The sequence below is a fragment of the Mustela putorius genome, unplaced genomic scaffold, assembly GCF_011764305.1.
Source record: "Mustela putorius furo isolate JIRA1106 unplaced genomic scaffold, ASM1176430v1.1 tig00000122_pilon_pilon_pilon, whole genome shotgun sequence".
Lineage (NCBI taxonomy): Eukaryota > Metazoa > Chordata > Mammalia > Carnivora > Mustelidae > Mustela > Mustela putorius.
In genome coordinates, this window is record NW_025421287.1 from 1 (window position 1) to 232,589 (window position 232,589).

Here is a 232,589-nt window from a genome sequence, read left to right on the forward strand (position 1 = left end):
CTTGATAGGTATTGTACTTACTGCCATTTTGTTAATTGTTTTCTGGTTCTCCTAGCTCTTCTCTGTTCCTTTCTTTTTCTCTTGCTCACCTTCATTTGATTGATGAGTTTCTTCAGTTATGCTGGCTTTCCTTCCCTTTTATATATTTTTATATATTTTAAAATATTTATTTATTTATTTATTAAAGACTTTATTTATTTATTTGACACAGAGAGAGGTCACAAGTAGGCAGAGAGGCAGGCAGAGAAGGGGAAGCAGGTTCCCTGCCTAGCAGAGAGCCTGATGTGGGCTCCATCCAAGGACCATGAGATCATGACCCCATCCAAAGGCAGAGGCTTAATCCACTGAGGCACCCAGCGCCCCTATGTTTTGTGTACCCATTATAGGATTTGGGTGTTTGTTTATCCTGAGGTTCATATAGAACATCCTAAGTATATAGCAGTCTATATTACATTGATGGTCACATGAGTTTGGGCACAATCTTAAAAATCTTAATTTTTGCTCCCCTTCCACATTTTATGTGTGTGTGTTGTCACATTTTATATCTTTTATTTTGTGAGTCCTTTTAACTAATTTTTCAGATACAATTGATTTTACTACTTTGTCTTTTAACCTGTATAGTAGCTTTCTAAGTGAGTGCTCTACTACCTTCCTGTATGTTTACTTTTCCTCATGTAATTTATTCATTTCATAATTTTCTACTTGTAATTATGGCTCCTTTTTCCACTTCAAAAACTCTCTTCAGTATTTCTTCTAAGGCCAATTTAGTGGCGATGAACCCTTTAAGTTTCAATTGCCTAGAAAAACTCTCTATCTTTTACTTGATTCTGAATGATAACCTTGCTGGCTAGAATATTGTTGGTTGTAAGTTTTTGGTTTCAGCACTTTGAATATATTATGTCACTTTTCTTTCACCTGCAAAATTTCTGCTGAAAGATCAGCTGGGAGCCTTATGGTGTTTCCCTTGTCCATATTAGTTTTTCTCTCCTGCTGTTTTTGGTTTTGATTTGTTTGTCTGTCTGTTTTTGTTTTAGAGAAGTGGGGTGGGGAGGAGAAGAAGGAGAGGGAGAGAGAGAATCTTAAGCAGATTCCATGCACAGCACTGAGCCCAGCATGGGGTTCAGTCTCGCAACCCTGAGAGCATGACCTGAGCTGAAATCAAGAGTTGCATATGTAACTGACTAGCTACCCAGGCACCCCTCTCTTGCTGTTTTGGAAAATTTTCTTCATCTTTAATCCTTGGCATTTTACTTATTATGTGTTTTGGTGCAGACCTCCTTGGGTTCATCTTGTTTGGAACTCTGTGCTTCTTGAAGCTGTATGTGTTTCCTTCCGAGGGTAGGGATTTTTCAGCTGTTCTTTCTTCGAATTAGTTTTTGTTTTGTTTTTTAAAATCCCTATCTATCTCTTCTCCTTCTGGGATGGCCAAAATGCAAATATTCATCTGCATTTGATGTTCATTTGATGTTGTCTGAGACATCCCTTAACTATCTTCATTTTTTAAGGTCTTTTTTTCCCCTGTTGCTGTAGGGATTGGGGCTTCTTCCTTACACTTCCAGTTGGCGGATCTGTTCTTCGGAACCCTCTATTACTGTTATTCTCTCTATGCTTTTTCATTTTGGTCATTGCTTTTCAACCCTGACTGGGTCGTTGTAATTGTCTAGCTGCCCTTTTTAAAAATATTGTTTCATTATGTTGAACAGGGAGAGCAGGCAATGGACTCAGAGAGCACAGCGGGGCACGGCATGGGAGCGATGGAGACAGAGGGATGGCAGCCACCCCGCTGTAGCAGGAGCCTGATGTGGGGTCCCACCCCAAGAGCTCCTGGGATCGGTGACACTGAGCCAAAGGTAGGCACGGAACCAATGAGCCACCCAGGCACCCGGATGAGAGGTTTCCTCTTTGTTGAAAAATTCTCACTAAGTGCATCTGTTCTTCTCTACAGCCTGGTGAACACCTTGAATGACCAAGATTTGAACCTTGGTATTTGTAGATTGGTTATCTCCGTTTTCATTTAGTTCGGTTTTCTGAAGTTTTGCTTGTTCTTGCGGGGGGGGACCATATTACCTTTGTCCCCCCTCCTCATTTTGGCTTGACTTCTCTGATAGAAAAATTAATGTTTCTATGAATTGTAGGTAGAACAGCTAACTGTCTTCTAACCTTCCAGGAAGGGTTGTATGCGCATTCCCTGTGTATGACGGGTGCCTGGTGACGGTTGCCTGGAGCGCTGGACCTGGGGGGTGGCGGGTGTGGGCATATCCAATCCTGGGGGAGGCGGTGCGGGGGGCTGTCCCTCAGGGATGGGGGGAGGTGAAATCGAAGGCATGCGCTGGGGGTGGTCTTGGGCGGCTCCACACAGAGGGTAGCCTGGCAGGACAGGTGAAGCTGAAGTGAAGCAGGTGTTTGGTCTGCCAAGTGCTCAGCACAGTGGATGCCCTCACTGCAGTGGCAGGAACCGGAGGTGGGGCATAGAACTGGTGCGTCCTGGTGGTGTCACTAGAGCCAAAGAAGACCAGGAAGCCAGGAGGTGCCATAGTACTCGGTGCCAGGAGTGCAACTAGCAGTCATCTGGGTGCTGAAGGTGGGTGTTTGGCCCTGGAGAGTTCTGGGGTTCTTCACACGCTAGGTCAGCTGGAGTTTGTAGTGAGCTTTGAGCCAGTGGTGGTGTCTCCCCCACTGTTTCGGTGCAACTGTGTGCTGCGCCTTGGTGGGACTTCCTGGAGCACTGATGTGGGCTGTGGCTCACTGAGGTGGCTCAGGCCCAGCTATAGGCACCTGGCACCCTGCTCCCCTCCCGGCTATCAAAGGTTGGGTGGAGGAATGTAATTCCAATGGCCTTGCCAGGTCCCGTGACCCCAGAGAGAGTTCTGGTAGCTCCCCTGCGATTTGCTGGAGATCTGAGGCAGGATCCTTTATGTTCTCTAGTTGCTCTTTTAAGCCATCTTTTAAGCTTTTTTTTTTTTTTTTTTTTCCTGTGCCCCATGGACTAGATGAATCTGCCTCATGGTCCCTCAAGTACTCTCTCTCCTCACACCTGCATTTGTGCATTTGGGACTAGTCTAATCGGGGTGTGGGATTCCCTTACTGTGTCTCCGGCTCAATGTTCTCTATTGTGGTCTCATCTATCTTTTTGTTGTGCAGAAGCTTTGTTCGGTCAGCTCTCCGTTCTTCTTCAGGAATGAATTGCTGTATAAGTAGGTATAGATTTGCCTATTGCTCACCAAGGACGGTAAGTTCAGGATCTTCCTGACAGTTGCATCTTGGGTTAGAACCCTTTTGGAATTTTCTACATAGACAATCATGACATCTGCAAACATGACAGTTTTATATCTTCCTTTCCAATCTTGCTAATAGCTGTCATTATTGTCTTTTTATGAGAATTCCTGGGGATGGTGGTTATCACCCCCTCAGCCTAGACGGAAGGAATCAATTAGCTGTACTAAATCACTCAGAAATCATACTGTCCCAATATACCCCTGGCAGCCCAACACCTGAGGAAGAGAGAGGTCTTTCCCTTGATAAAACTGGCCAGTCTATGTTCATCTAGGAAGGGGCTGGGAGGAACTGACACAGATTGAGGACTATGGCATGATACTGTGGGGCACGGATGGAGGTCTATTGGACCCACACTGGCTCCTCATCAAACCAGGGCGTTGGGGGGAAGCAGATTCACATTTTTCTCTGGGGCTGGGGAGACTCATTTATTACCCTTGACTAAGGCTGTCGGTTTTTCAAAGCAAAAATTTTCATCCTGTACACATTGAGCACAACGGGTTTTTTCAGCAGTGAGATAGATACAATTCTGTGATGTGGCAGTACTCTTCTTGGAGATGTTTCATTGGCTTCCTAGATCTTGCAAACAGTCCAACGTAGCCAGGGGTCTCTGCCTAGGGCTCTTCTCCAAGCATCCTGGTGGCCTCAGCCTCACCTTCAGCCTACACAGCCTTCTGCTGCTGTTTCTGCTTTGCTGTTTTTTCCACCTGAACATGGGCTTCCCTGGGCCTCCTGCTGAGCTACTTGTTTGGCTTCCATAGCAGCTGTAATACTCTCTCAGCTAAAGCTCAGGCTCTGTGATGACTAACATCATCCAGTGTAATAGGCGAATTCCTCAGCCCTCTCTGTCAGCGCCCGTGAGATCAACCAGGATAAGGCCGAATTCCTCAGCCCTCCTCTGTCCGTGCCCATGAGATCAACCAGGATAAGGCCGAATTCCTCAGCTCACCCTTCTCTGTCCGTGCCCATGAGATCAACAAGGATGTCCCTGGGGCTCCCTGATAATTGGCTGCGAGGTATTGGAACTTGGCCACACCATCCTCAGGCACCTCCTTGTCAGCTGATGGCAGTCCATCACTCCTCCTAGTCTAGCTCTAGGCACTGGTACAATGCTGGGAAGCTCCATGACATTGGGTTGAGACATCGCACTCACAGGAAGATGCTTACCATCTGTAGGTCTTTTGTGCCTGTGGGAGAGGACATTTTTTAGGGTCCAGCCTGAATGTCCTGGATGATGGGGTAACTGGAACCAGGCGGGTCCTGAAGTGAAGGCCCTCATCTGATTAGAGAAAATGGCTCTGTGCCCACCTTTCTGTGGTGAAACAGACTCATGAGTGTGCTGTAGGCCATGGTGCCAGCCCCCAGGCAGCAACTTTAGCACCTTGCCCATGTCCCTCTATCTATGTTTTCAAGTTCTGGGCCCATGGTCTGATCCTGAGCCGGTGGTCCCCCGAAGGCAAGAAGGGGGGACTTGGCCTGCTTCTACCCCACTCCAGTTTTAGAGATTGCACCCTTCAATCACATGTGGATCCGGGGCCCAAGGTCCTCATAGGAGAAAGGACACCAGAAGTGCCCCGATCTGTATACATTTTCGTTGTCTTGTGTTATCTTCTTACATTAACTAGGACGTTGCTGTTGAATAGGATTGGTGAGAAGGGACATCCTGTCCTTATTCCTGATGTTAGCAGAAAAGCATCTGGTTAATCCCTAAGAAGTGTGATGTTATATGTACGTTTTTTAGTAGATGTTCTTTATTAAGCTGAGGAATTTCCCCAGTATTCCTACTTTGCTGACAGTTTTTCTCATGAATGGCTTTTTGCGTTTTTGTCAAATGTTTTTTATGCATTGAACAATATGACCGTATGATCGTATGTTGATAGGATGGATTACCTTAATTGATTTTTGCATGTGAAACTGGATTTACAAATACCTGGATAAATCCCACTTGACTGTGGTTATATATTCTTTTTAATACATCATTTGGATTTGACTTGGTAAAAATGTGTTTGAATATTTTGCACCTGTGTCATGAGGTATATATATTGGTCTGTAATTTTCCATTCTTGTTAGTGGTCTTTATCTGAATTTGGTATTAGGGTAATGTTGGCCTCATAGAGTGAGTTAGGAAGTGTTTCCCTCTGTTCCAATCCATTGGTTTTTCATTTTCCAATTAAAATTTTATATTTGTGAGAGAGAGAGCAAGAGAGAGAGAGCGTTGCAATGCCCACATACTGTGTGCACACAATAGCCGGGGGATGGGGGGGGGGTGAGGCAGAGGGAGAGAGGAGAGAGAGAATTTTAGAGAGCTGAATCTACACTGAGCACAGAGCCCCATTGGGCTCGATGCAGGACCCATGAAATCGTGAGCTGAGCCAAAACCAAGAGTCAGACGCTTGTACTGACTGGGCCACCTAGGTGCCCCATCTATTGAGTTTTTAAGGTGAAGAATCACACCTTTTAATTTTTAATATTGCTGAACATTTTAATTGAAATCATGCTATCACATTTCTGCTTTAATATTTTTAATTATCTTAATTTCATCACCTTTCCACACATGACAAACATAAATGGTGGTTATACATACATGTTCCCACCCTTTTAATGCAGTCTACTATTTCCTTACTTTGGGCTTGAATTTCCACCTCCCTTTTTCTAAAAAAAAAATCTCCTCATTAACCCATTTTAATAATCTATTACGTATCCTCTCTATATTATTTGCATGTCTTATCATCAATCATGATAGAAAATACACATGCATGCATGTATAAACACATAATGGTTTTTTTTCATTGCTACCATGATGGTATCGTATTAATTGTTACTCTCTCCATATCTTGTATATTATGTATATAATGATAACCTTGTATAAATGTCTCCAAGTCAACTTATATAGTTCTAATTCATTGTTTTTAAATGGTTGTATCATATGTGTGGTGTAGGTATCTTATAGCTTATTTACAGTTCTTGTTTTGATCGAGGCCTTTAATTTTGTTCCAGTATTACTATAAACATCCTCACACATAGGACTTTATATTTTGTGCTATATATTCTATGGAAGAGATATCCAGGAGTTGGATACTGAGTACAAGATGTATGTGTGGTGTCTGTGTGTATTGTTTTAATTACACGGTTTTACAAGTTTTGGCTCTGAAGTTCCCAAAGTCTTAAGACTTGAGAATTTTCCCACCCAGTGTATAGGAATAACCTTTCGCTGCATCCTTACCAATAATTAGAATTATAACTCTTAATGTTTTAAACCATCTCATGTATGCAAACTAATAATCTCATTATTTATCTAATTTGCATTTATCTCACTACCATAGACTTTGGCTCCCTCCACCCATATTTATTAATATACTGGCAGTTTAATTCTGCTACTCTGTGAATTCCTCTTATCCTTTTCCCCATTTTTTTTAAGTTAGTTTTCAGACTACTTTCCTATATAGTTTGGATATTAAACCCTTGTCATCTTTATTAAAATATATGTTGCTGATCTGTATTTGTATATTAATGATATCTCTTGTCATTCAAAAAATTTGAATTTGTATGTAGTCAAATGTCAGCCTTTAATCTTTTCGAACTCTCACCATTTCCAGTGGAGATGATTTCTCTGACTCCTATATTGTACCTCTAGCTTCCTAAGTTTTTTCCTTGCAACATTCATATTGGTTTTCGTATATTTAACTCTAATTCAGCTGGATTCTGTGATGTACTATAGGGTACATGCTATACGATAGCAGTTCAATATTATTAACAGTCAATTATATGTAAATTTATTGCCACCGGGCTTCATTTTATATTTAATTATATATACATGTATGTAATTGTATTGTCATTTTTATAGCATATCCACTAAGGTAGATTGCCCTCACTATTCCTTTTCATAATAATCTTACCTGCTCTTGGTTCATTTATTTTCTCCAAAAAACTTTTAGATTATTTTGTGCAATCCAAAATAAGAAATCCTGTGCAATCTAGTTAATATTCAATTAATTGTATTCTAATTTTTATGATATCAATGAAATCTTCTCATCCAAGAACATAGTTTATCTTTCTAATTGGTCAGATTTTGTTTTCTGTCTTTCCAAAAGACTTTATGGTTTTCTTCATATAATTCTGCTTTTTCTTATCAAATTTATTTCCAATATTTTTATATTGTTTCACTCTAATAAATGGAATGGTTTCCCAGTTCCTACTTCCTTCCTCCTTAACCTCTGGTATTTAAGCTCTACTCTGAGAATCTTGTTATAAATATTGTCGGAGGTTCACCAAAGTGGATTATTGATTGATTTTGGAGATGGGCGAAAAAGGTTAAATCACTCGATTATATGGTTCAATTCTTACCTGGAGGAAGCCAGGTAAATATATCCAACCATCTAAAACACCCTCTGCTCTATGTCTTTTCATTTGTGTCTCCAGATCCATTTCCCAATCTTCTGCACCTGCTGTTTGCCCCAGGAATTGACTTTGCCCTCTGGCTTCTGACTGAGCTTGTCCAGTGGGGAAGCCCTGTCAGGTCAAAGGTAGGAGAGTGATGTCGTGACATTTATGCCTCTGAGCTCCCTCTGTGTAGGCTCATCATTGGCTGGCTACATCCTTCATATGAAGGTTCCAGCTTCTATATAGTGTCCCTCTATACTTAGCTCTCTTGGGCTTGGGATATATATTAAAGTTCTTTCCCCTCAGTCCTTTGGGCCTGGAGTTGCTAAATCACCCTTCAGTTACTAGCCTGGGGATGCTGATAATCCTTTTTGATTTTCTTATAACCCTTGCCCACAACCGCATTAGTTCCTTTATTAAACTCTCCTGAAATTACCCAATTTGAGTGTTATCGGTTTCCTGCTGTGACCCTGACTGATTACATACTTGTAACTCCATTTATTATTTCTTTCTTCCTTCCTCCTAGTCCTGGGGAGACTCAGAGTAACTTAGATGCACCCAGATGGATAAAAGCTTTTTGGGTTAACTTCAACACATAGTTTGAGATGGTCTAAGAGGAAACATCTGATCTGAGATGTTTGTCTAAATCTTCTTTCTAAACCAAGACTGTAAGGCTATAAGCTTACCTCAGAGAACTCTGTGGTCTAGACTGTACAGGACACTCTGGCCAGGCTCCATCATTTCTTTCACCCACAGTGCCAACTCCCTTCCTTCTCTCTAACAGACTGGAATGCAAACTCTCAAGGCTGAGTAGGATTCAGTTTTGCTTCTTTATTCTTGCTGCATTGCAGAAACACAAATATTCTTGCTTTATTTGTCTTCCCTCTCTCTTTTTAAAATTCTCACAGGTTTGAAATCTTTTACATAGTTTTCCAGGTATTATAGCTATAGTAGGAAATTCCGTATGAATTCAAATACAAATTGGTGTTCATGTTACAAAAAATAACAGTACTCAAAATATGATATCTAGTCCAAGATTTGTTATTACTAGCCATGTGAGTATGATATTTTTATTGTTTTTTAGTCTCGGATTCCTGATTTATGAAATGGAATCATTCTTCCTGGCTCACTGTAAAAATATATGATAGTATATGGGGGAATTTAAAAACAGCATATCTGTTGTGTGTGTGTGTGTGTTGTGTGTGTGCATGTGCATGCGCGAACACACACACACACACACACACACACACACATCCAGTGTGGTGGCAGGGGCAGAAACCCGTTTTTCAACTTGCTCGTCCTGTCCTTTAATATGATGGCAAATGGGCATTTGTTTGAACTCGGTAATCCTTTCTTCCATGATTTCAGACTGGCAATCGATTTATTCTCAATATAGAAAACAGTTGATACTTTTTAATTTTATTTTTATCATTTCAGTTGATAAACCCCAATGAACACAATCTTATTTTTAACCAAAAAGTACCCCGGGGTGCCTGGGGTGGCTCAGTGGGCTAAGCGTCTGCCTTCGACTCAGGTCATGATCTCAGGGTCCTGGGATCGAGTCCCACATCAGGGTCCCCCCTTGGCTGTGAGTCTGCTTCTCCCTGTCCCTCTGTGATCTCTCTTGCTCTCACTCTCTCTCAAACAAATAAATAAAAATCTTAAAAATAACCAAAAAGTACCTGAAGAGGCTAAACCCAGTGTGGATTTTGTTGGCCAGAATTCCATGGGCTCTTCTTTGAAGAAGGACCCTGCCTTTGAAGAAGTGAGTCAGTTCAGTGATATCCCAGGGAAACTCAGCATGGGAATGACTGGAACCCATTCCTTCCAGAGGTTACAATTTGAGAATAATGGCCGATGGACTAAGCCCCACGCGGGAGATGAACTATGAATTGTTTGGATGTGACAGGAGCTCTGATGTGAGGGAAAACTCTGTGTCATCAGAGGAAAATCCCATTTGTGATAAATCCCCAACTTGTGGTTCATATAATCCTAGTTTTGAGCCCAGTGCAGCATATATAAGACATATAAAATGTCTGAATACGGAGAAACCTTCAGAATACAATGAATGTGGTAAACTTTCAGCAATAGTTCACATTTTATCAGAGCTCTCATAGGAGGGGACAACCTTATAGTGTAATAAATATGAGAAAGCCTTCAGTTACAGGTCATCTCTTAATTCATAGTGAAGAAATAGTGAAGAAATAGTGAAATCCATAGTGAAGAAAGCCTTACAAGTGTGATGTATGCGGAATAGCATTTATTTGGGGCTCAAATCCTATTCAGCATCAGGAAAGTCATAGTAGAGAAATACCATATGAGTGTAATGAATATGGAAAAGCTTTTGGCCAGAGTTCACACCACCTTATTGAACAAACCAGAATTTAGAGTGCTAAAAAACCCTATTTGTGCAGCCCATGTGGGAAAAAAAAAAAAAGGTAAGGTGGAGATCTGTTCTTAATGACTATTAGAATATCCATAATGAGGAAAAGTCCTAAGAATGCAACCACATGTGATGAAGCCTTTCTGCGGATATCTCACCTTATTTACCATCATCCGAATTCACAGTGAAGAGAATGCCTATGAATGCAATGAGTGTGAAAAGGCCTTCAGTTGGAAGTCTCATCTTGTTTGACATCAGAAAATCCACGATGGAAAAAACTCTGTGATTAGGACATGGAATAGGTTCCAATGAGAACCGGGGTTTTGGGGCTTAAGCAATTTTTCGTCTCTAGAGACATGTTGCTCTGGGTGGACTTAGAAAAATACAGTACTTAACTAACACTGATCATAGAGAAGAAAAGACTATAAAGAGTGATCATTATTTAGTGCTTAAGTGTAGACAAATGGAGACAAAATTTGAGTCTGATTTACAGGTTTATTAGGTTGCAGATAACCCGAAGCTAAGCCAGCCCCATAATAGACTGTAAAATTCTAATATGCTGATTAATAGATTTGTTAACAATTCCAGTGCCATTTTGACTGTCCCTTAACTGGAGGCAGTATGGCCTCCATCACGTATCTTTCACTTACCGCCTCTGAAAACATGGATATATCTGCTGACTCTCCAAGCACCAGTTTCCTTATCTGTCAAACAGGGATCGCAACACTTACTAACATTGGGAAGGTTAGCAAAGATTCTGTATATGAAAAACTTCCAGTATAATGTGTGGCACATACTATAGGCACCATAAATTATTACTAATTATCTGATTTTGTCCTGGCCATTCCAGTTCCACTAGAACCAGCACAGGCCGTTTTCTTCCCCCGCCCCCCCCCCCACTTGGGGATAAAAAGGAGGGGTGTTATTGATTTTTAAACTGCAAATAGTCGTGACAAAAAGGTTTTTTTTTTTAAATAAAATTCACAATAAGCCTGTTTTCTTTATCTTTATTATGGGAGTGCTTACTTCATAGACATCTTTGTACAGTTGAAAGAGCCTGGCTTATGCAGTCAGACATACCTGCTGCTTTCTAGCTCTGTGACCGTGGCAAGGTACGTAATCTCTCTGAGCTTTACAGTTCTTAACTATAAAAATGGTGATGGTAATAACTGTCTTGCAGAATTGGAGGACTGATTAGAATTTCAACTTAGAGAGTACTTGGCACACAGTAGGCACATAATAAACCATACCCATCATCATTCTCTACCATGAGTCTCTCTCCTTTAGAATATGTTCTTTATAGCTGTGAAACTGATTCTAGCTCTCACTTAAACTAGTGACTTTCTAATGTCTCATTCTCACTCAAGAAAAGAGAATGTATCCACTTAGTAGGCTTTGTAGCAGCTTATAAAAAGACTGGGATTCAGGGCTCTGCAATCTGGATTCAACCCCTCCTGTGCAGCGTATGTCCTATGTGCCAGGCCACTGACCTAGATTATCTGCAGCTCTCACAACTCTGCCTCTTGGGCAAATTGAGGAATATTATCTCCACTTGACCAATAAGAATACTAGGACTCTAAGAGGGTAAATAACTTTCTCAAGTGTTTGAAGCCAGTGTTTGAATACAATGTTGACTCTCACCAAGGGCTATGGTAATTATACCATGCTACACTGGTAATCGTTTATTTTAGTGAATGCCTACTATGTCCCCAGCACTGTGCTCGTAAGACACACATGAATCACATTGGATTTCAGAAAATGAGAAAATTGAGGCTCACAGAGGGCTCTTTCCCTATAGTTACACAGTAGGTATTATAATAATACGTGCCCTTGTTTATTGAGGGCTCATTGCATGCCAGGCACTGTAGTAGATTCTTGACATAAATTATTGTATTTGATTCCCAGAAGTAAGTTTTTGTGTAAATTTATTTGTACTTTAAAAAAGGGACAACTGAGGTTCAGAGAGGGTGAAGTAACTGCCCTAAGATGACACAGTGACTAAGCAACAGAACTGGGATTTGGAGCCACTATTTTCTTAATTTTGTTCTTTCAAGATTTTATTTATATTCAAGTTAGTTAAAATATAGTGTAGTGTTACTTTGGGGAGCAGAATTTAGTGATTCATCACCTGCGTATAACACCCAGTGCTCATGACACAACAAGTGCCCCATCACCTATTTTACTCCATGCCCCTACCCCTGTCCCCCTCCAGGAAACCTTCAGTTTGTTCCCTATGGTTTGCCTCTCTCTCTGTTTTTTATCTTATTTTTCATTCCCTTCCCCTCTGTTCCTCTGTTTTGTATCTTAAATTCCACATATGAGTCCAATCATATGGTATTTGTCTTTCTCTTTCTCTGACTGATGTATTTTGCTTAGCATAATAACCCCTAGTTCCATCCACGTCATTACAAATTCCTCGATCCACGCCATTACAAATACCAAGATTTCAGCCTTTCTGACGACTGGGTAATATTCCAGTGTGTGTGTGTGTGTGTGTGTGTGTGTGTGTGTGGTGGGTGTGATGTCTTGATATCTTCTTCATCTGTTCTTCAGCTGATAGACATCTCTGGGCTCTTTCCATATTTTTGGCTATTGTTCATAACAGCACTAGCCACATTGGGGTGCATGTGCCCCTGTGAATCACTGTTCTTGTACCTTTGGATAAATACCTAGTAGTGAAATTACTGGGTCATAGGGTAGTTCTATTTCCGTCTTTTTGAGGAACCTCCATACTGTTTTACAGAGTGGCTGTACCAAGTTTGCATTCCCACCAACAGTACAAGGAGATTCCCCTTGCTTTGAATCGTGCCCGACATCTGTTGTTTCCTGAGTTGTTAATTTTTAGACATTCTGACATGTGTGAGGTGGTATCTCATTGTAGCTTTCGATTTGCATTTCCCTGATGATGAGTGATATTGAGCATTTTTTCATGTGTCTGTTAACCGTTTCTGTGTGTTCTTTGGGGAAATGTGTGTTCATATCTTCTGCCCATTTCTTAACTGGATTTTTTTTTTAACTTTTTTTTGCGTATTGAGTCTGATGAGTTCTTTGTAGATCTTGGATACCAGCCCCTTATCCAAAATGTCATTTGCTAATATCTTCTCCCACTCGGCAAGTCGCCTTTTAGTTTTTGTTGATTGTTTCCTTCGCTGTGCAGAAGATTTTTTATCCTGATGAAGCCCCAGTGGCTCCTCTTTGCTTTTGTGTCCCTTGCCTCTGGAGACATGTCTCACAAGAAGTTACCATGGCCAAGGTCAAAGAGGTTGCTGCCTGTGTTCTCCTCAAGGATTTTGATGACTTCCTGTCTCACACTGAGGTCTGTCATCCATTTTGAGTTTGTTTTTGTGTATGGTGTGAGAAAGTGGTCCAGTTTCTTTCTTCTGCATGTCGCTGTCCAGTTTTCCCAAGGCCATTTGTTGAAAAGGCTGTCTTTTTTTCCGTTAGACATTCCTTCCTGCTTTGTGGAAGATTAGTTGACCATAGAGTTGAGGGTCCATTTCTGGGTTCTCTCTTCTGTTCCATTGATCCATGTGTCTGTTTTGGTGCCAATACCATACTGTCTTGAAGATTACAGCTTTGTCATAGAGCTTAAAGTCTGGAATTGTGATGCCTCCAACTTTGGTTCTCTTTTTCAACATTCCTCTGCCTATTTGGGGTCTTTTCTGGTTCCATACAAATTTTAGAATTGATTGTGCTGGCTCCAAAAAATGCTGGTGCCATTCTATTAGGGATTGCATTGAATGTGTAGATTGCTTTGGGTAGTATAGACATTTTAACAATATCTGTTCTTACGATCCATGAGCATGGAATGTTTTTCCATTTCTTTGTGTCTTTTTCAATTTCTTTAAGTGTTCTATAGTTCTCGGAGCACAGATCTTTTCCCTCGTTGGTTAGGTTTATCCCTAAGTATCTTTTGGTTTTTGTTGCAGTTGTAAAGGGGATCGGTTCCTTGATTTCTCTTTCTACTGCTTCATTGTTGTTATATAGAAATGCAACTGACTTCTGTGTATTGATTTTATATCCTGCGGCTTTGCTGAATTCCTGTATCAGTTCTAGTATGTGTTCTTGTAAGCTTTTTGGGTTTTCTTTTCTTTTTTTTTTTCTTTCTTTTCTTTCTTTCTTTTCTCTGAGGAGACTTTTTTTTAAAATTTAAACTCAATTAGCCAACATAGTACATTATTAGTTTCAGGTGTAGTGTTCAATAATTCGTCAGTTGCATGTAACACCCAGGGCTCATCACATCACATGCCTACATTAGAGTATCATGTTGTCTATGAAGACTGATAGTTTGAGTTCTTCCTTGCCATTTGGGTGCCTTTCATTTCTTTTTGTTGTCAGACTGCTGAGGCTAGGGCTTTCAATACTATGTTCAGCAAAGGTGGTGAGAGTAGTCATCCTTGTCGTGTTCCTGACCTCAGGGGGAAAAGCTCTCATTTTTTCCCATTGAGGATGATACTAGCTGTGGGTCTTTTCGTGTATGGTCTTCATGATGTTGAGGTATGTTCGTTCGTTCATTCTTTCTTTCTTACCTTTTATTTATTTGTCAGAGAGAGAAAGAGCAAGAGCGAGCACAAGCAGGGAGAGTGACAGGCGGAGGGAGAAGCCTGCTCTCGGCTGAGCAGGGGAGCCAGATGAAGGACCTGATCCTATGATCCTGGGATCATGGCCTGAGCCAAAGGCAGATGCTTAAACTGACTGAGCCACCTGGGCATCCCGAGGTGTGTTCTTTCTATATCTGTACTTTGTTAAGGGTTTTGTTGTTGTTGTTGTTGTTGTTTGTTGTTGTTTAATCAAGAAAGGATACTGTCAAGTGCTTTTCTTGCATCCATCATGTGGTTCTTATCCTTTCCTTTATTAATGTGGTGTATCACGCTGGTTGATTTGTGGATGTTGAAACCACCCCTGCAGCCCAGGATTTGTAGCCACTATTTCCTGAATTGGTGTCAGTGCTGTTATCTTATACCAAAGTATCCCTCAACCTTATTTCCCCTGGCTTCCCACCAAATTGCCTCTCTTGTGAATACAAGAGTTGTGGCGAACTAGAAGATAAGATAGCAGAGCCAAAGGTTTAAGGAAAGACTGAGCACACCACCTGAAATGATGGTCTCCTCCATCACATACCTTTCACTTACCACCTCTAAAAACTGTGGATACATCTGCTGACCTCTCTGAACATCAGCTTCCTGATCTGTCAAACAAGAATAACAACACCTTAACAACGTCAGCAAGATTAGAAAAATTCCTATATATGAAAATTTTCTGATATAATGCATGGCAACATAGTAGATGTTCAAGTAGAACAAAGTATGATATTCCAAATTCTCTCATTCCACAACCACAAGGTTCACATTATGGGAACATCTAAAAATGGAAGAAATGAATATTAAACCACTTTTTATCATCACAGAACTGGACAAAAGCACTCCTTTGCTCCATAATAGTCCGTGACTCCCCTTGCTGTCAGGATAGCCCATGCTTCTTAGCATGAATATGAAGTCCTCTAGGATATACTCCCTTCCTACAGTTTCAGCCTTTTCTGTCTTCAACCCCTATCCTTTCCAGTCTTTGTGCCCTATGATCCATGAATCATACAGAATATCCCAGTTGTCTGAAAGCATCATACTTGGTCTCATTTCTGGGCACTTAAAAAAATGTTCTTCCCTATACTTGAAGTGATCTTCACTGTACTAATTTCTATTTATCTTTCCATACAGTTCGGAAGCCATGTGCTCAAGAAGCCTTCTGTAGCCTCCTGATGAGCTGGCTGGGTTAAATGCTCCATCTCTGTGCTTCCCCAGTGCTCAAAGTGTTGTATTGCTATCCTAATGTTCATGTTCTCTTGGGATAATCTGTTCACTCAACTATCTCCTCCATCTCTCTGAGCTCCTTGAGGGGACTGGATTTTGAAATCCACAGTGCCCAGAACACAGTAGTGCTGAATAAATGCTTGTTCAGCATTTATTGCCAATGCAAGGAAAGGAAGACTGTTTAATGAAGTTCAAGCTTTAGACAAAAACTTTAACTGTGATAGGAAACACTTACCACGAGATCTAGCCTCTTAGCAAATTTTAACTGTATGTTATTGGTGACTTTAGGTGCAATGTTGTGTGGAAGATCTCTACAGTTTATGCATTTTATTTAACTGAAACTTTATACCTGTGGATTAATAACTGCCTATTAATAACTGCCTAATAATTAATAACTGCCTATTTTCCCCTCCCCCCGATTCCCTGTTAATTACCATTCCAGTTTGATTTTATGAATTTAACTATCTTAGATACCTCATATAAGTGGAATCATGCAGTACTTGTCTTTTTTTGGACTGGCTTATTTCACTTAGCATACTATCCTCAGGCTTCATGCATATTGTCACATATTGCAGAGTTTCCTTCTTTTTTAAGGCTGAAAATTATCCCACTGTACACATGCATGTACCACATGGCCTCCCGTCATCTCCTACCTTTATTCTTTTGCATGTGGGCTTCCAGGTTTTCCAACACCACCTGTTGAGGAGACTGTCCTTTTCCCACTGAATGACCTTGGCACCCTTGTTCAAAATCAACTGACCACATGCACCAAGGTTATTTCTGACTATTTTATTCCACTGGTCTCTGTGTCTGCCTTTATGCCAGAGCCACACTGTTTTGATTACTGTACCTTTGTAGTAAGTTTTGAAATTAGGAAGTGTGAATCCCCTATCTTTGTTCATTCTTTTCCAAAATGTTTGGGGTCCCTTGAGAGTCCATATGAATCGTAAGGTGGATTGTACTACTATATCTGCAAAAAACGCCATTGGTATTCTGACAGGTACTGCATTAAATTTTATAGAATGCTTTGGGTACTATTGACATCTTAATAGTATTAAGTCTTCCAATAAATGAACATGGTATGCCTTTCCATTAATTTATGTCCTTTTAAATTTTATTTCAGCATTTTTTGTAGTTTTCGTTTTTTAAAAGATTGTAGTTCTTTATTTGAGAGAGAGAGTGAGAGGGAGAGAGGGAGAAGAGAGAGAGAGAGAGAGAGAGAGAGAGCGAGCGCACAGGCAGGTGTGGGGAGAGGTAGAGGAAGAAGCAGACTCCCCACTGAGCAGGGAGCCCAATGCGGGGCTTGACCCCAGAACCCTGGGACCATGACCAGTGCTGAAAGCAGACACTTAACTGACTGAGCCACCCAGGGTGCCCCCAGATTTTTTGTAGTTTGCGGTGTAATAAATTCACCTCGTTGGTTAATTTTATTTGTAAGTATTTTATTCTTTCAATGCTATTGTTGTCGAGTTTAGAGGTTTTGTAATTTCCACTACTAATCCTTTTTTAAGATGTGTGGTTTGAAAATATTTTCTCTCAGGATGTAAGTTGTCCTTTTGTCATTTTATCATGTTCTTGCATTTCCAAAGTTGCTTAGGTTAACACTGTTTCCCTTTCAAACTTCAGTGGGCTTTTTTTTTTCCATGCCTTTGAAATATGGTGAGAAGTTTTTGTTACATTCTGCATTCCATTCTGATATTCCTGAGTTTTTTAATGATGTCCTAAAATTTGGGGTACATTAAACTTCATTCTGTGTGTTGTAAGTCTCTATGGATTGTGACAACTGCATAGTGTCATGTCTTAGTCTGCTCAGGTTACTAGAATAAAATACCATACACTCGGTGGCTCAAACAACAGACGTTTATTTCTCTGGAGGCTGAGAAGGCAAAGATCAGGACACCAGAACACCAGAGTGTTCTACATGAGTACACTCTTTCTGGCTTAAAGATGGCTTCCTTCTAGTTGTGTCCTCACTTGACAGAGTGAGAGAGAACTTTGGGCATTTTCTTTTGTTACAAAGACACTACTACTCTCATCATGAAGGCCATACTCTCATCCAAACCTAGTTAATGGTCACCTCCAAATACCATCCCATTGGGGGTTAGAATTCACATATGACTTCTGAAGGCTGGGAGCACAAACGTTCAGTCCATAACCCACCTCTATAGTAGTTTCAAAGCTCCTGTACCTATTCCGTTCCCCACACACACCTCCTGCCAAGCACTGACCACTTCACTGTCTCTGGTTTTGCCTTTTCATAATTTCTTGTAATTTGATCACACAGAGAATGCGCGCGCACGTGTGCGCTCACACGTACACACACACACACACACACACACACACACACACACCAAAGAGAGCCATTTGAGACTGACTTCTTTCAGTTATCAGTAGGAATTTAGGATTCATCCATATCTCTCTGTAGCCCGAAAGATCATTCCTTTGTTTTGCCCAAACAGTAGTCCATCGTATGAAGGCAGTCAGATCATTTTATTCATTCACCTCTAATGCACATCTTGATTGCTCCCTGTTTTGCAATTATGAGTAAAGGTGCTATAGACATCGGTGTGTAGGATTTTGTGCGGACAGACAATGTTGGCCTTTGCTGCTGTCCTGTGATCCTGGAAAACAATGAAGGTTAAGAGATCTCCCAAGTTTGTGTTCCAGGAAACCCCTTACGGCAAGGAGTCTTCCTTCCCCATATGACCCGGGTGAGGTTCACAGCTGCCCTCTTGTTTGCTGTGTGACAAAACCAGGCATGGTCGCTCTGAACTCCCATCTCTCAATTCATAAATGATTAGCTGAACTACTTGTGTTTACTGGAACACGTGGAGCAAAAATACTTGTTACTCAGACTCTGCTTAAGGTTCTGTCCTTTCCCTGGGTTTCTGAACTTTGACCCACTAGCAGTAGGTGCAAGCACACAGCCCCTTCTGAGAGTAGGCTGGCTTCAGGGTGAAGCACTCCTTGATTCACTGTCTGTTCACACCACCCGTTCATCCCATTCCTCCACCCTAGGTTCTCTGGGTCCTCTCTGTAAAAGGAAGGAGCCTTTTGGCCTAACTCTTGAGCTGCTTGCTGATCTAATGGTCAGAGTATTCTTCTGTGTTACTACAGTGCCTCTCCCCACCCCCTTTTCGATACCATGATCCCTTGAATAGTGTTCTCCATACTAATTCTAGGTGTGTTCTGGAGGCTGATTTTTTTTTGACAGGAGATAAGTGTTTCAATCAGTTGGGCAAATACATAATAGTATGATTATTTTCTCTTATTACTCTAAGACTCTAACTTTGGTAAGGACCTTTCAAAAACTGTCTTCTAAAGTTCCTGTACAGTTTCGAGCTCCAACCTTAAGTGAATGGCTGCTCCTGTTGCTCAGCATGCTCACCAGCAGTTGGTTTTGTCAGTTTTTCTGGATATTAGCCATCTGAATAATGTGTAGTGTTATCTCATTATTACTTTAATTTGCGTTTCCCAAGTGCCAAATGATCTCAATCATCTTTTTCATATGCTCACTAGCCATTTGTATATTTTAATTGGTGAGGTGTCTATTCGGATCTTTTGCCCATTTGTAATTGAGTTATTTGTATATTAGTTGTTGAGTTATATCAGTTCTTTGTATATTTGGATACAAGTCTTTTATCAGACATGAGTTTTTAGCAAATATTTTTCTTCCAGTCTCTGGCTTGCCTTTCATTTCTGAACACAGCCTCTCTTGTAGACTGCAAGCATTTTTTAAATTTTTAATAAAGTCCAATTCTGCTTTCTTTTTTTTTTTCTTTTTCATGGACGCTACTTCTGCTGTCCTGTATAGCAAATCCAAAGTCATGTTGATTTTCTCCTATGTTTCCTTCCAGATGCCTTATAGTTTGAATTTTAGATATAGGCCCTTGGTCCATTTTGAGTTAATTTGTGTGAAAGTGTCAGGTCTGGGGCTAGGTTGAACTTTTTTGACCTTGGAGTCCAAATTGCTCCAGAGCCATTTATTGAGAAGACTATTCTTTCTCCATAAAACTGTGCTTGTACCTTTGTCAAGTACAACTGAGTCATATTTGTGCAGGTCTCTGACAGGTTTGCTGTTCTGATGCACTGAACTCTGTGTCTGTTCTTTGCTAATACCACACTGTCTTAATTACTACAGCTTTATAATAAGTCTTGAAATCAGATGATGAGTCCTAGACCTTTGTTTTTCTTTTCTTAGAATTGTGTTACCTATTGTGTATTTAGAATTGTGTTTTCTATTCTAGAGTCTATATGTTTTAGATCAGTATGTCAATATCTTCAGAGAGTTTGCTGCAGTTTAGATGGGTATTGTGTTGTTTCTCTATGTAAGTCTGGGAAGAATTGAAATTTTAACAAGTGCAAGTTTTCCAGTCCATGTATATGGAATACATCTCCTTTTAGTTAGATTTTATTTGATTTCTACATCATCGTTTGTGGTTTTCCACAGATTCTGTGTATATTTGTTATATGTGTACCTAAGTACTTGATATATAGGGCTACTATTGCAAAAGGTAGTTGGGGGTGGGGGGAATGTTAGTTGGATACTAACCCTTTAGCCAGTTAAAAAATTGACAGAAGACATGAACAGACATTTCTTCAAAGAAGACATACAGATGACCAACGGACACATGAAAAGATGCACAACATCACTCATCATCAGTAAATCAAAACTGCAATGAGCTATTGCATCATCCCTGTCAGAATGGCTAAAGCCCAAAACATAAGAAACGACAAGTGTTGGCGAGGATATAGAGATAAAGAGATGCCTCGTGCACTGTTGGTGGGAATGCAAACTAGTGCAGCCACTGTGGAAGGACAGACTGGAGGGTCCTCAAAAATTTAAAAATAGAACTATCATATGATCTAGTAATTGCACTATAGGGTATTTACCCAAAGAATACAAAACCACTAAGTTGAAGGGATATATGTACCCTTATTTTTATTACAGCAGTATTTACCATAGCCAAATAATGGAAGCAGCCCAAATGTCCATTGACAGATGAACGGATAAAATTGTATGGGGGTGTGTGTGTGTGATACAGAACACCAGAAGTGGAATCCATGTATACATACACACACAAATATGTGTATACACACACAATGCAATACCACTCAGCCCAAATGTTCATCAGTAGATGAATGGATAAAGATGTGGTACAGAGTCAAGATGGCGGAGAAGTAGCAGGCTGAGACTACTTCAGCTAGCCAGAGATCAGCTAGATAGCTTATCTAAAGATTGCAAACACCTGAACATCCATCGGCATTTCGAAAGAGAAGAAACAGCAATTCTGGAAACAGAAAAACAACCACTTTCTGAAAGGTAGGACCGGCGGAGAAGTGAATCCAAAGCGACGGGAAGATAGACCCGGGGGGGAGGGGCCGGCTCCCGGTAAGCGGCGGAGAAACGCAGCACAAAATCAGGACTTTTAAAAGTCTGTTCCGCTGAGGGACATCGCCCCAGAGGCTAAACCGGGGCAAAGCCCATGCAGGGTCAGCGTGGCCTCAGGTCCCGCAGGGTCACAGAAGGATCGGGGGTGTCTGAGTGTCGCAGAGCTTGCAGGTATTGGAACGGGAAAGCCAGCTACAGAGACAGAGCCGACAGTAAGCTCACAGCTTGGGCTCGGTGAGCTCGGAGCGCGGCCGGAGGTCAGGCAGACGGGAGTAACTGGGCGCTGTTCTCTGAGGGTGCACTGAGAAGTGGGGCCCTGGGCTCTCGGCTCTTCCGGGCTGGAGACCAGGAGGCCGCCATTTGTATTCCTGTCCTCCGGAACTCTACAGAAAGCGCTCAGGGAACAAAAGCTCCTGAAACAAACCCGAAGGGATTACTCACCCCGGCCCCTGGTAAGGGCGGTGCAATTCCGCCTGGGGCAAAGACACTTGAGAATCGCTACAACAGGCCCCTCCCCCAGAAGATCAAAAAGAAATCCAGCCAAGACCATGTTCACCTACCAAGGAGTGCGGTTTCAATACCAAGGAGATCTGCAGAATTCCAGAGGAGGAGAAAGCAAAGCACGGAACTCATGGATTTCTCCCTGTGATTTTTTTAGTCTTGCAGTTAATTTAATTTTTTTTTATCATTTTTTTTTTCTCGCGTTCTGGTAAATTATTTTTTTAACTTTTACCTTTTTTTTTTTAACGTTTTTTAACTAGTTTATCCAATATATATATTTTTTTCTTTTTTATATTTTTCTTATTTGTTTTCTTTTTTTAAATTCTTTTCTTTTCTTTTTTCTTTTTTTTCTTTCTTCCTTTTTGAACCTCTGTTTATCTCCTTTCTCCCCCCTCACGATTTGGGATCTCTTCTAATTTGGTTAAAGCATATTTTCCTGGGGTTGTTGCCACCCTATTAGTATTTTACTTGCTCCTTCATATACACTTATCTGGACAAAATGACAAGACGGAAAAATTCACCACAAAAAAAAGCACAAGAGGCAGTACCGAAGGCTAGGGACCTAATCAATACAGACATTGGTAATATGTCAGATCTAGAGTTCAGAATGACAATTCTCAAGGTCCTAGCCGGGCTCGAAAAAGGCATGGGAGATATTAGAGAAACCCTCTCGGGAGATATAAAAGCCCTTTCTGGAGAAATAAAAGAACTAAAATCTAACCAAGTTGAAATAAAAAAAGCTATTAATGAGGTGCAATCAAAAATGGAGGCTCTCACTGCTAGGATAAATGAGGCAGAAGAAAGAATTAGTGATATAGAAGACCAAATGACAGAGAATAAAGAAGCTGAGCAAAAGAGGGACAAACAGCTACTGGACCACGAGGGGAGCATTTGAGAGATAAGTGACACCATAAGACGGAACAACATTAGAATAATTGGGATTCCAGAAGAAGAAGGAAGAGAGAGGGATGCAGAAGGTATATTGGAGAGAATTATTGGGGAGAATTTCCCCAATATTTCAAAGGGAACGAGCATCAAAATTCAGGAGGTTCAGAGAATGCCCCTCAAAACCAATAAGAATAGGCCCACACCCCGTCACCTAATAGTAAAATTTACAAGTCTCAGTGACAAAGAGAAAATCCTGAAAGCAGCCCGGGAAAAGAAGTCTGTAACATACAATGGTAAAAATATTAGATTGGCAGCTGACTTATCCACAGAGACCTGGCAGGCCAGAAAGAGCTGGCATGATATTTTCAGAGCACTAAACGAGAAAAACATGCAGCCAAGAATACTATATCCAGCTAGGCTATCATTGAAAATAGAAGGAGAGATTAAAAGCTTCCAGGACAAACAAACACTGAAAGAATTTGCAAACACCAAACAAGCTCTACAGGAAATCTTGAAAGGGGTCCTCTAAGCAAAGAGAGAGCCTACAAGTGGTAGATCAGAAAGGAACAGAGACCATATACAGTAACAGTCACCTTACAGGCAATACAATGGCACTAAATTCATATCTCTCAATAGTTACCCTGAATGTTAATGGGCTAAATGCCCCTGTCAAAATACACAGGGTATTAGAATGGATAAAAAAACAAAACCCAACATATAAGCCCGAAGACACCTCCAGATTTAAAGTGAGGGGGTGGAACAGAATTTACCATGTTAATGGACATCAAAAGAAAGTAGGAGTGGCAATCCTTATATCAGATCAATTAGATTTTAAGCCAAAGACTATAATAAGAGATGAGGAAGGACACTATATCATACACAAAGGGTCTGTCCAGCAAGAAGATTTAACAATTTTAAATATCTATGCCCCCAACGTGGGAGCAGCCAACTATATAAACCAATTAATAACAAAATCAAAGAAACACATCAACAATAATACAATAATAGTAGGGGACATTAACACTGCCCTCACTGAAATGGACAGATCATCCAAGCAAAAGATCAGCAAGGAAATAAAGGCCTTAAACGACACACTGGACCAGATGGACATCATAGATATATTCAGAACATTTCATCCCAAAGCAACAGAATACACATTCTTCTCTAGTGCACATGGAACCTTCTCCAGAATAGATCAAATCCTCGGTCCTAAATCAGGACTCAACTGGTATCAAAAGATTGGGATCATTCCCTGCATATTTTCAGACCACAATGCTCTAAAGCTAGAACTCAACCACAAAAGGAAGTTAGAAAAGAACCCAAATACATGGAGACTAACCAGCATCCTTTAAAGAATGAATGGGTCAACCGGGAAATTAAAGAAGAATTGAAAAAAATCATGGAAACAAATGATAATGAAAATACAACAGTTCAAAAACTGTGGGACACAACAAAGGCAGTCCTGAGAGGAAAATATATAGCGGTACAAGCCTTTCTCAAGAAACAAGAAAGGTCTCAGGTACACAACCTAACCCTACACATAAAGGAGCTGGAGAAAGAACAAGAAAGGAACCCTAAGCCCAGCAGGAGAAGAGAAATCATAAAGATCAGAGCAGAAATCAATGAAATAGAAACCAAAAGGACAATAGAGCAAATCAAAGAAACTAGGAGCTGGTTCTTTGAATGAATTAATAAAATTGATAAACCCCTGGCCAGACTTATCAAAAAGAAAAGAGAAAGGACCCAAATAAATAAAATCATAAATGAAAGAGGAGAGATCACAACTAACACCAAAGAAATACAAACTATTATAAGAACATACTATGAGCATCTCTACGCCAACAAATTTGACAATCTGGAAGAAATGGATGCATTCCTAGAAACATATAAACTACCACAACTGAACCAGGAAGAAATAGAAAGCCTGAACAGACCCATAACCAGTAAGGAGATTGAAACAGTCATTAAAAATCTCCAAACAAACAAAAGCCCAGGGCCAGATGGCTTCCCAGGGGAATTCTACCAAACATTTAAAGAAGAACTAATTCCTATTCTCCTGAAACTGTTCCAAAAAATAGAAATGGACGGAAAACTTCCAAACTCATTTTATGAGGCCAGCATCACCTTGATCCCCAAACCAGACAAGGATCCCATCAAAAAAGAGAGCTATAGGCACGACTGGGTGGCTCAGTTGCTTAAGCAGCTGCCTTCTGTTCAGGTCATGATCCCAGCGTCCTGGGATCAAGTCCCACATCAGGCTCCTTGCTCCTTCTCCCTCTGACTCTGCCTTCCACTCTGTCTGCCTATGCTCACTCTCGCTCGCTCTCTGACAAATAAATAAATAAAATCTTAAAAAAAAAAAGAGCTATAGAACAATATCCTTGATGAACACACAGATGCGAAAATACTCAACAAAATACTAGCCAATAGGATTCAACAGTACATTAAAAGGATTATTCACTACACGACCAAGTGGGATTTATTCCAGGGCTGCAAGGTTGGTTCAACATCCGCAAATCAGTCAATGTGATACAACACATCAATAAAAGAAAGAACAAGAACCATATGATACTCTCAATAGATGCTGAAAAAAACATTTGACAAAGTACAGCATCCCTTCCTGATCAAAACTCTTCAAAGTGTAGGGATAGAGGGCACATACCTCAATATCATCAAAGCCATCTATGAAAAACCCACCGCAAATATCATTCTCAATGGAGAAAAACTGAAAGCTTTTCCGCTAAGGTTAGGAACACGGCAGGGATGTCCATTATCACCACTGCTATTCAACATAGCACTAGAGGTCCTAGCCTCAGCAATCAGACAACAAAAGGAAATTAAAGGCATCCAAATCGGCAAAGAAGAAGTCAAATTATCCCTCTTCGCAGATGATATGATGCTATATGTGGAAAACCCAAAAGACTCCACTCCAAAACTGCTAGAACTTATACAGGAATTCAGTAAAGTGTCAGGATATAAAATCAATGCACAGAAATCAGTTGCATTTCTCTACACCAACAACAAGACAGAAGAAAGAGAAATTAAGGAGTCAATCCCATTGACAATTGCACCCAAAACCATAAGATACCTAGGAATAAACCTAACCAAAGAGGCACAGAATCTATACTCAGAAAACTATAAAGTACTCTTGAAAGAAATTGAGGAAGACACAAAGAATTGGATAAATGTTCCATGCTCCTGGATTGGAAGAATAAATATTGTGAAAATGTCTATGCTACCTAAAGCAATCTACACATTTAATGCAATTCCTATCAAAGTACCATCCATCTTTTTCAAAGAAATGGAACAACTAATTCTAAAATTTATATGGAACCAGAAAAGACCTCGAATAGCCAAAGGGATATTGAAAAAGAAAGCCAACGTTGGTGGCATCACAATTCCGGACTTCAAGCTCTATTACAAAGCTGTCATCATCAAGACAGCATGGTACTGGCACAAAAACAGACACATAGATCAATGGAACAGAATAGAGAGCCCAGAAATAGACCCTCAACTCTACGGTCAACTAATCTTCGACAAAGCAGGAAAGAATGTCCAATGGAAAAAAGACAGCCTCTTCAATAAATGGTGCTGGGAAAATTGGACAGCCACATGCAGAAAAATGAAATTGGACCATTTCCTTACACCACACACGAAAATAGACTCAAAATGGATGAAGGACCTCAATGTGAGAAAGGAATCCATCAAAATCCTTGAGGAGAACACAGGCAGCAACCTCTTCGACCTCAGCCGCAGCAACATCTTCCTAGGAACAACGCCAAAGGCAAGGGAAGCAAGGGCAAAGATGAACTATTGGGATTTCATCAAGATCAAAAGCTTTTTCACAACAAAGGAAACAGTTAACAAAATCAAAAGACAACTGACAGAATGGGAGAAGATATTTGCAAACGACATATCAGATAAAGGACTAGTGTCCAGAATCTATAAAGAACTTAGCAAACTCAACACCCCAAAGAACAAAATAATCCAATCAAGAAATGGGCAGAGGAAATGAACAGACATTTCTGCAAAGAAGACATCCAGATGGCCAACAGACACATGAAAAAGTGCTCCATATCACTCAGCAACAGGGAAATACAAATCAAAACCACAATGAGATATCACCTCACACCATTCAGAATGGCTAAAATCAACAAGTCAGGAAATGACAGATGCTGGCGAGGATGCGGAGAAAGGGGAACCCTCCTCCACTGTTGGTGGGAATGCAAGCTGGTGCAGCCACTCTGGAAAACAGCATGGAGGTTCCTCAAAATGTTGAAAATAGAACTGCCCTATGACCCAGCAATTGCACTATTGGATATTTACCCTAAAGATACAAACGTAGTGATCCAAAGGGGCACATGCACCCAAATGTTTATAGCAGCAATGTCCATAATAGCCAAACTATGGAAAGAACCTAGATGTCCATCAACAGATGAATGGATCAAGAAGATGTGGTATATATACACAATGGAACACTATGCAGCCATCAAAAGAAATGAAATCTTGCCATTTGCGACAACATGGATGGAACTAGAGCGTATCATGCTTAGCGAAATAAGTCAAGCAGAGAAAGACAACTATCATATGATCTCCCTGATATGAGGAAGTGGTTATGCAACATGGGGGCTTAAGTGGGTAGGAGAAGAATCAATGAAACAAGATGGGATTGGGAGGGAGACAAACCATAAGTGACTCTTAATCTCACAAAACAAACTGAGGGTTGCTGGGGGGAGGGGGTTTGGGAGAAGGGGGTGGGATTATGGACATTGGGGAGGGTATGTGCTTTGGTGAGTGCTGTGAATGTGTAAACCTGGTTATTCACAGACCTGTATCTCTGGGGATAAAAATATATGTTTATAAAAATTAAAAAATTAAAAAAATATATGTGGTATACACACACACATACACACACACACACACACACACAAACACACTGGCATATTATTCAGCCATAAAAAAGAATGAAATCTTGCCATTTGCAATGACCTCTATGGAGCCAGAGAGTATAATGCTAAGTGAAATAAGCCACTCAGAGAGAGACAAATACCACATGATTTCACTCATATGTGGAATCTAAGAAACAAAAGTGGGTGAGCGTGGTGGTGGGTATTAAGGAGAGCATGTATTGCATGGAGCACTGAGTGTTACACGTAAACAATGAATCTTGGAACACTGCATCAAAAGCTAATGATGACTGTATGGTGACTAGCTTAACATAATAAAAAAAATAAGAAACAAAAGTGAATGGAAAACAAGAGCGACAAACCAGGAAACGGACTCTTTACTATAGAAAACAAGCAGATGGTTACCAGAAGGGAGGTCAGGTGAAACAGGTGAAGGGGGATTAAGAGTACACTTATTTTGATGAACACTGAGTAATATATGGAATTGTTGAATCACTATCTTGTGAACCTGAAAACTAATATAACACTGTTTTTTAACTACAGCGGAACTAAAAAATAAAACTGTAAGTCAGAAAAGACTCAGAAATGGACATGGTTAAAGACCTGATGAGAATTAATAATTTTTCAAAAAAGATAATTTAAAGACAATTAGATTCTGATTGTTCAGTGTTCCCATCCAGGTAAGCAATTGCCATGTGTATATTTCAACCTTCTATTGGGGGGCACCATACTATACTCCCTTATTAATGCAATGGTGTTTTGTAGATTCTCTGGCATTTTCTACACAAATAATCGTGTCCTCTGCAAATAAAAATTGTTGTATTTCAACATTTCCAATCTGTACACCTTTTAACTCCTCTTTCCTTTCTTATGTAACAAGCTGGGATTCCATTACATGTTGAATAGGAGTGATGATGGCAGTCATGTCTGGGGGTTTGGGGAGTGTCTGGCTGTCATCCTTCAGCATGACATTACCTGTAGGTTTTTTCATGAATTTTTTCATCAGGTTGGGAATGTTCCCCTCTATACCTGGTTTACTGAGAGTTTTTTAAGATGAAGCCTGTTGAATTATCAATGCTCTCTGCATTGATAGATGTGATCATATGATTTTTGTTCTTTTGCCAGTCGATGTGAACTCTATCCATTGATCTTCAAATGTTGGACTGGTCTTGGGTGCCTGAAAGATATCCCGTTTGGTTGTGGTATACAGTTCTTTTTATGTATTGTTACATTCACTTTGCTGATATGTTTGTTGGGGAATTTTAGGACAGTGTTCATGAGAGATCATGGTGTGTAGTTCTCCTTTCTTGCAATGTTTTTCTCTGTCTTGCGATTAGGGGAAATGCAGACCTCAGAAAATGAGTTAGGAAGCCTTCCCCTGCTTCGATTTTCTGAAAGAGATGGTGGCAAATTGGAATCATTTTTTTTCTTTAAATGTTTGTTTGGAATTCACCAAGGAAAAAGTCTGGGCCCAGGGCATAAATGTGTAACTGTTCAGGTTATCTATTTTTCTGTGTGTGAGCTTTGGTAGTTAATGTCTTTCAAGGAATCTCGCCATTTCCTCTAAATGGATCAAATCTGCAGACACAGGATTGCCAATGGCATTTATTTATCACCCTTTTAGTGCCCATGAGATCAGTAGTGATGTTCATTCTTTCCACTCAGATATTGGTAAGTTGTGTCTTCTCATTTTTTTTCTTGGCCAGAAAGAGGCTTGCCTCTCTTATTGGCCTTTGCAAAGAACCAGCTTTTTGGTGTCATTGATCTTTGCTACGTTTCTCCTGCTTTCAATTTCATTGTATTCTGCTCTGATTTTTTATGATGTATTACCTTCTGTTTACTTTAGGCTTAAATTGGTCTCTTTTCCTACTTTCTTAAGGTTACTGATTTTAGATCATTCTTCTCCAGTATGTGAATATATGCTCTAAATTTTATCTCCCTCTAAAGCAATGCTATTGCTGTATCACAATAATTTTGATGTCTTATTTTCATTTTAATTTAGTTCAAAATGTCTTTAAGCTTTTTTCTAGAGCCTCCTTCCTCTGTCTATGTGGGTGATTAGAAATGTTTTGTTTCATTTCCAAACATAGGCAGCTTATCCATCCACTTTTCTTTTCTTTTTCTTTTTCTTTTTTTAAGATTTTATTTGTTTATTTGACAGAGAGATGGAGAGAGAGAGAGAGCACAAGCGGCCAGAGTGGCAGTCAGAGGGAGAGGGAGAAGCAGGCTCCCCATGGAGCAGGGGAGCCCGATGCGAAGCTCAGTCCCATGACCCTGGGATCATCACCCAAGCTGAAGGATGATACTGAACCAACTGAGCCACCCAGGCACCCCTCCATCTCCTTTTCTGTTGTTGATTTCTAGCTTGATTCCATTGCAATGTGAGAAGCTACTTGGTGGGAGTCCTATTCCTTTATATTTGTAAAGGTGTGTTTTCTGTCCCCACATATGGTCTCTCTTTATGAATGTTCCTTGTGAGCTTGAGAGGCTGCTGACTCCACTGTTGTTGAGTGGAGCGTTCTATACAAGTCAAGTAGTTTGAGTTGATGGCTAATGCTGTTTAGGTTATCTATATCCTTTCGATATCTGCTTGTCTGCCTGCTTGATTTATCAATTAGTGACAGAGGGGTGTTGAAATCTCTCACTACCATCAGAGATTTATGTATTTCTCTTTGACCTTTCATCAGGTTTTGCCTCATATATTTTCACACTGTTTAACATTGTTATCAGGGACCTACACAATTAGGGTTGTTGTGTCCTCTTGGAGAATTGACTCCTTAATTCTTATGTGATGCCCTTCTTTATACTTGGCAGTTTTCTTTGTTCTGATGTCTGCTTTATCTGAAATTAATGTAGCTCCTGCATCTTGTTTTGGCTTGGTGTTAACATGGTAAACCTTTTCCTATCCCTTTACTTTTAAGCTATCTGCGTCTTTGTGTTGAGTGTGAGTTCTTGTAGACAGCTTCTACTTGGGGTCTTGTGTCCACTCAGAAAATCTCTCTTTAGTGGGTGTACTTAGGCTATTCTCATTTAAAGTGATTATTGATATAATTGTATTGATATTTGCACCTGTTTCCCCCTCTTTTAGCTTATTGCTTGTACTGCTTCTCAAACCATTTCCAGTGGTTGCTCTAGAGTTTACAATATACACTTTTACAAAGGGAGATGGAAAGGAGAAGGGAGTTGAGGGAAATTGGAAGGGGAGGTGAACCATGAGAGTCTATGGACTCTGAAAAACAACCTGAGGGTTTTTAAGGGGCAGGGGTGGGAGGTTGAGGGAACCAGGTGGTGGGTATTAGAGAGGGCATGGATTGCATGGAGCACTGGGTGTGGTGCAAAAACAATGAATACTGTTACGCTGAAAAGAAAGAAAAAAAATACATAAACCAAAATAATTATGTAATTATTATTATCAAAAGAAAATGTTTTTCAAAATTAAAAAAAATTACAGTATCCTAAGAACAAGAAAAAAATATATACACTTTTACTAAGCTAAGTCCACCTTCAAATAACACTATATGGCTTCACGTGTAGGCCTGCAGGTACCTTATCACAGAGCATTCCTAATTCCTCCCTCCGATTGCTTGGGATACTTCTTTCTTCCCTTTCACCTATCTGTATGCTGTGACGACCCAGGACACTGTGCCATCCTGTTTTCTTTTCTTTTTTTTTAAAGATTTTATTTATTTATTTGACAGAGAGAGACGCAGCAAGAGAGGGAACACAAGCAGGGGGAGTGGGAGAAGCAGGCTCCTTGCTGAGCAGGGAGCCCAACATGGAACTTGATCCCAGAATCCTGGGACCATGATCTGAGCCAAAGGCGGACGCTTGAGGACTGAGCCACCCACGTGCCCCTGTGCTATCCTGCTTTAGAGAACAGTCATCTTTCATATGACACAAGAGTAAGAAACATAAAAGATGTTATTTTACCTCCATTTTATTTCACGAGTCTCTTCCTTTCTTTAGGTTGACCCATGTTTCTGACCCATATTATTTTCCTTTAGGAAGACTGAAGGATGTCTCTTAACATTTCTTGCAAGGCAAATGTCCTGGAGAGGACTTTGCTCAACTTTTCTTTGTCTAAGAAAGTCTTTACTTTTTGTTCATATTTTACTGGAAATAGATTTCTAGGTAGATGGTTCTTCTTTTCAACAAACACCTTAAATATTTCATTTTACTCTACTCCTTCTTTGCATGGGTTGTGACAAGAAGTCAGCTGTAATTCTTATTCACATTCCTCGGTAGGTAAGATGATTTTCTCTTCTAGTTTGTTCTTTCAACATTTTCTCTTTGTTTTTAGGTTTATATAGTTTGACTCTAATAAGTCTAGGGGCATGAGCGTGTGTGCGTGCGTGTGTGTGTGTGTGTGTGTCTTTACTTAGTATATATGCTGCTTGGTATTCACTGAGGTTCCTGAATCAGTGGTTTGGTGTCTGTCACTTACTTTGGCAGTTCTTGGCCCTTATGGCTTCCAGTTTTCCTTCTTCTCTGTTACCTCTACTTCTTCCCTTTTTTGGAATTTAGATTAATATGTGAAACTTTTTCCAATTTCACATGACAGGACATTCAGTTAATTTTTTTTTTCTTTTTCTGTTTTTATTTCTTAACATTTCTGCTTGGAAGTTTTTATTGACCTATGACTTCAAGCTCACCAGTTCTTTCCTCCATTGTGTTGCGTCTACTGACAGACCCTCCTTTCTGTTACTGTGTTTTAATTTTCTAGTATTTCCTTTTAATTCTTGCTCAGCATTTCCATCTCTCTGCTTACATTACCCATCGGCTTTTGCATGTTGCCTATTTTTCAATTAGAGCCCTTAACAAATTAATCATATTTATTTTAATTCCCCTATTTGAACAATTCCAATATATGTGTCATATCAAAGACTGGCTCTCATGCTTTGCTTTGTCTCTTTATGTGATTAAGGGAAGCAGATTCTTGCTCTCCCGTTAGTCCACACTCAGCTTCAAGCAATTCAACTTATTTATCATTTTAAATGCTCTTGCCAGTTTATGACTGCAGAGGATTCTGATCCAGGAAAGCAGATTTCAGTTTCGACGGTCTGAATTCAACACTCTCTCGAGATTTTACATCATGGTTCACGCTGCTACCACCTCAGTACTCTGATGAGTCATAAAAACAAAACAAAACAAAACAAAAAACAAGACAACAACGTTGCTGCAGCTTTTGCAGTGTTTTTTCTTGTTTTAAGGAGGGATTGCTGATTTCTACCCTGTTTTATATGTTGGAGCTGAAACCAGAAGTCTCATTTGTGACCATTTTTGAAACCTAGCATAGTCATTATAAACCTACAATTTGCAAATATCATGGTAAGTACCAAGAGAAGCAGATGCAAGTTAAAAGTATTTGTCTGAGGGAGCCGGTAGGAAGAGTTAAGAGTTGTGGTGTTTGTGGTGGGAAGAGTGATGGGGACACAGTGTGTGTGTGGGGGGGGGGGTTGTGGGGGACTGGATGTAGAATCAAGTGGGTCCTACTTTCATTCAGTGCTAGTATTATTTAACCTTTAAAATCTCTCTTCCCTCCCCCCCCCACACAAATACAACTGTGCGTGTTTGTGTTTTGAGAAAATTAAGAAATAGGTGATGCATTATATGTAGAAATAGTCTATAGAGATTTTACATAGAAGACTACAAAGAAATTCTAAGCATGATTTCAAGGAGATTGAATAAACACCCTCAAATACACACGATTCCTAAAACAGTCTCTTTTGGTTGTGGATGTCAGCCATCACTATCTGTTAACTATTTGTTTGTGCATGTCAGCTGTCACTAACATGCATGTATTACTTATGATTGCAGCAGGTTTGCACACTAATTGGCTAGGGTAATAATGTAAAAATCACCCTGTCCTAAGTCTTGGGGAAGCAATGAAAGAGAGGGGACTATAGTCCCATTTCACGAGTGAAGACACCAAGGCTAAAAGAGATTAAGTAACTTGCTGAAAAGTCATACACAAGTAAGGTCTTCGACTATGTCCCAAATCTGTCTGATACCAGCATCAATGCCTTGTCCGGAGTACTTCTCTGCCTATCCTGGAATGTAAATTTTTGAAGAGTCGCAGCCTTATGAGAAAATGGTGTTATTTTTTTCAGCTGGGTTTGGGAACCAAATCTACTGAGACAAGTACAAGGAGAGATGAATACCATCATCCAGTTCTTTTCAGAAATCACAAATTCCTAAGCCCTATTAAATTGATTTAGAAGCTAGAAACAAAGATAGAAATCTTCCAAATTGATTTGATGAAGATTGCCTAAACCCTGATTCCCAAACCTTGAAAAGATGGTACATGCACACAAGTCCACAGGTCCACATATACTCACAATGCACAAGGGCACGTGCACACTCCCACATGTGCCCGCACATACAGAAATGTGGATCTATCACACTGAGGAGCATAGATTTAATCTTTTTATTCATCAATTTGAGATATGTAGTGTTAATGATAAATAGAAAATCTAGCACATCCTGGTAGTTTTTTCTTGTCATGAGAGGATAGTGTAATATTGAGAAATACTTTAGTATGTTAATAATCTATTATATCAATAGGGCCAAGGAGGAGAAAACATGTCATTTGAAATGCTGGGGAAGAAACTCAAAAAGTTCAGTCCATCTCTGACAAACAGTCCGTGGCCCTTCTTAGTGCTTGTCTTCAGCTGAGAAAATTGCATTAAAACCCTTTACCACTACCCACCCATAATCCCTTATCTGAAACCCTTGGGGGACCAGATGTTGCACATTTCATATGCCACACTTCCCATAAGAGCCATAAGCAGGGTCTGGAATAGCACTGCTGAATCTAATAAAACAATATTTCCACAGAGAAAACGCAAATACTCATGCTGAGAAGGATAAATAAAGACTAAAAAACAGCCTCCTGTCAGTTCAGGTCATGTTTTATATGCACATGAGACAGAAAAAAAAATAAGTCTGGGTTTCATAGCCTTTGAGATTTCAGACTTACAGTAAGGGATTTTGATTCTTTTTTTTTTTTTTTGTGGTAGGTGAATTGCTTCCTTTTTATTTTTTTTAAATTATTTTTATTAGCATATAAGGTATTATTTGTCCCAGGGGTAGAGGTCTGTGAATCGTCAGGCTTACACATTTCACAGCACTCACCATATCACATACTCTCTCCAATGTCCAAAACCCAACCACCCTCTCCCAACCCCCTCCCCCCAGCAACCCTCAGTTTGTTTTGTGAGATTAAGAGTCTCTTATGGCTTGTCTCCCTCCCAATTTGATCTCGTTTCATTGTTTTCATTCCCTACCCCTCAAACCCCACGCCCTGCCTCTCAAATTCCTCATAGCAGGGAGAGCATATGATAATTGTCTTTCTCTGATTGACTTACTTTGCTCAGCATAATGCCCTCTAGTTCCATCCACGTCGTTGCAAATGACAAGATTTCATTTTTTTGATGGCTGCATAGTATTCCATTGCATATATATACCACATCTTCTTTATCCATTCATCTGTCGGTGGACATCTAGGTTCTTTCCATAGTTTTGGCTATTGTGGACATTTGCTGCTATAAACATTCAGGTGCACGTGCCCCTTCAGATCACTACATTTGTATCTTTAGGGTAAATACAATGGCTGGGTCGTAGGGTAGCTCTATTTTCAACCTTTTGAGGAACCTTTTGAGGAACCTCCATGCTGTTTTCCAGAGTGGCTACACCAGCTTGCTTTCCCACCCACAGTGAAGGAGGGTTCCCCTTTCTCCGCATCCTCGCCAACATCTGTTGTTTCCTGACTTGTTAATTTTAGCCATTCTGACTGGTGTGAGGTGGCATCTCATTGTGGTTTTTGATTTGTGTTTCCCTGATGCCCAGGGATGTGGAGCACTTTTTCATGTGTCTGTTGGCCATCTGGATGCCTTCTTTGCAGAAATGTCTGTTCATGTCCTCTGCCCATTTCTTGATTGGATTATTTGTTCTTTGGGTATCGAGTTTGCTAAGTTCTTTATAGATTTTGGACACTAGCCCTTTATCTGATAAGTCATTTGCAAATATCTTCTCCCATTCTGTCACTTGTGTTTTGGCTTTGTTGCCTGTTTCGTTTGCTGTGCAAAAGCTTTTGATCTTGATGAAGTCCCAACAGTTCATTTTTGCCCTTGCTTCCCTGGACTTTGGCCATGGTTTCTAGGAAGAGGTTGCTGCCTGTGTTCTCCGCAAGGATGTTGATGGATTCCTGTCTCATATTGAGCTCTTTCAACCATTTGGAGTCTATTTTTTGTGTGTGGGTATAAGGAAATGGTCCAGTTTCATTCTTCTTCATGTGACTGTCCAATTTTTCCAACACACCATTTGTTGAAGAGACTATCTTTTTTTCCATTGGACATTCTTTCCTGCTTTGTCGAAGATTAGTTGACCATAGAGTTGAGGGTCCATTTCTGGGCCTCTATTCTGTTCCATAGATCTATGTGTCTGTTTTTGTGCCCGCATCATACTGTCCTGATGATGACAGCTTTGTAATAGAGCTTGAAGTCTGCAGTTGTGATGCCCACAAACTTTGGCTTTCTTTTGCTACATTCCTCTGGCTATTCGGGGTCTTTTTTCTGGTTCCATATAAATTTGGGGATTATTTTTTTCCATTTCCTTGAAAAAAAATGATGGTATTTTGATAGGGATTGCATTAAATGTGTAGACTGCTTTAGTAGTAGCATAGACATTTTCACAATACCTGTTCTTCCAATCCATGAGCGTGGGAACTTTTTCCATTTCTTTGTGTCTTCCTCAATTTCTTTCATGAATATTTTATAGTTTTCTGAGTACAGATTCTTTGCCTCTTTGGTTAGGTTTATTCCTAGGTATCTTATGGTTTTTGGGTGCAGTTGTAAATGGGATTGACTCCTTATTCTCATTCTTCTGTCTTGCTGTTGCTGTATAGAAATGCAACTGATTTCTGTGCATTGTTTTTTATATCCTGACCCTTTACTGAGTTTTCCTGTACAAGTTCTAGGAGTTTTGGAGTGGAGTCTTCTTGGGTTTTTTCCACATAAAGTATCATATCATCTGCAAAGAGTGAGAGTTTGACTTCTTCTTTGCCAATTCGGATGCTTTTTGTTTCTTTTTGCTGTCTGATGGCTGAGGCTAGAACTTCTAGTACTATGTTGAATAGCAGTGGTGATAGTGGACATCCCTGCCATGTTCTTGACCTTAGGGGGAAAGCTCTGACATTTTTTCCACTGAGTATGATATTTTCTGTGGGTTTTTCATAGATGGCTTTGATGATATTGAGGTATGTACCCTCTATCCCTACACTTTGAAGAGTTTTTGATCAAGAAAGGACTTTGTCAAATGCTTTTGCAGTGTCTATTGAGAGTATCATATGGTTCTTGTTCTTTCTTTTTCTTCTTCTTCTTCTTTTTTTTTTTTTTTTTTTTTTTTTTTTTTTTTTTTTTTTTTTTAGTGTATTTGTATCACCTTGATTGATTTCTGGATGTTGAACCACACTTGCAGCCCCAGAATAAATCCCACTTGGTTGTGGTGTATAATCCATTTAATGTACTGTTGGATCCTATTGGCTAGTATTTTGGTGAGAATTTTCGCATCCATTTTCATCAAGGATATTGGTCTGTAATTCTCCTTTTTGATGGGGTCTTTGGTTTTGGCATCAAGGTTTGCGGGCCTCATAAAATGAGTTTGGATGTTTTCCTTCCATTTCTATTATTTGGAGCAGTTTCAGGAGAATAGGTATTAATTCTTCTTTAAGTGTTTGGTGGAATTCCCCTGGGAAGCCGTCTGGCCCTGGGGGCTCTTTGTTGTTGGGAGATTTTTGAGGACTACTTCAATCTCCTTACTGGTTATGGGTCTGTTCAGGTTTTCTATTTCGTCCTGGTTCAGTTTTGGTAGTTTATCAGGCTCTAGGGATGCATCCATTTCTTTCAGATTGTCAAATTTTCTGGCTTATAGTTGTTCATAGAGATTTTTATTCTATAGTGTGTGTTTCTGTCCGTTCTTTTTGCATTTCTTAGAAGATTTTATTTATTTACTTGCGAGAGAGAGGAGAGAGAGAGAGAGAGAATGCACAATCAAGGGAGCAGCAGGCAAAGGGAGAAGCAGGCTCCTTGCTGAGCAGGGAGCCTGATGCGGCAACTCGATCCCCACAACCCTGGGACCATGACCTGAGCCGAAGGCAGCTGCTTAATTGACTGAGCCACCCAGGCATCTGTCCTTTGCATTTTTATATATGTTTTCCCCCCACTATTTTTGGTAGATTTTCTTCTACCGAAGTATAACATACAAAGAGGTGAGAACACAAGTCATAAGTGACAGCAATTTGATGACACTTCATAAAGTGAATGCATGCATGTAACCACCACCAAGATCAAGATATACAACATTACTGGTACCCCAGAAGCCTATACTGCGTCCTTCTCTAGTCATTACACCTGACAGTTAACCACTCTTCTGACCTATGTCACCATAAGGGTTTTGGGGGCTGTTTTAAAACTCTTCACAAATAGAATTCTCAATCATGGGTCTTTTTATGCCTGCCTTCTTTTGCCCAATGTTCTGATATTGAGATCTTCCCATGTTGTTGCAGGTAGGGATATTTGGCTTGTTTCAGTCTCTACTATGAGTATATCACACTGTATTTATTTACTCAGCTGTTGATAGATGTTTGGATTGTTTTCCAGTTCCTGACTATCATCAATAATGATGCCGTGAATGTTTTTTTTCAGGCGTTTTGGGAGAACATGTTTGCACTTCTTCTGTGTTGATATATACATGGATTGTGTGGTAGCCAGAATTCCGTGGTGATACCCAGTGACCCCTGTCTTTGCCCCAGTCTCCTCCCATTGGGTGCAGATGGAACCTGTGGATATGAAGAGATATCACTTCCCTGATGATGTGAATTTATATAGCAAAAAGGATTTTGCAGATGTAATTAAGGCCACAGATCAGTTGACCTTAAGATTGGGAGATTGTTCAGGGTGGGACAGGCCTAATCAGGGGAACACGTACAAGGGCCCAGCCCCCCCCCCCAAAAAAAGAGAGTTTGAGGCATGAGAGAGCATGTTCTGGGGGCCACATGGTGAGGAACTAAAAGCAGCCTCGAGGATATGAGTGCTGTCCCCGGCTGACTGCCAGTGAGAGAAAGGGGCCTCAGTCTCCCAGCAGTCTGGAATGGAGTTCGGCTGACAACAGGGATGTGTTTGGAAGGGGGCTCTTCCCAAAAGCCTCCAGAAAGGGGTACAGCAAACCAACTGCCATCTTACCCTGTGAGACCCAGAGTGGGAAAGCCAGTCACTCTGGGCATAGACTTCTGGCCTGCACATCTGTGAGCTAATAAATGAGTGTTGTTTTAAGCTGTTAGGAGCGTGTTCATTTATTCCACACCAATAGGAAGCTCATATGGATTTTGGTACCTGAATGTGGGGTGCTGCCACTGCAAACAGCTGAAGATGTAAGCGTGGCTTTGGAACTGGGTAGTGGGTGAAGACTGGGGGAATTTTGAGGTGCACACTAGAGAAAGCCCTGATTGCCTCAGACTGTTAGTAGAAATCTGAACTTTATTTAAAATTTGAAAAGATTCATTTAAAAAGTCTTTTTTAAAAAAATTATGTTAGTCACCATGCATTATGTCATTAGTTTTTTGATGTAGTGTTTTCTAAGACTCTTTGTTTGTGTATAACACCCAGTGCACCAAGCAATATGTGCCCTCCTTAATACCCACCACCGGGCCAACCCATCCCCCCATCCCCCTCCCCTCTAAAACCCTCAGTTTGTTTCTCGGAGTCCATAGTCTCTCATGGTTCATCTCCCCCTCCGGTTCCCCCCACTTCATGGAGGACATTGGGATAAGAAATCTGAACATCACTGGTAAGGGCTCAGAAGGAAGCGAGGGACTCGTTATTGGAAACTGGAGGAAGGGGGAATCCCTACCATGTAGTGGCAGAAAATTTTAACAAGATTTTTGCCTGCGGTTATGTGGAAAGAAGAAAAATATAAATGACAAACTTGGCTATATGGCTAAGGGAGAGGTAAGGGAGAGGTTGGAGGTAGGAGAATTTGGATAGCATAATAGGAAAAGCCTAGATTGCCTTGAACAGAGTGTTAAGGCAGATCTGGAATTTATTTATTTTTTTTTCTAAAAGATTTTATTTATGTATTTGACAGACAGAGATCACAAGTAGGCAGAGAGGCAGCAGAGAGAGAGAGGAGAAAGCAGGCTCCCCGCTGAGCAGAGAGCCCGATCGAGAGCTCAATCCCAGGACCCTGATATCATGACCCGAGCCGAAGACAGAGGCTCAACCCACTGAGGCACGCAGGTGCCCCCAGATCTGGAATTTTAAAAGCCAAGGATTATTCTTGGCTTTGAAACTTTATCAAAGAATTCTGTCTGCTGTTCTCCCAGCTGGATTTCTAAACTGCTTTGGGACTCTGACTCCTTTCTGTCTTCCTATGCCCGCCCCCCTTTTCACACCAGACTGTTCTAGCTGTTATCCTATGCCCATCCCACCATTGTGTGTTGGGGAAGATAGCTTGTCTGTCACTTTAGTGTCACCAGTCCTCAGTAGGAGAGGGAGTGTGCCCCGGGAATGGTACTGCATGGATTATGCCCAGGAACCTCATCCATGCCTGATCTGGATGACTAGGATGACGAGATTCTGGACTTTGAGCTGTGCAGTTTTGATGAGCTCTTAGACTTCAGCTGTTGCCATAATACCATGAGAAATTTGGAGGACTGTGGGTTGGAGTGAGTGAATTTTGAATGTGGGACAGACTGGATCACTGGGGGCCAGAGGATGATGCACTGTGGTAGGCAAATTTCTAAGAGGACTCCAAGTGACCCTCAATCTTGTATAATCCCCTCCTGTTCAGTGTAAGAGGAGCCCATAAATATGATCAGATATCACTCTTGTGATGATTATGTTATGTTACATGGGAAAAGAGATTTTTGTAGCTGTGTTAAGGTCCCAAATCAGCAGACCTTCAAATAAGGAGGTCATCCTGGGTGGGCCAGCCATAATGAGGTGAGCCCTTAAAACGGACCCCTTCTGAAAGACTCAGGAATGAAAAGGTATCTGGAGGGGTCCATGTGGCAAGGAACTGCGGGCAGCCTCTAGGAGCTGAGAGTGGGACTGAATTCTGCCAATAACCCAAATGAGCTTGGCAGTGGACTTCTCCTCAGAGCCTCCACAAAGAAATACGGTCTGCCCAACACTTGATTTCACCCTGTGATACACCAAGCAGAGAACAAAGGCATGCCACACATGGACCTCTGACCTACAGAACTGTGAGCTAATAAACAGACATTGCTTTTAATTTGCTGAGTTTATGGTATTTTGTTATGCAGGAATAGACTATTAATACAGATGGCATTGCTGGGTTATAGAGAAAGTACATGTTCAGCTTTGAAGGATAGTGCCAGTTTTCCAAAGAGGTGGTACCAATTTACACTTGCACCAGCATTAGAGAGTTCCTCCATATCCTCACCTAATCTTGATATTGTAAGTTGTCTTGGCTATTCTGATAGATGCTTCGTCAGGGATTTTATTTTATTTATTTTTTCCAAAGATTATTTATTAATTTATTTAGAGCGTGTGCACAAAGAGAGGGGAGGGGCAGAGGGTGGTGGGGGTTGGGGGAGAGAGAGAGTCTTAAGCAGTCTCTGCTCTGAGTGCAGAGCTCAGGGCTCAATCTCACAACTCTGAGATCTCGATCTGAGCCCAAACCCAAGAGTCCGAGGCTTAACAGACTGTGCCACCTCACTGGGATTTTAATGAAAAATGTGCATATCCCTGGTGACTGAGGATGAGTAGCTTTTTTATTTGCTCATCGTTTAGTTAGTTGGCTGTCCTGTTTTGTGAAGGTCCTGTTCAAATATTGTGCCAGTTTTTTCATTTCATCGTCCTTCTTCCTTCTCTCTTGATTTCAGGAGGTATTATATCCCGAACACCAGACATCCATGAAATACACGTCACAAATACCTTTCTCCCATTCTGAGGTTCATCTTTTCACTCTCTAAATGTGTCTTTTGATGAACGAAGTCCTTATTTTGATGAAGTCCAAATTTTGTCATTAGTGCCTTCTGTGTGCTGTTTCCACTATCTTTCCCTATCCCAAGGTCACAAAGATTTGTTCATAATGTTATTTTCAATAAGCTTTAACTTCTGGAATTAATTTTTTTTGTGTGTGGCATATGTTGGGGGCCAAAGTTAATTTTTTTCCCAAGTAGGTAGATACCCAGTTGGTTCAGCTCCACTTAGTTAAAAGACCATCCTTTCCCCAGAGCACTCTATGTGGCACAATTGTTGTAAATGTGGTGACCCTGCTTGTGTGAGTCTGTTCGTGGACCCTTCTCTTTGTGTCTTTGGCCTGTTTGTCTATTCTTGTGCTCATACCACACTATCTTAATTGTAACAGTGTAATAGTTGGTCTTGCTATCTGGTTGTGAAAGTCCTGAAAAGTCTTATTTTTTGTTTTAGATGGCTTTGGCTGTTCTTGGATCTTTGTTAGCCATATATAATTTAGAATCAGCTTGCCAATTTCCGTTTTCAAAAGAAAAAAATAAACACGCTGGGAATTTGATTGGGAATGCATTGAATCCATAGATCATTTTCACAAGAATTCTCTCTCCCATTCACTTTCATACTGTTGTCTTCCAATACATAAGCATGACACATGTCTGATTTATGTAGGTTGTCTTTAATTTCTCTCAGAAGTGCTATCTGTGGGCAGAGGTCTTGGGGACTCCTTTGTTAGATTTGTTCCTAGGTGTTTCTTTTCTGATGCTTATAATAGATGGCGTTTAACATTTCTTTCTCCTTGTAATTTCAATGCCAGTATATAGAAATCCAATTGTATTTTGTAAAATTGACCATATATCCAGCAACCACGCTAAATCATTTATTAATTACAATAGCAAAAACATATACTTTTTGAGATTTTTTAATGTAAAACAATCTGTTTGTGTCTCTGAGACACGCTGAAAAAAACGCATCCCAGACATGCATCTTATTGATATGGGAGAATATCGACGGGGAATGCCCATTCCTAAACCAGTCACTGGAAGGGTAATGACATTACTATGACCTGGTTAGTCAGCCACACTCTCCTGTCGCATCAGATGCATTGCACTGTGGGCCACAGTTTTTCTTTATTTTTAACCGAATATGTAAATACTTGGAAATGAAACCTTTCAACAGAAAGATAAAAATCAGGAGATCGATGTGGTGACTGGATTGATACTGGTGGAATGTCCCTCTCCATACATGAGCTGAAATTATGGAGTTCTTAAGGTACATCATTTCTTAAGCAAAGACTAATATGGTTAATTTTTGAGAAATGTTTAGTGCATTGTGAAAGAAGAATTAACTCTTAAAATGAAGTAGTTTACTTCACATATGCCCTTCTGGTGATTATAAAATATAAAGTTATCACAGAAAATTCAACACATACACATACCAAACTTTTAACAATAGTTATTGATCACGGACAGGATTGACTGTGATTTAAATTTTGTTTTAAACTTTTCCAAATTATCTAAATACCCCACCACAGGGTTTGTCAACCTGGACACTACTGATATTTGGACCAGATAATTGTTGTAAGAGGCTGGCTTGTGCATTCAGGATTTTTTAAGCAGCATCCCTAGTTTTGATCCACTGGATGGCAGTAGCATCTCCCCTTTCCCCAGGTTGCAACAAACAAAAATGTCTCCAAACATTGTCAAGTGCCCCCTGGAGGGCACCGTGGCCCTGAATGAGCAGCATTACTCTACAGTAAATGAGATTTTAATATACATCGAATTCTATATATATATATAGGATATATAGATATATATAATATCTATATACAAAATACAATTGGATTTCTATTATATAGATTATATTATAGATATATATCTATATCTATATATCCTATATATATATATATATGAGAGAGATATAAATATACAAACACTATATTCAGAATATAATTTTTATTTGTATAACATAGCCATTTTCCAATAGCATTTAAAAGTTCTTCTGAAACATCTCATAAACTCTACATAAGTTTATTCTGTGGACCATCCACCATCCTGCCAGAAATTTAAGTGGTTTCCATTTTTTAAAACAAATGACACCAAAATAATCACTTCCGATCAAATAACATTGTGGTTTTTACATATGTATATTTCTTCAGAATCAATGCCCAGAAGAGGAATTGTAGCATCAAATGGATTTCATGTTTATATATATATGTCTTGTCAAACTTCCATCTGGCAAGGTGCTCTGAATGCAGAGCCCCATCTGGTAGCATATGAGAGAGCCTTGGTTTCTTACAACGGCTTAAATCATAATCAAAACACTAAAAATTAGTTGCTTTCCAGAATGCAAATATCTGTATTTTTCTGAATGCAAGAGCAATCTATGCCCGTTGAGAACATTTTAGAATATAAAGTATGAGGCAAACAAAACTTACTCTTCCAGGGATGCCTGGGTGGTTCAGTCGGTTTAAGCGGCTGCCTTTTGGTCAGGTCATGATCTCAGGGTCCTGGGATTGAGTCCTGCATGGGGCTCCTTGCTCAGCGGGGAGCCTGCTTCTCTTCTCCCTCTGCCTGCCACTCCCCCTGCTTGCACTCTTTCTCTCTCCATCCCTCTCTTGCTTGTGCGCTCTCTCTCTCTCTCTCTCTCTCTCTGCCAAATGAAAAACAAACAAACAAAAAAACCTTACTCTTCCAGATCTTTCTTTCCCATTGAGAATCACTAGATTCCCACTGTGTTCCCAATCTGCAAGTCTTCCCAATTCCAGGAAGTGGCCCCACCATCCACCCAGATGCTATGGCCAAAATCTAAGGGTCCTGGCTGATTGGTGTTTTTTGCTCATGATCTCACAGCCATTCAAGTTGTCACAGCTGAGGCCTCAGACAACAACATCATAGAGCAGAGATGAGCCATCTGCCCTCTGCCATCTGAATTCTAGCTCTACAGGATGCCTGAGCATGATCAGATGGTCATTGTTCCATGACACTAAGTTATGGAGCAGTAGATGAGCAGAACACATTCTCTTCATTTAAGCACATCCTCTATTTCCTTAGTATTTCATTTTCCATATTCCATTCCATTTTATTTGTATTCATTGTCTATTCCACCCTTTATAATTTGTATTCTATATTTCATTCCCAGTTTCATTCCATTTGTTGCTATTCCATCCTGGGACTTCTAAATCTATGATGCAAATTTCATAGTCCATTGATTTCATGACCTTGCATATTCTATTCCATTGGTTTCTTCCCCATATTTTACTTCACTGTATATTCCACTCCATTTTTTTTCTCATATAACATTACTTACATATTTTCTCATTCCACATGCCATCAGGTATTTATTTCCACTTCCCTTTCCATTCCATTTTCCCCATTATATTCCATTCAGTTTCCATCCTGTTCAATTTTCCATTCCATATCCTGTTTAAGTCACTATTCCATCCCCCATTTCATTCCAGTTTCCACCGCAGTTAGTCTCCACTTCATTCTGTTCTGCATTCCATTTCGAATCCATTTTCCATTCCATACTGTTTTAACACTCCAAATACCATTCCTTTCTACTTTGCGTTGTGTTTCATTCCAGTTGCTCCTCCAGTCCAGTAAGCATCCCATTCCATTTGGCTGAAGTTGTTTTAACAGTGACTTTCAGGAGAACATCTTGCTAATATTTTGATCAAAGAATTACAAATGTGCATGGCCTGTGCCAAGAATTGCTTCATCTGGGAGTCTATCCACAGCAAGGACACAACTGAAGATATGAACAATTTTTAGTAAGAAGGATGTACCTCACAGTGATGTGTTATAGAGCGTGAAAAGTTGGTTGCTATTGGAATGTTTGAAGATGTAAGCTTCTGGTATAAATGGGAGTATTTTGTACTTAAAAATGGCCTTGTGGAAATGTACTTATTGACATGGAGAGGGAGTTTTCTGGACCCCAAAAAGCAGGTGACCAAACAGTATCTATGGGTAAGTGATTCCATTTCATAAAATAAACTTGCCTCACAGGTGCGTCAGAATTTAGGTGCTACCTTTCCTACATTTGCATTTCTGTTTTGGGTCGGTCTTCTGTAAATGCAGCCCCTCTGTAATAACGAGTAATCTGATCTAAATATTGGACTTCAGGTCTGGGCATCACGGCGTATTTGTATTAACAGAAACTAGAGAGTAGGTCAAACAAATGAATGTACATTCGTCATTGGATTACTGTGCAGTGGATTACTATACAATTGCTGATGCGTATTTAAGGACAGTATTGTCCTTAATCCCAGGCAACCCCAGTCTGTGTTCAGGAGGCAAGGCAAGGAGAAGCATCCTACCGGAAAATTCTAAATCCGCCTCTGGTGCGTGGCAGCAGTGCTGAACATCCCGAGCCCAGGCAGTGTGGGGCCCATCCCTTTTGCTGCCTTCAGGCCGCTCTCCAACCCTACAGCCCACTAGAGCCCTGTGTGGGGTCATTCAGATGCCCGAAGGAGTTCCGGGACAGTCTCTTCTGGAGTCACACATAGGCCCAGGGTCCTGTCGGGATTCCAGGAGGGATGCCCAGCTCAGCGGCTATCTCCTGTTGGCCAGTGTGGTATTTCTTTCAAGCCACTGATTGAAAGTTTCACCACCGGAGTGGAGCTGACAAGCTAAACTGATTTGGGGTGGGGGGGGGATGGTGGCTCAAAGTGTTTATACAGACAGCATCGCCGCCCCTGTGCAGTCCAGGTATGGATGGGGAATTCACATCGTGGACCCAGCAGCAGCGGTCCCCTGTACCGCAGAGCACACGGTCCGGTTCGGGCCGGATGGAGCTAGGTTGGCTCGCTCCCTTTAAGACGAGAGTTACGTGACAACCGGCTGAACAATCAGAAGCGAAAATCAGACCAGAGCACACCCATCCTCCTCACTCCTTGCCCCAGAGCTCTACTCAGGCGGCGTCTGTAGCCGCGCTCTCACAGCTCTGAGAGAGAATCCAGCAGTATGGCCACCCTGTCATCCGACGAGAAGGCGCGGAAGCAACCTCAGGGTGAGGTGCCCGTAGGGCCGAAGAACAAGGTTCCCCCTGCCCCCGGCGAGGCCTATGGGGTCAGCAGCCCCGATCCCAGGGCCTCCGTCCCCTCGGTCTCGAGCGGTCTTTCTCCATCGGGTGGTGGCGCCCCACACAGTGGCACAGCAGGTTCCTCTGCCTCCGCCCTGGCTGCTGCTGTTGGCGCCATTTCGATCAACGGCGAGGGCCCGGATCTGCCCTCTACGGCTCGTGTGCAGGCGAGGGAGCGTGCCGACCTCCAGGGCGGCCGCAGTCCCCACGCCGAGCTGAGATGTGTAGTGCCCGGAGCGGGCCAAGGTCTCCAGGCCTCACACGCAGGTGGCGTGGGCGCCGTGGTGCAAGCCATGAGGGGAGTTGGCCAGGCCAGCGGGCTTCCGACCCTGCCCACGAGCCTGGGGAAAGGCCGTGGGAGGAAGCAGCTCGGCCGCAAGGAGACTGCCCAGGCTCAGAAGCCTCCAGGGTGTCGCTGTCTGTTTCCTGGGCTTCTTGCGCCTCAGTGCCCCGTGCCTTCACCGCCATCTTCTCCGGGGCCTCAGCCCAGCGGCCGTCGCCGTTCTCGGGCTTCTCCGTGGGGTCAGGCAGCCCAGCCAGGCCCTGGCCTCCGAAGTCAGGCCGGAGCACCAGGCCCAGCTCTCCGCAGTCAAGCAGCCAGGCCAGGCCCTGCCCTCAGTGGCTGCGCCACCCCGCTAGGCATTGATCATCTCAGCAGTGAATCTGAGCCAGGCCCTGCTCGCCGCCATTGCCGCCATGCACCTGAGCCAGAACCTGTTTGTCGCCGCCGCCGCGCACGCCAGCCAGGCACTGATCTCCACCGCTGCCGCCGCCGCCGCCGTCGCCGCCCGCCCAAGCCAGGCCCTGCCCCGCGAGGCTGCGCCACTCCGCCAGGCCCTGCCCCTTCTACCTACACCACCCCGCCACGCCCTCCTCTTGGCGGGCAAGCAGCCAGGCCAGGCGTTGGCCATGGAAGCTACACCGCTCCGCCAGGCCCTGCTCTCCATAGCCATGCGTCCGCGTCGGGCCCGGCCCTCCGTAGCCCTGCGCGCGGGTCCGGCCAGGCTCTTCACAGCAACGCCTCTGCACAAGGCCCTGCTGGCCGCCGCCGTCATTGCTGGTGTGTCACCCCACCAGGTCCTGCTCTTCAGAGCCCCACAACCAGGCCTGGCGAGGCCCTCTGCTGCCCCGCAGGTCTGGCTCTCAGCAGTCCTACATCCCATCCGGCTCCTCTTCGCTGCAGCGGTGCATCCTGTCGAGGTCCTATTCTCCACAACAGAGCTACCAGGCCAAGCCTTGCCCTCGAAATCCACACCTCCCCTCCGGGCCCTACTCTCTGCAGCAGCCTCACAGCCAGTCCAGGCCCTGTTCTCCGGAGCCACGCCTCCACACTGGGGCCTGCCCTCCGGAGCCATGTTACCCAGCAAAGATCAGCAGTTCACAGCCTCCCTTCTCCGCCTGGGCTAGCCGCCCAGAGCCTTTCTCCCCCTGGGTTTGCCTTAAGAAGGCTGGTCTTCCGCAGCAGCTCAAATTCACCAGATCCTGAGGTCCTGTGCTTTGCCTCCCAGCCTGGTCCTGCCATCCACGCGAGTTCCTCCTCACCATCCTCTCTTGGCGCGTTCTCTTCTCTCTTCCCTAGACGATACAGTGAGAGCTTCTCCTCCTCCTCCCCTGGGTCTCTGGGCCTGAGCCCCTGTCACTCCCCCGTGGGGTGTTGTTCTGTCCTGACCTCCTCTTCCTCCTCCTGTGTGTTTTTTTGTGGCCTGGGTTCCAGCTCCACCCCTAGCCCTGCTACCATTAGGCGCACCTTGCTGCCAGCACTTGATGCCCTGAGCCCTGTCTCTCCAGGAGAGCGGGCTGAAATAGGCAGCACACCTTACCCACCTACACCTCCTATGCTGTGACCCTCCATGAGCATCCTCATAAGACCCAAAAAAGGAACCCGCATCTCCCCACTGTCCTAAATGGGCTGCCTGCCCTGCAGTTACCTGTGAGGTTTCCAAGTTTTGTGAGCCAACAACCAATGTCCCGAGTTTTGAAACTTCCTCTCCCCAAGACTCTTCCTCCCAGCACTTACCTGCTCCTGGCCCTTGATTCCAGGGCCCCTTCTCCCTCAAAAGGGCCAGACTGCCTTTGCCCTGAATTGAGGTTCTCCCGTTCCAGGTTGCCACTTACACAATGAATTTTTGATGAATAAAATTAAAATGTTGCCTTTATTGTGTTTCATTTTTTAATGTACTGTGGGTTTTGATTGAGGTACGAAGGTTTTACAGTTGGAGAAATAGAAAACGGCTATCAGTATAATAGCTTTCATTTTGGAAGATAAGTGAGGTAAAATATTCTTTGAGTCATTTTGCCAAAATTTGAAGTGGAGGTATGTCCAAGAAGTTTTCACTAGTTACTATATATGCTTATAGTGTAAGTATTAGTACTGGGTACTGGGGTAAGACTAGGGAGCACCTTGATGGGGATTAAGGATTACAGTTTTGTGATGAGCTCTGGGTGTTGTATGTAATTGTTGAATCACTAAATTGTCTACCTGCAACTAGTATTAACACTGTATGTTAACTAGAATTTGAATGAAGACTTAAAAAAAAAAAAACAGAATAGGTGGCACCTTTAACCCAAGTTGGCTAGAGAAATGGACAGGTAGTGGCGATATCTATCCTGTGTCAGGAAAGAGGCAGTGCATGGTCAAGTATATGGGAGGAGGATAGAAGGCATTGCTAGAATCAAGACCCATGATCAGGAAGGGGGCGCAGTTCTTCCCTTCTAGAGGAAGAAATTCTTTGTTAGGAACAGTGGCTCCTGAAGGTGAGTTGGGGAGTGGGGGTGGACTTGGTGATTTTGAGTTTGTAACTGATACAGGAATGGTCCAGTGTTGGGTGAACACTGTATTAATGAATTATCCCATTATAAGAAATGTTACCTAGTTTGTGAGTAGGCATTTGAAGTTGAATGTGTGTGTGTGTGTGTGTGTAGACATACTTGGAGAGAACTAGATGGACATATACCACCGTATGAACTGGATATATATCTGGTTCCCGGAGTAACTGATGATGTGGTCTTATCTTCTATATTCTGTTTTTTTCACCTTGACCCTATGACTACTGCGATGGGACTCAACTCAGCTGCTTTCAAAATGTTAAGTTTTGGAAGCATGATAGGAAACCACATAAAGCAAATGGAGTGAAAATTACATATAAACCAAAACAGTAAAAGGAACCCTCTTTCCTTTCTTTCCCATATTTCCCACAAGGTCTGTTGCAGAAGGTAAGTTTTGGGGTCATTTTTGGGTACACATTTCACTTGGTAGGGAATCCTATATAGCCTCATAACTTCAAATATAACCTTAAGCTTGTGAATCCCAAATGTCTCTATCGGTTACCATCCTTGTGCACCAGCCACATATATCCAACTGTCTGTTGAATTCACTTGAGGTGTCTCACAGGCATCTCAAACTTCAGTCCTGAGTACTGTTCATTAGAAATAAAAATGCTAGAGGGAGGAGTAAAGATTGTCGCTCTCGCCAGCAAGAAACGACACGGAGACACGCGTGGAGGCAAACTTCTTTAATGGCTTCTTTTTATCTTCTTCCCCCTCTGGCGCAGCACAGCACGCAGCTCCCGCCGTCCCGCTCGGGTGCCGCCGCTGCCGCCACCGCCACCGCCACCAGCCGCGCGCCGCCCCTCGGCGCCCGCCGCCATGGTCCGGGCTGCGGCCCCCTCCGGCCCCCTCCGGCCCAGGCGGCCCAGCGAGGCCTGGCTCCCAGCCGGCCGGCCCCTCTACAAGTACATTCAAGCATATATACACCGGCAGCTTAGCCCGCCTAGCCAATCACCGCAGTGCTCATGCACCTCCCGCGTGAGTGGACCTAAATGAACCGCCAATCATATTCAGTCCCTTACAGCTCTTAGAGTAGGCCTCCTGTACTGGCTCCCGACAAAAGATGGCGGAGAAGGAGCAGGCTGAGACTGCATTGGGCAGCGGGAGATCAGCTAGATAGCTTATCTAAAGATTGCAAACCTACAAATCCAATGGGAGATCGAAGAGAAGAAGAACAGCAAATCTAGAAACAAAAAACCAACCACTTTCTGAAAGGTGGGACTGATGGAGAAGTGAATCCAAAGCGACGGGAAGATAGACCGCGGGGGGAGGGGCCGGCTCCCAGCAAGCAGCGGAGCAACGCAGCACTAAATCAGGACTTTCAAAAAGTCTGTTCCGGGGACAAGAGGGCGGGGAAGTAGGAGGAGGCGCCTTTTCAACCTGTACCCTAAAGTGTGTGGATTATCAACCAAAGATCACCCATGAAATCAGCCTGAGATCAGAATTATACATGTCTGGATCTCTACAGGGGCAGAAGACGCCAGTGGTTAGGTAAAGCGGAGTGGGAAAGGCGGACTGATATCGGAAGATAAACAAATGGGGGAGGGAGCCACCAGAGGTGACCGGTTGGAAAGTAATACCCCTAATACGAGCGGGAGTGCCCTGTGTCTGGGGACCAGCATTAACTTGGAGACTGGTTGAAAGCACTCCAAAAGATCAAAGGATCGCGGGGGGGGGGGGGGGGGGGGATTGTGGGAATCCAGGCAGCTAGGGACAGGGGCTTAAGTCCCCAGTCCCAGGACAGCCTCCCCTGGCGCTGAGCCAGAGAGAGTGCGGCAGAGAAACCAGGTCTTGGTCCCTAAGCCGCCAGCGCACCCGAGAACGCGTGGGGTCCGGCTCCTGTGAGGGGCTGGAAGCCTCGCCAGAGGACAGAACACGCAAGCCCTGCTATACAGCCTGAGATGCGCGTGCCCCTCATTCTCCCCTGAAAGAGGTACACAAAGGCCCGGCCAGCGCTCTGTGACCCGTGCCATTGTTTCAGAGCCTAAGACCAGAGCCCCAAACTCTCCCCTGAAAGAGGTGCGCGAAGGCCCAGCCTGGTGCTTTTTGGACCTGCGCCCCATTCTCTCTCAGAGCCTGAAAAGCGTGCGCGACCCACAGCCTCCCCTGAAAGAGGTGCGCGCAAGCTGGGCGCTCTTAGACCCAGAAAGACCAGGCACTCCCAGCCCGGGCCAGCGGGAAAATCTCAGTGTGCAGTGGCTGCTTGGAACCTCTCTGGTGGTCTGGAGCTGCCCAGACAGCCGCTGCTGCCCTGGTTTTGGGTACAAGCACAAGATCCTGCGTCCCCAGGGACCGTGACTCTAACCTGCTCTGCCAGCGACCAAGGGGGAACTTATTTGGGCTCTGCAGCCAGACTGAGGCTTCTCTCTGAGAGGGAGGTCAGGATGCAATTTGTTTTCCTCTAAAACTACAAAAAACCATCAAAAGCGGTCAAGGTGAGAGGGGAAAAAAAGTGAACAAACATAAAAACCGCCAGCGAACAAAAGCCTGAAAAAAACCAGTTTCCTCAGGGCCCAGCCCCTTAAGGGGGACGGGGCGACTTAACTCAGGGAACATCATTCACTGAAAACACACGTGGCAGGCCCTTCCCCCAGAAAACCAACGAAGAAAGGAAAAAAAAAAAAGACTACAAGAGAAGAACCACCACTACTTCTTCATAGGACAACTTTTATTTTTTAACTCGTTCCCACTATTCTGGCTCATTTTTTTTTAATATATAGATAATTTTTTAACCTATTTACCATCACAGTGAGATGTCCAGTACATCAAATTCCATAATAACCTTCTAACCTGAACTTTTTGATACATACACCTGTATTTTTCTTCTGGATTTCTATTTTTTAATTTTTTTTTTAATTTTAGTTTAGTTTAGTCTAATTTATTCCTTTTTATTTTTATTTTCTAATATTCATATAGAGTTAAACTTCAAAGTAATCCCCTTTCCCCAATCAATACTACCCCTATAGGTAAACCAATTTTTAATCCCCCTTTATCTTAGGAAAGTTGAGTCCTTTAACAAAAATATCAAGATACATCCAGGAAGAATCGAAGCAACCTTCCTTGCCCATACTGAGAATTTATAACCACTCTCCCATGTTTTTCTTCAACCATTGTTTCTGTGTTTTTCTGTTTGTCCTGATAGTATATAAATCTTACACTTGGGGTTCTTTTTGACGAGGTTCTTCCTTTATTTGCATATATTTTTTTTTCTCTTGTCATATACTTTTATCAGTCTTTGTGTGTGTCTGTTTTTGTGTGTATACTTCATAAATCTTACCTAGGGGCACATTTGGGCTGAATCTTCTCTTTCATCTTCCCTTTCTTTCCTGTCTCCCCCCACCTCTTTCTTTTTTTTTTTCTTTTTCTTTTCTTTTGTCTCTCATATGGGTGGGGAATCCTGATTACTCAGAAATGTTCCAGTGTTCACCTGGACTGCACCACGGCCGATACATCCAGCTACATCTGTTCAGTCATCTCTCACCAAAATGACTAGGAGGAGAAATGCCCAACAGGAGAAAAATACAGAGGATGGACCTTCAGCAACAGAGCTAACGGCTATCAACATAGACAATATGTCAGAAAGAGAATTCAGGCTAACAATTATCCAGGCAATAGCTAGGTTGGAGAAAGCCATGGATGACTAAACGGAATTGATGAGGGCCGAGCTGAAAGCAGCCAGAGGGGATGTTCAAAATGTTAGGGTGGAGTTAAAAGCTACCAGGGCGGAGGTTCACAATGCTCTCAATGAATTCCAATCTAATCTAAATTCTCTCACAGCTAGGGTAACTGAGACAGAAGATAGAATTAGTGATCTGGAAGACAAACAGATAGAGAGAAAGGATCAGGAGGAAACCTGGAACAAACAGCTTAGAAACCACGAAAACAGAATCAGGGAAATAAATGATGCCATGAAACGTTCCAACCTCAGTATTATTGGAGTCCCTGAAGGGGAGGAGAAAGAAAGAAGTCTAGAAGATATAGTGGAACAAGTTCTTCACGAAAATTTTCCCAATCTTGCGAATGGGAACCAGCGTTCATGTACTAGAGGCCGAAAGGTCTCCACCCAAGTTTCTACATTCCAAAAAAAGTCAAGGCACCTGATAGTTAAATCGAGGAATCATAATTGTAGGTATAATCTCTTGAAAGCCTCTAGGACAAAGAGGCTCCTTACCTACAGAGGAAAGCCCATCAGAATAACATCAGACCTGTCCACAGAGACCTGGCAAGCCAGAAAGGCTGGCAAGATATATTCAGGGCATTAAATGAGAAGAACATGCATCCAAAAATACTTTATCCAGCAAGACTGACATTCAAAATGGATGGAGAGATAAAGAGTTTTCCAAGACCGGCAAGGCTTAAAAGACTACACAATCACCAAGCTGACACTGCAGGAAATATTAAGGGGGCTTCTATAAAAGAGGAGAAATACTAAGAATAGCATTGAACAGAAATAAAGAGACAATCTACAGAAAGAAGACTTCGAAGGTAACACGATGTCAATAAAACATATCTATCAATAATCACTCTCAATGTGAATGGCCTAAATGCGCCCATAAAATGGCCCAGGGTTGCAGATTGGATAAAACGACAGGACCCATCCATATGTTGTCTACAAGAGACCCATTTTGAACCTAAAGATACACCCAGACTGAAAGTGAAGGGATGGAGAAGCATCTTTCATGCCAATGGGCCTCAAAAGAAGGCTGGGGTAGCGATTAGATTAGATAAATTAGATCAGATAAATTAGATTTTAAACTAAAGGCTGTAGTCAGAGATACAGAAGGATACTGACATCATTCTTAAAAGGACTATCTACCAAGATGATCTAACAATTGTAAATATCTATGCCCCCAATATGGGAGCAGCCAATTACATAAGAAAACTGTTAATCAAGATAGTCATTTTGATATGAATACATTAATAGTAGGAGATCTTAACACGCCTCTCTCAGAAAATGACAGATCATCAAAGCTGAAAATCAATAAAGAAACAAGAGCATTGAATGACACATTGGACCAGATGGACCTCATAGATATATACAGAACATTCCACCCTAAAACAACAGAATACTCATTCTTCTCAAGTGCACATGAAACCTTCTCCAGAATAGACCACATACTGGGTCACAAATCAGGATTCAACCGATACCAAAAGACTGAGATTATTCCCTGCATATTCTCAGATCACAATGCTTGGAAACTGGAGCTCAATCACAAGGAAAAGTTCCGAAGGAACTCAAACACCTGGAAGCTAAAAACCACTTTTCTTAAGAATGCTTGGATCAACCAGGAGATCAAAGAAGAACTGAAACAATTCATGGAAACCAATGAGAATGAAGACACTTTGGTCCAAAACCTATGGGATACAGCAAGGGCGGTCCTAAGGGGGAAATACATAGCCATCCAAGCCTCCCTCAAAAAAGTTGAAAAATCCAGAACACAGCAGCTGTCTGTACACCTTAAAGAACTGGAGAATCAACAACAAATCAAACCAGCTCCACACATAAGAAGGGAAACAATCAAGATTAGAGCTGAGATCAATGAGGTAGAAACCAGAGATACAGTAGAACGTATCAATGAAACTAGAAGCTGGTTTTTTGAAAGAATCAATAAGATCGATTAACCATTGGCCACACTAATCCAAAAGAAAAGAGAGAAAGCCCAAATTCATAAAATTATGAATGAAAAGGTAGAGATCACAACTAACACCAAGGAAGTAGAAACAATCATCAGAAGTTATCAACAGTTATATGCCAATAAGCTAAGCAACCTAGAAGAAATGGATGCATTCCTGGAAAACTATAAACTCCCAAAATTGAACCAGGAAGAAATTGACAACATGAATAGACCAATATCTAGTAATGATATTGAAGCAGTGATCAAAAACCTCCCAAAAAAACAGAGCCCAGGACCTGACGGATTCCCCGGAGAATTTCTACCAAACTTTCAAAGAAGAAATAACACCTATTCTCCTGAAGCTGTTTCAAAACATTGAAGCAGAAGGAAAACTTCCAGACTCTTTCTAGGAAGCCAGCATTACCCTGATCCCCAAACCAGGCAAAGACCCTACCCAAAAGGAGAATTTCAGACCAATATCACTGATGAGTATGGATGCTAAGATTCTCAACAAGATCCTAGCAAACAGGATCCAACTTCACATTAAAAAGATTATCCACCATGACCAGGTGGGATTCATCCCTGGGCTACAAGGATGGTTCAACATTCTCAAATCAATCAATGTGATACAACAAATTAATATGAGAAGAGAGAAGAACCACATGGTCCTCTCAATCGATGCAGAAAACAAGCATTTGACAAAATCCAGCATCCATTCCTGATTAAAACGCTTCAAAGTATAGGGATAGAGGGAACATTCCTGAACTTCATCAAATCTATCTACGAAAGACCCACAGTAAATATCATCCTCAATGGGAAAAAGCTTGCAGCCTTCCCGTTGAGATCAGGAACACGACAAGGATGCCCACTCTCACCACTCTTATTCAACATAGTATTAGAAGTCCTAGCAACAGCAATCAGACAACAAAGAGAAATAAAAGGTATCCAAATTGGCAATGAAGAAGTCAAACTCTCTCTCTTCGCAGATGACATGATTCTTTATATGGAAAACCAAAAGACTCCACCCCCAAACTATAGAACCCATACAGCAATTCAGCAACGTGGCAGGATACAAAGTCAATGTACAGAAATCAGTGGCTTTCTTATACACTGACAATGAAAATACAGAAAGGGAAATTAGAGAATCGATTCCATTTACTATAGCACCAAGAACGATAAGATACCTGGGAATAAACCTAACCAAAGAGGTAAAGGATCTGTACTCGAGGAACTACAGAACACTCATGAAAGAAATTGAAGAAGACACAAAAAGATGGAAGACCATTCCATGCTCTTGGATCCGAAGAATAAACATTGTTAAAATGTCTCTACTGCCTAGAGCAATCTATACTTTTAATGCCATTCCGATCAAAATTCCACCGGTATTCTTCAAAGAGCTGGAGCAAATAATCCAAAAATTTGTATGGAATCAGAAGAGACCCAGAATCGCTAAGGAAATGTTGAAAAACAAAAATAAAACGGGGGGCATCACGTTATCTGATTTCTAGCTTTACTACAAAGCTGTGATCACCAAGACAGCATGGTACTGGCATAAAAACAGACACATAGACCAGTGGAACAGAGTAGAGATCCCAGATATGGACCCTCAACTCTATGGGCAAATAATCTTTGACAAAGCAGGAAAAATATGGGGGGAGGAGTCAAGATGGCGGAGAAGTAGCAGGCTGAGACTACTGCAGCTAGCAGGAGATCAGCTAGATAGCTTATCTAAAGATTGCAAACACCTGCAAATCCATCGGCAGATCGAAGAGAAGAAGAACAGCAATTCTGGAAACAGAAAAACAACCACTTTATGAAAGGTAGGACTGGCGGAGACGTGAATCCAAAGCGACGGGCAGATAGACCCCGGGGGGAGGGGCCGGCTGCCGGCAAGCGGCGGAACAACGGAGCACAAAATCAGGACTTTTAAAAGTCTGTTCCACTGAGGGACATCACTCCAGAGGCTACACCGGGGCAAAGCCCACGTGGGGCCAGCGTGGCCTCAGGTCCCGCAGGGTCATAGAAGGATTGGGGGTGTCTGAGTGTCGCAGAGCTTGCGGGTATTGGAACGGGAAAACCGGCTACAGAGACAGAGCCGACAGTAATCTCATATCTCGGCGTTACCTTGAACCAGCCACAGGCTCGGTGAGCTCGGACCGCGGCCGGAGGTCAGGCAGACGGCAGTAACTGGGCGCTGTTCTCTGAGGGCGCACTGAGGAGTGGGGCCCCGGGCTCTCGGCTCCTCCGGGCCGGAGACCAGGAGGCCGCCATTTGTATTCCCGTCCTCCGGAAGCCTACAGAAAGCGCTCAGGGAAAAAAAGCTCCTGAAAGCAAACCCGAGCGGATTACTCAGCCCGGTCCCTGGTAAGGGCGGTGCAACTCCGCCTGGGGCAAAGACACTTGAGAATCACTACACCAGGACCCTCCCCCAGAAGATCAACAAGAAATCCATCCAAGACGAAGTTCACCTACCAAGGAGTGCGGTTTCAAAACCAAGGATCGCAGCGGAATTCCAGAGGAGGAGAAAGCAAAGAACGGAACTCAAGGCTTTATCCCTGTGATTTTTTTTTTGGTTGAGTCTTGCAGTTAATTTAATTTTTTTCTTTTTTATTTTTTTTTCTCGCCTTCTGGTAAAATTTTTTTTTTACTTTTACCCTTTTCTTTTTTAGCGTTTATTAACTAGTTTATCTAATATATATATTTTTTCTTTTTTATATTTTTCTTTATTTGTTTTCCTTTTTTTTAATTATTTTTTTTTCTTTTTCTTTTTTTTTTTTTTATTTTTTGCTTTCTTCCTTTTTGAACCTCATTTTATCCCCTTCCTCCCCCCTCACGATTTAGGATCTCTTCTGATTTGGTTAAAGCATATTTTCCTGGGGTTGTTGCCACCCTTTTAGTATTTTACTTCCTCCTTCATATACTCTTATCTGGACAAAATGACAAGACGGAAAAATTCACCACAAAAAAAAGCACAAGAGGCAGTCCCGAAGGCTAGGGACCTAATCAATACAGACATTGGTAATATGTCAGATCTAGAGTTCAGAATAACAATTCTCAAGGTTCTAGCCGGGCTCGAAAAAGGCATGGAAGATATTAGAGAAAACCTCTCGGGAGATATAAAAGCCCTTTCTGGAGAAATAAAAGAACTAAAATCTAACCAAGTTGAAATAAAAAAAGCTATTAATGAGGTGCAATCAAAAATGGAGGCTCTCACTGCTAGGATAAATGAGGCAGAAGAAAGAATTAGTGATATAGAAGACCAAATGACAGAGAATAAAGAAGCTGAGCAAAAGAGGGACAAACAGCTACTGGACCATGAGGGGAGAATTCGAGAGATAAGTGACACCAAAAGACAAAACAACATTAGAATAATTGGGATTCCAGAAGAAGAAGAAAGAGAGAGGGAAGCAGAAGGTATACTGGAGAGAATTATTGGGAAGAATCTCCCCAATATGGCAAAGGGAACGAGCATCAAAATTCAGGAGATTCAGAGAACGCCCCTCAAAATCAATAAGAATAGGCCCACACCCCGTCACCTAATAGTAAAATTTACAAGTCTCAGTGACAAAGAGAAAATCCTGAAAGCAGCCCGGGAAAAGAAGTCTGTAACATACAATGGTAAAAATATTAGATTGGCAGCTGACTTATCCACAGAGACCTGGCAGGCCAGAAAGAGCTGGCATGATATTTTCAGAGCACTAAACGAGAAAAACATGCAGCCAAGAATACTATATCCAGCTAGGCTATCATTGAAAATAGAAGGAGAGATTAAAACCTTCCAGGACAAACAAACACTGAAAGAATTTGCAAACACCAAACAAGCTCTACAGGAAATCTTGAAAGGGGTCCTCTAAGCAAAGAGAGAGCCTACAAGTGGTAGATCAGAAAGGAACAGAGACCATATACAGTAACAGTCACCTTACAGGCAATACAATGGCACTAAATTCATATCTCTCAATAGTTACCCTGAATGTTAATGGGCTAAATGCCCCTGTTGAAAGACACAGGGTATCAGAATGGATAAGAAAACAAAACCTATCTATATGTTGCCTCCAAGAAACTCATTTTAAGCCCGAAGACACCTCCAGATTTAAAGTGAGGGGGTGGAAAAGAATTTACCATGCTAATGGACATCAGAAGAAAGCAGGAGTGGCAATCCTTATATCAGATCAATTAGATTTTAAGCCAAAGACTATAATAAGAGATGAGGAAGGACACTATATCATACTCAAAGGGTCTGTCCAACAAGAAGATTTAACCATTTTAAATATCTATGCCCCCAACGTGGGAGCAGCCAACTATATAAACCAATTAATAACAAAATCAAAGAAACACATCAACAATAATACAATAATAGTAGGGGACTTTAACACTCCCCTCACTGAAATGGACAGGTCATCCAAGCAAAAGATCAACAAGGAAATAAAGGCCTTAAACGACACACTGGACCAGATGGACATCACAGATATATTCAGAACATTTCATCCCAAAGCAACAGAATACACATTCTACTCTAGTGCACATGGAACATTCTCCAGAATAGATCACATCCTCGGTCCTAAATCAGGACTCAACAGGTATCAAAAGATTGGGATCATTCCCTGCATATTTTCAGACCACAATGCTCTAAAGCTAGAACTCAACCACAAAAGGAAGTTTGAAAAGAACCCAAATACATGGAGACTAAACACAATCCTTCTAAAGAATGAATGGGTCAACCGGGAAATTAAAGAAGAATTGAAAAAAATCATGGAAACAAATGATAATGAAAATACAATGGTTCAAAATCTGTGGGACACAACAAAGGCAGTCCTGAGAGGAATATATATAGCGGTCCAAGCCTTTCTCAAGAAACAAGAAAGGTCTCAGGTACACAACCTAACGCTACACGTAAAGGAGCTGGAGAAAGAACAAGAAAGAAACCCTAAGCCCAGCAGGAGAAGAGAAATCATAAAGATCAGAGCAGAAATCAATGAAATAGAAACCAAAAAAAAAAAAAAAAAAGAACAAATTGATGAAACTAGGAGCTGGTTCTTTGAAAGAATTAATAAAATTGATAAACCCCTGGCCAGACTTACCAAAAAGAAAAGAGAAAGGACCCAAATAAAAGAAATCATGAATGAAAGAGGAGAGATCACAACTAACACAAAGAAATACAAACTATTATAAGAACATACTATGAGCAACTCTACGCCAATACATTTGAGAATCTGGAAGAAATGGATGCATTCCTAGAAACATATAAACTACCACAACTGAACCAGGAAGAAATAGAAAGCCTGAACAGACCCATAACCAGTAAGGAGATTGAAACAGTCATTAAAAATCTCCAAACAAACAAAAGCCCAGGGCCAGACGGCTTCCCGGGGGAATTCTACCAAACTTTTAAAGAAGAACTAATTCCTATTCTCCTGAAACTGTTCCAAAAAATAGAAATGGAAGGAAAACTTCCAAACTCATTCTATGAGGGCAGCATCACCTTGATCGCAAAACCAGACAAGGATCCCATCCAAAAAGAGAGCTATAGACCAATATCCTTGAGGAACACAGATGCAAAAATACTCAACAAAATACTAGCCAATAGGATTCAACAGTACATTAAAAGGATTATTCACCACGACCAAGTGGGATTTATTCCAGGGCTTCAAGGTTGGTTCAACATCCGCAAATCAGTCAATGTGATACAACACATCAATAAAAGAAAGGACAAGAACCATATGATACTCTCAATAGATGCTGAAAAAACATTTGACAAAGTACAGCATCCCTTCCTGATCAAAACTCTTCAAAGTGTAGGGATAGAGGGCACATACCTCAATATCATCAAAGCCATCTATGAAAAACCCACCGCAAATATCGTTCTCAATGGAGAAAAACTGAAAGCTTTTCCGCTAAGGTCAGGAACATGGCAGGGATGTCCATTATCACCACTGCTATTCAACATAGTACTAGAGGTCCTAGCCTCAGCAATCAGACAACAAAAGGAAATTAAAGGCATCCAAATCAGCAAAGAAGAAGTCAAATTATCACTCTTCGCAGATGTTATGATACTATATGTGGAAATCCCAAAAGACTCCTCTCCAAAACTGCTAGAACTTATACAGGAATTCAGTAAAGTGTCAGGATATAAAATCAATACACAGAAATCAGTTGCATTTCTCTACACCAACAACAAGACAAGAAATAGAAATTAAGGAGTCAATCCCATTGACAATTGCACCCAAAACCATAAGATACCTAGGAATAAACCTAACCAAAGAGGCACAGAATCTATACTCAGTAAACTATAAAGTACTCATGAAAGAAATTGAGGAAGACACAAAGAATTGGATAAATGTTCCATGCTCCTGGATTGGAAGAATAAATATTGTGAAAATGTCTATGCTACCTAAAGCAATCTACACATTTAATGCAATTCCTATCAAAGTACCATCCATCTTTTTCAAAGAAATGGAACAACTAATTCTAAAATTTATATGGAACCAGAAAAGACCTCGAATAGCCAAAGGGATATTGAAAAAGAAAGCCAACGTTGGTGGCATCACAATTCCGGACTTCAAGCTCTATTACAAAGCTGTCATCATCAAGACAGCATGGTACTGGCACAAAAACAGACACATAGATCAATGGAACAGAATAGAGAGCCCAGAAATAGACCCTCAACTCTACAGTCAACTAATCTTCGACAAAGCAGGAAAGAATGTCCAATGGAAAAAAGACAGCCTCTTCAATAAATGGTGCTGGGAAAATTGGACAGCCACATGCAGATAAATGAAATTGGACCATTTCCTTACACCACACACGAAAATAGACTCAAAATGGATGAAGGACCACAATGTGCGAAAAGAATCCATCAAAATCCTTGAAGAGAACACAGGCAGCAACCTCTTCGACCTCAGCCGCAGCAACATCTTCCTAGGAACATCGCCAAAGGCAAGGGAAGCAAGGGCAAAGATGAACTATTGGGATTTCATCAAGATCAAAAGCTTTTTCACAACAAAGGAAACAGTTAACAAAATCAAAAGACAACTGACAGAATGGGAGAAGATATTTGCAAACGACATATCAGATAAAGGACTAGTGTCCAAAATCTATAAAGAACTTAGCAAACTCAACACCCAAAGATCAAATAATCCAATCAAGAAATGGGCAGAGGAAATGAACAGACATTTCTGCAAAGAAGACATCCAGATGGCCAACAGACACATGAAAAAGTGCTCCATATCACTCGGCATCAGGGAAATACAAATAAAAGCCACAATGAGATATCACCTCACACCAGTCAGAATGGCTAAAATCAACAAGTCAGGAAATGACTGATGCTGGCAAGGATGCGGAGAAAGGGAAACCCTCTTACACTGTTGGTGGGAATGCAAGTTGGTGCAGCCTCTTTGGAGAACAGTGTGGAGATTCCTCAAGAAATTAAAAATAGAACTTCCCTATGACCCTGCCATTGCACTCCTGGGTATTTACCCCAAAGATACAGATGTAGTGAAAAGAAGGGCCATCTGTACCCCCAATGTTTATAGCAGCAATGGCCACGGTCGCCAAACTGTGGAAAGAACCAAGATGCCCTTCAACAGACAAATGGATAAGGAAGATGTGGTCCATATACACTATGGAGTATTATGCCTCCATCAGAAAGGACGAATACCCAACTTTTGTAGCAACATGGACGGGACTGGAAGAGCTTATGCTGAGTGAGTTAAGTCAAGCAGAGAGAGTCAATTATCATATGGTTTCACTTGTTTGTGGAGCATAACAAATAGCATGAAGGTCATGGGGCATTAGAGAGGAGAAGGGAGTTGGGGGAAATTGGAAGGGTAGGTGAAACATGAGAGACTATGGACTCTGAAAAACAATCTAAGGGTTTTGAGGCAGCGGCAGTTGGGAGGTCGGGTACCAGGTGGTGGGTATTATAGAGGCCACGGATTGCATGGAGCACTGGGTGTGGTGCAAGAATAATGAATACTGTTATGCAGAAAATAAATACATACATACATACATACATACATACATACAAGTCTGTTCCGCTGAGGGACATCATTCCAGAAGCTAAACCGGGGTGAAGCCCATGCGGGGTCAGCGTGACCTCAGGTCCCACGGGGTCATAGAAGGATCGGGGGTGTCTGAGTGTCGCTGAGCTTGCAGGTTTTAGAACGGGGAAGCCGGCTACAGAGACAGAGTCAAGGAGTGAGCTCTCAGCTGGGGGCTACCTTGACCTCGGGGCGGGGCGTGGCCTGAGGCCAGGGAGATGGGAGTAATTGGGCGCTATTCTTGAGGGCGCACTGAGGAGTGGGGCCCCGAGCTCTCCACTCCTCCAGGCCGGAGACTGGGAGGCTGCCGTTTTCATTCCCGTCCTCTGGACCCCTGTGGAGGGCATTCAGGGAACAGAGGTTCCTGAGAGCAAACCCGAGCTGATTGCTCAGTCCGGCCCCTGGTAAGGGTGGGTGCAATTCCACCTGGAGCAAAGACACTTGAGAACCACTACAACAGGCCCCTCCCCCAGAAGATCAACACAAAATCCAGCCAGGACCAAGTTCACCTGCCAAGGAGTGCAGGTTCAATACCAAGGATCGCAGCGGAATTCCAGAGGAGGAGAAAGCAAAGCACAGAACTCATGGCTTTATCCCCATGATTCTTTATTCTTGTAGTTAAGTCTCAACTCAACATTTTTAATTGTATGTCCTCAGGAACAATACCTTAAAAATAAAATTGGCCAATTCAAAAATTGTAAGGGAAATTCTTCATATTGAAAATGTGAATGAATTTCCATATGTTTGGCCTGAGGTGTTTTCAGGGTTAATTTGGATACATGTCTTAGTGTACAATATATAGCTGGTGTTGTGTAAAGGAGATTTAATGACATGGGTCAGAGCCTTTTTTTTTTCATCTGTATTCTGAAATTCAATTTCAATATTTTCCTGGTATAGGGTTAGTTTTCACAGTTTTCTTTAGGAAGTATTCTTGATTCTGGATTCTGGATTAGTATGTGTCAGCATCACAGTCTAGTAGACACAGAAACAGAAAAATTGCATGAAATGTATTAACATCAAGAATTAGCAGTCTTGGGCACCTGGGTGGCTCAGTGGGTTAAGCCTCTGCCTTTGGCTCGGGTCATGATCTCAGGGTCCTGGGATTGAGTCCCACATTGGGCTCTCTGCTCAGCGGAGAGCCTGCTTCCTCCTCTCTCTCTCTCTCTCTCTGCCTACCTCTCTGCCTACTTGTGATCTCTGTCAAATGGATGAATAAAATCTTTAAAAAAAAAAAAGAATTAGCAGTCTTTTCAGGATGCCTGGGTGGCTCAGTGTGTTAAAGCCTCTGTCTTCAGCTCAGGTCATGATCCCAGAGTCCTGGGATCGAGCCCCAAATCGGGCTCTCTGCTCTGAGGGAGCCTGCTTTCTCCTCTCTCTCTGCCTGCCTCTCTGCCTGCTTGTGATCTCTGTCTGTCAAATAAATAAATAAAACTTAAAAGAAAAAAGAATTAGCAGTCTTTTGTAAGTATCATGAGCATGCAAAGGAGAGACACGAAGAGGCTACAAATGGATCCACTGGGCATGAGTGGCCAAAGAAGACGCAGGATACCAAAGAATGCCTTTTGATTGTGTATGTGAAGGAGCTCATCTGTAACAATTCCATTAATCTTAGGGTTCAAATTCCTTTTTTTCATTGTGAGAACAATCATTTTTTATATTATAGCACATAAACATTGTTCTGTCTTGCTTTTTCCTATGAGCTCAAATCTCAAATCTGTGTAACACATCACTTTATTTCACTGTGAAAGTGAAATAACCCCCCTGTTCTTACAGTGGACTCTAGAGACAGACAAAAACCATTTAGCCACAACTAGAAATATTAGCAGGATTAGGAAAGCCTCCATTTAGAGGAAGTGATTATGAAGTAGATAGATACTATTATCTCTAACTTACAGAGGAGAGGTCATGTAACTTGCTCAAGGTCACCCATGTAGTAAGGTAGGGATGGGGCCAGTTTTCAACCCCAGGTTTATCTGGCCCTGGTGCCAATGCTGTTTGCAATACTTTGAGCTCATTCTTAGGACAGTGCCATGTTTTAATTATACTCATATATTTATACAAATATATATATTTATGTATTTTATTATAGTTACTTATTATTTTGTTATTATACTACAGAGGGCACAGAAATTTCCAAGAGACCTGTAATGTTGCTGTTATTTTCTAAATGCCCTGCTCTTGATTCCATGAGGATTAACCTTCCCTGCACAATAAGTTGTAACCTCTTGCCATGATCATTTTCACCTGTGCTTTTGAGTTAATTTTGCTGAGCCAAAGTTTTGCACCTTCCATACAAAGTTTGAGTGGTTTGACTATTTTTACACAATACACAAAAAAAACAACAAACAAACAACCCAAACTTTCCTCATAACAAACAGCAGACCAATGTGTTGAAACCAACACCTTTACACTTGGCAGAACAGTAGTACTCTTTGCAGGGGCCTATCATGCAGTTCTACTTGCAAAAGTTTATAACCCTGCAAAGACCTGGGACAGTCCACAACTCTATGTGTTTTTCCTTTATGTGTAATCTTTCATACAATTTCCTCATCTGTAAGATGGGCACAAAATGAACACCTGCTTACTAATATTCTGCAGATGAGTAGGTCTGAACCATAAAACAGTACTTAGCACACATAAGCATAATTTTTACATGTTATCTTATCTGCATGCCATGTAATGCATAAAGGCAACTTGCAGTTGATAAAGTTAATTTGTATATTGGGACCCACAAAATAGAGGCTGCCTCAGTGGCCCAATGTCACAAATTTAAAACTAAGCCTGCACTTCTGTGAAACACCTGTTGAGGAAACGTTTATACACCAATCATAAACCCTCCAACTCAGTTGTAGCTGGCTTACCTTATCCTAGACAATAGGACCTGCTCATCTTTTTTTTAAAAAGTGGACTCTGTGGAGCCTAATACAGGGTTTGAACTCAGGATCTTGAGATAAAGACCTGGGTAAGCGGAGATCAAGAGCCAGATGGTTGGGGCACCTGGGTGGCTCAGTTGGTTAAAAGTCTGCCTTCTGTTCAGGTCATGATCCCAGGGTCCTAGGATCAAGTCCCACATGGGGCTCCTTTCTCAGCAGGGACTCTTCCTCTTCCTCTCCCACTCTCTCTGCTTGTGCATGCTCTCTCTCTATATATATATCTGTCAAATAGGAAAAAAAAGCTTTCTTAAATGTCAGATGCAGGGGGCCTGGGTAGCTCAGTCACTAAGCATCTGTCTTCAGCTCAGGTCATGAACCCAGGGTCCTGGGATGGAGCCCCACATCAGGTTCCCTGCTCAGTGGGGAGCCTGCTTCTCCCTATCCCAATACCCTGCTTGTGTTCCCTCTTGGGCTGTCTCTCTCTGTCAAATAAAATCTTAAAACAAAAAACAAACAAACAAACAAACAAACAGAAGAAAACCCCACAAAGTCAGATGCTTAATTGACTAAGCCACCCAGGTGCCCTGGAACTACTACAAATCTTGTGAGGAAACCTTTGCCTCCTAGCCAATCATGCCCTGTTTTCATATTGCGTAACACTATAAAACCTGCAGAATGAGTGCTCTATTTCTTCTGAGGTACTGTACTCCCCCTGCCAACTTATACATTCTTTTCATTTGAATAGAGGACATAAAACTCATTATTAAATTTAGTTTTGTCACTGAACAGTTGAAAGTTAATACCAGCCTTTTTATTTCCACGACTTTCTAAATAAACTGTAAATTACATGTGTAACTAGCATTGAATTTCTTTAAAAATTTTTTTTTTTATTTTTTATAAACTATAATATATTTCTATCCCCAGAGGTACAGGTCTGTGAATCACCATGTTTACACACTTCACAGCACTCACCATAGCATATACCCTTCCCAATGTCCATAACCCCACCACCCTCTCCTAACCCCCCTCCCCCCAGCAACCCTCAGTTTGTTTTGTGAGATTAAGAGTCACTGATGGTCTGTCTCCCTCCCAATCCCATCTTGTTTGATTTATTCTTCTCCTACCCCCTTAACCCCCCATGTTGCATCTCCACTTCCTCATATCAGGGAGATGATATGATAGTTGTCTTTCTCCTCTTGACTTATTTCGCCAAGCATAATAACCTCTAGTTCCATTCACACCATCACAAATGGCAATATTTATTTCTTTAGATGGCTGCATAGTATTCCATTGCATATATATACCACATTTCTTTATCCATTCATCTGTTGATGGACATCTAGGTTCTTTCCATAGTTTGGCTATTGTATACATTGCTGCTATAAACATTCAGGTGCACATGCCCCCTTCGGATCACTACGCTTGTATCTTTAGGGTAAATACCCAGTAGTGCTATTGCTGGGTCAAAGGGTAGTTCTATTTTCAACATTTTGAGGAACCTCCATGCTGTTTTCCACAGTGGTTGCACTAGCTTGCATTCCCACCAACAGTGTAGGAGGGTTCCCCTTTCTCCGCATCCTCGCCAGCATCTGTCATTTCCTGACTTGTGAATTTTAGCCATTCTAACTAGTGTGAGGTGATATGTCATTGTGGTTTTGATTTGTATTTCCCTGATGCGAGTGATGTGGAGCACTTTTTCATGTGTCTGTTGGCCATCTGGAAGACTTCTTTGCAGAAATGTCTGTTCATTTCCTCTGCCCATTTCTTGATTGGATTATTTGTTCTTTGGGTGTTGAGTTTGCTAAGTTCTTTATAGATTTTGGACACTAGCCCTTTATCTGATATGTAATTTGCAAATATCTTCTCCCATTCTGTCAGGTGTCTTTTGGTTTTGTTAACTGTTTTCTTTGCTGTCCAAAAGGTTTTGACCTTGATGAAATCCCAATAGTTCATTTTTGCCCTTGCTTCCCTTGTCTTTGGTGATGTTCCTAGGGAGATCTTGCTGCAGCTGAGGTCAAAGAGGTTGCTGCCTGTGTTCTCTTCAAGGATTTTGATGGATTCCTTTCTCACATTGAGGTCCTTCATCCATTTTAGTCTATTTTCGTGTGTGGTGTAAGGAAATGGTCCAGTTTCATTTTTCTGCATGTGGCTGTCCAATTTTCCCAGCACCATTTATTGAAGAGGCTGTCCTTTTTCCATTGGACATTCCTTCCTGCTTTATTGAAGATTAGTTGACCATAGAGTTGAGGGTCTATTTCTGGGCTCTCTATTCTGTTCCATTGGTATATGTACCATGTGGTCTTGATGATGACAGCTTTGTAATAGAGCTTGAAGTCTGGAATTGTGATGCCACCAACTTTGGCTTTCTTTTTCAATATTCCTTTGGCTATTCGAGGTCTTTTCTGGTTCCATATAAATTTTAGGATTATTTGTTCCATTTCCTTGAATAAAATGGATGGTATTTTGATAGGAATTGCAGTAAATGTGTAGATTGCTTTAGGTAGCATAGACATTTACACAATATTTGTTCTTCCAATCCAGGTGCATGGAACATTTATCCAATTCTTTGTGTCTTCCTCAATTTCTTTCATGAGTACTTTATAGTTTTCTGAGTATAGATTCTGTGCCTCTTTGGTTAGGTTTATTCCTAGGTATCTTATGGTTTTGGGTGCAATTGTCAATGGGATTGACTCCTTAATTTCTCTTTCTTCTGTCTTGTTGTTGGTGTAGAGAAATGCAACTGATTTCTGTGCATTGATTTTATATCCTGACACTTTACTGAATTCCAATATAAGTTCTAGCAGTTTTGGAGTGGAGTCTTTTGGGTTTTCCACATATAGCATCATATCATCTGCAAAGAGTGATAATTTGACTTCTTCTTTGCCGATTTGGATGCCTTTAATTTCTTTTTGATGTCTGATTGCTGAGGCTAGGACTTCTAGTATTATGTTGAATAGCAGTGGTGATAATGGACATCCCTGCCGTGTTCCTGACCTTAGCGGAAAAGCTTTCAGTTTTTCTCCATTGAGAATGATATTTGCGGTGGGTTTTTCATAGATGGCTTTGATGATATTGAGGTATGTGCCCTCTATCCCTGCACTTTGAAGAGTTTTGATCAGGAAGGGATGCTGTACTTTGTCAAATGCTTTTTCAGCATTTTTTGAGAGTATCATATGGTTCTTGTTCTTTCTTTTATTAAGGCGTTGTATCACATTGATTGATTTTCAGATGTTGAACCAACCTTGCAGCCCTGGAATAAATCCCACTTGGTCGTGGTGAATAATCCTTTTAATGTACTGTTGAATCCTATTGGTTAGTATTGTGGTGATAATTTTCGCATCTGTGTTCATCAAGGATATTGGTCTGTAGTACTCTTTTTTGATGGGTTCCTTCTCTGATTTTGGGATCAAGGTGATGCTGGCCTCATAAAATGAGTTTGGAAGTTTTCCTTCCATTTCTATTTTTTGGAACAGTTTCAGGAGAATAGGAATTAGTTCTTCTTTAAATGTTTGGTAGAATTCCCCTGGGAAGCCATCTGGCCCTGGGCTTTTGTTTGTTTGGAGATTTTTAATGACTGCTTCAATCCTCTTACAGGTTATGGATCTGTTCAGGTTTTATATTTCTTCCTGGTTCAGTTGGGGTAGTTTATATGTCTCTAGAAATGCATAAATTTCTTCCAGATTGTCAAATTTGTAGGCGTAGAGTTGCTCATAGTATGTTCTTATAACTGTTTGTATTTCCTTGGTGTAAGTTGTGATCTCTCCTCTTTCATTCATGAATTTGTTTATTTGGGTCCTTTCTTTTTTCTTTTTGGTAAGTCTGCCCAGGGGTTTATCAATTTTATTAATTCCTTCAAAGAACCAGCTCCTAGTTTCGCTGATTTTCTCTATTTTTTTTTTTTTTGGTTTCTATTTCACTGATTTCTGCTCTGATCTTTATGATTTCTCTTATCCTGCTGGGTTAAGGGTTTTTTTTCTTGTTCGTTCTCAAGCTCCTTTAGGTGTCGGGTTAGGTTGTGTACTTGATACCTTTCTTGTTTCTTGAAAAAGGCTGGTACTGCTATATATTTTCCTCTCAGGACTGCCTTTGTTGTGTCCCACAGATTTTGAACCTTTGTATTTTCATTATCATTTGTTTCCATGAAATTTTTCAATTCTTCTTTAATTTACTGGTTGACCCATTCATTCTTTTTTTTTTGAAAAATTTTTTAAAGATTATATTTATTTATTTGACAGAGAGAGATCACAGATAGGCAGAGAGGCAGGCAGAGAGAGAGGGCGAAGCAGGCTCCCTGCTGAGCTGAGAGCCTGATGCGGGGCTCGATCCCAGGACTCTGAGATCATAACCTGAGCTAAAGGCAGAGGCTTAACGCACTGAGCCACCCAGGCACCCCTGACCCATTCATTCTTTAGAAGAATGCTCTTTAGTCTCCATGTATTTATGTTCTTTCAAAATTTCCTCTTGTGATTGTGTTCTAGCTTCAGAGCATTGTGGTCTGAAAATATGCAGGGAATGATCCCAATCTTTTGATACCGATTGAGACCTGATTTAGGGCCGAGGATGTGATCTATTCTGGAGAATGTTACATGTGCACTAGAGAAGAATGTGTATTCTGTTGCTTTGGGATGAAATGCTCTGAATATATCTGTGATGTCAGTCTGGTCCAGTGTGTCATTTAAGGCCTTTATTTCCTTGTTGATCTTTTGCTTGGATGATCTGTCCATTTCAGTGAGGGGAGTGTTAAAGTCCCCTACTATTATTGTATTATTGTTGATGTGTTTCTTTGATTTTGTTATTAATTGGTTTATATATTTGGCTGCTCCCACATTGGGGGCATAGGTATTTAAAATTGTTAGATCTTCTTGTTGGAAAGATCCTTTGAGTATGATATAGTGTCCTTCCACATCTCTTATTATAGTCTTTTGGTTAAAATCTAATTGATCTGATATAAGGATTGCCACCCCTGCTTTCTTCTGATGTCCATTAGCATGGTAAATTCTTTTCCACCCGCTCACTTTAAATCTGGAGGTGTCTTTGGGACTAAAATGAGTTTCTTGTAGGAAACATATAGAAGGGTTTTGTTTTTTTATCCATTCTGATAACTTGTGTCTTTTGATTGGGGCATTTAGCCCATTAATATTCAGGGTAATTATTGAGAAATATGAATTTAGTGCCATTGTAATGCCTGTAATGTGACTGTTCCTGTATATTGCCTCTGCTCCTTTCTGATCCACTACTTTTAGGGTCTCTCTTTGATTAGAGGACCCCTTTCAATATTTCCTGTAGACTGGTTTGGTGTTTGAAAATTGTTTCAGTTTTTGTTTGTCCTGGAAGCTTTTTATCTCTCCTTCCATTTTCAATGATAGCATAGCTGGATACAGTATTCTTAGCTGCATGTTTTTCTCGTTTAGTGCTCTGAAAATATCATGCTACCTCTTTCTGGCCTGCCAGGTCTCTGTGGAGAAGTCTGCTGCCAAGCTAATATTTTTTACCATTGTATGTTACAGACTACTTTTCCCCGGCTGCTTTCAGGATATCCTCTTTGTCACTAAGACTTGTAATTTTTACTATTAGGTAATGGGGTGTGGACCTATTCTTCTTGATTTTGAGGGGGGTTGTCTGCACATCCTGGATTTTGATGCTTGTTCCCTTTGCCATATTAGGGTAATTCTCTCCAATAATTCTCTCCAATATACCTTCTGCTGCCCTCTCTCTTTCTTCTTCTTCTGGAATCCCAATTATTCTAATGTTGTTTCGTCTTATGGTGTCACTTATCTCTCGAATTCTCCCCTCATGGTCCAGTAACTGTTTGCTCCTCTTTTGCTCATCTTCTTTATTCTCTGTAATTTGGTCTTCTTTAACGCTAATTATTTCTTCTGGCTCATTTATCCTAGCAGTGAGATCCTACATTTTGATTGCACCCCATTAATAGCTTTTTTGATTTCAACTTGGTTAGATTTTAGTTCTTTTATTTCTCCAGAAAGGGCTTTTATATCTCCTGAGAGGATTTCTCTAAAATCTTCCATTACTTTTTTGAGCCCGGCTAGAACCTTGAGAATCGTCATTCTGATTCTAGATCTGACATATTACCAATGTCTGTATTGATTACGACTGTAGCCTTTGGTACTGCCTCTTGTTCTTTCTTTAGTGGTAAATTTTTCGGCCTTATCATTTTGTCCAGCTAAGACTACAAGAAGGATCAAGTAAAATACTAAAATGGTGACAAAGACCCTAGGAAAATATGCGTTATCCAAATCAGAAGAGATCCCAAATCGTGAGGGGGAGAAAGGGGATAAAAAGAGGTTCAAAAAAAAAAAAGAAACAATTTTAAAAATAAAACGAATAAAGAAAAAATATAAAAACGAAATATATATATAAATATATAAATATTAGATAAACTAGTTAAGAAAATCAAATTATATATATTAGATAAACTAGAAAAAAATGTTATATATATAAATGAATGTTATAAAAAAGTTTTATATATATATACACACACATATATATATGATAAAGTAGTTAAAAAAAGTTAAAACAGAAAAGGGTAAAAATTAAAATTAGCAGATGAAGAAAAAAAATTGAAAAAAAAAATTAACTTAACTGCAAGACTGAAGAATCATGGGGAGAAAGCCATGGGTTCTGTGCTTTGCTTTCTCCTCCTCTGGAATTCCGCTGCAATCCTTGGTATTGAACCTGCACTCCTTGGTAGGTGAACATGGTCCTGGCTGGATTTTGTGTTGATCTTCTGGGGGAGGGGCCTGTTGTAGTGGTTCTCAAGTGTCTTTGCTCCAGGTGGAATTGCACCACCCTTACCAGGGGCCGGACTGAGCAATCAGCTCGGGTTTGCTCTCAGGAACCTCTGTTCCCTGAATGCCCTCCACAGGGGTCCAGAGGACGGGAATGAAAACGGCAGCCTCCCAGTCTCCGGCCTGGAGGAGTGGAGAGCTCGGGGCCCCACTCCTCAGTGCGCCCTCAAGAATAGCGCCCAATTACTCCCATCTCCCTGGCCTCAGGCCACGCCCCGCCCCGAGGTCAAGGTAGCCCCCAGCTGAGAGCTCACTCCTTGACTCTGTCTCTGTAGCCGGCTTCCCCGTTCTAAAACCTGCAAGCTCAGCGACACTCAGACACCCCCGATCCTTCTATGACCCCGTGGGACCTGAGGTCACGCTGACCCCGCATGGGCTTCACCCCGGTTTAGCCTCTGGAATGATGTCCCTCAGCGGAACAGACTTGTATTTATTTATTTATATATTTATTTATTTTCAGCACAAAAGTATTCATTATTCTTGCACCACACCCAGTGCTCCATGCAATCCGTGGCCTCTATAATACCCACCACCTGGTACCCGACCTCCCAACCGCCGCTGCCTCAAAACCCTTAGATTGTTTTACAGAGTCCATAGTCTCTCATGTTTCACCTCCCCTTCCAATTTCCCCCAACTCCCTTCTCCTCTCTAATTCCCCATGACCTTCACGCTATTTGTTATGCTCCACAAACAAGTGAAACCATATGATAATTGACTCTCTCTGCTTGACTTAACTCACTCAGCATAAGCTCTTCCAGTCCCGTCCATGTTGCTACAAAAGTTGGGTATTCGTCCTTTCTGATGGAGGCATAATACTCCATAGTGTATATGGACCACATCTTCCTTATCCATTTGTCTGTTGAAGGGCATCTTGGTTCTTTCCACAGTTTGGCGACCGTGGCCATTGCTGCTATAAACATTGGGGGTACAGATGGCCCTTCTTTTCACTACATCTGTATCTTTGGGGTAAATACCCAGGAGTGCAATGGCAGGGTCATAGGGAAATTCTATTTTTAATTTCTTGAGGAATCTCCACACTGTTCTCCAAAGAGGCTGCACCAACTTGCATTCCCACCAACAGTGTAAGAGGGTTCCCCTTTCTCCACATCCCCTCCAACACATGTTGTTTCCTGTCTTGCTAATATTGGCCATTCTAACTGGTTAACGTGATATCTCAATGTGGTTTTAATTTGAATCTCCCTGAGGACTAGTGATGATGAACATTTTTTCATGTGTCTGATAGCCATTTATATGTCTTGATTGGAGAAGTGTCTGTTCATATCTTCTGCCCATTTTTTGATATGATTGTCTGTTTTGTGTGTGTTGAGTTTCAGGAGTTCTTTATAGATCCTGGATATCAAACTTTTGTCTGTACTGTCATTTGCAAATATCTTCTCCCATTCTGTGGGTTGCCTCTTTGTTTTCTTGACTGTTTCCTTGGATGTGCAGAAGCTTTTGATTTTGATGAAGTCCCAAAAGTTTATTTTCTTTTGTTTTCTTTGCCTTTGGAGACATATCTTGAAAGAAGTTGCTGTGACTGATATCAAAGAGATTACTGACTATGTTCTCCTCTAGGATTCTGATGGATTCCTGTCTCACGTTGAGGTCTTTTAACAATTTTGAGTTTATCTTTGAGTATGGTGTAAGAGAATGGTCGAGTTTCATTCTTCTACATATAGCTGTCCAGTTTTCCCAGCACCATTTATTGAAGAGACTGTCTTTTTTCCACTGTAGATTTTTCCTGTTTTTTTTTTAAATTTTTTATTTTTTATAAACATATATTTTTATCCCCAGGAGTACAGGTTTGTGAATCACCAGGTTTGCACACTTCACAGCACTCAACAAAGCACACACCCTCCCCAATGTCCATAATCCCACCCCCTTCTCCCAACTCCCCTCCCCCCAGCAACACTCAGTTTGTTTTGTGAGATTAAGAGTCACTTATGGTTTGTCTCCCTCCCAATCCCATCTTGTTTCATTGATTCTTCTTCTACCCACTTAAGCCCCCATGTTGCATCACCACTTCCTCATATCAGGGAGATCATATGATAGTTGTCTTTCCCTGCTTGACTTATTTCGCTAAGCATGATACGCTCTAGTTCCATCCATGTTGTCGCAAATGGCAAGATTTCATTTCTTCTGATGGCTGTATAGTATTCCATTGTGTATATATACCACATCTTCTTGATCCATTCATCTGTTGATGGACATCTAGATTCTTTCTATGGTTTGGCTATTGTGGACATTGCTGCTATAAACTTTCGGGTGCACGTGCCCCTTTGGATCACTACGTTTGTATCTTTAGGGTAAATACCCAGTAGTGCAATTGCTGGGTCATAGGGCAGTTCTATTTTCAACATTTTGAGGAACATCCATGCTGTTTTCCAGAGTGGCTGCACCAGCTTGCATTCCCACCAAAAGTAGAGGAGGGTTCCCCTTTCTACGCATCCTTGCCAGCATCTGTCATTTCCTGACTTGTTGATTTTAGCCATTCTGACTGGTGTGAGGTGATATCTCATTGTGGTTTTGATTTGTATTTCCCTGATGCCGAGTGATATGGAGCACTTTTTCATGTGTCTGTTGGCCATCTGGATGTCTTCTTTGCCGAAATTTCTGTTCATTTCCTCTGCCCATTTCTTGATTGGATTATTTGTTCTTTGGGTGTTGAGTTTGCTAAGTTCTTTATAGATTTTGGACACTAGTCCTTTATCTGATATGTCGTTTGCAAATATCTTCTCCCATTCTGTCAGTTGTCTTTTGATTTTGTTAACTGTTTCCTTTGCTGTGAAAAAGCTTTTGACCTTGATGAAATCCCAATAGTTCATTTTTGCCCTTGCTTCCCTTGCCTTTGGCGATGTTCCTAGGAAGATGTTGCTGCGGCTGAGGTCGAAGAGGTTGCTGCCTGTGTTCTCTTCAACGATTTTGATGGATTCCTTTCACACATTGTGGTCCTTCATCCATTTTGAGTCTATTTTCGTGTGTGGTGTAAGGAAATGGTCCAATTTCATTTTTCTGCATGTGGCTGTCCAATTTTCCCAGCACCATTTATTGAAGAGGCTGTCTTTTTTCCATTGGACATTCTTTCCAGCTTTGTCGAAGATTAGTTGACCGTAGCGTTGAGGGTCTATTTCTGGGCTCTCTATTCTGTTCCATTGATCTATGTGTCTGTTTTTGTGCCAGTACAATGCTGTCTTGATGATGACAGCTTTGTAATAGAGCTTGAAGTCCGGAATTGTGATGCCACCAACGTTGGCTTTCTTTTTCAATATCCCTTTGGCTATTCGAGGTCTTTTCTGGTTCCATATAAATTTTAGAATTAGTTGTTCCATTTCTTTGAAAAAGATGGATGGTACTTTGACAGGAATTGCATTAAATGTGTAGATTGCTTTAGGTAGCATAGACATTTTCACAATATTTATTCTTCCAATCCAGGAGCATGGAACATTTATCCAATTCTTTGTGTCTTCCTCAATTTCTTTCATGAGTACTTTATAGTTTTCTGAGTATAGATTCTGTGCCTCTTTGGTTAGGTTTATTCCTAGGTATCTTATGGTTTTGGGTGCAATTGTCAATGGGATTGACTCCTTAATTTCTATTTCTTCTGTCTTGTTGTTGGTGTAGAGAAATGCAACTGATTTCTGTGCATTGATTTTATATCCTGACACTTTACTGAATTCCTGTATAAGTTCTAGCAGTTTTGGAGAGGAGTCTTTTGGGATTTCCACATATAGTATCATAACATCTGCGAAGAGTGATAATTTGACTTCTTCTTTGCCGATTTGGATGCCTTTAATTTCCTTTTGTTGTCTGATTGCTGAGGCTAGGACCTCTAGTACTATGTTGAATAGCAGTGGTGATAATGGACATCCCTGCCGTGTTCCTGACCTTAGCGGAAAAGCTTTCAGTTTTTCTCCATTGAGAACGATATTTGCGGTGGGTTTTTCATAGATGGCTTTGATGATATTGAGGTATGTGCCCTCTATCCCTACACTTTGAAGAGTTTTGATCAGGAAGGGATGCTGTACTTTGTCAAATGTTTTTTCAGCATCTATTGAGAGTATCATATGGTTCTTGTCCTTTCTTTTATTGATGTGTTGTATCACATTGACTGATTTGCGGATGTTGAACCAACCTTGAAGCCCTGGAATAAATCCCACTTGGTCGTGGTGAATAATCCTTTTAATGTACTGTTGAATCCTATTGGCTAGTATTTTGTTGAGTATTTTTGCATCTGTGTTCCTCAAGGATATTGGTCTATAGCTCTCTTTTTGGATGGGATCCTTGTCTGGTTTTGCGATCAAGGTGATGCTGGCCTCGTAAAATGAGTTTGGAAGTTTTCCTTCCATTTCTATTTTTTGGAACAGTTTCAGGAGAATAGGAATTAGTTCTTCTTTAAATGTTTGGTAGAATTCCCCCGGGAAGCCGTCTGGCCCTCGGCTTTTGTTTGTTTGGAGATTTTTAATGACTGTTTCAATCTCCTTACTGGTTATGGGTCTGTTCAGGCTTTCTATTTCTTCCTGGTTCAGTTGTGGTAGTTTATATGTTTCTAGGAATGCATCCATTTCTTCCAGATTCTCAAATGTATTGGCGTAGAGTTGCTCATAGTATGTTCTTATAATAGTTTGTATTTCTTTGGTGTTAGTTGTGATCTCTCCTCTTTCATTCATGATTTTGTATTTGGGTCCTTTCTCTTTTCTTTTTGGTAAGTCTGGCCAGGGGTTTATCAATTTTATTAATTCTTTCAAAGAACCAGCTCCTAGTTTCATCAATTTGTTCTATTTTTTTTTTTTTTGGTTTCTATTTCATTGATTTCTGCTCTGATCTTTATGATTTCTCTTCTCCTGCTGGGCTTAGGGTTTCTTTCTTGTTCTTTCTCCAGCTCCTTTACGTGTAGCGTTAGGTTGTGTACCTGAGACCTTTCTTGTTTCTTGAGAAAGGCTTGGACCGCTATATATATTCCTCTCAGGACTGCCTTTGTTGTGTCCCACAGATTTTGAACCATTGTATTTTCATTATCATTTGTTTCCATGATTTTTTTCAATTCTTCTTTAATTTCCCGGTTGACCCATTCATTCTTTAGAAGGATTGTGTTTAGTCTCCATGTATTTGGGTTCTTTCCAAACTTCCTTTTGTGGTTGAGTTCTAGCTTTAGAGCATTGTGGTCTGAAAATATGCAGGGAATGATCCCAATATTTGATACCTGTTGAGTCCTGATTTAGGACCGAGGATGTGATCTATTCTGGAGAATGTTCCATGTGCACTAGAGTAGAATGTGTATTCTGTTGCTTTGGGATGAAATGTTCTGAATATATCTGTGATGTCCATCTGGTCCAGTGTGTCGTTTAAGGCCTTTATTTCCTTGTTGATCTTTTGCTTGGATGATCTGTCCATTTCAGTGAGGGCAGTGTTAAAGTCCCCTACTATTATTGTATTATTGTTGATGTGTTTCTCTGATTTTGTTATTAATTGGTTTATATAGTTGGCTGCTCCCACATTGGGGGCATAGATATTTAAAATTGTTAAATCTTCTTGTTGGACAGACTCTTTAAGTATGATATAGTGTCCTTCCTCATCTCTTATTATAGTCTTTGGCTTAAAATCTAATTGATCTGATATAAGGATTGCCACTCCTGCTTTCTTCTGATGTCCATTAGCATGGTAAATTCTTTTCCACCCCCTCACTTTAAATCTGGAGGTGTCTTCGGGCTTAAAATGAGTTTCTTGGAGGCAACATATAGATAGGTTTTGTTTTCTTATCCATTCTGATACCCTGTGTCTTTCAACAGGGGCATTTAGCCCATTAACATTCAGGGTAACTATTGAGAGATATGAATTTAGTGCCATTGTATTGCCTGTAAGGTGACTGTTACTGTATATGGTCTCTGTTCCTTTCTGATCTACCACTTGTAGGCTCTCTCTTTGCTTAGAGGACCCCTTTCAAGATTTCCTGTAGAGCTTGTTTGGTGTTTGCAAATTCTTTCAGTGTTTGTTTGTCCTGGAAGCTTTTAATCTCTCCTTCTATTTTCAATGATAGCCTAGCTGGATATAGTATTCTTGGCTGCATGTTTTTCTCGTTTAGTGCTCTGAAAATATCATGCCAGCTCTTTCTGGCCTGCCAGGTCTCTGTGGATAAGTCAGCTGCCAATCTAATATTTTTACCATTGTATGTTACAGACTTCTTTTCCCGGGCTGCTTTCAGGATTTTCTCTTTGTCACTGAGACTTGTAAATTTTACTATTAGGTGACGGGGTGTGGGCCTATTCTTATTGATTTTGAGGGGCGTTCTCTGAATCTCCTGAATTTTGATGCTCGTTCCCTTTACCATATTGGGGAGATTCTCCCCAATAATTCTCTCCAGTATACCTTCTGCTTCCCTCTCTCTTTCTTCTTCTTTTGGAATCCCAATTATTCTAATGTTGTTTTGTCTTTTGGTGTCACTTATCTCTCGAATTCTCCCCTCATGGTCCAGTAGCTGTTTGTCCCTCTTTTGCTCAGCTTCTTTATTCTCTGTCATTTGGTCTTCTATATCACTAATTCTTTCTTCTGCCTCATTTATCCTAGCAGTGAGAGCCTCCATTTTTGATTGCACCTCATTAATAGCTTTTTTTATTTCAACTTGGTTAGATTTTAGTTCTTTTATTTCTCCAGAAAGGGCTTTTATATCTCCCGAGAGGTTTTCTCTAATATCTTCCATGCCTTTTTCGAGCCCGGCTAGAACCTTGAGAATTGTTATTCTGAACTCTAGATCTGACATATTACCAATGTCTGTATTGATTAGGTCCCTAGCCTTCGGGACTGCCTCTTGTGCTTTTTTTTGTGGTGAATTTTTCCGTCTTGTCATTTTTTCCGGATAAGAGTATATGAAGGAGCAAGTAAAATACTAAAAGGGTGGCAACAACCCCAGGAAAATATGCTTTAACCAAATCAGAAAAGATCCTAAATCGTGAGGGGGGAGGAAGGGGATAAAATGAGGTTCAAAAAGGAAGAAAGCAAAAAAAAAAAAGAAAAAAGAAAAAGAAAAAAAAAGAATTAAAAAAAAGGAAAACAAATAAAGAAAAATATAAAAAAGAAAATATATATATATTAGATAAACTAGTTAATAAACGCTAAAAAAGAAAAGGGTAAAAGTAAAAAAAAAATTTTACCAGAAGGCGAGAAAAAAAAATAAAAAAGAAAAAAATTAAATTAACTGCAAGACTCAAAAAAAAAAATCACAGGGATAAAGCCTTGAGTTCCGTTCTTTGCTTTCTCCTCCTCTGGAATTCCGCTGCGATCCTTGGTTTTGAAACCGCACTCCTTGGTAGGTGAACTTCGTCTTGGATGGATTTCTTGTTGATCTTCTGGGGGAGGGTCCTGGTGTAGTGATTCTCAAGTGTCTTTGCCCCAGGCGGAGTTGCACCGCCCTTACCAGGGACCGGGCTGAGTAATCCGCTCGGGTTTGCTTTCAGGAGCTTTTTTTCCCTGAGCGCTTTCTGTAGGCTTCCGGAGGACGGGAATACAAATGGCGGCCTCCTGGTCTCCGGCCCGGAGGAGCCGAGAGCCCGGGGCCCCACTCCTCAGTGCGCCCTCAGAGAACAGCGCCCAGTTACTCCCGTCTGCCTGACCTCCGGCCGCGGTCCGAGCTCACCGAGCCTGTGGCTGGTTCAAGGTAATGCCGAGATATGAGATTACTGTCGGCTCTGTCTCTGTAGCCGGTTTTCCCGTTCCAATACCCGCAAGCTCTGCGACACTCAGACACCCCCAATCCTTCTATGACCCTGCGGGACCTGAGGCCACGCTGGCCCCACGTGGGCTTTGCCCCGGTGTAGCCTCTGGAGTGATGTCCCTCAGTGGAACAGACTTTTAAAAGTCCTGATTTTGTGCTCCGTTGTTCCGCCGCTTGCCGGCAGCCGGCCCCTCCCCCCGGGGTCTATCTTCCCGTCGCTTTGGATTCACGTCTCCGCCAGTCCTACCTTTCATAAAGTGGTTGTTTTTCTGTTTCCAGAATTGCTGTTCTTCTTCTCTTCGATCTGCCGATGGATTTTCAGGTGTTTGCAATCTTTAGAAAAACTATCTATCTGATCTCCGGCTAGCTGAAGTAGTTTCAGCCTGCTACTTCTCAGCCATCTTGACTCCTCCCCCTTGATGTAGTGTTCTATGATTGCATATTTTAAAATTTTTTAAATGAAAACTCACTTTATAGAATTTACATTTGTTCTAAAAACAGGTCTATGTTTTAACAGTTCCCAGATTTGGTACATTTGAGACTTTAAAAGCAAAATTGGTTTTTATAGATGACCTCCTTGTTCTATGAGCAAATCGATTTCTCTCCACGGTTCTAGTTCACAGGGAATAGGATCAGGCTTCTCTTTCCACTCCTCCGTCCAGGAAAAGGCCTTGATCCCAAGCCCCTTCCTCATCCCTCCTTCAGAATGAAGACTCATGTGAGGGCCCAGATTCTGCACACTGCAAGATGACATGCATGCATGTAGGACACACCCATGTTCTCTCTTACAATACAAAGTGGTAAGCTGAGCCAGTGCCCACCTGTGAAGGCTGAGTGCTGCCATGTCACTCTCTCTTCCCTTCTTCCCACTGGATATTTGGGGCTGAGTCCTCATCCTTGCACATTAGGGGTCAGTGGTGATAAGATGCAGAATGAGCCAAAGGAATTCTTCTTCATTCTTGAGCCCACACCTGTGCTTCAACCCAACTCCACCAGAAGGCTGTACAGTTTTTTGCCTCATTAATTGACCATGTTCAGTTTCCTATCTGCATGCGATGTTCCCTTCTCTTGGAAGTTACCCCTTATTTCACTGCTTTTCTTCATTATTTCTACCCTCTTTGACCCTTATCTTTTCTAGTTAGCTCCCTCATTGATGTCTCGGAGACACAATTAGCCCATCATTATAGTCATACATTTCACCTCTGCTGTACTTTACCAGATTTTCTTAGTATATTATATGTTGTTTTGTATTGATTGTATTTGTCCAAGCCTGTGCTTCAACCCAACTCAACCAGAAGGCTCTAAACTGAGTGAACAACATTCCAAACCCTTGTTTCTGTGCCTCATTTAGAGAAAGCCCTGGGAGCGGACAGAGTGACAGTGTTGGGTAGGAGGAAAATGTTTTGTCCTCTGGACAAATACTAGTCCCATACTGTCAGATTCTTACCAATAACTCCACACTTTCACATGCTTCTCACCTTACTGCAAATGGGAAACACACATACCCAAATGTCATGACCCACATTGAAATGTCACATGTACCCATTCAAATAAACATGCTCTCAGGTATTGCCATAATCTCATCCAGAGACTAGCATTTGGTGTTTGCAGGCATGGCTGACAGACTCAACCCATGAGAAGATAAGGTAAATGTCTGTTGGTAGGAGAACTGGTTAAGGCCCATGGAACATCAGTGATTATTGCACACCTACTTTTCCAGCAAAGGCTAATACACCAGCATCAGGTACAATGAATCAGTGTCCTTTTTCTTAAACTGGTCTCACAGTAAGCTGGTTGTCTTCATTTAGGCTTCATTTTTTCTCTCAGCACTTTGACCTTGACATTTATATATTTATTTAAAAAAATTTTTGAGAATAGTTGACACACAATGTTACATTAGTTTCAGGTGTACAACAGAGTGATTTGACAAGTTCAAACATTATGCCACACTCACCGCAAGTGTATAGCTACTGTTGGTTATCATACAAAGCTATTATAATATCATTGACTATATTACTTATTCTGTGCCTTTTATTCCCATAACTTATTCATTCTGTAACTGGAAGCCTTTACCTCCCACTCCCCTTCATTCATTTTGCCCATTTCTGCACCTCCCCACCCTGGAAACCATCAGTTTGTTCTGATGGCTGCCAGCAGTATTCTGCTTTTCTTAAATTCACATGTGGCTTTTTTTTATTCTTGATTCCACATATGAGTGAAATCATTTGGTATTTGTTTTTCTCAGCTTGATGTATTTCACTTAGTGTAATACTCTCTAGGTTCATCCACGTTGTCACAGGTGCTATGATTTTTTAAAAAGATTTTGTTTATTTGTATAGACAGTTAACACAAGCCAGGGGAATGCAGGCAGAAGGAGAAGCAGACTCCCCACTGAGCAAGGAGCCTGATGTGGGACTCTGTCCCAGGACCCTGAGATCATGACCTTAGCTGAAGGCACATGCTTAACCAACTGAGCCACACAGGCTTCCTACAAATGTTATGTTTTTATCTTTTTTATGGCTGTGTAATATTTCATTGTGTATGTATTCATGTGTATGTATGCATGTGTGTGTGTGTGTATGTGTGTGTGTGTGTGTGTGTATGTATACATATTACATCTTCCTTATCCATTCTTTTATTGATGGACACTTAAGTTGTTTCCATATCTTGGCTATTATAAATAATGCTGGAATAAACATAAGGATGCATATATCTTTTTGAACTTATGTTTTTGTTTTTGTTGGGTAAATATCCAGTAATGGAATTATTGTATCATATGATATATCTTTTTTCAGGTTTTATTTTAATTCCACTTAGTTAACATACAATGTTATATTAGTTTCAGGTGTATGATATACAACAATTCCATACATAACCTAATGCTCATCATGATAACTGCACTTCTTAATCTCCATCACCTATTTAACCCAACTCTCCAACCATCAGTTTGTTCTCTATAATTAAGAGTATTTCTTGATTTGTGTCTCATTTTTCCCTGTTCTTATTTGTTTCTTAAATTCCACATATGAGTGAAATCATATGGTATTTGCCTTTCTCTGACTTATTTTGCTTGGCACTTTATTCTATACCTCCATCCTTGTAGTGGCAAATGACCAGATTTCATACTTTTTATGACTTAATAATATTGCATTATATTGATATACCACACCTTCTTTATCCACTCATCAATTGATGAACACTAGGACTGCTGCTATAGTTTGGCTATTATAGATAATGTTATAAAATAGGGGTGTATGTATCCCTTTGAATTAGTACTCTTGTATTCTTTGGGTAAATACCCAGTAGTGTGATTGCTAGATAGTTCTATTTTTAACTTTCTGAGGAAACTTCATGTTGTTTTCCACAATGGTTATACGAATTTACATTCCTACTAGCAGTGCACAAGTGTTCTCTTGTCTCCACTTTCTCAGCAGCACTTGTTAGTTCTTGTCTTTTTGTTGTTGTTGTTGTTGTTGTTGTTATAGCCATTCTGACAGATGAAAGATGATATTTCATTGTGGTTTTATTTGCATTTCCCTGATGATTAGTGATGCTGATCACCTTTTTCATATCTTTATTGGCCATCTATATATATTCTTTGGGAAACTTCTATTCAGATCCTCTGTCCATTTTTTAATTGGATTGTTTGGGGTTACTTTGGAATTGAGTTGTATAATTTCTTTTTCTTTTTTTTAAATTAAATTTAATTTTTTTCAGTGTTCCAAGATTCATTGTTTATGCATCCCACCCAGTGTTCCATGCAATATGTCCCCTCCTTAATACCCACCACCAGGTTCACCTAACTCCCACCCCCCTCCCCTCCAAAGCCCTCAGATTGTTTCTCAGATTCCACAGTCTCTCATGGTTTGTCTTCCCATCCAATTTCCCCAAATTCACTTTTCCTTTCCTTTTCTATTTTGGATATTAACCTTTGATTGGATATATCATTTGCAGATATCCTCTCCCATTTAGTAGGTTACCTTTTTGTTTTGTTGATGATTTCCTTTGTGGTGAAAAAACTTTTTATTTGGATGGAGACACTTATACTGTCCAAACTTTGAATACATCCCATGGTTGACTCAGAGGTTTCCAATTTTTCTCACTTAAACTTGAACATTTCAGATAATCTTCAGTAATTATTTCCATAAATCTATTTTTTTCTTTGTACCTAATGTTATTTATCTCATATTTTACAACTGCCTTGAAATAGACCACACATTGATCACTACTGTCTTTTAGAAATAACTTTCAGCTATCACTAAGTTATATACTTTAAAATTTCTCCTTTCTTAGAGGTAGCCCAGGTATCCTACAGAATCATTACCAATGAACCAATATATACTATTCTCCTTACACAAAAATCTTTTGTAGCAACATGGACGGGACTGGAAGAGATTATGTTGAGTGAAATAAGTCAAGCAGAGAGAGTCAACTATCATATGGTTTCACTTATTTGTGGAGCATAACAAATAGCATGGAGGGCATGAGGAGTTAGAGGAGAAGAGAGTTGGGGTAAATTGGAAGGGATGGTGAATCATGAGAGACTATGGACCCTGAAAAACAACTGAGGGGTTTGAAGTGGCGGGGTGGTGGGAGGTTGGGGTAACAGGTGGTGGGTATTATAGAGGGCATAGATTGCATGGAGCACTGGGTGTGGTGAAAAAATAATGAATACTGTTTTTCTCAAAATAAATAAATTAATTTAATTTTTAAAAAATCTCACATTCACAGACCCATGTCTATTGTTAATATATGCAGTTCAAAATAGATATTTTTCTTTGGTGATCAGTTTCCAAATATGCTTTCACATGAGCAAGTGGAGTATATTCTATTGTCTCTATAATTCTTCCTAAAGTGCTAGTTCTACTGCTTTTTTCCCTATTACTGGAAAATAAATTCTTTGTTCTTGTAGGCTCTAGTAAAGCAGCATTCCTATGTGTCCAAAAATAAATCCACTAGTGAGATCACACCCATATCACATGGTGCCATCACTCAAGCTGAGCCCTAGTGGGATGATCATAAACTAAATACTCCCTCATACATGCACAGGAAAAGAAAATGAGGACCTCGTGGCAAAGCTAAGATAGATGCAGTAAAGTGGTTTCAAGATAGAAACACTTTTCCATTTGTCTTCATCTGAATTCCAATAATCTTGGCTAAAAGACTCAGCATCAACCTATTTTAAATATATTAATTTATAATGAATTACAACATAACATAACTTGAGAAACATTAACAATATATTTTAGCTTAAAAACTTATATTAATGCTTAATGATCATAGTTGATAATATTTATGTGTATGAGGAGAATAATGTTTTCATGACTCCTGAATACAAATTCCCTATTTAGTAGGTTTTTTTAATCTAACAAATGATAAATACCAGTATGAGTATTTTGCCAAGAGAAGGGATTAGATAACATCTCAGTGTCCCAGAAAGGGGCAAGGATACTTCATCCTGTAATATTCAAAATATGTCCAAGAGGAACATTTTAAACATTTTAGTAATAACAAATGCTGCACTTTGTGCTATTCTTTACATGAGAGAAATAGAATCCACCACTCTCATGTGTTCCCTACAGTACTGTTACTAAGAATTTTATAAGAACACCCTTCTGTTAAAATTCTTTCAACCATCACCACAGGATACAGTTAAAACCTTTAGGCTTGTGACATTTAATGACTTTTTATGTTTGCATCAAACTACCCTAGCAGTCCCATCTTTCACCCTATTCCCCTGCAATTTACCCTGGCCCCTTACCTGGCATCCCCAGCATCAAGGAATTCCATATCCTATCCCAAGTCACTAATGCACTGTGCCTTCTTTTTGGTGACAGTACTCTGTCTTCCTTGCAACTATTACAGTTTAATGATTCCTTATCCAAACTTGTCAGTATGCTCAGATTTTTCATCCTGGAACTTGTAAAGAAAAATGGTTCTGTCCTTAAGTAAGAAGGTGTGGCTATGAGCAGGGTTAGGGGTTGAGCACTAGATGATGCCTTACTTCTCTGTTTTCAGATGCATTTTATCTCTGCCTTCTAAATAGTACACCTTGAGAAGACTGGATGCACTTCAATCATGGGAGAATTTATCAGGAACTTTCCGAACAGAATGCCTCTTCAGTTTGCCCATGTTCTAATGAGAATTTCCCCTGATTCTGTGGGGTTAATGCTGTGTTTCAAATATTTCATATTTTCTTTGGGGTTACCCAATCCTCTGTCAAAGGTGTTTGGATATAAAGATTATGTCAAGGTGATAGACATACAATGTCAGTTCCCTGTAGGACAAAGCATGTATTGGAAAAGAGATGAGTCCACTTTCCCATTCTTTTCCTGTTTTGTGCCTACTGCCTCCTGAATAATCTAAGCTACTTTCTTATCTCTTAGAACAGGATGTTTTTACAGCATTCCCCAATGATATTGCTGCCTTAGTTTTCTTTCTGTACTATTTCCAGAAGAGAGGATTGACTGGTATTTTGTTTAGTTTCTGAGGTCATCATGAATAATTTGACACCACCCCCAAACAGACCAAGGGAAGCTATAACAATTCTGCTGTGTCCATGTGAGGTGCAGGTGGACAACCTGACCGAGGTTGGTGATCAGCTCATGGTTGAAACTTCTACACAGCCTTCTTAAACTCCAAACTATCCCATTCTGGAAGCAAAGACTGTTTTCACCATTACCAAGGCTGGTGGACTTTGATGCAGCCAGGTTCATATTAACATTTAGTAGGCCCTTTGAGGTGTTTAATTTTTCATGGTCAGTACTTACTAAGCCATCCATGGTCAGGCAGAAGGTTACATGCTTAGTTCCAGTTCATAGACCATGCAAAGTACACAGGGAAATTCACAACTTGAGCAGGGAAGCATTTTGCAATATTAGCTGACTTTTCCTTCCATATATTTTGTCCTCTGCATTTGCACTATAAAATCAGTTGGTCAGTCAACCATTCACTGCCTCAAGGGAAGCAGAAAAGATAAGTACTCCTCCACTTCCTCACATTAGAAGGTTGACTATGAACCAATAAAGACTCAATATAGTTTATTCTGTAGCATAATCACACTCTGTGGACTCAAAGATTGTTTCCTTTACATCAGAAATTAAATAACCTTTCCCTGAGAGAGAATGCCACATAATTTTTAGATATCACACTGTTTCTAAATCTGTCTTCTGCAAAAGGCAACAACAAATGTCTCAAGTCCACTTGGACATTCAATTCTTGCCTCCAAATAGAATGATGACTGAGATTTGAAAAACTATTAATAAGTGAAACCATATGATAATTGACTATCTCTGCTTGACTTATTTCACTCAGCATAATCTCTTCCAGTCCCGTCCATGTTGCTAAAAAAAAGTTGAGTATTCATCCTTTCTGATGGAGGCATAATACTCCATAGTGTATATGGGCCACATCTTCCTTATCCATTCATCCATTGAAGGGCATCTTGGTTCTTTCCACAGTTTGGCGACCGTGGCGATTGCTGCTAACCATGAGAGACTATGTACTCTGAACATCAATCTTAGGGTTTTGAAGGGGCGGGGGTTGAGAGGTTGGGGGAACCAGGTGGTGGGTATTGGAGAGGACACGGATTGCATAGAGCATTGGGTGTGGTGCAAAAACAACGAATACTGTTACGCTGAAAATAAATTTTAAAAAGAGAAAAACTATTAATATTAGCTCATCTATCAGATAGTAACTAGCCCCTGACATATACTTACAGTATAAATAACTATAAAACTGTACAAAATTCATTAGGGGATTCTTTGGGGGTATTGGGCAATGAAAGGTGCAGAATTATGATCCATGAGAGAAGGAAATCTATAGGATGAAACACTGTATGCCACAGCATGCTGCCTGGGTCCAGAATGTAGCACAAGCAGGTGTAACCTAAATAAATACAGATGCTTTAATGAGTTGAGGAGATTGTGGTTTGAAGCCAGTAAAGAACTTCAAATTTGTGGGTTTTATCTGGAAGCAAAGGAAACATTTTATGGAAAGACTTCATGAAACTTATGATGGAGCAAGAGCTGAGAGGCAGAATCCCAAGACATTCTGAATATTTGTGGGTATTTAGTTAAGATGAGAGTTAGGCCAGGGGCATGTGGGTGGATCAGTTGTTTAAGCATACAACCCTTTTCAATTTTAAAATTTATTTATTTATTTACTTATTTATTTAAAATTCAATTAGCCAACATATATCATTAGTTTTTTAAAAATTGTACTATTTAGTTTTTTATAAACATATAATGTATTATTTACCCAAAGGGTACAGGTCTGTGAATCATCAGACTTACACACTTCAAAAATCAGACCATAGCACATACCCTCCCCAATATCCATAACCAAGCAACCCTCCCCCTATCCCCTCACCTCTCGCAAACCTCAGTTTGTATTGTGAGATTAAGAGCCTCTTATGGATTGTCTCCCTCCTCATCCCATCCTGTTTCATTTGTCCATTTCCTACTCCCTCAACCCCCCACCTTGCCTCTCAAATTCCTCATATCAGAGAACTCATATGACAATTGTCTCTCTCTGACTGACATATTTCACTCAGCATTATTCCTTCTAGTCCACCGAAATTGTTGCAAATGGCAAGATTTCTTTTCTTTTGATGTCTGCATAGTATTCCGTTGTATATATATACCACTTTATCCATTCATCTGTTGATGGATATCCAGGTTTTTTTAAAATTTTTTAATTTATTTTCACCATAACAGTATTCATTATTTTTGCACCACACCCAGTGCTCCGTGCAATCTGTGCCCTCTATAATACCCACCAACTGGTACCCCAAACTCCCACCCCCTGCTTCTTCAAACCCCTCAGATTGTTTTTCAGAGTCCATAGTCTCTCATGGTTCACCTCCTCTTCCAATTTCCCCCAACTCCCTTCTCCTCTCCATCTCCCCTTGTCCTGCATGCTATTTGTTATGCTCCACAAATAAGTGAAACCATATGATAATTGTCTCTCTCTGCTTGACTTATTTCACTCAGCATAATCTCCTCCAGTCGCATCCATGTTGCTACAAAAGTTGGGTATTCATCCTTTCTGATGGAGGCACAACTCCATAGTGTATATGGACCACATCTTCCTTATCCATTTGTCCGTTGAAGGGCATCTTGGTTCTTCCCACTGTGTGGCGACTGTGGCCATTGCTGCTATAAACATTGGGGTACAGATGGCCCTTCTTTTCACTACATCTGTATCTGTGGGGTAAATACCCAGTACTGCAATTGCAGGGTCATAGAGAAGTTCTATTTTTAATTTCTTGAGGAATCTCCACACTGTTTTCCAAAGAGGCTGCACCAACTTGCATTCCCACCAACAGGATAAGAGGGTTCCCCTTTCTCAACATCCCCTCCAACACATGTTGTTTCCTGTCTTGTTAAATTTGGTCATTCTAACTGGTGTAATGTGATATCTCAATGTGGTTTTAATTTGAATCTCCCTGAGGGTTAGTGATGGTGAATATTTTTTTCGAGTGTCTGATAGCCATTTGTATGTCTTCATTGGAGAAGTGTCTGTTCATATCTTCTGCCCATTTTTTTGATATGATTATCTGTTTTGTCTGTGTTGAGTTTGAGGAGTTCTTTATAGATCCTGGATATCAACCTTTTGTCTGTACTGTCATTTGCAAATATCTTCTCCCATTCCGTGGGTTGCCTCTTTGTTTTTTTGACTGTTTCCTTTGCTGTGCAGAAGCTTTTGATTTTGTTGAAGTCCCAAAAGTTCATTTTAACTTTTTTTCCTTTGCCTTTGGAGACATATCTTGAAAGAAGTTGCTGTGGCTGATATCGAAGAGAATACTGCCTATGTTCTCCTCTAGGATTCTGATGGATTCCTGTCTCACATTGAGGTCTTTTATCCATTTTGAGTTTATCTTTGTGTACGGTGTAAGAGAATGGTCGAGTTTCATTCTTCTACATATAGCTGTCCAGTTTTCCCAGCACCGTTTATTGAAGAGACTGTCTTTTTTCCACTGTATATTTTTCCCGTTTTGTCGAAGATTATTTGCCCATAGAGTTGAGGGTCCATATCTGGGCTCTCTACTCTGTTCCACTGGTGTATGTGTCTGTTTTTATGCCAGTACCATGCTGTCTTGGTGATCACAGCTTTGTAGTAAAGCTTGAAATCAGGTAGCATGATGCCCACTGTTTTATTTTTGGTTTTCAACATTTCCTTAGCGATTCGGGGTCTCTTCTGATTCCATACAAATTTTTAGATTATTTGCTCCAGCTCTTTGAATAATACCGGTGGAATTTTGATTGAAATGGCATTAAAAGTATAGATTGCTCTAGGCAGTATAGACAGTTTAACAATGTTTATTCTTCCGATCCAAGAGCATGGAATGGCCTTCCATCTTTTTGTGTCTTCTTCAATTTCTTTCATGAGTGTTCTGTAGATCCTTGAATACAGATCCTTTACCTCTTTGTTTAGGATTATTCCCAGGTATCTTACGGTTCTTGGTGCTATAGTAAATGGAATCAATTCTCTAATTTCCCTTTCTGTATTTTCATTGTTAGTGTATAAGAAAGCCACTGATTTCTGTACATTGATTTTGTATCCTGCCATGTTGCTAAATTGCTGTATGAGTTCTAGTAGTTTGGGGGTGGAATCTTTTGGGTTTTCCATATATAGAATCATGTTATCTGTGAAGAGAGACAGTTTGACTTCTTCATTGCCAATTTGGATACCTTTTATTTCTCTTTGTTGACTGATTGATGTTGCTAGGACTTCTAATACTATGTTGAACAAGAGTGGTGAATGTGGGCATCCTTGTCGTGTTCCTGATGTCAGCTGGAAGGCTGCAAGCTTTTTCCCATTGAGGATGATATTTGCTGTGGGTCTTTCATAGATAGATTTGATGAGGTTCAGGAATGTTCCCTCTATCCCTATACTTTGAAGCATTTTAATCAGGAATGGATGCTGGATTTTGTCAAATGCTTTTTCTGCATCAATTGAGAGGACCATGTGGTTCTTTTCTCTTCTCATATTAATTTGTTCTATCACATTGATTGATTTGCGAATGTTGAACCATCCTTGTAGCCCAGGGATGAATCCCACCTGGTCATGGTGGATAATTTTTTAATGTGCTGTTGGATCCTGTTTGCCAGGGTCTTGTTGAGAATCTTAGCATCCATATTCATCAGTGATATTGGCTGAAATTCTCCTTTTTGGTAGGGTCTTTGCCTGGTTGGGGGATCAGGGAAATGCTGGCTTCATAGAAAGAGTCTGGAAGTTTTCCTTCTGCTTCAGTTTTTCTGAAACAACTTCAGGAGAATAGATGTTATTTCTTCTTTGAAAGTTTGGTAAAATTCCCCAGGGAATCCGCCAGGTCCTGGGCTCTTGTGTTTTGGGAGGTTTTTGATCACTGCTTCAATCTCATTACTAGATATAGGTCTATTCAGGTTGTCAATTTCTTCCTGGTTCAGTTTTGGGAGTTTATAGTTTTCCAGGAATGCATCCATTTCATCTAGGTTGCTTATCTTATTGGCATATAACTGTTGATAATAACTTTTGATGATTGTTTCTACTTCCTTGGTGTTAGTTGTGATCTCTCCCTTTTCATTCATAATTTTATGTATTTGGGCTTTCTCTCTTTTCTCTTGGATTAGTGTGGCCAATGGTTTAGCGATCTTATTGATTCTTTCACAAAAAAACAGCTTCTAGTTTCATTGATACGTTCTACTGTATCTCTGGTTTCTACCTCATTGATCTCAGCTCTAATCTTGATGATTTCCCTTCCTATGTGTGGAGTTGGTTTGATTTGTTGTTGATTCTCCTGTTCTTTAAGGTGTAGAGACAGCTGGTGTGTTCTGGATTTTTCAATTTTTTTGAGAGAGGCTTAGATGGCTATGTATTTCCCCCTTAGGACCGCCTTTGCTCTATCCCATAGGTTTTGGACCGAAGTGTCTTCATTCTCATTGGTTTCCATGAATTGTTTCAGTTCTTCTTTGATCTCCTGGTTGATCCAAGCATTCTTAAGCAAGGTGGTCTTTACTTTCGAGCTGTTTGAGTTCCTTCGGATCTTTTCCTTGTGACTGAGCTCCAGTTTCAAGGCATTGTGATCTGAGAATATGAAGGGAATAATCTCAGTCTTTTGGTATCGGTTGAGTCCTGATTTGTGACCCAGTATGTGGTCTATTCTTGAGAAGGTTCCATGTGCACTTGAGAAGAATGAGTATTTTGTAGTTTTAGGGTGGAATGTTCTATATATATCTCTGAAGTCCATCTGGTCCAATGTATCATTCAATGCTCTTGTTTCTTTATTGATTTTCTGCTTCAATGATCTGTCTATTTCTGAGAGAGGCATGTTAAGATCCCTTACTATTAATGTATTCATATCAATATGATTCTTTATCTTGATTAACAGTTTTCTTTTATTTTCAATTTATTTATTTTTATAAAAACAGTATACATTATTTTTTCACCACACCCAGTGCTCCATGCAATCCGTGCCCTCTATAATACCCACCACCTGGTACCCCAACCTCCCACACCCCCACCACTTCAAACCCCTCAGATTGTTTTTCAGAGTCCATAGTCTCTCATGATTCACCTCCCCTTCCAATTTCCCCCAACTCCCTTCTCCTCTCTAACACCCCTTGTCCTCCATGATATTTGTTATGCTCCCAAAATAAGTGAAACCATATGATAATTGACTCTCTCTGCTTGACTTATTTCACTCAGCATAATCAGTCCTGTCCATGTTGCTACAAAAGTTGGGTATTCATCCTTTCTGATTGAGGCATAATACTCCATAGTGTATATGGACCACATCTTCCTTGTCCATTCATCTGTTGAAGGGCATCTTGGTTTTTTCCATAGTTTGGCGACCGTGGCCATTGCTGCTATAAACATTGGGGTACAGATGGCCCTTCTTTTCACGATTAACAGTTTTCTTATGTCATTGGCTGCTCCCATATTGGGAGCATAGATATTTACAATTGTTAGATCATCTTGGTGGATAGTCCCTTTAAGAATGATGTAGTGTCCTTCTGTATCTCCGACTACGGTCTTTAGTCTAAAATCTAATTTATCTGATATGAGAATCACTACCGCAGCTTTCTTTTAAGGCCTATTGGCATGAAAGATACTTCTCAATCCCTTCACTTTCAGTCTGGGTGTATCTTTAGGTTCAACATGGGTCTCTTGTAGACAACATATGGATGCGTCCTGTTGTTTTATCCAATCTACCCCCCTGTGCCGTTTTATGGGCGCATTTAAGCCATTCACATTGAGAGTGATTATTGATAGATACGTTTTTATTGACATCGTGTTACCTTTGAAGTCTTTCTTTCTGTAGACTGTCTCTATATTTCTGTGCAATGCTATTCTTAGGAATTTTCCTCTTTTATAGAACCCCCCTTAATATTTCCTGCAGTGTTGGCTTGGTGGTTGCATAGTCTTTTAAGCCTTGCTGGTCTTGGAAACTCTTTGTCTCTCCATCCATTTTTAATGTCAGTCTTGCTGGATAAAGTATTCTTGGCTGCATGTTCTTCTCATTTAGTGCCCTGAATATATCTTTCCAGCCTTTTCTGGCTTGCCAGGTCTCTGTGGACAGGTCTGACGTTATTCTGATGGGCTTTCCTCTATAAGTAAGGAGCCTCTTTGTCCTAGCAGCTTTCAAGAGATTATATCTACAATTATGATTCCTCAATTTGACTATCAGGTGTCATGATTTTCTTTGGAATGTATAATCTTGGGTGGTGACCGTTCAGCCTCTAGTACATGAACGCTGGTTCCATTCACGAGACTGGGAAAATTTTCATGAAGGACTTGTTCCACTATATCTTCTAGACTTCTTTCTTTCTCCTCCCCTTCAGTGATTCCAATAATTCTGAGGTTGGAATGTTTCATGGCATCATTTATTTCTCTGATTCTGTTTTCATGGTTTCTAAGCTGTTTGTTCCTGGCTTCCTCCTGATCCTTTCTCTCTATCTGTTTGTCTTCCAGTTCACTAATTCTATCTTCTGTCTCAGTTACCCTAGCTTTGAGAGAATTTAGATTAGATTGGAACTCACTGAGAGCATTGTGAAGCTCATCCCTGGTAGCTTTCAGCTCAGCCCTGACATTGTGAACATCCTGTCTGCTCGCTTTCAGTTCAGCCGTAATCAATTCAGTTTGGTCATCCATGGCTTTCTCCAACCTAGCTATTGCCTGGATAATTGTTAGCCTGAATTCTCTTTCTGACATATTGTCTATGTTGATGGCCGTTAGCTCTGTTGCAGAAGGTCCATCCTCTGTATTTTTCTTCCGTTGGGCATTTCTCTTCCTAGTCATTTTGGTGAGAGATGACTGAACAGGTGTAGCTGATGTATCGACCATGATGCTGTCAAGGTGCACCCTGGAACACTTCTGAGCAATCAGGATTCCCTACCCATACAAGAGACAAAAGAAAAGAAAAAAAAGAGGGAGAGAGAGAGAGAGAAAGAGACAGGAAAGGAAGGGAAGATGAAAGAGAAGATTCAGCCCAAATGGGCCCCAAGGTAAGATTTATGAAGTATACAAACAAAGACAGACAAACACAAAGACTGATAAAAGTATATGACAAGAGGAAAAAAATAATTATATATATGCAAATAAAGGAAGAACCTCGTCAAAAAGAAGCCCAAGTGTAAGGTTTATATACTATCAGGACAAACACAGAAACAACGGTGGAAGAAAAGGTGGGAGCGTGGTTATAATTTCTCAGCGTGGTCGAGGAAGTTTGTTTTGATTCCTCCTGAATGTATCTTGATATCTTTGTTAAATGACTCATCTTTCCTAAGATAAAGGGGGATTAAAAATTGGTTTACCTATAGGCGTAGTATTGATTGGGGAAAGGGGATTACTTTAAAGTTTAACTCTATATGAATATTAGAAAATAAAAATAAAAAGGAATAAACTAAACTAAACTAAAATTTAAAAAAAAAAATTCAAAAAATAGAAATCCAAAAGAAAAACACAGGTGTATGTATCAAAAAGTTCAGGTGAGAAGGTTATTGTGGAATTTGTTGTACTGGACATCTCACTGTGATGGTAAATAGGTTTAAAAAGTATATATATATATATATATATATATATATATATAACCAGAATAGTGGGAATGAGTAAAAAAATAAAAGTTTTCCTATGAAGTAGTAGTGGTTGTTCTCTTGTAGTCTTTTTTTTTTCCTCCTAATGTTGTTGGTTTTCTGGGGGAGGGGCCTGCCAAGTGGGTTTTCAGTCAATGCTGTTTCCTGAGGTAAGTCCCCTCGCCCCCCTCAAAGGGGTGGGCTCTGAGGAAACTGGTTTTTTCAGGCTTTTGTTCTCTGGCGGTTTTTATGTTTGTTCACTTTTTTTTTTTTCCTCTCACCTTGACCGCTTTTGATGGTTTTTGTAGTTTTAGAGGAAAACAAACTGCATCCTGGCCTCCCTCTCAGAGAGAAGCCTCAGTCTGGCTGCAGAGCCCAAATAAGTTCCCCTTTGGCCGCTGGCAGAGCAGGTTCCAAGTCACAGTCCCTGGGGACACAGGATCTTTTGCTTGTACCCCAAACCACGGCAGCGGCAGCTGTCTGGGCAGCTTCAGAACGCCAGAGAGGTTCCAAGCAGCGATCGCACACTGAGATTTTCCCGCTTGCCCGGGCTGGGAGTGCCTGGTCTTTCTGGGTCTAAAAGTGCCTGGCTTGCAGGCACCTCTTTCAGGGCAGGCTGTGGGTCGGGCACGCTTTTCAGGCTCTGAGAACGGGGCGCAGGTCCAAAAGCACCAAGCTGGGCCTTCCCGCACCTCTTTCAGGGGAGAATTTGGGGCGTGCGTCTTAGGCTCTGAAACAATGGCGTGGGTCACAGAGCACAGGCAGGGCCTTTGTGTACCTCTTTTGGGGGAGAACAAGGGGTGTGCGCACCTCTGGCTGTATAGCAGGGCTTGCAAGTTCTGTCCTCTGGTGAGGCAATCAGCTCCTCACATGAGCAGGACCCCACACATTCTTGGGCACGCTGGCGGCTTAGGGACCAAGACCTGGTTTCTCCACTGGACTCTCTCTGGCTCAGCGCCAGGGGAGGCTGTCCTGGGACCGGAGACTTAAGCCTCTGTCCCTAGCCTCCCCAATTCCCACAATCCACCCCCCCCCCACAATCTTTTGCTCTTTTGAAGTGCTTTCAACCAGTCTCCAAGTTAATGCTGGTCCCCAGACACAGGCCACTCTCGCTCATATTAGGGGTATTACTTTCCAACCGGTCGCCTCTGGTGGCTCCCTCCCCCTTTTGTTTATCATACGATATCAGTTTGCTGTTCCCACTCCGCTTTACCTGCCCACTGTCTTCTTCTGCTCCTGTAGAGATCCAGACGTGTATAATTCTGATCTCAGGCTGATTTCATGGGTGATCGGAGTTCTTTGGTTCGTAATCAGCTCACTTTAGGGTACAGGTTTAAAAGGCACCTCCTCCTACTTCCCCGCCATCTTGTCCCCCAACATCTAGGTTTTGTCCATAGTTTCACTATTGTGGACACTGCTGCTATAAACATTTGGGTGCACATACCCCTTCGGATCACATTTGTATCTTTAGTGTGAATACCCAGTAATGTGATTGCTGGGTCATAGGGTAGCTCTATTTACAACTTTTGGAGAAGCCTCCATGCTGTTTTCCAGAGTACCTGCACCAGCTTACATTCCCACCAACAGTGTAGGAGGGTTCCCCTTTTTCTACATCCTCGCCAACATATGCTGTTTCCTGACTTGTTAATTTTAGCCATTCTGACTGGAGTGAGGTGGTATCTCACGGTGGTTTTGATTTGTATTTCCCTGATGTTGAGTGATGTGGAGCACTTTTTCATGTGTCTGTTGGCCATCTGGGTGTCTTCTTTGCAGAAATATCTGTTCCTGTCCTCTGCCCATTTCTTGATTGGATTATTTGCTCTTTGGGTTTTCAGTTTGATGAGTTCTTTATGCATGTTAGATACTAGCCCTTTATCTGATATGTCATTTGCAAATATCTTCTCCCATTCTGTCAGTTGTCTTGGTTTTGTTGACTGTTTCCTTTGCTGTGCAAAGGCTTTTGATTTTGATGAAGTCCCAATAGTTCATTTGCCTCTGCTTTCCTTGCTCCTCTTCCCTTTGGCAATGTTTCTAGGAAGAAGTTGCTGTGGCTGAGGTCGAAGAGGTTGCTGTCTGTGTTCTCCTCAAGGATTTGGGTGGATTCCTGTCTCACATTGAGCTCTTTCATCCATTTTGAGTCTATTTTTGTGTGTGGTATAAGGAAATGGTGCAGTTTCATTCTTTTGCATGTAGCTGTCTAATTTTCCCAACACCATTTGTTGAAGAGACTGTTTCTTCCATTGGACATTCTTTCCTGCTTTGTTGAAGATTAATTGACCATAGAGTTGAGGGTCTATTTGTGGCCTCTCTATTCTCCTCTATTGATCTGTCTGTTTATGTGCCAGCTTCATACTGTCTTGATGATGACAGCTTTGTAATAGAGCTTGAAGTCTGGAATTGTGATGCCACCAAATTTGCTTTTCTTTTTCAACATTCATCTGGCTATTCGGGGTCTTTTCTGGTTCCATATAAATTTTAGGATAATTTTTTCCATTTATTTGAAAATAATTGATGATATTTTGATACAGATTGCACTAAATGTTTAGATGACTTTAGGTAGCATAGACATTTTCACAATATTTGTTCTTCCAATCCATGAGCATAACGTTTTTCCATTTCTTTGTGTCTTCCCCATTTTTTTTCATAAGTACTTTATAGTTTTCTGAGTATAGATTCTTTGCCTCTTTGGTTAGGTTTATTCCTAGGTATCTTACTCTTTTCAACGCAATTGAAAATGGGACCAACTCCTTAATTTCTCTTTCTTCTGTCTTGCTGTTGATCTATAGAAATGCAACTGATTCATGAGCATTGATTTTATATTCTGACACTTTACTGAGTTCTTGTATGATTTCTAGCAGTTTTTGGAGTGGAATCTTTTGGGTTTTCCACATAAAGTATTATATCATCTGCAAAGAGTGAGAATTTGACTTCTTCTTTGCTTATTCAGATGACTTTTATTTCTTTTTGTTGTCTGATTGCCAAGGTTAGGACTTCTAGTTCTTTGTTGAATAGCACTGGTGATAGTGGACATCTCTGCTGTGTTCCCAACCTTAGGGGGAAATCTCTGTTTTTTCCGACTGAGAATGATAGTTGTTGTGGGTTTTTCAAAGATGGCTTTGATGATATTCAGGTATATACACTCTATCCCTACCCTTTGAAGAGTTTTGATCAAGAAAGCATTGTCAAATGATATTTCAGCATCTATTGAGAGCATCATATCGCTCTTGTTCTTTCTTGTATCAGTGTATTTTATCACATTAATTGATTTGCGGATTTTGAACCAAACGTTCAGCCCAGGAATGTATCCCACTAGGTCATAGTGAATTATCCCTTTAATATATTGTTGGATCCTATTGGCTAGTATTTTGGCAAGAATTTTTACATCCTTGTTCATCAAGGATATTGGTCTGTAGTTCTCCTTTTTGATGGGGCCTTTGTCTGGTTTAGGGATCAAGGTAATGCTGGCCTCATAAAATGAGTTTGGAAGTTTTCCTTCTATTTCTGTTTTTTGGAACAGTTTCAGGAGAATAGGTATTAATTCCTCTTTAAATTTTTGGTAGAATTCCCCTGGGAAGCTTCTGGCCCTATGTTCTTGTTCCTTGGGAGATTTTTGATGACTGCTTCCATCTCCTTACTGGTTATGGGTCTATTCAGGTGTTCTGTTTCTTCCTGGTTCAGTTTTGGTAATTTATACATCTCTAGGAATGCATCCTTTTCTTCCAGATTGTCAAATTTGCTGGCATATAGTTGCTCAAATGTTCTTATATTTATTTGTATGTCTTTGGTGTTGGTTACAATCTCTCCTCTTTCATTATGATTTTATTCATTTTGGTTCTTTCTCTTTCCTTTTTGATAGTCTGGCCAGGGGTTTATCAATCTTATTAATTCTTTCAAAGAACCAGCTCCTAGTTTCACTGATTTGTTCTACTGTTGTTTTGTTTTCCATTTCATTGATTTCTGCTCTGATTTGTATTATGTCTCTTCTCCTGCTGGGTTTAGGTTTTCTTTGCTGTTCTTTCTCAGCTCCTTTAAGTGTAGGGTTAGGTTGTGTATTTCAGATCTTTCTTGTTGCTTGAGAAAGGCTTGTATCAGTTATATTTTCCTCTCAGGACCATCTTTGCTGTGCCCCAAAGATTTTGAACAGTTGTGTTTTCATTTTCATTTGTTTCCATGAATTTTTTCAATTCTTCTTTAATTTCCTGGTTGACCCATTCATTGTTTAGTAGGGTGCTCTTTAGCCTCCATGTATTTGAATTCTTTCCAACTTACCTCTTGTAATTGAGTTCTCGTTTCAGAGCATGGTGGTCTGAAAATATGCAGGGAATGATTCCCATCTTTTGGTATGGGTTGACACCTGATTTGTGACCCAGGATGGGATCAATTCTGTAGCATGTTCCATATGCATTAGAGAAGAATGTGTATTCAGTTGCTTTGGGATGGAATGTTCCAAATATATGTGATGTCCATCTGATCCACTGTGTCATTTAAAGCCTTTATTTCCTTGTTAATCTTTTGCTTAGATGATCTGTCATTTCAGTGATGTGGATGTTAAAGTAGCCTACTATTATTGTATTATTGTGATGTGTTTCTCTGATTTTGTTATTCATTGGTTTATATAATTGGCTGCTCCCATGTTAGGGGCATAGATATTTAAAGTGTCTGGAGATATTTAAGAAAACAATCCCAGGGGTACCTAGGTGGCTCAGTTGGTTTGGCATCTGTCTTTGGCTCAGGTTATGATCCCAGGGCCCTAGGCTCAAGCCCTGCATTAGGCTCCCTGCACAGTGGGGAGCCTGCTTCTCTCTCTTCTCCCTGCTTGTGATCTCTCTTGCTATCTTTCTCTCTCTCTTTCTCTTTCTCTCTCTCTCTCTCAAATGAATGAATAAAATATTTTTTAAAAAAGAAAGAAAACAAGACAAGAGGTAAGTTGGAAAGAAAAATTTCATGGAACCAAATGAAAATGAAAACACAACTGTTCAAAATCTTTGGGACACGCCATTTTCATTCCTGTCCCCCAAAGCTCTACAGAAAGTGTTTCTAAATTGCTGTTTCTACCACTTTATTATTAGCATATAGAAGTACAACAGATCTGTACACCGATTTTGTATTCTGTAACTTTACTGAATTCATTTAACAATTGTAGTATGCATGCCTTACACTTATACAATAATGTATGTCATTTAGTTATTAATAAATCTGGAAGAAAATGAAATCATTACATACAAATCTCTCTCTCTCTCTTTTTAGTTTCAAGTTTTTATTTAAATATCTGTTAGTTAACATACAGTGTAATAATTAGTTTTAGGAGTAGAATTTAGTGATTCATTACTTACATTCAACACCCAGTGCTCATCACAAGCGCCCTCCTTAATATCTATCATCCATTTAACTCATCTCCCTGCCCAACTCCCCCTCAGCATCTCTCAGTTTTTTCTCTATAGTTAAGAATCTGTTTTATGGTTGTCTCTCTCTCTATTTTTCTCTTATTAAATACATAGGTTAGAAAGCTAACAGCAAAAAAGGGAGATAATTTTAAGGAAATGATTTTGCAACAATGATGTTTATACCATACCTATCTATTCATATACAAAAGCATTAGATTTCATTTTCTTAGACTATGATAAAATAAACAAAAAGGAAACGAGAGGTGATTCTTTGCTTAACAATTTCTGTAACTGAAGTGGTATTAGTTCCTCAAAAATTCATTCATTATGGAAAAATAATATCCAAACAATACAGATTTGGATCTGCAATTATTTTTATCTTGTTTACATTCAATTAATTAACATGTAGTATATTATTACTTTCAGAGGTAGAGTTAAGTGATTCGTCAGTTGTATATTAAACCCAGTGTTCATTACATCATGTGTCCTCCTTAATGCCCATTAATGCCCATTACCCACTTACCCCATCCTCCCACTCCCCTCCCCTCCAGCAACCCTCAGTTTGTTTCCTATGGTTAAGAGTCTCTTTTGGTTTGTCTCCCTCTATGATTACATTTTGTTTTATTTTTCCCTCCCTTATTCTATGCTCCTGTGTTTTGTTTCTTAAATTCCACATAGGAGTGAAATCATATGATAATTGTATTTCTGTGATTGACTTATTTCACTTAGTATACTACACTCTAGTTCCATTCACGTTGTTGCAAATGGCAAGATTTCATTTTTTAAATGATTTTATTTATTTATTTGATTCACAGAGAGAGATCACAAGTAGGCAGAGAGGCAGGCAGAGAAAGAGGGGGAGGCAGGCTCCTGGCTGAGCAGAGAGCCCAATGCAGGACTCGATCCCAGGACCCTGAGATCATGACCTGAGCCGAAGGCAGAGGCTTAAACCACTGAGCCACCCAGGGGCCCAAGATTTTATTTTTTAATGGCTGAGTAATATTCCATGACTCTACAATTATTTTTAATGGCATGTTTGAATTTTGGCAGAGACATTAATTCCCTACTCTGGATGATCAGATTTCAGGAGGATGATTCTGTTATTCTTTGCTATACCCTCTTCCATATCCTAATTTTTTTTACATACATATTTTCATTGAAGTGTTATATACACATGGAAAAGTTTAGAAGTCCTAAGTGTATTTTTCCATGAAATTTACCAAAGTTAACATACTTACGTAATCCCCACTCTGAGCCAAATGTTAGTATATTACATAGCTCCCTAAAAGGCCCTCTTGTGCCACTTCCCCAGTCATCCTTACTGCTCTTTTGCTAAAGTAACCATAATCCACACCCTCCAGCAGCATGGTCTAGTTTTGTCTGATTTTAAATTTATGTAAATGGAATCATATGGCACCCTTTCCATTAGCTTTTTTTACTCAACACTATTTTCCTGTGTTTTATCCATGCTCCTGGGTCTGGTAGTCACTTATCACTGTTCTGCTACATTGTATCCCATCATATAAATAGAGCATATTTGCTAATTAATTGTACCTATTGTGAACTTTTGGGTACTTTTTCATTTGGCATATTACATATTGTGCTATATAAACAATCTTGTACATGTTTTGGTGATAGTTATGCTCATTTATGTATATTTCTCTAAGTATTTGCTTAGTGAGAAACTGCTGGGACATAGGACATTGCATACATTCAGCTTTATTATATGTTACCAAGAAGATTCCCAAAAGGTCATATGAACATGCAGTCTCATCAGTTGTGTATTAAAGTTCATTTTTCCTCACATTCTCATCAAGATTTGGTATTTATATTTTCATTTAAGCCACCCAAGTTGACACAGAGGATGTTTCATAAGCATGTCAATATAAGTTTAATTTCTAGATGCCTAATGATATGAAGAACTTTCTCATATAATTTTTAGTTATTTGGAATCTTGTTTTGTGAAGTACTTATTACAAATTCTTGCCTATTTTCTATTGATTTGTCAGTCTTATTTTTGTTATTTTTAGTATTCTTTATACATCCTAAGTGAAATAATGTTTTTGCAGACATGTATTGCAAACATGCATCTCATTCTGTGGATTACCTGTTAATTTTCTGAATAGTATCTTTTGATAAATAGAAGTTTGTGTTAATGGTAAAAATTAAAATTATTACCAATTTTTATCTTGTGTAACTTACATATACACTTACATAAACTTTTCAAAAAGTCCCTGTAGCTCTCTGGACTTTGCTTAAAATTTTTTGCTTAAAAATTTTCATTAGGTTACAAATAAAATATTGTCTCATTCTTTAAAGTGTAAGTGTTACAAATGAATACTAACTGACCACAATGTAATTAAACCACAAATTATAAACAAAATGAGAAAGCACACAGGGCCTTCCACCTGGAATTTTTTGTCTATTAAGGAAATTACTATGTTTTCTTCTAGGAGTTTTATAGTTTCAGGTCTCTTATTTAGGTCCTTAATCTAATTGGAGATTATTTTTGTGTATGATATAAGAAAGTGATCCAGTCTCATTTTTTTTTTTTGCATATAGCTGTCCAGTTTCCCCAACATCAGTTGTTGAAGAGACTGTCTTCCTCCGTTGTATATTTTCACTGTTTTTGTTATCCTTAATTGACCATATAAACATGGGTTTATTCCTGGGTTTTCTATGAGGTTCCATTGATCTATGTGTCTATTTTTGCACCTGTACCATACTGTTTTGATTACTAAATATTTGTGGTATATTTTGAAATCTGGGATTTGTGATACCTCCAGCTTTGTCCCTCTTTCTCAAGATTTCTTTGACATTGAGTGTAGAAACATTTTTTGCCTCCTCTGGCAAGGGAAACAAAAGAAAACTTAAACTATTGGGACTACACCACAACCAAAAGCCTTTATGCACTCAAGGAAACCATCAACAAAACAAAAACACAACCCACCCAATGAGACAAGATATTTGCAAATGATATATCTGACAAATAGTTAGGGAGAACTGAATGAGAAGAAATCAGAAAGGAAGACAAACCATGAGAGACTCTGGACTCTGGAAAACAAACTGAGGGTTACAGAAAGGAGAGGGTAAGGGGATGGGGTAACTGGGTGATAGGTATTAAGGAAGGCATGGTTTGTGATGAGCACTGGGTGTTATATGCAATTAATCAATCATTGAACACTACATCAAAAACAAATGATGCACACATGAAAAAATGTTCATCATCACTACCCATCAGGGAGATTCAAATTGAAACCACATTGAGATATCACCTTACACCAGTTAGAATGGCCAAAATTAACAAGACAGGAAACAACATGTGTTGGAGGGGATGTGGAGAAAGGGGAACCCTCTTCCACTGTTGGTGGGAATGCAAGTTGGTGCAGCCTCTCTGGAGAACAGTGTGGAGATTCCTCAAGAAATTAAAAATAGAACTTCCCTATGACCCTGCAATTGCACTCCTGGGTATTTACCCCAAAGATACAGATGTAGTGAAAAGAAGGGCCATCTGTACCACAATGTTTATAGCAGCAATGGCCACGGTCGCCAAACTGTGGAAAGAACCAAGATGCCCTTCAACAGATAAATGGATAAGGAAAATGTGGTCCATATACACTTATGGAGTATTATGCCTCCATCAGAAAGGATGAATATCCAACTTTTGTAGCAACATGGAAGGGACCGGAGGAGATTATGCTGAGTGAAATAAGTCAAGCAGAGAGAGTCAATTATCATATGGTTTCACTTATTTGTGGAGCATAACAAATAGCACGGAGGACAAGGGGAGTTAGAGAGGAGAAGGAAGTTGGGGGAAATTGGAAGGGGAGGTGAACCATGAGAGACTATGGACTCTGAAAAACAATCTGAGGGGGTTGAAGTGGCGGGGGGGGGGAGAGGTTGGGGTACCAGATGGTGGGTATTAGAGAGGGCACGGATTGCATGGAGCACTGAGTATGGTGAAAAAATAATCAATACTGTTATGGTGAAAATAAGAAAAAAAAACAAATGATGTACTATATGTACGTTAAGTGAGGATAATAACTAAAAAAGAGTTACTATCCAAAATCTATAAAGAACTTACCAAACAACACCCCAAAAACAAATAATCCAGTTAAATGGGCAGAAGACAGGTAATAGCTATTTTTCCAAAGCAGATACCAAATGCCTAACAGACACACGAAATGATGCTGATCATCAGGGAAATGCAAATCAAAACCACAATGAAATATCACCTCACAATTGTCAGAATGGCTAAAATAAAAAAGACAAAAAATAGCAAATATTGACAAAGATGTGGATAAAAAGGAAACTTCGTACATTGTTGGCAGGAATGCAATCCACTGCAGTCACTGTGGAAAACAGTATGGAGTTTCCACAAAAAGATAAAAATAGAGGTATATTATCCAGTAATTGCACTACTGAGTATTTACCTAAAGAAAATAAAGACAGGGGTCCATTTGCGACAACATGGATGGAACTAGAGCGTATCATGCTTAACGAAATAAGTCAGGCGGAGAAAGACAACTATCATATGATCTCCCTGATATGAGGAAGTGGTGTTGCAACATGGGGGCTTAAGTGGGTACGAGAAGAATAAATGAAAGAAGATGGTATTGGGAGGGAGACAAACCATAAGTGACTCTTAATCTCACAAAACAAACTGAGGGTTGCTGGTGGGAGGGGGTTTGGGAGAAGGGGGTGGGATTATGGACATTGGGGAGGGTATGTGCTTTGGTGAGTGCTGTGAAGTGTGTAAACCTGGTGATTCACAGACCTGTACCCCTGGGGATAAAAATATATGTTTATAAAATAAAAAAAAAGAAAAAAGAAAATAAAGACAGGGGCATCTGGGTGGCTCAGTGGGTTAAAGCCTCTGCCTTTGGCTCATGTCATGATCCCAGGGTCCTGGGATTGAGCCTTGCATCGCGCTCTCTGCTCAGCAGGGAATCTGCTTCCCTTCCTCTCTCTCTGCCTGCCTTTCTGCCTACTTGTGATCTCTGTCTTTAAAAAAAAGAAAAGAAAAGAAAGACACTAATTCAAAAAAAAATATATGCATGCCTATGTTTATTGTGGAATTATTGACAATAGCCAAAATATGGTAGATGAATGGGTAAAGCAGATGAAATGGAACATTACAGAGCCATAAAAGGATTAAATGGTGCCATTTGAGACAACATGAATGGATCTAAAGGGTATTATGCGAAATGAAACAAGTCAGACGGAGGAAGCCAAATACCATGATTTGATCCATAAGTGGAATGTAAAAAAATTAATAAAGAAACAAAAAGCAGAATCTGACCTGTAAATGCAGAGGACAAAATAATGGTTGCCAGAGAGGAGGGAGGTGGGGGTTGGGCAAATGGGTGAAGGAGAATGAGAGATACAGGCTTCTAGTAATGGGATGAATAAGGCATGGGAATAAAAGGCACAGCATAAGGAATATAGGAAATGATATTGTAATATCATTACAGGTGGTGGGTATTGGGGAGGGCACATATCGCATGGAGCACTGGGTGTGGTGCAAGAAACAATGAATACTGTTACACTGAAAAGATATTAAAAAAATAAAAATTAAAAAAAATTTAAAAATAAATAAAAAATAAAAAAATGTTGGTCTTTTTCACTGTGACCTTGCTAAACTCATATATTCTAAGAGCTTGTAGGTTCTTTTGAATTGTATATGCCTATAACTATATCATCTGTGAGGAAAAACATTTTAATTAATTCCTTTTCAGTATGACTTATGGATTCATTTTGCCCTACTTCACTAGCCAGGATTCCTAGTATATTTTTGAACACAAGTGGGTATAATGGCCATTTTGAGTCATTCCCAACATTCCAAATCTCAGGAAGAACACTTTTGTTCATTCACCATTAATTAAGATTTTGGTGTGGATTTGGGGGTATAATCCTTACCAGAACAAACAATTTTCTTCCATCCCTTTGTTTTACAAGAGTTTTTAAAATTAAATCATGTATTGTGTTGAATTTGTGAAATTGTTTTTCTGCACTTAATTGTCATTATCATATGATTTTTCTCCTCTTGTGAATGTAGGAATCACATTGATAGGTTTTCAATGTTAAGCCACACTTGCCTTATGAAAAGTGACCCTTTTACTCAGGATGTGTTATTCTTTTCATGTATTGCTGGATTCTATTTTCTTTTCTTTTTTATTTTATTTTATTTGTCTGGGAAAGAGAGAGAGAGTGTGCACAAGCAGGGGAAGTGGCATGAAGAGGGAGGGGGAGAATCAGGCTCCCCCCTAAGCAGGGAACTCGATGTCAGGCTTGATCCCAAGACCCAGGGATCATGAGCTGAGGCCAAGGCAGAAACTTAATTGACTGAGACTCCCAGGCACCCTGGACATTTTCATCCTTGAAATGTATTCATCACTTAAGCCTTGTTTGGGGAAAATAAATCATGAAGAAGCTGTTTGACATTGGTCATAAAAAGAAGAATGTGCAGTTGAATTTGGCAGTATGTCACAGGATGTAACCTGAGAGCATAATTTCCAGAAATAAGTCATAAGGGAAAAAAGTCAGAAATTAATTAAAATTTTGTGTACAGCGTGTGTATTACAACAGTGTTGGGGTAACAAAATATTACAAATAGTGTGTCCAAGGGATGCCTGGGTGTCTCAGTTGGTTAAGTGGCTGCCATTGGCTCAGGTTATGATCCCAGGGTCCTGGCATGGAGTCCCACATTGGGCTCCTTACTGAGTGAAGACCTTGCTTCTCCCTCTTTCTGCTGCTACCTCTGCTTTTGTTCTCTCTCAATCTCTCTGATAAATAAATAAATAAAATCTTCAAAAACAACCAAACACACACCAGAGGAGATTTTGATGAGTGAAATAAACCAAGCGAAGAAAGTCAATTATCCTATGGTTTCACTTAACTGTGGAACACAGGGAATAGCATGGAGGACATTAGGAGAAGGAAGGGAAAAATGAAGGGTGGAGGGATCGGTGGGGGAGATGAACCATGAGACACTGTGGACTCCAAGAAACAAACTGAGGGTTTTAGAGGGGGGGGAGATTGATGTGTTGACCCGGTGATGGGTATTGAGGAGGCCATTACTGCATGGAGCACACAGTGAATCATGGAACACTATCTCAAAAAACTAATGATATACTGTATGGTGACTAACATAACAGAAAAAAAACCCCACCAAATACTGTGTCCAGGATTTCCTAAATATTTTCATTAAATAAATTCTGAGCAAGTTGACCATCCATGGCAGCAACAAGAGGCAAGAACAGACTGCTATCATAACTAATAATTACCATCAAATCAACTGTGTCACGAAAAGAGGCATGCCATCTTCTCCCAGTCTATGTTCTCTTATAACAACAGAAGTATACAATTTGGGCATATAAAGACTTTTGTTAGTTTACCTCAATCCATTCCAGGTTTACTTTGGTTGAGATTCTAACTGTATTCTCATCTCAGTTAAATTTTCTGACCCTGGGACTTGAGAATATCTCTTCTGTATTCTTCCTATCTCATCTGTACCTCCTTATATTTTACAGATCAAGACTTTTCCCCTGAATACACTAATTTAGTCCTTTCACATTCTTTTAATGTAAAATGTTAACTTTGAGCACAGTTATCTTTAAGCACAGGACTAAATATTTGAAAACTAACCAACTGCATCTCATGTGTTTACTTAAACCTGTAGGTTTTCTACTTATCACCAGGAGAAAATCCAAATGACCATCAGTAGGAGGTTGTTTAAGTGAACTATGGTACGTCCTCACCATATTGTAGTATATGAGCTTTAATAAAAATACGGTTAAAGATTGTTTTAAAAAAATCCAGATATGTCCACAATGTATTAAGAATGTGAAATTTACAAAAGGTTTTGTGGAAGAGTACCTCAATTTTATTGGAAGCATAACAAAAAGAATGGAGGACATGGGGAGATAGAGAGGAGAAGGGAGTTGGGGGAAATTGGAAGGGGAGGTGAATCATGAGAGAATATGGACTCTGAAAAACAATCTGAGGGGTTTGAAGAGGCGGGGGGTGTGGTGGAAGGTCGGGGTACCAGGTGGTGGGTATTATAGAGGGCACAGATTGTATGGAGCACTGGTTGTGGTGAAAAAATAATGATACTGTTATGCTGAAAATAAATAAATGAAAAAAAATAAAGTATATTTGACATATGAAAAAAAGAAAAATAAATAATTAGGGCTTCCAGTTAGAAAGGACTTATGGCAGGTAAACACCAATTCACTTTCTCAAGTATCCCACTTAAATAACTACTAATTAGGTGAGCCACTTCCCTTTCAGAGGTAGAATGTCACGACAGGCCATTGTGACCATTACACCAATTAAGACAAAACCTGATCAGGTTAAAAAACACAAAAGCACACATTTTTTAAAGACGCAAAAGAGCTATATATAAAGAAGATTAAAGCAACTATGTTTCATAGCAGGAAGTGACTTTGGTGAGCAGAGACCAGTAGCCAATAGAGTTACATGCTTATTCTGTCGGGACAAAGGATCAGACAGAAGGACGCTGCTGAAATAAGAAAAAGCTGGTAAAACTTTTAAGAACACGTAGTGTGGCTTGTCTTCAGGGGCCCAAACAATGAACAGTGTTAAGTAAGGATGCATATGAAGTCTGATGGGGCTCAAGTATCAAATTCTCTGCCAAATGGATATTCGACTGAACAAGATTCGTCTGTTAAAAAGACTTTCCTGAGTACTTCCACTTTGACCTCAGAGATGCCCAGGGAGGGCAGAAGCATCATTCCTGCTCATGAAACAAGAAGGGATGGGAAAACTGCAAATTAATGACTTATTTTGGAACGCCTCAGAGAACTAAAGTCTAATGGAAAACATAAAATTTAATGAAAGACAAGTGTTTGCAGGCAGAACAAAGACCTGTATATTTATTCACCTGGGACAGACACTGCTTGGATGCCATGTAAGATATTAAGATTATTTAGAAATTTTTGATAAATTGGTAAGGGCCAATTGTGGGCTCCCAAGGGAGTAGGAAGTCCTTTGAGGAGTTTCTCACCATCTTGTGAGCTTTTCCTCCAGGAACCCCACTTGATGTCCATGACAAAGATCTGAGAGGATCCTTGGATAAATCACTCCTGGTGCTTGCTGGGAGAAAAAAGAGTAGGCCCTGCCCAAATATAAGCAGACACATCTTCCCTATTTCCTTTATGGTACAAAAGGCTTAATCCAGGAGAGAAGGAGCATCAGTATTCCCTGTATGTGTGTGTATATATATATATATATTAATTTATTTATTTATTTTCAGAAAAACAGTATTCATTGTTTTTTCACCACACCCAGTGCTCCATGCAATCCGTGCCCTCCATAATACCCACCACCTGGTACCCCAATCTCCCACCGCCCCCCCGCCACTTCAAACCCCTCAGATTGTTCTTCAGAGTCCATAGTCTCTCATGATTCATGTCCCCTTCCAATTTACCCCAACTCCCTTCTCCTCTCTAACACCCTTGTCCTCCATGATATTTGTTATGTATATTTTGCAACTGTTCTGTAAATTTAAAAGGATTCATCCTGAAAGATGATTGATATATAAAAAAGGCTTTCCTTGAGAAAGATAAAAGGGTAGTCCCTAACATGTAGAAGCTGGCCTGGCACTCACATGTAGGCCATGTTATTCTTCTGACAAACGTAAACATTGTCACTGAATACAAGTCTCAGACAAGGTTATTCTGAGACCATATAAAATGAAACAAAACATGGCTGCTCCTAATTGTGTCCAAGCACAGGCAAAAGCAAGGTCCCTGTGCCAGACATAAAATACCAAATACCCACTCACTTGGACAAAATGAGTGACTGCTGCTGCTTTACCAATTACAAATTTATCCTCCTTAGAGTCCCTCCTCGCTATAGATAAGGTGTTCTGAGATAGATAATCCATGAGAAAATTGCCCATGCCTTCTGAAAGCATTCAAACTACTTTGGATACTCCCTTCTGGTAAAACCTCCCTAAATCATTCAACCAAAGCTCAAATCCTATAGTAGGTTCTCTTTAACAGCCTCTTACTGCCACTCCCTGTGATTCTCCATGGTGTGTGTCCCTCCTCATTGCAACTTGTTTAATTAATGTTCTTGGAGGTCTCTTGGCTTGAAGACGTTGAAACCTTAACCTACTGAATTTGCTTGATGCTTTGGATGAAAATCAGTTGACTAAATATGCAGGTCTGTTTTTGTAGTCAGTTATCCATTTATCTCTTTGTCTACTCTTAAAGTCTCGATTGCCATATATTGTCTTGATTACTGTAACTTTGTAGCAAGTCCTGAAGGAAGGTAACATAACTGGTCTTTTTCAGGAATGTGTTGATGATTCCAGAGACTTTCTTTTTCTACATAATATTTTAGTCAACCTGTAAGTTATTTTAAGGAGTCTGCAGCAGTTTTCATAGGGGTCAAAATGAATCTATAGACAGTTTGGGGAGAAATGACATAAAAATGGAGGGTTTTTTTTTTTTTTTTTTAAAGAGACAAACCAAAACAGGCTTGTAACTATAAAGGAAGAGTTACCAGAGGGAAGGTGGCTGGGGAGATGGGTAAAATAGGTGAAGGGGATTAAGAGCACAATTACCTTGATGAGCACTGTACAATATATGGAATTGTTGAATCACTATATTGTGCACCTGAAACTGATAGAACACTGGATGTTAACTACACTGGGATTAGAACGTTTTGGTTTTTGGTCTTTCTGCATTTATTTATGTCTTTCAAATTTTCTCTTTGTGATATTTTGTTGTTTTGGTGTAGGAATATTGTACACCTTTTCTAGATTTATTCTTAGATATATGGAGTTATTTGATGCTATATTAACTGCATGAATATTTTTGTTGTTAATGGTCAATCATGCCTATGTGATAAAGTCTCCATAAAATCTCCAAAGTGGGGTGTTTGCAGAGCTTCCAGGTTTGTGAACCCATCCACATGGAGAGGGTGAGGTACCCCAACTGCACGGGAACAGAAGCTTCTGTGTTTGGGACCTTCCCAGAACTCCTCCTCCTAGGTACTTTTCATCTGGCTGTTCGTCTGTATCCTTCATCATGTCCTTTAATAAACTGGTAAATACAAAAAAAAAAAAAAAAACCCTTGCATTTTAAAATTTAAATTCAATTAGGCAACATATAGCAAATACATCATTGGTTTTTGATGTACTGTTCAATGATTGATTAGGTGCGCATACCATCCTGCATTCATCCCATCACGTGCCTTCCTGAACTGCATTTCCAATTGGTTAATATTAGGGTAAGAGACAGCTGGATTGTTTTTTTATTCACCCTCCATCCCGCAACTTTATTTTTAAAATTTAAATCTTGTTACTTACATACAGTGCAATATTTGTTTCTGGACTACAGTTCAGTGATTCATCACTCACATACAACACCCAGAGCTCATAACAACTGCCCTCCTTAATACTCGCCTGCAATCTTATTAAACAAGCTTGTTATTTGGAGCAATTTGGGGGGGTAGATTGAACATGCTTTCTATGGAAAAAATCATGTATTCTGTAGATAAGCACATTTTCCCTTCTTCCTTACCAATAGTTATAATTTTTATCTCATTTTCTTTTCTTATTGCACTGATGAGGACCTCCAGTACAGTATTAAATAAAAGAGGTGTTCCTCATCCTATGTAGTAAACACTTAGCCTTTTATGATTGAGTATAATGTTACACATAGGTTTTTCACCGCTATCCTTTACAGGTTGAGGAAGTTTTCTTCTCTTTCCAACTTTCTGAGATTTTTTGTCATGTATGTGTATGACATTATGTGAAAAGCATCTTCCTCATCTATTGAGAATGCCATATTTATTTTTGTTTTTATTCTGTTGAGATCTATTGCATTCCTCAATTTGTAAATGTTTAAGCACCTTAAGATTTTATCCAGCTCACACGGACCTCATAAAATGACTCGGGACATTCTCATTTCTAGTCGATTTTCTGGAAGGATTTGTGTAAAATTGGCACGATTTCTTCCTAAAATGTTAAAGAGAATACACTGGTGATACTGACTGGGATGAACTGTGCTACTTGGAAAGCTTTATGAGTTCTATATGTGACTATTTACATACTCTGTTTTTCCATATATCAGTTTGGCAAGCTTGTATTATTTTTTGTTTGTTTGTTTGTTTTTAATTAAATTGATTTATTTATTTTCAGAAAAACAGTATTCATTATTTTTTTAACCACACCCAGTGCTCCATGCAATCCGTGCCCTCTATAATACCCACCATCTGGTACCCCAACCTCCCACCTCCCCGCCACTTCAAACCTCGCAGATTGTTTTTCAGAGTCCATAGTCTCTCATGATTCACCTCCCCTTCCAATTTACCCCAACTCCCTTCTCTTCTCTAACAACCCTTGTCCTCCATGCTATTTGTTATGCTCCACAAATAAGTGAAACCAGAATACTCCATAGTGTATATGGACCACATCTTCCTTATCCATTCATCCGTTGAAGGGCATCGTGGTTCTTTCCATAGTTTGGCGACCGTAGCCATTGCTGCTATAAACATTGGGGTACAGATGGCCCTTCTTTTCACTACATCTGTATCTTTGGGGTAAATACCCAGGAGTGCAATTGCAGGGCCATAGGGAAGTTCTATTTTTAATTTCTTGAGGAATCTCCACACTGTTCTCCAGAGAGGCTGCACCAACTTGCATTCCCACCAACAGTGGAAGAGGGTTCCCCTTTCTCCACATCCTCTCCAACACATGTTGTTTCCCGTTTTGTCAATTTTGGCCATTCTAACTGGTGTAAGGTGATATCTCAATGTGGTTTTAATTTGAATCTCCCTGAGGGCTAGTGATGATGAACATTTTTTCATGTGTCCGATAGCCATTTGTATGTCTTGATTAGAGAAGTGTCTGTTCATATCTTCTGCGTATTTTTTATATGTTTGCCTGTTTCGTGTGTGTTGAGTTTGAGGAGTTCATTATAGATCCTGGACATCAACCTTTTGTCTGTACTGTCATTTGCAAATATCTTCTCCCATTCCGTGGGTTGGCTCTTTGTTTTCTTGACTGTTTCCTTTGCTGTGCAGAAGCTTTTGATTTTGATGAAGTCCCAAGAGTTCATCTTCGCTTTTGTTTCCTTCACCTTTGGAGACATATCTTGAAAGAAGTTGCTGTGGCTGATATCGAAGAGATTTCTGCATATGCTCTCCTCTAGGAGTCTGATGGATTCCTGTCTCACGTTGAGGTCTTTTATCCATTTTGAGTTTATCTTTGTGTATGGTGTAAGAGATTGGTCGAGTTTCATTCTTCTACATATAGCTACCCATTTTTCCCAGCACCATTTGTTGAAGAGACTGTCTTTTTTCCACTGTATATTTTTTCCTGTTTTGTCGAAGATTAACTGACCATAGAGTTGAGGGTCCATATCTGGGCTCTCTACTCTGTTCCACTGGTCTATGTGTCTGTTTTTATGCTAGTACCATGCTGTCTTGGTGATCACAGCTTTGTAATAAAGCTTGAAATCAGGAGCTGGAGCAAATAATCCAAAAATTTGTATGGAATCAGAAGAGACCCCGAATCGTGAAGGAAATGTTGAAAAACAAAAATAAAACTGGGGGCATCACTTTACCTGATTTCAAGTTTGTATTGTTTTAAGGGGTTTTGCCTTTTCATCTAGCTTTTCCAAATTGCTGTTATCCAGGTTTTTGTGGTATGTTTTGCTTTCTTTTAAATTTCTGTTGGGCCTGGAGTGATGTCGCTTTTGCATTTCTTAGGATTTTGAGGCTTTCTCTCTGTTTCTTGATCTGTATGTCTCATGTTATACAAAAACTTGATTAATATTTTTAAAGAATGACTTCTTCAATTTTTTGACTTTCTGTAGCCCTTTATTTTTTATTTAAAATTTTTTTGAAATTTAATTTTATTTTTTCAGTGTTGCAAGATTCATTGTTCATTTGCCACACCCCGTGCTCCATGCAATCTGCGCCCTCCTTAATACCCACCACCAGGCTCACCCAACCTCCCTAATCCCTCCCCTCCAGAACCCTCCAAAAAGAGTCCACAGTCTTTCATGGTTCATCTTCCCCTCTGATTTCACCCCATTCACTTTTCCTTTCCTTCTCCTAATGTCCTCCGTGTTATGCCTTATGCTCCACAAGTAAGTGAAACCATATGATAATGGTCTCTCTCTGCTTGACTTATTTCACTCACTATAATCTCCTCCAGTCCCGTCCATGTTGATACAAAAGTTGGGTATTTATTTTTGTTTTGATTATCTCCACTATTATTTTAAGCATTTCTTTCTTCTATTTACTTTGGGTTTAATTTTCTGTTCTTTTTTAAGTTTCTTAAGGCAGAAGGTGATTTACAAATTTAACTTTGATTCTGTTCAAAATATTTTATAAATTCCCTTGTGATTTCTTATTTTTCCTTTTTTAAAATAAATTTTATTTATTTTTTATTTATTCTTTTTATTTTATTTATTTTATTATCATTTCATTATTTTTATTTTATTTATTATCTTTATTATATATATAATATATTTTTTATTATATTTATTTTATTTTATTTATTCTATTTTATTTATTCCTTTATTTATTTTTTAAAATTTAAATTCAATTAATTAAAATGTAGTGCATTATTAATATCAGAGGTAGAGTTCAGCGATTCATCGATCTTACATAATACCCAGTGCTCATGACATATTGGTTGTCTGTTTTATTATTATTTTTTTAAATAAATGTGAATGTAAAAAAGCTATTAAGGAGGGCACATATTGCATGGAGCACTGGGTGGTGCATAAACAATGAATCTTGGAACACTGGAAAAATAAAATAAAATTTGCAACTTAAAAAGCACTAAAGCAGAGCAGTGCATAATGATAAAGGAGTCACTAATTTTGGCTATGTACAGTTTTAGAATAATCAGAAACAAACTATCTTAAAACAAACATTCTTTTTTTAAATTTTTTATTTTTTATAAACATATATTTTTATCCCCAGGGGTACAGGTCTGTGAATCGCCAGGTTTACACACTTCACAGCATTCACCAATGCACATACACTCCCCAATGTCCATAACCCCACCCCCTTCTCCCAAACCCCCTCCCCCCAGCAACCCTCAGTTTGTTTTGTGAGATTAAGAGTCACTTATGGTTTGTCTCCCTCCCAATCCCATCTTGTTTCATTGATTCTTCTCCTACCCACTTAAGCCCCCATGTTGCATCACCACTTCCTCATCAGGGAGATCATATGATAGTTGTCTTTCTCTGCTTGACTTATTTCGCTAATCATGATACGCTCTAGTTCCATCCATGTTGTCGCAAATGACAAGATTTCATTTCTTTTGATGGCTGCATAGTATTCCATTGTGTATATATACCACATCTTCTTGATCCATTCATCTGTTGATGGACATCTAGGTTCTTTCCATAGTTTGGCTATTGTGGACATTGCTGCTATAAACATTCCGGTGCACGTGCCCCTTTTGGATCACTATGTTTGTATCTTTAGGGTAAATACCCAATAGTGCAATTGCTGGGTCATAGGGCAGTTCTATTTTCAACATTTTGAGGAACCTCCATGCTGTTTTCCAGAGTGGCTGCACCAGCTTGCATTCCCACCAACAGTGTAGGAGGGTTCCCCTTTCTCCGCATCCTCGCCAGCATCTGTCATTTCCTGACTTGTTGATTTTAGCCATTCTGACTGGTGTGAGGTGATATCTCATTGTGGTTTTGATTTGTATTTCCCTGATGCCAAATGCTATGGAGCACTTTTTCATGTGTCTGTTGGCCATCTGGATGTCTTCTTTGCAGAAATGTCTGTTCATGTCCTCTGCCCATTTCTTGATTGGATTATTTGTTCTTTGGAAAACAAACACTCTTAAGTGAAAGAATGTCAATCCATATAAATTAGGTAAAGTACTGTCCACATTAGTTGCCAAACTTAAACTCATATCCATCTAAAATAGTTGTCATGTCCAAATTAATGCTGGAGAATAAATGAATTCAGCATACAGTACATTGCAAACTTGGATTCACTTATTTATTCTAATTGTTACTGATTTTCTTGTGTTCATTTTTATTTCTATATTGGTATTCTTTAATTTACTTTATATGTATTTATTAGTCTCTTCTTAATGTTTTTATTTTTTTATTATCTTATGTTAGCCACCATGCAGTATGTCTTTAGTTTTTGATGTAGTGTTCCAAGATTCATTGTTTACGTATAAAACCCAGAGCTCCATGCAATACGTGCCCTCTTCTCAAGAAGATTTATTTTGGATCAAACAAACCTGTACATTTTCCTATTGCTGTAATCAGATACTGATTCATACAGTGGTTGGCAGCTGCTTAATTTACAGTCATAAAGGGAAAAGAAATATGTTCTATCTTATTTTTAAGCCACATGAGTGAGGTGTGATTGACATAAAAATAGCTGTATATATTTAAGGTATATAAGTTGATTAAAAATTTCTTTAAAAATGTACGTAAGGAAGAAAAGAGAATACAAAGCACCAACCTAGAGCATGTCAACCTGTAAAGATGTTTAGAGGAGGAGAAGCCCATAACTAAGTCAAAGGATAGGATCCACGCAGGAAGGAAGAGAACCAAAGGAGAATGGTTTCATAAAAATCAAAAGATATCAAAGAAGAAGAAGTAGGCAACATGCTTAATGTTACTAAGAAGTGAGACAGGAGCAGAGGAATGATACTTTGATGTCACATCCTGGTGGCTGTTAAAGAACATGAAAAAACAAGTTTAGAGGAGAGAAGGCGATGCAAGATGTGTTGGAGGGAGAGGGGAGTAAGTGGAGACAGCTCATTTAAAGAACTTATGATAAAGTCTTTGCTATAAAGAGCAACTTATACTTGGAACAATCATGGGTTGGGAAGTGTGATCGAGGAAAGGCATTTGTTTAAATTGGAGAATGGTGGAGCACAATGGTATGCTGATGGGAATAACCACTAGAGCAAAAGACTATGAAGATGCAAGAGAAACTGATTAGCTGCAGCAGTGAGTTTTCAAGGGTCAGAATAAATATTAGATCAACTGGAGATGCTGTCTTTGTCACAACTATGACCCACCTGCCCCAGGCTTCATACTCTTACTTAAAGACATGCTGATACTTACATCCTTGAGTGTATGGCCAAATTGAGAATGAAGATATTAGCAAACCAGTATTGGCCCGAGGATCAGGGAATGAGGTTTTGAAGTACACGAGATCCATCCAGACTGAGCACTAGAGGTTAATCTAGACCGACTCATTTAAAAGCTGAGAAGTGTATTGGTTCGAGATTATTGTGTGCCACTGCTAGTTCTGGGGTGTGTGTGAGAGAGAGAGTCTTTGTATGTTTGTATGTTCAGAGTCAGGGAGTTGGAGATGTGGAAAGATCCCATTGTTAGGGAAAAAATAAATCCCCTATAGGAGGGAGAGAATGGAGAGGACTTTCTCTTCCTCAAGGTGAGAAAAATGCCTCAGTCCCGAAGACAGAGAAGAAAAGCTAGGAACAGGGGTCCACCCAGAGTGGAGTCTCCCCAGAAGGGCCTAACTTTTTGTCAGGGTATCAGGAGATGGGTGATTTTCTGTGGGCTCTAAGAACATTGATACTTAGCCATCGTTTCCTAGTAGTTTTGTTCCATATTATCATTGCCTCTTGTTCCTCTAGTTACTTTTCACCTATCCTTCAAATCTGCAGCTTCCATAAAGTCTAGAGTGGTGTTTGGGGGGATTTCAGGAGAAGGGCATCAAGCAGAGCATTGCTTTCCTTGCATTACTGTTCCACTGTTGTCCTACTCCAAGGGAATCTCCTGCCGCACATCCAGACAGAGAGCAGCATCGAAGCAGGACTGGGATCCCCTGAGAGGTGTTTAAGACTTAGAGGAGTGGCTGGCAGGTGGATACTGGCAGTGGATATGAAGCAAACTCCCTTGACAAACATAAGCTGGGTGTCTCAAAACAACAGCAACACAACAACAACAACAAAAAAATGGGCAAGGGTTTGGATTCTGTCCAGTGTGTGTTATTCAATAGGAGTGGAGATGAGATTCCTCAGACTATTTTGGACTGAGGGATTTCAGGACATGGGAAACGGTGGATAGCCGAGACCCAGGAGAAGAGAGTGAGGCTGGACAAATGGACTTCCAGAGATATCTAAAATACTGGGCGAGAAGGGAGGGGCAGATGGGACATACTTTCAAGTTTCGCGTTGTCTCTCCTCACAAACTGGTGCCCTGGGAAGTCTCATGTCTTGCCAGAAACCATGCCTGCCCAGACTCTGAAATGGGGAGAAAACGCAAAGGAAGAAGTTGGCCACTCTGGAGAAGGGGAAAGGGAAGAGGCATTTCGGTACCTTTGCTGTAATCCCAAATCGGGAGATTGGCAGAGACCTCCCTCCTCAGTCTCTCCAAGGCCCTGGTAGAAGAGGGGCAGGGGAACAGGGAGTAGGAGCCTTATTAACTGGTCTCATGATCTGGGTAGAGGTCTCCCAGGCCAAAGAGGAGAGGAGGAGGAAGTTGTTTGCTCTGAGTGACTCCCCTACTGTGGATCATGGATCTTTTCTGGAAGCAGTGCTTCCGAAACCTGGCTGGAACTGAGGTTTGCATCAGAAAATGGGGCTACTGGAACTGCCCTCCCCCCATCATGCGATAGAGGCTAGAGGGTAGGACGAGGAGAAGTTGGTTGTGGGGAAGCAATCCTGGACCTCTTGGGTGTGGTTTGGAGGTAAGACAAATTATTGATAGGAAGGTGGCTAAGGAGCAAGGAAGCCTAGGTCTCCCAACCATGTGGGTGCATTATGGACAGGTAGAATTTCTGAGTTCATACTGGGCCTCTCTGTAATTTCTGTCCTCCTCCACCAGGCATGGGCGTAGGTCAAGATGGAACTAAATAGACTGTGCTTTTAAATCCCTGAAGAGGAACTTCTTTACCTCAGAAGAAGACACATTTCCCAGCCTTTCTCTTTGTCTCATTCTTAGTCCCTAGACATGACAGGAAGCAGATAGCTTGGTTACCATGGGAACTGAAGCTGAGTAATGCATTGGCCTATGGGAGAAAAGCAGAGGTTGTTCTGACATTAAGGCCCTCAGGGGAAGAGATTTGAGCAAAGCACTCATATTGAAAGAATTTGCAATTTCCACTAGCAGGTCTTACCCTGCACTTATTATACCCAGGAAAAACACAGGTGCGTGCGCGCGTGCGCAAACACACACACACACACCATTATCTGCATCATGCTGCAGGCCCACAGGATTCTTGTGGGTGAGGCTGTGCTGTGACCACTTCAATATACATCATTACCTTCTTATTTTCTCCTTCTCACTCCTCCCTCTCTCCTACCTGCCTTGTCTTTCATTTTCTCCTCCTTCTGTCGTGACCAATCCCTGGCCTCTTTTCTCCCACCTTAGGTTTTCATTTTGGTCCTCTGGTGTTCTGTCCTCTCTTTTCTTCCTCCTTCTCTGTATACTTTGTTCTTCCTTGCACCCTTCCTCCCCTGCCCCCATCCAGCTACTTATGGAGTGACTAAGAATTGATTCATCCAATTATGATAGGACTAATATGGCTATGCATATCGAGTTTTCAGCATCATAACATGCTTCACAGACATTATTGTTACATCTGCAAACTATGAGAAGTGATATGGAATTAAATGACAAGGAGCTATGACTATGAACAATAGAGGAACTAATTTCCGTGGTGGGTTCAGTGGAGGGAAGTTCATTGGCATTTGGCATTATGGCATCCAGCATTCTCTTATTGCCTCCTTAGGGTAACTGTCTTCCCCTTAACATTGGGGGCAACTATCCTCTTCCATCATTTACAGCATGATGGGACTCTCATAATAGGACCTAGGTCTCCTGCTTTCCACCACCCCAGGTGTGAACATGAAGTCCAACCAGATACCCACTCACTGAGATCTAACACATGCACCAAACACACAGTGAGGAGCTGTTCATCATGTCGCTGGACACTTGCTCCTCTTTCCAAGTGCCCCAGAGGCACTTTGCTCATATCCTTCATCCATTCCCTTTCGCATTCTTTGTTCTTCCATCTATTTCTCCTTCTGCTCTCCTGGCTAGATCCTTTTCATTAGCTGCCTAACCCCACAAGACAAAAAAGGATGGGTGAGGAGACAGTAATTATAAAGTATGAGAAGATGGAAAGCAGACAGATGAGTGATGTCTGAATTAACTGATTTGTGAGCATTCAGTCCTAACCCACCAGTGAGGAAACCTCCAAAGCAATGGTCTTTAAACCCCCTTCCCTCACCAGACCTTCAAACTGTTGGTGAGATTGGCAGTGGCATGTTCTCCTGCAAGCTAGAGGTAATGGTGGGGGTTATAAACTACATGATTGTTCTAAAGTATAGTTAGACACATTTAGAAACCCAGAACCCCTCTCAGCAACCTCTGGCTGGGCAAATTGCTTTCCCCAAACCCTTGGGAGTTTGAGCAAATAATTATTCTCTGGAGGGGGTGTGGAATAAATGGATGATTAATGGACTTCGGGATCTCAGCCTCAGGTGAAGGCAGGCATCCAAACCCAATATAGGGATTTAAGTAAAAAATCTACATAACAGTTTAATTCCTAGCCACATTCCCAACTTGTCCAAACCACTGGCATCTTGCCTTTTCCCATAGAGGCAGGACATCCTTCCCTGAGAAATCTAAGCATCACAAGAGAAGAGATTTAATAATTACAGCAGGCAAAAAGTCTCCTGAGTTTTCATTTTCGTCAGTCCAAAATATTTTCTGATCTCAACGTTATTTCTTCTTAGAGCCCTCGGTATTCGGGAAGATATTTCTTTACAAACATGTGAGGGATTTTTCTGAAGATTTTGGTTATTAATTTATAGTTTAATGGCATGGTAGTCAGAAAATATACAAATAACCAAAGAATCAATTCTTTATGTACACTCCTCAGGCTCTACTTATTGAACATCTTTCTGTAACTTTTCAGTGAAATAGAACACCAAAGGGAATTGCATGAAACATAAATGTACCATCAGTAAATTATTATATCACAAATATCTGAGAACCTACAATCCAGGTCAAGAGATCTGGCGTTGCCAACAAACCAAAATCACCCTTGTGCCTTTACCTGGTCAGTGTTATGTGCCACCTCAGCAAGTCTAACCAGTATTTTGACTTCTAACACTTCACTTGTGCCTACCTGTGAACTTCATGGCACATGATAAACACGATCATTAGAGTACATATTCTTATAATCTAGCTTTCTTTTTTGGCAACAATATATTTTTCACTTATGCCTCTTTTTGTTGTTGTTGTTTGTTGGCTGAGTTCATAGATTTTCACTACTGAGTAATATCTCAATTTGTGTAAATATGCCGCAATTTTTTTTTTTTGGTACCTCCTATTTCTGATGGACGTTTCAGTAGTTTCTGTTCCCAGAGTATTAAAAATGCCACTGTGGAGAACATTCATATACATGTCCTTCGATTCACATGTGTATGCATTTAGGGCTATACTGGCCGGACCATCTTTGTTACTTTTTCTTCCTTTATGGCATTGGTTGTAGGGACAGAAGATCACTGACTTGTTTTTCATGATCTCGGAAGGATGACTTTCAATATTTCTTGATTAAGTGCAATGGTTTTGGTAGGCTTTTACTTTTTAATTTTTTTAAAAAAGATTATTTGTTTGAGAGAGAGAGAGAGAGAGAGAGAGAGGACTCCTGAGTAGGGGGAGGGGCAGAGGGAGAGATTTTTCCAAGTGGACTCCCCTCTGAGCCTGGAGCACAAGGCCAGGCTTGATCTCACAACCCATGAGATCATGACCTGAGCCAAAACCAAGAGTAGGTTGCTTAACCAACTGAGCCAACCAGGTGCCCCTGTTTTTGTAGGCTTTCCAAAGGTATTCTGAGTGGTTTTAAGAGAGTTCTCTTTTATTCCTAGTTTGCTTAGAGGTTTTATCTTAAATGTGTATTTTTATTTTAAATAAATTTCCAATGTTATTGATATGTAATTGACCTATAACATTGTGTAAATTTACATAAGGTGATGATCTGATACACACACCTATGGGAAATGATTACTACAATAAAGTTAGTTAACAACTCCTTCACAGCACATAATTATAATATTTTGGTGAGAAAATGTAAGATCTTTTCTTTTTTTTTTTAAGCAACTTTAAACTGTATGTAACAGTATAGTTAACTATACTGAATATCGGAACTGAATATTGTGCTGAATATTGGAACTCCAGAACTTTTTCATCTTATAACTGAGAGTCTGCCTCCTTTGACCAACATCTCCCCACATCCCCCACCCCCCAGCCCTTGGCAAGCACCAACTACTGTCTGTTTCTGTATTTGGCTTTGTTTTAGATTCCACATATAAGTGAGATCATACAGTATTTGTCTTTGCCTGTCTGACTTACTTCACATAGCACGATGCCCTCAAGGTCCTTCCATGTGTCACACAAACAGCAGGATTTCCCTCGTTTCTATGACTGAATAATATCCCACTATAAAATCTTTTGTATCCATTCATCTGTCCATAGACACTTGGGTTGTTTCCAAGTTGTGACTATTGTGCATAGTACTGAAATGAACATGGGGGTGCAGCTATCTCTTCGAGGTAGTGATTTTGTTTCCTTCAGATACAAACTCAGAAGTGGAACTGCTGGATCATATGGTAGGTCTATTTTTAACTTTTTGTGGAACCTCCACATTGTTTTCCACAGCTCGTGTACCAGTTCATACTCCCACCGACCGTGCACAAGGGTTCCCTTTTCTCCGCATTGTTGGATACTTAGTTTTTAGAAATCAAATTCATGAAATACGTTCTTCTTCATCTATATATAGGGAATGTAACAAGGTTTTCTTCTTCATACATTAATTCTGTGACATACATTTATTTCCAAGCGCTAAACCACTCTATTTCTATAATAGTCCTGATATTCTTGTGATATACTATCCTTTTGACACATACAACTGGATTTGCTTTCCTAGGGTTTTATTCGTGATTTTTTCCTTCTATGCTTATGTGGAAGGTTGGCTTGTACACTTCCTCTCTTGTAATGTTTAGGCTTCATAGAATGAGATGAGACATGACTCCTCTCTTTTCTTTTTTCTGGCAAGTAGGTAAAATTGACATTATTTCTTGAGATTCCTCAAGAAATTAAAAATAGAGCTTCCCTGTGACCATGCCAATGCACTCCAGCGTATTTACCCCAATGATACAGATGTAGTGAAAAGAAGGGCCATCTGTACCCCCATGTTTATAGCAGCAATGGCCACGGTCGCCAAACTGTGGAAAGAACCCAGATGCCCTTCAACGGACGAATGGATAAGGAAGATGTGGTCCATATACACTATGGAGTATTATGCCTCCATTAGAAAGGACGAATACCCAACTTTTGTAGCAACATGGACAGGACTGGAAGAGATTATGCTGAGTGAAATAAGTCAAACAGAGAGAGTCAATTATCATATGATTTCACTTATTTGTGGAGCATACAAATAGCATGGAGGACAAGGGGAGATGGAGAGAAGGGAGTTGAGGGAAATTGGAAGGGGAGGTGAACCATGAGAGTCTATGTATGGACTCTGAAAAACAATCTGAGGGTTTTAAAGGGGCGGGGGTGGGAGGTTGGGGGAACCAGGTGGTGGGTATTGGGGAGGGCACGTATTGCATGGAGCCCTGGGTGTAGTGCAAGAATAATGAATACTGCTACATTGAAAAGAAATTAAAAAAGAAAAGCCCATGGGGGATTTTCTAGTTATCACTGGTTACTAATTTATAATTTCATGGCATTGTAGTCAGAGAATTTACCCTTTTAAAATTCTTTTTTTAAAGATTCTATTTACTTATTTGACAGAGAGACAGCAAGAGAGGGAACACAAGCAGAGGGAGGGAGAGAGGGAGAAGCAGGCTTCTTGCTGAGCAGGGAGCCCAATGCAGGGCTGGATCACAGGGGCCTGGGATTGTGACCTGAGTTAAAGGCAGACACTTAACCTGAGCCACCCAGGCGCCCCAGGGCATCTACTCCTTATTATTTAATTGTCTCAAAATTTGCTGAGACCAGCTTTATGGTCAACATATGGTCAGTTTTGGGAAATACCAATAGCACATGAAAAGACTATGTATCCTGCCATTGTTGAGTGCACCGATATAAATGTATTCATTTAATGAGGCCAGCCTTAGCCCGATACCAAGACCAAATAAAGACACCACAACAAAAGAGAACGAATGTCTCTGATGAATATAGCTGCAAAAGTCCTCAACAAAATACTGGCAAACCGAATCTCACAATCTATTTAAAAAGTCATGCTTAGCGAAATAAGTCAAGCAGAGAAAGACAACTATCATATGATCTCCCTGATATGAGGAAGTGGTGATGCAACATGGGGGCTTAAGTGGGTAGGAGAAGAATCAATGAAACAAAATGGGATTGGGAGGGAGACAAACCATAAGTGACTCTTAATCTCACAAAACAAACTCAGGGTTGCTGGGGGGAGGGGGTTTGGGAGAACGGGGTGGGATTATGGACATTGGGGAGGGTATGTGCTTTGGTGAGTGCTGTGAAGTGTGTAAACCTGGTAATTCACAGACCTGTACCCCTGGGGATAAAAATATATGTTTATAAAAAATAAAAAATTAAAAAAAAATTTACAAAAGCAACAGATAGCCTTTAGAAATGTAATGGGACAGATAATAAAGCATATAGAATCATAAAAAAAAAAAGTCATTCACCACAATCAAGTGGGATATATTCCCAGCATGCAAAAGTGGTCCAGCATTTGCAAATCAATAAACATGGTAAGTCAAATCCGTAAGAGAAAGTTTAAAAACCATATGATCCTTTCAACAGATGCAGAAAGAACCATTTAACAAAGTAAACATCCATTCAAGGTAACAACCCTGAACAAAGTAGGTCTAGAGGGAAGATACCTCAGCATAATAAAGGACTTACATGGAAAACCCACAGTCAACATCATACTCAGCAGGAAATACTGAAAGACTTTCCCCTGAAGTCAGGAACAAAAGGAGGATGTCCACTCTCACCACTTTTACCCAACACAGTACTGGAAGTCCTGACCACAGCAATCAGACAACAAAAAGAAGTCCAGGGCCTCCAAATCCAGAAGGAAGAAGTAAAACCTTCATACTCGTAGAGGACGTGATACAATATCCGGAAAACCCAAAAGACTCCTGCAAGAAACTGCTAGAAGTAAGAAACAAATTCAGTCAAGTCCCAGGATACAAAATCAATGTACAGAAATCTGTTGCTTTTCTATACACTAATAATGCAGCTGCAGAAAGAGAAGTTGGGAAAACCATCCCATTCACAATAGCACCAAAAAGAATAAAATACCCAGGAATGAACTTAACCAAAGAGGTGAAAGGCCTGTACTCTAAAAACTGCAAAATACTGATGAAAGAAACTGAAGAGGACACCAAGAAATGGAAAGATATTCCATGCTCATGGGACTGGAGGAACAAATATTGTTACACATCTATACTACCCAAAGCAATCTACAGACCTAATGCCATCCCAATCAAAACACCAACAGTGTTTTTCATAGAGCTAGAACAAAGAAAATCCTAAAATTTATATGGAACCGCAAGGACTGCCGATAGCTAAAATAACCCTGAAAAAGAGAAACAAAACCACTGGTGGTATCACAGTTCTAGAATTCAAGTTCTCTTACAAGATGGTGATCAAAACAGTATGGTCCTGGCACAAAAATAAGAGACATCAATCAGTGGAACACAACAGAGGGTGCAGAAATTAACCCACAGTTATATGGTCAATTAAAGTATGACAAAAGTGGTGAGAGTATACAACGGGGAAAAGACAGTCTGCTCAACAAATGCTGCTGGGAAAACTGGACAGCTACATGCAAAAGCATTGAACTTGATGGCTTCCTTACACCATACGCAAAAATAGACTCAAAATGGATTAAAGACCCAAATGAGAGACCTGAAACCACAAAAATGCTACAAGAGAGCACAGGCAATAATTTCTGTGACATCAGTGAGAGCAACATTTTCCTAGACATGTCTCCTGAGGCAAGGGAAACAAAAGCAAAAACAAAAACAAACTGTCGGGACTACATCAGAATAAAAAGCTTCTGCACAACAAAGGAAACAATCAACAAAACTAAAAGGCAACCTACTGTATGGGAGAAAATTTTTGCCAATCATCTATCCAATAAAGAGCTAATAGCCAAGATCTGTAAAGAACTTCTACAAATCAACACCCCCACAACCAAATTTAAGAATCCAATTTGAAAATGAGCAGAAAACACGAATAGACATTTCTCCAAAGAAGACATCCAGACAGACACATGAAAAGATGCTCAACATTACTGATCGTCAGGGAAATGCCAATCAAAACTACAATGAAATATGACCCCACACTTGCCAGAATGGCTAAAATCAACAACACAGAAACAACAGATGTTGGAGAGGATGTGGAGAAAGGGGAGCCTTCTTGCACTGTTGGTGGGAATGCAAGTTGGTGCAGCTGCTGTGGAAGACAGTGTGGGGTTTCCTCAAAAAGTTGAAAGTAGAACTACCATATGATCCAGCAATCAGAGGACTGGATATTTGCACAAAACATACAAGAACACGAATTCAAAGGGATCCTTAACCCACAGTTATATGGGTGATAAACCTATGTTTACTGCAGAATTACTCAAAATTGCCAAATTATAGAAACAACAAAAGAGCATAGGAAACAAACGAGCAAAGGAAAAAGAGAGAAAGAAAGAGAGAGAGAGAGAAACCAAAAAACAGCCTCTTGACTATAGAGAACAGACGGACGGTTACTAGAGAGAAATTCGATGAGGGAATGGTAAAAATAGGTGATGGGGATTAAGAGCACACTTACCATGATGAGCACGGAGTAATGTATAGAATTGTGGAATCACTATATTGTATGTCTGAAACTAATACGAGAATGTATGTTAACTACACTGCAATTAAAATTTTAAAATCTTTCATATATCTGTATCTATCTGTATCTGTATATCTATCTTTATCTATCTATATAGATCTATATAGACATATGTAGATGTATAGATATGAAGAATTGTGGAGATGTATCTATCTTTATCTATCTATCTTTATCTATCTATACAGATAGATAAAGATAGATATATCTCCACGATTCCTCATTGTATTTTTCTAATCTTTCATACCTTTGTGATTTTTATCAGTATGTTCTCTCAGTTGCTGAGAAAAGTGTTAGAAAAACCTCCCACTATGATTATGGATTCACATATATGTCCTAGCAGCTCTGTCAAGGTTTGCATGACATTTTTGAAGACCGTGTTTTTGAGTGCAAACAGGCTCATAACTTTTATTTCCCTGGTGAGTTAGACCTGTTATGATTATGAAGTATCCACCTTTATCTATTGTAATGCTTCTTTGCCTAAAAGGCCAACGTTTCTGATGTGAATAGAGTTATATCAGCTTGTCTTTATTAATATTTTAAGGTGTATGGTTTTCTAATTTGTAATGTTGAAATTTTCCGTGTAGTTACAGCTGAAGTACGTCTTTGTAGGCAGCATATGGTTGATTTCTGTCTTCTTCTCCTCCTTATCCCTCCCTCAACGTCCTTTTCTTCCTCTTCATCCTTCTGGCTCCAGACTGTTAGCCTTTGTCTTTTAATTGGAATATTTACCTTTAAAGTGATTATTGACATGTTCAGATTCATATCTACCATCTTACTATTTTCTATTTCTCCTGCTTGTTTGTGCTCATTTATCTCTTAGTTTTTTGCCTTCTTTTGGATTAATTTTAAAAATTCATCTGTTTTCTACCTCTATCACCTTGATAGATATTCACTTTTTCGTTGTTCTTCTAGTGGTTATATGGCGACTACTACGTGCCTTTTTTTTTTTTAACTTGTCCAAGTCTAATATACATTGATCCTTTCATGTCATCACAGAAAATGTAACTACTTAGAACACTTAGTGCACATTCACCCTCTCCTTACTTTAATATATCGTGGCTGCCAATTTAATCACTTGTAGATAGACACACACAAACACATGTGGTTTTAACCTCAAAAGACATTATTGTTTTGAGTATCATTTTGTAAAACCAGTGTCATTTAAATACACCTACAGATTGATCCTATATGTTGCTCTACTTCCCTATCTTTAGGTTTGATCGAATTTGGTTCTTTTTCTGCTTAGAGAATACACTTAAGTATTTCCTTTAGAGTGGATGTGCTGATGAAGCATTCCTTTTGTAATGAAGATTAATGGTTTTTTAAAATTAATTAATTTATTTTCAGCAAACAGTATTCATTATTTTTTCACCACACCCAGTGCTCCATGCAATCCGTGCCCTCTATACTACCCACCACCTGGTACCCCAACCTCCCACCCCACCCCCGCCACTTCAAACCCCTCAGATTGTTTTTCAGAGTCCATAGTCTCTCATGATTCACCTCCCCTTCCAATTTCCCTCAACTCCCTTCTCCTCTCTAACACCCCTTGTCCTCCATGATATTTGTTATGCTCCACAAATAAGTGAGACCATATGATAATTGACTCTCTCTTATGCTGAGTGAAATAAGTCAAGCAGAGAGAGCCAATTATCAAGATTAATGGATTTTAATGTTTAGCTCAGTTTTGTGCTTAGAAGAGAATTGTTTGGAAGGTAGAGTGCTCCTGCACACTCCTTCTTCCCACACCACCTGCAGTCTGCTCTTGGTTTCCCTATCATTTACATCTTCTATTACTGTGATCCATCCATTACAAGTGATGAACAGATCAATATTGATTCGTGATTATTAAAACCCGTACTTTACATCCGGTTCCCTCTTTGTGTTGTACTTTTGACAAATGCATAATGACGGGTCTATCATTACTGTAACATAGAGAATATTTTCATTGTCCTAAGACTCCATTTTGCTCCATTTATCCTTCCTTCCTTCACTGCCCCTAAATCCTAGCAAACATTGATCTTTTTAGGGTTTTCATAGTCTTGCCTTCTCCAGAATATCATATGTGGTAGTTGGCATCATACAGTAGGTAGCCTTTTCTGATTGTTTTCTTCTGTGTTGCAATGTGCTTTTAAGGTCCTGAATGTCTCTTTGCAACTCGGTAGCTCTTTCGTTCTTGTCGCTGAGTATGGGCATTATATGGGTGTACCACAGTTAATCCACTTAGCTATTGCAGGTCATCTTCTGTTTCCACTTGGCTGAGCTATGGTTGACAAGTAATGATTGCATATATTTAGGTGATATAATGTAATGACTTGATAAACACAGCAAAATGACTACCATGATCAAACAAATTAATACAGTTACTTTTTTAGGTGGTGAGAAAACTTGGTATGTAATCTGTCAGGAAATTTCAAGTATATAATACACTGTTATCTGCTATGGTCACCATGCTGTAACGATTACATCCAAGTTTTAGCAATTGTGAATAAAGCTGCTATCAATTTTTGTGTGCAGGATTTAGAGTGGACAAGTGTGTTCGACTCACTTTGGTAACTACCAAGAAGCATGATGGCTGGATCATATAATAGGAATATGAAACTTTCTTTGTTTTGTCTGAAAATGTCCTTATTTCCCCTTCTTCTTGAAGGGTATTTTTTCCTGGTTACAGAGCCCTTAGTTGGCACTTATTCTTTCAGCTCTTTGATATATCATCTTACAAACTTCTGGACTCTGAACTTTCTTGTTTATATTGAAAGTCCACTGTCAACTTCCATTGTCCTGTTCTGAAGCCCATACCTTTATTTACCCTGGTTGCTTTCATGTTGTTCTCCCCCCCACACACCTTATGTTTGTTTGTTTGTTTGTTTGACAATGTAAGTTTAAAAGATGTTTACTTTAGAATTATCTTTCTTGGGATTCTCAGTCTTCCTTGAGTCTTGAACAAGCTGTTAATCATCAGCATTGGAAACACCATGCCCTTATCTGTTCAAATATTGCCTAGGCAGTTTTCTCTGTCATCTCATCACTTAACTCCAATTAAAATATGTTACACCTGTGTTAGCCTCTGTATCCGCTTATTCTCCTCCTATCCATTCTGCATTTTCCATCATCTTTTCTCTTTATATTTTATTCTGGATATTTTTATCTGATCCATCATCTAATGCACTAATCTTTCCTCATCATGTGTTACTCGTTGAAAATGTATCGAATACAGTTCTTGCTTTCAGATATTTTATTTTATTTATTTTATTATTTTTAGTGTGTCATGTTAGTCACCATAGAATACAACATTAGTTTTTGATGCAGTGTTCCAAGATTCATTGTTTATGCACAACACTCAGTGCTCCGTGCAAGACGTGCCCTCCTTGATACCCACCACCAGGGTCACCCATCCCCCCACCCCCTTCCCTCTAAAACCCTCGGTTTGTTTCTCAGAGTCCACTGTCTCTTATGGTTCATCTCCCCCTCCGATTTCCCCCAATTCACTTTTCCTTTCCTTCTCCTAATGTCTTGCATGTTTTGTATGTATAACATCTGTTCTGTTTATTTTTTGTTCACACATTACATACAATAAACTGTACCTATGTAAAGTGTACAGTTTAATGATTTTTGACAAACTGAAATGTGTATAACTACTACCACTATCAAGATAGAGAACATTTGCAGTGCCCTGCAAAGTGCCCTCCTGTGCCTTCCAAGTCATTCTCTTCGCTCCACCTCCAGCCTTGGGCAACCACCAAGTTCCCTTGACTCCTTTGAGTGTTAACTTCTCAAAAATTATATGCCAAATGAATCAGACAGCTTGCAATATTGAGTTTCCAGTCTTCCATGTAATACTTTTGATATGCCCAAGCATTGTTCCTTTTTGATACTTTGTATGGATATCCCATCTTTCACTATCCATTCACCAACTGATGGACATTTGGGATGGTCTTGGTTTGGGGACATTATGAATAAAGCTGCTACCAACGTTCATATATGGGTTTGGTGTGGCCATATGTTTTTCTTTTTCTGAATTAAATACCTAAGTGTGAAATGACAGGAGTACATGTACTTGCATGCCTAACTTAGTAAGAAGCTGCCAAACTTTTTGAAAAATGCCTAGCATTTACACCAACATGGATGAAAACCATAATGGCTTCACCTTACCAGGCCTGGTCATCATTGTCAGGCATGTGGATGTGGCCCTACTAGTAGTCGTGGTATGCTATATCCTTTCGGATTTAAGTTTTATTTTCTTGTTGACTAATAAGTTTAAACAAATGTACATGTGTTTAATTACCTTACATGTATTGTCTTTAGGAAAATGTCTGTGCAAGTATTTTGCCTATATTTAAAACAAGCTACATGTTCCCTTTACTGACTTGAAAGAGATTTTTATATATACAGATATACAAGAAAATTCTGTGTTATCTAAGTGTTCTCCCTCTCTGGGACCAGATTTTCTTTTCTTTTCTTTCATGCTTTTTTAGTTAAAAACTAATTAATTAATTAATTAATTTTTATTGTGTAGTGTTAGTCACCATACAGTACATCATGAGTCTTTGTTTTTGAAAGATTATTTATTTATTTATTTGACAGATAGAGATCACAAGTAGACAGAGAGGCAGGCAGAGAGAGAAGGGGAGTCAGGCTCCCCACTGAGCAGAGAGCTCGATGCGGGGCGCGATCCCAGGACCCTGAGATCATGACCTGAGCCAAAGGTAGAGGCTTTAACCCACTGAGCCACCCAGGTGCCCCCATCATGAGTTTTTGATGTAGTGTTCCATGACTCATTGTTTGCTTATAACATCCAGTGCTCCATGCAATCCGTGCCCTCCTTAATACTGGGCTCATCACTGGGCTCACCCATCCCCCCCACGCCCTTCCCTTCTAAATCCCTCCGTTTGTTTCCTGGAGCCCACAGTCTCTCATGGTTCATCTCCATTCTGATTTCTACCCCTTCATTTCCCCCTTCTCCTAATGTCCTCCATGCTGTTCCTTATGCTCCACAAATAATTGAATCCATACGATAATTAACTTTCTCTGTTTGATTTATTTCACTTATTTCACTAAGCATTATCTCCTCCAGTCCCTTCCAAGCTGATGCAAAAATTGGGTATTCACCCTTTCTGATGGCTGAATAATATTCCGTTGTATATATGGACCACAACTTCTTTATCCATTTGTCTGTTGAAGGGCATCTTGGCTCTTTCCACAATTTGGCTATTGTGGACATTGCTGCTATGAACATTGGGGTGCATATGGCCCTTCTTTTCACTACGTCTGTATTGTTGGGGTAAATACCCTACTGGGTACTGCTGGATCATAGGGTAGCTCTATTTTTAATTTTTTGAGGAACCTCCACACTGTTTTCCAAAGTGGCTGCACCAATTTGCATTCCCACCAACAGTGTAAGAGGGTTCCCTTTTCTCCACAACTTCCCCAACATTTGTTGTTTCTTGCCTTGTCAAGTTTTGCCATTCTAACAGCTGCAATGTGTTTTTTTTTCTCATTATTTTAGTCACACCATGATTTATTCATTGAACATTGCAGATTTTAAATGATTTTTTTGAAAAAAAAATCGTTACTTTTGCTTCATAGATAAAACCTTGGTATTAGAGAGGGCACGGATTGCATGGAGCACTGGGTGTGGTGCAAAAACAATGAATACTGTTATGCTGAAAAGAAATAAAAAATGAAAAAAAAAAGAAAAGAAAAATACCCTAAGAGTACAAAAAAATGTACTAATATGGGCCTATAATCTATGCATTTACACTGATCTACTATGTATTCATTTAATTTCTAAATTCTGCTTTGAAGATAAGTGAAGTTATGTAAGGAAATACAATATTATATCCTAATGAAGTTATTATTATTAAAAAAATATATTATTCTCACAAAGTCATAGATTTTTAGAAAGTATTTTGGCCTCAGATATTTGCCTTAATGTGGTTTTGATTTGAATTTCTCTGATGGCTAAAGATCATGACCTTTTTTTCATGTGTCTGCTAGCCATTTTTATGTCTTCTTTGGAAAAGTGTCTACCCGTGTCTTCTGCCCATTTTTTTGACTTGATTATCTGCTTTTTGGGTGTGGAGTTTGAGAAGTGCTTTATAGATCTTGGATATCAGCCCTTTGTCTGTAGTGTCACTTGCAAATATCTTCTCCCATTCTGTGGGTTGCCTCTGTGTTTTGGTGACTGTTTCTTTCACTGTGCAGAAGCTTTTTATCTTGATGAGGTCCCAAAAGTACATTTTTGCTTTTGTTTCCCTTGCCTTTGGAGACGTGTCTTGAAAGAAGTTGCTGTGGCCAATGCCAAAGAGGTTACTGCCCATGTTTTCCTCTAGGATTTTTTTTTTAAACAGAGGGAAAAATATCATTTATTTGCCCACACATCCACATTTTTTAAGGAGGTTAACATTGCTGCTTTAATATAATTTTTATTTTTTATAAACATATATTTTTATCCCCAGGGGTACAGGTCTGTGAATCACCAGGTTTACACACTTCACAGCACTCACCAAAACACATACCCTCCCCAATGTCCATAGTACCACCCCCTTCTCCCAAACCCCCTCCTCCCAGCAACCCTCAGTTTGTTTTGTGAGATTAAGAGTCACTTAGGGTTTGTCTCCCTCCCAATCCCATCTTCTTTCATTTATTCTTCTCGGGATTTTGATGGATTCCTCTCTCACGTTGAGGTCTTTCATCCATTTAGAGTTGATCTTTGTGTATGGTGTAAGAGAATGGTCGAGTTTCATTCTTCTGTGTATAGCTATCTAATTTTCCCAGCACCAGACATCAGTTGCTTTCTTAAACATTAAGGGTGAAACTGTAGAAAGAAAAATTAGAGAATTGATTCCATTTACAATAGCACCAAAACCCATAAGGTACTCTGGAACGAATCTAACCAAAGAGGTAAAGGATGTGTACTCTAGGGACTACAAAACACTCATGAAAGAAATTGAAAAAGACACAAGAAGGTAAGAAAACATTCCATGCTCACGGATCAGAAGAATAAACATTGTTAAAATGACTATGCTGCTCAGAGCAATCTACACTTTCAATGCCACCCCAATCAAAATACCAACAGCATTTTTCAAAATTCTGGAACAAACATTCTTAAAATTTGTATGGTACCAGAAAAGACCCCGAATTGCCAAGGAAATGTTGAAAAAGAAAAGCAGAGCTGGGGGCATTACGTTGCCTAATTTCAAGCTATAGTACAAAGCTGTGATCACCAAGTCAGCATGGTACTGGCACAAGAACAGACACATAGACCAAATGGAACAGAGTAGAGAGCCCAGATATGGACTCTCAACGTTACGGCTTAAAAAAAAAAAAATTAAATTAAATTAGCCAATGTATTGTACATCATTGGTTTTTGATAAAATGTTTAATGATTCATCCATTAAGTATAACACCCATTGCTCCTCACATCACCCAGTTACCCCATTCCCCCCATCTCCCTTTCTGCAACCCTCAGTTTGGAGGGTTTGTCTCCCTCTCTGATTTCTTTCCATTCAATTTCCCCCACCACCCCTACTGTCCTCTGAACTATTCCTTATGTTCCACATATGAGTGGAACCATATGGTAATTGTCTTTCTCTGTTTGACTTATTTTGCTTAGCATACTCTCCTCCAGTTCCATCCATGTCAATGCAAATGGTGGGTATTCATCCTTTCTGATGGCTGAGTAATATTCTATTGTGTTTATGAACCACATCTTCTTTACCCATTCATCCATTGAAGGACATCTTGGCTCCTTCCACCGTTTGGCTTTTATGGACATTGCTGCTATGAACATTGGGTTGCATGTGATCCCTCTTTTCACTATGTCTGTATCTTTGGGGTAAATACCCAGTAGTGCAACCCTATGATTGAGCAATTATACTAGCAGATTTTGTTTTCTTAACAAGATCTTCTGAAGTGCAAGTTTTAGTTTGCCTTCTGATTTTTTTTTTTACAAAGTCAGTTTACCATTGTTTTCTTTTTTGTTGTTGTTGTTCATGCTTTTTGTGCTGTAGGAAGTCTGACCTAACTCAAGTTAACAGAGTTTTTTCTTTTGTTATCATAACAAGTTTTATATGCTTATTATCCATTTCGGTTTATATTTGCATGTGATTTGAGCTAATGTGAAATTCCATTGTTTTCCACATACATATTCAACTTTTCTTCAATATTTGTTGAAAGCAAGTTTTCCCTCTTTGAATCACATGAGCTCCATGGTTGAAAATCAATTGCCCATACATGTGTACATTTATTTCTGGACTTTCTGTTTGTTTTCCATTTATTTATATGCCTATATTTATTCTAGTACCACACTATCTTGATGACTGTAGCTTTATAGTAACTTATGAAGTGAGGCAGTATGAGAAATCCAAATATGTGCTCCTCTATCTCGATTATTTTGGCTCTTTGAATCCTTTGTATGCCAGCAAAAGTTGTATAATCACCATGCTGCTTTTTAGTCATTTGACTTGCTATGAATCAATAGGTCCATGTGGGGAGAATACACATCTTGGCAATACTGAGTCTTAAAATCTTATACATATCATCTATCTCTTCCTTGGTTGAGATTGTTTCAAATTTCTCTCAGCAATGCTTATTGTGGTACGTTCTGCAGCTTCACACGTATTTTGTTAGAGTCACCCTAAAGAGTTCATGTTTTGCATGTATTGTAAATGATACTTTTAATTCCAATGGTTTGTTTTTAGAATAGATAACTATAATCGGTTTTTGGTTATTGACCTCATGTCCTGCAACCTTGTTTATCTCACTAGCAGTAGATATAAACACTTTTAAAAAGAGTTTTCTTTTAGAACTTCCTATATCATTCATGAATAAAGACAATTTTTCTTCTTTCTTTCCAACTTGTATGCCTTTTTAATTTTTTTTTCAAATCCTGCCTTAATGCACTATGTCAGAGTGCCAATTGGTGCTTATTAGGAGGAGTGAGAGATCATAGAGGGGAAGCTTTGTGTTTTTTAACAATGAAGTATGTTTTAGGGACACCTGGGTGGCTCAGGTGGTTAAGCATCTGCTTTTGGCTCAGGTCACGATCTCCAGGTCCTGGGATCGGACTCCTGGTTCAGGCTCAGCAGGGAGTCTGCCTCTCCCTCTGTCTCTCTCCTCTGCTCCCAACCCCTCATGAATAAATAAAATCTTTAAATCAAACAAACAAACAAAAAACCCGGACATATGTTTTAGGTGACCTTTATCAGCTTGAGGAAGTTTTTCCCGTTCCTGGTTTCCAGATAATTTTTAATCTGAATAGGTGTTAAACTTTGTTAAATGTCTTTTCTGAATTATGTGACTGTCACATTGCAGCTATCATAAATGACTGTATACTTCATGGCTTAAAACAACACAAGCCTGTTATCCTACAGCTCTGGAGGTTGGAAGTCTAAAATGGGTCTTACAAGGCCAATGGCCAATATCTATATGTCTACAGAGTTATGTTCATCTGAGACCCCTAGGGAAAAAATTGTTCCTTGCCTTCCCTATGTTCTAAAGGCCATCTCTCTCTATTCCTTGGCTCCTGCTCCTTTCTCCATATTCAAGGCCAGCAGCATAGCATCTTTCAATCACTCACCTCTCTGACCTCTACTCCTGTTTTCATATCTCCTTCTCTTCACCATCATGTGCTGCTCCCCTCTTAAAAGGACTTTTGTAATTACATTGCTGCGCCTGGATCATCCAGGATAATCTCCACACCTCACCATCTTCAACTTAGTCACATCTGCAACGTACCCTCTGCCATGGAAAGCAACATATTCAGACTTTACAGGGTTGAAGACATGAATATATCTGGATTCCATTATTCTGCCTATTACTTGCATCTGTTTAGATGAATTTTATGGTTCTCTTAATAAATTACAAGTCCATTAATATCATTTTGTTTTTGAATATATTTTCTTGTAATGCCTTTGTCTGGTTTTGACACAAGGACACTTCTAGCTTCACAGAATGAATCAAGAAGTATTCCTTCTTCATTTTTCTGACAGAATTGTGTAAATTTGGTGCTATTTCTTCCTGAACTACTTGTAGAACACTCTGGCAGGGCCAACCGTGCCTGGAGTCTCCTCTGTGAGAAGGATTTTAGCCACAGATTCAATTTCCTTAAGAGATATAAGGGTATTCAAGCATTCTGTATTTTCTTGCAGTCTATCAAAGTTCATAGACTGGCATCTTTGAAGGAATTTGTCTATTTTATCTGCATTGTCAATTTTTGGTAATGAAGTTGTTCTTTATGATTGCTTTAGCGGTTCTGCACTCTAAAGTCATGTCTCCTCTATTATTCTTGACACTGGTCATTAGCATCTTAACTGCTTTTTCTTGATTAGTCTACATAGTGTTGTATCAATTGTATTAATCTTTTCAATAAACCAGCTATTGGTTTCATTCCATTTTTCTCTGTGGTTTGCTTTCTATTTCATTGATATCCTTAAAATTTTTTTTATTTAAATTCAATACTTTGATTTAAATTCAATAAGTTTAAGTTGATTTAAATTGAAATTTAATTTAGTTTAAATTAAAATAAGTTTAAATTAAATTTAAATCCAATAAATATAAATTGATTTAAATTCAATTTAAAAATTCAAAAAAATTTTTATTTAAATTCAATTTAGTTAACCTATAGTATATTATTAGGTTCAAGGGTAGAATTCAGTGATTCGTCAGTTGCCTAAAACACCCAGTGCTCATTACATCATATGCACTCCCCAATGTCCGCCACACAGACTCCCATCCCTCCCTCCCCCTTCCCATCCAGCAACCCTGCAATACATCCAACCCTCCAATACATCCAAACAGCTAGTTTGTTTCCCGAGATTAAGAGTCGCTTACGGTTTGCCTCCCTCTCTGTTTTTGCTCTTTTAATTTTCCCTTCCCTTCCCCTGTGTTCACCCTTTATTCCTTAAATTCCACATATGAACATCAGCTCTGATAGCCTTTTTGCTTCCTTCTTTCTACTTCCTCTTATTTCTTTACATCTCTTTGTAGCATCTTAGTTTTGTATTTTATTGACGTCAAACCTTTCTTCTTTCCTAACATAAACGCAGAAAGTTACAATTTTCTCTCTCAGCCGTGCATTAGATGAATCACACAAAAGTCGACATGATGTGATTACGTTTGTCTTGAATTCAAGTGACTTTCCAATTTCCCTAAGTGCCCTATCTTCAGCTGTGTGTTATTTTGAAGTCTGTTGGTTAATTTCAAAGTTCTGTGGACTATCTAGAAATCTTCTTGTTATAGATTTCTTGTTTAATCCACTGTGCCCAGAGGGTACATGGATTTCAGTCCTTCTTCTATTTTTTTAACATCTTAATTTAATTTTGTTTTTTTTTCAGTGCTCCAAGATTCTTTGTTTATGCACCACATCCAGTGTTCCATGCAATAAGTGCCCTCCTTGATACCCACCACCAGGCTCACCCATTCCCTCACCGTCCCTCCCTTCCAAAATCCTCAGTTTGTTTCTTAGAGTCCACAGTCCCTCTCAGTCCTTCTTCTTTGATGGAGTATTATTTTATAACCCATGATAGGCTCCTGCCTCGTGCATGTTCCATGTGCTTTTAAAGAAAGTGTGTATTCTACTGCTATTGGGTGGAATGAACTATAATTAAGTCGATTCAGCTCATAGTGTTGTTCAAGTCTTCTTTATAATTATTGACCTTCTCTCTATTTGCTATATCAAAATCTGGGAGAATTTTTGAAACTTCTAACTATTAATAGATTTGTCTATATGTCTTTTAAGTTCTATCAGCCCTCACTTTATGAAATTTAAAGTTCTATTTTCCAGGGCGCCTGGTGATTGTTAGGCTTTCCTGATTAATTGATGGTTTTATCATTATTAAATATCCCTGTGTATCATCAGTAATACTCCTGGTCCTAGAATTTATCTTAGCCACTATCAGAACCTACTTTTTCCCCTTAAAATTTATGTTCCCATGGCATCTCTTTATCGACACTTTTACCTTTGGCCTATCTCTGTTCACACATTAAAGTGAGTCTCACTCTTCCCTTTTGCAGCTATCACCGAAGTGTCAGCAGCCAACAGGAAGTTGAATCCCTTTGTGACTTCTGACCTGAGCAAGAAGCAGAAACGGCATTTTAGTGCACCTTCTCACACTCGCAGGAAGATTATGTCTTCCTGTCTTTCTAAAGAGCTGACACAGAAGTACAATCCTTCATCCGTGCCCACCTGAAGGGATGATGAGGTACAGGTTGTGCCAGGACACGACAAAAGCCAGCCAGCAAATTGGCAAAGTTGTCTACATTTAGAAGAAATAGATCATCTACATTGAATGAGTACAGCGTGAGAAGGTGAATGGCATGAATGTCCATGTGGGCATTCACCCTAGCAAGGTGGCTACCACTAGACTAAAGCTAGACAAAACCCTCAAAATGATCTTTGAAGGTCAAGCCAGATCTCATCAGGTAGGAAAGGAAAACTGGAAATGTAAGGAAGAAACATTGGCAAGACAGAGGAATAAACTAATCTAATCTCATATAAGACATCAAATAAAAACTGTTAAAATGAGAAAAAAAAAGTGAGTTTCTATTCAATGGCATATTGTGTGTCTTGCAGCTCTCGTGCCTAACGATCTCCCTTTTATCAGGAAAGTTTAGAATATATACAACTAGCTTTAGTGTAAGGATGGTTGGCTTTAACATCATCATCTTATTTTTTAAAATTTAATTTAATTTAAAAATTTTCAGTGTTCCAAAATTCATTGTTTATACACCACACTCAGTGCTCCATGCAATACGTGCCCTCCGTAATACCTACCACCAGGTTCACCTAAGCCCCCACCATCCTCCCCTCTAAAACCCTCAGTTTGTTTCTCAGAGTCCACAGCGTCTCATGGTTTGTCTCCCTCTCCAGTCTCCCCTAACTCACATCATCTTATTTTGAGTAGCTTTATTTCTCTCTTTCTTTCCTTCTTCCGGGCTTCCTTTATCCTTCCTTCCCTCCTTCCTTCCTTCTTTTATTTCGTTCTTTCCTTTGTCTTTTCATTCTTTCTTTAACCCAATTCCCTCACTACCTTATGTATAACTGAAGTATTTATCTTTCTCTTTTCCTTTTTTTGATGTATTTTCCAGTATTCCATTTTTAATCTACATCTTGCTTTCATACTTATTCCTTTTGTTTTATATGTAAGTGGTTCCTGTAAGGATTATGTGATACATAGTTAAAATCAGGCATTCCATCTTCAATGATAAAATTTTTCTTCACGTATGAAGTAAAAACTTACCTTGCATGCTTTTATTTCTACACTCCCATCTGATTGCTTTTATTTCCATAAACTTTATTTATATGTATATTGCACCCCCCCCAAAAGCATTGTTATTGGTTTTATAAACATTCACCTAACTTTTTTTAAAGACTTCTTTATTTCACACACACACACATGCGCACACACACACACACAGAGCACGTGTGATTAAGGGGAGAGGCGAAAGGAGAGGGAGAGAGAGAATCTCAAGCAGACAGCCTGCTGAGCATGACACCTGTCACAGGGCTCAATCTCAAGAGCATGAAATCATGACCTGAGTCAAAATCCAGAATAGGACACTTAGCTGACTGAGCCATCCAGGTGTTCCAACATTCACTTAACGTTTATATATTTAATTTTCTTAAGCAAAAAGATTTCATTATGTTCAATTAGCCAACATATGGTACATCATAAGTTTCTGTTGTAGTGTTCAACAATTCATCAATTGGGTATAACACCCAGTGCTCATCCTAACACATGTGCTCCTTAATGCCCATCACCCGGTGACCTCATCCCCCCACCCTCCTCCCTTCTATAACCCTCAGTTGGTTTCCCAGAGTCCAGAATCTCTCATGATTTGTCTCCCTCTCTGACTTCTTCCCATTCTGTTTTCCCTCCCTTCCCCTGTGGTCCTCCGCTCTAGTCCTTATGTTCCACATATGAGTGAAACCATATGATAATTGTCTTTCTCTGCTTGACTTATTTCACCTAGCATAATCCCCTCCAGTTCCATCCATGCCGATGCAAATGGTGGGTATTCATCCTTTCTGATGGCTGAGTAATTTTACATTGCATATCTACACCACATCTTCTTTATCCATTTGCAGTTTGGCTATTGTGGACATTGTTGCTATGAACATTGGGGTGCACGTGCCCCTTCTTTTCACTACATCTGTATCTTTCAGGTAAATACCCAGTAGTGCAATCACTGGGTCGTGGGGTAGCTCTATCTTTAACGTCTTGAGGAACTTCCATACTCTTTCCAGTGTGGGTGTATCAGCTTGCGTTCCCACCACCAGTGCTAGAGGGTTCCCCCTTCTCCACAACCTCGTCAACACTTGTTTCCTGTCTTGTTAATTTTGGCCACTCTAGCTGGTGTAAGGTGGTATCTCATTGTAGTTTTGATTTGTATTTCCTTGTATTTGATTGTATTTCCTCGATGGCTAGAGATGCTGAACATTTTTTTCATGTGTCTGTTAACCATTTGTATGTCTTCTTTGGAGAAGTGTCTGTTCATGTCTTCTGCCGATTTCTTGAAGGATTATTTGGTGTTGAGTTTGATAAGTCCCTTATAGATTTTTGGATATCAGCCCTTTATCTGAATGTCATTTGCAAATATCTTCTCCCATTCCATGGATCGATTGCCTCTTAGTTTTGTTGACTCTTTCCTTTGCTGTGCAAGAGCTTTTCCATTCACAATAGCTCCAAAAACCGTAAGACACCTAAACCAAAGGGATCTATACTCTAGGAACTATAGAACACTTCAAATACAATGAAAGAAATTGAGGAAGACACAAAGAGATGGAACAACACTCCATGCTCATGGATTGGAAAAAAATAAACATCGTTAAAATGTCTATGCTGGCCAGAGCAATTTACACTTTCAGTGCCATCCCTATCAAAAGAGCATTGACATTTTTCACAGAGCTGGAACAAACAATCCTGAAATTTTGTGGAACAAGAAAAGATCCCGAATTGCCAGGGGAATGTTGAACAAGAAAACCAAAGCTGGGGGCATCACAATGCCTGACTTCAAGCTGTATTACAAAGCTGTAGACATCAAGACAGTATGGTACTGGCACAAAAACAGACACATAGACCAATGGAACAGAATAGAGAGGTCAGAAATGGACCCTCAACTCTATGGTCATATGGTCAACTAGTCTTCAACCAAGCAGGAAAGAACATCCAATGGGAAACAAAAAAGTCTCTTCAAAAAATGCTGCTGGGGCATATTGCATGGAGCACTGGGTGTGGTGCAAAAACAATGAATACTGTTACGCTGTAAAGAAATTTAAAAAAAAATGAGAATCTAGGGAATCTAATGGGTAGTAACCTTAGGTGGAATATTTATCATGAATTTGAGTCATAATTTTTATAAAATAAAATGCACTCCTTTTAAGTTTGATGAAAATAAATGGTGCTGGGGGGATGCCTGGGTGGCTCAGTTGGTTGAGCATCTGCCTTCGGCCCAGGTCAGGATTCCAGGGTCCAGGGATCGAGTCCCGCATCGGGCTCCTTGCTCAGCAGGGAGCCTGCTTCTCCCTCTGCCTGCTCTGCCTGTTCTGCCTACAGCTCTCCATGTTTCTGCTCTCTCTCTGACAAATAAATAAATAAAGTCTTTTTAAAAAATGGTGCTGGAGGCATAATACTCCATAGTGTATTACAAATAGCATGGAGGACAAGGGGAGATGGAGAGGAGAAGGGAGTTGAGGGAAACTGGAAGGGGAGGTGAACCATGAGAGACTATGGACTGAAAAATAATCTGAGGGTTTTGAAGGGGTGGGGTGGGGGGTTGGTGGGGCCAGGTGGTCGGTATTATGGAGGGCACGTATTGCATGGAACACTGGGTGTGGCGCATAAACAACGAATACTGTTACACTGAAAAGAAATAAAAATCAATTAATTAATTAATTAATTAAAAAATTAAATACAAAAATAATGGTGCTGGGAAAACTGGACAGCCACATGTGGCAGAATAAAACTTAGACCATTCTCTTACACCATGCACAAAGATAAGCTCAAAATGGATGAAAGACCTCAATGTGAGACAGGAATCCATCAAAATCCTAGAGGAAGACATAGGCAGTAACCTCCTTGACACTGGCCACAGAAACTTCTTTCAAGACACATCTCTAAAGACGAGGGGAACAAAAGCAAAAATGAACTTGTGGGACTTCGGTTAATTTTAAAGAAATTTTTGAAGAGCAAAATAATTTACTTTCCCTACATTTACACCATTTCTATAGCTATTCATTCATTCATTTGTGTTCATCTGGGTTGACATTTGGTATGGTTTTCCTTAATCCTAGAAGAATGTATTCAATATTTTTTTTTAGTGAAATACACTACTGTTCAATTCTAACAATGTTTGGTTGAAAAAAACCATTTTGTCATTATTTCTCCAATTGTATCTTTAAATACAGTGACATAGACTTCTTCTGGACCTCCAGTTCTAGGGATTTGAACACATGTATAGATTCCTGTAGCCCCCATCAGAACACATGTACAGCCCCAAGAAGACCCTGGTATTATCCCTTTGTAGTCACACTCCTTTTCTACACCTAACCAGGGCACCACTGACTTGCTTTCCTTTATGATACTTTTAACATCTCCAGAAAGTCATAGAAATGGAACCATTTAAAATGTAACCTTCTGGGGCTCCTGGTCGGCTTAGTCGGTTAAGTGTCTGCCTTCAGCTCAGGTCATGATCCCAGGGTCCTGGGATGGAGTCTTGCCTTGGGCTCCCTGCACAGCCAGGAGTCTGCTTCTCACTTTCCCTCTGCTCTGCTCGTGCTCACTCTCTCTCTCCTTCAGTCTCTCTCTCTCTCTCTCAAATAAATAAATAAAATCTTAAAATAAAATAATAAAACAAAATAAAATAAATTGTAACCTCTCTGAGCCTGGCGTCTATCACTAAACATAATGCTTTTGAGTTTCATCCAAGTTGTTGACTGCATTAATACTTCATTCCTTTAGACCACTGAGTAATATTTAATTGTATGGAAGGAATACACTTTATTGTAGGATATTTGGGTTGTTTCAAGCTTGGGGTGATTTTTTTTAAATTTTATTTTTTTTTTCAGTGTTCCACGATTCACTCTTTATGCACCACACCCAGTGCTCCATGCAATATGTGCCGTGCCTTCCTTAGTAGGTTTGGGATGATGAAGAACAGAACTGCTACAAACATTCACTCACAGGTAATTTTAATGAACTCAAGTTGAAAATCGTCTAGGAGAAATACTTCAGAGTGAGATTGCTAGGTCATGTGGCTGAGTAGACGTCTAACTTCATAAAAAGCAATAACATTGCTTTCCAGAGTGGTTGTTCCACCTTACATTCCCCTCCAGCACCAGTTGCTGCCCATCCTCAACACCATTTGATATTGTCACATGTTGGTGTTTTATTTGCTTGTTTGCTTTTTGTAATTTCAGCAATTTTAATACAGGAATACTGGTATCTCACCATAGTTTTAGTGTGCATTGTCTGAAAGCCAGTGAGTGTGCTCATCTGTTCATGTGCTCAATTGCCACCTCTATATCCTTTTCATTGATGTATCTCTTGAAAAATTTTTTCCATTATTTTCTTACTGTTGAGGTTTTTTTTTTTTTTAAGATTTTATTTATTTATTTGACAGACAGAGATCACAAGTATGCAGAGAGGCAGGCAGAGAGAGAGGGAAGTGGACTTCCTGCTGAGCAGGGAGCCCAATGCTGGGCTCCATGCAGGGCTTGATCCTGGGACCCTGAAAGCATGACCTGAGCTGAAAGCAGTGGCTTAACCCACTGAGCCACCCAGGAGCCCCTTACTGTTGAGTTTTGACAGTTCCTCCCCTACTCTGGATCTGAGTCCTCTATTATTGAGGTAATTGTTAATACATTCTCCAAGCCTGAGATTTTTCTCCTCAAACCCTTTAACAGCATATTTATCAGAAACAAAGACAAAAACCAAAACCAAACCAACCAACCAACCAACCAAATGAACAAAAACAACAAGGCGTGCTGGGGGATGGTGGGGGAAGTGGTGGCAGGTTGGAGTTAATCTACCTAGAACATGTTTCTCAAACCTAAATCAAAGATTTTGTTGCTCCTTTTTACACATTTTAGAGTTTCATATTCACGATTTATATATAAGTTTTAGTTTTAGTGAGTTATAGTATAAAGTGTGCGATCTTTTTTCTTTTAGATGGACAGCCAGTGTTTTCCACACATTTGTTGAAGAGTTGTCAATGTCGCTAATATGATTCCTCCACATTTATTCTTTTTTTCCCCCATACATTTCTTGGCTATTCTTTTTGTTTGTGTGTTTGTTTTTAGTTTCCATATAAGCTTTAGGATCAGCTTGTCTATGTCTACAACACAACCTGCTGCCAGAATTTTTATTGGAATCACAGTAAGTCCAGAGATCAATTTCAGAAGAATGCACATCTTTACTATGTTAAATATTCTAACTTGTGACCACGGTATGTTCCTCCATTTATTTGTCTGTTTGGTTTTTTTTTTTTTTTTCCCCCCCAGCATTTTCCTGCTTTTAGCATATAAATACCCTGCATCATTTGTTAGAGTCACATCTAAGAACTGATTTTCTTTTTTGGAGTGATGAATTTCTTTTTCCAACACTCTTTTGCTAGTGTGTATAAATATGGTGGCTTTTGTATTTTAATCTTATATCCTGCACTGTAGGTTAATTCATTTATTAGTTCTAAGATATTTCTGTGTATCTGTGTGATTTTAACAGAGAGAATCAGATTTTCTGTGAATAGGAGCCATTTTGATTTATTTGATTTATTTATTTTTTAAAGATCTTATTTATTGACTTGAGATAGTGAGAGCTAGAAAGAGGACGAGCGGTGAGCAGGGGCGAGGGGCAGAGGGAGAGGGCAAAAAAGAGACTCCCTGCCAAGCACGGAGCTCTGACCTGGCTTCTATCCCAGAACCCTGAAATCGTGACCTGAGCTGAAGTCACGTCCTTAACCAGCTGAGCCTCCCAGGTGTCCCACCATTTTGATTTAACCTACTGATTTGTGCCACCCCATGGATGAATATCCAAAGCACTGAAGCAGAGAAAAAGAAGGCCGACATGGAAGATTACATACGGTATGTTTATGTGTATATCAGACTCCAAGAAAGAGAATTCTAATCCGCAGTGATAGAGAAAGGTCAGTGGTGGCCTAAGGCTGGATGTGGATGGTAGGAATTCCCTGGGAAGAGGTGCAAGGGAACGCACTTAGATGGTGAAACTATTCTTTTTCTTGATTGGGGTGGGAGTGACATGGATGGTAGCATTTGTCAAAGTCCGTGGAACTGTCCACTTAAATGGGCATTATTTTGTTTGTAAATTAAACCTCAGTAAAGCGGATAAAGAGAGCCCTGCTGTTAGGTTGATTTGGAGGACCTCGGGTCGCTAAAAGACAAAACAGAGACCTGTGATAATGAAAACGTTCCAGGCCTGATCATCATTCAAAGCTTGTACCTGTGGGCACCAGGCAGAAGGCTCCAGCCAGCCTCTCCTCCCCATCCACTCCCGCCACCACACAGATGAACAAGGCGTGCTTCAGAACAAGAATTTGAAACTAAACTGCTTGGAGTCCATCTCCTGGGAAACGTCCTTCTGCATTGATTTTTGCCCTTACCTTTGCCCCCACTGCATTCCAACCTTGTGCCTTGTGCCCCTTTTTTTCAGGTTGGGGGGGGGGGGAGCAAGAAGGAGGAGATTTGAGGGAGTGGTCTGATTGTAGGAGCGCTCCACGGTGTCTCTGTTCCAGTTGCTAGGACCCCAAATTTTCTCAGACAGCTTCAGAGACAGGCTAAAGCCTAATTTGCAGCTGCTGCTGTTCCACAAGGCACATGTTTACCCAGCTCCTCAGGTATCTCAGATTCCTGGCTAAAGTCCATGGGCTAGTGGTAGTAGAGCTCCGTCTTTCCATTTCTTCTCTCTCTGCTTTCAGAAGGCTCACTTCCACATAGACCTTGTCTCTGACATCCCCTCCCTCGGGGCCACGTGGGGTAGCAACATGCGACAATTCTCTGATGTTTTTGAAGAGTCATGCACAAATTCAGACTTCCATGGACAGTGTAGGGGAGTTGATCTGTTCCACATCCTCCTCAACTCTCGCCTCACAGTCTTTGTAGTTTTCTTCTTTCTTGTGGTCATTGGGTATGTACACTGCTTTTCACTTCTGGAGCTTTGCAACCCATAGATACGTCAACTACTGCAGAAATAAATTTTCATGTACTGCCTGAACCACAGGCTGAGACAGGATGCCTGGCAAGGGACTGTTGAGGTGTGACAGCCCATTTCTGACATAGATGCTGAAGTGTTGGCATCTTGGGAGACTGCGACGCTATGACAAGGAGTGTTCAAAGTCATATTTGAAGTGTACGATGTCCTGCAGGTTTGTACCATTTCTACGATGCTAGTTTCCAAATAAAAGGCACCTGTAATACGGAGTCGTCCCAAACTGAAATCTGGGGAACTTGAGAACTTGAGATTGGCCAAGTCCTTTCCTCTGCCTGGCCCTCAGTCTCCTCACTGGAAAGGGGGTTGGTGTTTAGGGTGAGGGTTCTTGTGCTACTAGATTTCCGATGACTTCCGATCTGTACTGCTCGGTACTGTTTTTGAGACCGCAAGGCAAACACTGTAGGTAACCCTAACTGTGCAGATGAGAAAATGGAGGTTCTGAGAGGTGAAGGGACTTGCCCGAGGTCACGGGGCTCAGAGGGACAGGGAGGGATGTCAATCTCAAGTGCTTTCCCGAGGACCCCCTTCTCAGACATGCACACATTGGGGGAGGGGCACATGCATCTGTCATTCTCACACTGCTACACTGCTTTACCCACTTCCTACCTTCTTTCATGCACAGGCCACACCAGCTGCTCCCAGCCGCGCATGGAGCTGGGCCAGGCAGTGCTGGGTTCACGCTTTTACCCCTATTACTCCGTGAGGAAACTTGAGGCCCAGAGAGTTGATGTGACTGGGAAAGCAGACCCATAATACCTCGGAGTACATCTATCTAGCCCAGTCTTGTGCTGTGAGAGGTGGGAACTCTGAGGGCCAGAATGAGAAAAGGCTGGGCCAAGGTCACTCGTCCAGGTGGTAGCAGAGCCAGGTCAGAGACTTCAGGCAAGTCACTTCCCTTCTCTGAGTCCGATTTGTCACGTGTGCCATGGGGAACAGTAACCCCCGCAGAGTATCCACGAGGGTGAAATGAGGTCTTACACCCAAAGCACCAGACCCCAGGGCCTGACAGCCAGCCATGATGACAAAGAGGAGGATGAGGAGCAGGATGGATGCCTAGGATACCTCCAAACCTGATGTCTCAGGAGGCTGGGAGGCTGGTGGGAGCCTTAAAAGCCCAGGATGGATCTCAGGGACAGAGAAGCCATGAGGGGTTTGGATCTGGCCCAGTGAAGGGAGATGGAAAGTGGTAAGGGCAGCCTGGGAGGGAGAGAGTGGCTGTTGTTGGAGAGTGGTGAGAGATGGAGGTGTTGTTCCCACAACACTGTGAGCCCCTCCAAGGCAGTGGTAGCCGGCTACAGTGGATGGAGCATGCATTTAGCCTTGAAGGGTCTTGGGTTGGGGTCCCGGAAAGGACATCTGCCTTGGTGTCACGTTTACCCTGTTGAGTGAGCGGGTGGGCAGCCTCCTGGGTGACCGGCCTGACAGTCTGTCAGCATTCCCCTGGGCACTCCTTCCTCCCTGTCCCAGAGGCCACCCCACTGCTTTCTTCCTCCCCGCCCACCCTGCTCTCAACTACCCTGTGCAGAGTGCAGCTCCTGGGAAGCCCGCCCCGCCCCCAAACCCTGCCTGGAGAGGCCAGGCAGGGGAAAGGAGGATGGAAGAGGGGAGTGTTGTGAGGCCACAGGCCTGGGCAGGTCTCCCTCACCAGCACCCTGTCTGTCTCTGAGAGCTGCTTTCTCCTCCTTTCCAGATGAGATGCCATATCTCAGGTGTGCTCTGCACCCAGTGCTCAAATTCCCGCCTGTGGTTTTGGGTGAACGCCCGAACCCTCATCCATGAAAAGGCCCGTGCCTGCTATGTGCAGGTCCTGGGAGGTTCCCAGGCTGAGAGAATCAGAAAAGTCTCAGATCGTTCATCACCCCAGGACCACGGTCCCAGGCATCCTTCATCCCTCTCACATCCCTGACCACGTGTCAGTAGATGTCAAAGTGAAAGGAACTCAAGTTGTGTCGGAATCACAGCATCCACGTGGCCAAGCAGGGGCTCAGCGGCCGGACAGGCAGAAACCACAGCAGTGGCCAGCATGGCAGAAGCCCCGCTGAGGCCCGACTTCAGGGGAGGAAAACTTATACAGCTAGCTTCCTGGGGGTGTGACCTATGAAGCCCCAGATGACCTTATGCTCGGGGGGGCTGCGCACCCAGTTCACGGCTAAGCCATCAGTCTCTTGGAATTCTTCCTCATTTTTGAGCTAGGGGACCCACGTTCTTCATTCCTCACTGGGCCTGTGAAATTATGTGCCTGGATCTGGGTCCGGAGCCAAGGCTGGGGGAGAGAAGGGAAACCTCTTCCTCGGGAAAAGAGGCAGTGGGGTGCAGGGGCCCTTACGCGATTCACTCTTTCTTAACCTGGGGCCTCGTCCTCCCAACTATGGACATCACTTAGCTCCGGACACTGCCCCAACCTGCCACTGAGCCCTTCCCAGGCGTCTCTGCTCTCACTGCCAGTCACTGGAGGAACTCCAGTCCCAGCCCCACTCCTACAGGGATTCCCCCTAGCCCTCAAAGACACCAGGATATAGGCCCGGCCTTGGCTTCACTGGGAGGGCCCTGCTTCCAGTGAAGAAGAGCTCCGGAGCCCACCAGCTGGTCTCGGGTCAGGGTCACAGGCTGTCGAGGTCTGTTTTCATCGAACCTACTCTGTGGGCAATAATGCCTCCTCCTTCAACCTGCTGGAGGGGTGAGAACGTCGCCAAGGCCTATCTCATCGTCCTTCAGCCTCCATCTGAGGGAGGGATGAGGTGCTGAAGTTGTGTGGAGGATGAGGGAAGGGTTCCAAGATGGCACCTCCAAAGATGGGGAGGAGGAAGTGGGCCCGGTTCCTTGGTGGGAGGGACAGCGGCTCCAGCCCACAGCCTTCCACTCCATCCCTTTTCCTGCCACCTCCCCCACCACTGGCGTCTTAACTGGGGTTGTACCACATAGGAAATCATGTCCCGATGTCGAAACTCATGGTCTAGACACTCAGCTGGCACCTCTCCACATCTCCCCAGCACCCTCCCCACACCTGCTGCCTTCCAGGCAGAGGCGGGTAGTGTCTAGGTCACAGCCCCCAACCACGTGCCACTCAGAGCACCACGGGCACAGGTACGTGAGCAAATAAAGGAGGAAACGTCCCAAATAATTTTGCAACTTTACTGGAACACTGATACCAAAAACATGGAAACACGACAAAAGCGCACGACAAAAGCACACACCAAAAGCAGGAAGGGCAAAGAGAGCTTCATCTTGCATGCCACCTTGGATGGGCTGGTAGAAGCTGCCTAGAGTGCTGTGTTAAGGAGGGGTCTGAGGAGGCACTCTGGCTCAGTGAGGGACGGCCACGGTTCATCAGCGCTGTCTGTAACACAAGACAAAAGCTGAAACAGGACTATCCATAGACGGGAGAGGGGGAGGGACGCGAAGAACAAAACAAGTGTCTCTCACAACTCTTTGTTCCGCGACCCTGCACCCAGGCCTGCCTCCCCACCCCCCGACCTAACTTCTCACAGCCCCTTCCCACCCCCTCCCTCGGAGTTTCATGTAGCCACCGAAAATCTTACTGGATCCAGGAGAAGAAGTTGGCACTCGTTCTGGCGGCATTTCTGGTCCGGATGGTGGAGCTGGTGCTGGGCCCATCTAGAATGCTGGTGCTGGCCCCACCATTAGTGCCACTGCTGACGCCAGCTCTCCAAGTGGCCCTCCGGTTGGCACGGTTGCTATTCAGGATGTACTGATGGTATCTGGCCCAGAAAGCGAAGGGAATCCTGGCCCAGGCGTCACCAAAATCTCCGTCCTCATCCCAGGTCAGTAGCTCCACCTGTATGTCATCCCAGCTCCAGCGTCCAACCAGAGCTTCATCCCCGATGTTCATCTGGGCTCTCATCTGGGCCCTGGCATGTTCCTCAGCCATATCCACGTCCATCGTCTTGAAAGCGTCATCCACAGCCTCCAGGAAATGAGCCTTCCATTCCCGGGGGTCTCGGTTCTGATTCTGCGGTAGAGTAACAGACGCCATCCACACAGCTACCCCATGTTCACTGAGCACCTGCTTCCAGCCATCCAACCCTCCCATGGGCGGTGCATGGTCATGACAAAAGTCAAGACCAGGGGCGCCCTGGGTGGCTCAGGGGGTTAAAGCCTCTGCCTTCGGCTCAGGTCATGATCCCAGGGTCTTGGGATCGAGCCCCCCATCAGGCTCTCTGCTCAGCGGGGAGACTGCTTCCTCCTCTCTCTCTGCCTGCCTCTCTGCCTACTTGTGATCTCTGTCTAACAAATAAATAAACAAATAAAATCTTTAAAACAAAAAAAAAGTCAAGACCACTGGAATCCGACTCTCCTATGACTCCGTGCCAGCCCCGGGACCTCACCCCATCCCTCACACTTACGGCACCTGTGAACTTGCCTAAGTTACCGACTTAGGAACCTGTCCGGATCCTCACTGGACCAATGGCCTCAGGAGGAGGCCATAGCCAAGAACCAGAGAAGGTACGGCAAGTGCCAAACCCACACCCCACCGCCGGGCCCCAAACAGAGGCTCTCTGTTACCTGGGCGATGAATCTCAGCACCCTCATCTTGCTGGTCTCGTGACGGGCTCGCAGGCCCCAGAGGAATTCATACTCGGGTGGGCTGCTATTGGGGATCTTCTTGTATTCCAGGTACCTCAGTGCAAGAGGAAGAGAAACGTTTGCTTCCAGCCAGGCAGACCTGTCGCTGCACCAAGGGACCCCAGGTAGCCCCTGCCCAGCCCCGATACTGCAGCTCAGCTCCTGAGGGAGGACCGTCCCGGCCCTCCAGCTCATGCCTCGCTCCCACGCTCACTCCTGGGGTTTCTGCCTCCAGGACTGAGGCCTACAAAGAAGCCACGTCGAGGTGCGGGGTGGGACACGTGTCGGGTATCTGTTTGTAGGAAGGCCACAAGTTTCATGCCCCTTGTCACAATGAACCCAGATTCCCGTCGGGTGTGTTGTAACCACAGGAGTCACTTCTTCAGGCCCCCTGCCATGAGCACACTCCATCACAGGCCCCCACCCACGGCCTAGTGGAACCCTGGGACAGTCCACCATAGAAGAGGACCGTAAAGGGGAGAAAAGCGGCACACTCCGTGCATGCCCTCCACTCTGCGTGTGCGCGCCTGCGCGCGTCTGCGTGCACGTGGGCATGTGCAAGTGTCACCTGTGTGTTCTCTAAGGACCTAGGTAGGACAGGGTGGGCCTGACCAGAAAGTTTTTGGAGCATGGGGCTCCAGGACCCAATGGGCCCCTTACTAGCCAGGGCCATACTCAGACTTCCACTCTCTGAGCCCCAGGTTCCTGGGATGGAAAGCAGGAGAAATTCTCCTGCAGCCCGCGGGGCAGGTACCAAATGGCAGTGTGGTTCTAATACTCTGTCAACTTCGACTCCTTTTCCCCAAGGCTGCGCTGGAATTCTACTCCCTGACAACACTCACATACCCCGCCCACCCTCACACCAGAGACACCTATCCCTCTGGTGCCAAGATCTGGCACGGGGAATGGCTTGCGCAGCCAGACCAGCCCACGAGGAATGCATGAGCGTGAGACAAAGTTAACTTGGCCACTACTTACTTCTGCTTCACAAAATCCTCCGTAATGAGCTTCCTCAGATCTCCAAGGAATGGGTGCCTCACCCTGAAGGCCAGGAAAGGAATCCGTAACTATAGACAGTGGCAGTGCCCAGATGGGGGCAGGAGCACCCCCTATCAAGGCGGAGAGCTTCCCAGCCGGTAGCGCGCGGGGCCGGGGGGCGGGGGGGCAGGGGCATCCCCATGGAGGCCTGGGATGGCAGCAGGGGTCACAGGGCCACACATGTCAGGAATGCCTTAGGCAAGGCTGTGACTGGAACCCCTAATTCTGATGGGTTCTCTTGGATCTCATCTGGGAACAGAGAAGGGACATGGAGCAGAGAGGGGAGGGGAGTTCAGGACCACTTCCCCATGCACCCTCTGAGCCCTACCCAGTCCAAGACGTCCACTCCCCTGCACTAGGCCCCCAAGCTAATCCCATCCCAGGGCCACTGGTGCCCAAGGACAACGCCGAGAGGGGGAAGCCGAGAGCCCAATCATACCCAGGGCGCAGACCCATCTTTCGCAGTGCCTCCCAGAGGACAGCTGTGAGGGGAGAAGAGCCACGAGACTTCAGCACACAAAGCTGACTGTGGGCAACCCCCCAGCTGCGGACCCAGCCACTCACCCTCGCTGGCACGGTTGCCATTCATGAAAATGACTCCCAGAATCACCAAGAGGAGGCTCAGCCTGGGAGTGTCCTTGGTCCTGAAGGTGTAGAAAGAGAGATCCTGTCCAGCAGCCGTTTGCCCCAGGGACTAGGGCTTGCTCACCCAACTAGCTCTTCCCAGATGGCCGGGCGACCGGGTGGTCTTCCCACTCTACATATGGCTTGCTCTCTCATCCAGACCATTCATTCCTCTGTCTGAGACTGAGTCGTTTCGCGCCTCAAATGTGGATGCAAACACGTGGGTTCAGGCGGGGAGCAACCACTTGGCAACAGTATGTCTAGAGGGGGCATCCAGACCTCCCCTGCCCTTTGAGCATTAGGAGTCACACTGGATGGGAAGCCTCCTTCTCCCAGGACCACTCTGCCAAGCCCAGACCAGGCACGTAGCAGGAAGAGGCAGGCAACAAGGAGCCTGCTTTCCTGGGAAGACGGGGTGGTGTGGTAGTGGGGGGGGGTAGGGGGGAGCCCTGTGAGCACCAAGGCTTCACTCCAGGCTACTTCCCCTTTCATCCCCTAATCACTGGGCACCACTAATGGTGGGTGGGAGCTGTGCCAGGCACCAAGGCCCCTGTTTTTCCATTTCTCTGAGAAGAAGGGGAGGGGGAGGCACCAGTGAGGAAGGCCCCAACCCTCCTGCCCTTTCTTACTTTCCCAGGAGGCGAGCTGAGGAGTCCCGCGTGCACACGAGAATGTACAGGTGTTCTTCCTTGTCGATTTCCTTCAGGTGGATCCCAAACTTCTACATGGGGGAGGAAACAGCATGAGAGCAGAAAGCCACACTGCCTGTCCTGCAGACAGTCCCTCTGTTCCCCATTAGAAGTTTCCCTCGCAGGGACCCCGAAGTCATAGGGAAGACTCAAGAAGAGAGGCTGCAGAGGGACTGCCTTGTGGGAGCTCTGGCATTGGCCAAGGCAACAGAACCCACTTCAGGAGACAAGGGACAATAAAGAATCCGAGGGAGAGGGAACCTCCAGGGAAGGAAGTATGCAGTGGATGCTCCCAGGAGGAGAAGTTAGGGAAGCTTTCCCAGAGCAGGTAGTACTGAAAGGGGGCCTCAAGGAGCTGCAGGGCTCAAGGCTCCCCTGCAGCTCTGGCACCACCATGAGCTGCCCAGGCACTCGCCCACCTTTTCCAGGGTGTATGTTGCTCGTTCAATGATCTCGGGGAAATGTTCGTCGTATTCTCGGATGACATCCTTCATCATGTCTGCAGGAGGTGAGAGAAGTGCAGAGAGTACCTGGGCTGAGCAGGGGCCAAAGAGCTGCAGCAGCCCCTTGGTCAGCCCTGCTGAGGGGAGCACCATTGGGGACCCAACCCCCACCCCCCTTACTGTGCAAATGCGGCGATCAGCTGGGCATGCTGGGTGGAGGCATCTGATGCCAGATGGGACAATGGAAGGGCAGAGCTCGGGGAGGGGGCCCGGGTTGCCTACCTGAGCGCTTGATGGGGATCTTCTTGTAGTCCTTAATCATCAGATATTTCACCAACTTATTCGCCTGGAGAAGGAGCACCGCACAGGGAGATCAAGACATGGGTGACCTCCAAGAACTGGCCCACAGGAGAGGAGAGGTGGGAGATGGGGGAAAGGCAGGTTTCTTACCCTCTCCTGCAGAAGGGTCACGTTGCGGGGTGGCAAGCACAGTACGTGTCTTGAGGGTACCTGGGACCTCAGGGCCATGGGGGGCCGGGGAGCCATCTGAGCCCGCACCGTCAATGGGGGCTGCGACGCTCTCCAGGTCGGTGGGACCGCAGGAGGCTCTCTCTCCTCCTCGCTGCTCTCATATTCATCATCCAGGTGCTTGGACTATAGCGTGAGAGGGAGGAGAGACCCAGGGCTACCAGGTTCGCCGTGCAAAAGTGCCCAGCACACATCTTAACCAGAGCAGGTGCTTGGAAATCAAGTAGTACAAACAGCAGATGACGTGTGCTGAGTGCTTACTACGTGCCCGGCACTGAGCCAACCTCTTCTCCCTCCAGGCCTGAGGGCAGAGACTTTGTGCAGTCAAAGCACGCTATTGCACTTGGGTTGGACAAACATGCACAAGCTGAGAGAAGGGGAGAGGGGAGGGGAGGGGAGGGGGAGGAGGGGGCAGGGATGAGGACTAAGCAGAGAATGGAGGGGAGCAAGGGGGGATGGGAGATAGCAGGGAGGTCTCACCTTCTTGGTCCTCTTGCCTCCCATCCTGACCCAGGGCTCAGCACTGTGCTGAGCGGTGGCAGCTGCACCCTCGGGCTCAGGGATGCTCGGGGCCACCTTGGCCTTGGTGGCAGCTGCTGGCACAACATTCTGAGGCTCCACCCACCGAGTCTTGGCGAGAGCCTTTCCGGACTTGGTCGTCTTGGGCCGGGTGGCTGCCCCTTCCCTGGCTGGTGCCGCCTGGGGCACCCCCGAGGAGGCAGCACTGGGGCCCTCTGGGGCAGCCTCTTGGGCCGGGGCGGGCCTCTTGGGGCGTGGAAAGGCCATGCCACTGACACCTGCTGGCTGGGTGAAATCAAAGACATCGTTCTGACCCAGGAAAGCTGTCTTGGGCCGGGTGGCATCCATCTCACTAGCACATGGAGCCTGAGCGAAAGCACAGGCGGTACTGGGGCCCTCGGTAGCGGCCTCTTGGGCCTGGGAGACTGGCTGGGGCTGAGTGGACGCTGCCAGAGCCCCGGGGGCGGCCATCTCACTGTTGACTAGCATCTGGGAGGAAGGGGGCAATGGAGCAGCCAGGGTTGTCTCGGGGGCAGCTGCCTGTCTCGGGGCAGCTGCCTGAGCCTGGGCCGCATAGGTCATGGGCTGAGTATCTTCTCCTGAAGCCTGGTCTGTGGCCACCGGGCGGTTAGCAACCACCTGATTATAGGTGGCACGAGCAGCAGCGGCGGCGGCCCTAGCAGCACGGTTGGAGGCGGCTGCACGGGCTACGTTGGCAGCACGGGCAGCAGCCTCATTGGCAAGTGTTTCTGGATCCAGCTGAAATGCCTCCATCAGAGTCCTAGCCAGCATAGGGTTTTCCAGTTCCCAGGGCTCATTCTGCAAAGCCAGAGAGAAGGGTAGGGGAAGGCAGACAGCTCTGTGTGCTCCCATGATGCTTCCCTGTGCTGGCCAGCCTCCTCCCTGCAGCCAGCGCCCACCCCGCCCCCCAAACCTTCCTAAGCCCCCTTTCTCTGAGCAGGAGAGGGAAGGCTGGGGAAGCTGGGCATTCCTTCCCCCACTCAACCCTCCCTTTGATCCACCGCCCCTCCCCTCCCCAGCAGCTTCATGGGGGAGGGGGCAGAAGGCCCAGGGCCAGCAGGTGGCCCCCAAGGGGCCTCACCGATAAGATGCGAAGGCCTGGACCCAAGCTCCCAAAGGCTCTGAGGATACGGATGTCAAAGCTGGTGAGGGTGCCATAGCCTCCAAAAGCACCGAACTCTTCATAGTCGTTTCCTTCAACCATCTCCTCCTCCCCGACTTCATCACTACCCTCATCCATGTCTTCAACGTTGTAGGCTTCCGATTCCACGCGGTAGCTTCCCTCAGCCATGCCTGGGGGTCCCAAGGAGAAGAGAGCTCAGCCTGGGAGGGAGGGTAAGGCCTCTTCAGGGGGAGGGGGAGGGGGAGGGATCCAGTGGGAGGTGGGATATCTCAGAAGGTGGGTGGGGGTCGGCAATCATCAGGTTACTAGGCAGTACAAGGCGGGGGAGAAGGCGGGGGAGGAGGCGGGGGCGGGCGGGGGAAGTCTCGCGGGGGGGGGGGGGGGGGGGGGGGGGAGGGTATCTGTTGGGTTAGAGTCTGTCAGAGACAGAGCTCTAGGAGAGGGAGAGAGGTGGTGGGAGAGACCCGGCACTTAAAGGGGAGTTTAGGATGGGCAGGCTCCCCATCCCAGCCGCTAGATTTGAATAGGGGGTGGACTGGCGGGCTTGGGTCTCAAGAGTCCCACAGGGGATGTGCATGGAGACAGGGAGAAACAAAGGGCTTTGATTTAACGATGAAAGGGGAGCAGATGACACAAGAGGGCTTAGACAACAGGGGCCCGGAAAAGCTTATGGGAAACTGCATCCAGAGACCCTCCGGCTAGGTCCGGGCGGGGGCATTCAGCTGATTGAGGTCTGGGTTGGGCTCATACAGGAGGAGCTCTAAGGGGTGGGGGCGGGTGGGGGGCGTTAGGGGCTCGGACCAGGTGAGGCATGGATTGGAGCGCTGGAGGTCTCAAACCCCAGGGCTGCAACTCCAGGAAAGGGGCAACGGGGTCAGCTGGTTGGGAGTGATCTAGGAGTGGTTGAGGTGGGGGTAGGGCCGCCGCTCTAAGGAAGCTCAGCAGGCAGCACACGGGTCTGCTGAAGGGGTTCGGATCCTAGGCTCTGGTGTAAGTAGGGCTCGGATCAGAGAGTCCTGCGTCTCCTACCGGGAGAGGGCGGCGAGGGGGCGGGGGGAGGGTCCTACCTAGACCTTGGGTCTAAGAGGGGTCGGGTTCTGAGTGCCTGGGCTTTGTTCAGATCCGGGTGTGGGGGTGGGGAGGGCGCAGCGTGCCGGGTTCCACTCGCCCTCTCCCTGTCCGCTCTGAGGCTGCAGGGTCCTTACCTTCCCTGGGGCTCCAATGGCGTCCGTCCTCAGCACCAGGAACCCCGCAGCCGCGCCCTCGCCTACTGCTGCCAGCACAGCAGCTCCGACCACCCCGCCCCTTTTCTCCGCGCACACCCCCCCCCACCCCCGCGGCCGGGCAGGCTGCGCATGCGCGGACCCCTCCAGCCCGCCCGCTTTCCCAACAAAAGCCCTCTCCACCGAGTCCCCAGTGCTCTTGCGATCCAGCGAGTGGGTGGGCGGGGTGGGGGGCTTTTTCGCCTTCCCTCCAGATACCCCTCACCCCTCCTCTGACCCGAGGCGCGCGCTCTCACAGCCTGTGGTGCCCTTGGACCACCCACCCAATCATCTACCCTTGATCCTCGCACTTCTCTTCCCTGCCCTCTGGGTTCCCGCTAAGCTCCTCTGGTGTGGTCTGAGGTACACTATGCCTGGCTTCCCCAGCATGACCCCTGGGTCACAGACACAGAGGTCTCTAGTTGGGTCTCTAACTGCAACAAAGGAATGGAAGGGGGTGCCACTTGCCTTTGTGTTCCCCAGCACTATCCATCCCTGCGGCCCCCAGACACCCTGGGAGCATTTGCTTCCCCAGCTACTCTTTTTTTTTTTTTTTTTTTTTTTTGAGATTTTATTTACTTATTGGAAACAGAGGGACACAACGAGAAAGGGAATACAAGCAGGAGGAGTGGGAGAGGGAGAAGCCGAGCAGGGAGCCGGATATGGGACTCGATTCCAGGACTCTGGGATCATGACCTGAGCCAACGGCAGAGGCTTAACCCACTGAGCCACCCAGGCACCCTTCCCCAGCTGCTCTTAATGCGGCTTGGGCACCACAGCACATTGGGTGCTGGGGCTGGTCTCCTCACAGCAGCCCTGGGAGGCAGATGTCAGCATCCCCATTTTACAGAACAGAAAGCTGAGGCACAGACACACCGCAGGAACAGCTAAGGCCACAGAGCCAGTCAACAGAAAATACAAACTGTGGGCCTGAGTCTCCCTGACTCCAAACCCCATGTCCCCATAGTGCTGGCGTGGGGACGGAGGTGGGCTCCCCTCTCCAGTTTGAGCGACAGACCTACTCCTCCCAAACCACACACACACACACACACACACACACACACCCCTCTTCTGCCCTGCCAACACCTGTCCCAAACAAGCAAAGTTTGTGCTCTCTGAGACCCAAGCTCATGCTCTGCATCCAGGACACAGGTAGGAACACCGCTCGCCTACTCTAGGTGGGTCCATCCAGGTGTGAGAATTGCTCCTTGGGATCCACTCCCTGCCCCAACTGTCAGGCCTCTTCGCTGTGAGGGACACAAACAGGCTGCCCCCTGAGGCCTTCCTGGTGCCTGCTGAAGCAGCCAGGACAATCAGGCACTTGTGTGCCTGAGCCATGGCGAGCCCCGATTCAGAGTAAATGTTTGCCCCGGGGTTCCTTCCAGGGCAGGGGCTTGGGGCAGTTGTGGTCTTGTGGAAAGAAGCTGGGCTTGTCTTCAGAACTCCAGGGAAGGAGTGCCTGGCCAGTCTGTTGCTAGCTGTGTGAGCCTGCCCAGGTCACAGGACGTCTCTGAGCCCGGTTTCTCAATATGCAAAAATGGGAAGCACAGGAAGCACTTACTTACCCAGCCCAAACCAGGCTGCTATGCTTCCAGAATGACTGGAGGAACCGCTTTGGAGGGAGAAGATGCTATGTTTCCAACTCCGATTGGACCTGTGTTTTTGACAAAAACCCTGGTGGGCTTTTATATTTGTTTTTAAAGTCAGTCTCTCCGGGACTCCTGTGCATGAATGGAAGCTATTGCTAGGACCACAGCTTTTACTCTCCAGTGCCCAGTATCAATTCTGGCTGGTTGGATGGCTTTCCTCAGCTGTTGCATAGCAACCGCCACTGTCAGCAGCCTGCGTCTCTTCAGCCCTTCCTGTGTAACATGTTTCCGTGGGAGGTGACCAGACCCTAGAAATGAAAGCCCTGACAGACTGCTCAGTGCTAGTAGAAAATACTACGTTCCCATCTCAAACTGAACCTGTGCTTTTTACAAAAACCATAGTGGACTCTTATATTCGTTTTGCTATTTGCTTTATTATTTAGTTTTTTCTTGCTTTCTCCTTTTTAAAATTGAGATATAATTGACAACTAACCTTATGTTAGTTTCAGGTGTACAACATAATGATTCAAAAGTTTTATATATTATGAGATGATCACTGCAGTTAGTCAGTTAACATCCATCACCATATATAGCTACATCTTTTTTCTGATGATGTGGGCTTTCATTACATTTGTTTTTCTATAAGCCTCTCTCTCTCTCTCTCTCTCTCTCTCTTCTATATAACTATTTATGCTAATATGCTAATAACTCCAAAATCTACAGCCCCAGTTTGAACTTCACCTTTGAGATCCAGAGCCGTCTATTCATTCTCGTACCTGACATCTCTGCATGGATGTCTTGAGGGCTCTTCATAGTGAGTCTGTCTAGAGCCAGTCACTTGGTAAACCTCCTCCTCCCACACACTCACACTCCCTCTCTCCCTTGTTTTTAAAATTCCCATCTTCACCACCTCAGTAAGTGGCACCATTACCCACACAACTCACCACAGAAAATGGAAGTCCCTACCACCACTCCCCCTTGCTCATACACTGCACCCCGAAGAAACCTCCGCAGCTCTCTGAAACTACCTCTCCGTGTGTCTCTCCCCTCCCTTCCTTCCAGCAAATTCTAGTCATGTTCGCCTCTCAGAATTCTCAACTCTGTCTCCTTCACTCAGGTCCTCCACTGGGCTCTGTTTGTTTCCAATCTCCCCGTGCGATAGCCTGTAAACTCTATCCAGGCAAGAAGCTGGAGGAGATGGGCAATCTGAGGGCTCTCCATGTTAGTTTCCCTTTCTCAGGGATCACTGGCCTGTGTTGCCTGTGGTGCCGTGAGGTAAAGCACAATAATTGTTTTGGTTTACAGATATTTAGGTGGGAGAGTAAATCGGGTTCCTGTAAATCCATCATGGCTAGAGGCATGATGGTATAAAATTTTTCTTAAATCTGAATTTTTTTTCACTGAATGGCTTTAAGAAGTGTTTACTTTGCTATGCATCCATCGAAGATCTACCGAAGTGACTAGACACAGATACCGCAAAGTGTGTATTCATGACATTCTTCCAGTCTGATCCCCCTCACTCCTAAAGAAGTGGGAGACCAGAAAAAATATAGAATCATTCAGGACCAGAGGTAAGAATTATAGATAACTTCTGATCAGAAACAGTGCAAGTTATAAGAAAGTGGCATACCATCTTTATAATAGTGAAATAATTAATTACTGTCAACTCAGAATTTTGTACTCAATGGATATCTTTTTAAAGTGAAGTGGGGGGTGCCTGGATGGCTCAGCCCCTTAAGCTTCTGCCTTCAGCTCAGGTCATGATCCCAGGGTCCTGGGATTGAGCCCAGCCTTGGGCTCCCTGCTCAGCGGGGAGTCTGCTTCTCCCTCTGCCCCCCCCCCCCGCTCATCCTCTTGTACTCTTGCACTCCCTCGCTCTCAAATAAATACATAAAAAATATTTTTTTTTAAAAAGTGAAGTTGAATTAAAAGTTTTTTCATACTTACCAGAGTTGAAATAATTCATCATCATTAGGTATGCACTATGAGAAATATTAAAGGATGCCTTTCAGGTACAAGAAAAATGGCAGTAAATGTAAACATGTTCTATAGAAATGAATAATCAATACTGGAGATGCTAAATATGATGATAGTAATAGAATGTTTACTTTTTTAAAAATTCCTTATGAATCAATTCAGAGTGTAAACAGAGATTCATAACAATGCATTGTGGAGTATAAATTATGTGGAATTATTAATTTCTTGGACAATAATAACACAGGGACTGGGGGGAATGTAAGTATATTGTGGTAAGACTCTAATTCTACAGGTGAAGTAGTACAATATTATTTGATGGTAGACCGAGGCAAGTTAAAGAAGCATCAAGTATAAACCAAAATGGACTTATCCAAAAAATTACGGTTAATAAGCCTACATGGGAGATCAATGATAACATGAAATGCTCACTTTACTACTCATTCATTCATTCTGAGAGAGAGAGAGAGAGTGCTTGGGAAGGGGGAGGGGCAGAGAGAGGGGGAGAGAGAGCATCTGAAGCAGGCTCCACAACCAGCATGGAGCCTCACACAGGGCTGGATCTCATGACCCTGAGATCATGACCTGAGCCGAAATCAAGAGTTGGACCCTTAACCGACTGAATCACCCAGGCACCTCCTCACTTAATTTGAAATAAATCCTCAAAGGGGAATACAATAAGACAATAGATGAGCAAGTAGAAAACAGGTAGCATGACAGCTTTAAATCCAACCATATCGATAACGGTATTAAATACAAATGGTCTAATTCACCAATTAAAATGTAGAGATTGACAATCTGGAGTCCTTTTTCTTAAAATAGACTTTATTTTTTTTTTAGAGCACTTTTATGTTCACAGCAAAATTGAGCAGGAAGTACAGAGCCATCCCATAAATCTCTTGCCCAAAACAGACACAGCATCCCCGACTATCAGCATCCTGCACCAGACAGGTATACTTCTTACAATCAATGAATCTATGTCCATACATCATTATCACCCAAAGTCCACAATTTACATCAGTGTTTACTGTTGGTTTTGTGCATTCTGTAGGCTTGAACAAATATATAATGACATGTATCCACCATTATAGTATCATACAGAATTGTTTCACTGCCGCCCCCCATCCCCCCTCCAAATCCTCTGTGCTCCACATACAAACTCCTCTCTCTCTCTCCCCTGACCACAAGCAACTACTATTTTTTTTTTTTTTAGTACTGTTTGCATAGTTTTGCCTTTTTCGGAATGTCATATAGTTGGAATCATGCAGTATGTAGCCATTTCAGATTGGTTTCTTTCAGCGAGTCATATGCATTTAAATAAGTTTCCTACATGTCTTTTCATGGCTTGATGGCTCGTTTCTTTTTCATGTTGAATACTGTTCCATTGTCTGGGTGTGCCACAGTTCATTTATTCATTCACCTACTGAAGGACATCTTGGTTGTTTCCAAGTTTTAGCAATTATGAATGAAGCTGGTATAAGCATACATGTGAGATTTTTATGTGGACATACATTTTCAGCTCATTTGGGTAAATACCAAGAAACGATCCATACAGCTTTACTGTATGGCCCGAGTAGATTTAGTTTTGTAAGAAACTGTCAAACTGTCTTCCAAAGTGTTCTTGCTATTTTGCATTCCTACGAGCAATGAAGGAGAGTTCCTGTTGCTCCACATCCCCACCGGCATTTGGTATTGCCACCGTTTTGGATTTGGGCCATTTTCATAGGTGTGCAGGGGCATCTCACTGTTCTAGTTTGTATTTCCCTGATGACACAGGACATGGATTTTAAAAATAAGATCCAGCTATATGCTGCGTAAATCCCACTTTAAATATAAAGGTGCACAGAGGTTAAAAGTAAAAGGATGGGAAAAGATAGATCATGCTAGCTGTAACTATAACAAAGCTATACTGGATATATTAATATCAGACAAAGCAGATTTCAGAACAAAATATATCAGCAGGGATAGAGAGGATCATATATAAGAAGATCCTTTATATTGGTAGTCGGCTAAAATGGCCAATTCATCAGGTAGACATAAAAATTCTAAATGTTTATACACCTATAAACAGAGTTTGGAAATACATGAAAGAGAGAAAGATTCACAATTAGTTAGGGTCAGAGATTTTAAGTCTTTCCTCTCAACAACTGAACAAATTGATGAAAAGGTAAGTGTATAGACCGCAAAACACTATCACCTAAATTAACCTAATCAACATCTTAGAACACTCTCCCCAACAAAGAACACACACTACTTTCACATGTACACGAAAACTGACCAAGATAGACAGTATATTCCAGGCCACAAATAAGTCTTACTACATTTGACAGGATTAGCATCACCCCAAAGATTTTCCTAGAGGACAGTGGGATTAAATTAGAAGTAGATAGCACAAATGTATCTGTAATATTTCAAAAATACTTGGAAAATATGGAATACATTCTTCAATAACAGATGGGTGAAAGAGGAAATAAAAAAGAAATTTAGAAAGTAATTTGAACTGAATGAAAATTAAAGTACAACTTACTAAAATTAGTAGGCTGCATTTACAGCAGTCCTTAGAAACAAATTTATAGAACAAAAATGCCTATATATAAAAACTGGAATTCAAACCAATGGCCTTAAGTTCAGTACTTAGAAACAAAAATACAGAAACAATGGAGACCAAAAGAGCAGAAGAAAGGAAACAAGGGAAAGTGCAGAAGTCACTGAACTAGACAATAGAGAAGATAAAAGACTTTAAATCTGACCTCTAAGAATATCAATACAAACGGGGTGCCTGGGTGGCTCAGTCAGTGAAACCTCTCCCTGTGGTTCAGGTCATGATCCTGGGAGTCCCGGGATAGAGCCTCAGCCTGGCATTGGGCTCCCTTCTCAGCAGGGAGTCTGTTTCTCTCTCTCCCTCTGTTCCTATTTCTCCTTCTCCCTCTGCTCCCCTGCTCCTTCTGTCTGTCTGTCTGTCTGTCTCTCTCTCTCTGTGTGTGTGTGTGTGTGTGTGTGTGTCAAAGAAATAAATAAAATCTATTTTAAAAAAGAGTATCAATACAATTGATAAGCCTTTATCTTGAATGATTAGAGGAATACAAGAGAGAGGACACGAGTTACCAATATCAGGAATGAGAAAATTGTCATCAAGGATCTTTCTTTTAAAGTTTATAAGTGCATATTATCAATAACTTTATTGTAATCAATGCAGTTTGGTGCAACAAAAATAAGTAATCAAGAGAATGAAATTTAAAATACCATTTGCAAGAGCAAAAATACCATTTACAATAGCCTAAAACTATGAATTGTTTAGGTATAGATCTGACAAAACACGTGCAACATTTTACCTGAAAACATTAAAACATTGCTGAAAACAATTAAAACAATTAAAGAAGACCTAAATAAATGCAGAGATTTACCGTGTTCATGACATCAAAGACCAGATATTGTTAAAGAGTTAAATCTCCGCAGATTCACCAATAGACTCAGCACAATCTCGATAAGAATCCCATCAGGGTTTTGGTAGGAATTGACCAACGGATTCTGAAATTTATAAAGAGAATGAAGAACACCTAGAATAGCTAAAACAATTTTGGAAAAGAAAAACCAAATCGAAAGATTTACACTGTCAGTTTTCAACATTTTTATTTTTTAGGTGATCTGGATTAAGGAGGGCGCTCCTTGTGATGAACATCGGGAGTTGTATGGAACGGTTGAATCCCTGTGTTGTACACCTGCAACAAATACTGCCCTCTGTGTTACCTAACTGGAATTTAAATGAAAATTAAAAAAGAAAAAAAAATCAACACTTACTATGAAGCTACAATAATCAAGAGAGTTTGCTGCTGACATAAAGATTGACTACAGGACAATGGAGCATAATAGTGATTCCAGGTACAAATACACACAAGTATGTAGTCAACTGCTTCTTCAAAAAATGTGCCAAGGATATTCAATGGGGAAAAAATAATCTTTTCAAATCATTGTTGTGGAAAAGATGAAATAGCCATATGCGAGAGAGAGAGGGAAAGAGAGAGAGAGAAATTGGAGGGGGGGAGAGGAACATGAGAGACTATGGACTCCAGGAAACAAACAGGGTTTTAGAAGGAGGAGGGTGAGGGGATGGGTGAGCCCGGTGATGGGTATTAAGGAGGGCACAAATTGCCTGGAGCACTGAGTGTTATACACAAACAATGAATCATGGAACACTTCATCAAAAACTGATGATGGTGACTGATATAACATAATAAAAATTTTTTAATTTAAAAGAAGAAAGAAAAAAAGATGAAAGAAAGAAAGAAAAGGAAAGGAAGGAGGAAAGAGAGACTTCTATTCTTACTTGACACCATAAGCAAAAAAAACCTGGAAATGGAAATGGAAAACCTAAGTGTGAGTTAAAATTCTTAAAATCCTACAAGGAATCATGGGAAATTATGACCTTCATAGTGTGCTTGATTTGGATAAAGTTTTTCAAAATAGGATGTCTAAAGCACAAACTATACAAGAAAAAAATGGGTAAATTTGACCTCACCAAAATAAAAATATAAATATATATATATATATATATATATATATATATATATTTTTTTTTTTTTTTTTGGTATTCAAGTGTCACTGTTTTGAAAATGATAGAGAAAGTCACAGGCTGGGATGAAGTACTTAGGAAAAAAAATATATCCAACATAGGACACGTTTCAACTATATAAAGAACTCTTCAAATTCAATCATAAGAAAATAAATACCCAACTAAAAAACTAAAAACCTGGACAAAATATTTCAACAGACTACCTCAATAAAGAAGTAATACAGGTGGCAAGTAGGCACATGAAACATGCTCACCGTCATTTATTATTAGGGAAATGCGGATTAAAACCACAATTTAAAACTGTGGACACCCTAGCATGACTAAAATAAAATAGCTGACCATAACAAATGGAACAGAGCAACTGGAATACTCATACACTGGTGGTGGAAATGTAAAATAATGCAAACACTTCAGAAAATAGGGGGCACCTGGGTGGCTCAGTGGGTTAAGGCCTCTGCCTTCGGCTCAGGTCATGGTCTCAGGGTCCTGGGATCGAGCCCCACATCGGGCTCTCTGTTCGGCGGGGAGCCTGCTTCCCCCTTCCCCTTTCTCTCTGCCTGCCTCTCTGCCTACTTGTGATCTCTCTCTGTCAAATAAACAAATAAAAATATTTTTTAAAAAATAAAAGAAAATAGTTTGATAGTTATCTGGCTAAATATACATGTCCCATACAACCCAGCCATTCCACTCCAAGGTATACACAGAAAAAAGGAAAATCTATTTCTACAGAAAGTGTGCATATGAATGTTCCTTGCAATTTTATTTCTAATAGACAAAACCCCAGAGACAAACCAAATGTCCATCAACAGGGACATGATCTAATTGTGGTATATCCATACGATGTCATAAGCCATTGAAAAGGAATGAATTATTGATATATACAGCAGCGTGAATAAATCTGAAAATATAATACTAGAAAGAAGGCAGAAGATCCCCTGCCCCCCAAAAAGAATACATGCGGTCTGATTACACTTATTAATACTAGAAAATGAACATTAATCTATAGTAACAGAAATCAGTTCTATGGTCGCCTGGTGATGAGGGCATGAGGAGGGCAGGATGGCTTTCAAAGGCACACAAGGATATTTTTGGTTGTTGGTATTGAATAGATAATGAATATATATGTATATGTACATATACATACATACATACATACATACATACATATACATACGTATACATACATATATATTCATTATCTTGACTATGATGATTGGTCCACAAGCACATATAACAAAATGCATCAGACTGTACACTTTACTTCTAGAAGATTTACATTTGTTAATTTGAGAGAGAGGGGGAGGGAGTGTGTGCCCCAGAGTAGGGGGACGACGTGCAGAGAGAGAGAATCTTCAAGCAGACTCCCTGCTGAGTGCAGACCCCCCAACGCAGGGCTCAATCCCCTGATCCATGAGATCACCACCTGAGCCAAAACCAAGAGTCGGGCGCTCAACTGACTGAGCCACCCAGGCGTGCCCAGACTGTGCACTTAAATTAAGTCTGCTGGGTCTCTAGTATGTCAGTTTTAACTCAATGCAGCCATAAAAAAATAAATAAATAAAAGATCAGGGATGAGGATATATGTTACACATTTTACAAATTTATAAAATATAAATATCAAATACTGTGTACACCAAGAACACTGGTCTCACTGTATGCATTTTTCAGTTGCATAAAGAAAATGATACATATTAAACACACTGGATTTCTTGTTTCTGTAAGAGGCACAGAGTTGGAGTGGAAAATGCAAACAAAGAGCATCAAATAAATGAATGACAAGTGAGGGGCCTGGCCTGAAAGAATCACGAGAACAGTGATATGAGCTGGAAATAAGATTTTGTCAAACTCTGACCCTAAAGTATCCGCACTGCCCCTTTGCTTGAACTATTCTGACCTTCTCTTAGGCCTGTGAGAATCATACTTGGGCCTGCCTCAGGAACTTTAGAGTGCTATTCCTGGAGACCCCGAAGTGGTAAGCGATTTTCCTCTCCTGTTCATCTGTCTACCTCATGCTTATTTTTGAGGTCTCAACTTAAATATCACTTTTTCATGAAGGCATTTTCTGGCGACCAACCACTTTATCCCCAATTTAAATTACTCATCCTCTTTTCCTTTCTCTTAGTACCTGAAAACTTCCTCCACTTCGGTATTTGTCACAAAAGTTTATATTCATTAGAGAGAGCCTTTCTGAAACATCTGTCTCCCCGTTCCAGCCCAAGCCCCATGATGAAAGTTGCCATTGTCTGTTTTCTTCTCCACTGTATGTCCTGAGGGCCTATTCCAATGCCTGTTACATAATGGACTCTCAAGTATGTCTGTGGGAGGAATAAACGAATAAATGAATGAATTGAAAAACTGAGTGGAAAGGATGGAAGAATTGGTAGAGGGATTGGTATATGAATGTATAAATTCACGGTTTTCCTGCAGATGTGGCTCCATGTGGCCCTGACAGTAGGGAAACAGACAGGCATATGGGGGGGAGAGCAAACGGATGAAAGGTACCCAGACATGGAATATGGGGGAAAGGATGGAAGGGAGAAAGAGAGACTAAGCAGAAAAACCAGTGGGAGGACAGAAAAGACTTAGGAAAGAGGGAGAGAGAAGTAGTAGCAAAGAGAGAGGGAGGAATCAGGGGAGACGAGGGAGAGGTGGGGGGAGAGGGGCAGTAAATAGGACAGCAGGGTGACAAGCAGAAAGGCAAGGGGTAGGAAGAAAAGTTAAGGAGCACCTCTCCCCAGTGACACACCTTACTGGGTGGTGAACAAAATAATGAATTCCAGAAGTGCCCCCCTTTTCTTTCTATCACTATCATCTCTCAACATGGGCCACGGAAAATTTAGAGCTGTTTGTAAAAACCGAGACCACAGAGGTCCTGCCTCATTCATTGCTCTTGGTGAAAAGCTGGTAGCTGAGATCTCACCAGCGATAAGGCTACAGGGAAGAAACACGAACAAGAACACACTCCTCATTCTGAAGCCAGCTGCATTCAGGTGGCTACACAGGAAGCACATACTGTGAAGGTATGTGCTGCACTGACGTGTGCATTGTCTTTGTGGAAAGAAAATAAAAAGGAAATATTTTACCAAGTCTTTCATGTAACATGCCATGGAGAATTCCCCATCGTGGGGGCACTGGGAAGGAATTGAATCCTCTCAGGGACAACACAAGGAATTCCAGATAGAAGTTGCTTCTGCTGCTGCTGGTATTGGGAATTCATTATGTCAAACCTCTGGAGTACTCTCTGGAATAGAGAATTTAATGTCCCAAAGCCATGAAAAGGTTTGTAAACATGATCATTTGATCCCAAGCACGTTTCTGCAAGTGGTGTTAGACTAAGGGCACTCAATGAAAACAAACAGCCACATTTTAGCATTTACATGCTAATACGAAACTACCCTAACATCCTGATCTTAGTTTTGCCATTAGATCTTCCCCTTCCTTCTCCTGAGACATGAGGGAGGTAAAAATTTACAATGATCCCATTTTGGGTACCTTTGAGTAATGGTGTGGGGGTGTGTGTGTTGCCCCTCACAGTGGATTTTATTTGGGGAGGACAAGGAAAGCAAACATGAGGAGAACTTATGAGAGTGAAATGTTGGCTTCCCAATAGTAAACGGCAGCCCTGGGGCAGGCAACACAGGATTAACCGAAAGGCTGATTACTAACAGACTTGTGAGGCTTATTCAGAAAGTGGTTATCAAGGGAAAGTTATTCTTGGATCCCTTTTATCATCAGATCCTTCTTTGGGGGGGGGGAGAGGGAAGGGGGCCATTAGGGGGGCTAGGTACAACAAGAAATGTGCAGAGTATTATCAATATAGTACTTAATGGTAGCCAAAAGGCATTTCTCAAAAAGGCAGTAGGGTTATGTGTTGTCCAGTTGCAGATAACTGTAAAATGTGAGGTACATGAAGTAACATCGTGTCCAGAGTAAATGGATAATTATTTACATATGTGGGAGTAGTTACTAAGTATGACCTGAAGTGGCCAATTCTATCTGAAAAATATCAGACGCCAGTAACTCAACCATGGGACATGTTGACAGTTTGGACAATCTAAATGTCAAGAACAAAGTGCTGAGAGATAAAACGAGGCTTAAATGAGGACAACCTACTTATGTGGGACCAGTTTAAGGTTAAGAACACTGATGTCATGGTACCAGACATTAGTGCATGAGCCCCTGATGGAAAAGCAGGTGTGAGGGAATGACTGAAAATTCAGGGGTCCTTAACCAGACAATTTACCTTATCTTCACATGCGTTGAGTCCACCAACCATGCCTGCAAACACCAAGTGCCGGTCTCTGGATGAGACTATGGCATCACCTGAGGCCACGTCTATTCAAATGGGTGCATGTGATATTTCAATGTGGGTTATGACATTTGGGTATATGTGTTTCCCATCTGCAGTAGGGTGAGAGGTATGTGAAAGTGTGGAGTTATCGGTAAGAATCTGACAGTACGGGACTAGTATTTGTCCAGAGGACGAAACGACATCTTCCTCCTACCCGGCACTGCCACTCTGCCCTCTCCCAGAGCTTTCTCTAAATGAGGCACAGACACAAGGGCTTGGAATATTGTCCACTGGGCTAGTTCCCTTTACCCCTCCATTTAGAGCCTTCTGGTTCTACACACAGGCGTGGGCTCAAGAATGAAGCAGAATTCCTTTGATTCATTCTGCATCTTACCACCACTGACCCCCAATGTGCAAGGACGATGACTCAGCCCCAAAGCTCCAGTGGGAAGACAGGAGGAGAGAGTGACGTGGCAGCACCCCGCCTTCACCGGTGGGCACTGGCTCAGCTTGCAGCTTAGTATTGTAAGAGAGAACATGGGCGTGTCCTACATGCATGCATGCCACCTCACAGTGGCCAGTGGTACTGTGCTCAGTGCTCCAGAACCTGGCCCATCATAGGAGTCTTCCCCCTTGGGATCAGGGCCTTTCCCTGGACTGAGGAGTGCAAAGAGAAGCCCGACTCCATTCCCTGTGAGCTAGAACCACAGATAGAAACCAATTTGGTCAAAGAACAAGGAAGTCATGTGTAAAAACTGGTTTCTCTAAAACAAAAAAAACAAAAAACAAAAAACTGGGTTTGCTGTTACAACCTCAAACTGTTAAAATCTGGGCCTGATGAGAAAAACAAAGGTGAATTCACGAAAGTGAACTTTCACTAAAAAATGAAGGAGCAATAAAATCTAGCATGTAATGGCTGACGATTTTGAAACTTTTAATCAAGGTGGAAATCAGTCACATGCTTTGGTATAAAGTACTACAGTGTGGGGTTTATACAAATTAAAAAAACAAAGGATATTTATTATACACATTTATTACAACATGTTAATTATTTTGAAAAAATCAAGCACTACAAGAAAATATTAACATGGATACAATAAATTATATCAAATTGCAATGTTCAGAATTACTGGTTCAAAATCATTGCATACAAACATCTATGTTTTCATTTGTGAGATAAACTCACAGGCTAGCAGATGGATAGCAAGAAAGATAGATAAATTTACAGAAATGATTTTTACAAGAATCAGCTTCTAACACACATGCTATTCAAATAAAAAGTACCAGATTTTATTTTATTAGACTATGACAAAATAAAGGGCAGGAATCAAGAAAGAGGTAAATCTGGTTTAGTGATCTCTTTACCCGAAGAGATATTTGTTTATGGAAGATTACTCCAAGGTTAAGGAAAAAGAATTCTGGAAACCAATAAAATGTGGATCTATTGAGAAAAATAAATGTGAATTCACTCACAGAAAATTACCCCTGAAACTAATATTACGCTGTATGTTAACTAACTAGAATTTAAATAAAAACTCAAAAAAAAGGGAAAAAAGCAACAAAATCTAGCATATAGATGCTGAGGATTTTAAAGTGTTCGATGGTGGGTATAAATTGAAAACATGGTTTAATTAACTAATGCTATTCTGATCAAAATTCCACCGGTATTCTTCAAAGAGCTGGAGCAAATAATCCAAAAATTTGTATGGAATCAGAAGAGACCCCGAATCGCTAAGGAAATGTTGAAAAACAAAAATAAATCTGGGGGCATCACGTTACCTGATTTCAAGCTTTATTACAAAGCTGTGATCACCAAGACAGCATGGTACTGGCGTAAAAACAGGCACACAGACCAGTGGAACAGAGTAGAGAGCCCAGATATGGACCCTCAACTCTATGGTCAAATAATCTTCGACAAAACAGGAAAAAATATACAGTGGAAAAAAGACAGTCTCTTCAATAAATGGTGCTGGGAAAACTGGACAGCTATATGTAGAAGAATGAAACTCGACCATTCTCTTACACCGTACACAAAGATAAACTCAAAATGGATAAAAGACCTCAATGAGAGACGGGAATCCATCAGACTCCTAGAGGAACACATAGGCAGTAATCTCTTCGATATCAGCCACAGCAACTTCTTTCAAGATATGTCTCCAAAGGCAAAGGAAACAAAAGCGAACATGAACTTTTGGGACTTCATCAAAATCAAAAGCTTCTGCACAGCAAAGAAACGTGCAACAAAACAAAGAGGCAACCCACGGAATGGGAGAAGATACTTGCAAATGACAGTACAGACAAAAGGTTGATATCCAGGGTCTATAATGAACTCCTTCATCCTCACTAGCCATCAGGGAGATTCAAATTAAAACTACATTGAGATATCACCTTACACCAGTTAGAATGGCCAAAATTAGCACGACAGGAAACAACATGTGTTGGAGAGGATGTGGAGAAAGGGGAACCCTCTTCCACTGTTGGTGGGAATACAAGTTGGTGCAGCCTCTTTGGAGAACAGTGTGGAGATTCCTCAAGAAATTAAAAATAGAACTTCCCTATGACCCTGCCATTGCACTACTGGGTATTTATCCCAAAGATACAGATGTCGTGAAAAGAAGGGCAATCTGTACCCCAATGTTTATAGCAGCAATGGCTACGGTCGCCAAACTATGGAAAGGACCACGATGCCCTTCAACGGATGAATGGATAAGGAAGATGTGGTCCACATACACTATGGAGTATTATGCCTCCATCAGAAAGGAAGGATACCCAACTTTTGTAGCAACATGGACGGGACTGGAAGAGATTATGCTGAGTGAAATAAGTCAAGCAGAGAGAGTCAATTATCATATGGTTTCACTTATTTGTGGAGCATAACAAATAGCATGGAGGACAAGGGGAGATGGAGAGGAGAAGGGAGTTGGGGGAAATTGGAAGGGGAGGTGAATCATGAGAGACTATGGACTCTGAAAAACAATCTGAGGGGTTTGAAGTGGCGGGGGGTGGGAGGTCGGGGTACCAGGTGGTGGGTATTATGGAGGGCACAGATTGCATGGAGCACTGGGTGTGGTGAAAAAATAATGATACTGTTATGCTGAAAATAAATAAATTTTAAAAAAATTATATATATAAAAAAACAACATGTAGCTACATTTACAAAATGTAAGAGGGTTAGGTATTATAAATTTAAAGACATAGGCCTGTGATTTCATAAATTTATTACAATACGCTGATTGTTAATAAAAGAAATCAAGGACAATGTGGAAAAATAAGTGCAAAACAATAAATTATACCAACTTTAACATCCAGAATTATCTAGTTCCAACACTGGCTCAAAATCACTTCAGATACTTTGTTATTCACCTATGAAACAAAAGGATAGGTTGGTAGAGGGAAAGCAAGAAAGAGGGACAACTTGAGAGAAAAGAATATCACAAAAAGTGGCTTATACCACACATGCCATTCGAGATAAAAATATACTCAATTTTGTTTTATCAGTATGCTAAAATAAAGGGAAAGGGAAAAAGAAAGAGATGAATCTCGGTTTGGGGATATTTGTGTCTGGAAGATTCCTCCAAAGTTAAGAAAATAGATCCTCAGTAACATTATGTATTTGGGGACTTTATTATTTTCATGGTTCATTTAAATTTTGTTGGGCTCAGGAAAATCCCTGCCTTGGAAGATAACATACGAAGAGGATAGTTCCCTTGCACTTTCCACCACAACAAACCCCACCCACATCCATTCTCCCATTTTTTTCAAATACACTTATTTATTAAAGTATAAATTACAAAAATTATACAAATCATGATTGTGTTGCTCCATGTAATTTCACAAAGTGAACACACCATACCTATACAATCCCCATCAGACTGAAATGTAGAATATCACGTACCTCCCTACAAGGCCCTCTTGGGCCCCTTGCCAGTTACTGCCCATCCCTCGTCTGCAAAGTAACCATAGTCCTCACCTCTGGCATCATGGTGTGGTTTTGTCTGATTTTAAATTTATGTAAATGGACTCATATGGTATAGAGTCTTTTGTGTTTGGCTTCTTTTCACTCAACATCATTTTCCTGTGTTTTATCCATGCTCTTGGGTCTGGTAGTTATTCAATCATTTAATTGTTACGTTGTAGTCTGTCATATGAATGTGTATAATTTATTCATCAATTTTACTTGTTGTAAATATTTGGGTAGTTTTTTGGTCTGGAAAAGTACATATTTTGCTATATGAACAATATTGCACAGACTTTAGCATTAACTATACTTATATATGTGAATTTGTGTGGTCACCTAGGAGCTGAACAGCTAGGACATAGGACATTGCCTACAGTCAGCTTTATTAGGTAGTACCAGAGAAATCTCCAAAATGATCGTACTACTTTAAAAAAAATGCATGGTAAAATGTACATATCATAATAGTTATCATCTTAACCATCCATAAGTGTAGAATTCATGGTATTAAGTACATTCACAATGTACCCATCACCATCACCACTAACTGTACCTAAAAAGTTTGTCATCATCCCCAACACAAACTCTGTACCTATTAAAAAATAACTCCCCATTTCTTCCTCCTGCTGGTCAACACAAATACAGTATTTGTTTTACTGTGTCTGCCTTATTTTAGTTAGCATAACGTTTTCAAGGTCCATCCATGTTGAGGCATATGTCAAAATTTCATTTTTAAAATATCTGATTAAAATTCCATTGCATGCACATACCACAAATCATTTACCGATTCATCAGTTGATGGACACGTGGCTGTTTACACCTGTTGGCCACTGTCAATAATGCTGCTATGAACGTGGGTATACAAATTTCTGTTTGAGTCCTTGCTCTCAAATTTTCTGGATATATACCTACAAGTGGAATTGCTAGGTCATGTGGTAGCCCTGTGTTTAACTTTATGAGAAGCTGCCAGCTCCTTGGCCATGAAAAGCTGTGATCAACAATCAGAATCCAGAGCCTCAATATTTAGAGAACAAGGTTCTAATTGCCCACGCTGGCTCCAGCAAGCCACACCAGCTGCCTGACTGTATTTTCTTCTGAAAGCTTTATTATTTTACATTTCTTACTTAGATGTGGAATACATCTCAAATGGATTGTTTCACATTTTGTGAGAATGGAGGAATATTCTTTTATTTCCCCCTGTAGAGATACACAACTGATACCGCACAAGTTATTGAAAAGACCATCTTTTCCCCCACCTCACTGCAATGGCATTTACATCATCAGTGACCATATATGTGCATGTGTGTTTCTGGACTCTTTAGTCTATTCCATATGTCTGTTTATCCTTGCACCAATAATACAATGTCTTCATTATAACTTTCTATTAACTCTTCTTATAGAGCCCTTCAGCTATGCTTTTCTTCATCAAGATTAATTGGCTCTTTCTCTCCATTTCCATTTCCATATACATGTTAAAATGAACTTGTCAATTTCCAAAAATCCTGCTGTGTTTTTTTAAATGTAATTAAATGTAATTTAATTTTAATTCCAGGATAGTTAATATATAATGTTGTATTAGTTTCAGGTGTACAAATAGTGATTCAACAATTCCATTCATGACCCAGTGCTCATCACAGCAAGTGCACTCCTTAATCCCCATCACCTATTTCACCCTTCCCACCCCCCACCTCCCATATGATAACCATTGGTTTGTTCTCTGTAGTTAAGAATCTGTTTCTTGGCTCTTCTCTCTCTCTCTCTCTTTCTCTCTCTCTCTCTCGCTATTGATGTTTCTTTAATTCCACATATGAGTGAAATCGTATGGTATTTGTCTTTCTCTGAATGACTTATTTCACTTAGCATTATACTCTCCAGCTCCATCCATGGCATTGCAAATGGCAACATTACTTTCTTTTTATGGCTGAATAATATTCCATTGTGTGTAAATACCACATCTTCTTTATCCACTCATCTATCAAGGGATACTTGTGCTGCTTCCATAACTTGGCTATGGTAAATAATGCTGCTATAAACATAGGGGTGCATGTATCCCTTTGAATTAGTGTTCCTGTATTATTTGAGTTAATACCCAGTAGTGTGATTGCTGGATCATAGGGTAGTTCTATTTTCTAACTTTCTGAGGAACCTCCATACTGTTTTCCACAGTGGCTGCAAAAGTTTGCATTCCCACCAACAGTGCAAGAGAGTTCCCTTTTCTCCAATCCTCATCAATACCTGTTGTTTTTTGTGTTGTTGGTTTCAGTGATTCTGACAGGTGTGTGGGGTGATATCTCATTGTAGTTTTGATTTTCTCAATGATCAGTGATGTTGAGCATCTTTTCATGTGTCTGTTGGCCATCTGGGTGTCTTCTTTGGAGAAGTCTGTTCATATCTTCTGCACATTTCTTAACTGCATTGTTTGTTTGGGGAGCTGAATTTGGTAAATTCTTTATAGATTTTGGATATTAGCTCTTTATCAGATATATCATTTGGATCTATCTCCTCCCATTCAGTAGGTTGCCTTTTTTTTTTTAAGGATTTATTTATTTATTTATCTGAGAGAGAAGGAGAGTGGAGCGAGGTGCAGAAGGAGAGGGAGAGAGCGAATCTTCAGCTGACTCCCCACTGAGTGTGGAGCCTGACGTGGGGCTCAATCTCAAGATCCTGAGATCACGATCTGAGCCAAAATCAAGAGTCAGATGCTTAACTGACTGAGCCACCCAGGCACCCCAGGTTGCCTTTTAGCTTTGTTGATTGTTTCCTTCAACGTGCAAAAGCTTTTTATTTTGATGGAGTCCCAATAGCTTATTTTAGCTTTTGTTATCTTTGCTTCAGTAGACAGAAGCTGCTATGGCTGATGTCATAGAGATTACTGCCTATGTTCTCCTCTAGGATTTTGATAGTTTCCTGTCTCACATTTAGGTCTTTCAACCATTTTAGAGTTATTTTTGCATATGGAGTAAGAAAGGGGTCCCTTTCATTCTCCTGCATGTTGCTGTCCAGTTTCCCCAACACCATTTGTGGAAGAGACTGCCTTTGTTTTCACTGGATGAACTTTCCTGCTTCATCAAATATTACTTGACCATATAGTTGTGGGTCCATTTCTGGGTGTTCTATTCCATTCCACTGATCTAGGTGTCTACATTTGTGCCAGGACCATACTGTCTTGATGACTACAGCTTCTTTTTTTTCCCTCGTTAAACTTGTGTTTTAATGGGTCTCGAAATTCTGTGACAGATTTTTGGTCAAGTTGTTTCCATTACAAAGTACTGATTTTAGTAATAGCTTAGAATTGCCACACACATGAAAAAAAAAAAAAAAAGAACAAATGGTCCACAGGACATTTTCCTTTCCTTCTGAAGGTTTTACGATGCATTGTTATCATTTACCAGTCTTTTACTATTAAACTTAAATGGTCAACTGACACAAACCATTCTGAGACCATTCTTCCACAGCTGATTAAGACCAGAGTGACAGGTATTGGGAATAATATACATTTAGGCTTCTGAGCTTTCTGGGAAGACTTGGTGACCATACCAGCTCCAGCTGTCTTCTTGTCCACTGCTTTGATGACACCCACAGCAACACGGCCCAGAGGGGGATAGTCAGAGAGGCTCTCAACACACACAGGCTTGCCAGGAACCATCTCAACAATGGCAGCATCACCAGATCTCAAGAACTTGGGACCGTCTTCCAGCTTCTTTCCAGAATGATGATCTATCTTCTCCTTCAGCTCATCAAACTTGCAGTGTGAGCTGTGTGACAATGCAGCACAGGTGCATATCCAGCACTGATTTGGCCTGGATGGTTCAAGATAATCACCTGAGCTGTGAAGCCAGCTGCTTCCATTGGTGGATCATTTTTCCTGTCACCAGCCACATTGCCACGATGAACACTTTGGCAGACATCTTCTTGACATTGAAGCTCACATTGTTCCCAGCAAGAGCCTCACTCAAAGCTTCATGGTGCATCTCAACAGACTTTGCTTCAGTTGTAACATTGACTGGAGCAAAGGTGACCACCATGCCAGGTTTAAGAACACCAGTCTCCATTCGGCCCACAGGGACAGCACCGTACCACCAATTCTGTAGATGTCCTGGAGAGGTAGACACAAGCTTGTCAGGTGGACAAGTTGGTGGCAGAATGCAATCCAGAGCTTCAAGCAGTGTGGTTCCACTGGCATTCCCATCTTTTCGGGTGACTTTCCATCCCTTGAGCCAAGGCATGTTAACAGTTGGCTCTGGCATGTTGTCACCATTCCAACCAGAAATTGGCACTAATGCTACTGTGTTGGGGTTGTAGCCCATTTTCTTAATGTAGGTACTGCCTACCTTAATGATTTCCTCGTATCTCTTCTGGTTTTGGGTGGCTCAGTGGAATCCATTTTGTTAATACCAACAGTTAGTTGTTTTACACCCAGTGTGTAAGGCAGAATGGCATGCTCATGGCTCTGCTCATTCTTGGAGATGCTTCCTTCAAATTCACCAGCAGCACACAGCAGCACTAATCAGGACAGCACAGTAAGCCTGGGATGTACCTGTAACCATGTTTTTGATAAAGGCTCTGTGTCCTGGGGCATCAGTGATGGTCCCATAATACTTGCTGGTCTCAAATTTCCACAGGGAGATATCCATGGTGATACCACGTTCACATTCAGCTTTTGGTTTGTCCAAGACCCAGGGATACCTGAATGAGCTCTTTCCCATCTCAGCAGCTTTCTTCTCAAAAATTTCCATGGTTCTTTTGTTGATTCCACCACATTTGTAGGGCAGATGACCAATAGTGTGTTCAATCCTTGATTTATCTTTCTGCTGCTTCATTGTGGGTATATAGAAACTCAAGAGATTTCTGTACATTCATTTTATATCCCTGACTTTGTGAATTCATATATCAGTTCTAGTTATTTTCTGGTGGATTTTTTTGGGTTTTCTATATTGGGTATCATGCTGTCTGTAAATAGTGAATGTTTGAACTCCTCCTGAAATTTTCCCCTTTGAGGGCCATATTAGCTGTGGGTCTTATATATATATGGAATTTATTATCTTGATGTATTTTCCATCTACCTTACTTTGTTGAGGGTTTTTTTCAGCAATAGATGCTCTATTTTGTCAAATGTTATTTTTGCATGTATCAAGAGGATCATATAGTGTTATCCTTTCTTTTATTAATGTGGTGTATCACATCGATTGATTTACAAATATTGGTCCACCCCTGAAGCCCAGGAATAAATCCCACTTTATCATGGTGAGTAAGTTTTTAATGTATTGTTAGATTCGGTTTGCTAGTTAGTTGTTGAGAATTTTTGCTTCCAAGTTCATCACAGATAGTGGCCTGAAATTCTTTTTAGTGGAGTCTTTGTCTGGTTCTGGAATCAAGGTAGTGTTGGACTTATGGAATGACTTTTGAAGTTTTCCTTCCATTTTTATTTTTTGAAATAGTTTGAGAAGAATAGATATTAACCTTTCTTTGAATGTTCGGTGAATTCTCCTGGGAAGTCATTTGGCCCTGAACTTTTTTTGATTACTGATTCAATTTTTTTGTTGATTATGCATCTGTTCAGATTTTCTATTTCTTCTTCTTTCAGTTTTGTTAGTTTGTATGTTTTTAGGAATTTATCAAATTCTTTCCATTTTGTGGCATATAATTTTTCATAATATTCTCTTAGAGTTTTATGTATTTCTGTGGTGTGGGTTGTGATCTCTCCTCTTGCATTTGTGATTTTATCTATTTGAGTCCTTTTTTTCTTTTTGATATGTCTGAGTAAGTGTTTATCAATTTTATTAATTCTTTCAAAGAACCAACTCTCAGTTTCATTGATTTGTTCTGGGTTTATTTGTTTGTTTGTTTCTATATCATTTTTCCCAGCCTTAATCTTTATTATTTCTCTTCCTCTGCTGGCTTTATGCTTTGTTTGTTGCTTCTTTTCTAGCTCCATTAGATGTGTGGTTAGATTGTGTATCTGGGTCTTACTTCTTGAGGTAGGCCTGTATTGTTATATAGTGCCCTTTTATGACTGCCTCTGCTGCATCCCAGGATACACTAATTTCTGATTGAGAGACAGAGTGGTCTGATCATGTTTCTGTCATGTTTGAGGGTAGTTTTAAAATATTTTTATGCATATATTATAATTCAATCAGTATAGTAATATCTGAAATATATTATGCATGTTGTGTTAGTGAAGCTATTGATGGCCTTCCATATTTCAAGACTGTTGCTAATATTTGAGGAACAAAAGGCAACTAAAACAAAGTTACTGGTTAGTGGTCCTTTCTTGTCCATAAGAGGAGACATACCTAGACACACAGAAGAAGAAATATTCAGAAGTCAGGTCAAGAAGGCCTTTAAAGACCAAGCTAAAAAAATGTAGAATTACTCCTACAGGACAGTGGGAAGTCATTCATAAATGGTAGTTAGCCAGAGTAGTGACATGGACAGATTTGTGTGCATCGTACAGACTTTTTTTTTTTTTTTTGTAGAACAGATGATATATTGGAAGGGTGTCAGTGAGAATGTAGTTCTAGTGCTCCAGGGGACACTGAAATAAGGCTGTGGCCATTGGGTTGCTAAGGAGGGAATGGACTACAGAAACACAATTGAAATTGACTAGAAAAGTCTTGGTGATGGAATATGTGGGGAATCCAACATTGACTACAGATTGCTTTGTGGTTTTGGTGATTGGGAGGTTCTGATGCCTTTAACTAAGCTGTTAAATCGGAGAGCAGCAGCTCTGAGATGTTTGTGTTGGACCATGAATGTGTAGAAGAAGGGAAGGGTTGGTTGATGGTGGTTTACATATGACTGTCTGCAAGTTTGTGCATGTGTGCATTATATGAATAGTCACCAGCGATGTGTGAGTAAATGTGTGACAATGGATGGGCAATGGTGACACTAGAATAGGTGGGCATCACCTAAAACTATAGCAAATGTTCATTATCAGATATCAAATTTTCTCATTCTATTGTCTCAAAATCTCATTTAGACACTAGCCAACACAAATGTCTCAAATATTTATTCAAATGTCAAAATAACGATTTATCTGTTAAACCCAAATGTTTATATAAAATTAATGCATTCATTGACTTCTGCTTTCATTTCAAAATGTAGAAATCAGGACAACAGGAAAAAGAAGGGAAAGGGGGAGTAAAGTGGGATATGAACCATGACAGACTATGGGCTCCGAGAGTCAAACTGAGGGTTTTCGAAGGGAGGAGCATAAAGAGATGGGTGAGCCTGGTGAGGGGTATTAAGGAAGGCATGTATTGCATGGAACACTGGGTGTTATATGCAAACAACAAATCATGGAACACTACATCAAAAATTAATGATGTACTGTGTTGTCACTAACATAACAATAAAAATTACAAAATGTAGAAAGCAGGAAAGAATACTTTTACTATAATTATGGCAAGAAAAGAGTTGGATGGACAGCAAATTAATGTTCGTAAACTCTTCAGAAAACAGAACAAAAAGCCAACTCAAAATTTTGACACAGAATGGAACCCTCATATATAAACACTAGTTTGGTGTCTGTTTACTTGGGACAGATGCCACCAGATAACATATAAGGTGGTAGGAAGATTAAATTAGAAACTTTTTTTTAATAAATTGCTTAAGTCTTAGCATGGACAAGCCTAAGAATGTGAAACACTAGGGGTCACAGGCATAAAGGTTTCCCACACTCTTGGCAGTTTTTTCCTTAATAGACCCCACCAAGCATTCACAGGGAGAACTAGCAAGTAATCAGTAAAACTTTCTCTTTGATGTTGTCTGAGAGGAGAGAAACAACAATCACAGAACACTCATGAAAGAAATTGAAGAAGACACAAAAAGATGGAAGACCATTCCATGCTCTTGGATCGGAAGAATAAACATTGTTAAAATGTCTCTACTGCCTAGAGCAATCTATACTTTTAATGCCATTCTGATCAAAATTCCACCGGTATTCTTCAAAGAGCTGGAGCAAATAATCCAAAAATTTGTATAGAATCAGAAGAGACCCTGAATCGCTAAGGAAATGTTGAAAAACAAAAATAAAATGGGGGGCATCACGTTACCTGATTTCAAGCTTTACTACAAAACTGTGATCACCAAGACAGCATGGTACTGGCATAAAAACAAACACATATACCAGTAGAAAGAGTAAAGAGCCCAGATATGGACCCTCAACTCTATGGGCAAATCATGTTCAACAAAATGGGAAAAAATATACAGTGGAAAAAAGACAGTATCTTCAATAAATGGTGCTGGGAAAACTGGGCAGCTATATGTAGAAGAATGAAACTCGACCATTCTCTTACACTGTACACAAAGATAAACTCAAAATGGTTAAAAGACCTCAACGCGAGACAGGAATCCATCAGAATCCTAGAGGAGAACATAGGCAGTAATCTCTTCGATATCAGCCACAGCAACTTCTTTCAAGATATGTCTCCAAAGGCAAAGGAAACAAAAGCGAAAATAAACTTTTGGGACTTCATCAAAATCAAAAGCTTATGCACAGCAAAGGGAACAGTCAAGAAAACAAAGAGGCAACCCACGGAATGGGAGAAGATATTTGCAAATGACAGTACAGACAAAAGGTTGATATCCAGGATCTATAAAGAATTCCTCAAACTCAACACACACAAAACAGACAATCATATTAAAAAAATTGGCAGAAGATATGAACAGACACTTCTCCAATGAAGACATACAAATGGCTATCAGACACATGAAAAAATGTTCATCATCACTAGCCCTCAGGGAGATTCAAATTAAAACCACATTGAGATATCACCTTACACCAGTTAAAATGACCAAAATTAGCAAGACAGGAAACAACATGTGCTGGAGAGGATGTGGAGAAAGGGGAACCCTCTTCCACTGTTGGTGGGAATGCAAGTTGGTGCAGCCTCTTTGGAGAACAGTGTGGAGATTCCTCAAGAAATTAAAAATAGAACTTCCCTATGACCCTGCCATTGCACTACTGGGTATTTACCCCAATGATCCAGATGTCATGAAAAGAAGGGCCATCTGTACCCCAATGTTTATAGCAGCAATGGCTACGGTCGCCAAACTATGGAAAGAACCACGATGCCCTTCAATGGATGAATGGATAAGGAAGATGTGGTCCACATACACTATGGAGTATTATGCCTCCATCAGAAAGGAAGGATACCCAACTTTTGTAGCAACATGGACAGGACTGGAAGAGATTATGCTGAGTGAAATAAGTTAAGCAGAGAGAGTCAATTATCATATGGTTTCACTTATTTGTGGAGCATAACAAATAGCATGGAGGACAAGGGGAGATGGAGAGGAGAAGGGAATTGGGGGAAATTGGAAGGGGAGGTGAATCACGAGAGACTATGGACTCTGAAAAACAATCTGAGGGGTGTGAAGTGGCGGGGGGTGGGAGGTCGTGGTACCAGGTGGTGGATATTATAGAGAGCATGGATTGCATGGAGCACTGGGTGTGGTGCAAAAATAATGAATACTGTTATGCTGAAAATAAATAATAAAAAAAAGAAACAACAATCATTACCAAATCCAACTGGACCTATCTTCTCTGTCTATATTACAGAAAAAATTAATCTTTAAGGGAAAATTCATAAAAACTCATATCCTGAGGGCACTGAGGGAATTCCATTGCAACTGGGACAGGGCACAATGCTCACCACCAAAACTCTTTCCGGACCCATCTCCCCTATCTGTCACAAATAAGAAAAGCCTCAATATTAAAGAGAGAGGGCATCATAATATTAATTTGAGGACACTGGTGGAAACGCACTGCACATAGGGTAAGGGAACAGGGAAAAAACAAGGCTCTTCCCCTGGAGGAAGGAAAGGAATTCTTGTTAAGTCCATCATTGAATATGGAGGAGGGGCAGGAAAGCTTGTGAAATCCACATCAGTAAAACTCAGATATACAGTGCATGTCTACCATTAAGACCAAATTAAAAGACCAAATACATTCATCATGCTTATTCCTCACACAAACCTAACAAATATACAGTAAATATTATAGTGAAATATAACTGGTAGAACTGCAAGTGACAGATTCATTCTGGGGAGAAGCACAAGTAGTGAGAAAGAAAATAAATTACTGGAAGAATATTAAGGCTCTGGTACCCATAGCAACAATAATAAAAAAAATTTCCCCTTTAATCTGGTAACCAAAGCAACAGCAATCTTAAATTCTGGTAACCATAGCAACAACAAATTTCAGCTGCACTGCAGTTCCAGACCACATTAAAGCACACCTCCACAGTAAAGGCCTAGAAAAGGGAAAGGCTGGCTCATATCAAAGCATAAATATATTTATCTCAGTATTTGCTATCCTATACAACATGTCCAGCTTGCTACAAACAACTACAAGGCATAAAGAGAGGCAAGGAAAACAATCTGAAAAGACAAAGTAGTCATTAAAACTAGAGTCAGAGGGGCGCCTGGGCGGCTCAGTGGGTTAAGCCTCTGCCTTCAGCTCAGGTCATGATCTCAGGGTCTTGGGATTGAACCCCGCATTGGGCTCTCTGCTTGGCGGGGAGCCTGCTTCCCCCTCTCTCTCTGCCTACTTGTGATCTCTCTCTCTGTCAAAGTAAATAAACAAAATCTTTAAAAAAAAAAAAAACTAGACTCAGATTTGACACAGGTGTTAGAAATATCAGGCAGAGAATTTAAAATAATTATAACTAATGTTAAAGTCTCTATTGAAAAAAGTATAGTACATGAAAGATTAGACTGGTAATTTAAGAAGAGAGATAAAAGCTATAAGTAGAAAGAATCAAATAAAATGCTAGAAATAAAAGAAACACCAACAGAAATGAATAATGCCTTTAACAGTCTCATCAGTTTCTCAAAACAGCAATGAAAAATCTGAATTTGAAGATAGGTCAGTAGAAATTATCCAAATTCAAATACAAAGAGAAAAATAGTTAAAGAAAGAACATCCAAGAGCTGTGGGTCAATATCAAACTGTGTAACATATGTGTAATTGAAATTCCATAATGAGAAGAAGGAGAAAGCCAGAATTAATACTTGAAAAAATAATGGTCATGAGTCAACCAACATTAATGACAGACAACAAGCCATAGAACCAGGAAGTTTAGAGAATACCTAGCAAGTTAAATATCAGCACACACACACGCACACACACGGGCATATGACAGTGAAACTACTGAAAACCAAAGAAAATCTTCAAAGCAACCATGTAAAAAAAGACACATTGCCCAAAAGAATAAAATAAATTTTATAGCAGAATTTTCAAACAGGAAGACAGCTGAATGACATCTTTAATGCATTAAATGAAAAAAACCCAAATCATAAAATGAATATTCTGTACTCACCGTGAGTCATGAGTACCCTTCAAAAATGAAGGCTGGACTTCCAGTTTAAACTCAAAGATGGAAAGATATAGAAAAACAGCTGGTAAAAAATATATTAATGACTGGTTCCAACATAGAACTAAATTTACAGAACAGTCATGCTGAATTTAGGGAGAGACAGGTACTTTCATTGAGATAAAATGACCTGAGCAAGGGAATTTCCCAGCCTTTTGAAAGCTTTTGGAGGAACTCCACCAAGCTCTGAAAATGAAGATTAAGAAGAACCTAAAGAAATTACCTCCCACCTTTATGGTGTTGGTTAGGACAAGGGAAGAGCAAGTCACCGGGAAATCTGCCAAGACTCTTTCACTTTGCAGAACAAAATTTTTTAAAAATCTTATTTATTTATTTATTTATTTATTTGTATGTATGTATGTATGTATATTTAGAGGGAGAGCGAGAACAAGAGCAAGGGAAGGGAGAAGCAGATTTCCCACTGAGCAGGGAGCCTGACATGGGACTCCATCCCCAGACGCTGGGATCATGACCTGAGCCTAAGGCAAAGCTTAACTGACTGAGCTACCCAGGTGTCCAAGATTTTATTTATGTATTTGAGAGAGAGAGTGAATAAGAGACGGAGAGCATGAGCAGGGGGACTAGGAGAGGGAGAGGGAGAAGCAGGTTCTCCAGTGAGCAGGGAGCCCAACGCAGGGCCCGATCCCAGACGCTGTGATTATGACCTAAGCCAAAGGCAGACACTTAACTAATTGAGCCACCCAGGCACCCCATGAAACAAAATTTTTTATTAAAAGAGCAGTATTGGGGCGCCTGGGTGGCTCAGTGGGTTAAAGCCTCTGCCTTCGGCTCAGGTCATGATCCCAGGGTACTGTGATCCAGCCCCGCATCGGGTTCTCTGCTCGGCGGGGAGCCTGTTTCCTCCTCTTTCTATGCCTGCTACTCTGCCTACTGGTGATCTCTGTCTGTCAAATTAATAAATAAAATCTTTATAAAAAATAAAAGAGCAGTATATCACCTGGAGACACTAGTGATATACTAATGCAAAATGGAACTCTGTCCAGGTCCAGGTCCACAATCTCATTAGGTAAAAAATAAAAGAAAAGCCTTAATCTGTAGGAAGAAAATTCCCAACTTACAGACAGAGAATTTTGGTAAATGGCTGCTTTAGCTGGGGAAAGGAAATGAGGATGGTGAAAGCTCTAGCCTTCCATGAATGACAGAAGATCCTATAAAGAAGGTAAGATCATTGAAAGGCAGACTCACTGTGTTCCCCAAAGACTGAGGCATAATAAGGACATCACATAATCCCCACCCTCACTGATTCCCTATACTCTATCACCACAGTAAAAAAACATTTAGCAACATAGCAAAGTACAGCTGGGAGAGCTACAAGAGACAGATTGTTTCTTGAAAGCCAGATAAAGAGAGCAACAAAAGCTAATATGGGAGACAAACCACCAGAGGAATTTCAAACCTCTACTATCCAGAGCAAGATGTAAATCTCAACACTGCTAACAAAGCAATGAAAAAAAAAAAACCTTCAAATATAGTACAATTCCTGGCTAGTTTAACAGAAATCTGCACACTAGAGGTTTATTTCCCTTATATCTTGTACCTTAAATAACATGTTAGGCTTTCAAATAATTTTACAAAGAATGCCAAAAGTTTAAATAAAATGATGGTGAAAGTGGTCAAAAGATTTTTAAGGAATTTGAAATGACTATGATTAATATAATAAAGGTTCTAAAAGAAAAAGTTGATCACATGAAAGAGCAGATAGGTTATTTTAGCAAAGAGATGGAAATTATAAGAACCCAAGGAAATCATAGAAATTAAAAATACAGTAAAAAATATAAAGAATGCATTTCAAAGGCTTGCCAGTAGATTTTCATAGCCAAGGAGTGAATCAATAGACTAAAAAACAGAGGTATAAGAATTGCTCAAATTTTGGGAGTGGAGTCTTTTGGGTTTTCCATATAAAGAATCATGTCATCTGCAAAGAGAGAGAGTTTGACTTCTTCATTACCAATTTGGATACCTTTCATTTCTCTTTGTTGTCTGGTAGCTGTTGCTAGGACTTCTAATCCTATGTTGAACAAGAGTGGTGAAAGTGGGCATCCTTGTCTTGTTCCTGATCTCAACAGGAAGGCTGCAAGCTTTTTCCCATTGAGGATGATATTTGCTGTGGGTCTTTCATAGATAGATTTGATGAGGTTCAGGACTGTTCCCTCTATCCCTATACTTTGAAGCGTTTTAATCAGGAACAGATGCTGGATTTTGTCAAATGCTTTTTCTGCATCAATTGAGAGGACCATGTGGTTCTTCTCTCTTCTCATATTAATTTGTTCTATCACATTGATTGATTTGCAAATGTTGAACCATCCTTGTAGCCCAGGGATGAATCCCACCTGATCACGGTGGATAATCTTTTTAATGTGCTGTTGGATCCTGTTGGCTAGGATCTTGTTGAGAATCTTAGCATCCATATTCATCAGTGATATTGGTCTGAAATTCTCCTTTTTTCGTAGGATCTTTGCCTGGTTTGGGGATCAGGGTAATGCTGGCTTCCTAGAAAGAGTCTGGAAGTTTTCCTTCTGCTTCAATTTTTTGAAACAGCTTCAGGAGAATAGGTGTTATTTCTTCTTTGAATGTTTGGTAGAATTCGCCAGGGAATCCGTCAGGTCCTGGGCTCTTGTTTTTTGGGAGGTTATTGATCACTGCTTCAATCTTGTTACTAGATATTGGTCTATTCAGGTTGTCGATTTCTTCCTGCTTTAATTTTGGTAGTTTATAGTTTCCCAGGAATGCATCCATTTCATCTAGGTTGCTAAGCTTATTGGCATATAAATGTTGATAATAACTTCTGATGATTGTTTCTACTTCCTTGGTATTAGTTGTGATCCCTCCCTTTTCATTCATCATTTTATGAATTTGGGCTCTCTCTCTTTTCTTTTGGATTAGTTTGGCCAATGGTTTATCGATCTTATTGATTCTTTCAAAAAACCAGCTTCTAGTTTCATTGATACGTTCTACTGTATCTCTGGTTTCTACCTCATTGATCTCAGCTCTAATTTTGATTATTTCCCTTCTTATGTGTGGAGTTGGTTTGATTTGTTGTTGATTCTCCAGTTCTTTAAGGTGTAGAGACAGCTGGTGTATTCTGGATTTTTCCATTTTTTTGAGGGAGGCTTGGATGGCTATGTATTTCCCCCTTAGGACCGCCTTTGCTGTATCCCATAGGTTTTGGACCGAAGTGTCTTTATTCTCATTGGTTTCCATGAATTGTTTCAGTTCTTCTTTGATCTCCTGGTTGATCCAAGCATTCTTAAGCAAGGTGGTCTTTATAGCTTCCAGGTGTTTGAGTTCCTTCTGAACTTTTCCTTGTGATTGAGCTCCAGTTTCAAAGCACTGTGATCTGAGAATTTGCAGGGAATAATCTCAGTCTTTTGGTATTGGTTGAGTCCTGATTTGTGACCCAGTATGTGGTCTGTTCTGGAGAAGGTTCCATGTGCACTTGAGAAGAATGAGTATTCTGTTGTTTTAGGGTGGAATGTTCTGTATATATCTATGAGGTCCATCTGGACCATTGAATGTGTCATTCAATGCTCTTTTTTTTATTGATTTTCTACTTCGATGATCTGTCTATTTCTGAGAGAGGCATGTTAAGATCTCCTACAATTAGTGTATTCATATTAATATGACTCTTTATCTTGATTAACAGTTTTCTTAAGTAATTGGATGCTCCCATATTGGGAGCATAGATATTTACAATAGTTAGATCATCTTGGTGGATAGTCCCTTTAAGGATTATGTAGTGTCCTTCTGTTATCTCTGACTACGGTCTTTAGTTTAAAGTCTAATTTATCTGATATGAGAATCGCTACCCCAGCCTTCTTTTGAGGCCCATTGGCATGAAAGATGCTTCTCCATCCCTTCACTTTCAGTCTGGGTGTATCTTTAGGTTCAAAATGGGTCTCTAGTCAACAACATATGGATGGGTCCTGTCGTTTTATCCAATCTGCAACCCTGTGCCATTTTATGGGCGCATTTAGGCCATTCACATTGAGAGTGATTATTGATATGTTTTATTGACATCGGGTTACCTTTGAAGTCTTTCTTTCTGTAGATTGTCTCTATATTTCTTTTCAATGCCATTCTTAGGATTTTTTCTCTATTATAGAACCCCCTTAATATTGCATGTGTTGGTATATAGTTGCTGATAATGTGTCCTAACAATTCCCTGTTTCTTTTGCATTGGTCGTGATCTTTCATGAAGAGCTTGATCCCTATATGTTCTAGACTTCTTTCTTTCTCCTCCCCTTCAGGGATTCCAATAATTCTGACTATGGAACGCTTCATGGCATCATTTATTTCCCTGATTCTGTTTTCGTGGTTTCTAAGCTGTTTGTTCCAGGCTTCCTCCTGATTCTTTCTCTCTATCTGTTTGTCTTCCAGATCACTAATTCTATCTTCTGTCTCAGTTACCCTAGCTTTGAGAGAGTTTAGATTAGATTGAACTCATTGAGAGCATTGTGAACCTCCTCCCTGGTGGCTTTAAGCTCCACCCTAATATTGTGAACATCCTGTCTGGTCGCTTTCAGTTCTGCCCTAATCAATTCCGTTTGGTCATCCATGGCTTTCTCCAACCTAGCTATTTCCTGGATAATTGTTAGCCTGAATTCTCTTTCTGACATATTGTCTATGTTGATAGCCGTTAGCTCTGTTGCAGAAGGTCCATCCTCTGTATTTTTCTTCTGTTGGGCATTTCTCCTCCTAATCATTTTGGTGGGAGATGACTGAACAGATGTAGCTGGATGTATCAACTGTGGTGCAGTCAAGGTGCACCCTGGAACACTTCTGAGCAATCAGGATTCCCCACCCAAATGAGAGCCAAAAGAAAAGAAAAAGAAAAAAAAGTAAAAGAAAAAAGAAAAGAAAAAAAGAGAGAGAGAGAGAGAGACAGGAAAGAAAGTGTAGATGAAAAAGAAGTTTCAGCCCAGATGGGCCCCAAGGTAAGATTTATGAAGTTGACAAAGAAAAAGAGACAAACAAAAAGACTGATACAAGTATATGACAAGAGAAAAAAATATATATGCAAATAAAGGAAGAACCTCTCAAAAAGAACCCCAAGTGTAAGATTTATATGCTATCAGGGCAAACACAAAAACACAGAAACACTGGTGTAAGAAGAAGATGGGAGAGTTCTTTTAAATTCTCAGTGTATGCGAGGAAGGTTGTTTTGATTCTTCCTGGATGTATCTTGATATCTTTGTTAAAGGACTCAACTTTCCTAAGAAAGAAGGGATTAAAAATATAGGGGTAGTATTGATTGGGGAAAGGGAATTACTTTGAAGTTTTACTCTATATGAATATTAGAGGATAAAAATAAAAAGGAATAAACTAGACTAAACTAAACTAAAATTTAAAAAAAGGAATTCAAAAAATAAAAATGCAAAAGAAAAACATAGGTGTATGTATCAAAAAGTTCAGGTTAGAAAGGTATTATGGAACCTGGTGATTCACAGACCTGTACCCCTGGGGATAAAAATATATGTTTATAAAAAATAAAAAATTAAAAAAAAAAGAAGGGTATTATGGAATTTGATGTACTGTACAGCTCGCTGTGATGGTAAATAGGTTTAAAAAATTACCTATGTGTAAAAAAAAAAAAATGAACCAGAATAGGGGGAAGGAGTGAACAATAAAAGTTTTCCCATGAAGTAGTGGTTGTTCTCTTGTAGTCCTTTCTCTCTCTTTTTCTCTCTTTTTTTTCTTTGTTGGTTTGTTTTCTGGGGGAGGGGCCTGCCACGTGGGTTGTCAGTCAATGATGTTTCCTGAGTTAAGTCCTCCCGCCCCCCTCAAGGGGGTGGGCTCTGAGGAAACAGGTTCTTTTCAGGCTTTTGTTCTCTGGCGGTTTTTATGTTTGTTCACTTTTTTTTCTCTCACCTTGACCGCCTGTGATGGTTTTTGTAGTTTTAGAGGAAAACAAACCGCACCCTGATCTCCCTCTCAGAGAGAAGCCTCAGTCTGGGTGCAGAGCCTAAATAAGTCCCCCCTTGGCCCCTAGCAGAGCAGGTTCCAAGTTGCAGACCCTGGGGGCGCAGGATCTTTTGCTTGTACCCAAAGCCAAGGCAGTGGTGGCTGTCTGGGAGCTCCCGACCGCCAGAGAGGTTCCAAGCAGCAGTCGCACACTGAGATTTTGCCGCTGGCCCGGGCTGGGAGTGCCTGGTATTGCTGGGTCTAAGAGTGCCCGGCTTGCGCGCACCTCTTTCAGGGGTGGCTATGGGTCGCGGGCAAGTCTCAGGCACTGAGAACGGGGCGCTGGTCCGAATGCAGCAGGCTGAGCTTTTGCGCACCTCTGTCAGGGGAGAGTTTGGGCGGTGGGGCTTAGGCTCTGAAACAATGGCGCGGGTCAAAGAGCGCAGGCCGGGCCTTGGTAACTCTCTCAGGGGAGCATGAGGGACATGCTCGCATATCTCAGGCTTTGTAGTAGGGTTCTCATGTTCTGCCGACCGGCTTAGCTCCCATCCCATCACAGGAGCTAGAGCCCATGCATTCTCGGGCGCGCTGGTGGCTTAGGGACCAAGACCTGGTTTCTCCGCCACACTCTCTCAGCCTCAATGCTGGGGAGGCTGTCCTGGGACCGGAGACTTAAGCCCCTGTCCCTAGCTGCCCCAATTCCCACAATATCCCCCCCGCAATCCTTTGCTCTTTTGGAGTGCTTTCAACCAGTCTCCAAGTTAATGCTGGTCCCCAGATGCAGTGCACTCTCGCTCGTATTGGGGTATTACTTTCCAACCGGTTGCCTCTGGTGGCTCCCTCCCCCTTTTGTTTATCTTCTGATATCAGTCCGCCATTCCCACTCCACTTTACCTGCCCACTGGCATCTTCTGCCCCTGTAGAGATCCAGACGTGTATAATTCTGATCTCAGGCTGATTTCATGGGTGAATGGAGTTCTTTGGCTCACTTTGGGGTACCGGCTGAAAAGGCGCCTCCCCCTTTTCCCCCGCCATCTTGCCTCCCCCCCCCTGCTCTCTATTCTGTTCCATTTGTCTATGTGTCTGTTTTTGTGCCAGTACCATGCTGTCTTGATGATCAGAGGGTTTTTTTTTAATTTTTTATTTCTTTTCAGCATAACAGCATTCACTGTTTTTGCACCACACCCAGTGCTCCATGCAATCCGTGCCCTCTCTAATACCCACCACCTGGTTCCCCCAACCTCCCAACCCTCGCCCCTTCAAAACCCTCAGATTGCTTTTCAGAGTCCATAGTCTCTCATGGTGATCAGAGTTTTGTAATAAATCTTGAAATTAGACAACATGATGCCCCCCAGATTTGTTTTTCTTTATCAACATTTCCTTGGCAATTCGGGGACTTCATCAAGATAAACAACAACAGCAACAACAACAACAACAACAACAAACTTCTGCACAGCAAAGGAAACAGCTAACAAAACTAAGAGGCAACGCATAGTATGGGAGAAGATATTTGCAAATGACATTACAGATAAGAGCTGGTATCCAAAATCTATAAGGACCTTCTCATTTCAACATTCAAAAAAAAAAAAAAAAACAAATAAGTCAAAAAATGGGCAGAAGACATAAACAGACATTTTTCCAAAGAAGACATGCAAATGGCTAACAGACACAAGAAAAAATATTCATCATCATTAACCACCAGGGAAATTCAAATCAAATCACACTGAGATACCACCTTATACCAATTAGAATGGTTAAAATGAACAAAACGGGGCACCTGGGTGGCTCAATGGGTTAAGCCTCTGCCTTCGGCTCAGGTCATGATCTCAAGGTCCTGGGATTGAGCCCCGCACTGGAATCTCTGCTTCACAGGAATCCTGCTTCCCCCGCCCCTCTGCCTGCCTCTCTGCCTACTTGTAATCTCTATCAAATAAATAAATAAAATATTTAAAAAAATGAACAAAACAGGAAACAACAAATGTTAGTGAAGATGCGGAGAAAGGGGAACCCTCTTACACTGTTGGTGGGAATGCAAGTTGGTACAGTCACTTTGGAAAACAGTGTGGAGGTACCTTAAGAAGTTAAAAATAGAGCTACCTTATGACCCAGCAATTGCATTACTGAGCATTTACCCCAAAGATACAGAGGTGGTGAAAAGAAGAGCTACATGCACCCCAATGTTCATAACAGCAATGTCCACAATAGCCAAACTGTGAAAGGAGCCAAGATGTCCTTCAATGGATGAATTGATAAAGAAGATGTGGTCCACGTATGCAATGGAATATTACTCAGCCATCAGAAAGGATGAAGACCTATCACTTACATTGACATGGAAAGAACTGGAGGGTAATATGCTAAGTGAAGTAAGTCAATCAGAGAAAGACAATTATCATATGGTTTCATTCATATGTGGAATATAAGGAATGGTGCAGAGAATCATAGGGCAGGGAGGAAAACTGAAAGGGAAGAAATCAGAGAGGCAACCAAACCATGAGAGACTCTTGACTCCAGGAAATATACTGAGGGCTGTGGACAGGGAGGTAGGTGCCTGTGGAGATGGGGCAACTGGGTGATGGGCATTAAGGAGGGAACATGATGTGATGAGCACTGGAAGTTGTATACAACTGGTGAATCATTGAAAATTATATTAAAAACTAATGATGTGTTATTTGTTGGATAATTGAATTTAAATTTTAAAAATGCAAAAAAAATGGTCCAGTTTCATTCTTTTGCATGTTAACTGTCCAGCTTTCCCAACAGCATTTGCTGAAGAGACTGTCTTTTCCCCATTTGGTATTTTTTCCTTTTTTGTTGAAGATTAATTGCCAATATAGTAGTGTGTTCATTTCTGGGTTTCCTTTTCTGTTCGATTGATCCAGTAATTTGTGCCAAACACCTACTCTTTTGATCACTACAGCTTTGTAATCAGTTGAAGTATGGAATTGTGATGCCTCCAGCTTTGCTCTTCTTTTTCAAGGTTGTTATGGCTATTCAGGCTATTCAAGGTTGTATTTGGCTATTGTGGTTCCATATATCTTTTATAATTGATTGTTCTACTTCTGCAAAAAATAGTGTTAGCATTTTGATGGGATTGCACTAAATGTGTAGATTGTTTTGGGTAGCATTGACATTTTTAAGATTTTATTTATTTATTTGACAGAGAGAGATCACAGTAGGAGAGAGGAAGGGAAGAGATCACAGAGAGAGAGGAAGGGAAGCAGGCCTCCTGCTGAGAAGAGAGCCCGATGTGGGACTCGATCCCAGGACACTGAGATCATGACCTGAGCCGAAGGCAGCGGCTTAACCCACTGAGCCACCCAGGTGCCCCAGCACTGACATTTAAACAATATTTGTTCTTCCAATCCATGAGCATGGAAAGTCTTTCCATTTCTTTGTGTCTTTCTCAATTTCTTTCAAAAGTGTTCTATAGTTTCAGAGTGCTGGTCTCTAACCTCTTTGGTTAGGGTATTACTACCTATCTTATCATTGTTGGTGCACTTGTAAATATGATTGATTCCATAATCAAAGGAGTGAGACTGATACAAAGCAAAGGTCAAGCAAAGCTTTATTTCACGCCAAGCATCGAGAGTCAAACTGACAGGTCAGGGCCATCTCTTACAAAGAGGCAACCCCTCCCAGCCTCACAGACTAACTTTTATAGAGCAAAGGCCATGTGGTTGAGCCTGGCCACACACAGGTGGCCAATGAGATTACAATTTACCCTAGTAGATATTTGAGCTAGCCTATCACCTTGGTCAGAATTGGTGGGGCCCATGCTCCCTGGTAGCTAGGGAGACAGTATGCACACTCCACTGATTGGATGTCTCCACCTGGCCTGACCTGCCCTTGTATCTGGGCTTTGCAAGTAAGTTCCTCTGGGAGGGGCAGGGTCAATGTAAGTTTACTGCATAGGGTCAGTCTAAGTTTACTGCATAAACAACAAAATGGCTCCCTCTGGCTAAGTAGGCCCTTACATTCCCCACTTTTCTTTGGAGATTAGTCAAATTTTTGACTTTTCAGCCAGTTCTATGTTCTCCTGTTGTAAGGGGTTATATTGAGCATGTAAGACTAACATTTTTATCGCTCTAATTTTCTTTTGTACAAATGACATTAGGGTGTTTTTAATGCAGGGGCCAAAAAGTAACATTAGTGCACAGTCGGTTGATGAGGTAGCCATTCACCGCTTTGTATAACCTTTTCCATTTTTCCTAATTCTGTTTGTCTAATTTCCCACCTATACTTTTTTGTCTTATGAGGTGACTCAGAAACTCTTACAAAAGCAGGTAACAATAGGAGCAACAATGAACTCATAGTCTTTTGAGTCTTAGCTTTAGTCCATGGTCAGCGGGGTCCATTGGCTTCAGCTTCCATCTCTGGGGGGTGTCCTTGTCCTCAGCTCATTTGACGTGACCCACGTGAATCCAGGCCCTGATACCTTCTACTTTTATTGCCATGGGGTGGTCAGGATGACAGTAAATGGTCCCTTTCAGCGAGGCTCCAAGTTTCCCACTTGGTGGCGGCATATCCAAACCAAATCCCCAGGTTGGTAAGGATGTAGCTCCACCTCCATCTCTGTCCCACTGTGGGCAGTCTGGATCCCTGTGTGGGCTTTTTAAAAGACAGACTATAATGCCTGCAGTGATCGGAGTACAGACTGATCAGTCATTTCTGCTATAGCAACCTCTTGTAGCTGAGGGCAGAGTTGGGGGGTGGTCTCCCGAACATTATTTCAAATGGGGTCACCTTGTTTAAGTAGGGTGTACACCACGCCCTGAGGAGGGCAAAAGGAAGGAGATCCACCCATCCACCATCAGTCTCCAGAATTAGCTTTGTCAAGGTCTCTTTAAGAGTCCGGTTCATTCTCTCTACTTGCCCGGAACTCTGAGGCCAGTAGGCACAATGTTGTTTCCAATTAGTGCCCACAGCCTTGGCCAATGCCTGTGAGACTGAACTCACAAATGCAGGGCCGTTGTCTGACCCGATAGTGAGAGGCAACCCAAACTTCTAGTAGCTTTTTGGCTACCACTCCTGCTGTCTCATGTTTGGCAGAAAAAGCCTCTACCCAGCCTGAAAAGGTATCTACAAAAACTAACATACACTTGTGCCCATATTTTCTGGGTTTCATCTCTGTAAAATCTATTACCAATAAATTCCTGTTTCCTTACCTCTTTCTCTTTTCCCTCTTCCCATTCTAATTCCCCCCACATTAACTGCCTAGCATTGAGCACATCTATCAACTACATCCTGAACCATACGCCCTAATTTAGAGACCTGGAACTGCTTGCCTATAAGCTCCTTGAGTTCACATGTCCCCAAATGAGTACCCTGATGTATCTGGTCTACTAACTTCTTGCCTAGTCTTCGAGGAAGAATTAACGTTCTTGTTTTAGTCTTAGCCCAATCCCCTTCATAGTCTAATTTAGCCCATTTTTTTTTTTTTGTAAATACTTTAAATCTTCCTCTGAGTAGTCAAGTTTTTCTGGTAGGGCTGGAGCCGGGAGTGTAACCAGCTCTTGCACTGTCTCTTGGGCTGCTTGCTTTGTGGCTTGATCTGCTAATTGGTTTCCTTTTGAAATCAGATCAGTCCCCTTTTGGTGTCCCAGGCAGTGCATAACAGCCACCTCTTTTGGGTCCCAAATAGCTTGGAGGAGAGCCAATATTTCTTCTCTGTTTTTAATTCCTTTTCCTTCTGCTGTTAATAGGCCCCTTTCTTTATAAATAGCGCCATGTATATGGAGAGTAGCAAAGGCATACCTGCTGTCCATATAGATGTTGGCAGTTTTACCTTTGGCTATCTGCAGTGCCTTAGTGAGTGCAATCAGCTCTGCTTTCTACACTGAGGTTCCATGTGGCAGGGCTGCCGTCCAGAGTTCCTGCTCAGGGGAAACCACCGCAGCCCCCACATACCTCTTTCCATTGACCATGTAGCTACTCCTGTCTGTGAACAGAGTCATCTCTGCATCTGGGAAGGAAATGTCTCTGAAGTCCGGCCTTATTCCTGTGACTTGGGTTAGGACCTCCTTGCAGTCGTGTGGGTGGTCAGCCAGCTCCTCTGGCAGCAGTGTGGCTGGATTTAGCACCACAGGGGCTAGAAGGTCACTCTTGGTTTGTTGAGGAGAAGGGCCTGATACCCTGTCACTCAGGCGTTCATCATCCATCAGTCTAGGGGAGTCCGGAGAAGGCCATCGATAACATGGGTGATGGTCAAGATGAGATTTTGACCCAAAGTCAATTTACTTGCATCCTTGACCAGGAGGGCCGTGGCAGCAATTATGCGGAGGCAAGGGGGGAAACCCAGCTGCTACTGGATCTATTTTCTTGCTAAGATAGGCTACTGGCCAAGGCCCCAGAGTCTGAGTCAAAACTCCTTTGGCCACCCCTGCTTTTTCATCCACATACAAGTGGAAGGGCTTGGTAACATCTGGGATGGCTGATGCTGGGGCACTTGGTAAGGCTGTTTGTAATTCCTGAAATGCTCCTTCTTCCTCAGTTGTCCACTCTATCATAGTGAGCCCCCTTTTGCCAGTTCGTAGAGAGGTTGGGCAATCTCTGCAAACCGTGGTATCCACAGTAGCCCACTGTCCCAAGAAACTCCCTCACTTGTCGGGACATGTTGGGGTGGGTGATCACCTGTTTCCTGGACTCAGACAGTGAACACACTCCCTCGTGGAGATCAAAGCCTATATAAGTGGCATGGCTCTGACAAGCTGTGCTTTCCTTGCTGACACCTGATACCCTTTTTCCTGAAGAGTCAGTAAGAGAGCTCTCCTCCCCAGCAAACATGACTCATAGTCCTCAGCGGCTATTAGCAAGTCATCAACATACTGTAACAGAGTGACTCCCGGGTTGGAGGTTCTGCACTCACACAAATCCTCATGTAGGGCTTCGTCGAAGATAGTGGGTGAATTCTTGAATCCTTGGGGAAGTCTTGTCCAGGTGAGCTGGGCTTGGAATCCTTCCTGTGGGTCGGACCACTCAAAAGCAAAGAGGGGCTGAGAATCCCTTGCTAAAGATATGCATAAAAATGCATCCTTGAGATCTAAGATGGTATAAACAGTTCTTTTGGGACCCAAGAGGGAGAGTAGGGTATAGGGGTTAGGCCCTGTTGGGTGGATATCTTCAACCCATTTATTAACTTCCCGCAAGTCCTGAACAGGCTGGTACTCCCCAGTCTCGGCCTTTTTGATGGACAGCAAAGGTGTGTTTCATGGAGACTTGCAAGGAACTATGATCCTGTCTCCTTGGAGGCGGTTAATGTGTTTTCTGATCCCTTCCTTTGCTTCCCAGGGAAGGGAGTACTGCCAGATGTGAACAGCTGTCGCCATTGCTTTTAATTGTACCACCACTGGAGGCTGTCCCTTGGCCAAGCCAGGGGGCTTCCCTTCTGCCCAGACTTCGGGAAACTCGACCTTTAGGGTTTGGAGAAGACTCCCTTCTCTTGTCTCCTCTGATTCTGAGACTGGCTTGTAAAAAAGGTATTCATCTAATGCTGCCACAAACATCTTCACAGTGGGTTGTCTCAAGGTTATAGTCATATCTCCTGAGAACTGAATACCAGCTCATAGTTTGTGGAGGAGATCTCTTCCCATCAGGTTCTATGGGGCATTAGGGAGGACCAAGAATCAATGATTGACTACTCCTGAGACCAAATTTAAAGTCCTTTCTGTTGTCCATTTATGTCTTTCTGTGCCATTCACCCCTTGTACCCAGACTTCCTCTCCAGATAGTTTTCCCATAGATTTAAGTAATGATGAAAATTGGGCTCCCATGTTTACCAAAAAATCAATTGATTTCCCCTCCACTTCAGTTTTCACCTGAGGTTCGGGGAGGGGCTCTGAACCACAGCCCCTTCAGTCTCTGGTGGCCAGCATTGCTGTCTTCCTTTTGGGGCACTCCCTGGCCCAGTGTCCTTTTTCCTTACAGTAAGCACATTGATCTGAATCTAAGTCTTCCTGCCTGCCTTCTCTGTGCTTAGGCTTTTCCTTCCATTTACCTGCCTCATGTAATGCCAAAATCTTCCTCCTGTGCATCCCTGTTGTTTAACACCTTTTCTGCCACTAACCCAGTCAGAATCTTCCCTTCAAGTCCTTTGATTTTCTGAAGTTTCCTCCCTATATCTGGGGCTGACTGACTGGCAAAAGCAAGATCATCTAAACGAGCTATCGTGCAACTTCCCTGAGTTTACCTCAAGTTGTCTAGCTTAGGTAAACAAACATTTACTTTTACATCTCTGTAAGTTACAGATAACTTAAGAAAAAGTTTCCTTAGGCTGGAAGAGCAAACATTACAGAACCAGTAATGTTAAAAGTAAAACAAAACATCAAGAGATACAATCTTTCAGTTCATCTAGTCCCATGTTATTAATTCTGGTTTAGTCCGAATGCAGCTTTTACTTCTGGAAATTCTTAAAATTTCAGTTCCAGGATTTTAACATATCAAAGACCTGTATTTGTCTTGAAAGTCTTCCCATATGAATTCCCTTTAAGGCGGAAGTTATTTTACAAGAGAATTCTCAGAAGGCAAATTTATGAATCAGTTAAGCACAAAAAATGTTCACCAACAGATTTCAAAAGCACAAACCCAGTTCCAGCAACCAACACTCTAGCATTTTATCCCATTTGATTAAGACCTAGATGTCCAACAAATTTAATTCCATTTGTCTTTCAAGCAACCCTTCCTTCACTGTTTCAGGTTACCAAAGACTTTGAGAGCTACTTTAACAATTACCCATTAAAACCCTGAGACAGAAAGTTAACCATCAGTTTTAGTAATCTCTTTGTTAACAGATTTCACGTTCCACCTGGGCCCACTCCACTTTCCTGCCAGCAAGGGGAGGGGCTATGCAGTCCACATCTGGCCAGAGAAGACAGGAACTTCCCTGAAACAAAGGGAGTTTTGGCAGCTGCTTGGGAATATTCCCTAAAGTCTGTCTCAAGTTGGACTAACCACAGTTGGCTCCAGTTATATATAGCCATTAAAAGTCACAGTCCCCTCCCTCTCTGCTTGCCCCATTTCTTTAAACACAGCAAACAACACAACAGACAACAAAAAGACAAGACAAAGACAACCACAGGTCCAGTAGTCCTGACACTGGTGGGGATTTCTAGGGGGACTCAAACCCCCTGGCGATCTACCAGTGGAGGGAAGGGACTTCCCCACATCCACTCCAGCCTTGGGGAGCATGGCTGTGTCCAGCTTCTCCCTGGTGGGCCATACCCTGGAGCTCCACAACCAGACAGATAGACAGGATCTTGAGATCTTACCTCCAGAGGCTTTTTTTCAGAAATTCTGATGCTGGCTCAGTTCTTGTCGTTTAATTCCGGATGAGCCCCCAGTGTTGAGTCTGTAATCAAAGGAACAAGACTGATACAAAGCTTTATTTCATGCCAAGCATCGAGAGTCAAACTGACAGGTCAGGGCCATCTCTTACAAAGAGGCAACCCCTCCCAGCCTCACAGACTAACTTTTATAGAGCAAAGGCCATGTGGTTGAGCCTGGCTACCCACAGGTGGCCAATGAGATTACAATTTACCCTAGTAGATATTTGAGCTAGCCTATCACCTTGGTCAGAATTGGCGCCCAAAAGGCGGGGCCCACGCTCCCTGGTAGCTAGGGAGACAGTATGCACACTCCACTGATTGGATGTCTCCGCCTGGCCTGACCTGCCCTTGTATCTGGGCTTTGCAAGTAAGTTCCTCTGGGAGGGGCAGGGTCAATGTAAGTTTACTGCATAGGGTCAGTCTAAGTTTACTGCATAAGCAACAAAATGGCTCCCACTGGCTAAATAGGCCCTTACACGTAGCGTTGACATTGAAACAATATTTGTTCTTCCAATCCATGAGCATGGAAAGTCTTTCCATTTCTTTGTATCTTTCTCAGTTTCTTTCATAAGTGTTCTATGCTTTCAGAGTGCTGGTCTCTAATCTCTTTGGTTAGGGTATTCCTAGGTATCTTATCATTGTTGGTGCACTTGTAAATAAGATCGATTCCTTAATTCCTCTTTCTGCTACTTTATTATTAGTATACAGAAGTGCAACAGATTTCTGTATATTAATTTTTTATCCTGTGGCTTTATTGAATTCATCTAGCAGTTACAACAATTTGTTGGTAGAGTGCTTCAGGATTTTTATATAGAGTATCATGTCATCTGAAAATAGTGAAAATTTTCCTTCTTCCTTGCTGAATTGGATGATTTTTATTTATTTTTGTTGTCTAATCGTGGCTAGGACTTCCACTACTATGACAAATAAAAGTGGTGAGAGTGGATATCCCTTTCTTCTTCCTGACTGTAAAGGAAAACCTCTAAGTTTTTCCCTATTGAGGATGAAATTATCTGTGGGTTTTCAATAAATGGCCTTTATTATGTTGAGGTCTGTTCCTTCAGAACCTACTTTGTTTAAGGTTTTTATCAAAAATGGTTGCTGTAAGGCGCCTGTGTGGCTCAGTCAGTTAAGTGTCTGCCTTCAGCTCAGGTTATAATCCCAGGGTTTTGGAATCAAGTCCCACATCATCTTCCTACTCACCAAGGAGTCTGCTTATCCCTCTCCTCTACCCCTCCCCCTTGCTTGTGCTCTCACTCTCTCAAATAAATAAAATCTTTTGTTAAAAAAAAAAAAGAATGAATGCTGTATTTTGTCAATTTTTTTCTGGATCTATGGAAATGATTATACAATCTTTATCATTTCTTTTATTAATGTGATGTATTGTGTTGATTGATTTGCAAATATTATACCACTCTTGCAAATCAGGAATAAATCTCACTTAATTGGGGTCTGATTTTCTTAAATATATTGTTGGATTCAGGTGGGTTTTTTTGTATTTTATTGAGAATTTTTGCATCCATGTTCATCAGGGATATTGACCTGTACTATTCTTCTTTAGTGGAGTCTTTGTCTGGTTTTGATATCAGGGTAACTCTGGCCTGGGAAAATGAATTTGGAAGTTCTCCCTCCACTTCTATTTTTTGGAATAATTACATAGGAAAAGGTATTGCTCTTCTTTAAATATTTGGTAGAGTTCTCCTGTGAACCATCTGGCCCTGAACTGTTGTTTGTTGGGAGTTTTTGATTATTGATTCCCTTTATATTCTGGTTATCTGCCTATTCAAGTTTCCTATTTCTTCCTATTTCCATTTTGTGGGTTTATATGTGTCTAGGAATTTGTCCATTTCTTAAGGGTTGTCCAATTTGTTTGCATATCATTTTTCATAATATTCTTTTATAATTGCATTTCTGTGGTACTTGTTATTATTTATCTTCCTGTATTTGTGATTTTATTTATTTTGTGTCTGTTCTTTTTGATACATATGGCTAGAGGTTTATCAATTTTATTTATTTATTTTTATTTTTATGAGCTTGCCTTTTTTAAATTTAATTTTATTTTTTCTGTGCTCCAAGATTCATTGTTTATGTACCACACCCAATGCTCCATGCAATATGTGCCCTCCTGAATACCCGCCACCAGGCTCACCCATACCCCTCACACCCCTCCCCTCTAAAACCCTCAGTTTGTTTCTCAGAGTCCATAGTTTCTCATGGTTCATGTCCCCTTCCAATTTCCCCCAATTCACTTTTCCTTTCCTTCTCCAAATGTCCTCCATGTTATTCCTTATGTTCCACAATTAAGTGAAACCATATGATAATTGACTTTCTCTGCTTGACTTATTTCAGTCAGCACAATCTCCTTTAGTCCCATCCATGTTGATACAAAAGCTGGGTATTCATATTTTCTGAGTAATAGTATGTTGTATATAGGGACCATATCTTCTTTATCCATTTGTCTGTTGAAAGGCATCTTGGCTCTTTCCACAGTTTGGTGATTGTGGACATTACTGCTATGAACATTGGGGTGCATATGGCCCTTATTTTCACTATAGCTGTATCATTGGGGTAAATACACTAATGGGTATTGCTGGATCATAGGGTAACTATATTTTTAATTTTTTGAGGAATCTCCACACTGTTTTCCAAAGTGGCTGCAATTACTAGAACTTATACAGCAATTCAGTAATGTGGCAGGATACAAAATTGATGCACAGAAATCAGTTTCTTTCTTATACACTAACAATGAAACTATAGAAAGGGAAATTAGAGAATTTATTCCATTTACTATATCACCAAGAACCATAAAATACCTTGGAATAAACCCAACCAAAGAGGTAAAGGATCTGTACTTAAGGAACTTCAGAACACTCATGAAAGAAATTGAAGACACAAAAAGATGGAAAAACATTCCATTGTCATGGATCAGAAGAATAAACATTGTTGAAATGTCTATACTGGCCAAAGCAATCTATACTTTCAATGTCATCCTGATCAAAATACCACGAGCATTTTTCAAGGTGCAGGGACAAACAATTCTCAAATTTGTATGGAACTAGAAAAGAACCAGAAAAGACCCCAAATCACCATGGAAATGTTGAAAAAGAAAAACAAAGCTGGGGGCATTGCATTCCCTGATTTCAAGCTACATGTGATCACCAAGACATCATGATACCAGCACAAAAACAGACACATATATCAATGGAACAGAGTAGAGAGCCCAGATATGGACCCTCAACTCTATGGTCAAATAATCTTCGACAAAGCAGGAAGAAACTTCCGATGGAAAAAAGTCTCTTCAATAAGAGGTTTATTAATTTTGTTAAATTTTTAAAAGAACCAGATCCTGGATTCATTCATCTGTTCTAATGTTTTCTTTAGTTTCTATACCTTGTATTTCTGCTTAAATCTTTATTTTCCTCCTTCTAGTGGCTTTAGGATTCATTTGTACTTTTTCTAGCTCTTTTAGGTGTAAGGCTAGGTTGTACATTTGAGATTTTGCTTGCTTCCTCAGGTAGTCCTCTATTGCTATATACTTTGCTCTTAGGACTGCTTTTGCTGCATCCCAAAAGCTTTCATTTTCACTTCTTTCCATGTAATTTTTATTTCTTCTTTGATTTCCTGGTTGACCCATTCATTGTTCAGTAGCATGTTGTTTAACCTCCATGTATGTGTGGTCTTTCTAGATTTTTTTCTTCTATCTGACTTCTAGTTTCATAGCACTGTGGTCAGAAAAGGTGCAGTATATGATGTTACTCTTTCTGTATTGTTGAGGCCTGTTTTGTGACTTAATATATGATCTATTCTGGAGAATGTCCCTTGTGTACTTGAAAAGAATGTATATTCTTCTGTTTTAGGATGCAGTGTTAAGTTCATCTAGTCTAGTGTGTCATTCAAAACAATTGTTTTCTTGTTGATTTTCTGCTTAGATGACCTGTTCATTCATGTTAGTGGGGTGTTAATGTCCCCTGCTATTATTATATTATTATTGGTGAATTCCTTTATGCTTTTTATTAATTGCTTTATATATTTGGGTGCTCCCATTTTAGGTGCATAAATATTTACAAGTGTTATATAATCTTGTTGGATTATCCCCTTTATGATTATACAGGCCCTTATTTGTCTCTTTTTAGAAACTTTGTTTTAATGTTTAGTTTGTCTGATATAAATATTGTTACTTCAGCTTTCTTTTGACATTCATTTGCATGATTGATGTTTCCGCATCTCCTCACTTTAAATCTGCAGGTGTCTTCAGGTCTAAAATAAGTCTCTTGTAGAAAGCATATAGATGCCCCCCTTTTTAAAAGATTTTATTTATTTATTTGACAGAGAGAGATTACAAGTAGGCAGAGAGTCAGGCAGAGAGAGAGGAGGAAGCAGGCTCCCTGCCAAGCAGAAAGCCCAATGTGGGACTCGATCCCAGGACACTGAGAACATGACCTGAGCCAAAGGCAGAGGCTTTGGCTCAGTGGGTTCACTGAGCCACCCAGGCGCCCCTCCCCCTGCCTTTTTTTTTTTTTAAATCCATTCTGACAATCCATGTCCTTTGACTGGAGTGTTTAGTCTATTTGCATTCAAAGTAATTATTGATAGCTATGTATTTTGTGCCATTTTATTACTTGTTTTTTCTTTGTTTCTAGAGATTTTCTCTGATTCCCTTCTTATCCCTGTCATTTTTGGTCACTCTTTTGCACTCAAAGAGTCCCCTTCAGTATTTCTTGCAGGGATGATTTAGTGGTCACAAACTCCTTTAATTTTTGTTTCTCTGGGGAACTATCTATCTTGTCATTCTGAATGATAGCCTTGCTGGATACAGTTTCTTTACTACAGATTTTTCCCATTCAGCATTTAGAATATATCATACCACTCCCTTCTGGCTTGTCAAGTTTCTATTGAGAAATATTCAGCAAGATTTATGGGTTTTCTCTTTGCAAGTGAAGGACTTCTTTTGTTTTGCTGCTTTTAAGATTTTTTTCTTTTTTTTATTATGTTAGTCACCATAGAGTACATATTTAGGCTTTTTTTGTTTTTTTTTTTGATGTAGTGTACCAAGATTCATTGTTTATGTATATCACCCAGTGCTCCATGCAATACATGCTCTCCTTAATACCCTTCAAGGGGCTAACCCATTCCCCTAACCCTCTTCCCTCTAAAGCCCTCAGTTTGATTCCCAGAGTCCATAGTCTCCCATGGACCATCTTCCCCGCTGATTCCCCCATCTTCATTTTTCCCTTCCTTCTCAATGTCCTCCATGCTATTCCTTATGTTCCATAAAAAAAGTGAAAGCATATGATAATGGACTTTCTCTGGCTTATTTCAGTCAGCATAATGTCCTCCAGTCCCATCCATGTTGATGCAAAAGCTGGGTATTCATCCTTTCTGATGGCTGAGTAATATTCCATTGTATATATGAACCACATCTTCTTTATCCATTTGTCTGTTGAAGGGCATTGTGACTCTTTCTACAGTTTGGCTATTGTGGACATTGTCGCTATGAACATTGGGGTGCATGTGCTCTTCTTTTCACTACCCCTGTATCTTTGGGATAAATGCTTGGTAGTGCAATTACTGAGTCATAAGGTAGCTCTATTTTTAACTTCTTGGGGAACCTCCACATTTTTCTGAAGTGGCTATATCAACCTACATTCCAATCAACAGTGTAAGAGGGTTCCCCTTTCTCCAAAACCTCTCTAACATTTGTTTGTTTCTTACCTTGTCAATTTTAGCCATTCTAACTGCTGTAAGGTGAGATTTCAATGTGGTTTTTATTTTCATTTCTCTGATGGGTAATGATGATGAATATTTTTCCATGTGTCTGCCAGTCATTTGTATGTCTTCATTGGAGAAGTGTCTGTTCATGTTTTCTGTCCATTTTTTGACTTAATTATTTGTTTTTTGGAGGTCGAATTTGAGAAATTCTTTACAGATCTTGGATATCAGCTCTTTGTCTGTAGTGTTATTTGCAAATATCTTCTCCCATTCCGCGGGTTACCTCTCAGTTTTTTTTTAAATTTTTTTAAATTTTTTATTTTTTATAAACATATATTTTTATCCCCAGGGGTACAGGTCTGTGAATCACCAGGTTTACACACTTCACAGCACTGACCAAAGCACATACCCTCCCCAATGTCCATAATCCCACCCCCTTCTCCCAAACCCCCTCCCCCAAGCAACCCTCAGTTTGTTTTGTGAGATTAAGAGTCACTTATGGTTTGTCTCCCTCCCAATACCATCTTGTTTCATTGATTCTTCTCCTACCCACTTAAGCCCCCATGTTGCATCACCACTTCCTCATATCAGGGAGATCATATGATAGTTGTCTTTCTCTGCTTGACTTATTTCACTAAGCATGATACGCTCTAGTTCCATCAATGTTGTGGCAAATGGCAAAATTTCACTTCTTTTGATGGCTGCATAGTATTCCATTGTGTATATATACCACATCTTCTTGATCCATTCACCTGTTGATGGACATCAAGGTTCTTTCCATAGTTTGGCTATTGTGGACATTGCTGCTATAAACATTCAGGTGCACGTGCCCCTTTGGATCACTACGTTTGTATCTTTAGGGTAAATACCCAATAGTGCAATTGCTGGGTCATAGGGCAGTTCTATTTTCAACATTTTGAGGAACCTCCATGCTGTTTTCCAGAGTGGCTGCACCAGCTGCATTCCCACCAACAGTGTAGGAGGGTTCCCCTTTCTCCGCATCCTCTCCAGCATCTGTCATTTCCTGACTTCTTTATTTTAGCCATTCTGACTGGTGTGAGGAGATATCGCATTGTGGTTTTGATTTGTATTTCCCTGATGCCGAGTGATATGGAGCACTTTTTCATGTGTCTGTTGGCCATCTGGATGTCTTCTTTGCAGAAATGTCTGTTCATGTCCTCTGCCCATTTCTTGATTGGATTATTTGTTCTTTGGGTGTTGAGTTTGCTAAGTTCTTTATAGATTCTGGACACTAGTCCTTTATCTGATATGTTGTTTGCAAATATCTTCTCCCATTCTGTCAGTTGTCTTTTGATTTTGTTAACTGTTTCCTTTGCTGTGCAAAAGCTTTTGATCTTCATGAAATCCCAATAGTTCATTTTTGCCCTTGCTTCCCTTGCCTTTTACGTTGTTCCTAGGAAGATGTTGTTGTGGCTGAGGTCGAAGAGGTTGCTGCCTGTGTTCTCCTCAAGGATTTTGATGGATTCCTTTCGCACATTGAGGTCCTTCATCCATTTTGAGTCTATTTTTGTGTGTGGTATAAGGAAATGGTCCAATTTCATTTTTCTGCATGTAGCTGTCCAATTTTCCCAGCACCATTTATTGAAGAGGCTGTCTTTTTTTCCATTGGACATTCTTTCCTGCTTTGTCGAAGATTAGTTGACCATAGCGTTGAGGGTCTATTTCTGGGCTCTGTATTCTGTTCCACTGATCTATGTGTCTGTTTTTGTGCCAGTACCATGCTGTCTTGATGATGACAGCTTTGTAATAGAGCTTGAAGTCCGGAATTGTGATGCCACCAACGTTGGCTTTCTTTTCCAATATCCCTTTGGCTATTCGAGGTCTTTTCTGGTTCCATATAAATTTTAGAATTAGTTGTTCCATTTCTTTGAAACAGATGGATGGTACTTTGATAGGAATTGCATTAAATGTGTAGATTGCTTTAGGTAGCATAGACATTTTCACAATATTTATTCTTCCAATCCAGGAGCATGGAACATTTTTCCATTTCTTTGTGTTTTCCTCCATTTCTTTCATGAGTACTTTATAGTTTTCTGAATATAGATTCTGTGCCTCTTTGGTTAGGTTTATTCCTAGGTATCTGATGGTTTTGGGTGCAATTGTAAATGGGATTGACACCTTAATTTCTCTTTCTTCTGTCTTGCTGTTGGTGTAGAGAAATGCAACTGATTTCTGTGCATTGATTTTATATCCTGACACTTTACTGAATTCCTGTATAAGTTCTAGCAGTTTTGCAGTGGAGTCTTTTGGGTTTTCCATGTATAGTATCATATCATCTGCAAAGAGTGATAATTTGACTTCTTCTTTGCCAATTTGGATGCCTTTAATTTCCTATTGTTGTCTGATTGCTGAGGCTAGGACCTCTAGTACTATGTTGAATAGCAGTGGTGATAATGGACATCCCTGCCGTGTTCCTGACCTTAGTGGAAAAGCTTTCAGTTTTTCTCCATTGAGAATGATATTTGCGGTGGGTTTTTCATAGATGGCTTTGATGATATTGAGGTATGTGCCCTCTATCCCTACACTTTGAAGAGTTTTGATCAGGAAGGGATGCTGTACTTTGTCAAATGCTTTTTCAGCATCTATTGAGAGTATCATATGGTTCTTGTTCTTTCTTTTATTGATGTGTTGTATCACATTGACTGATTTGCGGATGTTGAACCAACCTTGCAGCCCTGGAATGAATCCCACTTGGTCGTGGTGAATAATCCTTTTAATGTACTGTTGAATCCTATTGGCTAGTATTTTGTTGAGTATTTTGGCATCTGTGTTCATCAAGGATATTGGTCTATAGCTCTCTTTTTAGATGGCATCCTTGTCTGGTTTTGGGATCAAGTTGATGCTGGCCTCATAAAATGAGTTTGGAAGTTTTCCTTCCATTTCTACTTTTTGGAACAGTTTCAGGAGAATAGGAATTAGTTCTTCTTTAAATGTTTGGTAGAATTCCCACGGGAAGCCGTCTGGCCCTGGGCTTTTGTTTGTTTGGAGATTTTTAATGACTGTTTCAATCTCCTTACTGGTTATGGGTCTGTTCAGGCTTTCTACTTCTTCCTGGTTCAGTTGTGGTAGTTTATATGTTTCTAGGAATGCATCCATTTCTTCCAGATTGTCAAATTTGTTGGCGTAGAGTTGCTCATAGTATGTTCTTATAATAGTTTGTATTTCTTTGCTGTTAGTTGTGATCTCTCGTCTTTCATTCATGATTTTATTTATTTGGGTCCTTTCTCTTTTCTTTTTGATAAGTCGTGCCAGGGGTTTATCAATTTTATTAATTCTTTCAAAGAACCAGCTCCTAGTTTCGTTGATTTGCTCTATTGTCTTTTTGGTTTCTATTTCATTGAATTCTGCTCTGATCTTTATGATTTCTCTTCTTCTGCTGGGCTTAGGGTTTCTTTCTTGTTCTTTCTCCAGCTCCTTTAGGTGTAGGGTTATGTTGTGTACCTGACACCTTTCTTGTTTCTTGAGAAAGGCTTGTACCGCTATATATTTTCCTCTCAGGACTACCTTTGTTGTGTCCCACAGATTTTGAACTGTTGTATTTTCATTGTCATTAGTTTCCATGATTTTTTTCAATTCTTCTTTAATTTCCCAGTTGACCCATTCATTCTTTAGAAGGATGCTGTTTAGACTCCATGTATTTGGGTTCTTTCCTAACTTCCTCTTGTGGTTGAGTTCTAGCTTCAGAGCATTGTGGTCTGAAAATATGCAGGGAATGATGCCAATCTTTTGATACCAGTTGAGTCCTGATTTAGGACCGAGGATGTGATCTATTCTGGAGAATGTTCCATGTGCACTAGAGAAGAATGTGTATTCTGTTGCTTTGGGATCAAATGTTCTGAATATATCTGTGATGTCCATCTGGTCCAGTGTGTCATTTAAGGCCTTTATTTCCTTGCTGATCTTTTGCTTGGATGATCTGTCCATTTCAGTGAGGGGAGTGTTAAAGTCCCCTACTTTTCTTGTATTATTGTTGATCTGTTTCTTTGATTTTGTTATTAATTGGTTTATAGAGTTGGCTGCTCCCACATTGGGGGCATAGATATTTAAAATTGTTAAATCTTCTTGTTGGACAGACCCTTTGAGTATGATATAGTGTGCTTCCTCATCTCTTATTATACTCTTTGGCTTAAAATCTAATTGATCTGATATAAGGATTGCCACTCCTGCTTTCTTCTGATGTCCATTAGCATGGTAAATTCTTTTCCACCCCCTCACTTTAAATCTGGAGGTGTCTTCGGGCTTAAAATGAGTTTCCTGGAGGCAAGATATAGATGGGTTTTGTTTTTTTATCCATTCTGATACCCTGTGTCTTTTGACAGGGGCATTTAGCCCATTAACATTCAGGGTAACTATTGAGAGATATGAATTTAGTGCCATTGTATTGCCTGTAAGGTGACTGTTACTGTATATGGTCTCTGTTCCTTTCTGATCTACCACTTGTAGGCTCTCTCTTTGCTTAGAGGACCCCTTTCAATATTTCCTGTAGAGCTGGTTTGGTGTTTGCAAATTCTTTCAGTTGTTGTTTGTCCTGGAAGCTTTTAATCTCTCCTTCTATTTTCAATGATAACCTAGCTGGATATAGTATTCTTGGCTGCATGTTTTTCTCGTTTAGTGCTCTGAAAATATCATGCCAGCTCTTTCTGGCCTGCCAGATCTCTGTGGATAAGTCAGCTGCCAATCTAATATTTTTACCATTGTATGTTACAGACTTCTTTTCTTGGTCTGCTTTCAGGATTTTCTCTTTGTCACTGAGACTTGTAAATTTTACTATTAGGTGATGGGGTGTGGGCCTTTTCTTATTGATTTTGAGGGGCGTTCTCTGAACCTCCTGAATTTTGATGCTCGTTCCCTTTGCCATATTGGGGAAATTCTCTCCAATAATTCTCTCCAGTATACCTTCTGCTCCCCTCTCTCTTTCTTTTTCTTCTGGAATCCCAATTATTCTAATGTTGTTTCGTCTTATGGTGTCACTTATCTCTCGAATTCTCCCCTCGTGGTCCAGTAGCTGTTTGTTCCTCTTTTGCTCAGCTTCTTTATTCTCTGTCATTTGGTCTTCCATATCACTAATTCTTTCTTCTGCCTCATTTTCCTAGCAGTGAGAGCCTCCATTTTTGATTGCACCTCATTAATATCTTTTTTTATTTCATTTTGGTTAGATTTTAGTTATTTTATTTCTCCAGAAAGGGCTTTTATATCTCTCGAGAGGGTTTCTCTAATATCTTCCCTGCCTTTTTTGATCCCGGCTAGAACCTTGAGAATTGTCATTCTGAACTCTAGATCTGACATATTACCAATGTCGGTATTTATTAGGTCTCTAGCCTTCGGTACTGCCTCCTGCTCTTTTTTTTGTGTTGAATTTTTCCGTCTTGTCATTTTGTCCAGATAAGAGTATATGAAGGAGCAAGTAAAATACTAAAAGAGTGGCAACAACCCCAGGAAAATATGCTTTAACAAAATTAGAAGAGATCCCAAATCGTGAGGGGGGAGAAAGGGGATAAAAAGAGATTCAAAAAGGAAGAAAGGAAAAAAAAGAAAAAAGAAAAAAAAAAGAAAAGAAAGGAATTTAAAAAAAAGAAAACAAATAAGAAAAATATAAAAAAGAAAAAATATATATATTGGATAAACTAGTTAAAAAACGTTAAAAAGGAAAAAGGTAAAAGTTAAAAAAAAATTACCAGAAGGCGAGAAAAAAAACAAAAAATGAAAAAGAAAAAAATTAAATTAACTGCAAGACTAAAAAAAATCACAGGGAAAAAGCCATGAGTTCCGTGCTTTGCTTTCTCCTCCTCTGGAATTCTGCTGCTCTCCTTGGTATTGAAACCGCACTCCTTGGTAGGTGAACTTGGTCTCGGCTGGATTTCTTGTTGATCTTCTGGGGGAATGGCCTGTTGTAGTGATTCTCAAGTGTCTTTGCCCCTGGCGGAATTGCACCGCCCTTACCCGGGGCTGGGGTGAGTAATCTGCTCGGGTTTGCTTTCAGGAGCTTTTGTTCCCTGAGTGCTTTCCATAGAGTTCCGGAGGACGGGAATACAAATGGCGGCCTCCTGGTCTCCGGCCTGGAGGAGCCAAGAGCCCAGAGCCCCACTCCTCAGTGTGCCCTCAGAGAACAGCGCCCAGTTACTCCCGTCTGCCTGACCTCCGGCCGCGCTCTGACCTCACCGAGCCTGCGACCGGTTCAAGGTAACACCGAGCTGTGAGCTTACTCTCGGCTCTGTCTCTGTAGCTGGCTTTCCTGTTCCAATACCCGCAAGCTCTGCGACACTCAGACACCCTCGATCCTTCTGTGACCCTGGGGGACCTGAGGCCACGCTGATCCCGCGTGTGCTTCGCCCTGGTTTAGCCTCTGGAGCTATGTCCCTCAGCGGAACAGACTTTTAAAAGTCCTGATTTTGTGCGCCGTTGCTCTGCCGCTTGCCGGGAGTCGGCCCCTCCCCCCGGAGTCTATTTTCCCGTCGCTTTGGATTCACTTCTCTGCCGGTCCTACCTTTCAGAAAGTGGTTGTTTTTCTGTTTCCAGAATTGCTGTTCTTCTTCTCTTTGATCTGCCGATGGATCTTCAGGTGTTTGCAATCTTTAGATAAGCTATCTAGCTGATCTCTGGCTAGCTGAAGTAGTCTCAGCCTGCTACTTCTCTGCCATCTTGACTCCACCCCCTTTAATTTATTTTTTATTTTTTTAGCATAACAGTATTCATTGTTTTTTCACCACACCCAGTGTTCCATGCAATCCTTGCCTCTATAATACCCACCACCTGGTAACCCGACCTCCCATCCCCCACCCCTTCAAAACCCTCAGCTTGTTTTTCAGAGTCCATAGTCTCTCATGATTCACCTCCCCTTCCAATTTCCCCCGATTCCCTTCTCCTCTCCATCTCCCCTTGTCCTCCATGCTATTTGTTATGCTCCACAAATAAGTGAAACCATATGGTAATTGACTCTCTCTGCTTGACTTATTTCACTCAGCATAATCTCTTCCAGTCCCATCCATGTTGCTACAAAAGTTGGGTATTCATCCTTTCTGATGGAGGCATAATACTCCATAGAGTATATGGACCACATCTTCCTTATCCATTCATCCGTTGAAGGGCATCTTAGTTCTTTCCACAGTTTGGCGACCGTGGCCATTGCTGTTTATAACATTGGGATACAGATGCCCTTCTTTTCACGACATATGTATCTTTGGGTTAAATACCCAGTCGTACGATGGCAGGGTCATAGGGAAGTTCTATTTTTAATTTCTTGAGGAATCTCCACACTGTTCCCCAAAGAGGCTGCACCAACTTGCATTCCCACCAACAGTGGAAGAGGGTTCCCCTTTCTCCACATCCCCTCCAACATATGTTTCTCGTCTTGCTAATTTTGTCCATTCTAACTGGTATAAAGTGATATCTCAATGTAGTTTTAATTTGAATCTCCCTGATGGCTAGTGATGATGAACATTTTTACATGTGTCTGATAGCCATTTGTATGTCTTCATTGGAGTAGTGTCTGTTCATATCTTCTGCCCATTTTTTTATATGATTGTCTCTTAGTTTTTATGACTCTTTCCTTTGCTGTGCAAAAGCTTTTTATCTTGATGAAGTCCCAAAAGTTAATTTTCACTTTTATTTCCCTTACCTTTGGAGACATGTCTTGAAGTTAATGGATTCTCTAAGCAATTCTACCACTCAAAGGAGAAATAATACTTATTCTCCTGAACCTGTTTCAAAAAATAGAAACAGAAGGAAAACTTCCAGTCTCGTTCTATGAGACCAGTATCACCTTGAATCCAAAACCAGGCAAAGACCCCATCAAAAAGGAGAATTTCAGACCAATATCCCTGATAAATATGGATGCCAAAATTCTCAACAAGATCCTAGCTGATAGGATCTGACAGCACATTAAAAAGATTATCCATTATGGCCAGGTGGGATTTATCCTTGAGAGGCAAGGTTGGTTCAACAATACCAAATCAATGTGATGGAACACATTAATAAAAGGAGAGAAAACTACATGGTCTTATCAGTTGATGCAGGAAAAGCATTTGAAAATACAGCATCCTTTCCTGATTAAAACTGTTCAGAGTGTAGGGATAGCGGGAACGTTCCTCAATTTCATAAAAGCCCTCTATGAAAAGCCGACAGAGAATATCATTCTCAATGGGGAAAAGCTGAGATCTGTCCCTTAAGATGAGGAACACTACAAGGATGTCCACTCTCACCACTATTGTTCAACATAGTACTAGAAGTCCTAGCAACTGCAATCAGACAACAAAAAGAAATAACATCTATTCAAATTGATAAAGAAGAAGTCAAATTCCCTCACTTCACAGATGACATGATACTTTATTTGGAAAACCCAAAAGACTCCACCCCCCAAATTACTAGAACTGATACAACAATTAAGTAATGTGGAATGATACAAAATCAGTCCACAGAAATCAGTTGCTTTCCTATAAGCTAACAATGTAACTGTAGAAACAGAAATTAGGGAATTGATTCCATGTACAATAGCACCAAAAACCATAAGATTCCTGGGAATAAGCCTAACCAAAGAGGTAAAGGATTGATACTATAGGAACTACAGAACACTTATGAAAGAAGTTGAAGAGGACACAAAAATATGGAAAAACATTCCATGTTCATGGATCAGAAGAATAAACATCATCAAAATATCTATTTTGCCCAGAGCAATCTATACTTTCAGCGCCATCCTAATCAATACAATCAATACATATACCAATGGCATTTTTTCAAAGTGCTGGAACAAACAGTTCTCAAATTTGTATGGAACCAGAAAAGACCCCAAATCTCCAAGTAAATATTGAAAAAGAAAAAAAAAAGCTGGGGGGGCATTGCATTCCCTGATTTCAAGCTACATTACAAAGCTGTGATCACCAAGACAGCATGGTACTGGCACAAAAATAGACACATATATCAATGGAACAGAGTAGAGAGCCCAGATATGGACCCTTAACTCTACGGTCAATTAATATTTGACAAAGCAGGAAAAAATATCCAGTGGATAAAAAACAGTCTTTTCAATATATAGTGCTAGGAAAATTGGTCAGCTATATACAGAAGAATGAAACTGAACGGTTCTCTTACACCATATACACAAAGATCAACTCTAAGTGGATGAAAGACCTCAATGTGAGACAGAAATCCATCAAAATCCTAGAGAAGGACATAAGCAGTAATCTCTTCAACATCAGCCACCACAGCTTCTTTCAAGATACGTCTGCATAAATTACTCTTAATCTCACAAAACAAACTGAGGGTTGCTTGGGGGAAGGGGGTTGGAAGAAGGGGGGTGGGGTTATGGACATTGAGGAGGGTATGTGCTATGGTGAGTGCTGTGAAGTGTGTAAACCTGGCGATTCACAAAACTGTACCCGTGGGGATAAAAATATATGTTTCTTAAAAATAAAAAATTTTAAAAAATTAAAAATTAAATCTTTAAAGAAAAAAAGAAGATATATCTGCAAAGGCAAGGGAAACAAAAGCAAAAAATGAACTTTTGGGATTTCATCAAGTTTTTTTCTTTATCACTGTATCTTGCAAATTTAATTACAATGAGGCTTGGTGTTGCCTGCTTCTTTTAATTTTGATGGGGATTATCTGTGCCTCCTGGATCTGGACCCCTGTTTCCTTCCTAAGCCCAGGGAAGTTTTCAGCTATGATTTCCTCAAATAAATTTTCTCCACCCTTTTTGTCTTTTCTTCTGGGACTCCTATAATATGAATGTTAATTACATTTGATGGAGTCATTGAGTTCCCAAGTCTATTCTCATCTTGCATAATTCTTCTTTCTTTCTTTTTTTTAGCTTCATTGCTTTCAATTATGCTGTCTTCTAGGTTGCTAATTCATTCCTCTGTTTCTTCCAGCCAGCTGTTCACTACATCAAATCTGTTTCCAATCTCATTTATTGTATTCTTCATCTCTGATCAATTCTTTTCTAATATTAGCTCCATGGTAAGGGTCTCACTGATGTCTTATATTCTTATCTCATGCCCAGTGAGTATCCTTTTGATTGTTACTCTAAATTCTGCATCAAGCAAGTTACATGTATCATGTATCAGGCAAGTTACTTGATTTTGCATTTTGTCTAAGTCGCTGCCTTCTTCTCTGTGTTAGGAAGGTCAGTTATGCCTCCCACTCCTGAAAGTAATGGCCTTATGAAGAAGAGGTCATGCAGTGCCCAGGGCCTACAGCTTCAAAGAATGTCTCAAATGTATGCCGCTTGTGCTCTGTTGTTGTGTGTGGCAGCTCTTTTCTTCAGACCAGTCATCTTCAGAGACTCTCCTTGCCTGCCATGGGCAGTGTTTGGTTCCTGGCCTGAATATTCTGAGTTTTAAATTGGTGTGCTCTAGTCTGTTTGTGAAATGAGACCTGTCACCACCTCCCTCAGAACAAAGCCCTGAAGGACTCTCTGGTTGGGGGACATGTTGTGTGCAGTGATTTGTGCCAGTCTTCTGGGGTTTGGGACCACCATGCTGGAACAGAGGATAGCATGACTAAAAGGAAAGTGCTACCAGAGCACCAGGGGCAGGTACTTGATGTATGCAAGTTAGGCAGCCAGTGTTGGCACTGCACTGCTACAAATCATCAAATTATAAATAACATTGGCTCAAAGCAGAGATCCCAAGGGAAGTTAGAAAATACTTCAATGAAAGTGAAAATGAAAAATAATGAAACTTACAGAATGACGTTAAAGCATGCTCAGTGGAAAATATATAGCTCTAAATTAATATATTAGAAAGAAGAAAGATCTCAAATCAGTAATTTAACTATTGACCTTTAGGCACAGGGAAAAGAAGGGCACATTAAACCTAAAGTAAGCAAAAAGAGGAAAGCAATAATATTAGAGAGAAAAGAAATGAAATAAGGAATAGCAAACCATAAATAAAATCAACAAAATCAAAAGTTGATTCTTTTAAAAAAGATCAACAATATTCACACACAAAACAGATAATCATATCAAAAAATGGGCAGAAGATATGAACAGACACTTCTTCAATGAAGACATACAAATGGCTATCAGACACATGTAAAAATGTTCATCATCACTAGCCATCAGGAAGATTCAAATTAAAACCACATTGAGGTACCACCTTACACCAGTTAGAATGGTCAAAATTAGCAAGACAGGAAGCAACATGTGTTGGAGAGGATGTGGAGAAAGGGGAACCCTCTTCCACTGTTGGTGGGAATGCTAGTTGGTGCAGCCACTTTGGAGAACAGTGTGGATATTCCTCAAGAAATTAAAAATAGAGCTTCTCTATGACCGTGCCATTGCACTACTGAGTATTTAACCCAAAGATATATATGTAGTGAAAAGAATGGCCATCTGTACCCCAATGTTTATAGCAGCAATGGCCATGGTGGCCAAACTGTGGAAAGAACCCAGATGCCTTTCAACGGACGAATGGATAAGGAAGGGGTGGGAGGTCGGGGTACCAGGTGGTGGGTATTATAGAGGCAAGGATTGCATGGAGCACTGGGTATGGTGAAAAAACAATGAATACTGTTATGCTGAAAATAAATTTTAAAAATTGAATTGAATTAAATTAAATTTTAATTTAATTTAATTAATTAAATTTTAATTTAATTAAATTAATTAAATTTTAATTTAATTTAATTAATTAAATTTTAATTTAATTTAATTAATTTAATTAAATTTTAATTTAATTAAAGATGCTCTTCAACGGACGAATGGATAAGGAAGATGTGGTCCATATACACTATGGAGTATTATGCCTCCATCAGAAAGGAAGGATACCCAACTTTTGTAGCAACATGGATGGGACTGGAAGAGATTATGCTGAGTGAAATAAGTCAAGCAGAGAGAGTCAGTTATCATATGGTTTCACTTATTTGTGGAGCATAACCAATAGCGTGGAGGACATGGGGAGATAGAGAGGAGAAGGGAGTTGGGGGAAATTGGAAGGGGAGGTGAACCATGAGAGACTACGGACTTTGAAAAACAATCTGAGGGTTTTGAAGGGGTGGTGAAGGGAGGTTGGGGGAACCAGGTGGTGGGTATTAGAGAGGGCAAGGATTGCATGGAGTACTGGGTGTGGTGCAAAAACAATGAATACTATTATGCTGAAAAGAATTAAAAAATTTTTAAAAATTCAAAAAAATAAATTAAAAAAAGTGAACAAGATTAAAAAAAATTGACAGACCTTTAGCTATGATGACAAAATTTTAAAAGACTCAAAGTGCTAAAACCAAAAATGAAAGTTGGGATATCAATAATAACTTTATAGATACTAAAATAATTATAAGGGAATACTATGAATAATTTCATGCCTTCATGGTAGATAGGTCAGATAAAATGGACAAATTCCTAAAAAACACAAACTACCAAAATCTACTACAGAGGAAATATAGAATCTGCATAAATCTAAGCAAATAAGGTCTTTGAAGTAATAACTTAAAAACCACCCACAAAGAAAAGTCCTGGCACTGCTTGTACCAAAAATTTAACGGGAATTATTACCAATTTTTCAATAAATCTTCCAATAAATGGAAGAGAATGAAATACTTTTCAACTTATGAGGCTAGTAGTACTTTTATGCCAAAGCCAGACAAAGATATCACAAAAACAGGAAAGTTCAGAACAATAAGCTTCAACAAAAATCTGAATGAAAATCTTGAACAGAAGGGAATAGTAAGATGGCAGAGGAATAGGAGACCTAAATTTACCAGGAATTCAGCTAGATAGTTATCAAACTGTTCTGAACTCCTACAAACTCAATAGGAGATGGAAGAAAGAATAATAGCAATTCTATGAACAAAAAAGCGACCAATTTCTGGAAGGGGCAGAAAAGTGAATCAGAGGCGATATACAGGAAGATAGACCACAGGGGAGGGGCCAGCTCCTGGCAAGTGAGAGAGCATCAGAGCAGAAAAATCAGAACTTTTAGAAGTCTGCTCTGTGGAGGGATGTCACTCCAGTGGCTAAGCAGGGGGTGGAATACTCACTGGGTCAGTGTGGTCTCAGGACCCTCAGGGGCACAGAAAGACAAGGGGTGCCTCAGTCTGGCAGAGCTCCCAGGTATCACAGCAGGGAAGCCAGCTACAAAGATGGAGCCAAGGAGGGGGCTCTCAGTTGGGGTTGCCATAAACCATGATCTGAGGCAAAGTCAGACCACTACTCTTTGAGCAGGGATCCCACTAAGGGCAGATCAGGGGAGACCCCCGCTTCCCCCACTGGGAGGAGGGGCATGGGAGTGTGTTGCAGGAATCGGCTGGGTTTGGAAACTCCAAATGGGGCCACATGCCAGAAATACAAATGCTCAGTCACAGGTCAGGTGAGCATGGAGTGCGGCCAGAGACCAGGGAGACAGGAGTGATTGATTGGTTTTCTCTGAGGACTCACTAAAGAGGGGTGCCCTCAAGCTCTTGGCTCCTCCAGGGCCAGAGATTGGGAGGATGCCATCTTCATTCTTGTCCTCCAAAGCTGTACAGAAAGCTTTAAGGGAACAAAAGCTACCAAGGGCAAACCTGAGCAAATTGCTTAGCCTGGCCCTTGGCAAGGGCAATACAATTCTGCCTCAGGAAAAGACATTTGAGAATCACTGTAAGAGGGCCCTCACCCATAAGATCAGCAAGAACATCCAGCCAAGATCAAGTTTGTTCAATGAGAACTACAAAAAACCAGTGCTAGGGGAATATAACACATGGAATTCGTGGCTTTCCCCCACCATGATTCTTTAGTCTTTAAAAGTTAAATTTTTAAAGTTTTTGTTATTTTTCGGTGTTCCAGAATTCATTGTTTATGAACCACACCCAGTGGAACACTGAAAAGAAATTTAAAAATAAATAAAATTTTTTAAAAATTGTCATTTTTTCTTTTCCTATATTTTTCCTTTTGAATTTTTACTCTTTCCTAATTTAACCTATTTTAACTATTTTATCTTCTCAGTACCTTTTTTCATTTTTATACTCATATTCTATCCCTTCATTGTATTTAAACTTATTTTTTGTATACATGTAAGTTTTTCTTTCTTTAAAATTTTGGGATAAAGTTTCTTCTAACAGACCAAAATATACCCTAGATCTAGCATATGGCTTTGTTCTAGTTTCCAGCCTGATCACATTCTCTCTCTTCTTTTTTCTTTTTTCAACCGACTACTTATCTTATTAATTTCTATTTTTAAATCATTTTTAATTTTAATCTTTGCAGTCATATTCCATCCCTTCATCATGTTTACCCATATACATATACATACATATTTTTTTCTTTTTTTTAAAATTTTATGAGGCAGTTTATTTTAAGAGGCCAAATTACACTCAAAGTCAAGTGGGTGGCTCTGTTCTATTCATCAGCATAATCATATATTTTTTTCTTTCTTCTCCCCCATTTTTGGGTTTCTTCTGATTTGGTTAGCGTATATTTTTCTAGGGTCACTGTTACCCTTTTAGTATTTTGTTCTCTCATTCATCTATTCTTCTTGGGACAAAATGACAAGGTGGAAAAACTCACCTCAAAAAAGAACAAGAGGCAGTACCAATTGCTATGGACTTAATCTATATGGACATTATTAATATGTCAGAACTAGAGTTCAGAATGATGATTATGAAGATACAAGCTGGGCTTGAAAAAAAGCATAAAAGAGATGGAGAAGAGAAGGGAGTTGAAGGAAATTGGAAGGGGAGGTGAACCATGAGAGACTATGGACTCTGAAAAACGATCTGAGGGTTTTGAAGGGGCAGGGGGTGGGAGGTTGGGGGAACCAGGTGGTGGGTAATAGAGAGGGCACGGATTGCATGGAGCACTGGGTGTGGTGCAAAAACAATGAGTACTGTTACACTGAAAATAAATTTTTTTTAAAAAGCATAAAAGATACTAGAGAATCCCTTTCTGAAGAAATAAAAGAACTAAAGTCTAACCAAGTTGAAATTTTAAAAACTATTAATGAGGTGCAATCAAAGATTGAGGCTCTTACTGCTAGGATAAATGAGGCAGAAGAGAGAACTAGTGATATAGAAGAACAAATGATGGAGAATAAAGAAACTGAGAAAAAGAGAGATAAACAACTACTGGACCATGAGGGGAGAATTCAAGAGATAAGTGATACCATAAGACAAAAACAATATTAGAATAATTGGGATCCCAGAAGAAGAAGAAAGGGGAAGGGGCAGAAGGTATATTGGAACAAATTATAGAAGAGAATTTCCCTAATTTGGCGAAGGGAACAAACATCAAAGTCCAGGAGGCACAGAGAACTCCCATCACAATAAAAAAAAAAAAAGATCCACACCCCATCATCTAATAGTAAAACTTACAAGTCTCAGAGACAAAGAGAAAATTCTGAAAGCACCTTGGGACAAGATGTCTGTAACTTACAATGAAAGAAATATTTGATTGACAGCAGACCTATACACAGAGACATATCAGAGCAGACAGGATGGGCATAGTATATTCAGAGCACTAAATGAGAAAAATATGCAGCCAAGAATACTATATACAGCTAGGCTGTCATTGAAAATAGAAGGAGAGATAAAAATCTTCTGGGACAAACAAAAATTAATAGTTTCAAACACCAAATGAGCCCACCAGGAAATACTGAAAAGGGTCTTTAGGCACAAAGAAAGCCTAAAAGGAATAGACCAGAAAGGAACAGAGACAATACACAGTAACAGTCACCTTACAGGCAATACAATGGCACTAAATTCATATTTTTCAATAGTTATCCTGAATGTAAATGGGCTAAATGCCCCCAATCAAAAGACACAGGGTATCAGAATGGATTTGGAAAAACAAACAAACAAACAAACAAACAAAAAACAAGACCCATCGATATACTGTCTACAAGAAACTCACTTTAGACCAAAAGTCACCTTCAGATTTAAAGTGAGGGGGTGGAAAAAAATTTACCATGCTAATGAACATCAAAAGAAAGCTGGGTTGGCAATCCTTATATCAGATAAATTGGATTTTAAGCTAAAGAATATAATAAGAAATGAGGAAGGGCACTATATTGTACTTAAAGCATCTGTCCAACAAGAAGATCTAACAATTTAAAATATCTATGCCCCTAACATGGGAGCAGCCAACTATATAAACCAATTAACATCAAAATCAAAGAAACAAATCACAATAATACAATAATAGTAAGGGACTTTAACACCCCCCCTCACTGAAATGGGCAGATCATCTAAGGAAAAGATGAACAAGGAAATAAAGGCTTTAAATGGCACACTGGATCAGATGGACATCACATATATATTTAGAACATTTCATCCCAAAGCAACAGAATACACATTCTTCTCTAGTGCACATGGAACACTCTCCAGAATTGATCACATCCTGCGTCACAAATCAAGTATCAACCAATACTAAAAGACAGGGATCATTCCCTGCATATTTTCAGACCGCAATACTCTGAAATGAGGACTCAATTACAAGAGGTAACTTGGAAAGAACTCAAATATATGGAGGCTAAAAAACATCCTACCAAAGAATGATTGGGTCAATGAGGAAATTAAAGAATGATTTAAAAATTCATAGAAGCAAATGAAAATGAAAACACAACTGTTCAAAATCTATGAGACACAGCAAAGGTGGTCCTGAGAGGAAAGTACATAGCGATATAAGCTTTTCTCAAGAAACAAGAAAGGTCTCAAATACACAACCTAATCTTATACCTAAAGGAGCTGGAGGAAGAAAAGCAAAGAAAGCCTAAACCCAGCAGGAGAAGAGAAATAATAAAGATCAGGGCAGAAATCAATGAAATAGAAACTAAAAGAACAGTAGAACAAATGAATGAAACTAGGAGCTGGTTCTTTGAAAGAATTAATAAGATTGATAAACCCCTGGCCAGACTTATAAAAAAGAAAAGGTTAAGGACCCCAAATTTCTCACCAAAATACTAGCCAATAGGATCCAACTGTACATTAAAAGGATTATTCACCATGATCAAATGGGATTTATTCCTGGCCTGCAAGTTTGGATCGATACCACACATCAACCAATGTGATACAATACACTAATAAACAAAGAACAAGAAACATATATACGCTCAATAGATGGTGCAAAAGCATTTGACAAAGCACAGTATCCTTTCTTGATCAAAACTCTTCACAGTGTAGGGATAGAGGGTACATAACTCAATATCATCAAAGCCATCAATGAAAAACCCACAGCGAATATCATTCTCAATGGGGAAAAACTGAGAGATTTTCCCCTAAGGTAGGGAACACAGAAATGCTGTCCACTATCACCACTGCCATGCAACATAGTACTAGAAATCCTAGCCTCAGGAATCGGACAACAAAAAGAAATAAAATGCATCTGAATCAGCAAAGAAGGAGTCAAACTCTCACTCTTTGCTGATGAAATGATACTTTATGTGGAAAACCTAAAGGACTCCACTCCAAAACTGCTAGAACTCATACAGGAATTCAGTAAAGTATCAGGATATAAAAGCAATGCACAGAAATCAGTTGTATTTCTATACACCAACAACAAGACAGAAGAAAGTGAAATTAAGGAGTCAATCCCATTTACAACTGCGCCCAAAACCATAAGATACCTATGAATAAATCTAACCAAAGAGGCAAAGAATCTGTACTCAGAAAACTATAGAGTACTCATGAAAGAAATTGAGAAGACACAAAGAAATGGAAATACATTCCATGCTCATGGATTGGAATAACTAATATTATGAAAATGTCTATGCTACCTAAAGCAATCTACACATTTAATGCAATCCCTATCAATTTACCATCAGCGTTTTTCAAATAAATGGGACAAATAATCCTAAAATTTATATGGAACCAGAAAAGACCCTGAATATCCAGAAAAATGTTGAAAAAGAAAGCCAAAGTTGGTGGCATCACAATTCCAGACTTCAAGCTGTATTACAAAGCTGTCATCATCAAGACAGTAGGATACTGGCACAAAAACAGACACCTAGATCAATGGAACAGAATAGAGAGCCCAGAAATAGACCCGCAACTCTACGGTCAACTAATCTTCGACAAAGCAGGAAAGAATGACCAATGGAAAAAAGACAGTCTCTTCAACAAATGGTGTTGGGAACATTGGACAGCCACATGCAGAAGAATAAAATTGTACCATTTCCTTACACCACACTTGAAAATAGACTCAAAATGGATGAAAGACCTCAATGTGAGATAGGTATCCATCAAAATCCTAGAGGAGAACACAGTCAGCAATCTCTTCAACCTCAGCCTCAGCAACTTCTTCCTAGGAACATCGCCAAAGGCAAGGGAAGCAAGGGCAAAAATGAACTATTGGGACTTTACCAAGATAAAAAGCTTTTTCACAGCAAAGGAAATAGTCAACAAAATTAAAAGACAACTAACATAATGGGAGAAGGTACTTGCAAATGACATATCAGATAGAGGGCTAGTATCCGAGATCTATAAAGAACTTATCAAACTCAACACCCAAAGAACATGTAATCCAATGAAGAAATGGACAGAAGATATGAAGAGACATTTCTGCAAAGAGGACATCCAAATGGCCAACAGACACATGATAAAGTGCTCAACATCAATTGGCACCAGGGAAATACAAATCAAAACCACAGTGAGATACCACCTCACACCATTCAGAATGGCTAAAATTAACCAGTCAGGAAATGACAGGTGTTGGCAAGGATGTGAAGAAAGGCGAACCCTCCTACATTGTTGGTGGGAATGCAAGCTGGTGCAGCCACTCTGGAAAACAGTATGGAGTTTCCTCAAAAAGTTGAAAATAGAGTTACCCTATTGCAATTATAATTTTTAAAAAAATTTTAAAATTTTTAATGTTTTAATAGAAAAAAAAACCTTGCAACCTGAATGTTTATAGCAGCAATGTCCACAATAGCTAAATAATGGGAAGAACCTAGATGTCCATCAAGAGATGAATGGATAAGAAGAGGTGGTATATATATATATACAAGGGAATACTATGCAGCCATCAAGAAATGAAATCTGGTCACTGGCAATGAAATGGATGGGACTAGAGTTTATTATGCTAAGCAAAATAAATCAATCAGAAGAAGACAATTATCATATCTCACTGATATGAGGAATTTGAGAGACAAGACAGAGGATCATAAGGGGAAGGGAGGGAAAAATGAAAAAAGAGGAAATCAGAGAGGGAGGAAAATCATTAGGCACTTTTTAATCTCAGGAAAAAAACTGATGGTTGCTGGAGGGGAAGGGGGGTGGGAGGGATGGGATTGCTAGGTGATGAACATTGGGAGGGTATGTGCTATGGAGAGTGCTATGAATTCTGTAAGACTGATGAATCACAGACCTGTACTTCAGAAACAAATAACAGTGTATGTTAATTTAAAAAAAAATCTTAGAATTATTTGTTCCATTTCTTTGAAAAAGATGGATGGTACTTTGATAGGAATTGCATTAAATGTGTAGATTGCTTTAGGTAGCATAGACATTTTCACAATATTTATTCTTCCAATCCAGGAGCATGGAACATTTTTCCATTTCTTTGTGTCTTCCTCAATTTCTTTCATGAGTACTTTATAGTTTTCTGAGTATAGATTCTGTGACACATGAAAAAGTGCTCCATATCACTCGGCATCAGGGAAATACAAATCAAAACCACAATGAGATATCACCTCACACCAGTCAGAATGGCTAAAATCAACAAGTCAGGAAATGATAGATGCTGGCGAGGATGCAGAGAAAGGGGAACCCTCCTACACTGTTGGTGGGAATGCAAGCTGGTGCAGCCACTCTGGAAAACAGCATGGAGGTTCCTCAAAATGTTGAAAATAGAACTGCCCTATGACCCAGCAATTGCACTATTGGGTATTTACCCTAAAGATACAAATGTAGTGATCCAAAGGGACACATGCACCCGAATGTTTATAGCAGCAATGTCCACAATAGCCAAACTATGGAAAGAACCTAGATGTCCATCAACAGATGAATGGATCAAGAAGATGTGGTATATATACACAATGGAATACTATGCAGCCATCAAAAGAAATGAAATCTTGCCATTTGCAACAACATGGATGGAACTAGAGCGTATCATGCTTAGCGAAATAAGTCAAGCAGAGAAAGACAACTATCATATGATCTCCCTGATATGAGGAAGTGGTGGTGATGCAACATGGAGGCTTAAGTGGGTAGAAGAAGAATCAATGAAACAAGATGGGATTGGGAGGGAGACAAGCCATAAGTGACTCTTAATCTCACAAAACAAACTGAGGGTTGCCGGAGGGAGGGGGTTTGGGAAAAGGGGGTGGGATTATGGACATTGGGGAGGGTATGTGCTTTGGTGAGTGCTGTGAAGTGTGTAAACCTGGTGATTCACAGACCTGTACCCCTGGGGATAAAAATATATGTTTATAAAAAAAAAATCTTGAGGATGCCTGAGTGATTCTAAAGAATCACTAAAAACTATTAGAAATAATAAATTCTTCAAAGTTTTAGGATACAAAATCAATGCAAATATCATTTGTATTCCTTTATTAAAGGATTTTTTTAATTGTTTTATGATAGTCACCATACATCAGAAACCAATGATGTACTGTATGGTGACTATCATTTGTATTCCTATAACCTAAGAATGAACAATCCAAATATTGTTTACATTTATAGTAGGTTCAAAACTAACATAATATGACCCTGACATTGCACTCCTGGGTATTTACCCCAAAGATACATATGTAGTGAAAAGAAGGGCATCTGTATCCCAATGTTTATAGCAGCAATGGCCACAGTCGCCAAACTGTGGAAAGAATCAAGATGCCCTTCAACGGACGAATGGATAAGGAAGATGTGGTCCATATTCACTATGGAGTATTATGCCTCCATCAGAAAGGAAGGATACCCAACTTTTGTAGCAACATGGACGGGACTGGAAGAGATTATGCTGAGTGAAATAAGTCAAGCAGAGAGAGTCAATTATCATATGGTTTCACTTATTTGTGGAGCATAACAAATAGCATGGAGGACATGGGGAGTTAGAGAGGAGAAGGGAGTTGGGGGAAATTGGAAGGGGAGGTGAACCATGAGAGACTATGGACTCTGAAAAACAATCTGAGGGGTTTGAAGTGGCAGGGGTGTGGGAGGTTGGGGGAACTAGGTGGTGGGTATTCGAGAGGGCACGGATTGCATAGAGTACTGGGTGTGGTGCAAAAATAATGAATATTGTTATGCTGAAAATAAATTTAAAAATTTTTTAAAAATTAAAAAAATAACATAATTTTAAATAATTCAAACAATGACAATTATGAAAAAGAAATTGACAAGGTGATTCTAAAAATTTTATTGTACTAAAAGGGACACAAAATAGCCAAATTAATCTAAAAAGGGAAGAACAAATTTGGAAGATTCATACTTCCCAACATAAAAATTTAATTACAAAGGTGTGGTTATCAGGATAGTGTTATACTAGCACAAGAGTAGACACAGATAAATAGAATAGAGTTGAGAGTCTATTAATCCCTTGTATTTGTTGTCAGTTTCCACACGGGTGGCAAGACAATTATATGGTGAAAGAATAACCTTTTCAAAAAATTATACTGAGACAACTGGCTATCCACATGCAAAACGTGAAGTTGTACCTCTACACAAATCTCAATTCAAAGTGGATCATCAACCTAAATGCAAGAGCTAAAACTATGAATTTTTGGAAGAAAACATTGGAGTAAATTTTTATGACTTCGGGTTACACAATAGGTTTTTAAATATGCTACCAAACCAAAAGTGGTAAAAAGTGATCCACATCAGCATAAACCTGGCAGGAATTGTGTGGAATTGGACTACTGAAGGAAGGAAAATTCCCTGGGCAAGAGCCATGCTTGTATAGTTTATCCCAGAAAATGTCACATCTGCATAGTATTAGAGTGGCTAGAACTCAAACAGAAATCTTTAGTTGTTTTGATTTAAGGTATTAGCAAATGAAAGTTAGGGATTTCAGAGCAGCTGAAAAGAGGAAGATCTTGGAAACAAGGGAACCACAACAGAGGAGCCTCAAAATCTACATGCACATTTCCCCTAATGCTTGGCTGACTCCAGAAACGTGCCAGGTGATCGGTGTTTTCACCAGAGAGTATGCCCATTTAATTTCCCCCCAAATATTTGGGTTCCAACTTTTAAATTAGCTGTTCTCTACTATTCATTGTTTATTTTCACAGTTTGGTGTAAAATCGGAGAAGTTGCTGAAGAAAGGGAAGAGCATTTCTGACATGCTGCTAGTCAGCATCATGGTAAATGCTACTAAGTATGAGGTTGTTTTGTTTGTTTTGTTTTTGATCTACTAATATATTCTTTATGAGACAGAAGTGTATTAAGAATAATAAAGAAATGTTTTTTTAAATTTTTAATATCTAATAAGTACTACTTGTCTACATAAGAAAACATACAGCAAGGGACGCCTGGGTGGCTCAGTGTGTTAAGCCTCCACCTTCAGTTCAGGTCAGGGTCTCAGAGTTCTGGGATTGAGGCCCATATTGGGCTGTCTGCTCAGCAGGGAGCCTGCTTCCCCCCTCTCTCTGCCTGCCTCTCTGCCTACTTGTAATCTCTCTCTCTATCAAATAAATAATAAAATCTTTTTAAAAAGAAAACATACAGCAAAATAAATATGTTTTATGATTTACATGATTCTATTTCACTTCTCTTACTTTACCAGTCTTGAGTTCACTCTCCCAGATGTGACTACAGGTCAGATTCATTCCCTGCACGGAATTCAAGAAGTTAGATATTTGCCTCCCTGCTGCTTTGCTTGTTGTTGTTGTTTTGCCATCTGGTTTTGGCCATCAAATAATTAGCTTTTCTACATTGCCTAGCATTTACAACACTATCTGTAGAAGGGCTAGTCCAATAAATCTGCACTTTATCAAAAGAAAATTCCCTAGTGTTTATTCTTATTCCCTAGAGTTAATTATGCTTAATACCAGTGAGTGTTTTATAAATCAAATGATATTAGATCTCTACTCAAAACCCTGTAAAGTTTTGTTTACTTCAAATGTTCTAATCATGCCTGTAAGGCTGATCTAATTTTTCTCCCTTCCTGCTCATCTCTCTAACCTTTTACCTCACTATTATCCCACCTAGCTGGCCAGGCACCTTCCTGCCTCATGGCTGCCATCCAGTTATTTTTACTGCCTGAGATGCTGCCCCAGATGCACTTGGCATGTTCTCTCAATCTTCTTTCAATCTGGTTAAATCTCACTTTCTCAAGGAGGCCTACTCCATTTAATACAGCAATTTTTCCTCTTTTCTCACCTCTTGGCCTTGACCTGTGCTCCTGATCCCTTCCTCCACTCTACATTTTCTTTCCTCCCAGCTCATTACCATCTAATGGATCATATAATTAATTTACTCTCTGTTTATAGTTTGTTATCTGTCTCTATTAGGATGTAAACTCCTTAAGGTCCAGGAACCCTGTCTTTTCTGTTCACTAATATATACCAAATAATTATAACAGTGCACAAAAAAAGTATGTCCTTGAATTGAATTGAATATGGAATTTGGATAATTTGTAATTCAATGAAGTAAATATAAAAAATACACTTAGCCTTTTTGTTAACTTATATTTCTAACACACCAAGTAAAAATTATAAATTTCCCTTTATCACTTTGTCTAAGCCTGTTTCCAACCCCAATGCCTTTCTTATCTGTAGTTCCATGTAAATCCATCCAAAGCTTTTTCTATCTTTAAGTGGTTCTGAAATCTTGATATTTGAAATTTGAAATATAAAATTGTTTCCCAAGGTTAAATACATAATTAATTTAAAAAGTAATTAAATGTAGTAAAAATAAAATCTCAATTATCAAAATCTAAAAGTGTGTGCTGCAAATACCATTAAGAACATGAAAAAACTACCCGCAGAATGGAAAAGAATATTTGTAAATCATGTGTCTGATAAGAGACTTGTATTCATACGAGACTTGTATTCATACATTTAATTTAATAACTCAATAATAAAAAATAAATAACCCAATTTTAAAAAGAGAAGAAGATTTAAATAGACATTTTTCTAAATAAGAAATAAAATTGTTAAATAAGCAGAAGTAAAGATTCTCCACATAATTATCCATTAGGTAAGAGCAAATTAAAACACAATAGGGATCAATAAGAGATAGCAGCTATTGTAAACTAAATAAGTCACAGAAATAGAGTAGTAGGGGTATTCCATGCTTGCCTTGTCCCTCAAACACAGCTAAATAAACATCAAATCATTGTAAACACCCAAGAAATTGATCTGAGGACTGAGAGAACAAACTCATAACTAGAGGGAGAAAAGAGGCCACATCATGGAAGGTAGGAAATGCAGACTCCTTATTCAGGGGGATAAAAGAATCAAGGATGCTGCAGAGAGGAGGGAGCCTTGGTCATGGAAAGAGGAGAGAAATTGCCCAAGAAAAGTATTTCCCCAAAACTACTCACTGGGAAATTGAGAGGGACTAATTATCCTGAGTTTTTATAATCAACAGAGACTGATTATAAAAGACTGAAGTTTTAGCAAGTCCAAACAATGGCAGATGTAGAGCCCAGCAGGCATAACAGTGCTCCCGTGGAGAAGGAAAGTTAGTATCCAAAATCTACAAAGAACTTATCAAACTCAAAACCCAAAACACAAATAATCAAGTTAAGAATTGGGCAGAAGACATTGAGTAGATGTTTTTCCAAAGAACACATCCAGATGGTTATACACAGAAAAAGAAACTCAACATCACTATTATCAGGGAAATACAAATCAAAATAGATAAGATATCACCTCACACCAGTCAGAATGGCTAAAATCAACATCACAAGAAACAATAGGTATTAGAGAGGATGCAGAGACAGCAGAACATTTGTGCATTTTTGGAGTGAATGCAAACTGGTGCAGCCATTCTGAAAAACAGTATGGATATTTCTTTAAATGTGAAAAATAGAACTACATTAAACCTTGCAATTGCAGTACTAGGTATGTACCCAAAGGATACCAAAATACTGATTTGAAGGGATACATGTACCCTGATGTTTACAGTAGCATTATCAACAATAGCCAAGTTATGGAATGAGCCCAAATA

The 232,589-nt window shown here is 40.9% G+C and overlaps 1 protein-coding gene, 1 non-coding gene and 2 pseudogenes across 3 annotated transcripts; 1 reads left to right on the plus strand and 3 right to left on the minus strand.

The window, feature by feature from the left end:
• The first annotated feature begins 49,288 nt into the window (after positions 1–49,288).
• Positions 49,289–140,291, plus strand: LOC101687535 (annotated as a pseudogene).
• A 10,854-nt stretch (positions 140,292–151,145) lies between these two features.
• On the minus strand, positions 151,146–158,919 carry LOC106003296 (melanoma-associated antigen D4). Of its 2 annotated transcripts, none has more exons than XM_045089675.1 (13): positions 158,802–158,919; positions 157,555–157,766; positions 156,414–157,271; positions 155,856–156,059; positions 155,688–155,751; positions 155,382–155,461; positions 154,903–154,994; positions 154,214–154,293; positions 154,089–154,131; positions 153,590–153,652; positions 152,552–152,666; positions 151,567–151,997; positions 151,146–151,364 (listed from the first exon to the last, which is right to left on the minus strand). In XM_045089675.1, the coding sequence occupies exons 2-13, from the start codon at positions 157,762–157,764 to the stop codon at positions 151,355–151,357; spliced, it is 2,250 nt and encodes a 749-aa protein (XP_044945610.1). In that variant the 5' UTR covers positions 157,765–157,766; positions 158,802–158,919; the 3' UTR covers positions 151,146–151,354. The 2 variants fall into 2 exon arrangements, with proteins under 2 accessions (XP_044945610.1, XP_044945613.1); XM_045089678.1 differs by having other exon boundaries at positions 157,555–157,796; positions 158,802–158,910.
• Positions 152,891–153,020, minus strand: LOC123394868. Its single transcript, XR_006609596.1, has one exon. It is a non-coding gene; the product is annotated as a small nucleolar RNA SNORA11 (small nucleolar RNA).
• Positions 158,920–178,622: 19,703 nt separating the features above from the next.
• LOC101694625 lies at positions 178,623–180,057 on the minus strand (annotated as a pseudogene).
• Between the last annotated feature and the right edge of the window lie 52,532 nt (positions 180,058–232,589).

Coding starts and splice junctions, on each gene's coding strand:
- LOC106003296 (XM_045089675.1), bottom strand. CDS start 157,764: ATGGCTGAGGGAAGCTACCGCGTGGAATCGGAAGCCTACAACGTTGAA. Junction 155,752..155,855: donor TGACCCTTCTGCAGGAGAGG/GTAAGAAACCTG, acceptor CTCCTTCTCCAG/GCGAATAAGTTGGTGAAATA. Junction 154,995..155,381: donor CAACATACACCCTGGAAAAG/GTGGGCGAGTGC, acceptor TCCCCCATGTAG/AAGTTTGGGATCCACCTGAA.